Source organism: Lithobates pipiens, unplaced genomic scaffold (assembly GCF_037356315.1).
Source record: "Lithobates pipiens isolate NorthernLeopardFrog02 unplaced genomic scaffold, aLitPip1_a1.2 Scaffold_8, whole genome shotgun sequence".
NCBI lineage: Eukaryota > Metazoa > Chordata > Amphibia > Anura > Ranidae > Lithobates > Lithobates pipiens.
In genome coordinates this window covers 221,954,934-222,167,392 of record NW_027507903.1, presented here as the reverse complement: position 1 = coordinate 222,167,392, position 212,459 = coordinate 221,954,934, and the positions used below count along the sequence as shown (strand labels likewise).

The following is a 212,459-nucleotide window of genomic DNA, read 5'->3' as shown; positions in this document are numbered from 1 at the left end:
CATTGGTCTCTCCTTAAAGTGTTACTAAACCCACAACAGTAAAATCAGTCTACACAATATAGCAGGGACAGCTTCATTCATATTTCATGTCTGAGGTTTACAACCACTTTAACCCTTTTGATATCTCTGGCTCTACTCTTGACTCTGATTAGCAGCACCATAGGTGGCCAGAGTGTGCTGCTGAGTCAACATAGGAAATCTATGGAGGTGGCTGAGGAATTTTACCCTTCTAAATTTTATTTTGGTAGCAGGTACCCCCTGCGTCAGAAGGCATTGGTAGGACCTGATCACCTAGAGAGATGTCCTCTTTTCATAGCTGATCCTCAGCCCTGGAGAAAGGTCTTCCAAAACCCTTTCTCACTTCTATTCTTAATCAGGTGAATGTGACTAGCAGTATAGTGAAGGTTCTTGCCCATTGCCCCATGACACTGGATGCTTTTGTGGACTGGTCAGAAGATTCTTGGAGGAAATCTGCAGATCCAACCTAACCTTGAGCACAAACCATGGCTCTGTCAGGCCTCAGACACCCCCTCCTTGTTCTTCTAGTGTTTCCTTGCATCAGCCAGGTCGTTATTCCTGACTATCCCTTATTTACCATACCCCCTTATTCAGTCAGGCTGACTATAGGCTACCCTTGAGTTCTCAAACAGCCCTATTTTATTCTAAAATAATTAAATACAGGGTGCACAAAAATCGACTTCAAGCTCTACCACCCACATTTACTACCCCCCCAAATATTAAAAATTGGTTAGGCATAACCTTGACAAACAAAATTCATGCTTAAAGGCAGATACAGCAGTGCTGGGCATGGTGGTAATAGGCAATTGACTCCAGAAGCAGGTTCTGCATCAAAAAAAGGTGATGGAGCCGGGGCAAGACCCTTTGGTTTTACACTTTGCCCATGGAAATACACATCTAGTCAAGAAATGTAGAGGAGGTAATTGACTGCAATTGCTCTGTGCGTGGAAGGAATCCAAACAGGATTTTAGTGGTGTGCAAGTATTTCTTCTCTGGGGAGAGTGGCAGTGTTGTAGATGGGGTAAAGCTGATACAAAGTAGTCACTGGCCTAATTGAAGCTTTAACTTTTGATAGAAAAAAAGATCTGGTGTCTTGCCATTGCTGTCAAATTGTCCAGCTGCTGACCAAGTTCTAACAAACCATATTGGGTCCGTGGTGCTGCCACATGAACCTTCAGGTGATTGGACATTGGTCATCCTTTAAGGACATGCTCCTCTCAGGTACCTCACCCATAACCCTGCTTCTCTCCTTAAATCCTCACTTTTGTCATTGTCTTAAGGTGATGGACTTCTGCACAGAGGAATCGGCTTCACTAGTTATTTTTCTTTATCATGTCCCTCACATTCTTCAATCAACCCCTACACAGCTTCTGTGGAAGCATTGGACAGCATGTGGATCAATACAACCTCAGTAAAACCTTAGGAGCCATACCCAGACCACACTTTGTTGGCACAACTTCTGTTTACCTTATTCAGGATCCAGTGCCCAAAGCACTCATGGGTACATGGTGTAATGTCTGCTCTCCACCCTTGGCCTGGAATACTTGGGGTGTGTCCAGGACCAGACCCAAGGGCAAGTCTTTCTTTCAGAAAAGGAAAATCTTTCTCTAAGTGCTTATGCTCGATAACTGAGCTAGAAATCCCCCAGTGAGATTCTCTGAGAGTTATAGGCCTAATGGTTGCCTCCTTCGTGGCAGTGCCTTTTTCCCCAATTCAATTAAGAACTATCCAACAAAACATTTTGTTGGCATGGAAAAAGCAGGCTCTTTCCCTTCCTTGACTTAACTATGGTCCTATCCAGCCAAGCAAGAACCTCCCTATCTTGGTGGATTACCACACAAGCCCTAACAACAACAGATGCAGGTCTAGCAGGCTTGGGGAGGAGTGTTCCAATCTTTGAGAATTTAGGTACTCTGAGGTACAGAGTCATCAGAAACCAAGCTCCCCATTCATTTTCTGAAGCTCAGAGCAGTCAGGTTATCCTTTCAACACCAGACCTTCCTTTGGGAGGGTCACCCAATCTGGGTGCACTCAAACCAAGCCACCACATTGGCATATATCAACCACCAAGAGGACACAAGGAGCTTGTCTCCCTTGAAAGAATTAAACAAGATTCTCTTGTGCACAAACTCTTTCCAGTGCTTTTCTGTGGTCCATATGCCAACAGTGCACAACTGGCAGGTGGATTATATCAGCTGCCAGCACTTGGATCAAGGGGGAAGGGTCTCTTCCTCCCAGATGTGTTCAGTCTGATATGCGAAAGATGCCCAATTCCTGGATGTTGACATCCTAGCCTCCGGGATTCAATAACAAGCTACCGCTGTTTAATGAACCAAGAATTACGGCACCACACTATGTATTAACTGTATTACACAAATTGTAGCAAATAATCCTCCAACACACATTCAAAAAAAATGTATATTCTTATGTTTGATCACATGTGTATAATTAGTCCCAAAACAATAAAAAAAAATAAACTGATTCATCAAGGGAAAAATAAAAATTACTCTGGTGTGTGTCCTGTCACCAAGGTAAGTGAAATGCCCATTCACCAAAAGATAGATTGAGGTATAATCTCTTACCCAAGGTCCTGGTACACCACAGGAAGTGGATCTATCTCTAGTCCAGGGATAATATCGCCCAATGCCATTCTATATGTAAACCTGATTCAACACATGCCCTATGTTAACCACTTGCTTACTGGGCACTTAAACACCCTTCCTGACCAGACCAATTTTCAGCTTTCGGTGCTCTTACACTTTGAATGACAATTACTCAGTCATGCAACACTGTACCCAAATGAATTTTGTGTCCCTTTTTTCCCACAAATAGAGCTTTCTTTTGGTGGTATTTGATCACCTCTGGGGTTTTTATTTTTTGCGCTATAAATGAAAAAAGACCGAAAATTTTGAAAAAAAACTCGTATTTCTTTGTTTCTGTGACAGAATTATGCAAATTATTAATTTTTCTTCATAAATTTTGGCCACAATTTATACTGCTACATATCTTTGGTAAAAATAACCGAAATTAGTGGATATTATTTGGTCTTTGTGAAAGTTAGAGAGTCTACAAGCTGTGGTGCGAATCGCACAAAATTGATCACATCTGATGTACTGGTGACCTATCTCGCTTCTTGTGACCCGAACAAGTCAGGAAAGTACAAATACCCCCCAAATGACCCCTTTTTGGAAAGTAGACATTCCAAGGTATTTAGTAAGAGGCATGTGAGCTTTTTGATGTCATTTTTTTCCCACAATTCTTTGCAAAATGAAGATTTTTAATTTTCTCCACAAAATTGTCATTGTAATAGGTTATTTCTCTCACGTGGCATGTGTATACCACAAATGACACCCCCCAAAAAATTCTGCTACTCCTCCTGAGTATTACAATACCACATGTGTGGGACTTTTTCACAGCCTGGCCACATAGAGAGGCCCAACATGCAGGGAGCGCCATCACGTGTTCTAGAAGCATAAATTACACATCTAACTTGTTGACTACTTATTACACTTTTGAAATACCAGGACAATGACACGTGACACTGATGACAGATGGCACTGATACGTGGCAATGATGACACTTATACGTGGCACTGATGACAGATGACACTAATACGTGGCACTAATACGTGGCACTGATGACACGTGGCACTAATACGCGGCACTGATGACACGTGGCACTAATACGCGGCACTGATGACACGTGGCACTAATACGTGCCACCAGTGACAGATGGCACTAATACGTGGCACCAATGACGTGTGACACTGATGACAGATGGCACTGATAAGTGGCATTGATGACACGTGACACTGACAACAGATGGCACGTGACACTGACAGGTGGCACTGACGACAAATGGCACTGATACGTGGCACTGATGACAGATGGCACTAATACGTGGCACTGATGACAGATGGCACTATGTGGCACTAATAACACGTGGCACTGATGACAGATGCCACTTATACGTGGCACTGATGACAGATGGCACTGGGGACAAATGGCACTGACAACAGGTGGCACTGGGGACAGATAGCACTGCGGGCAGGTGGCACTGGGGTGGGGTGGATTGCACTGGGGTGGATGGCACTGGGGCGGATGGCACTGGGGCGGATGGCACTGGGGGGGGCATGGCACTGGGGGGGAGGATGGCTCTGGGGGAGGATGGCACTTTTTTTTTAACTTTTTTTTTTTTTTTTTTTTTTTCTTTTTTACACTGACGGCTGCTGCAGCCGTTCTTCTCTCCCCTCTCACACGCTGTCTGTGTGAGGAGGGAGAGCGGCGCTGAGAGATGATCTCATATGTTTACATATGAGATCATCTCCCATTGGACACGCCGATCACGCTGTAAACGGCCGCTGTGATTGGCCGTTTACAGCGATCTGTGTTTGCCTGTCCCCGGGGGACACGGCAAACACAGAACTTCCGCGATGCGCGCCCGCGGCGGCGCGCATTGCGGAAGTAAACACCAGGCCGTCCAGGGACGGCCAGGCGAGGGAAGCCGCCCGCCCTAAGGCCGTCATTCGGCTATAGGGCGGGCGGGAAGCGGTTAAATGAATGTGGCACAAAAAAATAAATTGGGCCTCAGGGTAGTATTTATTAAAGAGGAAGTAAACCCTGATGAGTTTACTTCCTCTTTCATTCCCTGCAAAGCATAATGGACTACTATGCATCGCATAGTAGTCCATTATGTGTCACTTACCTGACACAGGAGCCAGCGAAGTCGCCGCTGTCCCCTGTAGTCCGGCGCATCCATGTTGTCGGTGGGGTCTCGCAGCTCCGCCGCTGTCATTCGGCAAAGCCGCGATGACGTCACTCCCGCGCATGCGCACGGGAGCCGACACGCGCGGCAGCTCCGTTTTTTGGAAATGCCGCGCTCAGTGCACCTGGGCGCCGCTGTCTACGGCGCATGCGCTGTAGACAGCGGTGCCTGTCTTCGGGCAAATATCTCCTAAACCGTATAGGTTAAGGAGATATTTCTTGGACCTACAGGTAAGCCTTAATCTAGGCTTACCTGTAGGTCAAAGTGTGTTGTAAGGGTTTACAACCACTTTAAAACCAAAAGTATACATAAAATCTGGCATAGAGAACTCACATGAGCAATGCTGCTCAACTTTGGAGACAGCAGCGTGCAACATCAGTGCATCAAGCTCCGTCTTATGTGTTTCGGCCAATGGGATGTCATCAGGGGCTACTTGCACTGACAGGAACACTTTTTTTTTTTTTTACTTAGAGACACACTTCCAATTAGTGGGTGGGATAAATTTGTACAACCTATAGACCATAATAACATAAAATGTATCTCAGCAATGAAAGACTATATTGACATCAGGGGCTGTATGTAACTAGAGTTGTAACTAAAGTTTATTGCATCGATTAATCAGATAACCTAAAAAAAAGTGTATAATTTATTTAATATATAAAGTTTAAAAAAAAAAAAAAATGTATTCGCAAATATCTATATGCTTGGGTATAGCCCTAACCAGCTCTATGGTTAAGGAACATAATATCTAATTCACTCTGAGCATATCAGACAGAAGAGAGAGATAATCTGGTACAGATCATCAGACTTCCGAGATCAAATTTTTTATTCAACGCTGGCACCTCCCGGCCCTTTAAGAGGTTTCTGATCATCTGACCACCTTGATCGTCTGTCACAAGATGGGAAAGCTCTCGATTGCAAGTAGAGATCAGAATCTTTCCGTTAGCCGCTGGTAACTGTTGGGAATGCGCAGGATGCGTGCTCTAGGCACATCTGTTTACATTCTGGTATGCATATATGTGGGTGCTAGGCGTTGAGGCATTCCTGCCGTTAGGCTGCATATATTCATACCATCGGTGTGAAGGGGTTAAAGAAAAAAAAATTGAAGACCTAAAACCCTGTTTTTCAGATAGGATTGTAATCAAATATTATACATAGCCGACTCCCTTGTCTTAGGTAGGTAGCGTGATACAAGCTGCCTGCGCCTTCTGTCACTAAGCTTGGGTTCACACATATGCGTTGTGGGAACAATCGCAATTACAGCACCGGTTCCTGCATTGCATCTCTCCCACAGGCAGTTCACACTGCCCTCTGCAAATTGCTGAGGGTGTCAATGTGAAGTTAATGACACCTCCAGATCGGTTCACAGATCGCTGTGCGAACTGTGAATTCAGACAGGGATAGGATAGCAGGGGCGTGAACACCATGCAACCGGATTCCAGTGCAGGCAAAAGAAAGGTTCCTGCACCTCTCTTGTGCAAATCCAATGCGAGTTCAGCCATACAACTGGCTGAATTCACATTCCACTGATATTGCATGTGATCTCGCATACACAGTATCTCACAAAAGTGAGTACATCCCTCACGTTTTTGTAACTATTTTATTATATCTCTTCATGTGCCAAATTTGCTGTCCCCTCAAAATAACTCAACACACAGCCATTAATGTTTAAACCGCTGGCAATAAAACTGAGTACACCCCTAACTGAAAATGTCCAAATTGGGACCAAAGTTTCAAGATTTTGTGTGGCCACCATTATTTTCGGGCACTGCCTTAATCCTCTTGGGCATGGAGTTCACCAGAGCTTCACAGGTTGCCACTGGAGTCCTCTTCCACTCCTCCTTGACAACATCATAGAGCCCGTGGATGTTGGAGACCTTGCGCTCCCCCGCCATCTGTTTGTGGATGCCCAATAGGATTTAGGTTTGGAGACATGCTTGGCCAGTCCATCACCTTTACCTTCAGCTTCTTTAGCAAGGCAGGGGTTGTCTCGGAGGGGTGTTTGGGGTCATTATCATGTTGGAATACTGCCCTGTGGCCCAGTCTTTGAAGGAAGGGGATCGTGTTCTGCTTCAGTATGTCACAGTACATGTTGGCATTCATGGTTCTCTCAATGAACTGTAGCTTCCCAGTGTCGGCAGCACTCATGCAGCCCCAGACCATGACACTCCCACCACCATGCTTGACTGTAGGCAAGGCACAACTGTCTTTGTACTCCTTACCTGGTTGCCGCCACACACACGCTTGACCCCTGCCAGGCAAAGGCATAATGTGCTAGTATGCAGCTCATACTAGCACATTACGAAAGACCTACCTTGAAATGAAACCCTCCAGCAGCGTGCTGTCACAGCTGCCGAGGCTTCCATCCTCACCCAATCTTTCTTCAGGGTTCACGGGTAACTATTTTGGTGCTCCAAATTGCTATGAATTTCTGGTGTGTATCCTGTATTTCTACAACACTGGAAACAACATTGGGCAGTATACATCTGCCACAATGTTGATTTGTGGTGGAACCCCTGGGGACCCCCAAAATTTTCTCATGGATCATCAGTGGTCCACAGAGCACTGGTTTGCAACTGCTGGTCTAGTGCATCTATATAAAGAGCATCAAAAGAGTTTGGAGCTGTACTTGGGGAACCTTTTTTTCCCGAAGGTAGTTAGAAAAATGTCATTGAAAATATTGAAGCCAGTCTCCTGGATGGGACCCAGGGGAGGAAATTGGATTTGAGAGCTAATAATAGAGGAGGTATGAGAGATAGGTGGGAAAAGCAGGCAGAGACCAGATAGTAATGTAGATACATACTGTGACCAGAACAGCTGGGAAACATCTTCATCCAAGAGGGCAAGCAGGGATAGCTGAAAGCAGCAAGATGCCCTGTGATTTACACAACTGTCTGAAGATAAAAACACTGTTCTCTGTTAGAAACACTTGTCACAATCTAGAAGCGTCTGGCAAAAAAATATCACTATATTAAAGAGTGTGAGTTGATTTAATGATTTTTCTGACATGCATGGTAGGATGCTCTTAACACAAAGAAAGTCTAAAATGAAAAAAAATCTAATTTAATTTTGCAGTTGGCTATGTGGGAAATTTACAAATTTAAAATAAGGTTAAGAACAGAATTGGGAAATCCTTTCCAACATTTCTCAAAGCATTTGTTAAGCCAATACTTCATACTGTATTGCTGATATGTGCCTGCCCGACATGTACTTGTAGGATAAAATAATCAAATAGTGCTGCGCTATAAATAACAGATTGATATGTAAACAATATAAAATGCTAGGTGCTTAAATAAATATTCTAACCAAAATGAGATACAGAATATAAAGTGTAAGCACCAAAAATGGCGATACAAATGAATAAAATCCAGGCTAATAAATTTTCTTAACCGCTTCAACCCTGGAAAAATTTACCACCTTCCTGACCAGAGCATTTTTTGCGATTCGGCACTGTGTCGCTTTAACTGACAATTGCGCAATTGTGCGACGTTGCATCCAAACAAAATTTACGTCCTTTTTTTTCCCCCACAAATAGAGCTTTCTTTCGGTGGTATTTGATCACCTCCTGTGGTTTTTTTATTTTTTGTGCTATAAACAAAAAATGTGACAATTTGAATAAAAAACAATATTTTTTACTTTTTGCTATAATAAATATCTCCCAAAAAAAAAAAATATATATATATATATAAAAAAATATGTTTTCCTCAGTTTAGGCCGATATGTATTCTTCTACATATTTTTGGTAAAAAAAATAAATAAAAAAAAACACAAGTGTGCTTTGGTTTGCACAAAAGTTATAGCGTCTACAAAATAGGGGATAGTTTATGGCATTTTTATTATTCATTTTTTTTTTTTTTTGTAGTAATGGCGGTGATCTGCAATTTTTTTTTTATCGGGACTGCGACATTACGGCGGACACATCGGACACTTCTGACACTTTTTTGGGACCATTGTTATTTATACAGCAGTCAGTGCTATAAAAATGCACTGATTACTGTGTAAATGACACTGAAGGAGTTAACCACTAGGGCAGATGAAGGGGTTAAGTGTGTCCTAGGGAGTGATTCTAACTGGGGGGGATGGGCAGTCACTGCTCTCGATGACAGAGAGCAGTGATCTCTTTCATGACACAAGGCAGAATGTGGAAATTCCTTGTTTACATAGGAACTTCCCCATTCTGCAGCTCCATGACATGATCACCAGGAGACCCACGGGCACAGTCACGCTGCATGCGGTGGGCACACACACACCCCTACTATCCCCCCATTTTAAAGGGGACATACAGGTACGCCCATTTGCCTACCACTGCCGATGTATATCGGCGTGCAGCTGTCGGCAAGTGGTTAATCAAATATTTGAAACAAGGATAAAGTGTTGGTGCCAAAAGTGACAAGAACAAAGGGATAAAAGTCTAAGTGAGCAAATGTCCTTAATCGAATAAATAGAGAATGACAAACGAGGTGAAACAGTGAAGTGCTAGACTTGCTCTGACACTGTGCAAGTGAAGCAATATAAACGGTGACTTCTCTCTTCAGTGCAATAACACCTCTGTGTAAATTGGTCCCTTACCTTACCGCTGTAAGGTAACAGCGTATAAATAGAGACAATGGAACTCCAGAAATCCGGGGTCCTGCAGTGAGTCACGCTAAGAGTTTCTTATAGATGACAGTAATATGGCGATCATCTAGGGAACCTTGTGTCCTGATAGGTGGCTGTCATTACAAAAGTATGTATATACCTCCTTTGTATAAATTGGCAGCGATGGAAATCCTCCCAGGCAGATGCATATGTGACATGGAGAAAGAAAAGGGGTCCCAAATAATGTAGTAGTAAAAACCTAGATAATTTTATTACAACCAAACAAGGGTACAAGCTAAAAACCACAAGCGGTAAGCTCGCAAACTTATGTCACTTCTGATGCCTGTCCAATCACGTGACTTCATCAGGGAATAAAGACTAGCACTAGAAGTGTCCTTAAATAGGCTTAGTATTAGATTCAACTGGCGCCCATTTTCTTGCAGTCCTATGGTTAAAGAATAGTGCTGCAGCCATTTTCTAGTGGATACTCACAACGGCCTATTGCTGCAGCCATTTTCTTGTATTACTCCATCAGAAGACATGGCAGCGGCCATTTTCTGAATGATCTTAAGGCAAAGCAGCTGGCTACAAGTAATGTTACATAGTTAGTAAGGTTGAATAAAGACATCAGTCCATCCAGTTCAACCTGAGTGAGTGTCTACAATTGTCCCTATCCCTTTACATTGCACACTCACATTGGTCCCTACCCTCAAGGAGCCACAATCCAAGATCCCCAGTTGTATACTAGGGCCAATTTTAGACAGAAGCCAATTAACCTACCTGCATGTCTTTGGAGTAATGGATAATATATAATCTAAAACTATAATACAAGGTGGCTCAGTGTAGACTGGAGATGGCGGGCTACAACTAAAAACTGCTGGGATATAACAAAAAATAAAGAAAAGGCAATGGGCAACTAGGTGATATTAGGCTAATATTAAAATGGTACATAAATCCCTCTGGGGATGTAAAATAATGAGAAGAGGGGCCGCTGACCGGAATGGCCGCATAAGTGCTGAGCTCCTCTCATCCACTCAGCTACACATAGCATCCAGCGCCATCCGCCACCGCGATCGACTCCACGGAGCCTCAGGGATCACCCCACGTCTCCAGGGACATGACCCGCGGCAGATCCGCCGCCCACGGGGCGAAGAAGCTCACAGATTTTTACATTAAGCAGGCCGGCGCGCAGGCCCAAGATGGCGCCGTTCGGGACGAAGGCCTCACTCCGCAACAGACACCGACGGCCTCGGTGGCTCCTGCATCCTCTGAGGATCATCTTTCTGACATGGAGGACTCTGGAGAGCGGCAGCGTTCGCCCTCCATGTCGCCGGCTGACAGAGGTAAGAGAGCAGCAATCTCCCCAGCACACTCTCCCTCTAAGCCTCCATTAATGAAGAAGCAACATGGCGCTGGCACTTGTAGTCCCACAGCAGCGCTGACTGAAACTAGCTCTTCACTGGCAGCTTACAGCACATCAGATAGCCCTGCATCTGAACATACCCTGAAAGCCATGCTTCTCTCACTACAAGCTGACATGCAGAAGGAGCTCAGATCCTCCATTAACCATTTGATGGACAGAATGGAAGACATGGAAGAGCGTATAGATCATATAGAGCACCATCTCTCTGCTGCCACTAGCTCTCACAACACTGTAGTTGACATTCAGAATGAACATACTTCTGCGATTCACCAACTGCGTCTTAAAGTCGCAGACCTCGAAGACCGCTCAAGGCGGAATAATATCAAGATCAGGGGAGTCCCAGAGACTGTGTCACCTCCCGATATTGTCCCCTACCTGCACCAGCTCTTTCACAAGCTTATTCCGGCTCTCACACCGCAGGATCTCCTTATTGACAGAGCGCACAGAATACATAAGCCGCAACACCTCCCAGACACAGTTCCCAGAGATATCCTGGCTAGGATACACTTTTTTAACACTAAGGAGCAGATAATGAGGGCTGCAAGAACCATACGCAACCTCCCTGATCCCTTCACTAAGATTCAGCTATACAATGATATCTCAGCCGCCACCTCACAGGCACGCAAGGCCTTCTCTCAAATCACTGCGATACTTATAGAACATAAAATCGCATACAAATGGGGTTTCCCCACCAAGCTTCTTGTAAACTACCAGCAACAACAAGTCGCATTCTTGACCCCCAAGGACGGTTTCAAACAACTACACAATTGGGGCATTGCCCCTCATGTGCCCCCGGTTCCGCCTCTGAACTCTAGACCTGCAAAAATCACCCATCGATGGGACACGAAACCTAAATCCTGAGCTTCCTACCATAGGGGGCTGCCCCCTTGGGCACCCCCCCCTTTTCTTTTTTTTTTTGACAAGGCGCTTGTCTTTTCAGGTTAAAGTGGATGACTGTTTCTCTCTCCTCTTTTGAACCCCTACACGCCGAACTGCCACTGTGTGCCAAGCACACGGCATTATTCTCTTCCCATATCTACTTGTGTACCTTACCCAAAGCCACCTTCTGTTCGTTCAGGAACCAACTGGATCCTTAGTTCACGTCTCTATATCTCCCGGTCATAGATATAGGTACATTACTACTGTTTGTGTGATTTATCGCAACTTCGCTTTTGTATTTTTGTTTTTTTTCTTTTTGTTACAGTTACTGTTTGGTTACTTGTACACTTTGACTTATAGTCAACGGTTATTGTATTCATTATCTGCTCGCAGAGTTAATATTTGCACTTAGTTCTGTTGAAAAGGTCCGTCAATTTCAGTACCATCTTGACAACTGACCCTATCTGCTAATGTCCCTTACAATCACGTCCCTTAATGTTAAGGGACTGAACAGTCCTTTCAAGCGCTCTCTCTTATGGAGGGAAGCTGCGACTTCTCACTCTGATATCCTATGCATACAGGAGACCCATCTCTCTTCCCGGAACTCACCACAATGTACCAATAAACGCTACCCACATATCTTTCATTCCCGCACAGATAAAAAAGTTAGAGGTGTTCTGATTGCAGTGCGCTCTACGGTGGCACTTACAGTTTCCAATGTAGAGCAAGACCCCGAAGGGAGGTTCTTAATCCTTTCCGCTTCCTTCAATAACAAACCCATGGTGATTGTGAACATATATGCTCCAAACACTCACCTAAAGCCCTTTCTTAAATCCATCCTCGCCAAAATACAACAATACCCGAAAGATCAAATCGTTTTGTGTGGAGACTTCAATGCAGTACCAGATCACGCATTGGACTCCTCATCCCCCCAAAGGAGAAGGTCCTCTACCCTCTCCTCTTTCTTACATCTGGAAGAATTCTATGACCCCTGGAGGTGTCAACATGGTACTGAAAGAGACTATACGTTTTATTCTTCTGCTCAGAGGTCATATTCCAGGATTGACTTGTTCCTGACATCCAAAGTGCTATTGCAAGCAGTTGCTTCCACTAAAATTGGTGTAATATCGTGGTCTGATCATGCCCCCATCTCTATGGTTCTCAATCTCTCCCCTCCTACCTCCCCATTCACAATCTGGCGACTAAATCCCAACCTGATCAGCACCAAGGACATTAGGGAACAGGTCAAGACTGCCATAAAAGATTATTTTGATGTAAACCAGCATTCTGTCCCCAAGCCCACCACGTGCTGGAATGCACACAAAGCAGTCCTACGGGGAATATTGCTACGACTGGGGGCTCAGGAGAAGAAAAAGCTTAACATTTATCTAGATAAGATAAAATCACTAGAGAAGGTCAATATGAAATCCCCCTCTGCCTCAACGCACGCAGAGCTCAGCAAACTAAGATCTGAATTGAGTACTTACCTCCAGAATAAACATGAATTCTATCTGCGAAAACTCAAACTAACTTGGTACTCTCAGGGTAACAAATCGGGGAAAGCCCTAGCCCAACAATACAAACACAGGACTGCCCAATCCACAATCTCCCACCTAATAGATTCTAAAGGTAACAGACTGACTAACCCTAGAGACATAGCCAACTGCTTTCGCGCATTTTATCAACAATTATATAACTTGAAAGACTCCACGACGGATCCACAGCCCACGACAGAGAATATCCAGACATTCCTCTCCAACGTTACCCTACCCTCCCTCTCCCCTTCTCAAACTGCTGACCTAGCCTTACCTTTTTCACAGCTGGAAATTAAAAACGCAATTAAAAGTCTCCCCCTACATAAAGCCCCGGGTCCAGACGGCTTTGGAAACGAATATTATAAGACGTTTGTAGATGAACTGACCCCGCATTTATGTAACTCCTTTAATCACATGCTGGCCACGGGAGAGATCCCCTCGGAATCCCTAGAAGCAACCATCACCACCATACATAAACCGGGGAAGGCCTCGTACGACCCGGCTAACTATCGCCCTATCTCATTACTTAACACCGACCTAAAAATGTATGCCAAGCTTCTTGCTACCAGACTTTCACAACACATGACTTCCCTCATACACCCGGACCAGGTGGGCTTTATTCCCCGCCGCCAAGCCTCAGATGGCACCCGCAGGTTTGTAGACCTTATCCACTGGGCAGAGCACAGTCGAACGCCTTCTCTGCTGATATCACTAGATGCAGAGAAGGCGTTCGACAGAGTCCATTGGGGTTATCTTGAGGCAGTTCTCCGGAAATTTGGCATAGAAGGCGAGTTCTTACAAGCTATTCTAGGTCTATATACCTCACCTACTGCGAGGGTCCGCACTTCTGGTATTCTCTCAAATCCCTTTAGAATCACTAATGGTACACGCCAGGGTTGCCCACTCTCACCTTTGATTTTCGCGTTAGTTATGGAGCCTCTGGCGCAGTCCATCCGTGCGCACCCCCATATACATGGTATTAATGTAAAAGACACCTGTCATAAGATAGGCCTCTATGCAGATGATGTCATCATTGCTGTCTCTGATCCAGTGAAATCCCTTCCTACCCTGACTGACGTCCTCCATAAATTTGGTGAAGCTTCCCTTTACAAACTAAACCACTCAAAATCAGCCATGCTTGGCATAGAGATCTCTCCAGCGCTCAAAGCAGAAATTACTAAATTAGCACCCTTCTCCTGGGCCCCCAGCTCATCTCTGCAATATCTAGGCATTCAACTAGTCTCTCCTTCCTCTGGTTTGTTACGAAGTAATCTTGTCTCGTTATTCACGAAACTGAACAATTTATCCTCTAATCTGACCTCCTTGAAAGCTTCATGGGCTGGAAGGATAGCCCTAACCAAAATGTTTCTCCTTCCACATGTGCTCTATTTCTTTCGAACCCTCCCGCTTCCGATTCTCTCAGCTGACCTAGCTAAACTGCAGCGTACCTTAGATTCGTTCATCTGGGCAGGACGTAAACCCCGCTTAAAATCTTCTGTCCTTAGCACTCCCTCTACCTCAGGAGGGATGGGATCACCGGACGTAAAAAAGTACTACAAATCCATCATCCTTGACCAAGGGAGACAACTATGGTCGCAAGACCCCAACACGAGATGGCATCAAATCGAGGCAGCTACTCTCCCAGCGGATCCACAACTGACCCTAGCAGCGATCTGGTTGTCTCTCCCGACCACACGATCCATTCTTCCCACGGTAAGGGCCTGCCTATCTCAATGGAGTGCAATACGCAAAGATCATCTGGGTATACACAGATCTGCATTGAACAATCTCCCCCTACTAGCTCTACAACTTCTCTCTCCGGACCTAGCAATTAAGCACTGGCATGAAGCCGGAATCACCACCATCGGAGCTTTGTTTCTTGGTCCGGATTTAAAAAGCTTCCAACAACTGATTTCGGACTTTAATCTCTCACATCGGGACTTTTACATCTACTTAAGGCTTCGACACATCATCTCTCAAGGCTCGACAACTCCTGACACAACCTCCAAGGAGCTCCTCCATTTCTATAACCGCCCTCTTACTGTGTTAAAGGGCATATCCTTTATCTACAAACTCCTCTCCAAACCCTCCTCTTCCTCAAAATCTTCGAGCATCCTCTACTGGGAATCCTTACTACATTGCTCTTTCACCATGGAAGATTGGCATAGAGTTCTTCGCACCCCTCTAGTCATCTCCAAAAACATCACACATTGGGAAGCGGTCATGAAACTGTTTCATAGGTGGTACTACACTCCGCAAAAGTTAGCGACCATCTTCCCCACTCATTCTCCACAGTGCTGGAGAAATTGCAACTCCACCGGGGACTTATTTCATATCTGGTGGAGCTGTCCGGTTATTGGACCCTTTTGGCTACAAGTTTCCGCTCTGGTTCAGACCTTAACCAGCTCCCCCCAACAGCTGACTTCGCGAATGGCTCTCTTTGGTCTGGACTCCCAATATTGGCCTTCCTCCTGTCTACCAGTGGTACACCACGTCCTAATCTCAGCACGCCTGCTTATAGCTCGTGCGTGGAAAAACCCCCTCCCTCCAACCCTAACTGAGCTTATTAACACACTTAATGTTCATTGTCACATGGAATTTCTTTTCTCCAGAGTTCACATGACAGAATCTAGATTCTACAAACAATGGTCTTCCTGGTTATCACACCCAAAATGTATTAAGCTTGTCTAACTAGTAATCCATCATCCCCAGACCAAGCAGAGCCGGCAGCGAAAGTCACTGGTTCAGTGTACTATTTTTTTATATACAGTATTTGTAAGTTAGCTCTGATGATCCTGCAGCTCAGGTTTTTCGATTCAAGCATCTTCATCAATCTCTTCCTATATCTTACCTGTTTCTCTTCCCTTCCCTTCCTCCTGATCCTTTTTACTACCGTATTGGGACTAAATCGCACTCCCACTTAACCTTACCTTTCCCTGTTTTATCTGGCGTGGCGCCCCCACTCGACACAGCCCATTGGGGTGTTGAGAGGGGACGAGATGCCCCCGGACCTAGCGATAAGGAATGTATAGTATACAGCAACTGGGCCCCAGACTCGTAGCCCTTCTTTTTCTGTATCTTGCCTATGTTGGTAACACGTTTCTCAACTTATCTAGGCACTCTCTGTTTATCTTATTTTTCTTTGACTTGTCAACTTTTTGTATCGCATTTGTATGGATTGTTATCAATATTTGTTATTATATTATTCTACAATAAAAAATTTTGAAAGAAAAAAAAAAAAAAAAGTCCAATAAAGTGACAATGTGCTCTTTCAAAAAAAAAAAAAAAAAAAAAAAAAAAAAAAATAATGAGAAGAGGAAGGGGTTGTGAGGACACCGAAAATTATGTCAGCAGCACAACATATAAAATAACCAAACTTATGAAATGTTATAAAGACATAGACAAAGAGAATAATCTCAAGGTGGGTGAGTAAAGACTCTGGTATATAAAATGATTAATAAAACAGACAATAAAGTGATGCAAAGAGAGCTAAGTTATAGAAGAGACAAAGGTGTCATAATGAAAATCAAGGGCCATCTAGATGAGGAGAGTGATATATTAAACACGGAGATGGTAAGTTGGTGAGTTGGGGTAAAAATATAACGAAAAAGGTACTGCCTCTAAAGGAATAAAAATCATTAAAACAGTTAAGATCAAATTCAATGTTCAACCCCCGAGGTGCAAAAGTATCCAATTTAAAAATCCATTTGGATTCAAGCTGGCTAAGGGTCCTCACTTTGTGGCTACCCTGCCAGTGTTTTTTTTATATGGTTCAATCCTCCAGAATCTCAAATGGATGGGATCTTTTATATGACATAAAGCGAAATGTTTGGAAACACTTTTTATCGAATCCTTTGAGGCTATTCTGCGCACATGTTCTTTGATGCGTACTTTGACAGGTCTTTTGGTGCGTCCAATGTATTGTAGCCCACAGCTATATTCCAAAGCATAAACTGCCCCCTCTGTGTTACAGCCTATGAAGTCTTTCACCTCATAGGTATTTCCTGTACTGGTGGATGTAATGTTGAATTTCTTTTCATTTGGGCATTTTGTTTTTGTACATGCAAAACAGTTTTTGCAGGGAAAAAAGCCTTTTCCCGTATAGAACATCAAGCCCCGGTGGATCCAGTATACTTTTGACGATCTTGTCTTATCTTTTATATATGAATTTAGGGTTACCAGGTAGTATCTCTTGAAGATGTCTGTCCGTTAAAAGTATATGCCCAAGCTGTTTTATAATTCTTTAGATTTTTTTCTTTTTATATTTAACATTGTATTCGAGAATGATCAGTACTGTGTCTACCCCGAACTCCTGTTTCTTTTTACCTTTTAATTCATTTTTTTGCGGTCCATATCAGCTACTTCTGTTATTTTTTCTTTTACATATGGCTATCATAGCCTTCCTGATAAATCTGTGACCAATTTTATCAGCTTGAACTAGGAAGTCGTTTTTACAAGTACAGTTTTGTCTTAGGCGCATCAGTTGGCCTACAGGGATATTATAGAGCCAATTTCTATGATGGCAACTCTCCAATGGGAGATAGCTGTTCTTAGGCCCCTTTCACACTGGGGCGGTGCAGGCGTCGGCGGTAAAGCGCCGCTATTTTTAGCGGCGCTTTACCGTCATTTTAGCAGCGATCTGCGGTCGCTAGCGGGAGCGGTTTTAACCCCCGCTAGCGGCCGTAAAAGGGTTAAAACCGTCTGCAAAGCACCGCTGCAGTGGCGCTTTGCAGGCGTTATAGCCGCGCTGCCCCATGCTCCTTTCAGCGCTCCAAAGATGCGGTTAGCATGACTTTTTTCACCTTTCTGCTAGCGCACCGCTCCAGTGTGAAAGCCCTCCGGCTTTCACACTGGAGTGAAAGGGCTCGGTTTTTTCAGGTGCTACACAGGCGCTATTTATAGTGCTGTAGCGCCTGAAAAACGCCCCAGTGTTAAAGGGGCCTTATCCACATTTTAAAAATAACTTGTAGGATAAAGTATCCTGTTCTCTTTGTATTGCTTCCTTTCTGTGAAATCCCTGGCCTAGTTCCTGCTAAGCAGGGGAGCACATCGCGTTAGTAATAGTTTAACTATGCTGGGAACTCGGTATGCTCTCCAATGATCAGACTAACACATCCCCACTGCACAGCCATTCACTCAGAAGCTCAGTGTGCTGTTGCTTCTCCTTCTCCCCCAGCTCTTATGCATCTGAGAACAGAGGGAATGTGATTACTTATAAATGTGTGTAGCGCTGGCTCCTGAAGAGCACGCGCTATGTTTTTTTTTTTTTTTTTTTTTTTTTTTTTTTTAAAGGTTACACCTCAGCATCAGTCTGACTGGACTATAGGATGTTCAGCCTGGCCACAAGGGGCACTGTCTCTTCTGGCAGGCATGGAACCACAGTCTGGTTGGGTGCTTTAAGGTTACTCTCTCTCGGAGCCCGCCCAGTGGGAGTGTCACTCTTGCTGTGCTTTCTGGGAGAGGGTACTTAAGATGCGGATGTCATGTGGCTCAGGGTTCCGGTCCAGAAGTATGTTCTGACTCCATGGTCCTGGTCCTCCTGACCAGCCCCCAGGAAGGCTATGGCCTGGGGTGCGGATCCACCTGACTTATTGTCTCGGGGCTGGCTAGCCCGAGGCAAGGAAACTAAAGAAGGTTTCCGAGGTGGTCCGGTGCCGTCTCTGGTAGTTGGAAAGGCCAAGCAACTTCGTAGCTATCCGGGGGGACTCTTCAGAAGAAGGCCACGTACGGGTTGGCTTCTTAGCAAGAGCCTGGTGGGGCTGAAGTACCTAAGTGAATCCAGTCGCGTGGGTATCGCCAAGCTGGCTGAAAGATCCAGGTATCACACAAGTGTTCCACAAGTTTTCGTTTCCTGAATGTTCTACAACAACGTCTGTGGCAGAGATGTATTCCTGTATGTTCTACAACGACGTCTGTGGCAGAGACTTGTTCCTGAGTAAAGTACCTTGTTGGCTGCTAGGCCTTGTGTGAGAGGAACTATCCAACTTGAGTGAACATCCAATTGTGAATGGCTATTCTCTGGATTTAGTCAAAGTAAGCAAGTCCTTCATTATTGACTTTGACATCAAAAGTACCTGAACTTCCTTCCTAAACCTCCGATCCTATTTTAAGAGACTGTTCGTTGTCTACGTTTTTGCAAATAAAAATCCCTTTATGCGGATCTGTCGTCAGTCTCTAAAGTTACTGGGCCATCTACCACGGGAAACCCCTAGACACAAATCGAGGAGAAGGAGGTAACGGTAAGCCCAATCAAACCAGCAGCTCCTTCGGGGGTTAGTGCTACAAATGGTTTAAATTTTTTTTACAAATAAATATCTGAAAAGTGTGGCGTGCATTTGTATCCAGCCCCACTGAGTCAATACTTTGTAAAATCCTGTTTTGCTGCAATTACAGCTGCAGGTCTTTTTGGGGATGTCTCTACCAGCTTTGCACACCTAGAGAGGTGACATTTTTTGCCCATTCTTCTTTGAAAAATAGCTCAAGCTCTGTCAGATTGGATGGAGAGCATCTGCGAACAGCAATTTTCAAGTCTTCCCACATAGTTTCAATTGAATTTAGGTCTGGACTTTGACTGGGCCATTCTAACACATAAATATGCTTTGATCTAAACCATTCCATTGTAGCTCTTGCTGAATGTTTAGGGTTGTTGTCCTGCTGGGAGGTGAACCTCCGCCCCAGTCTCAAGTCTTTTGCAGACTCTAATAGGTTTTCTTCAAAGATGCTGCCACTACCATGTTTTATGGTGGGGATGGTGTGTTCAGGGTGATGTGCAGTGTTAGTTTTTCCACCACACATATCATTTTGCTTTTAGGCCAAAAAGTTCAATTTTGGTCTCATCTGACCAGAGCACCTTCTTCTACATGTTTGCTGTGTCTTCCACACGGCTTCTTGCAAACTGCAAACCGGACTTCTTATGGCTTTCTTTCAACAATGGCTTTTTTTCTTGCCACTCTTCTATAAAGGCCAGATTTGTGGAGTGCGCAACTAATAGTTGTCCTGTGGACCGATTCTCCCACCTGAGCTGTGGATCTCTGCAGCTCCTCCAGAGTTACTATGGGCCTCTTGGATGCTTTCCTTGCCCAGCCTGTCAGTTTAGGCGGATGGCCATGTCTTGGTAGATTTGCAGTTGTGCCATACTCTTTCCATTTTCGGATGATGGATTGAGCAGTGCTTAGTGAGATGTTCAAAGCTTTTGATATTTTTTCTATTTTTTTTTAATCACTTTTTCTTTATTAAGACAGATTTCAACATACAACATAGAAATACACATTGCACAATATATCTATATAAATCTTTTCATTAACATACACCACACTAACCCCCCCACCCTGAGAAAAAAACACTGGATCCTTGATCATGTCCTCAACAAAAGAGAGAAAAAGGAAAAAGCCCATCTATTTACCTACCCATAACCAAAACTCAATTTGTGCAAAACATTATTCAAAGTATAATTAAGAAGGGGGCTTTACAGCACCCTATTACATGTGTAAAACAACCTACAATACAAAAAAAAAAGTAATAAAAAAAAATGTAACTGCTTAAGGACCGCCTCACGCCGATATACATCGGCAGAATGGCACGGCTGGGCACAATCACGTACCGCTACATGGCTCTTTAAGTGCCAACCTGTGGGTCGGGAGCATGTCAGCGGCGCGCGCCCGATCTAGTCCTGAGCTCGGTGACCATGGCCGCAGGACCAATGGACCCCATCGCCACTGGTGTCCCATGATCGGGTCACAGAGCTAAAGAACGAGGAGAGGTCTGTGTAAACAAACCTCTCCCCGTGCTTCCTACTGTGGCTGTCACCGATCGTCTGTTCCCTGTTATAGGGAAAGACGATCAGTGACGTCACATGCCAGGCCACGCCCCCTACAATAAAAAAAACACATAACGTCACACATAACCCCTACACTGCCCCCTAGTGGTTAACTCCTTCACTGCCATTTACACATGAATCAGTGAATTTAAATAGCACTATTTGCTGTATAAATGACAATGGTCCCACAAATGTCCAATGTGTCTGCCATAATGTCACAGTCACAATAAAAATCGCTGATCGCCGCCATTACTAGTAAAAAAAATATTAATAAAAATGCTATAAAACTATCCCCTATTTTGTAAACGCTATAACTTTTGAGAAAACCAATCAATAATCGCTAATTGCGATTTTTTTTACCAAAAATATGTAGAACAATATGTATCAGCCTAAACTGAGGAAAAAAAATGTTTTTTTTATATATATTTTGGGAATATTTATTATAGCAAAAAGTAAAAAATATTGAATTTTTTTCAAAATTGTCACTCTATTTTTGTTTATAGCACAAAAAATAAAAACCGCAGAGGCGATCAAATATCACCAAAAGAAAGCTCTATTTGTGGGGAAAAAAGGACGCCAATTTTGTTTGGGAGCCACGTCGCATGACCGCGCAATTGTCAGTTAAAGGGACGCAGTGCCGAATCGCAAAAAGGAGCTTGGTCCTTAAAGAGGAAGTAAACCCTGATGAGTTTACTTCCTCTTTCATTCCCTGGAAAGGCAAAGCATAATGGACTACTATGCATCGCATAGTAGTCCATTATGTGTCACTTACCTGACACAGGAGCTAGCGATGTCACCGCTGTCCCCTGTAGTTCCGAGCGTCCATCTTCTTGGTGGGTCTTCGTGGGTCTCGCTGCTCTGGCGATGTGATTCGCCGGTGCAGCGATGACGTCACTCCCGCGCATGCGCACGGGAGCCGAGACTCGTGGCAATGCCGTCACCGACGATGCCCCGCTCAGTGCGCCTGCGCGCCGCTGTCTACGGCGCATGTGCCATAGATAGCGGTGCCCGTCTTCGGGCAAATATCTCCTAAACCGTGTAGGTTTAGGAGATATTTCTTGGACCTACAGGTAAGCCTTAATCTAGGCTTACCTGTAGGTCAAAGTGGTTTGTAAGGGTTTACAACCACTTTAAGCTGCAAATTGGTCCGGGGCTTAAGTGGATATAAATAAATAAAAAAGTGTATCATTTTGAATTACTATTTTCATGCCCTATTATGTTTAGTGTTTTAATTCAATATAATCTCGCTCTATTATGTCATTTTTTTTATACCTCTCATCTCAATCTACCCTTCTTTTATGTGATTCCCATCCCATGCCTAATTTACTAATATAACATATCCTCTTCCTTTAATGACATCAATCATCTCTCCACTGTGCCTCCCAGAGAAGGAAAAAGAAACAACACAAAAAACAAAACAAAAAAAAAACGAACTCCTCTCAATTTCCCCCCCACTAGATGCATCTCATAGATTATCCCAACAATAACGCAGCATTGCTCCCAAAAGAGTTTAATCCACCCTTATTCTGAGGAGTAATACAGCCATCCTGCTCATGTATCTTTACATTTTTTTCTGTTGGTCTTTAACTATATGTATCTAGCTCTCTGCTTCCATTGTTTTTTCTACTTCCCTTTTCCAATCCATTATAGTGGGACAGCCGGACTGTTTCCAAAATCTAGGTATCAATATTTTGGCTGCATTTAGCAAATGAGGAGTAACGTTTCTCTTATAAAACCTAGCAGATGATGGCGTCCCATGAAAAAGAAAATGTAATGAAGATAATTCTAGAGGTCTAATGCCCTGTACACACGACTAGTTTTCCTGTCAGAATAAACGCTGAAGGTTTTTCCGACAGAGTTCCTGTGGAATTCCGCTCAAGCTGTCTTGCATACACACAATCACATCAAAGTCCGATCGTCAAGAACGCGTTGACGTACAACAAGCACAATGGGACTAGAAAATGGAAGTTCAGTAGCCAATAGCTTCCGTCTTGTGTTTGCTTCAGAGCATGCGTCGTTTTTGGCCCGGCGGAACAGCATACAGACGAGCAGTTTTCCCGATAGGAATTGGTTCCGTCGGAAATATTTAGAACATGTTCTATTTCTAGGTCCATCAGAATTTTTGATGTAAAAAGTCTGATGGGGCATACACACGATTGTAATATACAATGAAAAACTCCCGTCTGACTTTTTCTGTCGGACATTCCGCTCGTGTGTACGCAGCATAAGTGTCATTTTCTTAATCCAAGGGGCTATCTCCTCCCAGAAAACTTTAATCTTTGGGCAACGCCACCATAAATGCAGAAATTAACCCCTTTGGTTACATCCCCTCCAGCAGTTAACATCCGCTGATAGATATATCTGAGCCAAGCGAAGCGGTGTACGATACCATCTTGTCAGGAACTTATAAAACATCTCCTGTATATGGGAACTTATTGAAGTATGGTGTGTCGCTCCCATCAGCCCTTAAATCTGCTCTGATGTAAAATTATAGCCCAGTTCTCTTTCCCATTCTCTAATGAAATAGGGAGTTGTCATATTTTGGGCACTCAGAACCAGCCTATACATTCGAGACAACATATGACCCGCTCTGATAAGTTAACACACCATTCCGCAAAAGTAGTAAGCAGGATCACTGGTCTAACCTGGTGCTTCCGCTTACTGAACAAGTCTGTCAGTTGACGGTATTTCCAAACAGCCATTGGTACTTCCCCCAGTATTCAAACCAAATCCACCAATGGAAGCAATTTACCCAGTGCGGCCACGCCAGCGCAATTACCCTTCCCGTCCATTCCCCAGCTATCTAAACTCCCTTTCACTATCCCGGGGAAAACCAGGGAAATCCTTCCAATGCCGTTAAAGGGGAAATTCGGGGGCAAACTTTCCTGTACTGTTCATTCTATCCCAAATAGAAAAATATAAACATAAAACTATTTTTCAGAAATAAAAAACTGATAATTGGCATGTGCGTAAGTATTCACTCTCTTTGTTATGAAGCCCATAAAAAGCTCTCCAATTACCTTCAGAATAATAATTTGTGAAATGATGTCTACCTGTGTGCAATATAAGTCACATGATCAGTCAATACATATACACACCTTTTTGAAAGGCCCCAGAGGCTGCAACACCTAAGCAAGAGGCACCACTAACCAAACATTGCCATGAAGACCAATAAACTCTCCAAACAAGTAAGGGACAACGTTGTTGAAAAGTACAAGTCAGGGTTAGGTTATAAAAAAAATCCAAATCTTTGACGATCCCTAGGTGCACCATCAAATCTATTGTAACCAAATAGAAAGAACATGGCACAACAGCAAACCTGCCAAGAGACGGCCAAACACCAACCGGGCAAGGAGGGCATTAATCAGAGAGGCAGCACAGAGACCTAAGGTAACCCTGGAGGAGCTGCAGAGTTCCACAGCAGAGACTGGAGTATCTGTACATAGGATGACAATAAGCTGTACGCTCCATAGAGTTGGGCTTTATGGCAGAGTGGCCAGAAGAAAGCCATTATTTTCATCAAAAAACAAAATGGCACGTTTTGAGTTTGCAAAAAGGCATGTAGGAGACTCCCAAAATGTATGGAGGAAGGTGCTCTGGTTTGATGAGACTAAAATTGAACTTTTTGGTCATCAAAGAAAACGCTATGTCTGGCGCAAACCCAACACATCACATCACCCAAAGAACACCATCCCCAACATGGTGGAGGCTGCATCATGCTGTGGGGATGTTTTTCAGCAGTCGGGACTGGGAAACCGGTCAGGGTTGAGGGAAAGATGGAGGGTGCTAAATACAGGGATATTCTTGAGCAAAACCTATACCACTCTGTGTGTGATTTGAGGCTAGGACGGAGGTTCACTTTCCAGCAGGACAATGACCCCAAACACACTGCTAAAGCAACACTTGAGTGGTTTAAGTGGAAAAATGTAAATGTGTTGGAATGGCCTGGTCAAAGACCAGACCTCAATCCAATAGAAAATATGTGGTCAGATCTAAAGATTGCTATTCACAAGCGCAAACTATCCAACTTGAATGAGCTAGAGCAGTTTTGCATGGAGGAATGGGCAAAATCCCAGTGGTAAGATGTGGCAAGCTCATAGAGACTTATCCAAAGCGACTTGGAGCTGTGATAACCGCAAAAGGTGGCTCTACAAAGTATTGACTTTAGGGGAGTGAATAGTTATGCCAAAAATTGTTCTGGATCTGTAGCTCTCCTCCATTTTGTGTCTGTTTGCCTCATGTTGGCATGGTGTCCACCATAGCATTTGCAGTGGTAGAGCAGAGTAGGACTGTCTAAAGAGAGATTGCTTTGATGCAGTTGGCCAGTTTAAGCATGTATTGCAATATGTGTGAACTGAAAATCCCTGTTTTTTATTGCATAGTTTGCTAAAAATGACATAGCAGTGTGCAGAGGGTTCATCCAGTATTTCTAGTGTTCTGGATCTGTAAAGCACTTAAACTAAACAGCATGTCAGCCGAGCAACTAACATTTTCAAAACAAGTTCTCAGCAATATCAGATTCCATGGTTGTCTCATGACTGATTTGCATTAAAATTAAGGTCAGTGTATTGACTGGAAAATTATCATTTCAGACCACATTCTAAATGCTAGAAGATGCTAATCCAGTGATTTCAATAGCTACTGAGCCACTGAACGAGAACAAGTATCCTCTTCTGACTTCAATGGGCCCATGCTTATTCCAATTCAGTAATTAAAATCCTGAAGCCAAACTCATCCAGATCAAGGTTTGTGATGGCAGCCTACATGTTTCCCTCAAGGTAGTTATTCTTTCAAGCTGAACTCCAAGTATGACCTTAATTGCATAGTTACATCCAGCATGGACCAATGTAAAGTAGGCATTTTTTTTATACATATGGGAATGCTGAGGAAGCTGACAATCTCTGCAGTAAGGGCTACCACAGTGATCACCACTATCTTCCTTATTAACAAGGTGGAGATGAGGGATGATGATGTCAAATCTTCACCTTGTCCAGAAAATGCCTTGTATGCATTCAAAAAATACAAGGTGTTCTGTGAATATCAACAGTGGCAAGCGAGTGACCCCCTGTGGTTTAGTATGCAGTATGGCAGCTGCTCCAAACAGGACCCAGAAGATAGCAACAATCACTGTCATAGCATAAAATGCCACAGTGATAGCTTCCACAGAAGTCCCTCAGGCATGAGATGTGCATACTTACATAGGTCCAAGCTGGGCTAAAGTAACTGCAATGAAGGCATTAAAGAGTAATTCCACATTTGTTAACAAAAAACAATCCTCTCTTGGTGATCTATGTACACTGCAAAGATTGTAACAATCTTTGTGTCACGATCAGGGGTCAGGCTTGAAGCCCAATTGCTATAGCAGTTGCAGGACTACCACTAACCAGCAGGATAGGTACACAGGTGGAGATGGATTTAGCTGCGTGTTAGTACCAAGTCGCGGTCCTCAGGATTGCCCCACCAGGAGGTGAGCAAGCCGGGTTTCAGTAGCGGATGAGCAGGTAAGGATCAAACAGAAACGTGGTCAGTAAACAAGCCAAAAGCTTGGTAACGAGTAGTTGCAGATGAGTCCTACATGTTTCTATTAAGAAAAATCTATTATGTCCTTGGAAGTCTGGTTCCTGTGTGTGTTCAATCCAATCAGCTGATGCACTTGCAACCTAATAAAGAAAGGTGCAGTGTTTGCACCACTTTAGAAGTAATTATACAGTATCTCACAAAAGTGAGTACACCCCTCACAGTTTTGTAAATATTTTATTATATCTTTTCATGTGACAACACTGAAGAAATTATATTTAGCCACAATGTAAAGTAGTGAGTGTACAGCTTCTATAACAGTGTAAATTTGCTGTCCCCTCAAAATGACTCAACACACAGCCATTAATGTCTAAACCGCTGGCAACAAAAGTGAGTACACCCCTAAGTGAAAATGTCCAAATTGAGCCCAATTAGCCATTTTCCATCCCTGGTATCATGTGACTCATTATTTTTAGCAGGTCTCTGGTTTGAATGGGGAGCAGGTGTGTTAAATTTGGTGTTATCGCTCTCACTCTCTCATACTGGTCACTGGAAGTTCAACATGGCACCTCATAGCAAAGACCTCTCTGAGGATCTATAAAAAAGAATTGTTGCTCTACATAAAGATGGCCTAGGCCAGTGATGGCGAACCTAGGCACCCCAGATGTTTTGGAACTACATTTCCCATGATGCTCCACTACACTGCAGAGTGCATGAGCATCATGGGAAATGTAGTTCCAAAACATCTGGAGTGCCAAGGTTTGCCATCACTGGCCTAGGCTATAAGAAGATTGCCAAGACCCTGAAACTGAGCTGCAGCATGGTGGCCAAGACCATACAGCTGTTAAACAGGACAGGTTCCACTCAGAACAGGCCTCGCCATGGTCGACCAAAGAAATTGAGTGCATGTGCACTCAAGGTTGTCTTTGGAAAATAGACATATGAGTGCTGCCAGCATTGCTGCAGAGGTTGAAGGGGTGGGAGGGCCAGTCAGTGCTCAGACCATACGCCACACAATGCATCAAATTGGTCTGCATGGCTGTCGTCCCAGAAGGAAGCCTCTTCTAATGATGCAAAGTATACTGAGGACAAGCAGACTAAGGAGATTGATTACTGGAACCATGTCCTGTGGTCTGATGAGACCAAGATAAAAGTATTTAGTTCAGATCACATCAAGCATGTGTGGCGGCAACCAAGTGAGGAGTACACAGACAAGTGTGTCTTGCCTATAGTCAAGCATGGTGGTGCAAGTGTCATGGTCTGGGGCTGCATGAGTGCTGCCGGCACTGGGGAGCTACAGTTCATTGAGGGAACCATGAATGCCAATATGTACTGTGACATACTGAAGCAGAGAATGATCCCCTCCCTTCAGAGACTGGGCCGTAGGGAAGTATTCCAACATGATAACAACCCCAAACACACCTCCTAAACGACCACTGCCTTGATAAAAAAAAAGCTGAGGGTAAAGGTGATGGACTGGCCAAGCATGTCTTCAGACCTAAACCCTATTTATCATCTGTGGGGCATCCTCAAATGGAAGGTTGAGGAGCGCAAGGTCTCTAACATCCACCAGCTCCGTGATGTCATCATGGAGAAGTGGAAGAGGATTCCAGTGGCAACCTGTCCAGCTCTGGTGAACTCCATGCCCAAGAGGGTTAAGGCAGTGCTGGAAAATAAAGGCAGTTGTGTGACACTTTGTTCCCAATTTGGACATTTTCATTTAGGGGTGTACTCACTTTTGTTACCAGCGGTTTAGACATTAATGGCTGTGTGTTGAGTTATTTTGAGGAGACAGCAAATGTACACTGTTATACAAGATGTACACTCACTACTTTGCTACAATGTAAAGTGTCATTTCTTCAGTGTTGTCACATGAAAAGATATAATAAAATATTTACAAAAATGTGAAGGATGTACTCACTTTTGTGAGATACTGTACCTTAATGAGTATCTCACCAAAAATATAATTTGTTTTGCAGAAAGTAAATTGTTACTTGTATCTTACTGCAGCCTTCTGGGAAAATCAGTGAGCAAATCACAGGGGCAAGAAATTCCAGTTCTCAGGATGTTCTGTACACCAACTGTGGTTGTCATATTGCATTGAATTTTACAGAAAATTACAGCAGCTGCAGATTGAAAAGGAAAGGTAATTTTTTAACCACTTAACGACCACCCCATAGTAGCTGTACTGATACAGGATGGCTGCTCTGCACAGAATCACGTATATATACCCAATTCTTTTCTTCTTGGTAGGGGGCATGCTACATCTGCTGTAATTAGTCACAGCAGAAGCCGATCAGCATGTGCTGGCCAATGGATGTGTACAGAGCTCTGCATATGTAAACAATACAGAGCTCTGTCCTATAAGCGAGGCTGTGCTGGATCTTGTTTCCCTGCAAAGCAGGGAATAAAATCCAGCACATCCCCTAGTGAAAGCATCTCACAGTATACACAAAAGGCATACATTTAACACTTTGCTCGCCCTAGATGTTCAACTCAACTTGTCATTGGCACAGTGAGAGTGCATATTTTTAGCACTGATCGCTGTATTAGTGTCACTGATTTCCACAAAGTGTCAATGTGTGTCCAAATGTCCATCGCAATATTGCAGTCCCGCTATAAGTCGCTGATCGTCACCATTAGCATAAAAAAAATCCAGTATATATACCATAGTTTGTAGACACTATAACATTTGTGCAAACCAATCAATAGGGATTTTTTTTTTTACCAATGATACGTAGCAGAATACTGGCCTAAATCTACCAAGGCAGTTGATTTTTAAACAAAATTGTTTATTGAATGTGGGTGAAAAGCTTCCCTTATATAGAGATCCACAAGGCCCGAGAGTGCTGCTGCACATCACCATCTTGATTATAATGTCAGCAGCACCAGGAAACTCAGAGTTGTCACTCTATAGCAGTGGTCTCCAAACTGCTGCCCTTTCCTTGCCTTTATCCAGCCCTTGGGGCAGTTTCTTTTTTTTTTGAAGACTAGCCTGGGACTCCGAGGATGGGAAGCTGTCAAGTGGTAAAACCTGAGACTTATCCCAGTTGATTTTTAACCCCGAGAAAATTCCAAATTGTTCAATCGTGTGGAGTGCAGTCTGCAGGGACAGGCCTGAGTCGGCCAAGTACAATAATGTGTCATCTGCATACATGCTAATTTTCTCAATCAAGGAGCCCATTGTCAGACCTCTAATCTCCGGGTTTGCTCGGATAGATATCACCAGTGGTTCTGCCACAAGGGCATAGAGCAGTGGGGACAAGGGGCAGCCCTGTCTCGTGCCTCTGCTGAGGTCAAACATACGAGACTGCCACCCGTTGGCCACCACTTTGGCAGTGGGTGCTTGATACAACAGTTGTACCCACTGAATGTGTTTGGGACCAAAACCATATCCCTCCAAGCATCTCCAAAGGTATTTCCACTCTACCGAATCGAACGCTTTTGCCTTATCTAGGGTCACCACCCCCCGTGTTCCAACCTCCTCATGTGTGGCTTGCATATTTATATATAGTTTCCTAAGGTTAAAAGAGGTGTTCTGACCGGGCATAAAGCCCGCCTGGTCCCTGTGGATTAATGATAGGATGACTTGATTAAGCCTAATGGCCAAGACTTTGGCTAGTATTTTGACGTCAACCTGTAACAAGGATATGGGGCGGTAAGACTCTGGGTATCCTGGGTCTTTCCCTGGCTTAGGAATTAGAACTATTGTTGCTTCGGGCATGGAAGGGGGTAGAGCTCTAGATTCAAAAAGATGATTGTATAGGGTCAGTAGTTTGGGGACAAGAGTGTCGCTGAATTGGGAATAAAACTCAATTGGGAGGCCGTCTGAACCTGGGGATTTAGACCTGGCAAAACTAGCTATGGCAGTCTTTATTTCGTCCACGGTGAGGGGTGCCTCCAAGAGGTCAGTTTGTTTGTGTGAAAGCTGCGGGAGAGCAACTCCGTCAAAGAACAGGAACATTGAGTCTGTCTCAGCGGGGGCTGTCGTTCGGTATAGATCTGTAAAGAATTCTCTGAACATGGAAGTTACTGTAGGTGGGACTATGATTTGTCGTCCTCCGGGGCCATTTAATGTAATTACCACTGGGGGTCTATCCTCACTGTGTACCAGATATGCCAGTAATTTCCCCGCCTTTTCCCCGTGTTCAAACATCTTCTGCTTGGAGAAGAAAACTTTCTGTCTTGCCTTTTGGAATTGTAGTTGGGTAGCTACTCTGGTTAGTAGTTTGAGCGTGGTGGCTTTTGCGGGAGTTGGGTCAGTGGTGAAATCTCGCTCAGCGGTGGACAGGTCCGCCATCACCTTACAGAGGGCAACAGCAGCGTCCGCCTTAATCTTATTGATATCTTCGATTAACACTGAGCGAGCAAAGAGCTTAAACGAGTCCCAAACCACCGAGGGCGACGCTGAATCATCATTCTCCATAAAGTATTGTTGAAATTTGTTCTCAAGGTCATCGCCTTCCGGCAGGAGTGAGAGCCGGAACGGGTTCAGGCGCCAAGTCCTCGGTGGTTTGTCAATAGGGACGCTCAATGTGATCCAATAGGGACTATGGCCCGACAGTGTCCTGGGGGAGAATGCAGCCTCCAGCAATCTAGGTATTAGGCTATGGGAGAATAGTATGAGATCTATACGAGACATTGAGTTGTGTGTGGACGAGAAACACGAGTAAGAGCTTACGTGTGGGAATTTGTGGCGCCATGTGTCTATTAAATGAAAGGTGAAAATAAGCCTGGCCAGCTTGGTTTCGCTAGGTACGTTCCAGACGGGCGGAGTCACTTGTAGCCTGTCTAGCGTTGGGTTAAGTGTAGTATTGAAGTCTCCCATCCAGACTGCAGGTATGGAAGAATGACGGGCCATGAAGGATAGTCCTTCCTTAATTACAGTGAGGTTAAACTGAGGAGGCACATAAAAAGCCAGTATAAGTAAAGGTTTACCATAGATTTTAGTTGAGAGAAACACATATCGACCCTGTATGTCTGTGGACAGTTCACACAGCTCAAAATGCATTGATTTAGCAATCAAAACATAAACACCTCTAGCATGGGATGTGGGCGTAGAGTGAAACGTCCAGCCAACCCATGAACGACAAAGTGCCATCTGGACGATTCCCTCGATATGTGTCTCAGTCAAGGCTATCACATCTGCACGTTGTTTTTTGAGGAAAGCAAGGACTGCAGCACGCTTAATTTTCTCGCGTACACCCCTCACATTCCACGTGACGAATTTTAGGGACGTCATGGTGGGAGTTTTTGGGGGTCAATTAGCATAATCACGGTGGGCCTCGTTTCTCCCGCGTACAAGACACGTGGGTGCACGGAGCCCAACCTTAACTTCAGTATAAATTCCTCACATAACATAGACATGGGGTCACAGAACTCTTCTTCATAAGGTGATACCTGCTGGCCGGGTACAGTATGCACAACATCAAAAAAACACAATAAACCTATAACTAGAATAACCCCCCTCCCCTCCCTGCCCTGCACCCCACCCAACTGGTGTGGGCTTGATCCCTGAACTGTTGTGTCCCAACCAGGAAATGCGCTATCACCCAACATATGCCTAGGAGGTAATATAAAAACCTGGGTATCTGGATTGCAAGTCGAATAGGGGATGTCAACCTCATAAACAAATTAGGATGCATCCCGGCATCTCCTAAGGCCTCATGCACACGAGACGCAGTTAAACGCGCGTTCAGATGCAGTTGGACAGTTTTTTCAACTGCCCCTGAACTCATTCAATGTTATCCTATGTGTCCATGCACACAGTCTCGTTTTTTTTCCGTTTTTATGCAGTTGCGTTTAGTCTCGTTTTTCCAGAAGCAAAAAAATGCGTTCAGAAACAAAAATTTCCACGTTTCAGACGCAAAACGCGGCAAAACGCGGTAAAACGCGGCAAAACGCCGCTACCGCGTTTAGCCGCGTTTGCGTTTATATGCGTTTTTAAAGGTGACCTTTTTTTTTACATTAAAAATCTCAAAAATGATTGCAAATGATGAAAAACCATTAGAAAAATATTTTAAACAATTGCAATTGCAAGTGGACAATCCACAACTTGTGGCAAGTGACATGGCAGGTGGCAAGTGACGTGGCAAGTGGACAATCCACAACTTGTGGCAAGTGACATGGCAGGTGGCAAGTGATGTGGCAAGTGGACAATCCACAACTTGTGGCAAGTGACGTGGCAGGTGAAGTGGCAAGTGACGTGGAAAGTGGACAATCCACAACTTGTGGCAGGTGACGTGGCAAGTGACCTGGCAGGTGACGCGGCAAGTGACCTGGCAGGTGACGTGGCAAGTGGAAAATCAACAACTTGTGGCAGGTGACTGGCATGTGACGTGGCAAGTGGACAATCCATAACTTGTGGCAGGTGACGTGGCAAGTGACGTGGCAAGTGGACAATCCACTTGTGGCAGGGGACGTGGCAAGTGACGTGGCAAGTGGACAATCCACTTGTGGCAGGGGATGTGGCAAGTGACGTGGCGAGTGGACAATCCACAACTTGTGTCAGGTGACGTGGCAAGTGGACAATCCACAACTTGTGGCAGGTGATGTGGCAAGTGATGTGGCAAGTGGACAATCCACTTGTGGCAGGTGACGTGGCAGGGGACGTGGCAAGGGACGTGGCAAGTGGACAATCCACAACTTGTGGCAGGTGATGTGGCAAGTGATGTGGCAAGTGGACAATCCACTTGTGGCAGGTGACGTGGCAGGAGACGTGGCAAGGGACGTGGCAAGGGACGTGGCAAGTGGACAATCCACAACTTGTGGCAGGTGACGTGGCAGGTGATGTGGCAAGTGATGTGGCAGGTGACGTGGCAAGTGACGTGGCAAGTGGACAATCCAAAACTTGTGGCAGGTGACGTGGCAAGTGACGTGGCAGGTGACGTGGCAAGTGACGTGGCAAGTGGACAATCCACATCTCGTGGCAAGTGACGTGGCAGGTGATGTGGCAAGTGACGTGGCAAGTGGACAATCCACAACTTGTGGCAGGTGACGTGGCAGGTGATGTGGCAAGTGATGTGGCAGGTGATGTGACAAGTGGACAATTCACATCTTGTGGCAAGTGACGTGGCAGCTGACGTAGCAAGTGACGTGGCAAGTGGACAATCCAAAACTTGTGGCAGGTGACGTGGCAAGTGACGTGACAGGTGACGTGGCAAGTGGACAATCCACAGCTTGTGGCAGGTGATGTGGCAAGTGGACAATCCCCAACTTGTGGCAAGTGACGTGGCAAGTGACGTGGCAAGTGGACAATCCAAAACTTGTGGCAGGTGACGTGGCAAGTGACGTGGCAGGTGATGTGGCAAGTCACGTGGCAAGTGGACAATCCACAACTTGTGGCAGGTGACGTGGCAGGTGATGTGGCAAGCGATGTGGCAGGTGATGTGACAAGTGGACAATTCACATCTTGTGGCAAGTGACGTGGCAGCTGACGTAGCAAGTGACGTGGCAAGTGGACAATCCAAAACTTGTGGCAGGTGACGTGGCAAGTGACGTGACAGGTGACGTGGCAAGTGGACAATCCACAGCTTGTGGCAGGTGATGTGGCAAGTGGACAATCCCCAACTTGTGGCAAGTGACGTGGCAAGTGGACAATCCAAAACTTGTGGCAGGTGACGTGGCAAGTGACGTGGCAGGTGATGTGGCAAGTCACGTGGCAAGTGGACAATCCACAACTTGTGGCAGGTGACGTGGCAAGTGACGTGGCAGGTGATGTGGCAAGTGACGTGGCAAGTAGACAATCCACAACTTGTGGCAGGTGATGTGGCAAGTGACGTGGCAGGTGATGTGGCAAGTCACGTGGCAAGTGGACAATCCACAACTTGTGGCAGGTGATGTGGCTGGTGACATGGCAAGTAGACAATCCACAACTTGTGGCAGGTGATGTGGCAAGTGACGTGGCAAGTGACGTGGCAAGTGGACAATCCAAAACTTGTGGCAGGTGACGTGGCAAGTGACGTGGCAGGTGATGTGGCAAGTCACGTGGCAAGTGGACAATCCACAACTTGTGGCAGGTGACGTGGCAAGTGACGTGGCAGGTGATGTGGCAAGTGACGTGGCAAGTAGACAATCCACAACTTGTGGCAGGTGATGTGGCAAGTGACGTGGCAGGTGATGTGGCAAGTCACGTGGCAAGTGGACAATCCACAACTTGTGGCAGGTGATGTGGCTGGTGACATGGCAAGTAGACAATCCACAACTTGTGGCAGGTGATGTGGCAAGTGTCGTGGCAAGTGACGTGGCAAGTGGACAATCCAAAACTTGTGGCAGGTGACGTGGCAAGTGACGTGGCAGGTGATGTGGCAAGTGACGTGGCAAGTGGACAATCCAAAACTTGTGGCAGGTGACGTGGCAAGTGACGTGGCAGGTGATGTGGCAAGTCACGTGGCAAGTGGACAATCCACAACTTGTGGCAGGTGACGTGGCAAGTGACGTGGCAGGTGATGTGGCAAGTGACGTGGCAAGTAGACAATCCACAACTTGTGGCAGGTGATGTGGCAAGTGACGTGGCAGGTGATGTGGCAAGTGACGTGGCAAGTGGACAATCCACAACTTGTGGCAGGTGACGTGGCAAGTGACGTGGCAGGTGATGTGGCAAGTGACGTGGCAAGTAGACAATCCACAACTTGTGGCAGGTGATGTGGCAAGTGACGTGGCAGGTGATGTGGCAAGTCACGTGGCAAGTGGACAATTCACAACTTGTGGCAGGTGATGTGGCTGGTGACATGGCAAGTAGACAATCCACAACTTGTGGCAGGTGATGTGGCAAGTGACGTGGCAAGTGACGTGGCAAGTGGACAATCCAAAACTTGTGGCAGGTGACGTGGCAAGTGACGTGGCAGGTGATGTGGCAAGTGACGTGGCAAGTGGACAATCCAAAACTTGTGGCAGGTGACGTGGCAAGTGACGTGGCAGGTGATGTGGCAAGTCCCGTGGCAAGTGGACAATCCACAACTTGTGGCAGGTGACGTGGCAAGTGATGTGGCAGGTGATGTGGCAAGTGACGTGGCAAGTAGACAATCCACAACTTGTGGCAGGTGATGTGGCAAGTGACGTGGCAGGTGATGTGGCAAGTCACGTGGCAAGTGGACAATCCACAACTTGTGGCAGGTGATGTGGCTGGTGACATGGCAAGTGGACAATCCACAGCTTGTGGCAGGTGGCATGGCAGATGACGTGGAAAGTGGACAATCCACATCTCGTGGCAAGTGACGTGGCAGGTGATGTGGCAAGTGATGTGGCAAGTGGACAATCCACAACTTGTGGGAGGTGATGTGGCAAGTGGACAATCCCCAACTTGTGGCAAGTGACGTGGCAAGTGACGTGGCAAGTGGACAATCCAAAACTTGTGGCAGGTGATGTGGCAGTTGGACAATCCACAACTTGTGGCAGATGACATGGCAAGTGACGTGGCAGGTGATGTGGCAAGTGGACAATCCACAACTTGTGGCAGGTGCCGTGGCAAGTGACACGCTAAATACAAGTACACTGCAGCTCTCACAGCTGCTGCTACTCACTCTGGTCTCACAAAATTGCTGAAATAGTTAATTTTTGAGCTGGGGAGGGTCTATGATGTTAGCTTAACTAAACGCTTCTAGACGCAAACGCGGTAAAACGCGGTAAAACGCCGCTAAATCGCGGTAAAAATCGCGGCAAAATGCGCGTTTCTAAACGCCGGTTTCAACATGTGTCCAGCAGCGTTTGCATCTGCGTCTCGTGTGCATGAAGCCTAAGGCAATGTGATCTTGAATAGTACGTTAATTCAAGTAGTGTAGTAGGTAGGAGAAATAAGGCTCTCAATTCTCTGAAGTGCATACTCTGTACTCACATTGAAGTATTCCTGGGTTTCCAATGTCGACAGGGGCTCATCATGAGCGGTGTGAATCGCCCCTTGTTTGTAATCGAACATAACACAGTAAGTTTCCCATGTGATTGAATGAGTCACCCGGTAAGTGGTTTCGAGGAGAGAAAAAATAAGAATAAAAGAAGGGGAAGTTGTACCAGGTGCTGTCGTGAGTACAGAGCAAGGAGAAAAAATTAAATAAAAAATAAAAAAATAGGATAAAGTATACAGGTAAATGGATCCAAATAAAGTACCTGGGTCACGGTCTCCCGGCTCTTTCAGGTGGGGCTTGTTGTTCCAACCAGGATATGACATCCTCCGGATCTTCAAAGAATATCGGTCAGCCATCATGTTCCAACCTGAGGCAGGCAGGGAAAAGCATGGAGTATTTGTAGTGCTCATCTCTCAGCCTGCGTTTGGCCTCCAGAAAGGTTTGGCGGCGGCGGCGAAAGTCTTGGAAAATGGCCACTTTAACATTACCCACAGGAATGTTGCCCTTTTCTCTTGCCATTCGTGGTGCTGCATCTCGGTCTTTGTAGTTAAGTAGTTTGGCTATGAAGGTGCAGGGGGAGCTCCCTGCGGGGGGGTCTGGCCAGCATGCGGTGCGCTTGCTCCACTGCGAACATGGGAGAGAATATTTCCCTTCCGTATGTGGTAATGAGGAGTTGTTCAAGAAACATAGTAGTGTCCCTTCCCTCAGTTCCCTCTGGCAGACCAATAAAGCGTAAATTACAACTTCTCTATCTGTTCTCCATGTCATTCTGTTTGGACTGGAGTTGGCGTATCTGCTGTTGCATGCGGTCTGAGGAGGACTGCAGAGGCAGAATGGCATCTTCCACTGTGTTCATTCTGGTCTCTGCTTCCTTCACCCGGTCCCTGAACTTTTGAAAGTCCTACCTAATGAGGGAAATATCCATTTTCACCTCCTCAATTTGCACTGTGAGCGAGGTTCTGCACAACGTGATCGCTTCAAGCAGTCTATCAGTGTCACTGGTTTGTGGCTCACTCCCCCCCACCTTCTCGGGCGTACCACTAACCTCCCTGCCCCCTTTTTCCAGTCTGCAAAATGGATCCAATTTAGCCGCAGCCGCCTTCTGCGATTTAGCTCGGGTCTGGGGTGACCATGCAGCAGGTTTCAGGCTCCTGTAGGGTGGTCCTGTGGCCCTCAGGGTCCGATTGCAGCGCTGGCCGGAGTTTTGGGTGTACCAAGATGGCTGCCGGCTCCAGGAGTAGGCCAAAGCCAGGGACTTTCCTGAGGCGGTCGGCCGCCGATCGGGAGATCGCTGTTCCACGCAGACTACTGCTAATCCGAGGGTTGCCGGGGGTCTGCTGGAGTGTGAAGGATATGCCCAGGTACCTGTACAGGTATTTGCAGTCAGTTTTTCATGAGCCTGAGGATTTTAAAAAGGATTATCTGCCGGAGCTCAAGACCAGCACGTCCTACTCCATACAGCGTCAGGCCACGCCCCCCCTTGGGGCACTGTTTCTACCACTGACACCAACAGTGAGACCACTTCTTTCACTGATACCATCAATAGGACACTATTCCTCCTACTGAGCACCAAGCCCGAGACATTGACTACTCCCATTGACATTGGTGCGCATTCTTCTCTTGCTGGCCACAGTCCGGCCCTACTAAAGTCTTAGCCCACGTACACACGGTCGGAGATTTTGCCAACCAAATCCGTCGGATTTTGCCCGTCGGATTTAGTCCGACGGATTGTGTCCGAAACTGTTGCATACACACGGTCGGGCCAAGTTGGCGAAAAATCCGATCTTTCAGAACGTGATGACGTAATTTCGTTACGATGGGACTACATTCAGGCTAGTAGCCAATAGCTTTGATGTAGGAATTTGATCTGAGCATGCGTGGCACTTGGTCCGATGAAAATGCTCTACACATGATCGGATTAGGTCCGTCCGGCCCAGTTGGTCGGGAAATCTTTCCAACATGTTGGAAATTTGGATCGGACGGAGATTCGGACGGAATCAGTCCGATGCATACCACACAGTCGGATTATCTGACGACGCGGTCCGATAAGACTCATTCCGACAGATTCTCCAACCGTGTGTACAAGGGCTTAGAGACAGTAAACTGGCCTTTTATTTTGTATTATTATTATTATACAGGATTTATATAGCGCCGACAGTTTACTCATCGCTTTACAACATTAGGCCAGACATTACAATACAATTCAAGACAGGGGGAATCAGAGCGCCCTGCTCGTTCGCGCTTACCATCTAGGAGGGAGGGTCAAGTTGTACAAAAGGCTGTGGAGGATGAGCTATATAAAGTTTGGAGACCCCTGCTCCATAGTATTCCTCTTCTCTCCTTCCTAGGCTGTTACATAAAATGTTATGTGTGTGGGGCGGGGGGAGCTGGGCCAGCACAGGGAGTAATTAGACACACCCAAAAAAGGAGAGGGCTATAACATGCAAGGAGGGAGAAAAATATACTAGGGAATGGATTCTTCTGAAGCTGTCAGACTTCATAGCAGGTAGAAAAGCATATTGCAAGTCAATAAAAATGGTTTATAGAAAGGAAAACCACTGCAAGTAAGGCCAGCCAAAGACAGAGCGATTTTCTTTCCTGCAACCACGGGTTGCAGTTATGAAAATCGCTTGATTCCCCCATCAACACAGACAATGTTGGCAGAGGAATCCCTCCTGCAGAGTCATTGTCTTCTATAAAAGCCACTAGCAATAATCGCATTTAAAATCTGGCAGACCCAAGTTGATCACCTTGGCTGCATTCAGCCTTGGTTCGAATTTCAGCCGGTTCAGCAGGCTGGCTTTAGCACTTAAAATACTTGATTCTTCTGTACTTTTATCCACCATATTTTTTTTAAGTTGGTGACAGGGTCTTTTTAACTGACCCTACAAAAGGTGTGGGGTTTTGTTTAAAGAAAGAATCTTTACCTGTAGGATTGCTATAGAAGTGCACCAGTGCTACAGAAATTTGTAAAATCAATACAATGTTGAGGTCAAATCTTTAAAACAAGACACCTGTATCTCAGGAAATCATAGGTAGGTAGAAAAAAAAAATGGTAGAAGTCTTGTATTAATGTCTGCATAGCTGCACTGCTCCACCATGACCTCCCAGCATTTAACCACTTCAGCCCCGGAAGATTTGGCTGGTCAATGACCAGGCATTTTTTTGCGATACGGCACAGCATTGCTTTATCTGACAATTGCGCGGTCGTGCGACGTTGGACCCAAACAAAATTGACGTCCTTTTTCCCACAAATAGAGCTTCTTTTTGGTGATATTTGATCACCTCTGTGATTTTTATTTTTTGCGCTATAAACAAAAGAGCAAAATTTTGAAAAAACACATCTTTTACTTTTTGCTATAATAAATATCCCACATTGTTTATCAAAAAAACTATTTTTTCCTCAGTTTAGGCCGATATGTATACTTCTACATATTTTTAGAAAAAATAATAAAAATCGAAATAAGCGTATATTGATTGGTTTGCGCAAAAGTTATAGCGTCTACAAAATAGGGGATAGATTTATGGCATTTTTATTATTATTTTTTTTTTACTAGTAATGGTGGCGATCTGCGATTTTTATCGGGACTGCGATAATGCGGCGGACAAATTGGACACTTTTGACACATTTTTGGGACCATTCACAAGTATACAGAGATCAGTGCTATAAAGATGCACCGATTACTGTATATATGTCACTGGCAGGGAAGGGGTTAACACTAGGGGGCGATCAAGGGGTTAACTGTCTTCCCTAGGTGTGTTATAACTGTGGGGGGGTTGGGACTGTCTAGGAGGAGAGAGAGAGAGAGAGATCGGTGTTTATACATAGTATGAACACACGATCTGTCTCTACTCCCCTGAAAGAACCCGGGCTCTGTGTGTTTACACACACAGATCCCGGTTCGCTCTCTCTGTCGCAAGCAATTGCAGGAGCCTAGCGGTCATCGCTCGCCAGATACTCGCATTGGCTCTGGGCACACTCTGCTGGCGCATGCACCCCCTAGTGGCCAAAAGCGAAGCGGCGTAAGGGAACGTAGTTTCGACCAACCGTGCTATTCTGCCGCAGTAAAACTGCAGCGGCTGGTTGGCAAGCGGTTAATGATCATGTTTATTTACTGACAATGTACTTATGGTAAGTTGTCTGGTAACAGAATTTAAAGCGTTTGGTACCCCAACATTTCATATTCCTGATATGTGCCTGCTGAGCTATGTACTTGTATGCGAAAATAGGATTTTTATAACAGCTTACCTGTAAAATGCTTTTCTTGGAGTACATCATGGCACACGGAGCCTAAGTTAATAACTTAATGGGTATATAGGCATCTTCAGGTGATGGATACTGGTATACCCAATCCAGGAAGTTCACTCCCTATATAACCCCTCCTCCTTCCAGGAGCACATCAGTTTTTGTATCAAAGCAATATACTCAAGCCCCAAAAGAGGGGAGGGACCTCTGTGTCCCATGATGTACTCCAAGAAAATGATTTTACAGGTAAGCAGTTATAAAAATCCAATTTTCTTTATCTTACATCAGAGTCCCTGGAGCATTGTCTTCTCTAGTACTGCTCCCCAGCCTGCAAGGCTGGCATCTGTTGTTACCACTTTCCAGATAACAGGTCTGAAGGATTTTCCTTTCAGCATATTCTGGGTTAGTAACCACCAACTGAGGCTTTGAGACACGTTTGGGGACAGCCGCATTGGCAAGTCTAAAGCTTGAATTGTTTTGTACCAAGTAGACAGGATACTGTTTTGCAACATTCTTGAATGGAATTGGGCATAGGGATCCGCTTTGAATGAAGCCACCATCTTTCCTAGCAACTTCATGCAAAGGCGAATGGAGGGATCGCCTTTGCACCTGACCATCCGCACCAGCTCTCTCTGTGGCAAGAGCACCTTTTTCTGGGCTGTGGAAGATTTCTCTAGGTTGAGATTCCAACCCAAAAACCTTCCAGGTAACTGGTTTTAATGCGTACGCTTTGCTCCAAATGAGCCACCGACTGGTCTATTACCAATAGATCATGTAAAGTACGCCAAAACTGTTATGCCCTGTGCCCTTAACCTAGCTAGAGGTGGGGCCAGGACTTTTCTAAACACTAGGGATGCTGTTGGGAATGTTTGACCTCAGGAAACGAGACGGTGGAAAGTCCCGAAATTCCAGCTTGTACCCTAGAGTTAACGTGGAAATTACCCATCTGTCCTGAATTTCCTCTTGCCAGACTTCTGAAAACTGCAGACGTCTTCCCCCCATCTTGGGGAGGGGGGCTGCCTCTTCATAATATTTATGCCACAGGATTCTATGCATAAGCGTAAGGCGGAACACCTGGTGAATAGAATCTTTAATGGCATCTATGGAAAAGCATAATGCTTTTGGTATTATGGCCTATTACTGGGCTTGTTGTGCAGAAACCTCTTTAAGGGCCTGTCTAAATTGGTGATTTAGGGATTTGACAGATGTCTATTGCAGCGACTGCAGGCTGAGTAACAGGACCTGCCAAGGAAAAAGTGGATTTTAACAGGAATTCCAACCTTTTATCTGTTGGATCCTTAAGCATTTGTGCATTGTTTACTAGACAAGTTAGATTTTTATTCACACTGGAAATCGCAGTGTCAACTGCTGGTACCTTCCATTTTTTGGTGAATTTCTCCTCAATGGGATAGAAAACTGAAAAAACTCTTTGGAGGAAGAAAATACTTTTCCAGGTGATCCCATTCAGCGTAAATAAGCTGTTCTAGTAATGCATGGACAGGAAACGCATGCAAAGGCTGTGAAGGTTTTAAGAAACCCAAGGAAGAAACCAAGCTTTCAGTAGACTCCGTTAGGGGTAGCATAAAAGTAGAACCATCTCCATAAGATTGTATCAGCAATTTCCCAGATTGCGAGGCTGAAAAAAGTTAATCTACCATTGTTTCCTCCACAGAAGAATCATCAGTTTGTCTTTCCTCCTGATCGCCTGAGGGTAACACCTCATCCTGTGCCCACTGTTCTCCTTGTGAAGGGTCTAAAGTGGGGGAAGGGGATCTAGCACGCTTCCTATCCATTGGAATGGAGGATGCGATTAAAGCTGCTAATCTTCCTTCCAGGCCTTGCAGGGTAGAGGAAAAAACCTCTTCAGTTACAGATACAGGGGCTGAGATGTGAGAAGCAGCTGCACCATCAATGTGTTCCAATTTTTTAATTGTAATTGTAAATTGCACTACTTGCTGAAAATAGTCATGACAGAATGATGCCGATATTAAGATCAGCCTAGTGCTGGGAAAAAAGTCTTACTGTATCAGGAATGCCACTTACCACCCTTCCATGCCCCACAGCTCGTGTGTCCCATGTGCAGCCTGCTTGCTCCTTCTTGTTAGCCGAGGAGAGACTGCTCCAACTGTATTTCTATTATCGACAGATCTTTTACCCGAGAGGAATCCCCCTGCGCAAGCTGCTGCGGCCACACACAGACTGACACTGAGCTTTACAGTGAAGACAACAGATTAAGGTATGTACATATACTCTCTCTAGAGGAGAATTAAGGCACAACAACATTTTTTTCCCTTAAAGAAGAAAGTGTAGGTGGACTTTTTAGCTCCCAAGTTTCTTCTCTTACCTTATCCCCGCCGCAGGATTTGCTGAATTAACAGACAATCCAACCTTCACCCATCACAGCGGGCTGCGTTTAGCAAACCTTCAAGGACCCAGTCCCTTTATTTTGGGGTTCCACTCCCTTGGACCTGGAAAAAGCACCCCACCAAGAAAGCTTTAGGTAATGTAGCATGACCAAAGCCCTGGGTCCCGGGGTCCAGCCCTGCAAAGAGAAGCGTTACAGGCAAAACCTTGTGCTTCAGATACGGGGCCCAGGTACCATCCACTTTGGCCTCAGTGGCACTTTGGATGGATCTGGTCAATGGATCCCTCCTGGAGCTCCTCAGAGCACATCTTCACTCGTGACCAACACCGCAGACACTGGTGAAAAAACTGATGTGCTCCTGGAAGGAGGGGGGTTATATATGGAGTGAACTTCCTGGATTGGGTATACCAATGTCCATCACCTGAAGGTGCCTATATACCCATTAAGTTATTAACTTAGGCTCTGTGTCCCATGATGTACGATGAAGTATCCTATCGTATTTGTATTACTTTATGTGAAATGTGAAATCCCTTGTGATCCTGCTAGTCCACTTGCTTTCCTATTAAAAACTGACCATAGTAAGCAGGAGAACAGCTCTCTAGCTATGCTGGGATCTCAGTATGCTCTCCTCCAATGATCAGACTTGCGCTGATACGCCGCTGCAGCACAGATATTCACTGGAAAGCTCAGTGTGCTGCTGCTACTCCCCCCCCCCCCCCCCCCCCCCAGCTCTTATTCAACTGAGAACAGAGGGAATGTGATTACTTATTTATATATTAAAAATAAGAAAAAAAAAGTATTTATAATGTATTTTTATATCAAACGTTTTGCTTTGGTTTGTTTTTACAAGGTGATCGTTTACAATCACTTTAAGTTCGGAGCAATGTCAGGGTTTCACAAAACAATGTCTTACAGCTATACATTGGCATAGAAACTTGTTTTCAGAAAGTTCAAGTGCTTGTTAAAAGTAGGTTTATGTTGAATCTTTTAGAGCTCAGTGTGTTAACAATGGTACTTGAAAACTGGCGACAGTTCATTTACATTAAAACACTGCGAGCAATGAATTAGAAATGTTTATTTTAGCCCTGACATCCACCTTCCATAAATGGCCCTTCACTTTGCATACTGACTGCCTTCATTGTGGTGATATGTGAGTCACTCATACATTACGGACATACAGAAATGTTTAACTTTGAATATGGCTTTGGTTTTTGAAGGTCTGCTGTTTTCAAAGTAATGTATAGTGTCATTTTATTTCTCTAGTGTATACTCTCTGCTAGAAAAATGCAATTATTTGTAATTGATTAAAGTGGAATTAAACACATTTTCTTTCAAATTTAGCTGATGGAATTCAGACTTGCATGATATTGGGACATTGACACAATTCTAATATTTTGGGCTCTATACACCACCGCAATGGATTTGAAATGAAACAAACAAGATGTGCTTTAACTGCAGACTTTCAGCTTTAATTTGAGGGTATTTACATCCAAATCAGGTGAACGGTGTAGGAATTATAACAGTTTGTATATGTGCCTCCCACTTTTTAAAGGACCAAAAGTAATGGGACAATTGGCTGCTCAGCTGTGCCATGGCCAGGTCTGCATTATTCCCTCATTATCCCATTTACAAGGAGCAGATAAAAGGTCCAGAGTTCATTTCAAGTGTGCTATTTTCATTTTGAACCTGTTGCTGTCAACTCTCAATATGAGATCCAAAGAGCTGTCACTATCAGTGAAGCAAGCCATCATTAGGCTGAAAAGAAAAAAAAAACCCATCAGAGATAGCAAAAACATTAGGTGTGACCAAATCAACTGTTTGACACATCCTTAAAAAGAAAGAATGCATCAGTGAGCTCAGCAACACCATAAGACCCGGAAGACCATGGAAAACAACTGTGGTGTATGACCGAAGAATTCTTTCTCTGGTGAAGAAAACGCCCTTCACAACAGTTGGCCAGATCAAGAACACTCTCCAGGACGTAGGTGTATGTGTGTCAAAGTCAACAATCAAGAGAAGACTTTACCAGAGTGAATACAGAGGGTTCACCACAAGATGTAAACCACTGGTGATCCTCAAAAACAGGAAGGCCAGATTAGTTTACCAAACAACTTCTAAAAAAGCCTTCACAGTTCTGGGATTACATCCTATGGACAGAAGGACCAAAATCAACTTGTACCAGGGTGATGGGAAGAGAAGAGTATGGAGAAGGAAAGGAACTGCTCATGATCCAAAGCATACCACCTCATCGGTGAAGCATGGTGGGGGTAGTGTCATGGCGTAGGCATGTATGGCTGCCAATGGAACTGGTTCTCTTGTATTTATTGATGACGTGACTGCTGACAAAAGCAGCAGGATGAATTCTGAAGCGTTTCAGACAATATTATCTGCTCATATTCAGCAAAATGCTTCAGAACTTATTGGACGGCGCTTTACAGTGCAGATAGACAATGACCTGAAGCATACTGCGAAAGCAACCAAAGAGTTTTTTTAAGGGAAAGAAGTGGAATGTTATGCAATGGCCAAGTCAATCACCTGACCTGAATCTGATTTAGCATGCATTTCACTTGCTGAAGACAAAACTGAATGGAAAATGCCCCAAGAACAAGCAGGAACTGAAGACAGTTGCAGGAGAGGCCTGGCACCAGGATATAACCCAGCATCTGGTGATATCTATGTGTTCCAGACGTCAGGCTGTAATTGACTGCAAAGGATTTGCAACCAAGTATTAAAAAGTGAAAGTTTGATGGATGATTGTTAATCTGTCCTATTACTTTTTCGACCCTTAAAAAGTGTGAGGCACATATACAAACTGTTGTAATTCCTACACCATTCACCTATCTTGGATGTAAATACCATCAAATTAAAGCTGAAAGTCTGCAGTTAAAGCACATCTTTTAGAATTGTGTAGATGTCCCAATATTTATGGACCTGACTAAGTATATACTCCCTGGATTTTATTTAATTTTTGTTCATCCGGTTCTCAATCGCCTGTCGTGGGGGTGTCTCCTTTAGCTAGCTGTTCAATGTGTGGACATCCAACCAGGGTTGTGTGCATCCATTCCAACACGCAAGCCATGCCCCTTTTGCTTTTTCTTCCAGGCTGTAAAACTGGGTGCACACTATACAGTTCTCTTTAGAGTGTTTTCCTTTAGATTTACGGAAACCATAGAATACGAGGTCAAACCAGAAATACTTTCAATTTGTATGCAAGCAGGCAGGCCCCTGCACTATATAGTTGAAGGTAAATCTTAAGGAAATCGAACAACAAAAGTTGTACAGTGTGTATCCAGCTTTATGTAAATGTAATGGCTTTATATTTTTAGCAACAGACCCTCAAACAATAATGCAGTGCAGGCATTCTAATTTCACTTGTTGCACACTTATTTTGGGCCTCGTTCACACCATGGTGCAGAGACCTCAGTTTTTCTGCACGCTGTTCCCTATGTTCCACGTTCACACCACAAAACTGGTATCACATGCAGATTCTTTCTGTGCAGGAATCAAAGTGTAATCAGTTCTAAATCCATGCAGAAAACTGCAATGACATCAAGGTATGAACAGGGCACATAACTGACATGCATAAAAATGGAGGCCCGGTGCATAAACTCTCACTAAAACACGTGAAAACTGATGTAAACTCCTGTCTGTGCAATTTTCTCATCAGTTTTCATGCACATATGGTGTGAAGGACCCTTAGATCAGTCACTCAAAGTACTGAATCCAGAGGTATCCAAGAAACTCGAATTTTCAGAAAGAAGGTAAGCAATGGCAGCTCTCTTATTTCTTCATATACTTGTGTTTGAAGAAACCTACAGTATATCTTAACGGTCACTCCTATCTGCATAGGTAAAGAATACTAGGTTCATACATGTGTAATTTGACAGATCACCCCCTGGTGTTATGCAAAAAAAAAAAAGAAGAAAAAACACATTACCTAACCTACTGCATGAAACAATTATTTAGGTAAGTAAAAGGGAAAGGTCTGCTGAGACAAATCAAAATTTTTCCTCCATACTAAAGGCCCGTACAAACGATTGGGTTTTCCGACTGGAAATGATGGATGCCAGGCTGTTGGCGGAAAATCTGACTGTATGTACATTCCATCAGACAATTGTCAGACTTTTCGCCAACAAATGTTGGTCTTTAAATTTTCCGCCAACAAATGTGTGTTGTTGGACTTTCCGAGCGTGTGTACACAAGTCCATTGAACAAAAGTCCAACGTACAGACACGCATGAGCCGAAAGTACTCTGTCTTGTAAAACTAGCATTCGTAATGGAGATATCACATTCGTGATGCGGCAAATTATGAAATTTCTCAATGCAGGACATTCTCTTCTACTTTATAATGGTATAATAATGAAGCTGCTTTGCTGGTGATATTCACATAGTTCTGACAAACATATTTATTATATATTTTTTTCTAGTGATCTCCAGAATAATTATATATATATAAATATATATATTTTATTTTTTTCCTAGCGATCTCCAAGTTACCACAACACCATTATTATATTGTGTTTTTTAACCTCAAAGATACAACTATGTTGGTGTCCCTTGTTAATTTGACATTGTATTTGTATAAATGTACCTGCCTACTCACAAACTGTCTTTTTTTCCAAGTAAAACACACAGCCAATTAAACAAGGTCATATCAAAATCAAGAGGAAGACAACAATGGAGAAACAGTTGGAATTGGCGAAGCGTTTGTACCGCAGGGCAGACATCAATTATTTGACCGTCAAAATTGGTAACCTAATGCCGCGTACACATGTAGCCGACTATCCGGTGGGCTTAGTCCGGCGGACTTTCCGAACGGGCTACCTGCCCACACACGGCACTTTTTCAGCGGACTAATACGGCGTACTAAGTCCACCGTACTATCCACCCTTCTTTTGAAATGAATGGACTCGCCCACACACGCGGAGGAAAGTCCGCTCATTTTGAGCGTGTCTCCAGGTAGGCAGGGCCCGCGAAGGAGACATCGCTGGCCCCGCCACCTGGTATGGACTTAAAGGGTAACCCCAACGCCGGAAAAAATCGGCGTGGGGGTCCCCCTCAGACCCTTCTCCGAGCACGCTACCTGCCCGGCCAGGAAAGGGGAGACGAGTGAACCCCCCCCCCCCCGAACCGTACCAGGCCGCGTGCCCTCAACATGGGGGTGCCTTGGGGAAGGGGGGGCCTCCCACCGCAAAGCACCTTGTCCCCTTGTTAATGAGAAGGGCCTCTTCCTGACAACCCTGGCCGTTGGTTGTTGGGGGTCTACGGGCAGGGGGCTTATCGGAATCCGGGAGCCCCCTTTAATAAGGGGGGCCCTGGATACCGCCCCCCCCACCCTATGTGAATGAGTATGGGGTACAATGTACCCCTACCCATTCACCTGTAAAAATAAGTAAAAAAAAAAAAAAAACAAAGAAGAAGAAAGCCGGGCTCCTCCGCCAGTAAAAGAGCTAGCAGAAGATAGCGGAGGAGTCCGGCGAGAAGACCCCCGAAGACGGAAGACCCCCGGAGCTGTGCAATAAACTTTTAACCCTTGTGTGTTGTGTTTTTTTTTACAGGTAAATGGGTAGGGGTACATTGTACCCCATACTCATTCACATAGGGTGGGGGGGCGGTATCCGGGGGCCCCTTATTAAAGAGGGCTCCTGGATTCCGATAAGCCCCCCGCCCGCAGACCCCGACAACCAACGGCCAGGGTTGTCGGGAAGAAGCCCTTGTCCTCATCAACATGTTGAGGGCACGCGGCCTGGTACGGCTCAGGAGGGGGGGGCACTCGCTCGTCCCCCCCCTTTCCTGGCCGGCCAGGTAGCGTGCTCGGACAAGGGTCTGATGTGGACCTGGGGGGGACCCCCACGCCCATTTTTTCGGCATTGGGGTTCCCCTTTAAGTCCATACCAGGTGGCGGGGCCAGCGACGCATCCTTTGCGGGCCTCGCCTACCTGGAGACGTGCTCAAAATTAGCAGACTTTTCTCCGGGCGGGAAAAGTCCGTTCATTTAAAAAGTACGGTGGACTGGCATACACACGGCCGGATTGTCCGCCGAAATGCAAGTCAGGCGGGAAGATTGGAGTGCAAAACTACTTTCTAAGTCTGCCGTACTTTCGGGTAAAAAAAAGTCCGCCGGAGGCTACACACGGGGGGATTGTCCGGCGGATTCGAGTTTGCCGGACTTTTCCACCCGATTGTTTGATCGTGTGTACGCGGCATAAGGAGTCCATTTAATAGGGAGCACAATATGATCCTGGACTCCAAGAGATCGGGAGCAGCAGCAGATGACATCTGTCTCGAGGTTGTGGTCTTCCAGGCCATCACTCTCAACACTTCCTTCCACACAAATGAAAGAAATTAAATCAAAAATGCATTCTCTGCACCCAAAAAAAAAATACAAATAAAAGATTAACTCAAATTAAACAAAAATCTAATTATAAATGATATTGGGTATCTCCAGCACAGTGGCCTTGTTGGGAGTGTTTCTGCATTGGCCACTGTCCACCATGCTGCTGTGGTGGGTGAGGTGGCTGTGTTGGTGGAGGAGGATGATCAAATTCGCAGATGTGCGTTTTAGGGGCGATTAGGCCCTTCTTCCCCTTGTTCAGGGCCTTAAGGATGACTTCTTCACACATAACGCACTGGTCCTCTTCAATTTCTTTTAATTTATTTGTTGTCACGCAGCCAAAAGCCTCCTGGGAATTAGGGGCTGAGCTAATGGCAGTTGTTGCATGGCGGAGGAATGCAGCCATGGCATCATCCAGGTTTTTGTTTTTCCTGGCCCTTTCTGTTGAAAGGCGGAGGGGAGGAACCTGGCAGTCCGTCAGGCTACTTGGCACAACCTCCTCTTGGCTTTGGCTAAGGGTCAGACTTTCCTGTGTATGAAAATGGTACATAGTTTTAGGTTTTTGTTCATCAATCACACACAATTTTGAGCTCATCACTGTTGCAAATTGAATGTTAAACAGAAAAGACTATCATTCTGACCCCAGCATTTCTCATTCTTGTACCAATCATTTTTGGCCACTACTGTCTGTTGATATGTAAACCACTTTGTTAAATCCGAAATTTGGGATCAATAACATCTAGTTAACATCATTAAATTTTTTCCCACAAATATGTTCAACAATGCTATACCTGGGTCAAGCTGGGCTCCTCCACATCTTCTTCCTGGGTGGAAAACCCAGGGTGGATCTTAGTAGCCTCAGCTGATGTGGAAAGAAGTGTTGAGAGTGATGGCATGGGTTCTGTCTGGTCTGACAAAAAACGCAGGCTGTGGTAGTACCACAGCCTGGGGACATACATGTCATCTGCTGATGCTCCGGATCTCTGGGAATCCTGGACCTTCTTGCACTCCCTATTATATGTGATCCGCAGGCTACCAATTTTGGCCTTGAAATAATTGAGGTCGGCCGTGGGAAATACAGGCTTCACAAATTCCAACAGTTTCTCCATCTCTGCCTTCCTCTTGATTTTATGGGAGTAATCCTTGCATTTTACTTGCCATAGACATGGCAGCTCCCGATATTGCTGGATAAAATCAGGGAGGAAGTCAGGGGCATTACATTTATCCACCATTTTCTCTGCAAAACACAACACAACCCCTAATGTCAGGCTAAACTCTCATAATCTTGTCCCAATATAGGCCACTAACCACTGATGCCCCAATTTACAATTGTACCTTCTTTCAACGTCCCTCTGCTCGAAAACGATTTTCCGTCTTCCACTCACAGATCGTACCTATGTCAGTTACATTGCTTGCTCGTTATGCTTTATATACACTGCGCATGTGCCAAACTCCGCCCCTGTCCTTCTTTCAAGTGTATTCCCCGCCTCTTCTCTTTCAGGGTAGTGGGGGGAGCAAATTGCAGAGAGACAGCAGGTGCATGCTAATAGCAGCAACGAGGAAAGCCCGGAGCAAGGCATTTCCCGATGCAGGAGGAGATAGAAGGCCTCAAATATGTCCTTTGAAGAGATGGTGGACATCTTAAAGAGGACAGACTATGGTGGGAATCATGGGCCGTACAGAAACCCAAATGTCAGAAAGGCCAAGATCATGGATAAAGTTGTCAGAAGCCTGCACAGGACATTTGGGGTACGACGATCCAAGGATCAACTGAGGAAACGCTGGTCAGACCTGAAATTAAGGGAGCAAGATCAGTATAAAAAGATCAGGAAAGTACTGCAAAAAAGTATTTGTCGTGTGTTCTTATTATTACTTTTCTGCTGGTCCATGTGCTTTTCTTTAGACCCCTTTCACACTGGAGCGTTTTTTTAGGCGTTTTTCAGGCGCTTTAGCATTAAAAACAAGTGCCTGTAAAGCGCTTGAAAGAAGACTCATCTGCAAACCCAATGTGAAAGCCCGAGTGCTTTCACACTGAGGCGATGCACTGGCAGGGCGTCAAAAAAAAGTCCTGCAAGCAGCTTCTTTGCAGCACTTTTGGAGCGGTGAATACAGCGCTCCTAAAGCACTCTTTCCCATTGAAATCAATGGGAAGCGCCTGAAAAGCACTCTTGGCAGCACTTTTAACCCTTTATTTGGCCACTAGCACGGGTTAAAAGCGCCCCAATAGCGCTCAAAACTTTACAAGCGTTGACATTGTGAAATGGCTCTTAAAGCACTTGGGCTTTCACATTGGGATTGCAGTTGAGGCTTCTTTCAATCGTTTTACAGGCGCTTTTTTTTTTAACGCTATAGCGCCTGAAAAATGCCCCAGTTTGAAAGGGGTCTTACTGTTGCACAGTTTAAAATGCCAAGTTTGAGGTTCGTGGACACAGGAATCGTTTTTGGGACATGCAGGTTAACTACATTTGTTAAGGTCTATTTTGATTAAAATAAGTTTATTACATAGTTGTCTGGATGGGTTTGAAATTATGAAATTACAGCTTTATTCAGGGTCAGGAGAGGCCACTCAGCAGCTGTTTACGCATCTGGACGCAGGAAGCACTAGTGCAGGACACCAGAACACCTTTGTTATGGTGGCTGGTGTCCCACGCAGGTGCTCCAGTGGATACTAGGGGTCTCTCCATGTGTGAAACTTGCACAAAGCAGTTAAGTATTTCAGCTTTTTAAAAGGGGAAAAAAAATCATGTATTCAGCTTGGAACTCTGCCAAAACAGACAATTTGAGGACACTTTCAAGCAATGTTTCATATTACTATTTCTAACCTAACATATTTGTCTGCTAAATATACCTTTTTGTATTCACATAGAGGAGAAAAGAATAGGGACATCTGAGTAACTCCAAACCTAATGAAGAAAGTCAACTCACCACACCCCCTGAAGATATTGATGCTGATGTTCAGGAAGTGCTGGGTGAAGTGGTAAAAATGGTGTTGACCACAGGTCAGTCTCTGAGCCTACAGCTTCAGGTAATAGATGGATGCTTGCATATTTTGAATACATGGTGTGTTTTTTTATTTTTAGGTGATGTGAATGTTGTGGAAGAAACTCACTTCAGCAGTGCAAGTGCACAAATCCTGATCAGGGAGATCATGGTTTGTAATTGTGATTTGGAACAAATGAAACAAAACAGCCATGATGTTCAAAAAAGACTGAGCAACATCATCGATAATTTAGGGAAAATCTAAAGCAAAATTACAGTGGGAACGGAAAGTATTCAGACCCCCTTACATTTTTCACTCTTTAAACAGAGATTTCACCGCTCCAAGTCAAAACCACTAACAGGCTGCTAGCTCTCCAAATGGATGGGGGTTCCAGGTGCAGGCTGATTGCATAAGCCAAATGTGTAGAAACAGAACAAAACTCTGGATAGCCGCACTCCGGATTGTGTAAAAATTGAAATCAATGGAGTTTTGCACTTGCATTTTGAAGAAATAAAGGCATCTAATTTTTACACAATCCGGAGTGCGGCTATCCAGAGTTTCGTTCTGTTTCTACACATTTTTCACTCTGTTATATTGCAGCCATTTGCTGAAATAATTTAAGTTCATTTTTTCCTCAATGCACACACAGCACCCCATATTGACAGAAAAACACAGAATTGTTGAAATGTTTGCAGATTTAGACCACACTATCTATTCATGAACAGGGGATGTTAAAAAAAATTCTAGGCTTCTTAGTGCCAAAGGGGTGTGGCGAGGTGTCCTCTAGGGTCACAGGAAAGAAATTAACAGGATTTCCCCATCAACACAGACTATGCTGACAGGGGAATCTCTCCTACCAGGCAATTGGCTGCTCCCAGCAGGGGGGCAGAAACGGTCTTCGCCGGGATCAGACAGTGATTATTGCTAGAGGCTATAGCAGTCACTACCAATAATCACACGTAAACGTGGCAGGTTGATTGTACCCAAGTTAATCGATCAACTTGGTACATTCGGCCAGCCCATACACGAGTCGACTCTCGGCTGGTTCAGGAAATTCAAACTGGCTATGGATGGCCTAAGTTTTGCATTTTCTTTTTTGCCATGGTTTCCTTGTACCTGGTGTTCAGCACTGCCATCAGTGAATGTATTCCCCTTTGGGGTACTCTCAGAGTAGGATGTGGAAATGGGATAACCATGTCCAGAAAAAGATCACCAACCCAGGTGCAGATGGTCCTGTCACAAAAGGGTGGGAAGAAATGCCTGTAAGGGCTTTTGGTGGAAGTGGTAGTAATAGCATGATGTACCCGAGACTAGCGCTGAATGGTGGAGCTTTTACCACCAAGTGTGAGAACTTAATATTAAATACAGTTTAACATAAATCTTAATGGCCATGCACACACAGGCCAAATCGTCTTACCTTTCCATGTTGCAGGTCCCTGTACGGGTCCAGGCTTCACCCTAATAGTGGGCATACCCCTGGTGAGGTCTTCAGGGTCTGGGAACCAAAGGAATGGAACCCAAGCAAAATATAGTGTCTAAAGCAACATGACAGGCTGTCCCACAGTGTGGGGTTTGGGTACATTTCCCAAGGTACTACTGAGGTCGCACTGTTCCAGGTGCACGGCTTCTCCTGTAAAAGTAGAAGGTAGTGAAGAGCTGACTGAAGAATTTGGAGTAAATAATATAAAATAAACTTCTCAAGGGAGAATAGGTCCATTACCTTCAGGACACTGGCAAAAAAAACTGCCCCATGGAGTGCGGTAGGATTATAGGGGTATGCCCAGGGGGGGGGGGGGGGGGTTGTGTTCTGCACGATCAGATAATTGGCACATGCATGCTCAAACTAAATGAAGGTGAGATGACTAGCCTTTTAAAAAAATCTCCACCCTCCTAACATATACTGACTTACCCATATTTAGTCTGCTCCGGTCCAGTCCCATGATCTCCTACATCAACCAGCAACGCCTGCATGGGGGAGGCGAGAGAGTTTGACAATAGCTGGTAAAGCTTGGAGTGGTGCATCACCCTATCTGCTCCTATGACTCATCTGTTAATGATGCTCGCTCCTGCCTCTCCCCTTAAGCCGCCACTGGGATTTGGCATTTTCAATGAGATAGGCTGTCAGTACATAAGGACTGATAATTTTTTTTTAATTATAATATAAATATATATATATATATATATATATACACACACACACACACACACACACATACATACATACACACACAGATACACTATAGTTTGAGGACTTTCACACAGATTAAATAATATACACGGATTTGTTTGTTTTTTTTACCAAAGAATGTATCAATATACAGGTTTGGCCTAAATTTATAAAGAAACATTATTTGCAAAACTTTACTTGTTTACAGAAACAAAGAAAAGTTTGACTTTTTTTCCATTTATTTCGTAAAAAATAAAAGAACGCAGTGGTGATCAAATAATCCCAAAAGAAAGCTCTGTGTGTGTAAAAAATAATTTCAATTAGATGCAGTTTTGCATGACTGAATAATTGTCAAAGTGTAAAAGGCACCAAAAGCTAAAAATTGGTCTGGGCATGAAGGGGGGTGAAAGTGTCCGGTATTGAAGATGGCCCTTGAGTGTTCTTTCACTTTGATGACCACCCAAAATAAGGACAGTACGACCATAACAGTGCAGAAGAAGATTGCTGGGAGGAAAATCAAAGCCCAAGATCTTCACTACAAAAGTAGGCATACATTTATACACAGTCTGGATTGAAGGCATCCATGAAGGTTGCCAGGGTGGCTGAAGTACTCAAAGGCCTACAAATTAACTAGACATGTAAAACTTACCATCTAATTCAAGCAGATTCCAAAGTCAAACGACTTTTCATATCCTTGAACTCCTATATTTATGATCATGCACAACATGCCCTAGAGAGGCACCAAAAGGATGTTACAGGACATCTGTGTATATGGGCAACCCTCACAGTTGGTTATCAGGACGTTTACATTAACATTTACCAGATAAGTTGTATGAAACCCCATATGAAAGTTATTCTGTTTTAATGTATCAGTACTTCTTAATGATGGATAAATTTTGATTTACAGCAGATCTTAGGTCAATGTGTAATACCGTAATTCATTAAAAATTAGAATACAAAAGAAACCGAAACAAACAATTGTTGGGGACAAGAGGTATTTTTATGGTGGTTACAGAAATAAAATCAAAGTAATGCTTAATCCTTCTACAGAGGCCTTCACCTTACAGTATACATAGAGAACTGGGGAGAGATTTTACAAACATTACAGTAAAAAGGACCTTTTCCTCAAATAAAACAATGTATGAGTAAAATACTCAACTACAGGTTTGTCTAGCCCATATTTACATGTAACCCCACAGATATTTCCAAATAAAAAAAATAATTTGTGACAAATAAGAAAATTAGCAGTAGCCCAAATTTGGTCTCTAGAGCATGCTCTACATTCTGTAGTGCAGTTACGAAATGCCTATTGCCTGCAGCTATCTAATTTACAAACCACATCATATAAGTGTGACTAAAGACCATACAGTACCACCCTCAATTAAGATGCCACTTACAAAACAGTTTCTGTCAATGCACAGGAAATGAGCTGCATAGTATACTGCACTGCAGACTGGATAGAGAATGTCCCCTAAAGCACGATATATGCATCTGTCATAGATATTCTTTTATAGAAGGTAAAATACGTAACAATTATTTATATTCTTCATGTGCTATGCCAGTTCTTGATGGGCTGCATCATAATCCGCAATGTACAATTTAAGTTCTTCAATACACCTCTCGCCTATCTCGCTTAAATTCTGTCGTAAAGCAAACTGGACCTGCTTTTCAAGGGATGGGTCTTTGTCAATAAGCATCTTCACAACCATGCCAAAAGTCTCACAATCTTGTCTGTACACCTGTGTGAACAAAATGATTGCAAAGTTAAATGGGAACATCGCAACTGCTTCAAACCTACAGATGGAAACTGGTGCAGAATTCCAAAGATGGATATAAATAACCCATGTTATGCTGTAAAATGGGCTACTAAATGAACGACAATAGTCAGCTTATATCAAAGGTCTATTAATAACAATCCATAAACTATATAAACATTGCAGGCGGTTAGAATATAACATTTTGCTATTAGAAAGACAACATTCTAAACAAAGACAACTTTGTCCATGTAGCTGCAGAAAGAGATTTAAAAACACTTTTACGAACATCAAATTGCATAAAATCATGGGCCACCAACTTAAAATGTTTAAGGCATTTGCAGTAAATATAACAGCGAGAATATCAACAGGCCTTCTCTCATTTGCTATATTTCAATTAGGAAATTAATTTCTAAATATAAAAAGTTTACTTCTAGACTTAGTTTACTGAACACAATGGAGCTTGAGTGATGCAATTGAAGTGCGAGGAGTCACAGCAAGCAACTGGGAACATGGCATTGGTGGCGCCCAGACTCTGCGTCTCCGCTAAACGAATATGCAGTATTGGGTGCACATGAATGTGTCAGTGTTTTTGTTTTAATAAGGAGCTGCTATTTTTACGAAAAGCACTACAGTCTCTCTCAAAGCGGATATCTGCTGGATACCCATACACTTTTAGTGGTATATTTCCTCCTCATTTACCTATTGAGGTGTAAAGTGCTTTGGAAACTTATTTATATGTGCACAGCACTTTCATTATGGGTTTATGCATCCATGTATGCATTGAATCATTGTAGACTTATTTATTTAGAATTTATACAATACACGTTACAATGCTTACCTTATTCCATGGTGAGAAGGTCACACAAAATGTAGATTTTTTATTTTTTAAACCTTGATAAAAGTATTTATTATGATAATCGGCCTCAATATTACAGAATCTCTGGGTGACTGTGCAAAAAAAGGACACATACGTTTTTCTGCCTTATTTCCACTGTAGGCATGTGTCTCACACTCACAGAACAGAGCACGTGAGTGCACATAGGAATGGACCCTAAGAAAAATAGGGAGATTAATGTACCTGCCCAAAATGATCATGATAGCAGGACATGACACAGTATGAAAAGAAAAAACACATAGGGATAGAAGTGGGGGGAGAAAAAAAAAAAGTGTGGGGGTGGGATCACCTCAACCTGGAGAAATCCACAACAGTCATAGCTTGTTAGTCATTGTGGTTAAAATTCTAGAAACCACGTGGGCAGTCGCATGCCCGGAAAGTTATCAAACCAAGGTTGCCAGATCTGCAGGAATCTCTGCATCTTTCTCATCAACCAACGTACCGTGCACTTGTTACTTGACCCTACCATGTTGTTATCCACACACTAGTGGATAACAATAGTAAAATCAGTCTGTATAATAGTAAAATAGTAAAATCAGTCTGTATATGCAGTAAAGCATGCTGGTTATTCTCACTGTGGAACCTAAGGGGGTTCATCCGCCACATTGTGTAAAAAGGCTGTTAGATAATGTCTTCTCTGATGCTCCTTCTTTCACTGTTCTCTAACCATCTCCTGATAGTACAGAGCCTTTAGATTCACTTTGCACTTGCTCAGTTTGATGTGTATTGCTAGAGATTTTTTTCTTTTCTTGGGAGGGTGCATATGATCGGCACAGGACCAATCAGCACTGTCCAGACAGAGGGTCAGGGGTCCTGCAGCCTCATAGGACAGTCAGCGTAAAATGAAAACTCCTCCTACAAGCTTAAACCAGGCACTGTTAGAAGTCACAAGACTGCTATATACTACTGATGATAAAAGGTATTTAGCAGTTTATATTTACTAAAATAATTGCATGTCCATGTTCTATGTACTGTAATGTGGGAGCCCAGATATAGTGAATGCAGGGCCCTGGGTTCAGTAACACTTTAATGTTCTCTGTGACCAACACTATGTAATTAAGTCTGGAGTAGCTCTAAGCATCAGAAATGAGACATGTATGGTCAGTCATTGGATGGGAATGTCAGGTTTAAATATGGAACTCTTGCATTTCAGCCTCAGACCTGAACACTCAACTGTAAAGATCTTCAGTGTGACAGCTGTGCACACCAACCTCAGTAAAACTTTTAAAGAGCATTATGGAACAAAGCAACCTGCAAAATGTCACACAGCTGGGACAAAGCCTACATTGCTCACAGCTACAAAATACAGCTGCAGGCACAGGAAATGAACCACTCACAAAGTATCACTTTTTATTAGTCCAAAGACCTTTTATGCTTATCAGGCCATCTTTAGCCACTCAAGAAGGTTGCTGTAGGCAACTTGTCTGGAGCAGGTGAAAGCACCTGATAATTAACATTTCAACACTTGGTTACATTTCTGTGGCACCAACACTAGATGTAGGGCACTTGTTACCTTCATTAACAACAAAAGACCAAGTGACACGTCTGTGCATAAAGGAAATTGTCTCCAGTACACTCAATTTAATCTTCATGACACCAAGCAGCAATGGAAGGGTTCCAAATTACATGAAGGCATATCTGGGGGGGGGGGGGGGGGGGACTCAGGCTATGACGGCATGGTTGTTCTGCCCCATTTCTCTGCAATTAAAGTTCCTATATTTGCAAAGGAATATGAGTCATGTTATTTTCATGGTTGCGTGAGTCAGGTTACACTAATTTTTCATTTCAGGATAATCTGCTCTTTACTAGCAAATAACAGATTGCTGCCATCGCCCACAAGCATCTTTCATATTTTAAACAGAAACTTTTTTTCTTCTCTAAAAGGAGCCCTCAAATATCAACATCAATGCCAAAGGAATGTTTAATAATTATTAACAGATGGCAGTGAGACAAATACACTGAACATAAATGGTTTAGCTGGGGCTGGTCTTCCTCTTCTCATATAGAAATCCAAGGAAGAAAAAAAAAAAATATATACCAGTGTGCCTTGTAATCTAATCAGTAGTAACCCTTGAAAAGACTTTGTACAAGAGAAAGGTGGAGAAATATTAGAATAATATGCTTCGTATAAATCTCATCAATGCTATGTTTGCTTTCTACTTTGTAGTGCTACATGGTGACTGCTGTACCATTTCTCTTGTGTCACAGGCCTACTGGGCCGCTCAGTTATAGAATGATGCAATTAAACACAATCCAGTCTCTAGGTTGTACTGCCTAAATTAAAGTGGTTGTAAACCCTCCCCCACAACTTTGTCCCATGTAAATCAGCATAAAAAACCCTAATTAACACTGCTTGTAGATATCTCCTTACTTGCTTAGTATTGTTGTAATCCTTTTTGTTCTTTAGAATGATGTCACTGAGCATGCCCAGATCTCCCCTGATTTACGGCACACTCTCTATGTGCTTATCTGACTTCCTACGGCACACCACTGATATCCCAGGAGACTTCATAATCACTCAGAGATTCCTCCTACACACCATGTGACCTCACATCCAGTGTAAAGCAGGGCATGGGACAGCATCACTGCAGACTTATCAGCTGAAGCTGATGGGACTCACACAGGCAAACACTAGGTAATCAGCACAAGTAAATAATATGAAATAAAACAAGTCAGCTATGAGCATGGTGGCCACAGAAACGTTGGATTTAGAAGGAGGCTTGGTTAACAGTACAGGAAGTGGTCAATGTAAGGGCGGAAATGCACTCCACTGTGGACTCAGAAAACAATACTTAAGATGGCGCTGTCAAACCCCTGGAAACAAGTTTTTTAAAGTTTCTTTAAACAGTAAGTAATATGTAATTTGGGCTGGATTACAGTGGCTATAGTTTGATAATTACTTATTATAATGGACTAAATGAAAAGAAGCATCAGACTGGGAGAGTTTACTCCCTCTGTAAGCTGGCCATACATGGATTGAACTTCAGCCAGTTCAGCAGGGACCGATTAAAGTTTGATTCCGGCATGGGCACCCTGTTAGCACACAAGTCGATCTATAGATTGACGTGTGTACAACCAGCCTGTCAGGTTTTTCCCTAAATGATTAGTGGAAGGCTCCCTGCTGGCAGAACACAAAACCTTTGCGGGAGGAATTCACCCATCAACACTGACTATATGGAGCATGGAGGTTGAAATCTGCAGAAATCTTCCAACATGCTGCATGAACAAAGGAAGTACTGGGCATGATCAAGGTTTCGTGTTTTGGTGATAGTGGGTGCTCAATGATCAGCTGCCTAAGATCTGTCCATTTACATCCAGCTTTAGGCTTGGTTCACACTGCCACGACCTGAAAGTCACGCAACTTTGTCAGGCGTCTTCAAAGCAACTTCAGGGAATGACTATGTAATCTTCCTGTAATGTTGGATCCAAATCACATTGATTAAGATGAGAATCTGACTTCCATTCAATTCTATGGGCTAAAATCAGACAGAAGTCGGATCAAAGTAGTGCAGGAACCTGTTCCAAAGTTGGACTGTCACAAGTCAGATCAGTTAAGGTGGGTCTCATAGGGAAAAATAGATTTTTACATGTCATGTGACATGAGCTCTCAAATTTCGGAGCGCATGTCGCTCCAGTGTGAACAGGGCCCAATATTTAAGAGTCGCTAATCCACAAAAAACATGCAGGAAAAGGAGATTGTGCCATCTTCACAGGCTGCATGCTTGTTCAAGGTCGGTGCCTTACTAGCTGAAGTGGGGATCACGGTGAAGCTGCGGTCACCAATGTCAGCTCTTGTTTCTATTCTCCCAGGTTCCCGTAGTATTTTACAATTTAAGTGCTAAACTGCATGTTTGCCTGCAAATGGAAAAGTCAGTGTGTGTCCAGCTTTTCAGCACCGACAATTGTTCAAATGTTAGCACAGCAGGAGGTATCCCCTGTGCATGCATTTCTAGCTTCCAACTGAGCAGTCACAACATCCAGCCTCATGAAGTAGCTTTCCATTCCATTGTTAGCCCTCATAGTGCTCCAGGGCACAGACTGCTAATGATTACTTAGCTAAAAGACAGACACTCTGGGAGCCACAATTGAGTCGGCTGATAAATCTTGCAAAAGTTTTTCCTGTCAATAATAGACCTGAAATTTGTTTTAAGAGTTGAAATGTAAATATTCTAACGCTGTTCAAGTAAATTTGAGACAAGATGGTATATTTTAATGATTTAACAGTGTCACACTAAGGTTTCTAGATATTTTCTTTTTCTTCCGGTTTTAAGTAATTACACTTTTAAAAACCCTGATGAGTTACATTCAGTTCTTTTACAATAAGACCCTACTTAGCTCTCGTTCACATTAAATGCGGCTTTGAAATCATGCAACTTCATCTGAAATTGCACAATTTCAAAGCCGGAATTTCAGTATGACTTCAGGGGCGACTTGAAAGACATCTGTGCTGCTTCTTGCATAAATGTCTATTGAAGTTGTACCCAAAATTGTCAAAATCAGCGCAGGAACTACTTTTGCACAATCGGTGACATTGGCTGAGAGTGCTGATCAGGAGGCGGTTGGATGATGGTTTTCCAGCATGCACATCCAACAGAAGCCAGCCAAACGGCCTAATTTGGACCGGTACTCACTTCCGGGCAGATTGCCGCAGGGATCTGAGAGGAAGTTTGGCCTGTTTTCCCTCCCCCACAGCCTTCTGGGACACATCACAGGCTACCAGAAGACTGCAGGACCAATCACAAAGCACACAGTGGCTTGCGTATGCGCAGCTGATTGACTAATATCTGCTCTGCTCCCATGGCTGTCAGAATACCCAAACAGTGACTGCATCAGTTTGTCTGCAGTCACTGCTCGGGCAACAATTTTCTGCTCAGCACCTTTAATTTTCATATCGAAGTTTGTTAACCCGGTTGATGCCGACATCGCAAGACAGTTTGAATTTCAACCAATTCAGTGAGAATCTTATGTAAATTTGAGCCATATATGGCCAACATTACAGAACTTCTCTAAACATAACTGGAAGAGCCATAACACAGTAAAACATGGAATCACAACTCTCTGAGAAAATGAAAAAGCCTAATATACGTCTAACAAATTATGTGAAAATGTATGCAAAGGTATTCTGACAGCTGAACATGGATGAAGACAGGGGGGAAAAAAGTAAAGTCAAGAAATATAAAAAGCATAATAGAATTGTAAAAGTGAGAAAATATACTGAGAAAAATGTGTAATCTGCATTGTTCACCACCTCCTGAAAACATTGTTTGGCTGTCTGGCTTTGGGACTTTACAAATAAAGAATCCAGAACAAGCATGCAGACAGTGAAGTCAGAACTCCTGAGCTGCACATTTAATCCATCTGGCATGAAAGTGAAGTAATGGGCAATTTCTGAAAGAGGTCAGCAATGGCAGTTTGCATAACTCTTTGTAACAATCTCTTTAATAATGCGTCAGTAACCTGAATATGACAGACCCCAGTTCCTGTGTTGTGCATTCACCCTTTCCCTGTGCTTACACAAAGCACGACCACAGGCTATGCTTTGAAAATGTTAATGCAGAGAGGCACTGAACCTGGGGTCTGTCAGACGCCTTTCTAAAGCAGCGGGGAGCCGGAAACATGGCTCCCACTGTACGTTGAGTACTTTGTGATCTGTAAGCTGCATTGAGCAGCGATTGAACAGCAGTTTTAGAAAAGAATATAGGCTTGAAAAAGTGTAAAAAAAATTAAGGACCAGTAGTTGGACTAAGGTAGGCCATAGGTGGTGCAAATTTCTTCCCTGCAACCACAGACTGTGCTGACAGGGGACTCTTTCCTGCCGACTAAATTGTCTACTCACGGCAGGGGGGGGGGGGGGGGGGGGGCGCAGAGGCAGGCAGGGGAAGCCGTCCCTGCCAGGAGAAGACAGTGATTATTGCTAGCAGCTATAGGAGCTAGCGATAATCACAAGTGAATCTGGCAGGCACCCAAGTAGATAGATCGATCAACTTGGTACACACATGGTTTGAATCCCAGCCAGTTCGGTCAAACTGTCTATGACCGGCATAAGCACTACCAGGTAAACACATGCAGGAAGAATTAGGCAAAGCAAGAGTGCTGAAGTCTAATCAGCCAACTTGCCGGAGAATATCAGTATTCAAATCCAGGACATATATCTTGTTCATGAATAATATCTTTTTTGTTTGGTTATTGGTCTATGCCACCCATCTAGTGCAGTCACTGCGTGCAAAGTAAAACTACCAGTAGAGTAGCATAAAGACCCTTCCACGATGGTAGGCCAATTGGGTCCATCTGTTCAGGCACATCCGATCAGACCCGCCAGTCTCCTCTATGCAGTGGCTGGTGTAAAACAAGTTCCTGAACAACTGCCTACATCCGATCCTTCCGCGAAAAACAGATGGATGGGGGATATCCGTCCCGCAGATTGATTTGGATGGTAGTCAGGTGTAAACGGACAGGATCTCCGTTTACATCTGACCACAAATAGAGGAGAGTGGGCTCGGTCTGCTCTTTATAAGTGGAGTGGACTCAAATCAGAGGACAGATTCCCCCGCTGAGCAGGCAGATTCCAATGGAGTGCAAGGGACCAAAGGCTTGTTTGCCTTTCTGAATCTACCTATGCAGTCTATAAAGCAGACAACTGTATTTAAATAGACTTTTTTTAAAGCTGGCTATACACCAGTAGGTTTTTTTAACAAATGTTCATACAAACACTTGCATAAAAGTTCTTTGTACAATTGATGACTGGAAAAATGTTAATTGAATGTAAAAATTTAATCAGAATACACTGATCAGCACGGCTGGCTATAGCCTGCAGAGCTGAGCTGGAAAAATCTGACAGGGCGGTTGTACAGAAGTTGATCGGTAGAATGACTTCTGTACAACCTCCCTGTCCATACATGGTTTGAAATTCACCTGGTCCCTTCTGAACTGGCTGAATTTTGATCCATGTATGGCTGGCTTAAGGCTGACCTCAAATAATGGTACGTCCCACTCTATATAAATATTATTCTGCAATTAAACCATCGCCTTTCTGAGAAATGCAAATCTACTTTATCAAGTGATGAAACGTGTTGTTTTTAAGGTTTACGGCTTAAGACGCTCCAATCTTTATTATGTCAGCTAAAAATATATCCTGTCTGTAATGTTGTGAAATAACTGATGGTAGCCACAGACATTTATCAGTACCTGCTTTCCCTGATAATTTATCTAATGACTCAAGCTGGTGTTTGAGCACTCAGTTCAGCTAGAGTTGAGGACAGACAGAAATGGCTCAATTCCCACATCCCTGTTTCATTAGGAGAGATGATTTCCTTTACATTTTCTCTGCCCATTCCTGAGTGGTGAATTCCAACTTGTCTCTTATATGCTACATATCTGTGGTTATTACTCAAAACAGAAACAGACCCACCACATCTTTGCAGAAAAATACAACATATCGGAAGTAGCATCACATCTACAATTACACAAAATGGGAAGCCACCATAGTGAACACAATTGTACATTTTTCTTTAGATTAGATGACCAATTACTGGTACCTGAAAAGAATACTTAGCAGTTCATTAGCCATCAACTGCTCAACAAATATTAGTCTAATCAACTTGAAAATGCAAACCTGGAACTAGTTTTCCCTAATGAATTACAGCATGGTAGTGAGAGGTTTCAGTTACATTAGTAGGTAATATTACATTTACATTGCGCATAAAACATAGGATGGGAATTGCATGATCCAGCTGATTAAAAAGTTAAGCTGGAATATATTAGATTGTAAGCTCTCAGGAGAAGGGCCCTCTTAACTCTCTTGTATTGTAACTGTACTGTCTCATTTTACAATGTAAAGCTCAGCGCAAACTGTTGATGCTATACAAATCCTGTATAATATTAATATATAATATTAAATAACTAATTATAGGTATGGATTGGATATTCCAGGCTCATCATTAGGGATTTCCTGTAATAACATGTACACACGATCGGAATTTTGGTCAGAAAAAGCTCTGATGGTTTTCCAGATGGAATTCCGATGGGGTTTCACTCAAGCTGTCTTGCATACCATGGTAACACCAAATTCTGACCATCAAGAATGCGGTGATATACAACACGTACGATGAGACTAGAAAAAGGAAGTTCAATACCCAGTAGCCAATAGCTTCCATCTCATAGTTGAATCTGAGCATGCGTGAGTTTTTGCATGTCGGAATTGCATATACACAAACGGAATTTCCGATAGAACGTTTTTCCGTCTGAAAAATTGAGAACATGCTCTTAAAATTTTTGCTGTCGGGAATTCGCCCAGCTAAATTCCGATGGAGCATACACACGGTCGCATTTTCCAATGAAAAGCTCTCATTGGTCTTTTGCTGGCCGAAATTCCGATCGTGTGTACGCGCCATAAGACGAGTTCCAGGATGTCTTTTTTTAGTCTTCACAAAGTCACCTGTTTTATCACCAATATTTCAATGACTGATATTATATGGACATCCTTTCTAAAAGGTATTATTTGTCTGAAGACAAATGTTTGTGACGAGGTGATGGTTTAAACAGTTAAATTTGTATTTTTGTTTTTTTCATGGATGGCCTTCTGCTCTACCCCTCTCTATTGACCTGCACATAAAAATGCGTGCTCAGGAAATTTTACATGAAACATCTCCAGTGGTCACATTTTTTCCTGCCCACTAGACCACCCTCTGATGAAGAAACTGAAACCCATTAAAATCTCACTGGGGGATATTTACCAACAAAGCACCAAAGGTGAAAAGCCAGACGCTAGCTTTACGTTTATAACTTGCACTTTGTCGATCAAAGCTAAAATGTTGACTGATTGCCTTGGTGTATGACAGATGTAAATTGCTTGCCAATAATTCCCACTACTGCAAGACTAGTATGAATTAAACAGATAGCATTTGCTATATGTTGAATAAATACTGCAGAATGTTCAATGTCCCTATAATAACTCACATATAAACAATGGAAACACATGGCTTATTTCAGCATATTACACACAAGGGCAAGGTAATTACTGTATTTATTGGCGTATAACACACACTTTTTCACCCTTAAAATCGGGTGCAAATAGTGTGTGCGTGTTATACACCGATATACACCAATTTGGGCTGCCTAGGAAGGAACGGGGAGGGGGCGGGACGAGCGCCCTCCGATTACATACAGCAAGAATCTCCTGTTTACTCAGTGGCCTCTTTAGTAGGAAGTCCCGATTCCTGGGCCGGCATTGGACCACTGTTGGTCTATCATAGAAGCCAGTCCAAGAGGCAGGAGTTTATATTACTCACTGTATTCTCACTGTATGTAATCTAACAACACTCATCCAGCCCCCCTCTGAGGCAGCAGCAATCTGAGATGAGGCTGCAGATGGGCATTGATCTAGCTGCATTGATGGGCAATTGTGAGGCTGCAGATGGGCAATGGGGAGGGTGTATTGATGGGGACTGACCCTTATTTTGCTTCAAAGTTTTTGATTCAACATTTTAGTTTTTTTCCTGAAACTTCCCTCCTAAAATGAAGTTGCGTGTTATATGCCAATAAATTTGGTAAATGAAATCAATACAAAATCATAATTTTTTTTTTTTTTTAAAGATTACAGTAAAGGGAAATGTCCTGGACAGCTATGTGTTACACAGTCCCATCCCTGCAAACTGCATTGTCTAAATGAAAATGACTATGAATGTTGAGTTCCCATCTTTACTTACATTTTACTACATCAAATCTGAAACGTTAGCTTAATAATCAAGTAGCATGAATTATGGAGGGAGGAACCTAAATCACAGACACAGCCATGCAACTGAATTGATTCTATGTTACTTACTTTTATATACAAATGATGAGACGTAGAGGTAACAACACATTTCCAAAACCAAGTTGTTTTAGTAAAATGACAGGTCTATGGCCATCAGCAAGTGCGTTGCATTTCACTAAAACCAGTTAATCATTATCTTCAATAACCCAGGAATAACCCAGGACTAGATAAAGGAAAAAAAAAAAAAGTCAAGACTTTAAATGGGCGTTAAAGTGGCTGTCAACGTCTGACATGAAATATGAACAAAGCATATCCATCTAAGTGTACTTGTCTCAATCCAGATCACTGGACTGTCATTTGTCTTCTGCCTTGTTCCCCCGCCATCTGCATGAGTAACTTCTGACAAGTTTTCCTTTAGCCAAACGGTAAAAAGATGACAAGGGAGGGGAGCTCCAGCACACAGCCTGTGATTGATATGCTCAGACCTGTTCCTGTGTGAAGAGGGGTGTGTCCCTTCCCCGCAATCAACTCTCCTCACAGAGCTCTGTCAAGTGTAACTTCAGCTCCCTTCTTTCTAAAAGCTCAGAGGAGCTACAGTATCTCACAAAAGTGAGTACACCCCTCTCATTTTTGTAAATATTTTATTATATCTTTTTATGTGACAATTCTGAAGAAATTACACTTTGCTACAATGTAAAGTAGTGAATGTACAGCTTGTATAAAAAGTGTAAATTTGTTGTCCCCTCTACATAGCACAAAGCCATTAATGTCTAAACCACTGGCAACAAAAGTGAGTACACCCCTAAGTGAAAATGTCCAAATTGGGCCCAATTAGCCATGTTCCCTGCCTGGTGTGATGTGACTCGCTAGTGTTAAAAGGTCTCAGGTGTGAATGGGAAGCAGGTGTATTCAATTTGGTGTCATCACTCTCATACTGGTCACTGGAAGTTCAACATGCCACCTCATGGCAAAGAACTTTCTGAGGATCTGAAAAAAAAGAATGGTTGCTCCACATAAAGATTGCCTAGGCTATAAGAAGGTTGCCAAGACTCTGAAACTGAGCTGCAGCATGGTGGCCAAGACCATACAGCGGTTTAACAGCACAGGTTACACTCAGAAAAGGCCTCGTCATGGTCAACCAAAGACGTTGAATGCACGTGCTCAGCGTCATATCCAGAGGTTGTCTTTGGAAAATAGAAAATAGCCATATGAATGCTGCCAGCATTGCTGCAGAGTTTGAAGGGTTGGGGGGGGGGGGGGGGGGGGGGTGTCAGCCTATCTCTATGCCATATCTCCTTAGTTAGGATCGTACATAGGGTTCATAATGTGCAGATTACTACTAAAAAGAGCCTAGTCTCTATTAATCTCTTCCCTTTTGCAGGCGATGCTGTGGGTATTTTACAGGCGTAGATCAAGAAGTTTCTTTCAAGGAGACTTAGCCCTTTAATCCCATTCTTTGGTAACCTGGCATTTCACAAGCTATGTCTCAATCTCATCTGCTAATAAGGATCAGCCTTGACTCAACCAAATCCTTCAGTGTGGCAAATTACCAATATTTCACAACTCCTACCCTCTTGCCGCAATAAACAAATTGTATGATGGGGATACTCTCAATTGGCCCGCTACCTGGACACTCTTTCACCTAGTACTAGACTTTCTAGATCTAATGGATTGAAAAAAAACCTGGTCTGCAATCCACCATGCTTCCCTTTGTAATAGTGTGCAATTTCGGTCACCTCCTCTTTGCAAGCCATACTCACTCTCTCTCAATAGCACAAAATTGCAAAAATAAATAAATAAAAAAAAAAAAAAAAGACCACAGGATTTGCAGTCGTAAAAAAATAAAATAAATAAAGATCCTATGTCTAAATTGCTCTGTAAGGTGACATCCAGAAATTCTATACAGGTAGCATGATAATTATGGGAAAATGGAGATTATAGATATTTAAATATCCCACAAAATCCTGTGATTTAGTGAAGTCACCTTCCTATATGATAAGCAGGTCATCTATGTAGCCACCAAACCAATACAGGTGTCTGTCAAATGGGTTGTGGTATGCAAAATGAAAATGTTCCTCCTACCATCCCAACAGATTTGCCATAGACAGTGAAAATTTTGATCCCATTGATGCACCACATAGAATAAGAGTCATCGAAGATAAAAAATTAAAGATATTCAATAAATTGGAGCAAAAACTCCTGCAACTCAACCGAGTAGGAGGTGTATTGTTTTAGAAGATATTTAACTGCTTATAAAGCCATATGGTGAGGGATGCATGAATACAGTGCTCACTTATACAGTATGATCTTTAGGAGGTGGAAAGGGTGGACGCTATTAAATTTTTGGGAGTGCATATTACAAGGGAGTTGTCATGGTCTCAAAATAATTTTTTTCTAGTGAAAAGCGCAGCAGAGATTGTTTTTTCTTCGGAGACTGAAGCAGGCTTAAAGCGGGAGTCTGTGGTGAAAATAGCACAGTGGATCATAGGAACAAAGCTAACGGATTTGGACACAGCATATGCCAGCCGATTGAAAAAGCAGGCAAAAGCTATTAGTATTGATCCAACCCACCCAGGTTACAGTGTGTTTGTCGCATTGCCATCTGGGAAAAGATATAGGACACTTAAAGCGCACACTAATCGCTTAAAGCATAGTTTTTTCCCTAGCCTGTATTGTCCATAATCCCATCAGGTACAGCGTTTTAGGAACTTATATTTTGATATATTTAAATAGATATATCGGGCATGTGGTTTTGTGGAGAAGTGTTTTTATTGCTGCTGTAAAGAGTACTTTATTTTGTTGTATGTATACAATGACAATAAAGTATATAAATAAATATTTGAGTAATGATATCAGTGTCTAAATGTTTATTTTTAATTTTTTAATTTTGGATGCAGAGAGAAAGAAAATCTGTTGGATTGCAAATGCTGCGTTTGTTCACGCCAGGGAAAATTCTGAAATTTTACGCCCTTATCCCGTTGTACAGTGTTCCAGTGCCTCTTTATCTAGGAGTTTTTTTTTTTTATAGGGCTCAAATGAAGAAAAAGCTGGAGTACACAAGTGACCCTATTATATGTTCCAACAGGCAGTGATAATGTAAAACAGACATTCCAGTTACCTCAATGAACTCTGAACTCTAACCAACACACACACACACACACACACACACACACACACACACACACACTACCTGCTGGAGGGAGAATGAATGCTAAAGCTAAATGTTTAAAGGAAAGTCTTAATATTTAAGATCAACCCCTTGCATTCAGTAGGGGAGCTCCATGCCATACCAGAACTGTTCCGCTCTTGTGCTAAAAATAGACCCCATTAACAGATACCACATTTTTTTTGCATACTTGTGTCAATTTTAAAAATGTATACACCTACAGTTGCCATATAAGACATATTAACCATTTTCAGACCAGACCATTTTGCTGGCTTAAGACCAGACCACTTTTTGCGATTCGACTTTGCGTTGCTTTAACTGACAATTGCGCGGTCGTGCGACGTGGCTCCCAAACAAAACTGACATCCTTTTTTCCCCACAAATAGAGCTTTCTTTTGGTGGTATTTGATCACCCCTGAGGTTTTTATCGTTTGCGCTATAAACAAAAAAAGAGCGTCAATTTTGAAAAAAAAAAAAGAAACGCATATTTTTTCCCCTCAGTTTAGGCCGATACGTATTCTTCTACATATTTTTGGTAAAAAAAAAAAAATGTAAAAAAAAAATAAAATAAAAATAAATAAAATCGCAATAAGTGATTATTGATTGGTTTGTGCAAAATTTGTAGCGTTTACAAAATAGGGGATAGTTTTATGCCATTTTTATTAATATTTTTTTTTACTAGTAATGGAGGCGATCAGCAATTTTCATTGTGGCTGCGACATTATGGCGGACACATCGGACATTTTTGGGACCATTGTCATTTATACAGCAATCAGTGCTATACAAATGCACTGATTCCTGTGTAAATGACACTGGCAGTGAAGTGGTTAACCAGGAGGTAGCAGTGTAAGGGTTAAGTGTGTCCTAGGGGCGTGTTACTAACTGTGGGGGGCTGGGCTGTGTTAGTGAACACTGATCTCTGCTCCAATCACAGGGAGCAGAGATCAGTGTCACTTGTCGCTAGGCAGAACGGGGAGATGCTGTTTACATCGGCATCTCCCCATTCAGCCTCCCCGTGAGACAATTGCGGGTATCCCCGCGGCAATCGAGTCCGCGGGACCCACGACCAGACTCACGGGGGTCCCGACCGGCATGCGCTGCCAGCCACGTGCACGCAATGGCAGGGCGGCAATTTCAAATGGACGTACCTGTACGCCAGTTTGCCTGCCCCTGCCATTCTGCTGACGTACATCATCGTGAGCCAGTCGGCAAGTGGTTAAGGCTATGAAGTTCTTCTTGGCATTTCTCTATATCACACAATCTTTTCAAGGAGACAAACTTAAAAAAAAAAAAAAATAGTTTTTGAAATATTGATTCGGCAAATATTTGAAATTCTGGTCAAATTTTTATTTCAGTATGGCAATTAATGTATAGAGCAGTATATGTCTAATAGTTCACTAAATCCTTTACCCACCCAAGAATGCCATTAAAAAATGCAATTATCAATAAAAAACACAGCAACAAAGCAAGCACCCTGCCATGCTAAAGGACAAAAAGCCTACCGCTAGATCTTTATTCCGTGAAAACTGAGATATCAAATTGATTGCCCAATCCACAAATCTCTACTGCCAGCTATTGTATTCAGTTACCTACATTTGATTTTCACTGTATAGCTGAAAATTTTGCACTCGGCTCTGTAAAATTTCAGGCTGGGTTCACACTTATGCAAATTGGATGCAGGTTTCTCAGCATTCAATTCACATGACAAGAAAGTGTGACCGACTCGCAATGGAGCTGGTTCACGCATCTCTGGGGCGGGGTCCTGTGCATCTGTGGCTCAGTTTCAGGTCTGAATTCAAGGAAAAATTCAGACCCGATTCGCCCCTGAAATGAACAAGGACACATCGGATCCCTTGCTGTGAAGCGCTTTGAAAATAGTGTGAACCCAGCCTTAGCCCAAGTTCACACTGAATTTGGGCCTGAACTCGTACGATATCAAACCGGCATTTCAGTCTGACTTCGGGGGCGAATTAACAGACATCTGTGTGGGTTCATGGACAGATGTCTATTGAAATCGCCTGCGAAGTTGCCAAAAGTAGTGCAGGAACTACTTTTGGGAAACTCAGACGTGCCATTGCTAGAAATAGGCTTCGATTTGGCATGCGAAAATCACATGTCAAAACGGCCCAATGTGAACGCGGGCTCAAACAGACTTCTGTCAATCCAGGTGGTGCAGTCAAATCACTCATGCTGGATTCTGCAACGGGTGTTTTTTTAAAAAAAAAAAGTCAGCAGCTACAGTATTTGTAGCTGCTGACTTTTAAATGTTTGTTTACAGAGTGAAGCTCTTCTGAACAAGCTCAAAACTGAACTTCACTCTCTCAAGCAACACTGACCATTTTTTTAATCTTTAGCCCGGTACACACAGGCCAAAAAAAAAAAAAAAAAAAAAAAAAATCGGCTGCCTCGGCAGGAATCAGGCAATTTTTGGTTCATTTGTACAGCTGTTTGTTAAACAGAAGCTGGTCTAATGACCAGTTTCTGTTGAATGGGCATGCTGGAAAACCAGAATTCCATTAACACTTGCAGCCAATTTGTTGCGAGCACTGATCAGTGTATTTTGGCAGAAAGCTCAGCAGGAGACATCCCTACATCAACATTGCTTGTGTTGATGGAAGTATTTGAGTTTTTTGTTTAACCTGCTTGTTAAACAAAAACAAAAACAGTTTTTAGTAAATGGATAGGAAAGTATACCATATTTACTTGTTTTAAACATTTTTCAGTTACGTCGTCTTGGTTTTCAGGCCTAGACAAATGATGTTCTACATCCCAGGAATCTTCAGGAGGGGAGGAAAGGAGGAGTGGTTTCCTCAGCTAAGCATAACCCCCTGCCTGCACGCCTAAGCCAAGAAGCTAAGGGCAGATGGATTCCAGGAAGTAAATGCTACACGAAAATCTGCCCTTACTCAAGATGGCCACAGTCAGAAATGCTAGGGGGATGTTTTCCAAAGGATTTTCCAGCAAAAAGCATGGATACATGGTAGGATGGACTTGCTTTGAAAATTAAAAATGAATTGGACAGAGTTTTTTGGTTTGTGATGCTCAGATGCAGTGTAGTTCGCTTCTTCAAAACAGAAGCCTATTGGTTGCCATGCATAGATGCTCCAATCATCTGACTTTTTGGGGTATGAACTTGGTATCCAAGCAGATCATGACTGGTGGGATGGGGCAGCAGAGTAATGTACACAGTTTCCTGGAAATAGCAATTCTCACATGTGGTGCTGAGCCTCCATGATTGAAAGAACTAAAAACACAAAAGAGTAAAAGGGGTGGGCCAGGGACAAGGAGAAAAGCACAAGGTGTTGCGGTTTGTCCTCAAACCAGGAAATAAGGCAGGTTCTGATGTGTTGCAACTTCCAAAATACATTGTGAGAATCTGTATGCAGTGAAATCAGAGTAGGCAATTTCAGGAGAGGAACCTGAACAACTGTACAAGAATAAAGGAAAGGCTGGAGTTTAACTTTAACTTTGGGAAAAGTTAAATTATATTTATTAACCAATATCTGCCTGTGTAGTACGTTCCTCCTGTCCACTGGTTTGTTTTAAAATATTTGGCGTGTCTTTATTTTGTCAAATTCTCCAACATCTAGTGAATGATCTCTCTCTTCTAGAAGAACAAGAAGGTGTCTCACACTATCACATGGGTGATGATTATCTTTTTTTTTTCAGTTAAGCATGTGTGCTACCAACAGAAGAATTGGTCATGAATTAAGAAATCCCGTGCATCATTTCCCCCCCCATTTACTTTTGGCAGCTACAGGAAATGGTTCAACTCATTCATCACTGATAACAGGGCTGCATGTCAGAATTTTAACCAGCCCCAATGGGGGGGGGGGAGAAAAAAAAAAGTTAGTTTTAAGAGACTAGCTGGATGACTGTATTTAAGAACACAGATAAAGCGATTACATTATAAAAAAGGGGCAAAAATATCCAAAGGCAGTTTTCAAGCTTTAGGACAACGCAGAAAAAGCCAACCAAATTTACAATGCTACTCCCGCAAAAAAATTGTTTCCAGATAACTGAAGTTTTTTCATCAATTAAGTCTTGGCATTTATGTTGCTCATAAAACACAAGCCCTTTGCTTACAATCTGATCAACTAAAATATGATGAACTGAAATCAAATCTGTCCAGCCAGAATGCCAAATACTCTTATATCTGCTGAGTACACGCTATACATTCCTCACTGACTGATGCATTTCCCTTATACACTGCCAATGTGGTCCAACCTGTGAATCAGTGTTTTAACCAAACATAGTTTAGAATGCTAATGTCTGTTCTTGTTATTCAAACCGGGAAAGCATAGCTTAAACTCTAGTTAACCTAAAGAAGACTGTACAGTCCAATTTTTCTCTATGAAATATAACTGCCACTAGGGACAGAGGATTGCTATGAGGGATGTAAACAAATCTACAACACAGCTAAGTCAGTTGATTATCAGATTAAGGGCTGTGCAGTAGGTAGGTAGTACATGTGCCCAGGGGTGTGAGGGCCAGCAGTACAGCACAGGCTGGCCATAGACTAAGCAAATCTCTTTCCTGCAACCACGGAATGCAGGAGAAAAAAATACACTCAAATCCCTCCCGCCAAGCCATTGTGTTCTACTGGCGGGGATGCGACCCCGCTGGCAGAACGCTGGGATTACTGCTTGCAGCTATAACAGCCGATAGTGATAATCACATGCAACATCCGGCATGCTGGTTGTACCAAAGATGATCAATGAAACTTGGGTACATTCAGCCTGCTCATGCATGGTTTGACTCTCAACCAGTTCCTTCCGAACCAGGCAAGATTCTAACAGTCTATGGCCGGCCTTACTTAGAAAAGGCCCTTTCGGTGACTATGATGAACCTTATTTTTATGGTGATGAAATCTTGCGCCTACATCCTATGGTTTATAATAAGCAGCCTACTGTCACAGGAATCCCTAAATACTGCAAAATTTTCAAAAGTGGTTCAAGCACCCAAAATCAAAAATCCCCCTGGTGATTTCCACGTTTTCCAGACTCCTTAATATAAATTTAAATAGCTCCTTCCTCTGCATATGAGCAGACAACTTCATCATATACCGTAGTTTGCAGAGTTCGAGAGACAAATTGTTTTACAAGTTAATCACAACATGGATGGAGCAGAACACATTTTCATCTCAATAAAAAGATGCATCTAAATCTTATTCATTGAAAGAGCATTTTGAAGTAGTGTGCTTTAGCTCTGGCTCTTACACCCCTGAGCATACCTCTAATACAGATATACCTTAATCTGTCAATCCAGCGACTTACCTGTGCTACAGATTTGTTTGCAACCCTCAAAGCAATCCTCTATCCCTACTGGCTTATGCCGCTATGCATCATTAAGAATGGGCTGTATCTTAAAATGCCCTAGAAACAACCCCCATATGGTGCAAAACTACATAGATGAAGCAAACAGGCACAGACGATTCTTGAGAAAAATGTAAACAAAACCTTGACTATTAGATGAAGGTATGCCTAATAGGTAGTAAACCTGTGCTCAGAAGGTTGAAGGCCAGTGCTATAGTGTGCTTCAGTTGAAAGGACAGGTACTCTTTAACTTCAATGGTTAGTTACACATTTTATTTCTCTACAGACATGCACAAAGAGCTGCAGTACTTTTTGGAAAACCTAGAAACGTGGATTTGGCAACAATCCTCACAAAATCTTGTTTTAATTATGGCCCGGACATGAAGGGGAAGCTCTCTAACAGCAACTGACAGATATTTGAAGGAACATGCCTGAAGAGGGACTGCTCTGTATGTGTAGATGGATAGTGCGTGAGGAGAAGAAATTCCTACAGTATAGTTTTAAAACTATTAACATAAAAATGCATCAAACTTCTCTGTCTTTTACAAATGAGATAAGGCTTTTAACTAAATGTCATTTGCACAGATTAAGACACATGAACAAACTGCAAATGTACTGCCAACAAAAATGAACCAGCAAAAAAATAAAAAAATAAATAAAGTTGTATAGGAGTCTTGTTGGATTTGGTTTTCTTAATTGTTTTGAGAGCTTTAATCACATTAGTACTACAAATCCTTCCCAATGTTTTAGGTGTCTTACAAAATAAGATGGGGTATTAAAGACTACACACTGAGGGTTATTTACTAAAGGAAAATCCACTTTGCACTGAAAGTGCAGTCGCTGTAGATCCGAGGGGGACATGTAAGGAAAATAAAAAACAGCATTTTAGCTTGCACATAATTGGATGATAAAATCAGCTGAGCTTCCCCTCATTTCAGATCTACCCCTTAGATTTAGAGCGACTGCACTTCCAAGTGCACTTGCAGTGCAAAGTGGATTTGCCTTTCGTCAATAGCTCCCACTGTGTAGTAAACACAATATGATGCCTACACTTCACATGATCCCCAGATAGCCCAACCTGTCAGACTTTACAAAAGAGAAAACGCTTTGTATAAAAGATGTTACTAAAACTGGTCATACGTGTTAAAATTTGGTAGTAGAATGTTGGCACAATAGCCTTTGGATTTACCAATACTCAATATGAAGGCTAACCTAGACAATCTAATTAATATCCAATCAGGTAGGCTCTTATAGTACAGTCATACAATGAGAATGCAACAAGTACAGTTGTTTTAGCAAACATTTTGAGAAAAATCAATCTGTAGAAATTGCATTTTTTTTACATTTTTCATCCAACAAACAATGGTTTCTACTTTTCAATTTAAGGGCAAAGCAACAAGTAATTTTAAAGTAATAACGCTTTTGTTTTTTTTCTTTAAAAATAATAAACATGTTATACTTACAGTCATAGTGTGTGTGTCTGTGTGTGCCACACTAAGCATGGACAACAGAAAGAGAACAGTTCTCTTCTCTTTCTGTCTGAGGACTTGAGAACCAAAATTGTGGAAAAATATCAACAATCTCAAGTTTACAAGAACATCTCCAGAAATCTAGATTTGCCTTTGTCCACAGTGCGCAACTTTATCAAGAAGTTTGCAACCCATGGCACCGTAGTAAATCTCTCTGGGTGCGGACAGAAGAGAAAAATTTATGAAAGGTTGCAATGAAGGATAGTTCATCCGGATGGTGGATAAGCAGCCCCAAACAAGTTCCAAAGAAATTCAAGCTGTCCTGCAGGCTCAGAGTGCATCAGTGTCAGCGCAAACTATATGCCGACATTTAAATGAAATGCTATGGCAGAAGACCCAGGAGGACCCCACTGCAGACAGAGAGACAAAAAAAGCAAGACTACAGTTTGCCAAACATCTTTTGGACAGATGAGACCAAGATAGAGCTTTTTGGTAAAGCACATCATTCTACTGTTTACCGAAAATGGAATGAGGCCTACAAAGAAAAGAACACAGTACCTACAGTAAAACTATGGTGGAGGTTCAATTATGTTTTGGGGTTGTTTTGCTGCCTCTGGCACTCTTGCGCACATTCAAGGGGTCATGAAATCTGAGGATTACCAAAGGATTTTGGGTCACACTGTAGAGCCCAGTGTCAGAAAGTTGAGTTTGCATCCGAGATCTTGGGTCTTCCAGCAGGACACTGACCCCAAACATACATAAAAAAGCACCCAGAACTGGATGGCAACAAAGCGCTGGAGAGTTCTAAAGTGGCCAGCAATGAGTCCAGATTTAAATCCCATTTAACACCTGTGGAGAGATCTTAAAATTACGGTTGGGAAAAGGTGCCCTTCCAATAAGAGAGACCTGGAGCAGTTTGCAAAGGAAGAGTGGTCCAAAATTCCAGGGGAGAGGTGTAAGAAGCTTATTGATGGTTATAGGAAGCGACTGATTTCAGTTATTTTTTCCAAAGGGTGCGCAACTACATATTAAGTTAAGGGGGCTAAGAATTTTGACCAGCCCATTTTTGGAGTTTTGTGTGACATTATGTCCAATTTGCTTTTTTTTCCCACAAAAATACACACAAAGGGAATAAACATGTGTATAGAAAAACGTGTTACTGCAATACTTTTCTGTGAGAAATACTTGATTTTCTGGAAAAGTTTCTGGGGTGCCAACAATTTCAGCCATGACTGTACATGCTCTGTAAAATAGTTTTGCACAGAGCAGCCCAGATCCTGCTCTCCTTGGGCCCCTCACCAGCTCTCTTGCCCCCCCTCCCCCATCAAGTGCCCCCACAGCAGCTTGCTATGGGGACACGCGAACACAATCACAGGTCACGATATCCATTCACACAGAGCGGTGGTTTGGCCCTGCCCCCTTTCATGATCAGCTATTGGTAGGCTGAATGTACCCAATGATCGATCAACTTAGGTAGACCCAAACTGCCGGATTACACATGTGATTGTCGCTAGTGGTTACAGCTGCTAACAATCACGGTTTTCTCCAGGTGAGGATGGCTCCCCCTGCTGGGAAAACACAATGGCTTGGCAGGAGGGATTTCCCTGTCAACACTATCTGTGTTGATGGGTGAATCAAACTAATTTATTTTCCACAACTTGTGGTTGCATTAAAGAAAATGCTCCATATATGTCCAGTCTAAAGGCACCGAATAGTTAAATTACTTTGTGTGTACAACATTAAATAAAGCTGAAATCCAGGATCCTGACCACTTTTCATTACTCGATTCCTTAACCACCCAACATCCGTGCTATGGGCGAATGATGAATGAATGAATGAATGAAATATTTGTATAGCGCACAACGCAAACTGAATCGCCTCAAGGCGCTGTGACGAGCTTTGATCATCAGCTAGAAGAGGAAGGTCTTGAGTTTTTTTTCCTAAAAGCCAGGTGGTTTTCTTCCAGGCGGATGTTGATTGGTAGAGCAATCCATAGCCAAGGTCCTTGGACAGCGAATCTCCGATCCCCCTTAGATTTGTATCGGGCTTTGGGCACAAGGAGGAGGTTTTTGTTGGCTGATTGAAGACTGCGGTTTGGTGTGTAATGATTTATTTTCTCAGCTAGGTATTGCAGAGCTTCTCTATGCACGCATTTGTGGGTGAGGCAGAGGGTCTTGAATGATGGCCAAAGCGTGGATGTGAATTGCCGGGAGGCCATCATATGGTGGCCTCCCCTGTGCACGCTCCCTGCGCACGCTCCACAAGGCAATGAGACTCAGGTGATCACTGATCCGAGTAAGGGGCGGGACCCAACCCCTTACCATGTGATCAGCTGTCAGCCAATAACAGCTGATCACATGATCAAAACAAAAAGCTCAGTGATTGTATTTATTTTTTCCTCACGCTGACAGCACAGAAAAAAAAAAGCCGCTCACCAGTTTATCTTAAAGGGACATCAGTCCCGAAATGGAAGAGGCGATTATGCCTCATTTATAGAGTCTAATAGTGCCCACAAATGCCACCTATCAATGCCCACCAATGGTGTCAATCAGTGCCACCTACAAGTGCTGCCTATCAGTGTAACCGATCAGTGCCCATCACTGCCGCATCATCAGTGTACATCAATGACAGACAAAAATTACCAGTTATAAATTTTTAAAACAAAATTTTTTTATTTATTTTTTATTCGGTCTTCTTACTTAAAATCGCACAGGTGATCAAATACCACCAAAAGAAAGCTCTATTTGGGGGGGGGGGGGGGGGGAAGGATAACAATTTCATTTGGGTACAGTGTTGTACGACTGCTCAATTGTCATTCAAAGTGTGACAGCGCTGCAAGCTGAAAATTGGTCTGGATAGGAGAAGGGTTTAAGTGCCCAGTAAGCAAGTGGTTAATAGAAGGTCTGTAAAAATGTAATCAAGGCCTGTTTTTTCAAATAAATCTTGATATTATTCTGAAGTGATCCTCTATGTCTGAACAATGCTTAATTCCCAGGTGCCTGGAGGAGGATACATGTTTGAGCTACACGTCACATTCACCAGACAACTGAGCACTGACACTTCCCATTAGTGAATAGGAAAGGCACAAATTAGTGAACGTGTACATGGGCAAAGATTGGGGCCATGCCATCTACCTTCAGCCCCTATTACCTATCTGCCAATCAATAGATATGGGTAGGTTGCGACCTGGTGCTTGACTGTACCCACTCTGAGAAAGAAGCAAGGCATATTCATGCTTCCTTCTTCTGCAGTCCACAACTAGGATTTTATGCAACCAGGAACCATTTCTTCATAGGAGAAAACAGCTAAGAAAAAACTTGTCATCCGTACAAAAAAACAAGTCTTCCCACAAGACGAACAAAGTGTACAATGACTCACCCAGTCAGAAACATTGGTTAATGTTTTCCACATTGATTATACTTCATTTTAAGCCCACCCACTTAAACCTAATGTTTCAGGTTTACAATTTAAATGTGTCCTGTTTACAGGGTAGACATACTGCCCCATACCTGAAAGTTAAACGTCAAGCCAGCAAATCCTGCCATGGTCATATTAAACTGAATTAAACATTTCCAAAGCACGCATTTACTAAAAGACAGTCATAAAATTACCATTTATATGCTTTAGAAATTGTGTAGTATTTTTCAGTCTTCAGCTAGAACAAGGATTATTCTGTTCAGCGAGTATCATTTATTCGGCAGATACGCTTTTAGGTTGATGGTAAAATCAGTGGAGCAAGAAATTTACAGCGTGGAGCTCAACCAAAATAAACAGTTAACAAGTTACTGGGCCCAGAGGTTGAAAGCTAAACTTCCATGCGTTTACTTAATGCCTGTGTTTATGCAGACATTTATATCAAATGCCAACAGGAAAAAGAACCACAACCTTCAAAATGCCACTTTAAAATACAAACTGTAAAATATAAACACAATATATAGGCACTTGTAGGAAACACATACAGGAGTATGCCTCTCTGTGTACTGATAGAAACATAAAATGTAGCGCACTCAGGGGCAATATTAAGTTTTATCAAACAAAATGATAGGTCAGTCAACATTTTCTGTGTAAACACAATGTATTTTTTAAAATAAATATTGAAGTTGGTCATTAATTCTCAAATAGCGTTGTGAGAGATGGATTCATCTCCCTTAGTGAAAAAAAAAAGGGTGCTATGAGAAGAATGTAGAGGAAAAAAAAAAAGGTATACAAAGAATACAAAGCCTACAGTTATCTTTAACCACTTCAATACAGGGCACTTTCGCCCCCTTCCTTCCCAGCCCAATTTTCAGCTTTCAGCGCTCTAGCGCTTTCAGTGACAATTGCGCGGTCATGCTACACTGTACCCAAATGAAATTTTTATCATTTTGTTCGCACAAATAGAGCTTTATTTTGGTGGTATTTATTCACGACTCCGTTTTTTATTTTTTGCGATATAAGCAAAAAAGCTGAAATTTGGAAAAAAAAAACTATTTTCTTTTTTCTACTTCAATAAAAATCCAATAAAATCAAATTTTGTCATAAATTTAAGCCAAAATGTATTCTGCTACATGTTTTTGGTAAAAAAAAATCCGTTAAGTGTATAATAATTGGTTTGTGTGATCACGGACATATGTACGCAAATGATCATGTACATATGTGTGCAGGTGATCACGTACATATGTGTGCAGATAATCATTGGGACATGTGATTTTAGTGGGACATATGTGGGGGACATGTTTTTATTATTAGGGACATGTGTTTTTATTATTTGGGGACATGTATGTTTTGGGGACATGTGTGGGGACATTGTGTTTATACTGTGTGATGTGTTTACTGTGTGGTGTGTTTACTGTGTACACTAGACTGGTGATCAGTGAGTAAAAAGCTGTAAAAAGCAGCTCATACTCACTGATCAGCAGCCGGCTGCAGCGATCTGCTCTCCTCTCCACAGCGATGACTTCCGTGTGAGGAGAGGAGAGCCGATTGCCTAGCAACCGGCTGTTTGTTTACATCACATGACGGCCGTGATTGGACACGGCCGTCATGTGATCAGGAGGGCCAATCACAGAGCCCTCCTGCCGATCTGAGATGCGCCGTGTCCGGGTGACACGGGCGCATCGGGATCGCGCCGCTGCGCGGGCGCGCGCGCGATCCCGCTACTCCTGAATGACGTTCCTGAACGTCATATCAGGAGTAGGCGGCTCCCACCCGGCCGTATATGTGCATTGGCCGGGTGGGAAGTGGTTAAGTATTGGTTTGCAGATCTCCATTAGTTAACATTTCTACAGGTGCTTTTTGAGATAAAGTTGAGGTTCCTCTTTAAGTCGTCATTATGAAGCCTAATTTATAAAAAGGGGAAAAGTGGCCTAGAGCTTACCTTTTCATGTAAAATATACTATATAAGTGCTATAATGAAACAGAATTCATAAAATGTGTACACAATTAAGCCTGTCAATGCCATAAACAAGGCCCTTGAGGACTGATGGCAAACACCAAAAGCCTGCAGCTTGTCATACCAAGAGGTTTCTTATTGGACTAGTGTAGTAATTCTAAAGCCAAAAGGCATGGATTTTACTGCAAAGTTACATTCGTTCATGTCGGACCAATGCAAGTATGCCAGATACCTGTGGATTGCTGTGGAAGAATCTCTGAAGAAGTCGCTGCTACTACAGTGTTCGCCGCTGTCTTCTGTGACCTGTGCTGAGTACCTGTACTGCTGTATAAAACCAAAGGGGGTTGCCAGCTTGGCTTGGACACGATTTACAGATTGCCATGCATTTTTCTCAAATATTCCCAATCTCCACATTAACCAATCATAGAACACTTTGTGTAAAGAAACCTGGAAGACTGTGGCAATCACTTGTAGTATCAGTTACTATTACAGTGATTTTCTGCTTCCAAAATGGTATATGAATACTCACGTTGGTGCAAGTTGGACCAATGTAACTATGCAATAAAATCCAAACCTGGAATTTAGCTTTAATAAAATACATGAGGCTTGTTGCCAAATAGTCATAAGGAGTTTAGTTTGATCTAGGGCTGCGGCCAACGATTATTTTCATAATAGATTAGTTGGCCGATTACTGTTTCGATTAACCGATTAATTGGTTAATAACCTTAAAAAAAAAAAAAAAAGTGGGTCAAATTGACGTTCATTTTCAACCACAGTGACGGGAAAATTTGGAAATGAAAAACTTCTTAGTCAAAGGAATTTTCAGACAGTGTATGTGGTTTTCGTTCAGAAATTACATATTACATTCATTTTAAAAACAAATGAAAATTTCAAACAAAATTCTTTCATTCAGCGAATGTACAAAGATTTTTCGTCTGAATATTCTCATCTGAAAATTGATCCATATGGCCAGCAAAAGGCTTGGTACACACCTATGCAGTTTGCTTTTGATCTGTTTTTGTAGTGCTTTTTGCTGTGCGTTTTGATTTTTGCGCACATGATTTTACTGCAATTTGCATTTTTTTTTTGGGGCAGATTAAAAAACACATTGCTGCAAAAACAAATTACATGCTTTTCTGCAGCTTCTCCATTGAAGTATATTAACGCCAAAATGGTGCTTTATTGGATCAAAAGTCCCTGACCCTTTCAGATCTGAACATGTCCTATAGGAAACCATGTAAATGAACTGTAGTGCATTTCTGCAAAAAGCACCAATAAACACATAGGTGTGAACCAGGTCTAAGCCCTTGTACACACGGTCGGACATTCCAATGGAGAATTTGCGATCGGACCATGTTGTCGGATAATCCGACCGTGTGTGGGCTCCATCGGACTGTTTCCGTCGGAATATCCGACCGACAAAGTTTTAGAGCTGGGCTATAAAATTTTCCGACAACATGATCCGATCAGACTTTGTCCAATCGTTTGTAGAGAATTCCGATCGGACAGTGTCACGCATGCTCAGATCAAATGCCTAGACCAAAGCTATTGGCTACTAGCCTGAACGTAGTCCCGTCGTAACGAAATAACGCCATCACGTTACGAACGATCGGATTTTCCGTCAACTTTGTCCAACCGTGTGTATGCAACACCAGTTTCGGACAAAATCCTAAGGATTTTGTTGTCGGAATGTCCGACCGTGTGTACAAGGGCCAAGACGTTTAGTAACATAATGGGGTTAAAAAAAAAATAAAAAATTAGCCCTTTATAGTAGGAAAAAAGCAGATAATCACTACTGTAAGGGGTTCATTTTTTTACTGTAGAATAGTGAAAGTAATATTTACAGTAGCGATTATTTGCTCTTTTTGTACTATAAAGGGCTCATTTTAGTTATTTTAACCCCATTATGTTACTGGCCGATTAATCGATTATGAAAATAGTAATCGATTAATTTCATAATCGATTAGTTGTTTCAGCCCTAGAAGGATCATTCCAAAAATCCAACCAAGAAAACCATGGTTACAAAATGCATATAAGACTGTACCAAAAATAAGAGCGATTTCTGAGAAAATATCAATGAAACGGAAACCATAAAAAATAAAAATTAGATCTAAAGTCTTTTATGCATGTTGTAAGGCTTGATTCACTAATTAACACAATATTTGTTAGGTGAACAACTAGCTGATTGGAAATTGACTTCTTCCTCGGCCCACTCTTACTGTATGTGTAAGCTTAAGTCATTTAAGGTAAATCAGCTAGCAAAGTGCTGACTAGATGCATTATGCTTCATCACACAGGGAAGGATTTTGTAACACTATGTCAGGAGAATTTATGTCTCTGTATCACTCTCTCAAACGATTTCTAATAAGAGTTTTTACGCATCTGGTAAAAGTCCTTTAGCACCCAACCAATAAGGAACGATTCTTTATAGCTTTAAAACAGATTCACAGTTTCTATCTTGTCTCAGAGTCATGTGAAATTCCTTAGGTCTTTAATGGAACTGCAGTACCTTCATAATTTTGCACTGTGCATTGGAGCTGAACGTGAACCAAGATGGGGCTCTCTTTGTCAATCAGCTAACTTAGGTGGCGCAACTAGTGATCACCATTAGAACCCATTCGTTTCTATTCTTACAGCGGGAACTCCTCTGTTGTCCAGATATATTGATCAGCACTAAGGGCAAATGGTTGCCACACTGTTCAAACGAAAATATATCAACAGTCACATTTGAGAGGAGTTGATCACTAGAATCCCTACTACACCGCCTCAATTTTGATCCATCCATGGCAAGCTTAAGCCAAATCACCACATCAACTTTTAACTTTCTTTTGCTTTGGATTGCCCAGTTACCTTCCAGTCAGCTACTAACCACAATAAAGCTGGCCTTACCCATTTTTGCAAGGATGGACTCCTCCCCTACTGCGGCTATTGTATTCTGATAATCAGCACATGTGACTGTCAGATTACCTAAACAGCAGCTGCATCTGATTGGCTATAGCTTCTGTTCGACTGACAATTTTCCTGTATGTCTTTTAATTTTTCAATTGAAGGATGTTGAGCGAGAAGGTGGGGACAGGCCCTTCCGTATTTCCCGATAAACTGGCTGAAATTCATATATTGTAAGGCCAGCTTTTGTTCTCTATTCTTTAGGGTTACCTAAAGAAATCATGCAACATTTTTCAAGAAATATCAAGTTCCTTTTTTTTTTTAAGCCCTCTACATTTCAGGTCACATAGAAGATCATTCTGGAACAGTTAAAAAGGTACATGCAATCTTGCAAAAAAAAAAAATAAATAAAAAAACCTTCTGTTACAATATGCTTTAAAACAACTGCCATTAGCTGAATAAGGAAGTGTATACGCCAATCATACCTGAGAGGGAAAACAAATAAAGGGGAACAATTTGATAAAAACTGGAGCCATATTGTGTATGTTAAATAGAGTATATAGCAGCTGAGCAAACAGTATATTTCCAGCTATTAAGTGGATATGACCAACTAACATTCTAGATTATACAAGGCTGCTTCAATCCTCCTGTCTATCCGTTTGCATATTAAATGAGTTAGAATGCTCTTTGAAACAATAGAGAAATCATATCTTTGTCACTTGCTATAATGAATTATGAAATATACAGACTTTGACAAATTTGTTGGAACTCCTACAGCTCATTAAAAGACTTTCATTTCTCCTGAACGTGATGCAATTAAAAGCAATTGTCTCATGTATACAGTACCTGCATACCTTTGGAATGTTAGACTAAAACAAAAAAAGTGTAAAAAGATAAAATTATAGCTTATTGTATAAATATATTTAACAGGGCATTTACAGATTTGTTAGAACCCCTTCAAATAACTGGATCATAGCGATATTTCAAGTTTGTTTTTTTCTCATTCATATAACATATCTTCACTCATGGAACTCAATTAGTCCGGGTTCCATAATTTTGTCCACACCATTTTCACTTTTGATTTTCATAAAATATGGATTCAATGGAAATTAAAAGGCAGTTATTTTTGTTTTTTTAACACCAAACATGTCAAACTTACCTGCTATATGCAGTGGTTTTGCACAGAGAGTACCCCTTTTCTTCTTGGGTCCCCCACTGGTACTCCTGGCCCCTCCCTTCTGCCGAATGCCCCCATAATAAGCAGCTTGCTATGGAGGAAAGCTCACTTGCAAGCCGCTGCTCTGTGTGTCCATTCACACACGGAACATGCCGCACACACTCTCTCACGGCTCCCACTGTTGTCTCAGCCAATGAGAAAAGGAGACCCAAGAGAGCCGCTGCTCAGTGCACATAACTGAATCGAAATTGGGCTCCATTAAATATTAGGGGGGCTACTGAGGGCTGCTGCACAAAGATTTTTTACCTTCATGCATAGAATGCCTAATGGCAAAAATCCTTCAGCCTTTGACATCCATCACTGTGGATTATAATTCTATACAGTATATAATGTCAGTTTTACCTTATTATAGAGAAAAGCGTGGGTGGTGTTTTTTTCTTGTTAAAGGGTACCAAAAAATTTGTCCTGGTCTGTAAAGAGACTTTCCAAAAGCTTTTAAAGAGAATTGTAAATCTTAAATAACTTCAAGATTAAACCAGATGCCTGTTGTAATCCAACTTTGCAAAGCAAAACCTGACATGACATGACAAATACTGGCAAAAAGTGTAGGTGAAATATACTTGTCCAGCAGCACTAAAGGGGTTAAAAATTAGCAGAAAAGGAGTGGTCTTGAAACTAAATTCCCATTCACAGAAAGGCTGCTCTTGCAAATGTACTGGGAAGCTAGGAGTCTAAAAACCAAAATTGAAGAATGTTACAATGTTTATTTTAAATCTAAAATTTAATACAACACATTTACTGGATTTCAATTTGTGACTTGATTCCTAAGGCTTTCATGGAAAATGTTATGCGTAGAACCTTTCATTTAAAAGAATAAAGTAGTAAATCTAAGATGTGACAGCTTTGAGATGGGAAGAAATGAAAGGCTGAATGCACAGTCTCTGAAGTCACCATTATAACATGAAAGCAGTAAAATTAATTTACTCTTCCAGACATTATCTAAAACTGAAAAAAAAAAAAAAAAAAATCACAAGAACACCTCTATATTAAGGGAAACATTGGTAAAAGCGACATTGGCATTCAAGTTAGAAAATTAAAAATCCCAAAAAACAATTACAATGAAAAGCTACATACTTTTTCTACAGTAATAGTTTGTGCACAACTAAACAAGTTTTTTATGTACGTGGTTATCAGTCAAGAGAAGCACCTAAAATGTTTCCATTGCCCTAAAGCCGGCCATAGACGATTGGAATCTCGGTTGGTTCAGCAGGAACTGGCTGAAATTCAAACCTGGTATGACCTGGCTGAAAGTACCAAACTTAAGCGATCGATCAACTTGAGCAGAACCAGCCTGTTGGATTTTACATCTGATTATTGCTAGCGGCTATTAGAGCTGCGAGATTAATCATCAAGAATCGTTATTGCGATCTTGACTAAAGCGTTTCACAATTCTTTCTATGCAAAGAATTGTCTGCGCTCTTCTGAAGCCACTGCTGTCAAAAGAAAGGAAGGAAAAAAACAGGCAGTCTGCCAAGAATCAAAACATTCTTTATCAGTTAAACTTAAAGTGGAAGTAAACCCCTCTATCGTTTTCAGTCAAGGAAGCCGCCATCTTGGACTCTAATGATTCTTCAACTGCCATAATGCTGCACATGTGATCAGTTATGAAACCAGCCATTGGATGGTTTGAGAGTTTGGTTGAAAGCACAACCAATGTGAAAGTTAGCCTTTCCGGCGTGCCAGGAATGTAAGTGTTTTTTGAAACTGGGTTTACTACCGCTTTAAGTAGAAACATTGTAACAATTTGTCAATGGAATAGGCTTCATGTGTAAGTGAAAAATGTTTAACCACTTAAACGCTACATCTCTTGGTTTCAAGTTAAAATAATAATTTTTATTTTTTTTGCTATAAAATTACTTAGAACCTAATTATATATATATATATATATATATATATATATATATATATATATATATATATATATATATATATATTATTAGAGACACTAGAAGATACATTTTATGTCACACTATTTGCGCAGCAGTCTTTTCAAATGCAACTTTTTGGGGAAAAAATTACTTTAATAAAAAAAAAAAATAAAAAAAAAAAAACACTCACCAGTAAAGTTAGCCCATATTTTTTTTTTTTTTTTGTATAATAGGAAAAATTTTACATCGCGAGAATCTTGAGCGAATCGTGATCTATTATAGCTTCTAGCAGTAATCACCATGTTCTCCCAATGGGGATGGCTCCCACAATACTGACTTAATACCATAATAATACTGAAAAGTTTTAGCACTAGAGAAGTCATGCTGAACTGAAAAGAAAGGCAAAACACAAATTGTACACATGCCACGGCTGTGAAGCAAAGCAGAAATGATACCCCTGTAGCTCTCAGCTGACATAGTGCCCTGCAAACCCGACCCATTGAAGTTAATTTAGCCGCCCTGCATGTGATTGTGGTGTGCTAGTGCACCAATTAAGGGGTTAAAGTAGTTGCTGAGGAGGCAATGTAATGATTCCTCACTTGCTTGTCAATTGCTCTATAAAGAGCAATCTAAATGTGGATCGCTCTTCAGGGGCTACAGCTCTTGTGAACAAGCCCTTCTTCTCTCCAGTCTGCTGTCCAAAGGTGTTTCCATTGCTCCTTTATCCAGTCTTGTCAATTTGGGGAGAGAGTAAAGTTAGATGAACTAGTAGATTTAAAACAAATTAAAAACTAACTTTTTAGGCAGTTACAGGAACAGTATTTTTTCCTTTTGGGATAAAAGGTTTTACATAAAAGAATAAAAACTGACCAATGAAAGAACCTCTGCCAGCGTTAAGGGGTGTGACTTGACCTTGAAAAGAGTTATGCCGTGTACACACGACAGGACTTTCCGGCAGACTAGGTCCGACGGTCTTCCCGACGAACTTTCGGCAGAGATCCGAACGAACGGACTTGGCCACACGAACAGTCAGTTCGAAAGTCAGTTTGTTTAGAATGTGATGACGTAAGACGGGACTAAAAAAGGAAGTTCAATAGCCAGTAACCAATATCTTCCCTTGTGTCGTATTTGGTCCGTCGACCAGCATACAGACAAATGGTTTTTCCTGATAGGAATTGAGTCCGTTGGACAGATTTGAAACGTTCTATTTCTAGGTTCGTCTGATATTTTTCTCCTGAAAAATGATCGGATTAGCCCACACACGATCGGATTGTCCGATGGAAAGTCCGGTCGTGTGTACGCGGCATTAGGATCCTTTCACACAGTTCAGTCACTGATTTAGGTTACATCAGCATTTCCTCAACCTATTTCAGTCAAGGCATCCTTTAGAATTGTACATAATCTTAGGGCACACCAGTTTGAAGGCTTGTACATACCAGGAAGTGTGTCCGACCATGCACATTTTTTTGAGTGTTGCCACAAGTCGCATTTTTCAATGGACTGCCCTATCCACATGAACCACACCAAAAAAGGCTCCAGCACGATTTGGAAAAGAGGAGTCGTTTTCTGAGCTAAGCACATCCTCCTGTATGCATGCCTGAGCTAAGGGCAGATGAAGCCCAGGAAGTAAATGGCACATGAATTATCTTTACCTACTCAGGATGGTCATGGCTAGAAATACTAGGGGGTGATTTTCAAACAAAATAAAGCAATGAGATGTGGATGGATGGGCGAGTTTGCTTTGAATATTAAAAATGAATCAAATTGCGTTTTCAGTATGTAGGGCGCACATAAAAATGTAAGTTCCACTTTACGGTGTCTAGTATGTGCAAATCTGCTTCTTTCCACAGTACAGAAACATAGGTAAGTACATTTATCAAGTTTAAATAAAAGCAAATGTAAAAAAAAAAAAAAAAAAAAAAAAAATGCAGTAAAATTGCAGTAAAATTCACAAATTGACCATATAAGAGGTAAATATTCTTTGGGTTTTAAGTGACCCTGTCACTTACAAAAAAGAGAAAACTAAGAATTGCCTGTAAAGATACAAAATGAATATAGTTCTGCCCCACTTCCCACACTGCTGAACTACCACTGCCTGAAGACTCTTCAGCATTTGACACTGCCAGATGCATTCTATGGTTTCTACTGCCAGCCCCTAGGTTATTATAGAACACAATAGTGACGTAGTGGCTGGGGGACCAGGAATCCGATATGCCCAGAAGTGTCTCAGATGTTGAAGGTCGACAGTGGCAAAGAATGGAGGTCAATTGTACAGACAGTGAAAGCAGCCGCAAACCAAATGAGCTCCCTGGTCTGGTGCAACTGGTGGAAAATAATAATAATGCAGAACCAAACTGTGCCGTCAATGCAAGCAATGCTCCAGTACCCACTGCTATGCCAGAAGTGGAAAGAAAAAGCAGTCAAAAATGTTGATACCTGGACAGCACATTAATTTTTTGGGGGATTTGAACAAGAAATTGGACATCGGTTAAAAAAAGACAAAAACAGCAAGTTCTTTCAACTTACCTCTTCTATTTCTTTTGTCTTTGCTGCAATGGCTTTAGATCGGTTGCTAACTGGATTTGAATCATAACGTTCGGAATTCACAGGCACGTTAGCTTCTAGGTCTGCTATTTGGTCTCCATATAATGCAGAAGATGATCCTGCCTTAGAAAACAAGGTAGCTAAATAAGTGGTTGTATTAAAGACAGCACAACTTTAGCATCTACAGAAAGATGGAAGCTATATAGAATTTTTTACTGCCAATATGCAAGCCTTGATGAAAGCCTTCTGCAATATAATCTAGCCAAGATCCTTTTTTTAATACAATTTAAGGGTTAGTTTACACTTGCTTTAAAACAAGGTTTCGGACACGCTTTGTTAAAGCTAACAATAGTCAAAGCCCCTGACGCTCAATAAAATGGTTAGTTTACAGTCCTGTTTACACCTTGCTTTTGCTTCAGCTTAGCTTTAAAAATGACACCCCGTGTAACTTTAGTTAACCTCCATAGAAGTCTATGGCAAAGCTTGCTTGAAGCCCCACCGAAGCCTCATAAAAGCCCCAACGAAGCTCCACCAAAGCCTCATCGAAGCACCAAGCAAAAGCAAGGTGTAAACAGGTCTGTAAGCTAACCATTTTATTTAGTGACAGGGGCTTTGACTGGCGTTCAGAGAGCTTTAGCAAAGCGTGTCCGAAGCCTTGTTTTGAAAAAAGTCTAAACTAGCCCTAAATAAAATGGTTAGCTTACAGTCCTGTTTACACCTTGCTTTTGCTTCAGCTTAGCTTCAAAAATGACAACTCATAAGTTGGTGAGAGCTGTGGATCTCACATATACATTCAGAAGCTCTCCAATGGTTATCTCTCAAAGCTATTAGAAGTGTAGTACTCATTCATTATTGAAAGACAAGATGGCTTATTGGTTGTGACATCTGAGGTGTCAGTACCAGCAATGTGCAAGATCGGTTTGATCAGACTGGTTGAAGTATGACAGTCTGCAAGAGTTTATTGGGAATAATAATATCCCAATATCAATGTTACTACTCTGTGAGGATCTTCTATTTTCTCAGTGCACAATTCCAAGTTTTGAGGCAGAGCAGCTATACTAGTTGCAAGCTTTAAAGAAACATCACCGGCAACGTATGTATGCTTGATTGGATGATGTATGGGAGTCTGAACAATGATTAACCATATACAGTGCCTTGCAAAAGTAGTCACCCCCCCTTGGATTTTTACCTATTTTGTTGCATTACCGCCTTTAGTTCAATGTTTTTTTAAATCTGAATTATATGTGATGGATCAGAACACAATAGTCTAAGATGGCATAAAATTAGAAAAATATATATATAAAACTATTTTTCAAAAATAAAAAAATGATAATTGGCATGTGCATTCACCCCCTTTGTTATGAAGCTTGTGCAACCGATTACCTTCAGAAGTCCCAATTAGTGAAATGTCCCACCTGTGTGCAATATAAGTGTCACATGATCTGTCATTACATATACACACCTTTTTGAAAGACCCCAGAGGCTGCAACACCTAAGCAAGAGGCACCACTAACCAAACATTGCCATGAAGACCAAGGAACTCTCCAAACAAGTAAGGGACAATGTTTTTAAGAAGTACAAGTCAGGGTTAGGTTATAAAAAAATATCCAAATGTTTGATGATCCTTAGGAGCACCTTCAAATCTATCACAACCAAATGGAAAGAACATGGCACAACATTAAACGTCCCAAGAGATGGCCGCATAACAAAACTCACGGACCGGGCAAGAAGGGCATTAATCAGAGAGGCAGCACAGAGACCTAAGGTAACCTTGAAGAAGCTGCAGAGTTCCACAGCAGAGACTGGAGTATCTGTACATAGGACGCCAATAAGCCATACGCTCCACAGAGTTGGACTTTACGGCAGAGTGGCCAGAAGCCATTACTTTCAGCAAAAAACAAAATGCCACGTTTTGAGTTTGCGAAAAGCCATGTGGGAGACTCCCAAAATGTATGGAGGAAGGTGCTCTGGTCTGATGAGACTAAACTTTTTGGCCATCAAAGAAAATGCTATGTCTGGCGCTAACCCAACACATCACATCACCCAAAGAACACCATCCCCACAGTAAAACATTGTGGTGGAAGCATCCTGCTGTGGGGATGTTTTTCAGCAGTTGGGACTGGGAAACTGGTCAGAGTTGAGGGAAAGATGGATGGTGCTAAATACAGGGATATTCTTGAACAAAACCTGTACCACTCGGTGTGTGATTTGAGGCTAGGATGGAGGTTCACCTTCTAGCAGGACAATGACCCCAAACACACTGCTAAAGCAACACTTGAGTGGTTTAAGGGGAAACATGTACAGTGCCTTACGAAATTATTCGCCCCCCTTGAACTTTTCAACCTTTTGCCACATTTCAGGCTTCAAACATAAAGATATAAAAATTTAATTTTTTGTGAAGAAGCACCAACAAGTGGGACACAATTGTGAAGTGGAACAAAATCTATTGGATTTTTTAAACTTTTTTAACCAATAAAAAAATGAAGTGGGGCGTGCAAAATTATTCGGCCTCCTTGCGTTAATACTTTGTAGAGCCACCTTTTGCTGCGATTACAGTTTTTTGGTTTCATCTGACCAGAGCACCTTCTTCCACATGTTTGGTGTGTCTCCCAGGTGGCTTGTGGCAAACTTTAGACGAGACTTTTTATGGATATCTTTGAGAAATGGCTTTCTTCTTGCCACTCTTCCATAAAGGCCAGATTTGTGCAGTGTACTACTGATTGTTGTCCTATGGACAGACTCTCCCACCTCAGCTGTAGTTCTCTGCAGTTCATCCAGAGTGATCATGGGCCTCTTGGCTGCAACTCTGATCAGTCTTCTTGTCTGAGCTGAAAGTTTAGAGGGACGGCCAGGTCTTGGTAGATTTGCAGTGGTCTGATACTGCTTCCATTTCAAAATGATCGCTTGCACGGTGCTCCTTGGGATGTTTAAAGCTTGGGAAATCTTTTTGTATCCAAATCCGGCTTTAAACTTCTCCACAACAGTATTACGGACCTGCCTGGTGTGTTCCTTGGTATTCATGATGCTCTCTGCGCTTTCAACAGAACCCTGAGACTATCACAGAGCAGGTGCATTTATACAGAGACTTGATTACACACAGGTGGATTCTATTTATCACCATCAGTCATTTAGGACAACATTGGATCATTCAGAGATCCTCGCTGAACTTCTGGAGTGAGTTTGCTGCACTGAAAGTAAAGGGGCTGAATAATTTTGCACGCACCACTTTTCAGTTTTTTATTTGCTAAAAAAGTTTAAATTATCCAATAGATTTCGTTCCACTACACAATTGTGTCCCACTTGTTGGTGATTCTTCACAAAAAAATTTAAATTTTATATCTTTATGTTTGAAGCCTGAAATGTGGCAAAAGGTTGAAAAGTTCAAGGGGGCCGAATACTTTCGCAAGGCACTGTAAATGTGTTGGAATGGCCTGGTCAAAGCCTCGACCTCAATACAACAGAAAATCTGTGGTCAGACTTAAAGATTGCTGTTTACAAGCGCCAACCCTCCAACTTGAAGGAGCTGGAGGAGTTTTGCAAGGAGGAATGGGCAAAAATCACAGTGGTAAGATGTGGCAAGCTCATAGAGACTTATCCAAAGAGACTTGGAGTTGTGGATTGCTGCAAAAGGTGGCTCTACAAAGTATTGACTTTAGGAGGGGTGAATAGTTATGCACATAGACTATTTCTGTTATTTTGTCCTATTTGTTGATTGCTTCACAATAAAAAAAAAAAAAATCTTCAAAAGTTGTGGGCATGTTCTGTAAATTAAATGATGCAAAACCTGAAACAATCCATGTTAATTCCAGGTTGTAAGGCAACATAACATGAAAAATGCCAAGGGGGTGAATACTTTTGCAAGGCACTGTATGCTTATTTTTACATTCCTATGATCTGGAGGGCCCTATTTAGTGAGTTTTTCCATGAGGCGATGGCCGTGGCGATTGTTATGTGAAACATTTGTTCTAAAGCAGGGATCTCCAAACTACGGCCCTCCAGCTGTTAAAGAACTACACGTCCTATGAGACATTGTAAAAGTCTCATTCAAAGGCATGATGGGAATTGTAGTTCCATAACAACTGGAGGGTAGTAGTTTGGGGACCCCTGTTCTAAAGGATAAGTTCCCCTTTGCAAAAAATAAAATGCACATCTTTTTGCAGGTAAAAAAAAAAATTAACTACCTAGAGCACTTAACAACCAGGTAGTTAATTAAAAACAATAAGTCGACAGCCGCAAAGGATGTCGGTACTTATAGTTCTCACACTTTCAGAACTCTGAATGAATGATGTGCTTGGGTGGGCAGAGCCCAGCACTGCCACGTCTTTTTTAAATAATGACAGCTAGTGGGGGGGGGGGGGGGGGGAAGATCCCCAGCTCACTGTCACAACGTTGGGGGGGGGGGGGGGGGGGGGGGGGGTCGGGTCGGATTGCGGGAGTACAGGGGCTGCTGCATCTGTTACATGTTACACCCTGGACATGGGTGTAACATATTACGAAAGGTGAACTTATCCTTTAACCATTGGAAGACCGCAGCACTGTGTTGCAATCACATGCATTGCAGCACAGCTCCATCCACTTGCAAAAAAAATCCCCAAAACACAATAAACCAGTGTTTTTATTGCCCCCTGGCCACAACTATACTGTAAATGAGGTCTAAGAGACAAAGCTCCTATACATTTAGGTGTGCAATCAATATTCAAAAATATATTATGCATAATCTTGAAAATCATCATCCATGCTTAAGCTCTGAAAAACCATTCCATTGAAATATGTACTTTTACAAAGTCTTCTGTGGCTTCAGTTACATTGCTTTCAGACACTTTCTCCATTTTGTCAGAAACCCATTTGCAGGCAGCATCCACAAAAGCAATCTCAGACGAGAGGCGACTTCCTTTATCTTGGTCTCCACTCTGTAAAACACAAATCAAATAGTTTATGAAGTGTGTGATGGACAATGTTCCTATTTGTAACTGATCACCAGTAAACATATGTCTGGCATATGCTGAGAGAGGTTTGTGTGTTTAACCTAGGTTGTGGAATGATACAGGTAGACTCAACACAAAACCAACATATATTTGGAGGATAGAGTCAACATAGGTATTCAAATATGAAAAAAATTGTTTAGCAAAAGACCAATAAACAGCAGAAACACAGCACTATTATTAACATATATGTTTAACTACTATATGACTAGGCTTTTTTTTTGCTATTGAGCTCGGTGCTATTTAACTGACAATTGCTCGGTCATGCAACAGTGTATGCAAATTAATTTGATATCATTTTTTTACTCAAATAGAGGTTTCCTTTGGTGGTACTGGATAGCCACTGTTTTTTTTTTTTTATTATATAAACGAAAAATAACAACCAATATTTTCTACTTTGTCATAAAACATATCCAATAAAATCACATCGCTTCATATACTTGTATTTGCTGCATGTCTTTGGTAAAAAAAAAAAAAAAAAATTCCAATAGGTGAATATTTATTGGCTTGCGTAAAGCTATAGCATCTACAAATTATGGTATATATGTATATTGGAGTTTTTACACAGCTTTTACTATCTGAATGCCCATCACATTTCCTGAGGTGCTAAGATGCCAAGATAGTACAAACCCCACCCACCCCAAATGACACCCCATGGTATTTGCTGAGAGGCATGTTAAGTCCATCGTAGATTATTTTTAATTTTTTTCATCTTTTTGCAAAAAATTATATTATATTATATTATATTATATATATATATATATATATATATATATATATATATATATATATATATATATATATATATATATATATATATATATATATATATATATATATATATATATATATTTTTTTTTTTTAACACTCTGGACTCTGAGATCCATGTGGCTTAGAAACCATGAAAAGGTTGGAATAGACGTTGTGAGACCTTTTCTTTTGCCAATACAGGTGCAACGATCCCCTTTGGACAGCAGTCTATGCAGAGCCTTAAAGAAAACACCACTATTTTAGTGGAAAGCTTTTCTGCACAATCACCCTCCAGACGAAGGGGAATTGCCACATTGCTACACCATTTACAGGCACTCACTAGGCCATTGCTTTTTTTTTTACCCATTCTTCACATATCATGCTGAGTGTGCCCTGCTAGCGAGGTCACTGGATACATTTTACATGGGAAATCGCTGCCTACAGGATTCTGCTGTCCTCACTCGTTTGCGGGTCGCCGGTGCAGTCCATGGCCTTCTAACCTGGCATCAAGGGCAGGATAGGAATCGCCAAAGGGCTGCATGTGGCCCTGGGACTGCAATTTGTCTAGGTATCTGTGTTGTGTAGTCCCGTGCAGGAAGTCCCACCGATGTCTACTGGGACGCAGCCATTGCACGAACCTCTACTGCTCCCAATTTGTCATCGGTGTTGTGCAAGGCCTTGAATGCACAATGTGCTTCTGCTGCATCTCAACAGAAATCAATGAGACTTCCTGCATGGGGATGCACAAAACACCTGTGCCTTTCTGTGCAGGTAAACACAGCCCTTGCATGGGGTATGCATTGATAAACCCATGGAAACAAGGCCTTAAATTTCACCACGATATCCATTTATAATATGGATTTTCGAATTAGGTCTTTCTGCATTCCATAAGTAAACGAAGAGATAATGGAAAAAATTACTTTGATGGAAGTTATAGCGCCTGAGCTTGAAGGAGATGGGTCTTTAGAAGATCTTAAAGGATGTGTGCTTGATTTGTCTTTATCTGTAATAGAAAAAAAAAAAAACACGTGTATATTACACAACTACATGCTGTATAATAGTTGTACTATTCGACATAACCAGTTTAAGATTTTTCAGTTTTGGGAGAGGGAAAGCGAATACCTCATTTCAATTTATATTACTGTGCATCTGCTGTGAAATTTAACTTGACTTACTGGTGACACAACAGGAAATGAAAAGTGTTTCCCCACATGTACACATACAGAAATGAAAAATTTAGCAGGACTTCTGTCCTTACCGAATTCAATAAACCGTTTTTTTTTTGTTTTTTTCATGCATCTCCACTGGAGATACAGAAAATCTCTTGATTTCTGTCCAAGTGACCAAGAAGAAAGTGGCAGTTACTGAGGAACTGACCAAATTTCACACAAAGTCTGTCATTTTGCCTGCTCGAAAAAATTTCCCATCTCGTACTCCTAAAACTTAGGTTTTCCCTTAAATAATGTTCGAAAGGGAACACGGTGATGCTTTTTTAATGTGTTTTCTAACATTTGGATATTTTTAATGAAGTGTCTAGCACCTAATGGTATGAATATAGACCTTGACCCAAATTGCTGTCTAAATAATTTTTTTAATAAAAAAGTCACTTACGGGTGAATCAATGGTGATGGATTTCATATTTGGAATATGTAGTAAGTGTTTAGTTAATATATATTATTCTATTCTGGATGTTATATGTGTTTTCTTATGACTTTTTTAATTATTGTTTTAACGGATGTTTGACCGTATGTTGATTATATGAAAAGTATTAAATTAAAAACTGATTGTGATGACTTTTTAAAGTTATATGGATTGTAATGTGCTATGTTTGCTGTGGATGCTGGAAATATCATTGCAGCGGGGACACCAAGGGTGGATAAGCAATTTTCTGTCATTTGCATAAGTGAGTTTATTTAAAGATGGTTACCATGCCGTACAGCCAATCCCAAGACGAAGTCGGTATGATGAAACACGTATGTGGCTGCACGGCAACCAAAAGTGATGTTCACATACCACCGTAAGTGTTTTGAACTATCAGAGCAGGGGAGGAATGACCTATACCTTATGTCCGCCATGACGTGGTATCTCTGGCATCTCTATCATATGAACGCAATTTTACCTTGCCTGTTTGTGAGTATATTACCATCAGGCTATGCTTTTTAATAAATGCTTTATTTAATTTGACGATATCACACTATTTGGAGTCTTATTTCTCCTATATTACCCGCTGGGAAATGTGCACTGATGGAATTCATCTGAACCCTATGATGGTTAACTGCTTGATTACCAAAACACGAGAGTGTGATGCAAATCTTTCTGGTGAGTTTACATCCAAACTGGGGAGTGGAGTTTTGGCAACGCATAGATTTGACCCTATCAAGTGTGATTTATGGACTTTAATATACTATGTATATTATCACTTTTTGGTGTTATTCAAATATCCTTGTTGGTAATCATTTACCTTTTCTCATTTATATTTGGTAGCTTGTTTGTATGAATCATATTTACATCTAAAAAGTACATATACCCAAACTGAGTATTGATTGCCTGAGATTTAATTTACCCTTCTGTGTAAAAGTGTAAAAGAGGCTAAAAAATGACAAACTAGCCAAAGCTGTAGACTGGCCAGAGATTAATCTTTTTCTTTTTTCCTTCAATAAGCCAGCAGGTTGTAGCCCCTACTCAAATGAAAATGTTCTAATTGAAATTTGGCTGGTCCCTGCTGCACTTGCCAAATTTCAATCCAGCTATAATTTTGTGCTTGATTATGTTATAGATGCTAAACTATTTCATCCATGTCATTAATAAAAAACTAGGTTACATAAAACTAGAAATTTCGTATTACATGAACTATAAAAGCAGTTCAGAGAAAAAAAAATGCATACTTTTGTGCTGATGTGTGGGGAATGTCTTGCCTCTTTCTGGAGAATAGCTTCTGCTACTGACGCTGGAGCCGGATCTACTATGTGGAGAGTCTTTTCTAGTTACTGGAGATTCTCGGAAATATGGGGACTCTCTTCTGTGTGGAGACCGCTCACGTATGTATGGAGGCTGGCATAACGTTTTTCTTCTGAATCCTTCTCTGTTCTCTCTTTGTTGAACATAAAATAATGTATTGTGAAAACAAGAAAATTACCAATTTTTTTTTTTTCATTAGCTTTCCTTAAAAAAATAAAAAATAAAAAAAAAAACACAACATATATGCATAGGACTCCACTGCCACATCTATATCTTTTCATGCTACACAGTTTTAGCGCAGTGCATTGTATTTTTAGAAGTGGTTTTGTTGTTTTTATGCATTTCTCCAGTCATCCTTAAATGCAGCAAACAGTATTTTTTTTGTCTTAACACACAACTGCATAGCAAAGAAGTTTTTATATAATATAATATAATATATATATATATATATATATATATATATATAATGTATTTTGAAACATTGGGAAACAATGTGTATATAGTTCTACCAAGATCAGGGTTTTACCCATACTGTTTGTTGAATACCAGAATTTTTTACACGTTGTTAGCCAATATAGGCTCAACGGGATAAAGAAATAGTACCAAGTTAGATATACATTTTCTAACACTTTCTTGAATTCTTTCTGAATTTTGGTTAGAATGTATTTTGGAGTTATATCGATTTTTTTTATTTTCTTTTGTGTTTTTGTTGTTTGAAACAACGTGTTCACATTGCGCATGTTTTGTTTTTTCGAAAAAAACGTTTTTTATTGAACAATTTACAGTTTGAACATATTTCTGCAGGTTATAAGGCAATACTGGAGAAATACATAAAAGAACAATATGTGGCTTATGAACATATAAGCACAACATGACAGGAATTTATACAGATTGAACAATGGACTCCAATCGATTGGGTGTAAAACCTTTTGCCTATATTATTCATGAGATTCCGCGCTGGGAGGGGCTCTGGCTTTACGATCCCCCATTGCATGTGTCTGCAGACACAAGCCACCTATCCCAGATCTTGCTGTACTTGTCTAGACAACCTCTGTTAATGTTAAACTTCTTGTAGGGAAGTGTGTTATTTATATCTATTTTCCAGTCGTTGAAGCTGGGGGGGGGGGATGGGTCTTATCCACTGTCTGGCTATAATTTTTTCGGTAGAAAACAGTGTTTCATGGAGGAATGTTTTAGTGAATTTGTCTATCTCAGAGTTGGGGAATATCCCCAATAGGCATTGTTTGGGGTCGAGGGTCAAAGGGGATCCCATGTCATCATGGAGGAAATCTACAATCTGCTTCCATAGACTCCGGAGGACCGGACAGGCCCAAATTAAATATAATAAAATACAAATCCCCCCAGCTCTCCTCTCATCACAAATCACTCAAGTTCTCCTCTCATCAGAAATCACCTCCCCCCCAGCTCTCCTCTGTGTACAATGCTCTACCCTCTGCTAAAGACACACAAACTTTTTCTCTCTCTCCACATATTTCCCCTCCCCCACACACTTCCACAGTGCACTCCTCTCTGAATGAACTCTCTTGTCTCTGCAAAGCTCTCCCTCATTTTCACAGTGACAGATCCCTCACCTCTTCTGCCATCACTGCTCTCCATGGTATGTGCAGGCTTTTTTTTCTGCACAGTGCAGTGGACTGAAGAGCTCTGCCTACTGTAGCACAGAGCTGAGGAGGTGTTTCAGTCTTCCTCTGCTCTGTGCTACAAAGGCTGAGTAGCTGCGGCAGGCAGGGATGGAAGCTTCCTCCCGAATCACTGCAGCAGCTGAAGGTTGGGACATGGGAGCTCACAGTGATCGGGGGCAGCAGTCCCGATTGTGCAGCGCTAGCACAGAGAAGCTAGTAGAGGAAGCGCGCTGTGCAGAAAACTTCAACTGGCTTCAATATTAAATGACAGGCTGGAGAGGAGAGGGCTGCCAGAGGTTCCCGAATGCGAATCCAGTGAGTTCCGGCTGGAAAATATATGCCCAGTATAAATCTGCTACATTCCAGATGGATTAAAACAAATCGTGTTAAATGCTGTACACTTTTTCATTTTCTTGCTACAGCAGCTATAGCTTGAGTGGAAAGGCATGTTCTCTGATAGCTGATGCAAAGTCTGTGTGGAAGCAGTAGTCTATATGCAGAGGTCCGAGAAGCAGAGTCAGATCTCTAGCTCTGCATCCTTGCCAACTGAAAAGTTACTACTTTTTTTTTTTTTTTTTTTTTTACTTTTTATTGGTTTTCTGAAAAAGTTGTACAATACAGAGCCATTGGGCATTCCCCAGCTCAAACAGCACAAAACAAATCAAAAAATGAAAAAAAACAAAAACAAACACACAGCTACTACAATTAAACACTGCAGGATTTTACGCAGGTTGAAACCTGCATAAAAAAAAAGTTCATCCAGTCATTACTGCTCGCTCTTACAAACATTGTGTTATAGCAATGCAATGAATATTTGCCATAACAAGGACAAGGTGCATTAGGTGTACTAGAAATAAATGCCTAAAGTATTAGGCTAGCAGAACTTTAATAAAAGACTATTTTCTTTTAAATGTCTGATTTATAGGAGGTATGCAAGTCACCTCCCACCCAACCATGCACCATTGTTCAGCATTTGTGCTTGGAGATTCTAGTCACAGGTTCCAAATTTTGTCATCAATGGGAAAGTTACTTTGTAGAGGTACAACTGCATTAACTAGGGACTTCCAAAAATGTAACTACTGTTTAAGACCAAGTGTTTAGCACATCTGGAATGCATTTGTAAAATAAATTTGTAAAAAGGTAAAAAAAAAAAAAAAAAAAAAAAAAAAAGAAGGTTTTTAGACTATATTCTGCACTCCCGCAGGAAGCGCCGTGAGTCGGGTCGCGGGTCCCGTGGACTCCATCACTGCGGGGATACCCGCGATCGCCTCACGGAGAGGAAGAACAGGGAGATGCTAAAGTAAACAAGCATCCCCCCGTTCTGCCTAGCAACAAGTGACACTGATCTCTGCTCCCTGTGTTTGGAGCAGAGATCAGTGAAGAGCACAACATAGCCATGCCCCCCCACAGTTAGCAACACACCCCTAGGACACACTTAACCCCTACACTACCACCTCCTGGTTAACCCCTTCACTGCCAGTGTCATTTACACAGGAATCAGTGCATTTGTACAGCACTGATTGCTGTATAAATGACAATGGTCCCATAAATGTGTCAAAAATGTCCGGTGTCTGCCAAAATGACGCAGTGACAATAAAAATCACTGATTGCCGCCATTAAAATTAAAAAAATAAAAAGATGAATAAAAATGCCATAAAACTAAACCCCTATTTTGTAAACGCTATAACTTTTGTGCAAACCAAGCAATAATCGCTTATTGCATTTTTTTTTTACCAAAAATATGTAGAAGAATACGTATCGGCCTAAACTGAGGAATTTTTTTATATATATATATATATATATATATATATATATATATATATATTATATATTTTTTTTGGGAGATATTTATTATAGCAAAAAGTAAAAAATAATGCGTTTTTTCAAAATTGTCACTTTTTTTGTTTATAGCACAAAAAATAAAAACTGCAGGGATGATAAAATACCACCAAAAGAAAGCTATATTTGTGGGAGAAAAAATGCGCAATTGTCAGTTAAAGCGACGGAGTGCCGAATCGCAAAAAGTGCTCTGGTCAGGAAGGGGGTTAATTCTTCCGGGGCTGAAGTGGTTAAAAAAAAAAAAAAAGAGAATGCAGGGAAAAAAATAAATAAAAATTATAGCCACTAAAGGTTTCCAAGGAGCACAGATTTCCTATGATATCCAGCACCATCTAGTGGCCATAAGGCAATATTTTCCCCATTTATATATATATTTTTTCTTAATGAACAACATTTGATCTGCAAGGAATAAAAGGCCGAGAACATTCATTGTGACCCATGCACACAGAGCAAAATTTACATGCAGTTTTAATGGAAAAAAACTATCATCTATTTTTTAATCGTCATTATCACACCTCTGTTCAGTTTTACACATTTTTTTTTTTTTAAACATAACAAAATAATTAAAGCATAGTAAATAATGCTAATATAACCACAAATTGTATTTTACATTTATGCTGAATATACAGTGCCTTGAAAAAGTATTCATACCCCGTGAAACAATTCCACATTTTGTCATGTTACAATCAAATACATAAATGTATTTTATTGTGATTTTATGTGATAGACCAACACAAAGTGGCAGGAAAATTATAAATGGTTTTCAATTTGTTTTTCATATAAAATATTTGAAAAGTGTGGCGTGCATTTTTATCCAGCCCCCTTTACTCTGATACCCCTAAGTAAAATCTAGTGGAACCAATTGCCCTTAGAAGTCACCTAATTAGTAAATAGGAGTCCATCTGTGTGTAATGTAATCTCTGTAAAAATAAAGATGTTCTGTGAAGCCCTCAAAGGTTTGTCAGAGAACCTTAGTAAACGAACAGAATCATGAAGGCCAAGGAACACACCAGGCAGGTCGGGGATAAAGTTGTGGAGAAGTTTAAAGCATGGTTAGGTTATAAAACATATCCCAAGCTTTGAACATCTGACAGAGCACTGTTTCCATTTTCAGATGATAGATTGATTATGGCACAACTGCAAACCTACCGTCCACCTAAACTGACAGGCCGGGCAATCAGAGCACTAATCAGAGAAGCTCAAAGTAACTCTGGAGGAGCTTCAGTGAGCCACAGCTCAGGTGGGAGAATCGGTCCACAGGACAACTATTAGCCCTTGTACACACGGTCGGAGATTCCGTTGGAATGTGTCCAATCGGAGCGTTTTGTCGCATATTCCGACTGTGTGTGGTATGCTTTGGACTGTTTCCGTCTGAATATCCGTCAGACCAAATTTTCCAACTTGCCGGAAATATTTTCCGACAAACTGCTCCGATCGGACATACTCCGATCATGTGTAGAGAATTCCGATCGGACAAAGTGCCACGCATGCTCAGATCAAATTTCTACATCAAAGCTATTGGCTATTAGCCTGAACATAGTCCCAGTGTAATGAAATTACGTCATCACGTTCTGAAAGATCGGATTTTCTGACAACTTTGTCCGACCGTGTGTATGCAACAGTTTCGGACAAGATCCGACGGACACAATCCGACGGATTTGGTTGTCGGAATGTCCGACCGTGTGTACAAGGGCTTAGTCGTACACTCTACAAATCTGGCCTTTAGGCTGGGTTCACACTGCTGCGGCTGGGAGACCCGGATGTGATTCGCACCACACTGCAGTGCAAATCACATCCGATGCAGATAGTATGGCTGAATTCGCAACTCACCCGCTCCAAACTCGCACAGAACCCTTTTTTGGTCCGCAGCAGAATCGGATCGCATGGGTGTTCACACCATGCAATTCGATTCCTGTCCGAGTTTGCAGATCGCACTGCGATATGCGAACTGATCTGGGGGTGTCATTAAGGTTTCACTGACACTCCCAGCAGCCCGCATAGGGCAGTGTGAACTGCCGGCGGGAGGTATGCGATGCGGGAACCCGCCGCGGATTTGCGGCGTTCCCGCATCGTTTCAGTGTGAACCCAGCCTTATGGAAGATTGGCAAGAAGAAAGACATTGTTGAAAGAAAGCAATAAGAAGTCCCATTTGCAGTTTGCGAGAAGCTTTGTGGGGAAACAGCAAACGTGTGGAAGAAGGTGCTCTGGTCAGGTGAGACCATAATTTAACCTTTTGGTCTAAAAAGCAAAATGCTATGTGTGGCGGAAAACTAAAACTGCACATCACCCTGAACCCACCATCCCCACCGTGAAACATGGTGGTGGCATCATGTTGTGGGGATGCTTTTCTTCAGCAGGGACAAGGAAGGTGGTCAGAGTTGATTGTAAGATAGATGGAGCCAAATACAGGGCAATCTTAAAAGAAAAACTGGTAGAGTCTACAAAAGACTTGAGAATGGGGTGGAAGGTCACCTTCCAGCAGGACAACGACCCTAAAACATAAAGCCAGAGCTACAATGGAATGGTTAAGATCAAAGCACATGCATGTGCAGGGGCGGACTGACAACTCATGGGGCCCCCGGGCAATAGGAGATTATGGGGCCCCCAGGCAATCAGAGAGTATGGATGGGGCCACACAGTATACAATCACACAGTATACACAGACATGTTTCTATTGGCTGAGAAGGTACTGGAGAGGTGGGGCAGCTATAATCTCAGGATTTTTAGACCAAAAGGATGTCGGTAAGGGACTTTTCAGAGACAGATGTAAAAAAAAAAAAAACACAAATTTTTACATACTGTCCCTGGTTTTACTGAGGCTGGCAACCCTGATGGGGCCCCCTAGTGGCATGGGGCCCTCGGGCAGTGCCCGAGTGGCTCAATGGTCAGTCCGCCCCTGTGCATGTGTTAGAATGGCCCAGTCAAAGTCCAGACCTAAGTCCAATTGAGAATCTATGGCAAGACTTGAAAATTGCTGTTCACAGACGCTCTTCATCCAATCTGACAGAGCTTGAGCTGTTTTGCAAAGAAGAATGGGCAAAAATGTCACTTTCTAGATGTGCAAAGCTGGTAGAGACATCCCCAAAAAGACTTACAGCTGTAATTGCAGTGAAAGATGGTTCTACAAAGTATTGATACAAACGCATGCCACACTTTTCAGATATTGATTTGTAAAAAAAAAAAATTGAAAATCATTCATCATTTTACTTCCACGTCACAATGATGTGCCACTGTGTTGGTCTATCACAAAAAAAAAAAAAAAAAATCGCAATAAAGTACATTTACATTTTTGGTTGCAACATGACAAAATGTGGAAAAATTTCAAAGGGTAGGAATACTTCTTCAAGGCATTGTATTATATATTTCATTCCGGGGTTAATACAAGTAGGCCGAACCATTTATTGGCATCCTGGAATATGGTCTCAACACTCTTGCTTTGGGTGCAAAAGGGCTGAGCAACAACCCTACTGGAGAGTTGTTGCTGCAGACATATCCATGAGTTACCATATCACCATACCATATATCAGTTACCATGCCATATCCATGAGAATATCCATTTCTGGATGCAGAGGCTCTACTTGCAAATGTAGCATATTTTCTAGATCTATATGGATGTTCACCATTCTAAGCTCAGCACTACATTGTGCCCATTTGCCTGATAATTAGATCATTTACGAGCAACATCACCTTTACACTATCTTTTTCTTACATAAAGAATGTCCAACTACACGTGTCTTGTCTAGTAAGGGACAATTGCTTGTCTTACTGAATTCATCTCAGCGTGCTAAAAATAAACACACCTGTTATAGCCCCGGTACAGTGTAACCAGCACAAAGAGTAAAAAAGTCAACATTTCTAGTTGGTTCATCTTACCATTAGACAGGTGGTTGTATCACCCTGGTGCTAAAATGGCCACCTATAAGCAACCAGCAATGTGGCTGAAATTCCCATCGCAACAGGTGCTGAAAGCCTTGAAAATCATCTTTTTCATGAAAACCAATGCATGTTCTATTTTAGCAGCACTAAATAATCAAACATAACTGAACAAAACGGTGAATGTTTTATTTTTCATGAAGCTAGTGAGATCTATGTTTCTTTTGTGTGTGCAGTTGAGATTGCAGTTGAGATTGGGAATATCTGTATGTATTTTGCTCCCCTCAACTTCAGTAGACCTCTTCCTTCCCAAATCAGTCAACTAACTGGTTTGGATTTTACCTAATATTCGCTCCCCTAGCCCCCACCCCTTGAAGAAAGGCTGCAGCTGGGCATTCCTAAAGCATTTTTCCATATTTCTAGAGCACTTTCCATATGTACAATTACGCAAGTGAGCCCAAAGAACATGCATGATCCAGCAACTGCATTATTATTGTTTGTAAGTAGCTTTAAAGTATAACTAAAGGCAAACCTTTTTCAAACTTTTGGACACATTGAATATGGATTAGAACACCTTTTTTTGTTGTCTAACTGTGCCCCCATTCTGAAAAAGTAATGTCTCCATTTGTCCCGTTTACCGTTATCGTTGAAAGTGAAAGTGAAAGTGAAAGAAAATCCCAAACTGTCGGTTGACCCCAAAAAAGTAAAGTAATTCAGTGGAAAACTTCCAATGGGAGACACTAGTTCTGGTGACTTGGGGGCCCCAAGAAATGCCCTTAAAGTGGTTGTAAACCCTTACAAACCACTTTGACCTACAGGTAAGCCTAGATTAAGGCTTACCTGTAAGTACAAGAAATATCTTCTAAACCTATACGGTTTAGGAGATATTACGCAGGCGCACTGAGTAAGCTGCAGATCGCGGCGATATGCTGCCAGTGTCAGCTCCCATGCGCGGGAGTGACGTCATCGCTGCTCCGGCGAATCACAGCGCCGGAGCAGCGAGACCCACGGAGACCCACCAAGAAGATGGACGCTCGGAACTACAGGGGACAGCGATGACTTTGCTGGCTCCTGTGTCAGGTAAGTGACACATAATGGACTACTATGCGATGCATAGTAGTCCATTATGCTTTACCTTTGCAGGGAATCAAAGAGGAAGTAAACCCATCAGGGTTTACTTCCTCTTTAATTTGCAGGGATTTCCTGTCACTTACTTGTTTTAGCTATGGGACAGGAAGTGAAAGTAAATCTCCCCAATAGGACATAGATGGCAAAAATGAAAAAAAGTTTTGCCTACGGTTCTACTTTAACCACTTCCAAACGGCCTCACGCCGCTATACGTCGGCAGAAGGGCACGTACAGGCAGAATCACGTACCTGTAAGTTTCCCATTAAGAGGCGACGGGGCACCCACGGGAAGCTCCGCGAGTCGGGTCACGGGTCCCGCAGACTCGATCATCGCGGGGATACCTGCGATCGCCTCACAGGGAGGAAGAACAGGGAGATGCTAAAGTAAACAAGCATCTCCCCGTTCTGCCTAGCAACAGTGTCACCGATCTCTGCTCCCTGCGATTGGAGCAGAGACCAGTGCTGTGTAAAACACAGCCACACCCCCACACAGTTAGCAACAGGCCCCTAGGACACACTTAACCCCTACCCCTTCCACCTAGTGGTTAACCCCTTCACTGCCAATGTCATTTACACAGGAATCAGTGCATTTGTATAGCACCGATTGCTGTATTAATGACAATGGTTCCAAAAATGTGTAAAAAATTTCCGATGTGTTCGCCATAATGTCGCAGTCACGATAAAAATCAATGATCGCCGCAATTTAAAAAAAAAAAAAATAAATACCATAAAACTATCCCCTATTTTGTAAACGCTATAACTTTTGTGCAAACCAATCGCTTATTGCGATTTTTTTTTTACCAAAAATATGTAGAAAGTGGCCTATAACCACATAGCAACTACTATGGCTCCGTGTCCTGTGAGGTACGTTAAGAAAGCATTTATTCTATATACTCCTTGAGAAAATCTACAAGGGACTGATGATAGCAATAATCTGCATAGGTCTAGCGAAGCCAACATCTTTTTTTTTTTTTAAACAAAAAAGGGAAAAATAAAAATACTCATGCTTCACTACTCTTGGTAATCACAAGAGTAGTGCTGATATTTTACCTAGCTGTTTCTATTGAATAAAAAGTAGGGGTGTTTTATATTGCTTGATAAATAGTCCCTTTTACATTTTTTGCTACTTTATTAGTTATAGAAATAGGTGCAATACTTCCTTAAGTGGTATCATGTAGAAGTAAAGAAAGATGTCGTGTGAAATACACAATACATAGTTTGGTTTATCTAGAGTATCAAGCCATTGATACATATCTGAACCTGGGTCTAACGGTGGAAAAAATAGGGCCAGCAGAAAAACTTGTACCCCCTTACAGTGTGGTTTGTCAAGAGAAGGCAGAAAAGAGTCCGTAAAGGCCCTTTGACATTATTATTCACACATGTTTACAAAGCAAGCTTTTAAGCATAAATGTGTTCCAGTTTTCTTTAAAATGATACGGCTCTATTTAAACATTAGTGCACTACAGTATTCACACAGGTGTTCTGTATAGTGCATGGTTTTTATATTACATGAAATATACTGTATATATTAGAGCTGCACTATTAATCGTTAAAAAATTGTGATCTCGATTCAACCTCTCTGACGATCTCTATTGTGGAGTTTGCAGATTCCTTCATATAACAAGTAGAGAGACTTATCTGCTCACTCAGCTGTCAAAAGAAAACATCTGGGCAGTCTGCCAAGTTTTTTTAAAATAAAACATTGTAACTAACACTTCCTTCTTAGGTCAAAGGGAAACTTCTGTGTGTAAAGAAAAAAATCCAGGCAGTTGGCCAAGTTTTTAAACAACATGAAAATGCAAGAAGTTTAACCACTTGAAGCCAATCTTTTTCTGACATTTGTTTCTTATGTTAAAAATCAATATTTTTTGCCAGAAAATTACTTGGAACCCCCAAACATTATATATATTTTAGCAGAGACCCTAGGGAATAAAATGTCAATTTCTGCAATATTTTATGTCACACTGTATTTGCCCAGAGGTCTTTCAAACACAATTTTTGGGGAAAAAATACACTTTAATTAATAATAAAAATTTAAAAAAATAAGAGACTGTAAAGTTAGCCCAATTTGTTTGTTCTAATGTGAAAGATGATGTTAAGCCACGAGAATCATGACTAATCTTCTAAGCAAAAGAATCACGATTCTCATTTTAGCCAGAATCGTGCAGCTCTAGTATATATGTGTTCCAAAAGAATTACACTATTTAAGCAAAATGTTTGTACTAAAATATAATGTATTGCTACAAAATAACTGCAAAATTGCCTAAGTAATGGCAAAAGGAAGCTGAAAATCTCACTTCAATAAACTAGTTAACTGAAAATGCGTTAATGATAAAATTGTGTTTTCACAACTATGTGCCTATTTTACCTCCAATTAGCTTGGTGAGAACTCATTAGCACAGCTGTGTCACTTCCAGAAGTAGAAAACATTCTGAAATTAATATATAGAACAGTGTTAGTAAACTGCATCATGGTTCAGTGATTCAGTAGCTATGGGACCTCAGAATATGTATCCAAATAATAAAGATGTATAAGAACTTAACATTTGCAGGAAAAAGAAAACTCATGGCCATCCAAATCGAACCAATGTCAACCCATTTTAGCACATTTATAATAAATGGTATTTTTTTTTTTACAAAACTTTATGAATGAATATACAGAAGTTGGCTGGAAAGCTGCCATTTCCGCTTGGAGAATTTATGCTCAGTTCTTACAGTGGAACAACATAGTTCACTGTAGGTAGGAGAAGCAGTAACCATTTTGAATAAGCTTCAAGACACAAGTCACTCCACCAAGCTGGAAATCCTTAGCATGGATACCATCCAACAGTGCTTCAATTTACAAGAGTAAAGACGTGAGCTCAAGCTCCTCCAATAGAAATAACTAGGTTCAACAATGCAGCAGATGATGTAAATAGAATTCGGTATACTCTACCTACAACTTGTAATTAAAAAATAGAAAAAAAATAGTTTAGAAAATGCCCAGCCTGGATAAACTGAATCACCTTGCTTAATGTACATCTGCATACAATAAATAGTATATACAGTGCCTTGCGAAAGTATTCGGCCCCCTTGAACTTTTCAACCTTTTGCCACATTTCAGGCTTCAAACATAAAGATATAAAATTTTTATTTTTTGTGAAGAATCACCAACAAGTGGGACACAATTGTGAAGTGGAACGAAATCTATTGGATTTTTGAAACTTTTTTAACAAAAATTAAAAAAATGAAAAGTGGGGCGTGCAAAATTATTCGGCCCCCTTGCGTTAATACTTTGTAGAGCCACCTTTTGCTGCGATTACAGCTGCAAGTCACTTGGGGTATGTCTCTATCAGTTTTGCACATCGAGAGACTGAAATTCTTGCCATTCTTCCTTGAAAAACAGCTCGAGCTCAGTGAGGTTGGATGGAGAGCATTTGTGAACAGCAGTTTTCAGCTCTTTCCACAGATTCTCGATTGGATTCAGGTCTGGACTTTGACTTGGCCATTCTAACACCTGGATACGTTTATTTGTGAACCATTCCTTTGTAGATTTTGCTGTATGTTTGGGATCATTGTCTTGTTGGAAGATAAATCTCTGTCCCAGTTTCAGGTCTTTTGCAGACTCCAACAGGTTTTCATCCAGAATGGTCCTGTATTTGGCTGCATCCATCTTCCCCTCAATTTTAACCATCTTCCCTGTCCCTGCTGAAAAAAAGCAGGCCCAAACCATGATGCTGACACCACCATGTTTGACAGTGGGGATGGTGTGTTGAGGGTGATGAGCTGTGTTGCTTTTACGCCAAACATATCGTTTTGCATTGTGGGCAAAAAGTTGGATTTTGGTTTCATCTGACCAGAGCACCTTCTTCCACATGTTTGGTGTGTCTCCCAGGTGGCTTGTGGCAAACTTTAGATGAGACTTTTTAATGGATATCTTTGAGAAATGGCTTTCTTCTTGCCACTCTTCCATAAAGGCCAGATTTGTGCAGTGTACGACTGATTGTTGTCCTATGGACAGACTCTCCCACCTCAGCTGTAGTTCTCTGCAGTTCATCCAGAGTGATCATGGGCCTCTTGGCTGCATCTCTGATCAGTCTTCTCCTTGTCTGAGCTGAAAGTTTTGAGGGACGGCCAGGTCTTGGTAGATTTGCAGTGGTCTGATACTCCTTCCATTTCAAAATGATTGCTTGCACAGTGCTCCTTGGGATGTTTAAAGCTTGGGAAATCTTTTTGTATCCAAATCCGGCTTTAAACTTCTCCACAACAGTATTACGGACCTGCCTGGTGTGTTCCTTGGTCTTCATGATGCTCTCTGCGCTTTCAACAGAACCCTGAGACTATCACAGAGCAGGTGCATTTATACAGAGACTTGATTACACACAGGTGGATTCTATTTATCACCATCAGTCATTTAGGACAACATTGGATCATTCAGAGATCCTCGCTGAACTTCTGGAGTGAGTTTGCTGCACTGAAAGTAAAGGGGCCGAATAATTTTGCACGCACAACTTTTCAGTTTTTTATTTGCTAAAAAAGTTTAAAATATCCAATAGATTTCGTTCCACTTCACAATTGTGTCCCACTTGTTGGTGATTCTTCACAAAAAATTAAAATTTTATATCTATATTTGAAGCCTGAAATGTGGCAAAAGGTTGAAAAGTTCAAGGGGGCCGAATACTTTCGCAAGGCACTGTAACTACAGCTATTGCAATACTGCAGGCTGTGCTACATTATACTGTAAAAACAAAAAGAACATAGCTATTGTTCTTGTTTATAGTCACTGCATCTCCTGGCAACCAGGAGCATCTTACAAAATGTTAGAACAGTTTGTAATTTACGGTCTATGGGTAACCCAAAAAAGAACTGCACTTTTTTTTTTCTTTTTTTTTTTAAAGCGTTCTGTGTACAGCAACCTCCCCAGCCCCCCCTAATACTTACCTCTGCCCCATCTTTGTCCAGCGATATCCAGAAGTCCAGAAGATTGGCTGAGACACAGCAATGCCGCCATTGGCTATCAAAGTCAGTTAGCCAATCGGGTGAGAGGGAGCTGGGTCGAATGGCAGCTCCATGTCTGAATGGACACAAGGAGCTGCGGCTTGGCTCAGGTGCCCCCATAGTAAGCTGCTTGCTGTGTGAGCACTCGACAGGAGGGAGGGGCCAGGAACTTTGTCAGCATGAACGTATGCGTTTTAGTAAAATTTTTGATATTTGACATACTTCACTACAGAAAATTCTATGTTTTGCCCAATTTATGGCATTGATGGTTTAATGACCAATCCCACACCGAGGGTTTTCGCCAACAAGTCCATCCGGCATCCCGGGCAGGACTTCTAACTGCACAAGTACTTGGATTAAGCCATAGTCATGAGATTTCAACTGGCATTTTCCATACAAGTGTGTTTGACTCCTGTAATGAGAGTCACTACTTTCTGGTGAGTAGACTGTGTGACCGGTGATGGTGGTGGAAGTTTAACCCTTATGATGATTGCCAAATATCATTCAGATTTTGTTCATCAAGTCTGAACATCACTTTATTTTGAACACTAAACATTTCTCGTTGATGTTTTCACATTTTGGACTTTCATTTATTGATGGTGTTCGATATCATCGGTATTTTCACTAGTTTTCTGTCTAAGCTATTGATTATTGGTTTTGCAATTGCACTGTTCAGAGAGCGCGGTTTAAACTAATTTGTTAGTTTTTTCTCATTTATTTACTTTTATATACAACGTGCTGCTCTCATATAAATTTCACGTTCACTATTTTTTTCTTTCCATTTGTGTGGGTTGGTTGTAATTCTATTTCCATTTATTTTATTGTTTTTGTATGGCCAGCATAAGTGACAGCAGGCGCAGGTAGCTTTTATCAAGCCACCTGCCTATGACAAGGGAGTCTGTCATACATAATAAATTACAGTTCTGTCTGAAAATTGGCAAAAAACAGTCCGTTTTTTTTTCTGTAACCCCTTCTTGATCAGCCGTTGCAGTTATACTGCAGCAGGCTGGCATTGCTGCACAAGCAGTCATAACTGTACACCGGCTCCTTAAGATGCTCTAGCAGGCATGCCCGCGTGTCCCCGGAGCCAATGAGCGGTGACCGGTTCTGTCAGGAGAGTGGAGAATGATCGCGTGTTCCTTAAAGCGGTAGTAAACCCGCAATTTTTATTTTATTTTTTTAAAACCTGCAAAGCAAAAGGCATAATGAGCTAGTATGCACCGCATACTAGCTCATTATGAAATACTTACCTTAGAACGAGGCCCCGACATCTCGCCCGATCCACGCCGAGGGAGCCGACATGCTCCCTCGGCGTCTCTTCCGGGTATCGCGGCTCCGGCGCTGTGAGTGGCCGGAGCCGCGATATCGTCATTCCCACGCATGCGCGCGGGAGATTTAAATCCGGCCGGACGAGCGCTGCCGGATTTTCACGGAGAGAACCCCCTTGTGAGCATGCGCCGCTGCAGTCAGCGGCGCATACCGAGGGGAATATCTCCTAAACCGTACAGGTTTAGGAGATATTTTTTTTACCTACAGGTAAGCCTTATTATAGGCTTTCCTGTAGGTAAAAGTTAAAAAAGTGGGTATACAACCACTTTAACTATCTGTCTCCTCTAGTCAGCCACACCCCCCCCCCCCCCGTTAGAAACACATATAGGGAACACAGTTAACCCCTTGATCACCCCTAGTGTTAACCCCTTCCTGCCAGTGACATTTATACAATAATAATTTTTAGCTGGCTATTTGTAGCTCTGATCGCTGTATAAGTGTCACTGGTCCCAAAAAAAGTGTCTGATGTGTCAGTCGCAATGTTGCAGTCTCGATAAAAAATAAATAAAAAACGCAGATCACCGTCATTACTATTTAAAAAAAAAATGTAATGATAAAAATGCCATAAATCTATCCCTTATTTTGTAGACGCTATATCCTTTGCGCAAACCAATCAATATATGCTTATTGCTTTTTTTTTTTTTTTTTTTTTAAATATGTAGAAGAATATATACTGGCTTAAACTGAAATTTGCTTTTTTTTTTTTTTTTTTAATTTGGGATATTATAGCAAAAAGTACAAAATAGTGTGTTTTTCCAAAATTGTCGCTCTTTGTTTATTGCGCAAAAAAGAAAAACAGCAGAGGTGATCAAATACCACCAAAAGAAAGCTCTATTTGTGGGGGGGAAAAAAAAAGGACAAATTTTGTTTGGGTACAATGTGGCACAACCGCGCAATTGTCAAAGTGACGCAGTATCGCAAAAAATGGCCTGGTCAGGAAGGGGGCAAATCCTTCCGGGGCTGAAGTGGTTAAATAAAAAAATTAGATCCGAGTCTGATGAAATTTACCAAATTCAACCTCTAATATACAGTATATCTCTTCTGTCTGTTATTCTGAGTGGATTAGAGACTTTGCCCCTCAACTATTAAACCATATAGCTGGTTATTTAGATTTACCACTGCATATAGATATTTAAGAATAAATTAACCAGTTCCCGACCAGCGCACGCCGATGTACGTCGGCAGAATGGCACGGGCAGGCATATTGGCCTACCGGCGGTGGTGCGCTCACGTGCTGGTCGGGACGCCTGTGAGTCCGGTCGCCGGGCTGTAGTAAACAGCATCTCCCCGTTCTGCCTAGCAACAAGTGACGCTGATCTCTGCTCCATGTGATTGGAGCAGAGATCAGTGTTCACTAAATGAAAGCCCAGCCCCCAACAGTTAGTAACACACCCCTAGGAACACTTAACCCCTACACTGCCACCCACTGGTTAACCCCTTCACTGTCATTTACACAGGAATCAGTGCATTTGTATAGCACTGATTGCTGTATAAATGACAATGGTCCCAAAAATGTGTCAAAAATGTCCGATGTGTCCGCCATAATGTCACAGTCACAATAAAAAAAAAAAAAAATAATAAAAAAAAGCCATAAAACTATCCCCTATTTTGTAAACGCTATAACTTTTGCGCAAACTAATCAATAATCGATTATTGCGATTTTTTTTACCAAAAATATGTAGAAAAATACGTATCGGCTGAGGGAAAAAAAAAATTTTATATATATTTTTGGGGGATATTTATTATAACAAAAAATAATGCATTTTTTTTTCAAAATTGTCGCTCTATTTTTGTTTATAGTGCAAAAAATAAAAACCGCAGGGGTGATCAAATAGCACCAAAAGAAATCTCTATTTGTGGGGAAAAAAAGGAGGTCAATTTTGTTTGGGAGCCACGTCGCATGACTGCGCAATTGTCAGTTAAAGTGACGCAGTGCCGAATCGCAAAAAGTGGTCTGGTCTTTGGCCAGCAAAATGGTCTGGGGCTGAAGTGGTTAAGAATACATTTTAAAAATATATATATATATATTTTTTTTTTACTTTAGAGACTTTAAAAAGGTTATCATCAGATTAAGAGAAAATATAAAGAAAAAAAAAAAACGCCCAACGAATCGATTATGCAAATAAATGATTGCAGGCCTACACCATAGACATTCCTTATCTGTATATATCCTGGTGCTAGGGTATACTATAGAGTGTACCCTAGCTGCTATACATAGTGCCTCAGACATTCCATAGCACAGAAATTGTTTCAATATTGTCAGTGTAAGCTGTCTGCCCATGTATCATACGGGCGGGCAGTTTCACAAAGACGGGAAGAATCAATGAACGATCTAGAGTGCTTAATAGCGCCGTGGTGGTTCATTGAGAACTACAAGCTGATAGCAACAAAGAACGTCGATACTTGTTCATGTATTCAGAAAACTCTGAATGAATGACGCGGCCGTGTGGGCAAAGCACCGCATTGCCATGCATGTTCCCAAAGGTGAACTTATCCTTTAAGTGATTAAATAGAAAAGTCCTGTTTTAGCAGGGCAGGGCTGAAATCAGTATTTTAGTAGAGAACATTAACCTAAAAATAAACAAAATCCTGCTAAATAGAAATAATACAATAACTAATTAGCCTGCAATATATAGCAGTTAGAATACAAATGAAAAGCACCTGGTTAAAATGACCTTCAGGTGAACTTTCAACAAGCTGTAAACAAAGGGTAGCCATCATATGTCAATTGGCCCTCACAAAGTTTTATTGCCCAGAGAATGTTAATAGTATTTAAACTGGGGATGCTGTAGTCAGCCTTATTAGTTGACATACTGTGACACTATGCGGTTTAATCAATGGTGCAGTTTTTATGGTAGCCATCTCTTAGTCATGTGAACAGCTTTAAAGCAAACACCACATTAAAACATCTGAGCAATGAACGCAGTGCCACATATGGGTGGAAATAACATATGTGATTCTATGCCAGATGCCCTTGGGCAATGTACTTCTATAAATCCACAGTACGAATATGAACTAAAAGCAACAGTTGCATAAAACAGACTCATTTGCAGTTTCACCCCCATCAAAGCAGCTTTTCCGACAAAGTATTACTGTAGTGGTCCAAATTAGCTCGCTATGGAATCTACGTCAGGTAATGTTATGCAGAAATACTTATCTTGCCCTCATGAATTCTGTGAGCCTCCATTACAGGGCTTCTCAATGAGGACTTTAAAAAATGATATGGCTTTTTTAATACACTTGTGTGAAACTCTGGGCATAGTTGCCACCATGCCTTTATCAAATCTAGAAAACCAAAATGACTCTTATTGGGTCTTTGAAGGCAACTTTTGATCAAAAAAGAAGGTTACAATATCAGTATTACTACTAATCCAGCTTAAAAAGACTTTTTCCACATATATTTACATCACATAATATAAAAACTTTTCAAGAAAGAATTACAACATAGTTGTTTACAAATCCAAATGGTATCCCTTACATCTGATGGCTCACAACTATGAAGCTTGCAAATTGACCCACTCAGCCTGGGGACTGCAACGTGTTTAAAAATATTTAAAATTATCTTCCTCAGGGATAAGATACCATTATTGGTTTTGTATGGAAGGAGGATGTCCAGATCCACATGGGAGAACTCTCAGATTGCCAGGACCACCAATAAAGTACGCAGAGACCACCATTTGTATGTATCATAAGATATGGCTAAAGGATGCTGCAACTATGGTATTATTCCAAGTATGTCTACCATCCACTTTCCATTATAGCAGGTAATTGGGAGAATAGAACAGCTCGAAGGAGACCACCAATTGGCCCAGAACTCACAGGGAGATTCTCAGAGGGATATTTGACACTAATGGCCTGTACACACGATCCAAAAATTTGATGGAAAATACCGCTTTTGAAGCAAATTGTATAATTGGATCGTCAGTACAGAGCTTTCAAGATCACGATCACGACAGTTCATCCGATATAAACAGATCGCACAAGCACGAAAATTTTCTCGTACAATTTTCATTTAGTCAGTACAGTTGTTATCCAAAAATACAAATGCATTACAACACGACATCACTTACGATTTTTTTTCTGTTGTATAATAATTTTCGTGACTTTAGTAACCCACTTGTGACTATTAAGTGAAAAAAGTCGTCCGATTTTTCGGATTGTGTGTACAGGCTATAAGGCCCAGAGTATGAGACCTGAGGGTGACCAGTTTTCTGAAGACAGACATTTGCCTGTTCTGTGTATAAAATGAGGACCAAGTAGTCCAAACAAAAAAGGAATGGTGGTAAACAGTATTTTTCTAAAGTTGATTACCCAACCAATAGCCTGAATTATCTTAACAGCCCTGTGAATGTTTGCAAGTAGTTGGGAGAGGAGTCCTTCAGAATAAGGTCGTCTAGTTACCCTGTTACCTGAATGCCCCAAGTCCATCCCCATGGTGTAGGGTCCAGGTAATGCTTCCTGCCACGCCAGTGTCTTTTCCCATCGGGCAGGGGAGGACATCCCCGCAGAGAAAAGAAAGCGATTATTTCTAGGAGCCCCTTGCGATAATCACAAGAGAATTCCGGCAGGCTGGTTGTACTGAAGTTGATCGATCAACTTGGTACATTCAGCCTGCCCATTAACGGATGGAATCTCGGCCATATGAATCGTGTATGGCTGCCCTAAGAATAATAAGCCTGAATCCTGTACTGTATGGTTAAGACTATTGCTTTGCTTGAGTATTTTTATGGTGTTGATTGTGGGGTTTTTGTCTTTTGTTAATGGCAGAACTCTAGTGCATGAAAATTTTATAAAAAAAAAAAAAAAAAAAAAAAAAGGATAAAGGTGTTACAACCCTTTTCATCTTATCAACAAATGTGTTTCTGGCTTGGTCTGTGTTTGTGAAGTTACAGGACCTGAAATGGGAGGGGGGGGGGGGGGGGGGGGGGGGGGGAGAAGGGAAGGAAAAGCCAATTCCCCCATCCACACATTCGAGGTGGATATGGAAACCCTTCCCACTGTGGTATTGTATTCTGACTATGAGAGGACTTTTTACAAGTATATTAACAAACTCTCTCGTAATATTTCTCATTTGCATCATTAAGCTTAAAACTGAATAGTAACTCTGCATCTCATTTGTCAGGTCTTGAAGGCATTGCTGCCAGGCTTACATGGATGAACAACTTTCCATTAGTAATACTCTGATATGTGCTGCAAAGATCGCACACTGAAATGACAATTTGCCCTTTATCCTGAATGGTTATCTGAGGTATATTTAGGAACCTGAAACATTGCTCATCGGTAGTAAGATCACAGATAAGAAAGGTGACTGCTAGTACAGATAAGTTTCTTGTTATGCAGTGCTGACTTAAGCTGACCATACACCATTCTTGAGGAAACCGATGAAATTTTCTTTGGGGTTAGCCTGTCAGCAGCCTCCTGCCCAACCTTTTTTTTTTTTTTTTCATGAAGAAGGACAGAGCCAGGTGGAAAATTGTTGCCTAAATAGCGGCTGCATCCAGTCAGATACAGCCACTGTTCAGGCATTCTGGCAGCTGCTTGTGCTGTGTGGGGAGTACAATACAAGGGTGTTAGGAGGTCCTGGCTTGTAAAAATGTATTATCTACTAGGGATGGGGAAGTGGCTCAAAAAGGTAATAACTGTAAGAGGGATGAGTTGATGGAAACATTTTAAAGATCTGTTTTTAGGTGGAGGTGGGATAGGCTTCAATAAAAATGATAAATTGTCAGGGATGGATTAAAAGGTGGACAGAGTAGGAGATAGCTAGATTGGGTTAGGGTCCAGAGACCCTGGAAAATTCCCAGCGATGGGCATGGGACAAAATTATGAGATAGCAAAAGGTCTTGGAATGCATGTGTGTACCAGGCTTAAGGTAGATCATTTTGTAAGCAGATTGGGGGGGGGGGGGGGGGGGGTGGACTAGGGTTAGAAAGTTACAATAGTCAAGACAAGAGATAAAAGGAGTGAGTGAGTAGCTTGATGGTTTCATAGCTTAAAATTATATGTGAACCCTTACCTTGTAAATCAAAACCTAGTTTAAAATAAAGACGAAAGGCAAAACATTTGTGGCGAATATAATTATTTGATCCCTTGCAGATTTTGTAAGTTTGCCCACTTGCAAAGAAATGAAGGGTCTATAATTGTTATCATAGGTGTATTTTAACCACTCCAGCCCCGGAAGGATTTACCCCCTTCCTGACCAAGCCCTTTTTTTGCGATATGGCACTTAGTCGCTTTAACTGACAACTGCTTGGTTGAGTGACGCTGTACCCAAACAAAATTTACGTCCTTTTTTCCCCACAAATAGAGCTTTCTTTTGGTGTTATTTGATCACCTCTGTGGTTTTAAGTGTTTGCTCTATAAACAAAAAAAGAGCGACAATTTTTATAAATTTTTTTATTATTAGTAGTGCCAGCGATCTGCGATTTTTATTGCGACTGCGACACTGTGGCGGACAGATCAGACACTTGACACTATTTTAGGAGCATTGGTATTTATACAGCGATTAGTGCTTTAAAAATGCACCGATTACTGTGTAAATGTCACTGGCAGGGAAGGGGTTAAACACTAGGGGCGATCAAGGGGTTAAGTGTGTTCCCTCCCGATCACTGGGAGCAGTAACTCCCTGTCATGTTGCTAGGCAGAAAAGGGAAATGCATTGTTTACCTAGGCATCTCCCCGTTCTGCCTCTCCGTGCCACCGGCAGACAGAGTCCGCGGGACCCATGAGCATGCTCCTGTGTGCGCGCCCGGTAGCCGAGTAACATACGGGTATGTCAGTTTGCACACCCGTGCCACTTTGCTGACGTATAACGGCGTGAACTGGTCAGCAAATGGTTAAAAATGATAGAGACTGAATATCAACCAAAAATGCAGAAAAAAAAAAACACGATACACAACTGTTAAAAATTGAGCTGCAGTTCAGTGAGAAAAATAATCATTTGATCCCCTACCAAGCAACAATAATTCTGGCTCCCACAGACTGGCTACAGTATGTGCTCACGTGATACACAGATTAGTGCAGTGAATTTAGGCCAGGTTCATACTGGTGCTACAAACGCTCAGACATCGGGAGCTCATGTCGCATGACGTGAGAAAAATCAGTTTCCCTATGGGAGCGTCTTAACTGGCCCGACACAAGCCGGTCCGAAAATGCTCCCTGCATTACTTTGGTCCGACTTTGATCCTACTTTAGCCCATTAAATATCACTGAAAGAAGTCAGATCGCCGACCTAACTGATCCGACTCTGGCATGCGACGTGTGCTCTGATAATCTTGAAGGGGAACTCCACGCTAAATAAAAAACAAAAAATTAAATAAAATAAATGGCATCGGTTCCCCCCTCTAAGAATGAGAGGTCTGGTATGGATTTTAAAGGGAACTCCCACGCAGAAAAAACAGCGTGGGGGTTCCCCCCAAAATCCATACCAGACCCTTATCCAAGCCCGGCAGGTCAGGAAATGGGGTGAGGATGAGCAAGCAACCCCCCGTCATGAACCGCACCAGTCCACATGCCCTCCTCAACATGGGGGGGTGGGTGCTTTGGGGGCCCTGCGCCCCCCTACCCCAAAGCACCTACCCATTCACCTAAAAAAAAAAAGTGTCATACATAAAACACATTACACCTGTTTTTAAAGCAATTTATTATGATAGCTCTGGCGTCTCTTCCGACTTCTTCTCCCCTCCCCGGCTCTTCTCCGCTCTCTCCGGTTCTTCTACCTCTGTCCGCTGTCTTCTGCCTCTGCCGAGTCTTCTCAGCTGTCTTCTGTCTCCGTTCTTCTTCCGATGACTTGACGCTCTCTCCTGCTCTAATGCTGGGTGCGCGGTGTGCCCCTACATTATATATTGGCATTGGCATGGGGCGGGGTCACTGGGTGATGTCACGCAGAGGCCCTTGCCCCTTATGATGTCACCGCACAGGGCATGATGAGGGGGTGACTTAAGGAGCGGGCCTTCGGTGACCCCGCCCCATACCAATATAAGTAGTGGCACACCGCGCACTCAGCATTAGAGTGGGAGAGCATGTTGAGCCAAAATCGAGACAGAGGAGAAGACCCAGCAAAAGAGCAAGAAGACCCGGCAGAGGCAGAAGACAGCGGACAAAGGGAGAAGAACTGTAGCGAGAGTGGAGAACTGGCAGAGGCAAAAGACATCAGCAGAAGAGGCAGAAGAGCCGGAGAGAGGAGAAAGTCAGAAGAGACGCCGGAGCTGCCATAATAAAGTGACTTTAAAAAAAACTGTTTTATTTTTGACTTTTTTTTTTTTTTGGTGAATGGGTAGGGGTACAATTTACCCCACACTGATTCAAATAGGGTGGGGGGCCAGAATCTTGAAACCCCCTTGTTTTATGACCTGCTGGGCTGTGTGCTTGGATAAGGGTCTGGTATGTATTTTTGGGGGGGGGGGGGGGGGGGGGAGTGGCATGGGAGTTCCCCTTAAAATCCATATCAGACCGAAGGACCTGGTATGCTCCTCGAGGGGGAATCCATGCCGGGTTTTTTTTTACATTGTGCGTGGAGTTCCCTCTAAAGATTTATAACAGACACAGCGCCTGATCTTGTTGGGGAGCAAAGTTGGATTCCTTTTCATTGAAGTCGGACTTTAAGTTGCAGGGCAAAGTCAGATCAAAAGTGGTACGACTGTTGTCTTACCAGTGTGAACCCGACCTTAAGAAAGTGCTCTTCATGACAACTTGTTATGTTTCAAAGACACACCTGTCCACAGAATCACTTTCTTCCATTCAAACCTCACCATCATGGGTAAGACCAAAAAGCTGTCAAAGGACATCAGGAACAAAATTGTAGACCTGCACAAGGCTGGAATGGGCTACAAGACCATCAGCAAGAAACTTGGTGAGAAGGAAACAACTATTGTAGCCATTATTCACAAATGGAAGAAATATATAATCAAATCGCCCTTGATCTGAAGCTTGATGCAAAATTTCACCTCATGGGGTAAGGATGATCATGAGAAAAGTGAAGGATCAGCCCAGAAATACACGGAAGGAACTTGTGAATGATCTCAAGGCAGTTAGGACCACAGTCACCAAACCATTGGTAACGCCATGGAAATTGAAATCCTGTAGCGCCTGCAATGTCCCCCTCCTCAAGAAGGCACATGAACAGTCTCGTCTGAAGTTTGCCAATGTACTGTACATCTAAATGATTCAGAAAAGGATTGGGAGAAAGTGCAGTGATCAGATGAGACCAAAAGGAGCTCTTTGGCATTAATTCCACTCACCATGTTTTGAGGAAGAAAAATGCAGACTATGACCCTAAGAACATTATCCCTATAGTCAAACACAGAGGTAGAAACATTATAGTTTCATAGTTAGTAAGGTTGAATAAAGACACCAGTCCATCCAGTTCAACCTGAGTGAGTGTCTACAATTGTCCCTAATCCCTGTACATTGCACACTCACATCGGTCCCCACCCTCAATGAGCCCACAATCCAAGGTCCCCATTCATATACTAGGGCCAATTTTTGGACAGAAGCCAATTAACCTACCTGCATGTCTTTGGATTGTGGGAGGAAACCGAAGTACCCGGAGGAAACCCACGCAGGCACAGAGAGAACATGCAAACTCCAGGCAGGTAGTGTCTGCTAGGTGAGAGTGCTAACCACTACACCACTGTGCCGCTCTTATGCTTATGCTATGGAGCCATTTCTCTGCTAAAGGTACAGGCCAACTTTGCCACATTGAGGGACCATAGAATGAAAAATCTTGGATGAGAACCTTCTACCCACAGCCAGAACACTGAAGGTCCTGAATGGGTCTTGCATGACAATAATAAAACATACTGCCAAGGCAACAAAGGAGTGGCACAAGAAGAAAGGGCACATATCAGGAAAATGAAATGCTGGGGGTGACATTCTTTCATAGAAGGCATATTTTGGAAGGGTTACCAAGGTGAACTTGATAGGATTTGGGCAGTGATTGGATTTGGGGCTGAGAGGACAGGTCAGAATCCAGGATTACACCCAACAACCTGGCGTAAGAGGAGGGGCTGATAGTTGTACTAGTGATCATATGATGGAAAAGTCAGGGAGGAGAACATTGGAGGATATTAGAAGCTAATTTTTAGAAAGATTTAGTTGGAGGAAGTGGTGCAACATCCATACTGGTAAGTTAGTAATGTGAGAGGGGACTGAAGGGGTGTGGTGAGGAGTAGAGACAAAGATTAGATGTCATCAGCATAGAGATGGAATTGAACACTGTGGGATGTTATCAAGTGACCAAGGAAGGAAGTGCAGATAGAGAAAAGAGAAGGGGTCTGGAGGACAGAGCCTTGGGGGACCCCCACAGAAAGAGGAAGTGGAGAAGAGCAGACAGTGTTGAAATAATCAGATCTGGAATACATTTCCGTAGGGATTTAGAGCTGCCAGAAATTCAATTCAGACACAAAATCCCTTTCGATGGAAACAATCTGAAAAACTGTTTGCTGTGCCTTATTGCAGAAGAAAAATAGCATGTGTGGTTCCAGTGCTTTTTAACCACTTCGCTCCCAGGCCAATTCTGACATTTCTCTCCTACATGTAAAATTCCTAATTTTTTTGCTAGAAAATTACATAGAACCCCCAAACATTATATATGTTTTTTTTTAGCAAAGACCCTAGAGAATACAATGGCGGTCGATGTAACTTTTTATCTTGCACGGTATTTGCGCAGCAATTTTTCGAACACGTTTATTTCAGAAAAAAAAGCAGTTTCATGCAAAAAAAAAACAAAAAAAAAAACAAAACAGTAAAGTTAGCCCAATTTTTTTGAATAATGTGAAAGAGGAGGATACGCCGAGTAAATAGATACCAAACATGTCACGCTTCAAAATTGCACGCGCTCGTGGAATGGCGCCAAACTTTGGTATTTAAAAATCCCCGTAGGCGACGCTTTAAATTTTTTTACTGGTTACATGTTTTGGGGTACAGAGGAGGTCTAGAGCTAGAATTATTGCTCTCGCTCTAACGTTGGCGGCGATATCTCACATGTGTGGTTTGAACACAGTTTTCATATGTGGGCGGGACTTACGTATGCGCTCGCTTCTGTGTGCGAGCTCACGGGGACAGGGGCGCTTTACATTTTTTTTTTTATTGTTAATTTTATTTTTATTTTTTTAGTTTGACACTAAAAAAATTGAGGACTTTTATTCCTATTACAAGGAATGTAAACATCCCTTGTAATGGGAATATGGGACGATCGGACATATTTACAGTGAGATATGGGGTCAATAAGACCCCATATCTCACCTCTAGGCTGGGAAGAATAAAAAAAAATAAATAAAAAAAAAACGATCCTGGCTTCCCTGCCAAATCGGCGCTGTTAATTTGAATACCGAGGCCGGGCGTGACGTCATAACATCGCGCCCGGCCTCCGAACGATCATAGAGACTCCGGGGACGATCTGGTCCACCGGAAATCTCTATGGTTACTGGCGGGGGCCGGCGGATCCTGTCACCGACGGAAGTGGTGAGTCGGTACAAGCATCGGAGGGCGGCGGGAGGGGACGCCCGCTATGATCGTTCTTATGGTGCAGGGAATCGCCGGCTGAAAATGCCGATATCTGAATGATGTCTGTGGCCTCAGGCATCATTCAGATATAACCACTGAAAGCCCATGACGTCAATAGACGTAGTATGGGCGCCAAGTGGTTAAGATAGATTAAAGCAGTAATGTTACATGTTATAAACAATCCACAAAGGTGGCCACAGATACAAGACAAGGGTTGGCTTGTGCGAAATTGCACTAAAAACCCAGCACTGTTTATAGATCATTAAAGTGGATAAAGCCCCTTTGGGCCCAAATATCACCCTGGTACTGGTAATCTGGCATCCTGGAAAAAGCATCTTGGGCTGTGCTTACACTGGATGAAGACTTTTTCGCCCCACCCCCAAGATTTATGAATGGGTTTGCCGCATAGAGAAAATAGCGGAATTGGAAGCAATTATTCAGCAATCAAAAGAAACCCCAAAGTATCAAACAACCTGGGCTTGTTGGATACACGTCAGTGAATCTGCCAAATTCCACAACCTCCTGACCAACCCAAGATCACCTCCACACACCCCCCCCCCCCCACACACTTTTTTCTCTTTCCCCTTCTTCCCCTAAACCCTCAAACAAATTCCCACAAACCCCCCCCCCCCCCCAATAAAAGGAAAACAGGATGTACCTGTATTGATTGAAAGCCTGCTAAATGGATTTCTTACTCTGCAATAGGGATGAGCTCAGGCGTGTTTGCATGCAACACGTGCAGCGCCTGCCAGAAAGTCAGCGAGACATTGCCCCGATGCGCGGCTGCAAAGATCGGGCAATGTCTCACTGCCTGTGATTAGCGCAGCACTGCGCCGACTTCCTGGCGGGCTCTGCATGTGTTCCATGCGAAAACGCCTGAGCTCATCCCTACTCTATAGCAACTACGCTAGAATGTTTTAATACCTCTCATATAACAAGGTATATACAATACAACTACACTGAAATGTTTTGTCTCTGTATTACTATTTATCTATCTGAAAACTAATAAAACTTTTTGAAACAAAAAAAAAGTGCAGCAGGTCCCATCACATAGAACGAACATATTTTCGGTACTCCGATATAACAGTTTGTGAATTCATGTTTCCTTTACCAAAATTACCTTTTTAGATCAGCATAATTGGTTGACTGAAAGTTTTTAAACATAAGAATCTGACCATACGCCTTTTGCTGCACATAAGATTCAGAAGGCATCCCTAGGCTGTTCATCAGCAAAGACCTAAACAAGAACAGTAACTTCAGGCAACAAATTACTAATGCCTGGGCAAAGGAGAGAGACCTATGTTGTTAAAGGTAGCCATTAGATGGATCAAAATATTGATCCATGTTTTCCACTGCTGTTGAACAGAAGTCAATTTACCAGACTTCTGTTCAACTGTGCAGTTGGAGGAAAAAAAAAAAAAAAAGTATGGATGGGCTGCCACTGTCTGAACATCAGCTACATCTAAATGAAGGCAGCTGCTGGTCGACCAACAGTTTTTCTTGACCAACATTTTGCGATTGAAGGATGTTGGTAAGGAGATGACAGGGCCACTCATCAAGCAAAATTCAGCCAGTTCATCAGGAATCAAACAAAATTTGCAGTTGGTGGCCAGCTTGCCACCCTGTGCTGAACCAGCACAACAATTTAGAGGCAGTCACTGGAAGACTGATCTTATCTGATATACCATACAAATCCACTGTTCAGTAGGAGTGCACAATCATTTTTTAAAGGTAATTTCACCATTTAGATCGAGAACTATATGGCCAGTTTTTTTTTCTTGCTGCCACTGCTCATTATATGGGTCTCATGTCCTCATGTCAGACTGTTTATACAATACTTTGTGGTAAACAGGCAAGCAACAAAAAAACATTATGATAAGCCTGGTAATCTAAGGTGTCTGAATGAACAAAAGATGACCTACCTAAAAAGACATGTGCACAGCAGGCAGCCACTACTTAGCCAATTATGTGTAGCATGGTTATCTATAGATCTAGATTTACGCATGGTTAAACACACGCCTAATTCCTAGTACACTATGAGAAAATCAACGAAAAATAATCGCTTCCACAACAATCCGATTGTTAGTACACAGCTTTCGAGAGCTAATCAACAGTTCATGCAATATTATCTGAAGGGACAAGCACTATTTTTTTTTTTTTTTGTGCTATAACAGAGCAAATGATTTTTGTTAAATTAGTACAGTATTCGTCAGCAAAAAAATAAAAAATTAGAGTGACCAGGGCACGCATGCTCAGAAAAAAAATACATTACAATATCATGGGAAGTTGTACTCAGTCTTACGAGAATTTTCATAGCCAAGTAACTTATTCGTTTTCAATATGAGACTAGCAGGCAGGAAAAAAAAAAAAAATGGACGATCATTCATGCGATATCCTTGCATGAACCAGGCTTTAAAAACTGGCCATACATGGATTGAACAATCTATGAATGGGCAGACTGGTTGTACACAAGTCGTCGATTGGCTTTTGTACAACCAGCCTGTTGGATTTTTCTCAAACGATAAGTGCTGCCAGCTATAGACGGCAATACTGATCATTGTATTCGGACGGCTGGTAAAGCTACCTGCTGTCAGAATACAATATCACAGCGGGAAGGATTCTTAATCTGGCTACAAGAGGGGCCAGAACCTTTGTAAACACTCAAGATGCAGTAGCTGGGCCGGAAAGCAGAGTTACACACTGAAAATGTATATTTTCCACCTTGAAAAGTAGATATTACTAGAGAGCGAAGAAATAGGCATATGGAGGTATGCATCTTTGATGTCGATTGACGCCAGATCCTCCTTGTAGGATGGAGATAACCGATTTGAATTGACTCCATACGAAAAGAGTGTGGTTATATTCAGGAATTGCATTTCGATTTTTGAGCTCCAGAATGTCCTTTCTGATTTGTCACTGTGAAAAAGAGGTTTGAATAAAACTCCAACCTCTGTTCTTACATGGGGACCCCCATGATCACCTTTTTCTTTTTCTCTGGATCCTTAGAAATGTTTGAGCTGAGAAAACGAGGAGACAAGAATTCTTGGAACTCCAGTTTATACCCTGGAGCTATTGAGGAAGTCCCCCATTCGTCTTGATACTCTTCCTGCCAGATCCTTGAGAACTGCAGAAGAATTCCCCCTATTCGACTGAACCTGACGGTGGAAGCCACCGTGACTGCCTGGAGGCTGATGCCTCTGGCACAAGAGTAGCAGCTTTAAAACTAAAATAAATTGACTCCTTTTCTAAAATGGCAAAAGGGGTGCTTTCCACTAGAATTCCTTTGGATGTATTATCCAAAACATCCCCAAATAGCGGTTTCAGTAGGCTTGCCAGAGCTTGAGGGAGACCCTTAGCTCTTTTTTGGGGGTGTTTCAACCCCCCCCTTCTGACCATAGCCTGATGCACAAAGCAGAGGTACTACCAGAAGAAATCGCATCTACTGCTTGAGTCCAGCTCCTGCCGCTGCTATTAATGCTCAGCCTGATGCAAATAGTAAATGTGGCAAATAGGAAATGCTTGTATCAAAACCTCTTTCATCCTTTCCTTTGCTCTTATGTCTCTCTGACAATTTTGCAGCCAGCATAATTTTTTTTGTTTTTTTTTAAACACACTACCAAAGTTTTTCCTGCGCAAGCATAGGCCTCCGATCCGGCAGGATGGGCTGAGTGAGGGAGGGATGGATGGTGTGGAGGAGACCTGGAAACCACTGCCGTGTTGGGGCAGTGAAAGAAAACAGCATTGCCGACCGTTTTTAGTTCTCCCTTATACTCAAATTCTTGAAGAGGGTAAGAGTTCAGCTCAGGTGGGGGTGTCTGGAGGAAGCAAAACTCCCCAAATTTACCGGAGGTCTGCCTGCTAGCTGGGGGAAAAAAAAAGTCTGCTGCTTCTGTGACACAGCGTGACTGAGCAAAGCATGAGAAGGTAGGTGCTCCATACAGTGCCCAGTGGTGACACAGGAGCAGAATGTCCGACAGAAAAAGTCAGACAGAAGCTTTTCATCGTATATTATGACTGTGTGTGCGCCTCATTGGAATTCTGACGGACCTAGAAATAGAACATGTTCTAAATATTTGCGACGGAACCAATTTCTATCGGGAAAACCGATCGTCTGTATGCTGTTCCGATGGACCAAAAACGACGCATGCTCTGAAGCAAGAGACAGAAGCTATTGGCCACTGACTACTGAACTTCCTTTCTAGTCCTGTCGTACGTGCTGCATGTCACCGCGTTCTTGACGATCGGACTTTGGTGCGATCATGTGTACGCAAGACCGTTTCAGTGGAATTCCGAAAATCGGTTGTGTGTACAGGGCATTAGGCATGACAACGCTTACTTTTAAAGGAGACATTTCATAGGAAAATTAAAAAATTTCTTTGAAAAACTCCACTTACCTTTACCGCTGCAGGGTTTTCTGTGGTAAAACCAACAGACCCAATCTTCACCCTTCACGGTGGGTTCCGTTAACAAACCTTAAGGAACCGGTGACCCTCATGGAAACCCACAATCCTGGACCTGTAAAAAGCACCCCGCCAGTAAAACTTTATGGCCTTAATACCAAAAGTACTGGATCCCGGGGTCCAGCTCTCTAAAAAGAGAAGCATTACAGGCAAAACCTAGTTTCTTTGGATATGAGGCCCCGGTACCATTCAATTCAGCCTAAAAGGCACTTTGAATGGATCTGGCTACATAGCTAGCCCCAGCAAGGTTTTCTCCAGAGGAGCTCAGCACAGCATATCTTCACTCGTGACCAACACCTTAGGCAAAAAAAAAAACGGAGATATTCCCAGTAGTGGGATGGGTTATATAGGGAGGCAACTTCCTGTTTAGGGTGTGCCAGTGTCCAGCACCTGAAGGTGAACTATAACCCACATAGTAATTACTATGGCTCTGTGTCCCGTGATGTACGATTAAAGAAATCTGTACAGCTGAAAAACTCGTCTTCAAAACCACTAGTCTTGGGGGGGGGGGGGGGGGGGAGTTTCAGGCACAAGACGCCCCGGCCGAAAAAATTACTGATAAAAGCCTATGGTTGCATGGACACATAGGATAACATACTGGGGAGTTTGCTGTCTGCAGAAAAAAATGCCTGAAGCCAAAAAGAGCAGCTGTAAAAACATCCAGTGTGCACGAGGCCAAATTCTGTTTAATGCAACTAGTGGAAATATTTAAATATCACTTGGTATCAGCTTTTTGCAGTTCCCTAAAAAGCAGCACTCTGAGCATATTGGGAGCCAATCAAGAGTGCTGCATGAAAATATACTGACAAGGAGCAAACCGGTAGCAGGAGAAAGCGTGGCAATGAGCACATCACTCTGCTGCTGCTCATTCATTGTATAACTATCATGCTGGGGCTGGAGAAATACCATTGTATTCTTTAAAAGTAACAGAGAAAGTGATGACATCTACCTTGTAAAAAGAGCTTCCTTAGGCCAGCCATAGACTTAGCAAATTTAGTAAAATCCGGCAGGCTTGTTGTACCCAAGTTGAGGGGGAAAAGATTGGGACTAAGTTTCTCAGGCTTTCATACATCAAAAAATTACCAAATACTTATTTTGTTAACCACTTGCCGCCCGCCCTATTACAAATTGACGGCGGCAAAGTGGTTTCATAATCCTAACCGGACGTCATATGACATGATTAGGATTATGAGCCGGGGGCGCGCATCGTGGCGATCGTTGTTGCGGGGTGTCAGTCTGACACCCGGCAACTACGATCTCGGTAAAGAGTCTCCGACGGAGACTCTTTACCATGTGATCAGCCGTGTCCAATCACGGCTGATCACAGTGTAAATGGGAAGAGCCGGTGATCGGCTTTCCCTCACTCGCGTCTGTCAGACGCGAGTAGAGGAGAGCCGATCGGCTGCTCCTCTGACAGGGGGGGTCTGTGCTGATCGATTATCAGCACAGCCCCCCCGAGGATGCCCACACTGGACCACCAGGGACACCACTAGACCACCAGGGAAAAGGTAATAAAAATCCATAATCCTCCCTAGACCACCAGGGTGCCAGTCAGCACAATGGGTGCCAATCAGTGCCCATAATGGATGCCAATCAGTGGCCACAATGGGCATCACTGATTGGCATGCATTATTGTTTGGCACTGATTGGCATCCATTACTATAACACCGATGCCGCCTATGAGTGCCCACCTGTGCCGCCTATGAGTGCCCACCTGTGCCGCCTATGAGTGCCCACCTGTGCCGCCTATCCATGCCCACCTGTGCCGCCTATCCATGCCCACCTGTGCCGCCTATCCATGCCCACCTGTGCCGCCTATCCATGCCCATCCGTGCCGCCCATCCGTGCCAGCTATCAGTGCCAATTTGTGCCACCTATCAGTGTCCGTCCGTGTCGCCCATCAGTGCCGCCTATCAGTGTCGCCCATCAGTGCCGCCTATCAGTGCCGCCTATCAGTGCCGCCTATCAGTGCCGCCTATCAGTGCCGCCTATCAGTGCCGCCTATCAGTGCCGCCTATCAGTGCCGCCTATCAGTGCCGCCTATCAGTGCCACTTCATTGGTGCCACATTGGTGCCCATCAGTGCCACCTTATCAGTGCCCATCAGTGTAGCCCCATCAGTGCCCATCAGTGAAGGAGAAAACGTACTTATTTACAAAGTTTTGAAACTGAAACAAAAAAAACCATTTTTTTTTTCAAAATTTTCAGTATTTTTTTATTTGTAGCGCAAAAAATAAAAACCGTAGAGGTGATCAAATACCACCAAAAGAAAGCTCTATTTGTGGGAAAAAAATGATAAAAAATTCATTTGGGTACAGTGTAGCATGACCGCGCAATTGTCATTCAAAGTGCGACAGCGCTGAAAGTTTAAAATTGGTCTGGGCAGGAAGGTGTTTAAGTGCCCTGTATTGAAGTGGTTAAACTAAACCTTACCTTTACAGAAAATCTCATTTGTATATGCTGCACCCAGCCACCTACTGTACATATGAAGTTAATGGAAAGTAATTTATCAGCATCAACCTACCTAAATTAAACTAAGATATATGCACATTAAATATTCACATTATCACTGGCGCCAGAACGATCAAAACTTCATATACAGAACATCAGCACTATGAAATCCCAAGTCCTTGTTTATTTCTGTCATGCATAGTACAAACAGAATAATAAATCAGTATGCTTTTATATCTGAATGACGTGTGTATGTACAGTACAACAATAACTAATCAGCAAAATGTATCTGGCTGAAAGAAAACAAAGCTATGGAAAGCAGTCTCTTTTTTTAATTACATTGTTTGGCTATAAACTATGTTTTATTGTAAGATAGAGGAAACAAAACTAAGCAGAAGTCGACATTGTTAGGATGTATTTTTACTCAAATACAGGCCAGATATGTGGATAAAAAGGATGTATATATGAGAGGGGCCAACAAGCATGCACTTAAAGCATATAAAACAATTCCATCAACCACAGATTTATTTTTATAAGAAAAGAACCATTACTATTCAGCACGTTGATATTTATAATAAAAAAAAAAAACACACACACACATAGCTTTGATATATATTCACCAACAATACTACCACCTTACCAATATATATTTAAAAGTGACTCTGGTTTAAAAAAAAAATATATATATATATATATATATATATATATATATATAATAAATTATTGAAGTTTGCATTCTTACAGTGATTCTAAAGGCAAACGTTTTATTTTTTTCACAAACAACATGTTACACTTACCTGCTATGTGCAGTGGTTTTACAGAGAGCAGCCCGATTCTCCTCTTCTTGGGATTCTTGCCAGTGTTCCTGGACCCTCTTCCCCCTGCCAAGTGCCCCCATAGCAAACCTCTTGCTAAGGGGGTCCTCATACATGCTCACTCCCGAGCCAGCTCGGTGTCCATAAGACTAACATGGCTCGGCCTTGCCCCCCACTCCCTCCTCCCTGGCTGTCACAGCAGGCAGGATCCAATGGCTCTCACTGCTGTGTCTGAACCAATGAAGAGAGAAAGAGATCCACATCGCTGGATTGAGATCGAGGTCAGGTAAGTATTCTGGGGGGGGGGGGGGGGGGTAAAGCTGTTTGGAGGTTTTTACCTTAATGCATTACGGTGTAAAAAACAAAAACAAAAAAAAAAACCTTTTGCCATACTCCAAGGAGTATGTATGGGTCTATGGCATGCTAACTTTGGCCTTATATCTTGGCATCTGTGGGGCACACTGGGGGAGCGAAGAGAGGTTTCCCCTGCCCTTTCATAGTTTTTACTTTTGCGATTGCCTTTGCACTTAACCCTTCCCTTTTTTTCCTCTCTCTGTCCATCTCTTACACCTCGGTTTTCTGCAGACAGAGCAGAAATGTTTTCTTCCTTTTTACTAGTCGATGCGGTCCTGGTTATTACAGTATTGCAAGATTTTTTTTTTTTGATTTACCTCGTTATACACTTGGATATGAACGTGCGATATGTTCTTTGTGCTATGTTTTTTTTGATAAAGAATTGACAAAATAAATAAACTTGTTTGCCTTTAGAACCACTTTAACCAAAACCTTCTATTGTTCCCAGCCTCCTTCAAATTTTGTTGCTGCTGTGACCCGACTTCCTGTTAAAGGGTAGCTATATTTGTTGTCCATTCTTGCACCCAAGATGGACCTAGCACTATGGCCTATGGGATTTATAGCGCACAAGATCACAACTAGCGTACACTGCTCATACCAAACAAATGGAAGTGGGGGGATTAAGATTTAACAAAAAAAAAAACAGTTAGCAATGGTTTCATTAAAAATATATTACAGGTTTGTTAGGTAGTGGATGTGTATGAATTATTTTTGGAGAAACAGGATATTGTATTCATGGTTCCCTCAATGAACTGTAGCTCCCCAGTGCCGGCAGCACTCATGTAGCCCCAGACCATGACACTTCCACCACCATGCTTGACTGTAGGCAAGACACACTTGTCTTTTTACGCCTCCCCTGGTTGCCGCCACACACGCTTGACACTGTTTGAACCAAACAAGTTTATCTTGGTCTCATCAGAGCACAGGACATGGTTCCAGTAATCCATGTCCTTAGTCTGCTTGACTTATTAGATTCAGGTGGTTTTATTTCTTCAGTCTTGTTACATGAAAAGATACACTAAAATGTTTACAAAAATGTGAGGGGTGTACTCACTTTTGTGTGATAGAGAGAAATATATTATATATATATATATATATATATATATATATATATATATATATATACATACATACATACACACACACACACACACACACACACACACACACACACACACACACACACACACAATTTTTTTAAAGAGGAAGTAAACCCTGATGGGTTTTACTTCCTGATTCCCTGCAAAGGTAAAGCATAATGGGCTACTATGTGTCACTTACCTGACACAGGAGCCAGCGATGTCACCGCTGTCCCAACTTCCACGAAGCGTCCATATTCCTTCCAGGTATCGTGGTTCCGACGATGTGATTGTCCAAGACCGTGATGACGTCACTCCCGTGTGCATGATCGCAGCGGCATGCTCAGTGCACATGTGTGGCGTAGACAGCGGTGCCGGTCTTTTGCAAATATCTCCTGAACCATGTAGGTCTAGGAGATATTTCTTGCACCTACAGGTAAGCCTTAATCTATGCTTACCTGTAGGTAAAAGTGGTCTGTAAGGGTTTACAACCACTTTAAAAAGGTACTTATATAGCGCCATCAATTTACGCATCGCTTTACATATACATTGTACATTCATATCAGTCCCTACCCTCAAGGAGGTTACAACCTAAGGTCCCCAACCCACATTCATATACTAGTGCCAATTTTAGAAAGAAGCCAATTAACCTACCAGCATGTCTTTGGAGTGTGGGAGGAAACCGGAGTACCCGGTTTCCGATAGATATAGAGACACACACACACACACACACACACACCTTATTCTGCCCATGAACCCCAAAAGAGTTTCTATCCTATCTGCAATCTGTTTGCCAGAAAACTACAGCATACTTCAGCTTTTGCCACTCATTGATCATTTTAAGAGTGGCCAAATATATGTTTTTTATATATATTAGATGACAAAATTATGGAAACCCTGATCCATAGGGGCAACACTTGCATTTAAAGTATAAAAATGTTTTCCAAGGCTGGTAGTCAAACCAACAAAGGCTACAAGACATGTTGCATGAAAGGCCCAGACAGAGTTCACTATGAATGTTCACAGGTCACTGATCCCTAGAGTCAGGGTTATGAACACAGCTATGACAGAACACACTTTGACATGAAAAGCACCACTGTATACATTCCAGACTTGGACTTTCTACCTTTAGTTACACCTGTCAGTCTACACTGGCCTGCACTTTACTAAGCAGACATTAAAGTAAAGTAGATTAAAAAAAAAAAAAAAAAAAAAAAAAACGAACTGAATTATGTTTAGGGTTCTATTTATAGATGTTCAGTTTCACACATTTATTAAACTGCAGTCAATTGGAAAATCTATGAATTCAGGAATTATGGGTGAATACATAAATAGACCCCTTAGCATGCTACAGCGGTGTGTGACACTAAATTGGTTTAAAAATAAAATTTCTATTGTAGTATGTACTCTTGTATCTCTATTTGCTGCTGTAATCCAACATCCTGTTAAAGGATGGCTATGTTTATTCTCCATGGTCGCAATGTATGTAGGAATACATAAGCGATGGGATTGTGGACTATAAAATGTGTAAAGTGTATAGAGCAGTGCACGACAGCAACTATTGTGCACTGCTCACTCCAAACAGAAGACAGAAAAATTCAGTAAGAAAATTATTTCATGAAAAATAGTTTACAGGGCCATTAAGCAGTAAATAATGCATATGAATTATTTTTGAGAATAAGAATATTGTTTCGTGCCACTTTATTTTCTGCAGTCTCTGCAGCCACCTAATGTCTACAAGAATAACAAAAATACAGTCCAGTGATGGCAGAATGGTATTTTTCAGGGTGGGTTTCCTGTGGGTGACAACAGTTTATCACGCCTGCATAATGTTTGTTCAATCTACCACTTGTAGTCTCCATCAGAAGACTGTGTAAACAGGAGCACAATTAGGAGACAAGGACAGAGTGTTGTCATTCTATAGCAGAAAGTCACTGAATAAAGACCTTCAATGACAGGATCACAAGATATTTAATGAAAGCCGCATTGAAATGACATTAGCGTGTTAAAGCTTATTGAGCTCACACACTTTAAATCAGGGCTCAGTAAATCACAGGCGCTGGGACACCATGGCTGCAAGAAATTGCTTGGGCTGCAGCCCTGAATGCTCCACACACACAACGATGCCCCCCCTTATCCAGGATCAGGAAAGAATGTAATGTAGTGCAAGGCGCATTGCATTGCATTACATTCAGTGGACAGTGGAGCATAGGGGAGACATGCAGGGTCTTTTAGAATCCTGCAAGTCTCATTAAAGAGACCCTGTTAAAAAAAAAAAAAAAAAAAAAAAAACCATAGGGGAGAGTTTGTCCTCTATGAGATGAAAAAAAAAATTCTTCCAAATGTAAAAAAAAATATTTTTTTATTATATTCACGCACATTTTAGTTTTGACAGGTACGTGCTCCCATTTCCACACAGGTTGCCTAGTTGTCTCTCCCTGCCTCCCGTCTTCTAAAACCATATGTCACAGTACCCAGAAGACTGCCTGAGCTCTGCCGAGAAAGCTTCCCCCCGGCATATAATGACCACCCACCCCCCACAACCCCCCGGTACGGCGCAGGCGCAGCGTTTGCACAGTACGAAGCACTACTGTGACGCCGAAAAGCTGTACACGGCGCCTGAGCAATGAACACGACATTGTGCCAGATGATGCCGCGCACTCCCGATGCTTGTGCTACTCTGCAAGGGCGGGTGTATTTAGTGTTATATCGTGTAAGGGGCGGATGGCTACAGAAGAGGGCGAATTTTAAATTAATAGGCAGAGCTGTTTTGCGGGGCGTGTGTAAATAAACGAAGGGCAGGTTTAGCAATGTTGATGGTCAGGTTTGCATGACCTATTAAAGTAACTAACAATATACTCTGTCCAGTATTGAAATCGGCCATGAAGATTGCGATGGGGGGGGGATCTGAACAGCGAAAATTCAATTTCTGGATGAAACTCTGAAAAACGCAGGAAGAGATAAGCAGCATCCTTCATTTGGTGCGCTTTAAATAAATAGAATTAAATTGAAAATAAGTAAGGGAGGCCAGTGGGTTGAATGAAAAAAAATAATTGTAGCAGTATACCCCATCAACACATTTGATGTGGACAGGGGGATCACTGCCACTGTACTCTGTTGATGGGCAGCCTTCCTCACTGGCAGAAGACCATGACCAGTGTTGCTGGCTAGAACCGGTGGTACTGATCGCATGGTAAAAAACAGCCCACAAAAGTCAATCAATGCTTTGAAATTTGGCCGAATTTTGATTCATGTATGACCGACTGACTTCTGATTGGCTGCAAGTAGATACTGCACTTTACATCATTGCTTTTTACATTTGCAGAACTAAAGTTCATCCCAATTTATGAGTGCCACCCCAATCTGAGAAATCGAAGCAAAGAAGGATGTGGTGAAATTTTGTAGTGTAAGCATCAGACGGTGGCAAAAAAGGGTTGTAAACTTCCCACAAATAGTTTACAAGTCTTAGTTGACCCCTATGTTTGGAATTTCACCAAGTATTGTCAAATTCCCCCTCCCTGCTTACTCTTGCAATAAAACTAAAATAGCAGCACAAAACCTACCAATTAGCCTAGTCAATAACGTCTGTCAGCAACAACTCAGAAAGTGAACTTTGGTCTAGAACATTTAAACAAGAACATATATCAAGCTGTATTATATGAATCCCAAACATTCTAAAGGAGAAGAGTTTTTATTAACTTGTGTCAGAGATTTTTAAAAAAATGCTTGCTTTTACTTTAAAAAGGAACTGTTTTTTAAAAAATACAGCCCAGTGGTTTAGTGGTTAGTAATCTTTAAATGCAGAGTCCATCTGCATGGAGTTTGTATGTTCTCTAGGTGGTCTGATTCAATTTCCTTTCATATTCCAAAACATACGGCAAGAACAGCCCTATGACGTGTGTACATGACTGGGGGTAAAGACAATAAACTAGAAACTTCAGCAGGAACTCAAAATGAGTGTCGTGTGTGTGTGTGTGTGTGTGTGTGTGTGTGTGTGTGTGTGTGTGTGTGTGTGTGTGTGTGTGTGTGTGTGTGTGTGTGTGTGTGTGTGTGTGTGTGTGTTATTTCTACTGTCAGGGTCTCTATTTTTCTTTTCCCCTCCTGAAAGCAAGTCAGGGGAAATAGATAACAGAGCCACAGCAATATAAAAGAAATGGGGGTTCTGGTCTTCCCTTATGCCTGCAGCTGGCATCACCCAGGTATAACCACTTGAAGTCCAGTGTGGTATCAGGTAGGTGACTGGTGGGTAAGTGGGTTATATAAATAAAATATTAATAGTAACAAAACTGTGTTGGCTGGACATATACTTTAAGAATAGAAAAAAATGATATAATAATAATAATAAATAATTTTATTAATAATAATAAAAGACCTGTTCACACGGGCTTTCAGCTGTATAAGGGCAGTGTATACAGCAGGGGTGCTCAACATATCGAAGTGAAGGCCACTTAAGTGATTTGGTAACTGGTGGCAGGCCACAATGAAATGAAATAGTTCAGAATTCCCCAAAAAAAAATTAATTATTTTAAAAATATCATAATGAGCATTTTCCTCCTGCAGCCACTGAATGCCAGCGGGAGGGAGGAGGAGGAGGAGGAGCCAGCTTTCTGAGATTGCAGGAGGGTAAAAATATAAAATGGAGAGAATTGGTTGTTATCCAGGTGTAAAAACACAATGTCACAGGGAGGCTGCATGGGCCCCTGGAGCATGGGAGCCATTGCTACACCTGACGCTACATCAGTGGTTGGGGGGTGTGTGATAAAAACACATCTAAACGAATAGGTTTTACCACCCACCAAACCACAAATATAAAACAAGCCCTTATGGTCCTGGGCCCCCATAAGGCTGCTTTCACATTGATGCTCTGTTGTTTACCCACACTATGGGTGCAGCTCAGTGCTCCTGCGACTTGCCATAGACTTGTTATATATTTATAAACAGAACAAATATAAAAAAAAAAAAAAAAAAAAAAGTTCCATGCAAGAAAACCTTCCCAGGGAATGTACAACTAAGGGGTAACTGATAGTCTCGGAGCCGTGGTGTTGTCACACATGCAGCGTGCGCTCCACAGGCTCAGCGAGACGCTATCATACCCGGAAGTGACGTGTATGCGTGGCTTCACCTTGCGTGTTTCGTCATCAACGCCGTCTGGGGGGCACGCTGCATGTGTAACAACACGGCTCAAAGACCATCAGTTTCATAGTTAGTAAGGTTGAAGAAAGACACCAGTCCATCCAGTTCAACTGGAGTGAGCGTCTACAATTGTCCCTATCCCTGTACATTGCACACACTCATCAGTCCCTACCCTCAAGGAGCCCACAATCCAAGGTCCCCAGTCATATACTAGGGCCAATTTTGGACAGAAGCCAATTAACCTACCTGCATGTCTTTTGGATTGTAGGAGGAAACCCACGCAGGCACAGGGAGAACATGCAAACTCCAGGCAAGTAGTGTCCTGGTTGGGATTTGAACCAGCGACCCTTCTTACTGCTAGGTGAGAGTGCTAACCACTACACCACTGTGCCGCCCACACCACTGTGCCGCCCCCTTAGTTGTAGATTCTCTGCAAAGGTTTTCTTGCATGGAACTTTTGTTTTTATTTTTGTTCTGTTTTTTTACCCACTCTTAACTTTTAAATAAAAACATTCCCATTTTTGAACACTACATTATGGGAGCCCATATCAAATTTTTTGCATGAATTTTTTAATACTGAAAGCAACCAACTTGTACTGGATATCGGAGGAAAATGAGGTAGGAGCCTGGCTGGATGACCCACCTCTGGAAGGATCACCCACACTTGCACACCAAGTTTGTCCTACATGTGAGATACCCCTGCAGGAGTGAGTGGAGCTGGTGAGTGGCTACCCAGGAGGGGGAGAACGAAAGTCACTTGGATATCTCTGCATTTACAAGCACTGATCACTTTGGAATTTTTAAAGACTTTTTTCTGATATATTCTGGATATACACTTTTTTTTGACTGGTTATTTTTAGTTTTGGTTTATATGAACTGATGGTCACTGTCATTGCACTATATTTTATTTATTTTTTTACAGTTTTTTCAGTATTTATCACGTTCATTTATATTTGATACACATCACTCCCTTAGAGGAGGTAGCACATTTTATGTAGTACATGTATATAGCATGGATATCACTTTAATTATGGGAATTTAATCTCATTATATTGCACTTTATTGCTGTTAGGGTTTGTTAACAAGTGTCAAACCTATACATAATACCTACACCTGTGGTAACACACCACATAAAGAGCAATTTGGATTTTTTCACTTTTTCATTATATAGGTAGCGCCAAATAGCCCATTCTTTCCATATTATTCATTTCTTAGCCCCTATTAGGGGACTTAGTAGGGAGGCTGCAAATCAATTGCCTTGTCCTATACCTGATTTAGAGATATATTTAACTTATCTATCCTGTGGGGAGCACTGGGTGTTTTTACAAACTGAGAATTGGATCAGCACACGTTCTGAGTTTACTTTATGGATGTGTAATTGGGACACTTGGACTATTAACAATTTTTCACCTTTATTGCATTATATTAGATTTTTTTGCAGTTTAATTATTAAGGGCACGGTTTGACAGCACTACACAAGAGAGAACACACACCTAAAAATAATACAATGGAATGTGGGTGTAGAGGAAATGCATGACCAACTACCCAGTTTACATGCTGAGCATAGTTTAAAACCCACAGCATTACCCTTAATTAAAACATCATTCCACACAGTGATCAACACACCAGCTAAGGCCTCCTGGACAATATAAAACAAAATTACTCTTTAGGAGTGTCACAGCTTAAATAAAGTGTTTTAGTCTAACTCCAAGACAATGTAGGGAGAAAGAGGTCGCTCTAGACAGAAGTTCCATGAAACACATGCCCTGTTAGGGCAAACAGGTGCAGGCTCTACAATGGATTTAAGAACAAAAAAAATCCTGGACGGCCGCACACTGACACAACACATTTATTGTGAAATATAAAATCCAAAACAGTCAGTCCATGCTATGCAGAGGCTATTGCTAATGCGTTTTACACTGTAGGTCGGTGTGAAATGCATTAGTTATTGCCTCTACCGCTACATAGCATGGACTGACTGTTTTGGATTTTATATTTCACAATAAAGGTGTTGTATCAGTGTGCGGCCGTCCAGGATTTTTCTTGCTCTTTGATCCAAGACAACAAACAGGCAATTTATTTTCTAGCATGTCAATAGATCACCCTGATCTCATATACAGCGTTTATGACATGGAAAGGAAGCTGAACAATCAAATAATCCAAACATATTATCGATCGAATGTATGAAAATATTAATCAATCAGAGCCAAATTCTGTTGCATAACCCCTTTTGAAAGTGCTGCTGTTTTGACGGCCGTGCTGATCCAAAGACTTCAATATTTTGTCATTTAGACACAACACAAAAAGACCAAGACTTCTGGTTTCATACCAACTGCACTTGTTGCACGCTTGTTCTGGTTCGGTTAGAAAACTAGAAACAGCTCGGCAACAAGATCTTTATTTTTGGGGGATAAAATGGGAGGTGTTAAAATGTGTAACTTAGAGGACCCTCACAGCTGAAGGACTGTACCTAAAAAACAAACAGTCAGAGCCTGACTCTGAAGTGAGATTCTAAAAGACCCCCGATCCCTCCTTTACACTTCAAAGTATTCAGATCACCATTTTCGGCGATTCTGAATACTGTATATATTTTTAAATCCGGCGCCATTGGCCGCCGAGTAAACCGGAAGTGACGTCATGACGTCGCTTCCGTGTTTACAATTAGGAGACTAGAATGAAGCCGCTTAAGGCTTCATTCCAGTCCCTCCTTAGCCGCCAGTAGTGGCGGATTGTGCATCGGTGCTCCCGATTGAAGAGCAGCAGGAGGTGGTGGAAGGGGGGAGATGTCCCCTCCCGCTCCTCCGGCATAACAGCCAAACGGCTTTTAGCCGCATCGGTTGTTATGGCTGGAAAGCCAATCGCCTGCTCTAAAATTCAGTACCGGGATGAGGCCTGCAGGTGCGGGCATCATCCCGGTATAACCCCCCAGAAGCCGAGTACGCACATCTACGTACGCACGGCGGCAAGGGGTTAAAATCAGTATTTTTTGCAAAAAATTTACATAGAACCCCCAAAAATGATATATCTTTCTTTTTAGCAGAGACCGAGACAATAAAATGGCAGTTGTTGCAATATTTTATGTTGCTCTATTTGCGCAGCGGTCTTTCAAAAAGTTAATACAATACCAAAAACAGTAAAGTCAGCCCAATTATTTTGTATAAATGTGAAAGATGTTACGCCGCAAGAATTGTGAGAGATTCGTGAGCAAAAAAAAAAAAAAAAAAAAAAGTGATTCTCAATTTGGCCAGAATCGTGCAGCTCTAACTCCGGGTAATAAAGTCCGTACTGTCAGGCAAAAGTCTGGGCCCAGACAGCTTCTCGAATGCCTTCTACAAGCAATTCAAAGAATCCTTGGTACCCATCTTGAACTCCTCCATCAATGCCATATACGAATTATGTCCCTTTCCTCACCAATCCCAGGAAGCACACATCATCCGATTAACCAAAGGCCAAAAAGATCCTACCCAATGTTTAAGCCATCTCTCAAATTCCCTCATTAATGCTGACCTTAAGATACATGCAAAAAACTGCTAGTGGATAGGCTGCAGCCCTTTTTCCCTTCCATCATTCATTTGGACCAAGTGAAATTTGTACCAATGTGTGAAGCACAGGATAACACCATTAACCCACCTGGCGGTATTCCCGAGTCTGGCTCGAGGTGAAAATTCAGTACCATTAGTGGGGTAACCCCGAGCCAGACTCGGGATCGCATCGCTGAATCCAGGAGGAGTATACTTACCTTATCCCCTGGATCCAGCGATGTCCCTTTGCACTGTGAGCGGCTCGTCCTCCGCTCGATGTATCACATTGCCGGGCTCAGTTTCCTGCGAGCGATGCGACACACGGGGGTGGAGAACGGCGCCAAATTCTAAAAGTAACACGCGCATTACATACAGTATAATCTAATCTTACAGATTATATTGCTGTATGTAATTATTTCACATCCCTTTTGTCCCTAGTGGTTTCTCCAGTGCCCTGCATGCAGTTTTCTCTTACAAAAACTGTTCTTTATGCCTGGAAACTGGAGATTGTCCATAGCAATCAAAACTGTCCCTTTACATCAAAAATGGTTTTAGACCAGCTAGAAAACAGCGATAATAAATTAGAATCACCTGTTGAATTGAGGGATAGTGATTTGTGGGGAGATCCATCATCAAACACTGAAAAGTAATGACAGTGTTCTGCAACTGAGCAAATTTCAGTGTTTTTGATTTGATTACATTATTGAATAATTTTTATTATTATATTATTATTTGGTATAATTATAGTTATTATATTATAAATTAATTTTTTAATTTTTCAAACTTTATCATACCCGGGATGTCTACTAGACTCTGGTTTGGACAGATTTAATCGAGTTATTCCTAAGAATTACAGGACTACAATATAAAATGCAAATTTTCGTGCAAAATAATTGTACCGCTTTCAGCACCTAAAATCTGAAATAATCATACCGCCAGGGAGGTCAAATCTTTGGCCTTGTTTCCCTAGATGCCAAGAAAGCATTTGAGTGCCTTGATTGGGTGTTCCTTCGAGCAACCCTAGAACAAATTGCTCTTTCTCCAGCATTTCTACAGAAAATCACGGTTTTATACAAACTGCTTTCTATCCACCCCTTAACCATCTCTAACGCGTCAGATTGTCCCCTTTTACCATTATTTATACATTATTGCTATGGCACACTTAGTGACCACTTTAAAAAGGTCAAAGGACTCGATACGAGGCATCAACATCAAGTGCCAACAGTATAAAAAGGTAGTATGTTTGCAGATGATCTCTTACTCTGTTCTCCAACCCCCAAATTGTGTTGTCTTCCATTTTACAGGCATTGGAATAATTTGGTTCCTTCAGCAATTTTAAAATCAATGTCTCTTAATCTCAGCACCTCAACATCTCATTGCCCCTTAGCACAGTGCTCGACAAAACCCGGTCGCCAGGTCGCATTGGCGACTAGAATCAGTGACCTTGCGCCTGGGGCAGCATAGCTGGGGGTATCCCGTCTCCGTGGACACCCCCCCCCCCCCCGCGCGCGATCGCGTCGGGCCGCGCCGCAGGCGGCCGGTAATTGAGCCCCCGGCTTTGAGGCCTTCTGTGATCCTATGGTTCCTTCTGGAATCTGGCGCCCTCTTGTGGTGGCCGTTGGAATTACAACCAACAATGCTAATGGGCCAGTCTTTCTCCATCCCTTTACTTAGAACCCCTAAACAAAAATATATATATATATATATATATATATATATATATATATATATATATAATATATATATATATAATATATATTATATTATATTATATTATATTATATTATATTATATTATATTATATTATATTATATATATATATATATATATATATATATATTTTTTTTTTTTATTATTTATTCTAACACCCTAGAGAGTAAAATGGTGGTCGTTGCAATACTGTCTGTCACACCATATTTGCACAGCGGACTTACAAGCGCACTTTTTTTGGGGAAAAATTTTTTATTTAATAAAAAAAAAAAAAAAAAGACAACAGTAAAGTTAGCCCAATTTTTTTTTTTTTATATTGTGAAAGATAATGTTACGCCGAGTAAATCGATACCCAACATGTCACGCTTCAAAATTGCGCCCGCTCATGGAATGGCGACAAACTTTTACCCTTTAAAATCTCCATAGGCGACTTTTAAAAAAATTCTTCAGGTTGCACGTTTTGAGTTAGAGGAGGTCTGGGGCTAGAATTATTGCTCTTACTCTACCGATCGCAGCGATACCTCACATGTGTGGTTTGAACACCGCTTTCATATATGCGTTCGCTTCTGCACGCAAGCTTGGCAAGACAGGGCGCATTTAAAACAATTTTTTTTTCTTATTTTAACTTTTATTTTTATTTTTTTCACTGTTCTTTTAAAAAAAAAAAAAAAAAGTGTGTCACTTTTATTCCTATTACAAGGAATGTAAAAATCCCTTGTAATAGAAAAAAGCATGACAGGTCCTCTTTTATATATGAGATCTGGGGTCAGAGAGACCTCACATCTCATATTTACACTAAAATGCAATTTAAAAATGTCCCTCTAAGAGCTATGGGCAATGACTTGGAGACAGGTGGGGGGCTGGGGGCGCTATCTTCCCCTCACTCGTCTCCATGTCAGGCCAGGGACAGGTCCAGATCGCCGTCACGGACCTGGCTCCCAACTTTTTTAGCTGGCTCCTAGATTCCAAGCAAATTTGTCAAACCCTGCCTTAGCACCCAGATGTTGATCAAAGACAAAGACAGATTTGCAAATTACAGTGGGGAAAATATTTGATTCATCCCCAGTAGATTTTGCAAGTTTGTCCACTTACAAAGAAATTAAGGGTCTATATAATTTTCATAGGTGTATGTTAAATGAGAAAGACAGAATATCAACCAGAAAAAAAACAATACAAATGTTATAAATCGAGTTGCAGTTCAGCGAGTAAAATAACTATTCAATTCCCAAGCAAAACATGCCTTAGTACCTGGTGGAGAAACCAAGCACAGAGGTACGAAATCTTTTGTAGTTGGTTACCAAGTTTGCACACATCTCAGGAGGGATTATGGTCCACTCTTCTTTACAGATCTTCGCTCAATCCTTAAGGTTTCTTGACTGTCGATTGGCAACTCAAAGCTTCAGCTCCCTCCATAAATTTTCTATAGGATTAAGGTCTGGAGACTGGCTAGGCCACTCCATGACCTTTATGTGCTTCTTCTTGAGCCACTCTTTCATTCCCTTGATGGTAGGTTTTGGGTCACTGTCATGCTTGCAGACCTATCTTCAGTGTTCTGGCTGAGGGAAGATTTTATGACACACAGCCCCGTCCATTGGCCCCTCAATCCAGCAAAGTCGGCCTGTACATGTAGCAGGCAGGTAAACAGCCCCAAAGCAAAGGGTTTCCACCTCCGTGGCTGACTGTAAGGATGGTTTTCTTAGGGTCAGCTTTTTACTTCCTCCAAACACAGCGAGTCGAGTTAATGACAAATAGCTCAATTTAGGTCTCATCTGACCACAGTGCTTTCTCTCAATCTGATTAAAGTGCAGACCTAAAAAAAGGGTCCTGTGCGAGTTTGGTCCAAATGCGATGTGATATCAGTCATACTATCTGTATGGCTGAAATCGCATCGCAGTCATCGCATGTGGTTCGCACTGTGAATCACATGCGATTTCACAGAGCGCACTGGTATGAACCAGCACTTACTCCCTTTTTAAAATTTTCATCTTCAGTAGTTCATTGTAAATAGTAGCACGGTGATTACCTATTATATCTCAACCTGAAGCAGCCTGAGCTAGACACCTGCAGGATTGACTTTTTTGGCATTGTGTTGCATTACTGTAAATATGGATGATTGTCATTCACTCGTATTCTGACACTGATAAAGAAGTACCATAATTTGTGTTTTACTGTTTTCTGTGCTACAAAATGAACTAAAAGTGTTATTCTTTAAATAGTTTAGTAAAAGCTGAACTGCTGCGTAGATATACTTTATATCCTTTAGCAACAAAATTTCACCTTACCCTGCTTCTTCGAGATGGCATACCCCAGTATAACCTTTTCAATGCTATGAGAACATTCAGTATTCAAATTTATTTTCACAGCAGGACGACATGTACCACTGGTCAGACAGCTAACCCATCTCAGCTAAGAGCATCACTGGGACTGGCCTTTGTCATTCAAAAGGACAAGAAAGGCAGACAACGCCTCATCTATTATCATACTACAGCATACTACAAAGCAAAGTGAAAATTAAATCTTTGAAACACAGCAAAAGCGAAAAAAAAAAAAATGGATTAACAATTATATGTTTGCAATGTGTAACAAAAAATAAAACCTACATACAAATTTTGTTGAACACATTGCTTAACCGTCATGTCATTTTTAGCTATAGACTGCCCTCTGCTGGAGTTACCCCTCAGTTGGAGTTGCTCCTCACATTTTTTTCACTAATGTCTGCTATATTTCAACATAAAACCGATCAAGCAAAATTAGTTAGTTGATGGCTTTGACTAATCCAAAACCAGGTACAATTCATAGTAAAAAAAAATAAAAATAAAAATGTATAATTATCTTTAGTCAAATTATTTTTTATTTTGCTTTTGGTGCACACGATGAAGCAAGTGTACAACAGGGATTAGTATTAGGGCTTGAATTATGGAATAGGTTAGTGTCAGGCTCCATTTGGAAATTAAGTTAATTGTTGGGGAGGAGGTTCTTAATAATGAAAACTTACTTTATTATTCAATTTTGGGGGGGGGTAAAAAGGGTCGTTGGTTCGAATCCCAACCATGACGCTACCTGCTTGGAGTTTGCATGTTCTCCCTGTGCCTATGTGGGTTTCCTGCAGGTACATCCGTTTCCTCCCACACTCCAAGGACATGCAGGTAGGTTAATTGGCTCTGTCCAAAATTGGCCCTAGTATATGAATGCGAGTTGGGGACCTTGGATTGTGGGCTCCTTGAGGGTAGGGACCGTTGTGAGTGTGCGATGTATGTGTGGAGCTCTGTGTAAACTGGCAGCACTATATGGGTACCTTTAATAAATAATATATAATAGAGGAGCAACTTAATGAGACACAATGTGCAGGGATAGGGACAATTGTAGACACTCACTCAGGTTGAACTGGATGGACTGGTGTCTTTATTCAACCTTACTAACCAACTATGTAACAACACCATCTGCACTGGAAGATTGACCTAAAATATTTCTACAGTAAAAAAATTAAAACCATGGCATTACAATACATTGTTGTACAATATACTCTTTAAAAAAAAAAAAAAATACCAAACTATAGGCAGAAGATGCATCACAGATTAAGGCAAAACTTACCGTATATACTCGAGTATAGGCCGACCCGAATATAAGCCGAGGCCCCCAATTTACCCCCAAAAAAACTGGCAAACTTATTGACTCGTGTATAAGCCGAGGGTAAGACATGCCTGTCCATCCCTGTGTGTGTGTCCGTCCATCCCTGTGTGTCCGTCCATCCCTGTGTGTCCGTCCATCCCTGTGTGTCCGTCCATCCATCCCTGTGTGTGTGTGTGTGTCCATCCATCCATCCATCCCTGTGTGTGTGTGTCTCCATCCCTGTGTGTGTGTGTCTCCATCCATCCATCCATCCCTGTGTGTGTGTGTCTCCATCCATCCATCCATCCCTGTGTGTGTGTGTATCCATCTGTGTGTGTGTGTGTGTGTGTGTGTGTGTGTGTGTGTGTGTGTGTGTGTGTGTGTGTGTGTGTGTGTGTGTGTGTGTGTGTGTGTGTGTGTGTGTCCAGCCTACCTGTGTCCTGAGCCTTTGTCCCGAGCCTCCGTCCCGTGCCGAGCCTCCTTGCCTCCGTGCCTCGCCGCCGTGCCTCGCCGCCATGCCATGCCTTGCCTCCGGTCCCGTCCCGTCCCGTCCCGTGCCGTGCCGTCCTGTGCCTTGCCTCCGTCCCGTGCCCTCTTCGTTCGTCGGCGCCTCGGCGGCCATTGTCAAATTCAAAAGCTGCGCCGCCGCCTTCGCCTGTGATAGGCGGAACACTGAATTTCCCAGCAGCCTGTGTTCCGCCTATCACAGACGTCGTATCATCCTCGTCCGTAGTACGAGGATGATACGAAGTCCGTGATAGGCGGAACACAGGCTGCTGGGAAATTCAGTGTTCCGCCTATCACAGGCGAAGGGGGAGCCGGAGGCGCGGCTTTTGAATCAGAATGGCCGCTGTCTGTCTGCTCGACACGCTGATCGAGCGGGCAGACAGCGATGACTCGAGTATAAGCCGAGGGGGGCACTTTCAGCCTCAAAAAAGAGGCTGAAAATCTCGGCTTATACTCGAGTATATACGGTAATAGGATTCAAACAATGCAGTCCTGCAATGGGCTTAGTGATATAATATTATAGCAACCAGCTACAGTGATATGTAACCAAAAACATCCTTCAGGTAACAAGTGCTGGCACCCTGCTAGTGCCGGAGTTATGCTGGCCATACTCTATGGGCCGAACTTTGGTCATTTATACAGTTCATTCGTTTTTCAGTCAGTTCATGGGCACAAATCAGTAGGGAAGTTTTTAACCACTTCAATACAGGTCATTTATACACCCTTCCTTCCCAGACCAATTTTTAGCTTTCAGTGCTCTCACACTTTGAAAGCCAATTACTCAGTCATGCAACACTGTACCTAAACACATGTTTTTCATACAAATAGAGCTTTCTTTTGGTGGTATTTAATCACCACTGTTTTTTTAATTTTTTGCAAAAAAAGTGAAAAAAAGAGGAGCGAAAATTTTGAAAAAACACACTTTTTTTTAGTTTCTATGATAAAATTTTGCAAATAAGTAATTTTGTTCATAAATTTGGACCAAAATTTATACGGCTACACATGTCTTTGGTAAAAAATAACCCAAATTAGTGGATGATTTATTCTCTTTGAAAGTAATAGAGTCTACAAGCTATGGTGCAAATCACTGAAAAATGATCACATCTGATCACACCTGATGCACTGACGGCCTATCATTTCTTGAGGCCCTGAAATGTCAGGAAAGTACAAATACCCCCCAAATGACCCCTTTTTGAAAAGTAGACAGTCAAAAGGTATTTAGCAAGAGGCATGGTGAGTTTTTTGAAGTTGTAATTTTTTCCCACAATTCTTGGGAAAATTAAGAATTTATTTTTTTTTCACAAAATTTTCATAACAACAAGTTCTTTCTCACACGCAACACATGCGTACTTCCAAAATACATTCTGCTACTCCTCCCGAGTATGGCGATACCACATGTGTGAGACTTTTACACAGCCAGTCCACATAGAGAGGCCCAACATTGAAGTAGTACTTTCAAGCGTTCTAGGAGCATAAATTACACATCTTATTTCATTCCTAGCCAATTTTGAAGGTCCTGGTGCACCAGGACAGTGGAATTACCCACAAAATGACCCCAATTTGAAAAGCAAACACCCTAACTTTCGCTTATCTGATTCCTCCCCCCCTCAGGTGCCACAAATGGGGGGCAGGGGGTACAGATACTTGTATATTACAGGTATCTGCACCCACTTCCTGGAATAGACATGAGTCATGCCCCTTCCTGCAATGCTCTGCGAGTTGTTCATAGCTTGGGATATTTTTGCTTATTACCTAACCCTGCTTTAAACTTCTCCACAACTTCATCTCTGACCTGTCTGATGTGTTCTTTGGCCTTAATGATGCTGTTTGTTCACTATGGTTCTCCAACAAACTACTGAGGGTTTCACAGAACAGCTGTATTTATACGGAGATTAAATTACACACAGGTGTACTCCGTTTACTAATTAGGCAACTTCAGAAGGCAATTGGTTCCGCTACATTTTAGTTACAGGTATCAGAGTAAAGGGGGCTGAATACAAATGCTGGCCACACTTTTCAGATATTTATTTGTAAAAAAAAATGTAAATTTTTTTTATTATTTTACCTCTACTTCATAATGATTTGCCACTTTGTGTTGGTCTATCACATAAAATCCCAATGAAATACATTTACATTCTTGGGTCCGATGTAGATTTTAAGGGGAACTCCACACCAAAAAAAAAAAAAAACAGCGTGTAGTCCCCCCCCAAATCCAAGTAGACTGTGCCAGCAATGTGACTAGGAGGTCCTGGTACAGTGCACCAAGTACTTAGCAGCGAGACACATTTTCTGAGACTCTCTGCTCCCATCCTGAACATTATTGCTACAGAAAAGAGGAAACTCTAAAAATTCTACTATGAGCAGCGGAGCCAACAGTGAAAACAAATGCACAATATGTCACAGCATCCCACAGACAGATGGACATGAGAAATGATGGACCTAAAAATCCTCTACATGAGTGGTCTAACTGTGGCCCTTTTCCGGTTTCATCTGGCCCTTGGGGCATTATTCTACCAACTGACACCATTGTACCTACTGACACCATCCCGGGGGGGGGGGGGACTATTTTTCCCATTAATATCAACCATGGGGCACTAATCCTCCCATTAAAACCAATGACAGGGCACTGATGCTGGGGTATTTTGTACTCCCACTGGCCACAGTTTGGTCCCCCTAAAGCCTGAGGCTCGGTTCACATATGAACCGTACGCGGCTCACAGCAGGGGTCCGGTGCATGCTGGTTCACAGTTTTAGGCCTGATTTCAGCCCAAATTTTTGGCTAAATTCTGACCTGAAACTGACCAAAAGACGCACGTTGTACAAAACATACTGGACCCGCTGGACAGATATGTGAACCGGCTCCATAGGGTGCCAGTCAAAACCTCCTGCTATTGCGAATAGGATGTGGCCTCCCGCATACAATTCGCAATGGTGTGAACCCAGCTTGAAGGACAATAAACTTTACTTAGAAAGTTGGAACCTCCTGCTCTACATGGACACATCCATAGCCCCCTTTATATTATCCCTTACAATTGTGGGAAATTTATTTTCTCACCACCCTCTTCCTATCCAGCCCAAACATCTTACCTGCTTTGGCAATGCTAAAATGCATTTCGTCCTGCCAATAAGATTTAGTCATGTGTGTGTCTTCAAAGTAGCCCAAAAAAAAAAAAAAATTTAATTTTTTACACAATCCCTCCCACCGAGCTATTGTATTCTGGCAGTGGGGCGACTTCCCCACCTTCAAAATACACTGATGAGCGCTACAGCCAGCGGTGCTGATCATACAGCATTTATCAGACAGGCTGTATTCTGTGACTAACATTCAGGAAGCCCGACTCTTTCCAAGGTATTCGTTTCCACAGACAAAAAAAAAAAAAAAAAAAAGACTGGATATTTAAAATGATAAAAACAAATATGTCATCACTGGGTCTCATTTATATTAAGAACGTTTTATGAGAATAACTGTGTCCAGACAGTCTACTCCACAGCACATAGATGATCTCTCATAAAGTAAAGTGAACATACGATCGGTTGCTGTGGAACACAGCATTTATTCCCAACATGACTTTTTTTTCTGAATAATCATATCCATTTATTGAACCATCAAGACATGTTTTCCAAGTTCCTATAAAAAGGAACAACAGATAAAAGTGCTAGAGTTGACCTGTCCCTACTTGTGGATATGTGGTTACATGTCATCAGTAAGTTGTTTCCATTATACTGGCAGAACAACAATAAACCGTGTGCTGAATCCTTTCATCTTTCACTGTGGCAAGTCACTCCAAGAAATTAATCTGATATAGCTATTCAATAAAAGTCACATTTGCTGCATATAAAAACACTGGTACATGAGAAGTACAGATGTTAGACTTTAAAAAGGTCAGTGATGAGGCAAGTGACAGTTATATCAGATAGAAAATTTCAATAAAGTGAAGGAGAATATTTAAAAATTTACAGTTACACGATTGGACTTTAGAAGAGAAAATAAAATAAGTTCACCTTTGTAGAAAAATAATAAATGCATTTTTTTTGCAGGCATTATTTTTTTTCTGTGCAGCTCTTGCAGACTCTCAGGATAGCTGTCTGCTTGTAACTCATACAAGCAGGCAGTTACCAGAAACATCAATGGACTGCGAGGACATTCACCAGTGCCCTCGCAGATCATTGAAAAGCTACAAGCCTGGAGGCATTCATTCACAGAAAACTGTGAATGAATGATGCCGCTGTGTGGGTGAAGCCCCGCAGGGCCGCAAGGTTTTTAAATAACAGCAGCAGTTGTGGGGAAAATATCCCCGGCCTGCTGTCAAAGGGAGGAGGGGAGTGGGGAGAGATGCTTATCTGGAGCATGTTACACCCTAAAACAGATGAACCATGTAACGTGTGAACCTATACTTTAATGCACAGAAAATTAAGTGTTGTGTAGCTTCTCAAGCCACCCAGTAAATCAAACGCCAGAAATACTAATCCTAATTTCTCTAAAGCACATGCCTCAAAACAAAATAATACAGGCAGTCCCTGAGTCACATACATCTGACTTGCATACAACTCAAGCTTACGAACAGAGAGAGACAACAGGAAGTGAGATTAAATCTACCCCTAGGAAGGGAAATTCACTCCTGCAAGAGCCACCATGGGAAAAAGGTGTCTCCGCTGAAGTTTCAAAATCCAAACAAACATTACTAGGGTGTTAACCTTCTCTATGCTATCCCAAAAAAAGAACAAATAAATGTTTTGGCTGGAGTTACACTTAAAAAAAAAATGTACCCGTTTTAACTTGCATACAAAAATTCAACTTAAAGAGGCGCTCCACCCAGAGTTGCAGCTTCACAGCCGCTTCCCTACTGCGCATACACAAAGCATGCTGTGCTTTCTGAATGACCCTGCGGCGATAAAAAGGGGGACAAACTTTTGGGGGACCTCGCCGCGGTGCAGTCTCTAGGAAGGGGGGGGATGGGTCCCTTTCAGACTCTTACCTCGGTGGATACAGCATCGGTCCAATATGGCACCTGTCTCCCACCAGTTCTAAGACTGAGAACTGAGCAAACATTGCAGATGGCTCAGTTCTCAGGACTCCCTGAGCAGAAAATCCTAATTGAACTGCGCTCCTGTGATCCACATGAGAACTACAGCCCAAAAAAAAAAACTTTATCTGTACATCTCCTTTAAAGTAAACTTGTCACAAACTTAGTCTTTTAATGTGATAGTGCATCTCAATAACCAATAAAGTGGTTGTCAGGTCGAGCCAAGCTATAAAACTTTTTAAAGGGAAATTGAGATTTGCTTATCATAAACTGACTGTGCATCTCTGTCTCTGCTAACCATATGGTCATGTGGATTTAGAAGGTAAACTCTGCTTATGCAAAAGCATTCATATTCATCCCTTGAGGTGAACTGTGAGCTTGACTAAACACTAACTACATTCTTTGATATCAGTTCCATGAAAGAGCCCTGTATATGTAGAATGCAATATCATGATGAAGAAAAGATGAACTGGCAAAACTTTGATGATTATTACAATAGAGCTCTCAATGGATAGCAAAAAATTGAAAATTCATGAAAATTCTGAGACTGAACATTCTAATCTTTAGTTAGCTATATTACAGAGCAGAGTTGTATTGGAACAACTTACTCTTTAGCAAAGCTACAAGCAAAAACAATGAGAATTCTTATATGTAAAAATAGCTACCTTACAGATGAGCATGGCGTAAAAATAAATAAAATAAAATGAATATGTGTATATTATATATTGAGTAAGGAAATGTGTATAATTTATATGCATCATGTCAAATCTACAATTAACTTTTTATTAATCTCAACGCATTTTGTAAAGCTCTATACTGAGAATAGCAAGTAGCACAGGTACCTGTATTCTGCATGCCGACTCATGTGTGCTTCACCTCTTGCCCACCTATACCCTGGTTCTTCCTGCTGTAAACAGTTAGGGAACAAGGTATAAGCACATTTTTTCATCAAACAATGGTGACATCAAATTAATACTGTAGCATCCAAGTTAATTATATGGTACATCCATTAACAAAATAACTGAGTATCTAAATGAAAAACACAAATGTAGACAATTCTATTCACTGTAGAGTAAAATTAGAAAAAAAAAAAAAAGGGGGGGGGAAAGACTGTGCTAAAGGTGAATAAACAATATATAACAAATTAATCTCTAAGAACTGAATTCAGCTGCGGCTTAGCTGTATCACATAATTACACAAAATAAACAAATTAGAAAAATAATAAGCCGCGCTAAGTGCACTATAGATAGAAGCAAAATAGAGTGACTTGTAAGTGTTTGTATTGTAAGTGTTATTTTATATATTTTTTAAGTTTTTATAATAAAGGGTTTTACGCTATTGGAGCCCCATTTTCTTTTTCATGGTACACACTTGTAGCCTTCCAAACATATGAGAGGCATTCCATGAAAAACCTATCCAGCTATTCGTATATGGAAAGGGCGGTGTAAGGCGAGCAGAAAGGATTCCTTTGAAGTGGGGGACGACTATATACCTGTATGCTCACCGTGATCCTCTGTAGTGGGGGGGTCATGAAATACCGGTAAGAAGTAACTTCACATATTTGGTGGTGGATTGAACACTTTTCATTTATGGAGGATTTCATTTGTACCTAATCCATTACAGCTGGACTTTTTCTTCGTTCATTTATTTGCTCATCAATTTGTTTGTTTATAGAGACTCTTTTTGCTCACGGGGTGCTTTTCAGATGTGATTATCTGATTAATATCATATCACTGGAAACAAATTTTGTGGTCTGCCCACTTAAGGGTGTGGCAGCGAATAACAATTACATTATCTGTTTTTATAATTTGGTATACACAGCTCCCCCACTAGTTGGGGGTAGAATAGTATTGTATTTACATTGTCACTCTATTTTGCTTCTATCTATAGTGCACTGTAGAGTAAACCATTCGAAATTTATTGTTCACCCTATGTATGAAAGGATTTGTGAATTTACAGAAGAACACCTATCAAATGACAAAACCAGATACAGATTTAAAAAGTAACTACAGTGTTAAAAATGCTAAATACCCTTATTATAGACAGGAGATACTGTGCCCCCTTTACTTATATCCCAATTATACTGTATATAGCCCATTGCTTTCATTGTCCCATGGTTAAAAAGACTAAAGAGCTCACATGGGAGAAGGCTAGCCAACAAGGGACCATTGTCTCTCAAGAACGGGTTCAGGATAACTAAAAATGGGGTATCCTCTGCCATCCTCTGATCATAAGGACCAGCTGAACTTCGTTCCATAGATAGCTGTTACACACTCACATTAACTTCTGTCAAATAGGATCGTTAGAAAACTTTTGCCAGTCAGGGACTTGCAGCCAATTTGCTGCAGCTGCTGATCAGCATATTCGGTAGGAAGGATTCTATCATCTACCTCACCTGTATGGATGGGGGAATTTGTTAGCTTATTTCAATCAGCACGCTGGCCGATTGAGAAAAATAAATGAACTATGACTGGTCTTAAAAACCACCTTAATTTTTTCTCTACTGGCAATTACCCCATTTCACCAAAATATCCATATTTTAAGCCGATTTTTTTTTCTTTGTTGAACAAAGAAAAAACCTATTTCTCTAATCCTTACCAGGATCTAGGAAAGGTTAAACTTCATAGCTCTACTTCTTTTCTTCTTCTAACTAACTACACTTTGCAGACTAGGTTTTACAAGCAAAATGTTTAAATGTAGACCATTTCATGCAGCCATGGTCCTGGTACGATTCTTTGCAGCAAGCAATTCTCTTTAAAGTAAAAGGTAATCTGAATGGCTTGATCATATTTACAGGAGAAAGAAGGGGGTTCCTCCTACCATCAAATTCCCTGTGCTCTCCTGTCCCACTGGAGATCCCAGGAATGATGCAAACAGTTGCATCCAATGACGTACGCAGAGAGGAACTAATGTTCTTCCTTGCCCTCTGATTTCAGAAACCAGAAGTGACAAAATCCTCGTCGCTTCTGGTTTAAGTGCATGTGGCGATGAACTTTTGTTCACTTTAAGTTGGGTTTGTATTCCTATACAAGTCTATGGGAATGCAAAATCTGCTTGAAGCCAATCAAATACAGATTAGGAGGTCAACTGCAGTTCAAATGTAGCTTTCAATAAAAGTTGAATAATCTGAGAAGCATCTTAACCTCAAGTTGTCAACACAATCCCAAAATCATTTGACACAGATATGGGATTTCCATATTTACCATAAAATCTATTTCTTGTAGTTTGAGGGACACGGGTATTCAATGACTGCTGAGTCATACGGTCACCGATAGAATTTAGATGCTGGCAAATAATACAGTGCAACCCCTCCTACCTTATGCCCATAACTAGCATCAGGCTAGAACATCCACCTGGAATAACTTGGAGAATGTATGAACAGAGGACCAGTTGACAGCCTTGCAAACCTGGAAAACATAAGCCCCAGAAGTGCTCACAGACTTTGTAAACTTACCTTTACAGGAAAGGGTGGAAACTGATCTTTTGGCCCAAAGGCCTAAAAGATGATCTGCCTGAGCCCCAGAAAAATTATAGAACAAAAAACAAGCAAGTTCGCCTTAATGTGGACCCTCAGGACAAAAAGAGTCAGTCTTTCTAATGAAAGCAGTAGCTGCTAGGCAGACACACACACAACAAACTACATCTGGGCAAAGGAGGGGAGATATCGCTTTGATGAACTGGAGCTGGGCAGACAAATGGAATATCGATGTCCTGTTGAGGTGGAAGGTAAAAATTACATTAGGGAGAAAAGAAGTGTGGAGGACAGGCAGCAAAGCTAAAGCATCACTAATTGATTCCATGTGGAAATTCAGGAGCCTGAAAGAAAAAAAAACAAAGTTGGGGCCTTGAGATTGGGCAGATGGAAAAGGAGAATGAACCCTCCCAATGTGAGGTCTAGATTTCTTCTGCTGGGGTAGATGAGTACTCTTAAGCCCCCACCCCCTCTCTTGAGAAGATGAGATTGGGGGGGGGGGGGGGGGGGGGTGATCAACATGTATAAATACATAAGTGGTCCCTATAGTGAACTTGGTGTTCAGTTATGCATTTTAAAAGGTCATCACAGAGGACAAGAGGGTACTCTTTAATTCTCTTTTCCTCCAGACTTAATCTCCAGATATGGAAAGGCTTCTTTACAGTAATTGAAAGCTGTGAAAATGTGGAATAAACTCCCTCAAGAGCTGGTTCTGGCCAGCTCAGTAGATTGTTTTAAGAAAGGCCTGGATTATTTCCAAAATGTAAATAGTATAACCTGATACTAACATCTATAGGTGGGGCGTGACCGGATGTCAGGGTGAGAGGTTGAGGCGGGCCCAGACCTCCCGCCCGCTCCAGCAGTCGATGCAGCCGAAGTAGTGAGGAGGAGGAGGAGGGAAGGAGACGCCGCAACGCAGTGGAGCGGCCGGTCGACGGAGAGCGTAGCAGCAGGGGAACGGTGGAGGAGTGTGGTGGCCGCCGCAGACAGCTCTCCCACAGGGAACTATCGAACCCCGCGCGGAAATCCCGGTGAGAGAGGGAGTAGAGGCGGGAGGTGGGATAGAGCGATACCCCCCCCCCCCCAGTGGAAGAAACATCAGACTTTAAAAGGTATGACGAGGAAAAGGGGGGCGGAGGAGGCGGCCACACACAATGGGACACAAACGCTGCGTAGCTCAAAGGAAAAGGCAGGCCAGCTATCTGGGCTAACAGGTGCTGCTGCTGCAGCCGCAGCTTCCAAGTTAGAGCGATATGCTCATACACCCAATCAGACACCAAATCAAACACCCAAAAAGACTGTGCAAGTGGGAGAGGGGCGGCAGCAGTTTACAACGGCAGCACAAACGGCAAATATAGCAGCCCAGGTAGACACCATAGCGGTAGCAAGCGGAATATTGGAAGCACAGGAGTTTGTGATTAACCCCTCCATAGAGAAGGGTAATGGACAGGACATTGTTATGGGTGTAGAAGCAGGAATCTCTGTAAAAGGAAGAGAACCATCTTTAAAAGAAATCTTATCTGCGATTAACACATGTAAATCATCGTTGGATGAAGTATCAGATCAATTAAAACGGATAAGAGAAGACGTGTTAACCTTGAAAAATGAGGTACAGAAAGCTGCGGTCCGAATTACAGGACTGGAGGGGAGAGTCAGCCAGGTGGAGGATGACTTGTTTCCGTTGAAACAGGAGATGCAAGTGATGAAGGGGCATTTAAATATGTGTATGGATAAAATGGACAATATGGAAAATATTATACGGAGAAAAAACATCAGGGTTTTAGGCCTCCCCGAAAAAAGTGAAGGTAACAGTCTTATCGAATTTATGGAAACATGGATAAAGGATAAAGTAGGGAGCGAGAAGCTATCAAGATTCTTTGCAATTGAAAGGGCTTATAGAATTCCGTTCTGGACGGTGGCGGGAAGAAGCCAGCCCAGACCTATAATTATTCAACTACTGTCTTATAGAGATAAAATAGTTATCCTTCAGAAAGCAAGAGAACTTAGCAATTTTGAATATAAAGGGATGAAGATTTCACTGTATCCGGATTTTTCCCCCGAGTTGCAAAGACAGAGAGCAAAATTTATAGAGTGCAAAAGGAAATTGCAAAGTCTTAAAGTGAACTACGCATTACTTTATCCGGCAAGGTTGAGAGTATCAGCATTGGGGGAGATTGTATTTTTCAATAGTCCAGAAGAAGCCAAATCGTGGTTGGAGAAAAATGAGTGTCAGTTTCAACAGAGGGGAATGACATAATATGAAGAGGATAGAAAGAAAGTGGAAATTGATTCCGGATTGCGATTTGGACTGAAGGGGAATGCTCCACTGAATTTTACTTTTTTTGTCTTTTCCCCCTTCTTTTTTCCTCTTTTTTTTTTTTTTTTCTTCCTCGCTCGGCTGTAATGGGGAATATTTTGATTTATAAATGTAGTAATGGGAGTGGGTTGGGTGGGTGGGTAGGTGGGAAGGTTATATCACCCTGGGAGGAAAGAACAGTCACTTTGGAAGCCCCGTAGAAGGGCCGCAAGTGGGGTATGGGGTGGGTGGGAGAAGGAAAGAGAAAAGGGATGGGGGGTGGGGAATGGAGAGGGGTTGGTGTGACTGGATGGATGAATGATAGTGTGAGAAAGGAGGTTGAAAGGTTGAGGATGGGTATAGGAAGGTATGGTAAAGGATTGTTGTTTGCACAGAAAATATTAAAGCACAGAGATGATGTGTGGAATAGAAATAAGTACAAATATGGTGGACAATAAAAAGGACACAAGAAAATTAGATTGAATAGGGAACAAAGTAATAAATTAATAAATTTCACAAAAAGTATCAAAAATGTGTGTACGGTATATAGTGAATTTAGGAACAAAATGTGTGGGTGAAATGATTAGGGAGCACTGGAAAATAGTAGGGGGGAGAATATGTGATAAAATACAGAGAAAGTACACAGAATGGAGAATAGAAGTTTGATATTGTGATATTGGGTTTAAATATGGAATTGCGAAGTAAAGCAGGGAATTTCACTAAAAGAGTAAAAATTTGTGCTTGGAATGTGCGAGGGGTGAAGGAACAGTTGAAGAGGCGGGCGATATTTTCTATGGGTAGTATGGGTAACTATGGGATGCTCTGTTTGCAGGAGACTCACCTGGATCGAGATACAATCAGTGTGTTAAGACATAGGAAGTACAGGACACAATATCACTCCACGTACACTTCTTATTCAAGGGGAGTAAGTGTCCTGATAGACCCTGGGTCGGGTCTAACCTGCAGACAGAGCATCATAGATGATAAAGGGAGATATGTTTTCCTCTTTTGTGGGATAGAAGATAAAGTATGTGTGATTGCTAGTGTGTATATTCCACCGCCATTTAATGTAGAAATATTAAGCGAATTGTTGAAGTTTATAATAGATAAGCAAGGAGTCCCGGTTATAATAGCAGGGGACTTTAACATGATAATGGATCAAAAAATAGATAGGTTCCCACAGAAGGCTGGTAGTAGGGAGGGACCTAATGGGTTGCTATTTCAATTTTGTGAAGAAACAGGCTTTGTGGACATATGGAGGAGGTGGAACCCCTTAAGGAAGCAGTATTCTTGTCACTCCAGGACGCACTCCACCTTGTCCAGGATCGATATGGTGCTTCGTAATGAAGAAGTGCTGGGGATGGTGGAGAAGGTGGAGTACGAACCAAGGGGAATTTCAGACCATTCACCTGTGACGCTCTCAATGATAATAGGGAGAGGATGTAGTAGAAGGGAATGGAAAATAAATCCCTTTTGGTTAGAATTAATGGATAATATGGAGGGGGTAAAAGCTAATTTGAAAGAATTTTTGAGTATAAACGCAGGATCCACGTCCTTGGGAATAATGTGGGACACCTTGAAAGCCTTCCTTAGGGGGGAATAAAAAAGATATCTCAGATTAAGAAAAAGGCGACAGCCAAAGAAATAGTAGCAAAGGAGAAGGTAAGGAGTTCAGAAGAAAGGTATCCAAGGGTCCCTTCAGAAGAGAGTTATAGGGTGTGGGAGGAGAATCTGGCAGAATATAAAAGACTTATATGGGAGAAAGAGGAGAAGAAAAGGCTGTTTTAAAAGCAGACCTTCTTTGGAGAAGGGGAACAAGTGGGGAGGGTTTTGTCATTAATTGCTAAATCAAATAGTTCCTCCCCTATAATACCGGCGATTTTGGATAGGGAGGGCGGTATAAGGAAGTCAACCTCTGAGATAGTGGATGAGTTTAAAAGATATTACGAGGAACTATATAAAGTTTCAAATCCCAATGTAGAAGGGGAGATGCAGGAATTTTTTGGGAAAATAATATTACCTAAATTATCGGAGGAAGATAGGGAAGGTTTGGAGGCTCCATTGACCCTGGAGGAGTTGCAAAAAGTAACAGCAGAAATGATAAACCAGAAAGCACCAGGTCCGGATGGATTGCCGATAGAGATTTATAAAAAATTTGGGGATATACTATTACCTGCTCTCCTGCAGGTGTTCAATGGAGCCTTTGAAGCGGGGCAGTTGCGGCTATCAATGACGGAGCCCATAGTGGTGGTGTTGGCAAAAGAAGGGAAAAACCAGTTGGAGACTGCATCATATAGGCCCATATCGTTATTGTGTTCAGACATAAAGATTCTGGCAAAAGCACTAGCAACAAGAGTAAAAAAAAAAAAAAAAAAAAAAAAAAAAAAATCACTAAATTAGTACATCAGGACCAAACTGGGTTCATCCCAGGGCGGTCCACAAGTATGAATGTGAGGCGTACCTATTTAAATATGCAGATTCCTTCAGCAAATGAAGGTAATAGAGCAGTCATGTCCCTAGATGCGACTAAAGCATTCGACAGCCTGGAATGGCATTATTTGAGGAAGGTGCTAGCGGAATTTCAGTTTGGGCCGAGGTTCGTGCAATGGATAAGAGTGTTGTATACAGGACCAAGGGCGAAAGTGAGGATAAACGGGGAATGCTCAGAGGGGTTTCATTTGGAGAGGGGGACAAGGCAGGGGTGCCCATTGTCGCCCCTGCTTTTCGCCCTCTCGGTGGAGCCACTGGCCATAGCCTTGAGAGAGGCGCAGGAGATCCAGGGTTTCAAAAGGGGGAATGAAGAGGAAAAGGTTGCTATGTATGCGGACGATGTGCTGCTGTTTTTGGGGGACATGGGGCCCTCATTGGTAGCGGCAATGACATTGATAAAAGAATTTGGATATTTCTCCGGACTTGAAATTAATTGGGAAAAATCTGTTCTCCTTCCAGTAGACCCCCTTAAATATCCCATTGCCAGGACAGGTATCCCAAATTAAAATAGTTAAGCAAATTAAATATTTGGGAGTATATGTGATGCCAGATCCGAGGCAGTATATAGCAGGGAATTTAGTCCCACTTATGACAAAACTGAAGCGAAAAATTAGAGTATGGAAAAACCTCCCTTTGTCAGTAGCCGGTAGGTGTAATCTAATTAAGATGGTGTGGATGCCTCAAATATTATATGTAATGCAAAATTCACCAGTTTGGATTCCAAAACACTGGTTTAAGAAAATGGAGAGTATGTTCAGAGAAGTAATATGGAAGAATGGAGTGGCAAGAATTAGCTTACAAGCGTTGCAAAGACCAAGGGAACTGGGAGGGTTGGCATTACCCAATATGAGATATTTTTTGGCAGCCCAATTGCAATATATGAAAGGAGGTATTCTAACGGTAGCAGAGGAGAAGGGAGGTTGCCCCCTAGTGATTGATACCCCGCATAATACAGTTGTGGAAGCAGTGGAGGCTGACTCATTTAGGACCAGATGCCCTACAGTTCAATTGATGGTAAAATGCTGGGAGGAAGTAAAAGCAATGTTGGATATAGCGGATATATGGAATTTTCCCCAGTGTGGGAAAATAAAAATTTAGTGGAAATTATAAAAATGGGGAGATTAGCAGAATGGGATCGGAGGGGCATCCACTGCTTATCACAACTGTATAGGGATGGGAGGCTGAAAACTTTTCAGGAATTAAGGGATGAATACGGGTTACCTGCCCACACCTTCTTTAATTATATACAAATTAAACATGCGTTGGAGGTACAATTTAGAGGAAGGATTTTGGAGTGGAGTAGGATGCCTGTACTCAGGAAAATTATAAGTAGTAATACATCGAAAGGAGTTATCTCAGATATTTATGGGTATTTACAGAGAATAGAACAAGAGGGGGAGAAAGAGAATATAAAAAGAATAAAGTGGGAGAGAGATGTGGGTCCAATATCGGTTGAACAGTGGGAGAGGGTTATGGCGCTAGGAGCGAAAGTTTCATTATCTCCATCACATATTATATCCCAATTGTATTTAATGCACAGGGTATATTACACTCCCCTCAAGTTGTTTAGGTTCAGGAGAAGGAAAGATGCAGAATGTCCAAGATGTGGAGACCGGAGAGGGGATTTAATACACATGATTTGGCGATGTCCAAGGTTATACAGATATTGGAAAGGAGTTATAGGAAAAATAAACCAAGCTTTTCGGCTAACATTAGAAGTAGAAGCTAAAATTTGTATAATGGGATTGATAGAAAGGGAGGATGACCTGGGGGATACCCATATAGCTGTAATTAGATGCCTTTTTCAAGGGAGAAAGTTAATCGCTTACAAATGGCAGAGGAAAGAAGCACCCACAGTAAAGGAATGGATGGAAATAATTAAAGATACGATAAAGAAAGAGGAATACATATATAGGAAAAGAGGTAACCATGGGAAGTTTGTAAGAATATGGGGAAAGTGGTGTGAGAGGTGAGCAAGAGCGAAAGGGATGTAAGGTTTATGGATGAACGAGAGAGTGAACAAGGGGTGGGGAGGGGGGGAGGGATAAATGAAAGAGAAGACTGTTTAATTATCTATATTTTTGATATGTTGTTGACATAGATGTGTAGTTAATATTTCCGGGTGGGGGAATTGGGGGTGTAGAGGTCCGATGGGGAAGGGGGGTATAGGATATATGTATGTATAGGAATTATTGTATATCTTTTAACTTGAATACAAATAAAATAAAAAAAGGATTTGATTAAAAACATCTATAGGAAGTTCATCCAGGGAACACCTGAGTGCCTCTTTTTTCCCCTATAAATTGGATCATGCTTTATCTGCCTTCCTCTGAAACAGCTGTGGGTATAGGATTGTGTGTGTGCACATACAGTGCCTTGCAAAAGTATTCATCCCCCTTGACTTTTTACCTATTTTGTTACATTACAGCCTTTAGTTCAATTTTTTTTTTTAATCTGAATTATATGTGATGGATGAGAACACAATAGTCTAAGTCGGTGAATTAAAATTAGAAAAAAAAAAAAAAAAATAAAAAAAAAAAAAACATACATAAAACGATTTCTCAGAACTAAAAAAAATAAAAATTATAATTGGCATGTGCGTATGTATTCCCCCCCCCCCCCCCTTGTTATAAAGCCCATAAAAAGCTCTGGTGCAACCAACTACCTTCAGAAGCCACATAATTAGTAAAATTATGTCCACAGGTGATACTTGAAAAACTAGAATATCGTGCAAAAGTTTATTTCACTAATGCAACCAAAAAGGTGAAACTAATATATGAGAGCATTACATGCAAAGCAAGATAGTTCAAGCTGCGATTTGTCATAATTGACATAATCTCTCATGGCTCTCCTGCCTTCACTCGGCACCCTTCTGTGCTAGATGGACCAGTGCTGCCACCAATGAAGTGGCAAGCAGTGTGGCAGGTGACAGTACGCATCTGCATACAGGCAATGTGGCAGGTGATGTGACAAGTGACATTCCGCATCTGGTGAGAGGCAAGGTCGCAGGTAACGTGGCAAGTGACATTCCGCATCTGGTGGCAGGCGAAGTGGCAAGTGACACACTCAGGGTTCCCACTAATTCTGCATTATGGCGAGTTTTACCATTTTATTTATTACTACAATGTAATAGAAATAATGCGCTGACAAATTGCCCACGAAAAATCACTTACCCCCCACAGGCCAGCCTCCCCGCTGGAGACAGCCATTCGGTGGACGTACAGCCCTCCCTGGGCTTTTTCTGGAGGGGAAGTGCCGGTACCAGTCCCACTGCAGCCTGACCAGGGGCCCATCGTACCTACACAGGTAACACACACTCCCCCTTCTAGACAGGGAAGATAGAGCTAAATAACCTGCTGCCTATCTCTCCTGTGCTGCCCTGGACATACGACTGGAATAAAACTGGTTAGATGCTACGGGCTGATGCCCAAGCTTTAAAGTGATACTAAAGCTTGATATTTTTTAAACATAACATGTTATGCTTACCAGCTTTGTGCAGTGGTTTTGCACAGAGCAGTCAGATCCGCCTCTGGCTGGGTCCCCAGCGGTTGCTCCTTGTCCTTCCCTCCTGCTGAGTGCCCCTATAGCAAGCAGGATGCCGGACCCACTGCTCTATGTGTCCATTAACACATGGAGCGTGGCTTGGCCTGGCCCCCACGCTTTCCTCATTGGCTCACTGGCTGTAATTGACAGTTACATAGTAGGCGAGGTTGAAAAAAAAAAAAAAAAAAAGACGAGATCAACCTATGTGTGATTAGGTGGTCAGTATTACCTTGTACATCCCTGTATGTTGTGGCCGTTCAGGTGATTATCCAATAGTTTTTTTTAATCCAATGGCTCTCACTGCTATCTCAGCCAATTAGAAGGAAGAGATTCGGGAGAGCCGTTGCGCTCCTACTGGGTTGAACGAAAAAAAAAAAAATGGTATGTAAGAGGCTTAAGCAACTAAGGTGGAAGTTTGTAGAGACCAGCTCAAGCACCATGTAGATGAATCTTGATTGAAGGAAACTAAAACTAGCAAATAGGTTAGACTTTTCTCCATAGAAGAAAAAGTGACCATCCTCCTAGGACAATAGCTAAAAACTAAGGCATGCTGGGAGTTGAAGGGAAATACCAGGCTGACATGTTTTTTGTTTGTCAGAGTCCAAATTCTGTAGCAGGCAGCAATATAACCCAACACTCCAACTCCTGTGCCTCTCAATGGACACTTAGGAAAAGCGGATTTAATTTCTAATATTAGATATGAAGACAAAGAGATCACCTACCTAGTTGGACCCTCACAAGAAGCAGTCAAACAAATTACCCCCTTAGTTACAAAACCTACACTTAGTCAAGGCAATAACTGGTTATACAGTAAAGTAAAATGCTAAAACATGCTCTACTCAAATCGATCACATACCCCTCTATATGGTCCGCCACCTTTTCTTTCATAAGCATGGCTTTCTTCATAATCTCTGTAATCTGGTTCACCATATTCTTCATAACGATGATATCCTTCTTCCTCTGGCCTTCTGACTAGATTTACCACTCTGTGATATTCACCCTTAACATAAGCAAAAACGAAAAATAAATATACTCTAAAGCAATGACAATAAACTTACAAGTAATGAAAACTAAAAAAAAAAAAAAGGGCACAAATACAAGCCAAAAAAAAAAGTGTTATGAAATAAATGTAAAATCTATGTTTGTCGATGTTACACTTACGAACAACTTTGATTATCAGTTTTTCGCCATTTTACTAGTGCACACATTTTTAAGCTTGGATATATTTGGTACTGGTCTTGGCACAGTCTCCTTTTTAAGCATCAATGTCCAACACAATCCTAGGCTTCTTTTTGTGAATGGCCAGAAGAGAGAGAGACAGAAACGGCAGTACCGTAAGTCTAACTAAGGTTTTCTCCCTTCGCCTTTCAGGACAGCACCTTGGAATGGATAACCGAGAAACTTACTTCAGGCTGGGACTACTGCCTGTAAAACCTTCCTACCAAAGGATTGGTCCAAGCCGTACTGCCTTAAAAAGGTTGAAAAAAAATGGACCATGTGGCAGTCTTACAAATTTGCTCAGGAGATGCCCTGGCCCTTTCTGCCCATGATGCCGATACTGCTCGAGTCGAATGAGGCAAAATCCCTTTTGGAGGTTCCAGACCCAAAGAGGTGTATGCCTCTTTAATGGCTTGTTTTAACCATCTTCCGAGGGTGCTTTTGGAAGCTTTACATCCCTTGTGAGTACCTTCCATTAAAAACACAGAGTGAAGATGATTTTCTAAAGTCCTTTGTTACCTCCAAATAGTTAAGAAGACACCTCCTGACATCAAGAGTATGGAAGGCTTCTTCCCCTGGCCCCGAAGGTAAAGGGCAAAATGTAGGCAGAATGATCTCCTGTGTACGATGAAAGACTGAAGCCACTTTCGGCAGGAAGGCTGGATCCGTCCTTAAGACTACCCTATCTGGTAAGAATCTCATAAAGGGTTCTTTAATTGATAGAGCCTGTAACTCACCGATTCTACGGGCAGAAGTTACCGCCACTAACAAAACAATTTTGAATGTCAAAAACTTTAACGATGATCCTTCTATAGGTTCAAACAGTCTTCGTCAGTCCCTGAAGAACTAAAGATAAATCCCATTTGGGAAAAATAACAATAGGTCTAGGTTTTACTTTAGCCATAGCCCTAAAAAATCTGATTATTAAAAAGGTTCCACTGACAGGGTCCTTTCCAAAAAAACTGATAAAGCAGCTACCTGCGCCTTGAGCGTACTTGCTGCTAACCCCTTCTCCAATCCTTCTTGAAGAAATTCCAAAACTGAAATTGTACTAAGAAAATTAAAGTTTTTGCTGGAACACCAGGTATTATACACCTTCCAGACTTTAAAATAAATGTCTCTTGTCACTTTTTTCCTACTTGCAAGAAGGGTAGTAATAAGTTTCTCTGATAAGCCCTTCTGTCTTAAGATTTGTTCTTCAGAAACCAGGCTGTTAAATTGAGATAAGCTGGATCTGGATGGAGGATCTGGCCCTGACTCAGCAGATCTGTCCTGATTGGCAACTTCCAAGGAGGTTTCACTGAGAGATTCATCAAGATGAGAACCATGGTCTTTTCAGCCAATAAGGAGCTATTAAGATTAGTTCCGTGGATTCCAGCCTGACTTTGGCTAACACCCTTGGAATCAGCTGAAATGGGGGGGAAAAGCGTAAGACAGCTGGAAGTCCCACTTGTGGGCCAACGCATCTATTCCGAGAGCTTGATCCTGCCTCTGAAGGGAGAAGAAGTCTGGTACTTTTGCATTTTCTTGTTTTGCAAAGAGGTCCACCTGAGGGGAACCCTATCTCCTGGAGATCATCTCGAACAATTCCTGATTTAGAGACCACTCGGCTTCCCTTATTTCTCTCCTGCTGAGGAGATCTGCCAAGGTGTTTCCGTCCCCTTCAAATGGACTGCGGATAGAGAGGCCAACTTGTTCTCTGCCCATCTCAGGATTTGGTAAGCTAGCTCCATCAAGGTTCTGCTTTTTGTGCCCCCTTGCTTTGTTAAATATAATACTGCTGTCATATTGTCCGACAATATTTGGACATGATGTTTCACTAGAACTTCCTGGAAGGAGAGAAGACTTGGGTGAATAGCCTTCAACTCTCTCCAATTCGACGACCTTCTTGCCTCTGGTTTGGACCAAACCCCCTGAACCATTTGTTCTTCTAGGTGGGCTCCCCAGCCCCATGTGCTGGAATCTGTGGTCAGTCTTCTGGTTACTGGGAAGGACCAGAGAAGCCCTTTTCAGATGTTTCTTTGGTTTCTCCACCACCAAAGCGATCTTTTTGCTCTTGCCCCTATGAAGAACTTCTTCTCCAGAGGTTCCTCAAGACCAATTTCTCAAGATATCAGCTTGCAGTGGACGAGCGTGGAACCTGGCCCACTATACCGAGGGAATTTCCGCTGTTAACAGGCCCAGAGCCGACATGGCTTGCCTTCCGGAAATCTCTGAGCTGAATTGAAGTGCTTTCATAACTGACTATATCTTCACTATTTTCTCCTGGGGCAGAAATAGTCTCTGTTCTAATGAATCTACTTTGTACTCCAGAAACCTTACCCTTCGAGATGGTATTAGGTTTGACTTTTGAAGGTTGAGAAGCCAACCCATACTCTTTAGGTGCGCTTGAGTTATTTGAAGATTGACTTCTACTTGACCCCTTGAGTCGGCAAACAGTAGCGGGTCACCCAAATAGGGCACTATTGGAATCCCTTTCAGCCTCAGGGGCTTGAAGGCTTCTGAATACTCTGGGAGAGGAGGAAAGGCCAAAGAGCAGAGGTCGGAACTGCAGATGCCAAACCTCCCCTTCCCCCAGATTGGCTGCAAGACGCAGGAAACTTTGTGATGGGGGTGCTATTGGAATATGGAGATAGGCATCTCTCAAGTCGATGGAAGCCATGTAACACAGGCGGAACTTTCCTGATGGTTTTTTGACCAGAAAAATATGGGAGTAAAACCCTTTCCCCTCTTGACCTTTTGGAACCTGGGAGATGACTGTCTGTTGCATCAACTCATGAAGAAGAGTTTTCATAGCCAGAGCCTTCTCCTGATCCCTTGGCAGGTTTGTGATGTAAAACCGACTTGGGGGACTTTGTGAGAATTCTAGATGATAACCCTGTTTGATCAACCCCAGAACAAATGGACTTCTTGTCGTTTCTTCCCAAACTGGCAAGAAATCCTAAAGTCTCCCATCTACTGGGAGATCGTCGTTTTTTTAGGGGATTGCTCTGGGTTTCCAAACAGTACCCCGCCTCTGCCTCTTCCTCCGAGGATTCCAGGGTCTTTTCTTTGTCTGGTCTTTTTCCTTATCAGTTTGTCGAAAAGGACGAAAATTCTTCCTCTGCTGCACCACTTTCTTTTTCTGTGGGAAAGCTTTCTTTTTGTCTGCAGTCCTGTCAAGGATAGCCTCCAGTTCTGGCCCGAACATCAAGTCCCCTGAAAAGGGAATTCCGTACAGTTTTACTTTAGAAGCCGAATCCCCTGACCAAGTCTTTAGCTAGAGGGCTCTTCTCGCTGAGTTAACAAGCGCTGAGGATCTGGCAGATATCCTGATAGACTCTGCAGAGGCATCTGCCATATATTTGATGGCCTTAAATGTATGGAAGGACTCCAATATATCTCTTCTGGAGGTACCTGCTACCACATGATTCTTAAGTTGGTCTAGCCAACACTCCAAATTCCTAGCTACAACTGTAGCTGCCATTGTGGGTTTCAGATTGGCTAAAGATGAATCCCAGGCTTTCTTCAGTAGCACATCTGCCCTCTTGTCCATCGCATCTTTGAGAATCCCCATATCCTCAAAGGCTAAATCAGTCTTCCTAGACACTTGTGAATAGGCAGCATCTATTTTTGTTTTTTTTATTCCACACAAATTCCTAATTTTCCTCAAAAGGAAAACTGGAGTTAGTACTCACCGGTAACTCCTTTTCCAGTGGTCTTCCAGGACAGCCCTTGAGAGATGGAGTCCCTCCCATCGCCACAGGAAACACATTGCCAATCAGTTCAAAAGGCGGACCTTCAGGTCCCTGGTCAGTCATTTACCAAGAACCGAAGGATGGAACTGTAAGAAAACACAACATAACCACAACAACCAACATCGTTAATGTATTAAGCTTGTGAAAAAAATAAAGGGTGGGATCGTGCTGTCCTGGAAGACCACTGGAAAAGGAGTTACCGGTGAGTACTAACTCCAGTTTTCCCCAGTTGTCTTCCATGACAGCCCTTGAGAGGATCCCCAAGTACTTACCAGATTAGGGTGGGACCACGGCCTGGAGGACTTTCCTCCCAAAAGCCTGATCCTGACTGGACATTAGATCCAGTCTATGTTTTGTAAAGGTGGAAAAGCTTGACCACGTGGCCGCCTTACAAATTTGCTCCGGGGTAGCACCAGCCCTTTCTGCCCAGGAAGCCGCCAATGCCCTTGTGGAATGGGCCCTAACACCCCCAGGAGGATCTTTGTCCATTGCTCTATAACCCTCTGCTATAGCTAACCTGATCCACCTAGCTATGGTGGCTTTTGAGGCCTTCTGTCCTTTGCGTTGACCTGAAAAAAGGACGAAAAAGGGAATCTGAGATTCTAAATGGACTTGTCACTTTAAGGTATTCTAAAATACAACGTTTAACATCCAACAAATGAAAGGTTTTCTCCTCCTTATTTGATGCATTCTGACAGAAGGAAGGAAGGACAATGTCCTGCGACCTGTGAAATTTAGATGCCACTTTTGGCAAGGACCCTGGGTCTGTCTTTAGAATTACTCTGTCTTCCAAGATCTGTAGGAACGGTTCTCTTATTGAAAAAGCTTGCATCTCACTAACCCTACGGGCTGAAGTGATTGCTACCAACAGGACTGTCTTGAATGTGACCAATCTTAGAGAGGACTCTGATATAGGTTCGAAAGGAGATCCTAAGAAAGCTTTCAGAACGACAGCTAAATCCCAGGAAGGAGTTTGGTTGACTCTGACTGATTTACAAAACCAAGAAATGAAAGGATCTTCCTGCAAACGTCTTTCTAAGTACACACTTAAGGCAGCTATCTGAACCTGGATAGTACTAGGGGTTAACCCCTTGTCTACCCCCTCTTGTAAGAACTGAAGGATATCAGCTGTGTGCATGCCCTTCCTCCCACAGTTGTCCAACTATAGAATTTTCTCCAGACTTTCCAATATATAGCCCTGGTAGTTGGTTTTCTACTCTGTAACAGGGTCTGAATCACCCTATCCGTCAGCCCCTTACTTCTCAAGATTTGCTCCTCAGTAACCACGCCGAGAGGTTCAACAAGGTTACCTGAGGGTGAAAAAGAGGTCCCGCGACAGGAGATCTCGTCTGCAGGGGAGTCTCAGTGGAGGCTGGTCCGACAGCTGTAGCAGCGTTGTAAACCATGGCCTTTTGGGCCAATATGGTGCCACCAGAATTAAGCAAGTCTCCTCTGCAAGGAACTTTGCTAGAACCCTTGGGATAAGGTGGAGAGGCGGAAACGCATATGCCAGGCTGAACGACCATGGAGTTTGAAAAGCATCTACTGCCAAGGGACGATCCCCTGGGCATAGAGAGCAAAAATTTGGGACTTTTGCATTCGACCTGTTTTCAAAAAGATCCACTACTGGCCTTCCCCAGTGAGTTACTATCAGATTGAAAACTTCTGGATGTAGCGAGCATTCTTGATTCGATACTTGTTGTCGACTCAAGAAGTCCGCAGTGCAGTTCATCTCCCCCTTCAAATGAATCGCAGAAATGGATTTTCGATTGGACTCTGCCCACTGAAAAATGTGCCTGGCCACTGATATCAAACGAGGACTTCTAGTACCTCCTTGTTTGTTTAGATATGCTACAGCCGTCATATTGTCTGAGCGGACCTGTAGATGATGACCCTGTAGCAAGGTCTGGAAGGCCAACATGGCCCTGAGGATTGCCGCTAACTCCTTCCAATTGGAGGAGAGAAGCCTCTCCTCCCGAGTCCACCGGCTCTGGGCCTAGTCTGAGTTGAGATGAGCTCCCCAACCCCAACTGCTCGCATCTGTGGTCAGAGTAGATGTGATGGGCAAGACCCAGAGAAACCCCTTGTTTAGGTTCCCTGTGTTCTTCCACCACCAGAGGGACTGCTTTATTCTTCTGGGAATGGATACCTCTTCCTCCAACTCCTTGCCCTTCAAGTGATCTAGCAAGAAACTCTGAAGGTCTCTTTGATGGAACCTGGCCCACTGTACAGCTGGAATGGCTGCCGTCATGAGGCCTAGCACTGACATTATCTCTTACTGAGCACTTGGAAGAGGTTTGGAGAAAAGAGATTTTGCGCCATAGGTTCAAAATCTTTTCCTCCAGTAGTACTATCGTTTGCTCCACTGAGCTGACTTTGTAGCCTAGGTATAGGATCTCCTGAGTAGGAACAGTCTTGGATTTTTCCTGATTGATAATCCATCCCAGCTGTCCTAGACTGAGCTGTGTTAACCAAGTCCTGAGAGAGCTTTTTCTCTGAGTGGGCCGTCAGTAGTAAGCCGTCTAGATATGGAATGATCGAGACCGACTGAAGTCTTAACGGAACTAATGCTTCCCCGAGAACTTTGGTAAAGATTCTCGGGGAGGCTGACAGTCCGAATGGAAGAGCTCTGCACTGAAAATGATAAATCTTTGCATCTATCTGAATAACCATGCAAAGAAATTTCTGGCATTCCTTCCTTATAGGTATATGCAGATAGGCGTCCCTTAAATCCAGGGTAGCCATAAATACTCCCTCTTGGAGAAGATTCCTTATTGAATAGATCGATTCCATCCGAAACTTCTTGTATCGGATGGAGAGATTCAGAGGGCGGAGGTTCATAATCAGTCTGAACTTCCCAGATGGCTTTTTTACCACAAATATATGAGAGTAAAAACCGTCCCCCTGCTCCTGAAGGGGGACTGGTGTCAATACCTCTTGATCCACCATTTCCTCTATCAACAAAGGTAAAGCCCTGGCCTTCTCTGAATGGCTCGGGAGTTTTGTTAACAGAAACTTTGAGGGTGGGCAGCTGTGAAACTCTAGCGCATACCCTTTCTTTATTATGTTTAAAACAAACTTGTTTGAGGTTATCTTCTCCCATTGTGGAAGAAAGCTCGATAACCTTCCCCCCACAGGGAGCCTGACGTCACTGGGGCTTAGGGGCCTGACTGGGGCGGCTAAAAAGTAAGCCCCCTTTTTCCTTTCCTTTTTGACCTGTCCAGTGCTTTTTAGGCTTGAACTCCTCCCCTTTGGAGGGTTCCTTAAAGGGACAAAAGTCTTCTTCCTGTCTGCCGTCCTTTCTAAGGCGGTATCTAATTCGGGACCGAAGACCAAATCCCCTGTAAAAGGGACACTACACAAACGAGATTTGGATGCCGTGTCACCACCCCATGTCTTCATCCACACCGCTCTCCTAGCTGCCACTGAAAGTGCGGCCGTTTTAGCCGTAAATTTCACTGAATCAGTGGAGGCATCAGAGATAAAACTCGTGGCCTTAAAGAGCATAGGAAAGGTCTTTAATAGTTCAGCCCTAGGAGTGCCTGCTTTTAGATGCTCTTGCAGCTGAGATAGCCAGAACTCCAAATTTCTAGCCACACAAGATGTGGCTAGAGCCGGTTTTAATCCGGCCATGGAGGCATCCCAGGCCCTCTTTAGGACCACATCTGTCCTTCTATCCATTGGATCCTTTAGGTGACCCATGTCTTCGAAGGCTAAGTCAGATTGCTTTGAGACCTTGGAAAGAGGTGTGTCTAGTTTTGGATTCTTATTCCAGACCGCCTCTGGGCTCTCGTCAAAAGGGAACCTTATTTTTAAGGAATTTGGAAAGAAAACTTTCCTGTCTGGTTCAGACCACTCCTTAAGAACCAGATCAGAAAGCACTTTATGTATGGGAAAAACCTTCGCCTTCCTTTTCCCCAGAGCCTCATACATTCGATCATGCCTGGACAATTGAGTCTCCTTTTCAGCAATTTCCAGCGTATCATAAATGGCGCTCAAAAGCTCCTCTACCTCCTCAAGAGAAAGCTTATACTTTGCGCCTTTGTAAGCTACAGCCTGATCCTCATCTTGATCCGAATCAACGTCAGAGGATTCAGGACTAACTAACGCGGGGCTATGCTCCCTGACTATATGGGGCTCCCCGGAACTAGGTGTCCTAAGGCATGGTGAGGAGGAGATTGTGGTTGCCTTAGTGGTGGAAACAGCTGTACCTACGTCCGTAATCAAATCACGAAGTGATTTAAATGTTGAAGCCATTTCCTCTTTAAAGGAGCCCAGAAACTTAGCCAAGGGGGAATCTGCCTCTGTTTTGAGAATGCCTGCAATACACTGTTTGCATAAGGCTTTACCAGAACCCGAAGATAACCTATTTCCACAGTTTGGACATTTTTTGCGACCAGATTTATCTTCCCTTGGGGCTTCCTTAGTCTGAAACAAGAAAGAGGGAATCCTTAGTAATTAGACTTAATACGCTAGGGAACACCTGTGCTGTACCACCACCACACACAATCACCCGACCTGTTAAGTGAACACTGTCCTGGTGTACTACAAGTCCCAGCCTTAGCACTACCACCAACCACCAGTGTAATGACGTGCCCAGCAGCCTACCTGGTTTTGACTGGTGCCTGCCTCCACAGGAGCGTCCTGGGGATTAGCCTCCATGGTCCCCCTTGAGATCCGGATCCCGCCGCTAGTCCGGTGCAGCTGGACGCTGTTGGGATAGAACAGGCACAGCGTGGGCTTTCCTCTTCCTCCCTGTGCCTTTCAGAGAACCGGAAGTCTCGGCACACAGGGATGACGCGGTTCCGCCGGAAATGATGCAACGGCGTCTCCGACCCCCACCGCTAACAGCGCAGAGAGCAGAGGAGGACACAGGCTGCCGCACTGCTCTCAGGGGGAACTCGCATCAGCCTGACGCTGGCCACCTCGGCACTGGAGAGAGGAAGGGAGCGGGTTAGCTCCTACAATGCTGGATGGTACCTGAGCCCTAAAAAGAGAAAAAATATGGACTAGCAGAGAACCTGCCAGACAGGACCCAGTCCCCCAGCGCAGGTTCACCCTCTTCAGGCAGCCCCTGAGAGATGTAGTCCTCCTGGTTCCTTCAAGCAACGTGTTTCTCCGACGGAGGAAACACAAATGACTGACCAGGGACCTGAAGGTCCGCCTTTTGAACTGATTGGCAATGTGTTTCCTGTGGCGATGGGAGGGACTCCATCTCTCAAGGGCTGTCCTGGAAGACAACTGGGGAAACCTCCTTTTAAAGGTCTTTAGAGAAGAACTGCCCTTTTTCTGGATCCTTCCACTCCTTTTTAAGTGTCTGTTAAAACTTTATGCACAGGGAAGACTCTGCGTTTAATCTCCTCCAGCCCTTGGTACATCTTGTCATGTACCGACAGCTGGGTTTTTTCTTCCTGGATCTCCAGGGTAGTATAAATTGCCTTGAGTAGATCATCCACCTCCTCAAGTGAAAGTTTGTATCTAGATGATCTGGCTTCTTATTCCTCCTCCTCATCCTCATCCTCCGAATCAATGGTTGAGGGAGGAATGCTTTCCCTTTCTTCCTCAGATTCACTTTCCACCTGTATGGAAGTGGACTGAGGGAGACTGGACTGAGAGCTCCATTCTTGGCTGGAACTCTGGCCACATTTTTACACAAGGGAACGCACTGACCCTGCTATTTTTTTTTCTTACAGAAGATAAGAGCGCCTAGCACTCCTGTGAGGACTCTTCTTTTACTAAATCCGCAAAGGATTTCTGCACGAGGGGCATTGTTTTTCCTGATGTTCTCTCTGACTTGGCAGTAGCTTTCTGAAACAGAAAAACAAAAGAACCCCAAGGTCCTTCTTTAGCTATAGCCTCTAAAAAGGAGAACGGATAGCACCCACAGCCAACACCCTAAGTGCCCAGAGTCTCACTCCTTGCTGAACTGCTAATGGAACATTTACACCAAAGCAGACAGCTGCAGGTTTTTGTTTGAACAAAAAAAGAAAAAACACCCAGTGATATACAAGGAAAGAGGCACCGCTGTCTGTGTGCTTTTGAATGGTGTCCTCCATGTGCCAAACAAAAGGAAGTCCCAGCCAGAGGACCCACCCCTTCCTCCTGCATTCCATCAGCCGAAACCAATCGCTGCTATGCCTCGCCAGAAGTCTCCACCCACCGAAACTGGCGTCACTCGCCGCCCAGGATTCAACACCGCCATGCAAAGGCCTTGCATGGAACGCTCGTTCTGAGCACACCCACGGCCCCCCGAACACCATGGGCGGACGGCCTCCAGCAGTCCATTACTCCTGTGAGCCGGCAAAAGAAGGGACACCGGAACACCCCCCTCACGTGCGGGAAGGTGCTGGGCTGGTTTTGAGCATAAAAGCTAAAAGCTGCCAAAACCCTCTCCTTGGAGAGAGCGCAGCCCCTCTGGTTCCCCATCAATGCTTCCACCATGGCAGAGGAAACACTAAAACGGACGGCATGGTGGAAGCAGCTGCTTTTAAAGGGGGCATTGTCACGCAGTGTTTCCTGTGAAGAGGTGGAGCTACGCTCTCTCTAAGGTGCTGTCCTGAAAGGCGAAGGGATAAGGGGTCTGCAAGTGCAATGCACAGGCTCCTGCAATCTACTGATTGCCGTTGCAATGCTTTGTGTGCTCCAATGCAACAGAAATAAATGCACTTTGTTTTTGCAACATTAATGCATTTATCTATTTTTCTTTTTTTACAAAAAGGTGGAATATGACTGAATGCATCAATCCCTATTTGAACTAAGCCCCTCTCTCCTCCATTCAACTGTCAAAACTTTCGGAGGACACCCCGCCGCAATCCCACTATATGCACAACAATGGGCCAAGGACCTATCCTTAGAATTAGACACGGAGGACTGGGTCAGCATATGGAACACCAAAATCTCTTCGCAAAATATTGGTCGCACTCAAAAGCAAATTATAAGGTTCTTATGAGATGGTATCTGGTTCCGGCTAGGATAGCCAAGTTCCTGCCATCATACTCAAACTGTTTCTGAAACTGCAGGGAAAGAGGCACTCATATGCATATATGGTGGGCTTGCCCGACGGTACAACGCTTCTGGGCAACAATATTCCAAATGATTTCTACGTTGACTCGGGAGCCTCAGGACCCCGACCCATCCTTAGCCCTGCTAAATTGTTTTCCAAATGAGTTTACCAAAGCACAACAACGTCTTCTTCTGCAGCTCACCACTGCAGCCAAAAAAACAATTGCCAAAGCGTAGAAAACCCCAACCCTAAATATAGCTGAGGTCAAAAACAGGGTCACCCAAGCAATGATTCATAGCAAAACTGAAGCCACGATCCTTGCCAAAATTTCCCGACACTTAAAAATCTGGCAGCCATGGATTGATCACTTCCTACCACAAAACTTCGACAAACACTTATTGGAACCATAGATTTCCATGACCCCCTAAAGAAATCGCACAGGAATTATTTGGTGCTCTGTGGAAGCCGGCCGACCACTCCCCTTCCTGTACTTTCTTCTCTTCCCTCTCTCTCCCTGCTTTTCTACCCCCTCTTATGCTGTCTCCTCATGTACCCACATCTTTCCCTCGCTCTTAACAGTTTCTGTGGTAACAAAAATGGTTGTTAGGAACGATTTAGCCAACTTGATATTTCCTACACTATGGAGTACTACCCACCTTGGAAATTTTCCATGTTAAGCGCCCTCTCCAGTATCACAGCAATAAGCCTTGTAGCAACCTTTACACCATGAGAGCCTCATGCTAGTCATTTATATGTAACGCTTTTCTAACCTGTTAACATGATGTTACTAAATCGAAATGTACTCTGTTCACAGTTGATCTTCTTTATGCTGAGCTGTTGATCTTCATGTATACCATTTACTTGTTGCCAATAAAAATCTTTGAAAAGAAAACTTTCAGGAGGACAACGAAGCCAAATCAACAGATCAACACTGCATTTTTAGGTTAACAGCATATCATATGTAATGGTACTGCAGAAGTCTGGAGGTAGCAAAGTATCATTTTATGGAACAGTATGTAAACTATGTGGAGACCAATCCAAAAAAATACTCACATCTGGAGGAATGTCACGTGGAGGAAGGCGGTGTCTAGGAACCCTCTCATATTCATATCGACCTTCAGCCCACAGTTCATCTTTTCTGTACTCCACTAAATTAAAGATGTATAATTTTTTTAATAAAAACAGGATTTGAATAGCATAAATCCAGAGTGCACGACATTCTCCCCCAATGAACAAAAAAAAATAACCACAATAATAACCAATCAAAAGTGTCAGTCCACCGAAATGTTATATTAAAAAGTCAATATGCAATATAGTTTAATTACAAAATAGCTTTTCATGGAGAAAGACCACCAGACCAGCCATGGCCATTATGAGAGGCTGTTGCTTCCTGTATAACATTTTACTTACCTACATTAACCTCCCTGGCGGTATGATTGTTTCTGATTTTAGGTGCTGAAAGCGGTACAATTATTTTGCATGGAAATTTGGCGTTTTATATTGTAGGCCTGCAATTCTTAGGAATAACTCTCTTAAATCTGTTCAAACAAGAGTCTAGTAGACATCCCGGATATGATAAAGTTTATAATATAATAAATAACTATAAATAAATGATAAAGAATAATAAAAATTATTCAATAATAATTATAATAATAATAATAATAATAATCCGAAAACACTGAAATTTGCTCATTTGTAGAATTGTCGCTGTCATTAGATTTAGTGTTTGATGACGGATCTCCCCACAAATCGCTATCGCTCAATTGTGCAAGTGATTCTAATTTATTATCGCTGTTTTCTAGCTGGTGTAAAATCACTTTTGACATAAAAGGGACACTTTTTGGTTGCTATGGACAATCTCCAAATTCCAGGCAGCAAAAAAACAGTATTTATAATATAAAAGTGCATGCAGGGCACTGGACAGACCACTAGGAACAAAGGGGATTTGTATTTTTTTTTTATACAGTACTGTAATCTGTAAGATTACAGTACTGTATGTGTATTTTAACTTTTTTGAATTTGGCGGCGATCTCTGCTCCCGTGCATCGTAACGTCGCAGGGAACGGAGCTCGGCGGCACTCGGGCACTGTGTGAATCGAGCGGAGGACAGCTCGCACACGCAGCGGGGAGGACATCCCTGGATCCAGGGGACAAGGTAAGTAAGTTTCCCTGTATCCTGCAATGCGATCCCGATCTGGCTCGGGGTTACCGCTCGTGGTAATGAAATTCCAGCCCAAGCCGGACTCGGGATTACCGCCAGGGAGGTTAAAGTAAACTGGACTAGGCTTGACCTAAAACATTGCAAAGGTAATAACAGTACTGATGTGCATGCATCATTTCTGCAGAACACCCCTGAAGTGTACATGGGTGCCTCCCCATTTGTACACATCTAAACAACAACAATTCAAAGCCTCATGGGTCAAGAATCCGAGGGTGTTTAACCACTTAACCTCCAAAAAATCTACCCCCCCCCCCCCCCATGTCCAGGCAATTTTGTTGCGATACAGCACTGTGTTACTTTGACAATTACACGGTTGTGCAACGTTGTACCCAAATAAAACGTATGTCCTTTTTTCCCCACAAAACATCTCTTTTGCTGGTATTTGATCACGTTCGCAGTTTTTTTTTTTTTTTTTTGCGCTATAAACAAAAAAAGACAACCGACAATTTTGAAAAAGCAAAACATTTTTTTTTTAAATAAATTACGTTTCACTTTCTGCTAGAGCACATATCTAATAATAAAAAAAATCAAATACAATTTCTTCTTAGATTTAGGCCAATATGTATTCTGCTACATATTTTGTTAAAAATAAACTCCCAATAAGTGTACAGTATATTGGTTTGCGCAAAAGATATATCGTCTACAAACTATGTTTTTTTTTATTTTTTATTTTTTTTTATTTTTTTAACTAGTAATGGCCGTGATGAGCGACTTATAGCATGACTGCAATATTGTAGCAGACATTCTGAAAGACACTTTATGTGGACCAGTGACATTAACACAGTGATCAGTACTAAAAAATATGCACTGTCACTATAATAATGACACTGACTGGGAAGGGGTTAACAGGGGTGATCAAAGGGTTAACTGTAGAGGTCGACCGATATGGGTTTTTCTATGGCCGATGCCGATATTTAGAAATTGGGGCGGTCGGTGGCAGATATACAATGCCGATTTTTGTGGCCAATATTTTGAGCCGATAAAAAAATAAATAAAAAATAAAAAAAATATATATGTCACCCACTCCACTCCTTCCTGCTCGCTTCTGTCACTCTACCACACACTTGATGTCCTCAGTACAGATGGTACTGGTTATGGCTTAGGCAGGTGGCGCTTGCAGGTGGCACTGGTTTGGAACTGACAGATGGCACTGGTTGGCACCGACAGGTGGTGCTGGCACGTGGCACTGGCAGGTGGCACAGATTGATGGTGGCACTGGTTGGCAGTGGCAGTTGCCACTGGTAGGTGGCACTGGCAGGTTTCACACTGAGCCGAACGTAACTGTGTGTGAAACTGACAAGTAACAGAGGAGAGAGGAGCTGTCAGAATTGAGCTTAATGTCGGGGTGGGACCCAATAGCTATCAAACACCAGCCAATGATCAGGGTTCTTAAGAAAAGGGGTGGGCCACATACACGTAGCGGCCCATCAGATCCCATCCCATTGACCTGTGTTTGATAGCTCACCCAACCCAAACATCAAGCTCAATTCTGACAGATCCTCTCTCTCTCCCCTCTCTCAGTTACGTATCAGTTTCACACAGGGAGGAGGAATGGCGTTCAGTGTTAAATATCGGCCTAATTTTGATAACAAAACGGCCGATGCCGATTTATCAAAAATGGTCAGATATCGGCCGATAGATCGGTTGACCTCTAGTTAACGGTATGCCTAGCCAGTGTTTTACTACACTGTGTGAGGTGCTTTTACTAGGGGAACACAAATTTCCTCCCTTCCCTACTGTCAGAATGGCGATCTGCCTTATTTACAAAGGCAAATCGCAGTTCTGGCTCTCTGCCCAACAATTGGCTTTCGCTGTGTCTAACGGTGGAAGCGAGCTGGCGGCGGCGTGCATGCACACCCCCCTACCCAGAAGTCTCGGATCACAAATAATATATATATATATATACACACACACACACACACACACACACACACACACACACACACATATATATATATATATATATATATATACACACATACATATACATACACACACACACACACACACACACGCACCATCCTGTAGCAGTAAAACTGCTATACATTTCTATACCGACTCTTCCCCACTCTCTCCATCCCTATAACCAACAAGAAAACTGCCTTTGTGTGCATGCACTGCTTTTATCAACAGGGAGCTTCAAAGGTGAGCAGATCGTACAGGTAGACAGTCGACAGTCTCTACATTGAAGTCTAGAATTAGGAGCTACCCATGAGCAATAAGGCAGCTTCAGGGAGAAGGAAGCATAGCCTCAAACCACATCATCAAGGGATGGGGATCATCTGATCCAAGGTCTGTGTTAGGATTTGTAGGGGTGATGGGTGCATTTGGGCCACTGAATAACAAAACTGTGTATACTCTTTAATCTGAGGCTACTCAGCAAGACGACTGCCTTGTTACTGGCACATTCATTTCAATGTATTGGAGAACAAAATATGGCAAACAAAGACTAATCAATCAGCAGCAAGAGAGAACACTTCCCTACAAAATCCAGTTAAAGAACATTTCTACTATTTAGAATTTTCTTGAGCACATCTTTCACTGTCCTAAACAAACACACGATCCAAAAATCTGACAGATCGTCCGACTTTTCTCACTTATTAGTCGCAAGTAGACATTGAATAGGTTACTAAAGTCATGAAAAATCTCATACGAAAGAAAAGAAAAAGTGATGTCATGTGTTGTAGTGTATTTGTATTTTCGGATGAAATGTTGTGATCGGCTCTCGAAAGCTCTGTACTATCTGATTATCATACGATCGCGTCAAAGGCGGTATTTTTCAGCCGATTTTCGGATTGTGTGTACAGGCCATCACAGACAGCAATTAATGTGATTTCAAAGCAAGGCCTATGCTAGCTGCATTCTCACCTAAGGAAAGTACCATGTCAGGGGAGTATGTTTTAGCTACAACATTGAATGTATAGAAGTCCCTTGCTCACATGTGGCTGGCATATGAGAAGAAAAATAAAAGTGCATTTCACAAGTCAGTTTCTACCAGAGACAGCAACACAAATCTTTTGATGCCGATCTCTGTAAGGTTTCCACTGTTACCTGTCCTTCTCTCCTCTTTCCCAGACCAAACCAAATAAAAAAATTAAAAAAATATGGGCTTTAACAAAAGACATTGCAAAGGGGCAGCTGAAAAACAAAAAAAGTGTAAAAGTTATACTTACTATAAATTTTTATTATGCGTCCAAACGACCCACATTCAAGAACAGATTTCTGTGAGAGAAATAAAAAAAGTCATTATAATGAAAGAACAGTATAGATAGCATATACAAGCTGCAAACCTAAGCTTTAAATTCATGTGGCTTGGAATTTACAAAAGCTATTTTATCTAAGGGAAATTCCCGAAACATGATCTGTTGGGTGTTCTTAACCACTTACAGACCGGACCGTTTTGCTGGCTTAAGACCAGACCACTTTTTGCGTTTCGGCACTGCGTCGATTTAACTGACAATTGCGCGGTCATGCAAAGTGGCTTCCAAACAAAATTGGTGTCCTTTTCTTCCCACAAATAGAACTTTCTTTTGGTGGTATTTGAGCACCCCTGCGGTTTTTATTTTTTGCGCTATAAACAAAAATAGAGGGACAATTTTGAAAAAAAAAAAAAAAACGCAGAATTTTTTACTTTTTGTTATAATAAATATCCCCCAAAAATATATAAAACAACATTTTTTTTCCCTCAGTTTAGGCCGATACGTATTCTTCTACATATTTTTGGTAAAAAAAAAAATGCAATAAGCGATGATTGATTTGCGCAAAAGTTATAGCGTTTACAAAATAGGGGATAGTTTCATGGCATTTTTTAAATAATTTTTTTTTTTTTTACTAGTAATGGTGGCGATCAGCGATTTTTATTGTGACTGCGACATTGTGGCGGACACATCGGACATTTTTGACCCATTTTTGGGACCATTGTCATTTATACAGCAATCACTGCTATACAAATGCATCGATTCCTGTGTAAATGACACTGGCAGTGAAGGGGTTAACCAGGGGGTGGCAGTGTAGGGGTTAAGTGTTTCTAGGGGTGTGTTACTAACTGTGGGGGGCTGGGCTTTGCGTTAGTGAACACTGATCTCTGCTCCAATCACATGGAGCAGAGATCAGCGTCACTTGTTGCTAGGCAGAACGGGGAGATGCTGTTTACAACGGCATCTCCCCGTTCAGCCGCCCCATGAGACGATCGCGGGTATCCCCGCTGTGATCGAGTCCGCGGGAACCGCGGCCAGACTCACGGGTGCGCCGCCGGCTGCGCGCACGCGATGGCAGGGCGGCATTTAAAAATGGACATACCTGTACGCCAATATGCCTGCCCGTGCTCTTCTGCCGACGTACATCGGCGTGTGCCGGTCGGGAACTGGTTAAAGATATACTAAAGTCTTGTTTTTTTGGGTTAAAAAAAAAAAAAAAAACATGTTATACTTACCTGCACTGTGCAGGTGTTTTGTATAGAGCGGCCCAGATCCTTCTCTCCTCAGGTCCCTATTTGGCTCTCTCGGCCCTTTCCTTCTGACAAGGGCCCCCACAGCAAGTAACTTGCTATGGGGGCACCCGAGCCACTTTGTGTGTTCAGACACGGAGCCCTGGCTAGGCCCTGCCCCCTCCCCTTATCGGCTCATTGATTTTGATTGACATCAGCAGGAGCCAATGGCGCTCTGCTGCTCTCTCAACCGAGTCTCTCATGCAACATTGCTAAATAGAGTGGGGGACTCAGGTAAGTATTGGGGCGGGGGGGGGGGGGAGGCTGCTGCACACAGAAGGCTTTTTATCTTAATGCATAGAATGCATTAAGATCAAAAAAAGAAGAAGAAAAAAAAAAAAAAAAACACTTCTGCCTTTACAATCACTTCAATGCAGTGATTCACCAAAAAGGGGAAATTCAACTTTAAGTCCTCCTGTCCCTTCCTTTTTTCCTGCGGAGGGGGCTAATTTTGGCAGGTGCAATACTCCCACTTCCAAAGTAGTCCTCTCCCCCTCACTCCCCACAGTCTTCTGGGACAGGTCACAGAAAACTGCAGGACCATTCACAAAGTGCAGCACAGCTTGTGCATGAGCAGTGGGAAGCCGGGTGTGAAGCCGCAAACAGCACAGCTGGTTGCAGTGCCCACGGTTAAGATGCCAGCACCAGGATCCCAAAGGACAGTGAAGAACTAGCCCCGGTGAGGAGGTCGTTGGATCCCTGGAAAGGCAAGTGTCCTGTTATTTAAAGTCAGCAGCTACAAGATTTGTTTTCCAGGGTAGAGAACCGCTTTAAGGACTGAGCTTGGAAATCACTGGCTGAATTTATTGTTAACTGGGCGGCCTCCTAAACTGAGCAACAGCTATAAGCAATAACAAAAACTACTGAACGTTTAGTAGCACTTCCAAAGGGGTTAAAGCAGAACTAAACCACAATCTTCTAGGTAGTTCTTGCTAATATAAAGTACCCACAATATAATGCTGTGTTTGCACTCCTCCAAAGCTGACAGTTAAGGAATATGCCTTCGCCATTCTGTATGGCATTTCTTTCTGCTTTGGTCACTGCATGCCACTGATTCAGTCACTCTACCACGTATGACCACTCAGCTCCATTTCCATAATATTAGAGATTTTCCACAGGCAGGTGTAAACAATAAAGCATTGAAAGAGGTTTCTTTTGGCAAAATAGACCCTTTCAACAAACAAAAACGCTACCTCCTAGCAACCATTTTATTTTTGAGTTTAGTTCCGCTTTAACCAATAAAAGGCAGGAAGAAAATAAAAAATAAAATTGCCCTAGAGGCCCATACACATGCTTTGATTTTTAGACATCAATTGTGTTACGGTGACCGATCGCCCGCAAGTCTTACCCGTTAGCACAGTGCTTTCGACAGCCAATTTCACTTTTTCATCAGACAAAAGCTGGATGTGCAGACTATAACATTTTTGTCAGATGTGAACTCAACGTCTGATTTTCGTTTCATCAGTATGGTTTTCGGATGAAAAAAAATTTGTAAGAGCAAGACTACGCATGCTCAGAAATGAAAGAATACGTACAAAACGATTCAACACGTTATGTCACTTCTGACGTTGTATTCTGTCAAACCAAAATTCTCGTATTTTTAGTAAACTCTTCACTTTTGACATTAGACTAGCATGCCACAAAAATCGGACATTCTGTTGTCTGAAAATAAAAGTGTGTGTACGAGGCTTTAGAGTGGTGCCCCCCCCCCCCCCCCCCCCTCACACTGCAAGGATAAAATGTTAGTCTAGGGGTAGAGGAATAACTTGTAATCTGTACCTAATTCCTTGCTCATGCAGGCTCCTTATATACGTTTGAACGGACCCAAAGCTTCTTCTCTGAAGTGCTCCAGCTGGCATTTTCACTGTGACATCATTAAATAGGATGCAGAGCCAGCAGTCAACATTGTACATTAGGACAGCGAGTCCTGCCCACAACCTGGAGCATTGGAGAGAAACGGGCCAAAGCTTTCTGGAGTGCATGGGAAGCCCCTGCAATTTTGGAGTTGAGCTTTAATACAGGGTTGCCTTACTGCTAATGTAAGCCAATAGCGTCCATCACATCCTAAACCAGATAGGTTATTGCAGAATCTTGGCTGGTCATGCTGGCATCAGGAAGGGTGTATGTGCCTACCAAGATTCAACTATGTTCTGACTACAATACTTCAGTTGCAACATGTGTATGTTTGGATTCTAGATACCAGTATTTGTTACTATTGACTGCATTAGAGGACTTCACTACAAATTACTATTTCTCTTTTGACAGCCACATGATTAGAAGGCATGAGCTTCACGCCTAGAGGGACCGTGTATTGTTCTGTGGATTGAATGCTGCCATTTTGTTGCTTTGTTTGATTCTGTACCACAGCACATTCTGCCTTTGGTGATCTAAGTAGCTTTTCAGCACCAGAAGGCGATTCAGCCTAGTATAGACATACACTGTGTGGAAAACGGCCTGTATATATCTTGGAGTTCTCTGTGAATACACTTGCTTTGAGTCTTGCAATGGATGGATCCTACAATATTATAAAAATGCTCCTAAAATGATATATTGCACTTATGCCTTTTGGTTGCTGTAAGGGACTTTGTGGTTATTATTCTCCTCTTAAAAACATTATACAAGAATAACTTCACCTGATGATGTGCTCAGTCCTATAGACCAATTAATGGTGATACAGTTATTATGGTCATAGAGGGTATGGCTAATGTCTTTGTCTTTTAAATGTTTTATAGGTCTGGGGGGATTGAGTGAAAATTAGATAATTTTTTCACTAAGGGCTCTTTCACACAAGGCGGATCAGTGATGATCCACCCCGTGGATATCCGCTTGCTCAGCGGGGATCACTCCGTCAATGCCCGCTGAGCAGGAAGATGACAGGTTAGACTCAGCACACTGCGCAGGAATGGACCTGTCAGAGCGCCGCTCTCCCCTATGGGAGATCGGATGAGGACGAACCACAGTGTCCGTCGTCACTCAAACCGATGACGGATGGAAAAGTAGGTTTTTACTCCGTCGCTTTTTCGGATCGGAGCGGGTCGCATGTCAGAGGACATGTCACCGCTAGGGATGAGCTCAGGTATGTTCGTGCAGAGCCCGCTAGGCAGTCGGTGCCACGATGCGCTAATCACAGGCAATGAGACATTGCCCGATCTCTGCAGCCACACATCGGGACAATGTCTGACTGCCTGCGATTAGCTCAGCGCTGCACCGACCTGGCGGGCTCTGCAAGTGTTCCATGCGAACACGCCTGAGCTCATCCCTAGTCACCGCTGACATCCGACGCTCCATTGACCTCTATGGTCTGCCTGAAAAACTGACAGACCTACCTGAACGGATCGGTTGTGTGAAAGAGGCCTTTCTTTGAGTCTACTTTCACACTGGGGCGGTGCCGGCAGTAAAGCACTGCATGTTTTAGCTCCACTTTTTGGGCTGTAGCGGGGTGCTTTTAACCCCCAAGAAGCGCTTCCAAATCACACTGGGATGACTTGAGTTCAGAGGCAGTTTTCAACCGGGGAGGGGTGAGGGGAAACCCCCCTCCTCCCCACAGCACACAGGGACAGAGCTGAGGCTGTCAATCGCAGGCTGTGTGCTGGGGATCCCTCCCGTCACCTTTTTTTTTTCTCTTGGTGTCAGGAAAACTGTCAGAAGTGGTTGATGCTGAGGAATAGGGCAGCAGAAGAGACAGTAGACACTATAGAGGAATAGGCTTTATTCATATTTCATGTCTGAGGTTTACAGTTAGTAAAGCCCTGTCGTCAGCCCTGCTCTAGAGACATAGATCAGAGGTCCCTTGCCTTGTACGCAGTGAAGAAGCAGACAAGACACAGCATGGGACTCGTGGAATGTCATCAGACAGGCTCCCCTTCCCTCCCCGTAGGACACAAGAGCTGCTGCTACCAGAGTGGGGATGTGTAGAACAGAGAGTAGAGTTCAGGGCCCTGCTCCCACACCCCGGGGGTCTCCCGTCCTCCCTAGAGCCCCTGTGCACACTTACAGAGCCATGACACCCCCATGGACCACTCACCCCAGCAGCAGGTGCAGCTTCTTCCTCTTTTTCTCTTTTCAAGTCTTCCTGCTCTCCCCTGAACGCACACAACTTCCCGTGTTGCCTTACGCCGGTCACGTGACGCTGAAACGTCAAGCAGATCTACGGAGACACGTCCGGGCCAATCTTCCTCAATGGTCGAATCACCTCTTTGGTTGCTATAGTAACCCCGTTTAGCGCTTAGTACTGTGATCTCCTTCTACTGATATAACGCCATATGGATGGCAATGGGGAACAAAGAAGAATCTTCTGTTACACAAATCTCTTGCAAGACATTATTTAACTACTTCAGCTAGGGGTTAATTTTACCCCCCTTCATGACCAAGCCATTTTTTGCGACTGCACTGCGTTACTTTAATTGCGCAGTCGTGTGGCGCTGTACCCAAATATAAATTGATGTCAATATGTATACTGCTACATATTTTTGGTAAAATAAATCTCGAAAAATGTATATTAATTGGTTTGCGCAAAGGTTTTAGCGCCTACAAACTATGGGATAGATTTAGGGACTTTTTATATTTTTTAGTAGTAATGGCGGCGATTTTTAGTGGGACTGCGACATTGTGGCAGACAAATCTGACACTAAGTGACACTCTTTGAGAGCCAGTGACACCAATACAGTGATCAATGCTAAAAAAAAATAAAAAAAATGCACTGTCACTGTATAAATGACACTGGCAGGGAAGGGGTTAACATCAGGGGCAATCAAAGGGTAAATGCATACCTCCCAACATTTTGAGATGGGAATGAGGGACACCTACTAGCAAAAGTATGTAGGCATAGGACACACCCCATGCCACGTTCCCTTAAAGAGAATTAGCTAAAAAAAATAGTTACATCCACAAGGGCCTTTTTTTTACCACTACTATTCCTTTATATTGGCTTTTAAAATCTACAAATGCAGCTATTTAGAAATTAAATGAAAGGTTTAGCACTGGGAAACACTTTTTGAAAGATAAATAGTGCATTTTATATACAAATATATAGATCAGACCAAAATGAGGGACAAATGAGGAAGAAAGAGGGACATTGCTCCAAATCAAGCACAGTCCCTCCAAATCAGGGACAGTTGGGAGCTATGTAAATGTGTTCCCTATGTGTGCTTTCTAACCGTGGGGAGAGTGCTTTGACTAAAAGAAAACAGATATCCACGTTTCTGCTTAGCAGAAACATGAGATCTCCATTTTCCTTTCTGGCAGAACAGTGGTCTGCCTTGTTTACATTGGCAGACCGCCGCTTTGCCTCTCTATGAACGATCTCATTCTCTGGGTTCCCAGCAGACATTGTGTCCGCCGGACCCACTGTGTCCAATACATCATGGGACACAGAGCCATAGTAATTACTATGTGGAATGTCCCAGAGCAATGCCTACTGAGGGCAAGGAGACCCAACCAAAGTAAGGCACCATGAGATCAGAGGATTTATACTGCTGCCTGCAGTACACTGAGCCCAAATGCGACATCCTCATGTAATTTTACATCCACCAGATAGAATTTGGTAAATGTATGGATTGAAGACCAAGTTGCGGCAGAATTGAGCTGTGGAGGCTGGGTAATACACTGCCCATGAAGCACTAACAGCCCTAGAAGAGTGCGCTTTGATTTGAGAGGGTAGAACTACCTCTTTAAACCATAAGCTTGAATGATTACTTGTCGAATCCATTTAGAAATAGAAGATTTCGATGCTGCCGGTCCTCTTTTAGGACCTTCAGGCAACACGAACGAAACATAATTTTTCAGAATCTGAGCAGTCGCCTTTAAGTAGACTTTGACTGCTCTCACCACATCAAAAGAATGTAGTGATTTTTCTTCCATAGAACAGGGTTCTGGAAAAATTAAGGTATCCTGGTTTAGATAAAAACCTGATATTACCTTTGGTAAAAAGTTAGAATGAGGATGCTATACTAGCTTATCCTTGTGAACAATAAAAAATATGGCTCTTTACAAGAAAGAGCAGCCAATTCTGATACCCTTCTTGCAGCAGATATGGTTACCAGAAAAAATTGTTTCCTTGTCAAAAAAAGGACCAAGGGAATATGTCGTATCGTCCCAAAAAAAAGGCTGTTTTGTAATGCAGACAAAACTAAATTCAAATCCCAAGAGTTAAGGGGTTACCTAACTGGAGATTAAGCCTTGTTACCCCCTGAATAAAGTTACAAACCAAAGAATACAAAGCAAGTGGTCATTGAAATAATAACGATAAGGCCGAGACCTGTCATTAGAAGCACTCAAGGCCAGCCTTATTTCTCAACCCATCTGCAGAAAGTCAAGGATTCTACCTTTGACCTATTTCCTGGGGTGCAACTCCTGGTTTCACACCAGGAGTAATAGGTTTCCCAGACTCCATAATATTTAATTATGGAGGCCAGCTCCCTTGCATTAACCAAGGTAGAAACTACTGAACGTGACAGCCCACACTTCTTCAGTCTTCTTCAAGCCGCTGCCGTGTAGGGGTGGGGGAAAGAAAACGGCATTACCAATCGTTTTGAATTCAGTTCAGCTCAGGTGAGTGTGTCTGGAGGAAGCAAAACCCCCCAAACTTACCGGAGGTCTGCCTGCTAGCTGTAGGAAAAAAGTCTGCTGCTTCTGTGACACAGCGTGACTCTGAGCAAAGCATGAGAAGGTACATGTTCCATACAGCCCCCAGTGGTGACACTATATGCCAACATTTACTTAAAGGAGACATTTCAAAAAATTTAAAAATTCCTTAGAAAAACTCCACTTACCTTTCCCGCTGCAGGGTTTTCTGTGGTAAAACCAACAGACCCAATCTTCACCCTTCACGGTGGATTCCGTTAACAAACCTTCAGGGACCCTCAGGGAACCCACAATCCTGGTGGACCTGTAAAAAGCACCCCACCAGAAAAACTTTATGGCCTTAGTATGAAAAAGTACTGGTTCCTGGGGTCCAGCTCTCTAAAAAGAGAAGCATTACAGGCAAAACCTTGTTTATTCGGATACAAGACCCAGTTACCATTCAATTCGGCCTAAAAGACACTATGAATGGATCCGGCTGCATAGCTAGCCCCAGAAAGGATTGCTCCAGTGGAGCTCAGCACAGCACATCTTCACTCGTGACCAACTGAGATACTCCCAGTAATGGGAGGGGTTATATAGGGAGGCAACTTCCTGTTTAGGGTGTGCAGGGCTGGTGTAAGGATTTTTGACACCCTAGGCGAAACCTCATTGTGACGCCCCCCCCCCCCCATTGGCTCCGTGGTCCACAGGCCTGTACCTTTACCTCTGAAGACAAATAGTGGATGGCACTGGCTTGCTTCCTCACACCAGATGTGGTCCACAGGCTAGGGCAGTATACAGACAGGCTAACCGTGTAATTGCCTGTCTGTACGAGCATACAGATACACTGACCATGCTTTACAGGCTCCTACTAAAAATAATAATAAATGCACATTTTTGTACCAGCCAAAAGATCTGCATTTATTTATTTTTTTTACAAAGGTGGACTTGAACCTCCACACCTCAAATCACCCCAATTTCTGTATTTTCAGGTCCCAGATCACCACAATTCTTCCACCTTCACACTTCAGACCACTCCATCACTGTATCACCCTGAATGCCTATTCCCCTCTGCACCCCCCCCCCCCCCCCGTGTCAGAAACCATGAATCAGACCGAGACAGAAGTACAATTAAATCACACTTGTTTATTAATATAAATAAAAAGGTAAATAGAGTAAGTGTATCCAAAGCATAGCCAGAGTCCCGTAACAGGATTGAGTAGTCAGCCAGTCCAAAGTTCAATAACCACATCTGTCCCCCACCCACACACATACACATATCTGTTCCCCCTATGTACCCCCTGCACGTCTGTTCACCCCCCCCCCCCCCCCACACACACACACACACACACATATATATATAATTTCCCTCTCTGTACAAAGTGAAATGCACTATAAAATTGATAGCAGAGTAAATTTTTATTTCATGTGACTGCAGCACTCAGCATGCTGCCTGTGCTTCCACTATACCTGAGCCAGCGGCGGTGATGGCTTTACTTCAGGAGAGTGGCGCTGCTGCCTGCCTGTCCTCCCACAAAAGATCCCTGAGTGACCAGGAGGAGGGGGAGCGGATATCGTGGAAAGCCCGGAGTTACATGCAGAGCTTCCATCTCATCCACCCCAGCCGATTCCATCAATCATGCAGCACTTTCGGCTGGCTGTCTCCCCTGATCTTCTCACTGCCGCTGCTAGGGCGGCAATGCAGGCTGGGGACAGATCGGTCCGGGATGTCTTCGCAGGCACAACCGCCCCCTAGCCTGGCAGTTGGCTCCATGAGGCAGCATGTATTACAGACTAATGCCCGTACACATGATCGGAAATTCTACCAGCAAAAGTCCAATGAGAGCTTTTGGTCGGAAAACGCGATCGTGTGTATGGTCCATTGGACTTTTGCTGGCAGAATTTCCGCCGGCAAAAGATTGAGAGCATGTTCTCAATTTTTCAGTTGGAAAAAGTTCCTATCCGAAAATGCCTTCATCTGTATGCAATTTGAACGTGCAAAAAAAATCACACATGAACTTAATTTTCTCGGCTTGTCGTAGTGTTGTACGTCACCGCATTCTTGATGGTCGAAAGTTCACAGAACTTTTGTGTGACTGTGTGTATGCAAGGCAAGCTTGAGCGGAATTCCATTGGAAAAACCATCCAAGTTTTTTCTGGCGGAATTTCTGATCGTGTGTATGGGGCATAAGTCAACACCCTGGTGGATAGCACCGCGTGCATGGACTGCGCCATTTACGCCTTTCCTTCTCCGCACAAAGTGTGGGCCGCCTACCCCGGAGAGGGGGCTTCGGTTGTATCATGTCACAAGAATTTGCCCCTCTCATTGCCAAAGATTGAAGGCAATTATTTATCATTGGCCTAGTGCTTGGATGGGTAAAATGCAGCGTGCTCAGAGACCTCTGGTTTGATGACTCACAACTGTGCCTAGACACAAGGACAAAAAGCTCAGACAGAGGAACAACCTTCAACATTCACATCATCCGATCCAATCAAGTGATCTTCTTCCTGAAAGGAGGGATTGGTGTTCATGGCGGACAGTTTAACCAAAAAATTGATGATACCATGAAGTACCTGAGGGGAGTAGGGTATTGATGTTGCTGCCTCTCCAGTTGCCAACATTGGACCAACCACCTGATTTGTCACCCACCAACCCCCCCTTTTTTTTTACTGCCCAAAAACACCAAAAAATATATATATCTGGTTTAAGAATTAAAAAAAATGCTCTACAAATATCTGAAAAGTGTGGTGTGCATTCTTATTTAGCCCTGTTTACACTGATCCCCTAACTAGAAGAACCAATTGCCTTCAAATTTCACCAAATTAGTAAATAGAGTGTGTAATTTAATCTCAGTATAAATACAGCTGTTCTGTGATGCCCTCAGCATCATGAAAGCCAAGGAACACACCAGACAGGTCAGGAATAAAGTTGTGGAGAAGTTTAAAGTAGGGTTAAGTTATAAAAAAAAAATATCCCAAGCTTTAAACATCTCATGGAGTACTGTTCAATTCATCATCTGAAAATGGAAAGCGTATGGCACAACTGCAAACCTACCAAAACATGGCCGTCCACCTAAACTGACAGGCAGGGCAAGAAGAGCATTAATCAGAGAAGCAGCCAAGAGGCCCATGGTAACTCTGGAGGAGCTGCAAAGATCCACAGCTCAGGTGGGAGAATCTGTCCACAGGACAACTATTAGTCGTGCACTTCGCAAATCTGGTCTTTATGGAAGAGTGGCAAGAAAGCCATTGTTGAAAGAAAGCCAAAAGGAGTGCCATTTGCAGTTTGCAAGAAGCCATATGGGGGACACAGCAAAGGTGCTGTGGTTAGAGGAGACCAAAATAGATTTTTTTGGCCTAAGAGCAAAACACTATGTGTGGCGGAAAATTAACACTGCACGTCACCCTAAACACACCATCCCCACTGTAAAACATGGTGGTGGCAGCATCATGTTGTGGGGATGCAGGGACAGGGAAGCTAGTCAGAGTTGATGGGAAGCTGGATAGAGCCAAATACAGGGCAATCTTTTTTTTTTTTTTCTTATCAAAGAGGATTTTATTAAGCCACATCGAGACAGAAGAAGAACATAGCAAATAATATCATCTTACGTCAGAGATACATTTGTACATGTAGCCAAGTCCTGAGCCTCTCCAGAGGGGGAATACTGATCTCAAGGGTAGGTATAGATTGTAAACAAAAAACCCAGGTGTCGCCACCAATATTACCTATGTCTTGCTCCCATTTACTTTTACACAGTAGCTTGGTGGGTTCATGAACACTAGAGGTCAGTGTTGAGTAAACTCTGGAAATCATACCCTTTCTGTCCCTGGCCTGTATCACCTCTTCAACCAAGGCACGCTCCTCCAACATCAGAGAATAACAAACAGGCCTGATCCCATAAAGCATGCCGCAGCTAAAGATATTGATAACATTTTGTTATAGGTAAGGCAAACACTTCATGTATTTTCACAAAGGACTTTAATACATTTTGGTGGTAAATTTAAGAGATATACTTAATACCCACATCCCCCCCAAGACTGAAAGCCTTCTAGCGTAAGGAGCTCTTTATAGGAAGGGTTTTGCCATAGAAGAGTGTCTCTAAGAAAGTCCAAGTTACCAATATTTTTCTTGGTCAAGGACCATACTTTCCTCATCAGCGTGAAAGTTGATCCGCCCTGTGCTATATTAAAAAATTCCCTTTCCAAAAGAGTCACAGGCAATGGCTTCAAAGAGTTTCCTAAGAGGGGTTTACTTATGGGGTCTACAGAATCAGTGAGTCCCCACCCATATGCAGAATCTGAGAGGCCAAAAAGTACAGTTTAGGAATAGGGACTGCCAATCCCCCCTGGTCTTTACCATGTTGCAGAGTGGTCAATCTGATTCTGGGCAGATTTTCCCCGATAGACTATCAATATGCATAAACCAACGATGCGGTATCCATTGTGGGGTATTATGTAGGATATAGAGCAATTGAGAAGCCCACACCATTTTTATTATGTTTACTCTACCGATCACCGTAAGTACATCACGTAGTACATTTAAGCTGAAATTGCATAAGAAGGAGAAGAAAACTCATCTGTATATATTATGTTGGATCAACCGTAATCTGCACCCGAGGTATCTGAAGGATGTAACTATTTTGAGACCATGAGTGGCACAGAGGGAAGGTGGTAGATGGCCATCTAGAGGGAGTAAAACAGATTCGCTCCAATTAATGGAGAAACTGGAAAGAGCACCAAACTTAGCTATCAATATTATGGCGTTGTGCAAAGAGGCCTCTGTGTCTCCCAAATACAGTAAAGTATCATCAGCGTACATGGATACCTTATCTTCATACACACCATGTTTAAACCCCATTATGTTAGAGGAAGCCCTGATAGTGGCAGCCAAAGGCTTTATGGCAACTACAAACAGCAGGGGCGACAACGGGCACCCCTGCCGTGTACCCTTGTGAAGTGAAAAAGGAGCTGTCAGGTCCCCATTGACACTTAACCTAGCAATTGTAGCAGAACACAGCAATTTACCCCATTTAAGAAATCCTTCTCCCAATCCGAATCTTGTCGTTTCCCACAAATAAGGCCACTCCACGCTGTTGAAAGCCTTGGTTGCATCTAGTGACAAAATTGCATGCCTTCCAGGGTTAACGACAAGTATTTGAAGATTAAGGAACAGTTTGCCAATAATTAAGGCCATAGATCTAGTTGGTACAAACCCAGACTGGTCTCCATGGATACGTTTAGTGATTACCTTAGCTAAGCAGGTTGCGAGTGCTCGCGCTAATAATTTCACATCAGTTGTTAATAAGGAGATGGGCCTATCAGGAGATAAACTATCTTTATCAGGCTTCAGTATGAGTTCAATGACTGCCTCATTGATTGAAGGAGGGAGATGCCATGTTTCTAAGGCCTCTAGAAAGACCCTACGCAATCTAGGCAGAAGGACCTCAGTATATCTTTTATAGACCTCCACTGGCAGTCCATTGGCACCCAGAGATTTGGTAGGAGCCAAAAGAGCAAGAGCTTCACTAAGCCCACCTATAGTGAGGGAGCGTTAAACATTGACTGATCAGAGGAGTCTAAAGAAGGAAGTGGACAATTGGAGAGAAATAGATGAATATCCTCCAAAGTAGGGGTAGCTTTGGAAGAGCAAGTATCCATATAGAAATTTCTAAAAGTGTGTACAATATCAGCATGTGAAGTCATAAGTTCCCCTGAGAGTCTAGTAAGGGCAAGAATGAAAGAAGAGCCCCTATTAGCTTTTGCCATCATAGCAAGAATATGGCCTGTACCCTCCCCTTCCTCAAAGAAAGTCTGCTGCTGAAAAAGCATTTGTTCTCAGCTATTGTCTGTGAAATTTGTCGGGCCATCTCCTGCACTGCTAACCATGCCCGTTTAGTACCATCTGTAGGTTGTGTAACAAAATTGGATTCCACTCTAGCAGCCTCTCGTAACATAGTGGACTCCCATTCCTTAAGAGGTTGAAAGGTTCGTTTTTTTTTTTCAAATAACAAACATGTCATACTTACCTCCTCTGTGCAAGGGTTTTGCACAGAGTGGCTCCAATCCTTCTCCTCTGGGGTCCCTCCACAGTGCTCCTGGCTCCTCCTCTTCTTGAGTGCCCCCACGGAAAAGCACTTTCCCTGGGGGCACTCGTGTGGGTGCACTCCCGAGTCCTGCTGCTTTGCCTATTGGCATGGACAGCAGGGCTCGGCCCCACCCCGGCTCCCGTGTCATTGGATTTGATTGACAACAGTGGGAGCTAATGGCTCTTGCTGCTATCAATCTATCCATTGAGGACCCAAGACAGTGGCTGGAGCTGCTATGCTTGTTTCCCTCGCTGGAAAGACTGGGTTCAGGTAAGTAAAAGGGGGGCTCTGGGGGGCTACTGCACTACAAAAGGTTTTTCACCTTAATGCATATATAATGCATTAACGTGAAATAACATGAGGGTTTACAACCCCTTTAGTTCCAGTTTTAATAGTGAATTTAAGGTGGATAAACTGTCCCCTTAAAAAGGCCTTAAAGCCGAGTTCCACCCAAAAACCCTTACATGCCACATTTGACACGTCATTTTTTTGGGGGGGGGGGGGAGTGGGGGCTTTGTTAGGAGGGGACTTCCTGTCCCACTTCCTCCTTCCGTTCAGGGAATGTCAAGGCGACTCCTCCTTTCGCCTTAGGCGGCCCCTCCCTCTAGGCAATCTCCTGGGACACGTGACAGATCCCAGGACATCATCTGTCCACTCCGGGAACCCAGCGTGGCCTGAAAGCCCGAAAGCTGTCACGGCCAGGTGCCCAGAGTGGCAATGGAGGTGCCAGAGGAGAGGAGGGGGAGAGGAGCGGCGCTCCATTAGGCCGCAACGCTGGACCGTGGAACAGATAAGTGTGTGTTTATTAAAAGTCAGCAACTACACTTTTTGTAGCTGTTGACTTTTAATAAACATAAAAAGTCTGTAACTCCACTTTAAGAGTATCCCAAAGTATACCTAAACAGTGTTCTCGATGGTGAAAAAATGGGTTATTGCTTCTACGACTGGGTAAGGGTTAGGAAATAGTTCAAACCAAAAAGGGTTAATTTTCCAATACACTTGTTTTGGTTTTCCCTGCATGATCAATTTAATCCATAAAGGAGAATGGTCCGAGATGGTTCTCGGGTCATAATCAGCAGATTAGATCACTCGGAACCTCTCCTAATTAGCCAAGCCTAAGTCACTCCTAGGGAGACCTCCATGAGTTGCAGAATAGCAGGAGAATTTCTTAAAGAGGGATTCCACCAAAAAAAAAAATATTAAAAGCCAGCAGCTATAAATACTACAGCTGCTGACTTTTAATAAATGGACACTCACCTGTCCCGGGTTCCAGCGATGCCGGCAGCCGAGGCCGATCGATCGCTCGGCTCTCGGCTGCTGCCGCCACCATTCTAGGTGAGGGAATCAGGAAGTGAAGCGAATCGGCTTCACTTCCCGGTTCCCTACTACGCATGCGCGAGTCGCGTCGCGCAATAGGAAATCTCCGCGCTGTCACTGGGACCCGTGTGTGTCCCAGCAGACAGCGCGGCAGGGCAGGAAATGGCGTAGACTCCCACGGGAGTCTATGCCCGGAAGTGGGTGTAAATACCTGTCTTTGACAGGTATCTCCACCCCCCTCCCCCCTGAAAGGTGTCAATTGTGACACCGGAGGGGGGGAGGGATCCGATCAGCGGAGGTTCCACTTTAGGGTGGAATCCTGCTTTAACTAAAGGATTTAAAGTCCTCCACACATCCCTCAGTCCCATCTCTACCAGCAGGCAAAAGGCAATGAGTTTCAAGGTGGACCCGGCAAACCAGTGGGCGAAAACCTATCTACAGATAGCTAGAATCTTGTTAAATTTGCCGACTACTAGTACAGGGACACCAGGGTGACTTGCCAGAAAGGAAGATATCAGTTTTAACACCTCTGCGGAGAACGGAGGAGGGTTGTACAAATTTATTAAAACACAATGTAGGTCCTCTAGTACACAACGTAGAAAAATATAGTGACCCAAAGAATCTAGAGTATGTTGTAAACATGAAAATTTGATACCAAGGGCAATTAAAATATTGACTTCCCTAGCATACGAGAAGTGACAGGAGTGCAATTGATGGCTGTACAACCACTAAGAAAATGGGGATTCCCCTCCCCATGGGAGAGAAATGTGTCTCCTGTAGACAAATCACCAGATTTTTTTAGCAACAGGTTAGACAGCCAAGCGCTTCACCCGAGTACGCAGCCCACTCACATTCCAAGAAAAAATTTAATAACATTTAGCCATTCTATTCCGATGTAAAAGCAAATAATAGGATAAACCATAGGCTAGTCAGAGCACCCATGTCCTCAAACCAATAAATCCCACATTGCAAGATAGAGCATTGCATTGATACCTGCCGCATTCCTGTGCACATCACATGTGATGTCTGTGCGGTGCGATTTGAGCCATACATTTTGTATGGCTCAAATTGCATCGCATCCGCACCAAAATGGTGCAGGACCCACTTTTTCTCCTGCACCATGTGAACACCAATGATCTGTGATTCTGGCAATAACACTGCGTTTTGCCATCTGTTTAGGGGTGTCGCTAAAATAACATGGACACCCGCAGAAAATTGCCTGGACGCTGTGCGATTGCTTAGAGTGCGATGTAGGGAAACGCAGTGATTCTGATGCATTTCCCACATCACATTAGTGTGAATCTAGCCCTGGGGCTCATTCATATGTGCAGCAGAGACTGACAGTCGCTTCACTTTTTAGAGGTGTGCGACACACAGCGAGAAGGCGATATGTCGCCTCCTTACTGCCTGGGTTAACCCTTTAAATGCAGCGCTACCATGATTGCTGGATGGTTACAGGGTTGTCTTATTGCACTGCATTAGTTGCATTCAGCAGTGGTACCGCCTGCCAATAGCGGCAGGCCATATACGTTTTGCAGCTGCATTTGTATAGGGTAGGGTTGCCACCTTATCCCTTTAAACCTGAACACATATTAATTACATAGGTTTTCTGGCTGATTAAGGTGGTAATTAAACTCGTTTGGTGCCTTATCTACATTAAGACCCCTTTCAAATTGAGGCAGTTTTCAGGCATTTTAGAGCTAGAAATAGTGCCTGAAAACTGCCTCCCATGCCGCCCGAAAAGTGCTTTGGAAGCACTGCAACACAGGAGTGTTTAACCCTTTGCCCGCTGGCGAGGGTTAAAAGTGATCGAAATGCGCCATTTAAACAGCACTAAAACAAGCGTCGCTTTAGCGCAAACGTATGGGTGACCCCAGTGTGAAAGTAGCCTAAATCAGCCTCAGAACCTGTGCAATTTTTATATGTGTTCGGGTTTAAAGGGATGAGGTAGCAACGCTAGTATAGTACTGAGCAGCTGTATGTTTAGCGTTCAGGTGGGCAAAGGGTATTGGCTCAACCACCTGGTTTTACTGCCCACAGCCTGTATGTGTGAAGCAGCCCTTCAAGAAAATATTAGGATAAAAAATATCATGTGTTTGAAACTGTTGTGCTTTGTAACAATCACTGAAGGGCAGGTTAATTCATTCATTACTGTAGTGTCCTCCATTACACCTCTCCTCCCTCTTTCCCTCACATTGCACTTAGCCAGGGTCTCGCCTGATACTGAAGTGCCCAGCCGGAGATGCACAAAGCGCCCCCCGGTGGACTATGCTATCGATACGTCAGCCATTTTCTTGGAGACCGTGTATATATGGAGCTACAGGAAAATGGCTCCTGTACTGCAGACGGAAAATAAACCTTCGTGTAACCCTTGGAAGCACTGCTCGCTGGAGGACTGGGCTGTAACACGGGAAGGCAAAGAGTGAAATAATTATGGTGCAGGAGTGAGCTCTGCATGGTGGAGGTCTTGTGGTAGAAACACTGGTAAGTGTTCAAATAGGTTTGAGGATCGGTGGGTGGGAGGGGGAATGGAAGTATGTTCTGGCTGCATCTTGTTTTAGTCTGTCATGTATGATCACAGGCAGAGAGGAAGCAATTACTATTGATGTTTACCTGATTGTTGTCTGTTCTGTCAAAGTGCCATTATAATTCACCTTTTGCACAAATGCCCCCCCTTAAAAAAGGAAATCGCATGCATTTATCAAATGATTGCATTATTGAAACCGCGGTGCATGTGTCTTAGGTTCTGTGTACAGGCTACAGCATTGTTTACTTCTCAGTCACAGATCCAGTATGGCGCTACACACCTTCACCTATGGGGCTGGCGGGTGTGAACCATGGACTACAATGCTCAATTGGATCTGATTCCCTCTGCTGTGGTAATGGGAGCGATTTGATGGTGTGGGGGGGGTCCGGGATGTGACCCTGGTTCGCATAACTCCTTAATCCCAGGTTCCCACTTGTGCATTGCGGGAACCAGCACAATCCCAGCACCGTTTCCCGCATCACATCTCTCCCGCTGGCAGTTCACACTGTCATCTGCAAACCGATGCGGGTGTCAATACAATGTTAACAACACCCCCAGATCTGTTCACAGTGCAAACTATGGAATCGGATCACACTTGTGAGAACACCCATGCGATCCAATTCCAGTGCGAGGAAGAACAAGTCCCTGCTCCTGCAAATCCAATGCGAGTTCAGCCATACAACTTCTGGCTGAACTTGCATTGCTCAGACATCGCATGTGATCGCCACCACAGTGCGTGTGCGAATCGCATGTTATGCCTGAGATCGCATTAGTCTGAGCCTAGGCTAAAGCGGAGTTCCAGCCTGTATTAAAAAAACAAATACTGTAGCTGCTGATTTTTAATATAAGGAAACTTACCTGTCCAGGGAGCTCAGCGATATCGGCATCTGAAGCTGTCCACTGGCTTTGGGTGCAAGCGTAGGCATCCGTATTAAGAGAAACCGTAAATTAAGACTTGCGGCTCCATAGTCTGTTTCCTACTGCGCATGCGTTAGTCGCCCTGCGCTTTCTGCATGGTCCCGCGGTCTTCTGGAAACTGTGTGTGTCTCCCAGAAGGCAGCAGGGGGGAAGGAGGAGGGGTCGTAAATGATGTAGGTCACCGAAGTGACCTTAAATGGAAGTGGGATTGAATGCCAGTGTTTTGACAGGTATCCTCTCCTCCCCCCCCCCCCCCGAAAGGTGGCAACTGTGGCACCGGAGAGGGGGAGAAAGCAGATAAGCGAAGCAAAACTTTTTGATGGAACTCCGCTTTAAGACTAAGGTAGCTAATATATATTTATTTAAAAAAAATTTTTTTTTTTCTCCAACTCAATCAGGGGTTTCTAATGGAATAAAATGATCCAATTTCCCCCATCTACACATTGATGTGGACAAGGGAATCCTTACCCTGTGCTATTGTGTTCTAATGGCAGGAAGACTTCACCTGTGATCAGAATACACTGACCAGTGCTGCCAGATATAGCTGGCTGGTGTACAAAAAGTCCAGCATTTGTGTCTATAGACACATGTTTACATACATGTGCTTGTCGTACATAAAGCTTTTCATATAGAGCATGTGCGGGGGTCATGGGTGTGCTTTACATTTTATTTTTATTTTTATTTATTTTTTTAAAATCATTTTTATTTACTTCACATCATTTTCAGTGATCTTCAGTGTAACGGGCATTCTTCCCACTGACCACCAATGTAAGGAGCATTATTCTCATTGATGGTTCTTTCCCCAGAATTGTACAGATATACAACATTGATATATAAGGAATAGCTCTTAGTATACAGATATTGGTGTTAGGGAAAAGGTGCGCTGCGCTGGCAGGATGTAAAAAAAAAAGTCCTTCAAGCAGCTTCACTGAGGCTTTGTAATGTTAAAAATTGTGCCTGCAAAGCGCCCTGAAAGAGACGCTCCTCATACACTAGTGTTAGAGCCTGAGTTCTTTCACACTGGAGTGGTGAGCTGGCAGGATGGTAAAAAAAAAGTTCTGCTAGCCGCATCTTTGAGGCGCTGTAGGAGGGGAGAACACACCACTCCTAAATCGCCCTTGCCCATTGAAATCAATGGGCAGCACCGCCGGCAAAGCGCCACTGGAGCGGCACTTTTGTGGGTGTTTTTTTTTTTTTTGGGGAGCTAGCGGGGGTTAAAAGCACCTCACTAGCTGCCGAATAGTGCTGCAAAAACTACGGTAAAGTGCCGCTAAAAATAGCGGTAAGGCGGTGCCCCCACCACCCCAGTCTGAAAGGGCTCTGAGGCGCCCCTTTCCATTGAAATCAATGGGCAGCGCCTGCAAAGTGTCTTGGCAGCGGTGCTTTTGTGGGTGCTTTTAACCCTTTATTCGGCCGCTAGCAGGGGCTAAAAGCGCTCGAAAAACGCCGGTAAAGCGCTGCTAGTTTTAGCGGCAATTTACAGGTGTTTTTTCAGACGCTGGCAGGGTGAAAGGGCTCTGACAGTAAGTCTATAGGCAGAAAGCCCTACCTGGCCAGCCAAGCTCACCTCCTGCTCTCAGGACCGGGGGTGGAGCTTTCAGCAGTATGGGGCGTGGCTTTTGACATTTAGGGGCGGGGTAGAGCTCTCAGAAGTCCAGGAGAGGCGATCTCAGCGCTCTAATCCCATACAGTCACATTACATGTGGAGGGGCTTTTAGCGGGCATCCACTCACCTGCTGCCGCCATGTCCCTCCCCTTGTGTCACTGCTGCATCACCAGTCATCCCATTAACCACTTGCTGCCCACCCACCGTCAAATGACAGCTGATCGGTGCGGCTCTCGTTCTGGGTGGATGTCATATGATGGCGTCCCAGAACGACCACTCTCGTGATCGTTGCCGCACTGTGTTGCTAGGACACGGCGTGACCCCAATCTGTTTAAAGGGCTGCGCCCGCAGCTCTTTAACAATGTGATCGGCTGTGTCCAATCACAGCCGGTCACATGTAAACACGGAGATGGCGTAATCGGCGCTCCTCGTCTCACACTGACAGTGTGAGGAGAGGAGTGCCCTGATTGCAATTAAGTGCCAGCCATCTGTGCCTACCAATGTCATCAATCTGTGGCTTAGTGATGCCAGTCAATGCTCCTGAGGTCAGTCACTTCACTGGTTATATGTAAGGCCGCGTACACACGCGGGGACTGTTCGCTCAACTTTGTCCGCTGAACAGGGTTTCGGCGGACAGTCCGCTCGTGTGTGGGCTTTCAGCGAACAGTCTGCTGAACAAAGTTTTTCGGAAATTCCGAAAAACTGTCCGCTGAAACTCTGTTTCAGCGAACAGTCCCTTCGTGTGTAGGCTTGTTTGTCAAACTAAGTTCCGCGCATGCTCAGAAAGGATTTACACGCCGAAGTTTGCATTGCAGTGTATAGGACGTCGTATTTTTCGTACCGTCGTACGTGCCGTTCACGTCATCGCGCACGGTTTCAGCGGACTGTTCGTTCGTCGTGTGTGGGTAAGTCCGTCCATGCTAATTTTGAGCGGACTGTCCGCTGAAACTGTTTGACGGACAAAGTTGAGCGAACAGTCCCCGCGTGTGTACGCGGCCTAAGGGTTTACAACCATCTTTTTTAATATTCATTTGACTTGCATTTGAAAGGGTAAATGCCTGTGAAGTAGGTTGTAGACATATACGATGGACTGCAAGCATTTTGGGATGCAGTGTCTTTTATTTTTTTATGCTTTAGTTATGCTAAAGCAATTCTACAATTTCTAAGACCCCTTTCACACTGGAGTGCTTTGCAGGCGCTACAGCTCTAAAAATAGCGCCTGCAAAACTCCATTGAAAGAGCCGCTGCTGTGTCTCCATTGTGAATGCCCCGAGGGCTTTCACACTGGAGCGGTGCGCTGGTAGGGTGGTAAAAAAAATCCTGCTAGCGGCAGCACATCTATACTGCCAGCAAAGCGATGCGGTGGATTTTACCCTTTCTCTGTCACTAGCAAGGGGGGTAAAACTGCTCCGCTAGTGGCCGAAAACGATGGGAAAGCGGCACTAAAAATAGCCCTGTTTTACTGCCAACACTGATCCCACCCCAGTGTGAAAGGGGGAAAGTGGAGTTCCACCCAAAAATGGTTCTTCCACTTTTTGGAATCCTACCCCCCCTCCAGTGTCGCATTTGGCACCTTTCAGGGGGGAGCAGGGAGCAGATACCTGTCTAATACCGGTATTTGCTCCCACTTCCTGGCATAGGTCACCGTGAATGATGCAGTGATCTACACCACTTCCGGCGCCTACTCTATTTTCCCCCGCTGTCTTCTGGGAGACAGAAGACAGCAGGGACCAGTGAGGACATGCATGCGCAGTAGGGAACCAGGAAGTGAAGCCACACAGCTTCGCTTCCTGATTCCCTTACCGAGGGTGGCAGCAGCTGCCGAGAGCCGAAGGACAGATCGGCTTCAGTTGCCGACATCGCGGCTCCCTGGACAGGTAAGTGTCCATATATTAAAAGTCAGCAGCTGCAGTATTTGTAGCTGCTGGCTTTTAATTTTTTATTTTTTTCTGTGGACCTCCACTTTAAGCTGCATTTCTTTTGTCTTTTTGTAGGTACAATGAGTGGTGGTCTTGCTCCCAGTAAGAGTACTGTGTATGTATCTAATCTGCCATTCTCTCTCACCAACAATGATCTACACAGGGTAAGTTTACAACCTGCAGTTGTTTGGTATCTCACTAGGTTTAAAAGCAAAAGTATCACATAGTTTTCCATTTTTTTTTTTTTTTTCAGATATTTTCTAAGTATGGAAGTGTAGTAAAGTAAGTATTTTTTTTTTTACTATTTAACACTGTGTAAATAGGGACTTGTCGGTGTCAAATTCCAAATGCCAGTGGATTGAATGGAAAAAATGACCTGATTTTCCCCCATCCACACACTTGATGTGGATGGGGCGGGGGGGGGGGGGGGATCCTCCCTGCTGAGCTATTGTACTTCCCCCCCACCATCAGAATACACTGATCAGTCCTGCCAACTATAGCTGGCTGCACTGATCGAGTGGGAAAAATCCAACAGGGCACTTGTACAGGAGTCGATCGATGGATGGACTTCTGTACAATCTCCCTGCCCATACATGGATTGAAATTTGGCTTGTCCCTGCTGAACCGTTACTTTGAAATTGCCCGTGGCGCGCACGCCTGCTGCAAGCTCCGTGACCGCGCCCATGGACTCAATCGCCGCGGGGATACCTGCAATCGTGTCACGGTGCTCAAGAGCGGGGAGATGCCGATGTAAATGGCATCTCCCCGTTTTGCCTGGTGAAAGGACACTGATCGTCTGCTCCCTGTCATCGGGAGCAACGATCAGTGTCCACGTCACACAAGCCCATCCCCTAGTCGGTTAGAATCACTCCACTAGGACACACTTAACCCCTCCCCGCCCCCTAGTGGTTAACCCTTTCACTACCAGTGACATTTTTACAGTAATCAATGCAATTCTAAAGCATCGATCGCTGTATTAATGCCAATGCCCCCAAAAATGTGTCAAAATTGTCTGATGTGTCCGCCATAATGTCGCAGTCACGATAAAAATCGCTGATCGCCGCCATTACTAGTAAAAAAAATTAATAAAAATGCCTTAAAACTATCCCCTATTTTGTAGACTCTATAACTTTTGCCCAAACCAATCAATAACCGCTTATTACGTTATTTTTGTAAAAAAAAATAAAAATACGTATCAGCCTAAACTGAGGAAAAAAACTTATTTTTTATATATTTTTTGATGGATATTTATTATAGCAAAAAGTTGAAGAAAAATTGTTTTTTTCTTTTTTCAAAATTTTCGCAATTTTTTATTTCTTGTTGTTGTTTATAGCGCAAAAAATAAAAACCACAGAGGTGATCAAATACCACCAAAAGAACGCTCTATTTGTGGGGAAAAAAGGACGCCAATTTTGTTTGGAAGCCATGTCGCACGATCGTGCAATTGTCAGTTAAAGTGACAAAGTGCCAAATCGCAAAAAGTGCTCTGGTCAGGAAGAGGCTTCCGGGGCTGATGTGGTTAAAGGAGAAGTATAGCCAAAGCTTGTTTGGCTGTGCTTCCATCGATCACAAGAGTGCAGTTTGTTTTTCCCCTGTGACCAGTGTCAGGGCTCGTGTCATCGTGACAATGGAAGTTTGGATCCTCCAGGTCCCTGGACTGACACCGGTTTTCAGCGAGCTGCTGAGACTGCTCCCCCCCCCCCCCCCCCTTTCCATAGCCCAGCACTCCAGTGAGTGTGGAGGGGGCGAAACAGAGATCTGTGACTGAAATCAGCAGCTCTTTGCTCAGGGAGCTGTAACAACTGAGCCATCAGTGGTGTTTGAACGCTCGGTTCTCAGTGCAGAGATGCCTGGGGACAGATGCTGCATCCACCTAGATAAGTATTAATCTAGAATATCACCAGCAATGAATAATAGAATAATACATCAGACTTACCTTGGTCCTAATAGGTTGTATAGAATGAAGAGAATGGCTGCGCCAAACTACACATGATGTGGGCAGGAGGGTGCAGATTTTTTACATTTGATGAGGTATTGTAACAGTATAAGGGGATACTGGCAAAAAGTGATCAGTAAATTGGAAAAAGTGATAAATAGACCAATTGCGGATACAATTTAAGTATGTTTAAAAGGAATATTACAAGAGGAGAGATTGTATGTCTATCTATCTATCTATCTATCTATCAAGATATTTTTGGCACGAAAACTGATAGTGGAAAAATGTGTCCAGCCGATACCACCGACACTGTTAGTGGGTGGGAGCAGTAAATCAGGTCTTGCCACATGAGAGAATAATGTATGAACAAGGGGGGAAATGCTTCAAAATATGGGCAAAGTGGAATGGATCATATTTAACCATTTAGCTATAGATATAGGAAGATGTGAAAATACTGTATAGTGTGAATAATAAATGGAAGCTAATGATGACCATTGTAAAATTATGTAAATTAACATGTAAGAAAAATGTGTAATAAAGAGTTAAAAAAAAAAAAAAAAGTATTAATATAGAAAAAAGCCCAAGCCCATAATTCTCTTTTAAAGTTTTAGAAACCTGGAAAGCATTGCCCCAGCGATCAGCAGATAAGTACATTTGTAACATGTTACACCTTAAATATGGGTGTAACGTGTTACAAAAGGTGAACTTATCCTTTTTTAGATTTTCAAAATATATTAAAAATAAGTTCTGTCAGAAGGGACCATAAACAAGGCGCATAACAGTAGTGGCCTGTTGTAAGCAAATTTTGGCTTCAAAAAAAGGTGTCCTAAAGCCCCGTACACACGAGCGGACTTTTCAACATCCAAAGTCCGACGGACTGATTCCGTCAGACTATTCGATCGTGTGTGGGCTGCAACGGACTTTTGACTCGCCAAAGTCTGAAGGACTTTAGAATATGGAACATGCTTCAAATTTTTCCGAAGGAACTCCGCCGGACCCGGTCCCTTCGAAAAATTCGCTCGTGTGTATGCTATTCCGACGGACTAAAACCGACGCTAGGGCAGCTATTGGCTACTGGCTATGAACTTCCTTATTCGAATCCAGTCGTACGTCATCACGTTCGAATCCGTCGGAGTTTAGTGTGATTGTGTGTGGCCAAGTCCGCTCAGCCGAAAAGTCCGTCAGAACTCTGTCGGAACTCCGGCAGAACTCCGGCAGAACTCCGACAGAACTCCTTCGGAAGTCTGTCGGACATAAGTCCTCTCGTGTGTACGGGGCTTTAGACTCGATTGGCCACCTTGCTGTCTCTCTACTGCGGGGGGGGGGGGGGGGGGGCTGGGGCGTTGGTTTCCAAATATTGAGCACCAGCTGCCACTGATATACGCCAGTCACATGTCAAATTCTGGGGGAGGTTTACCACTATTTGGTATATAAGGCAAGTAAAAGGGCTTAAAGAGGCAAACTTAACTGGCAGGGAGTGATTATATGCTCTCAGGGTATTGAAGGGGAATGGGTGGGGTTGTGAAGAGGTTCTTAAAAAAAATTTCTGCATGTATTGGATATTGTGGGATCCGGTGATGCCTCCTATGCAGAGCATTTTTACTGAACCCCATGCCTATAGCATCAGAAGACATTCACAGGCCAACAATTCTCAGGGGTTCTTTTTAATTACCATTGCTCCTTTCAAGATAAGCTGGAGCCCCTACTGTCAGTTTGCCCTCTTCTCATCTGCTGTTAACATGCTTGCTTAGATGTATTGGCCCAAACATGCATGTTGTTGAAACGAGAACCAGAAAAACTGAGGGAGAGTGACATGTTAGAGATTTGGGTCCCCAGGAGTTGAACTTTGCATTGTCTCTATGTCTAACAAGTTTCTTAATTTGTAACGCAAGAATTTATATATATATATATATATATATATATATATATATATATATATATATATATATATATATATATATATATATATATATATATATATATATATATATATATATATATATATATATATATATATATATATTTATTCTTTTTTTTTTTTTTTTTTCCCTCCATCTTTTAGAGTCACCATTTTGAAAGACAAAGAAACCCGGAGAAGTAAAGGAGTTGCATTTGTCTTATTTTTAGATAAGGAAGGTGCACAAAACTGTTCTAGGGCATTAAACAATAAACAGGTAAGTTTTCTGCATAATATTGCCACATACAAGTGCTAATTGTCTTGCAGAGATCTAGACTGTAAATATGTACTTATCATGCAGCTGTTTGGCAGAGTACTGAAAGCAAGCATTGCTGTAGACAATGGCAGAGCAGCAGAGTTCATCCGGAGGCGAAATTACACTGACAAATCCAGATGTTATGAATGTGGGGTAAGTAAAATCCTGAATATACAGTATATTAAAGCAGTGCTTTCACTTAGAAAATGTGCTCACTGCTCTAAAAGATCCTTGTGGTAATGATGTTTATACGGTCCTCCTTTATTTTTTTTTGTGCTAAAGGATACAGGTCACTTGAGCTATGCATGTCCCAAAAATATGCTAGGTGATCGTGAACCTCCACCGAAGAAGGAAAAGAGGAAACGGAAGAAAGAAGTTGAAGTGGAAGAACTGTATGTATTCTCATCATGTCATTTGACTAAATGCACTATGAACATTGCATGCAATTTACTTAGGAAACGCATTACATTTCAGACCTGAAGAGGACCAGAGTGAGGAGGAAGAAGGCGAAGATCCAGCTCTTGACAGCCTTAGTCAAGCAATAGCTTTCCAGGTACATGTTGTTGTCATTATTATACAGGATTTATATTATGCCAACAGTTTGCATTGTGCTTTACAACATGAGGGCAGACAGTACAGTTATAATACAATTCAATACAGGAGGAATCCAAAGGCCCTGCTCATTAGAGCTTACAATCTCAATGGAGGGTCATGTGATACAAAAGGTAATGATGGTTTTTAACAGTAATGCAACAAAACAAGTGCAGGTTGAGGATTAGAATTTCAAGGTGGAATATGCAATAGATCTTAAAGCAGAACTTTACCCTCCACCAGGGTAAAGTTAGTGGAGGGTAAAGTTCCGCTTTAAGAGCAAATTTTTATGGTTAATAGAAACTATTCTAGTTGTCCAGAATCATTGCTTGTTTACAGCGAGAATACAATTTACCAGATATCCCTTTCTCAAACAGAAAACTCAATCACATCATATATTGCACCTTGAAATTCTAATCCTCAATCTGCACTTCTTTTGTTGCCTTAATGTTAAAAACCATCATTACCTTTTGTATCGCATGACCCTCCATTGAGATTGTAAGCTCTAATGACCAGGGCTTTCGGATCCCTCCTATATTGTATTGTACCTATACTAATATATATTATAGGATTGTCCTCAGGAGGCTGAAGGTCTGCTTTAAGCATCACCAGGCCTGGTATCCCCATCCAGTTACACCACTGTTAAGTGGAGTGTTAAGTCCATACTTCTATAAAGCTGCTACGCTTTACAGCAAGTGGGTATGGTGGTAGTCATTTGCTTCTTGAGTGACATTGTACACTGCCATAAAACCCAGGGAAGTGAGGTGCTATCTTTGTCTGTGCTCTGTGTCAAGAAGCTTTTGGTCAGCAGCATTTTGGATTAAAGCTGCTAGGGTGGGAGGAGGTGAACTGAATATATGTATAATGTATGGGGGAGAGGGGTGACCACTGCATACAATACAGTATGTCTGATCAAAACATACTTATTGTTTGGACCTGGGTCTAATGCTAGGTACACAATAGAAGTGTGGTGTGTGTTTTTATTTTTTTATTGTTCAACCCAGCGGCTGGAAAAAAAAAAAAAAACCTGAGAGGTCGCCCTACTAAGTGATGTTAATGCAGCGATCTCCCTCGCTGTGCTGTTGTGTTCTCACCTACCCCCACCAGAACACAATGTTCAGCACTGATTGGAGGCTGGCTTTCCAATATATTTGTTTAATAGACAGTAGTTAGGCCAGCTTCTGTCAGACTGCTGTGCACACTGGCTAAATGTCAAATGGTTTCCTGCTGGTATTTGGCAAATGTGTACCAAACTTTAGAGTTTGGGAAGAATTGTCCAAGCCAGTGGCGTGAGATGTGCATGAGGAAGTACAATTTTAATTTTTTTTTTTTTTTTTTTGTATCCTTTTTGTCATCCAAGTTTGCTCTATTAATAGATTAAAATATTCAGAAATGTATAATCTCAATGCTGCATTTCGTGTAAATAAAATAATGAGCTACTTCCGTGCATTAAATTTACTGTTTTGTGTACAAGACACACAAAAAAACAAAAATAAAATAAAAGCCCAATGAGCAAACTTTACTGGTGCCATAAATTTTAAAATATAATTTTATTGCTATCATTTAGAAAACTTTTGGACCAACGATGGCCCTATAATATCACAAGTTATTAGATATTGTGAATACATGTAAGTTGGTTCCATTCCAAATGGAGAGCCTGTATCTCTCAAACTAAACATACATTGCATTTTTAATGCCGCGTAATTAGCAGCCCAGCATATGTTGCTTAGAGAATTCGTAAATAATGGGACAGCTTTCCATAAGATTGAGTTTTTTCTCAAGTCATCTTCCAGGACGGCACACCTGAGATGAGAGGCTCCTCCCTACAGGAAACACAATCAATCGACAGCTGTTTTAAGTCCCCACCCTTCCCCTTGATCCTCAGTTTTTTGATTGTGTTTCTCCCTACACAGCGAAACTGTTCGTTTTTTTTTTTCCAAATGACCCGAAGCCT

At 42.6% G+C, this 212,459-nt stretch overlaps 2 protein-coding genes across 5 annotated transcripts in view; one reads left to right on the top strand and one right to left on the bottom strand.

The window, feature by feature from the left end:
• Positions 1-55,440: 55,440 nt before the first annotated feature.
• PPHLN1 (periphilin 1) lies at positions 55,441-189,001 on the bottom strand. 4 transcript variants are annotated; one of them, XM_077472507.1, is made up of 11 exons: positions 188,856-189,001; positions 183,519-183,567; positions 179,178-179,272; positions 167,023-167,166; positions 155,208-155,272; positions 110,262-110,324; positions 99,339-99,544; positions 97,374-97,456; positions 95,497-95,631; positions 90,704-90,844; positions 55,441-56,201 (listed from the first exon to the last, which is right to left on the bottom strand). In XM_077472507.1, coding segments are annotated over exons 2-11 (1,119 nt in total). In that variant the 5' UTR covers positions 183,520-183,567; positions 188,856-189,001; the 3' UTR covers positions 55,441-56,015. The 4 variants fall into 4 exon arrangements, with proteins under 4 accessions (XP_077328633.1, XP_077328634.1, XP_077328635.1 ...); XM_077472508.1 differs by having other exon boundaries at positions 155,208-155,269; XM_077472509.1 differs by lacking the exon at positions 110,262-110,324.
• A 12,138-nt stretch (positions 189,002-201,139) lies between these two features.
• ZCRB1 (zinc finger CCHC-type and RNA binding motif containing 1) overlaps positions 201,140-212,459 on the top strand; it is a 17,366-nt gene continuing 6,046 nt past the window's right edge. Inside the window, exons 1-7 of the mRNA XM_077472479.1 lie at positions 201,140-201,279; positions 205,841-205,929; positions 206,019-206,047; positions 209,764-209,875; positions 209,960-210,067; positions 210,197-210,306; positions 210,389-210,467. Coding sequence (XP_077328605.1) covers positions 205,846-205,929; positions 206,019-206,047; positions 209,764-209,875; positions 209,960-210,067; positions 210,197-210,306; positions 210,389-210,467 — 522 coding nt within the window. The 5' untranslated portion in view covers positions 201,140-201,279; positions 205,841-205,845. The remainder of the gene's footprint in view (positions 201,280-205,840; positions 205,930-206,018; positions 206,048-209,763; positions 209,876-209,959; positions 210,068-210,196; positions 210,307-210,388; positions 210,468-212,459) is intronic.

Coding starts and splice junctions, on each gene's coding strand:
- PPHLN1 (XM_077472507.1), bottom strand. Junction 155,273..167,022: donor GTGGCGGACCATATAGAGGG/GTATGTGATCGA, acceptor AACTGTTTACAG/CAGGAAGAACCAGGGTATAG. Junction 99,545..110,261: donor TCTCACCAAGCTAATTGGAG/GTAAAATAGGCA, acceptor TGTTCAACAAAG/AGAGAACAGAGAAGGATTCA.